Raw genomic sequence first — 288,358 nt, 5'->3', positions numbered from 1 at the left:
TTGCTGCATATGAGCTGCCCAAGGCAAGAGCACTCTGACCCTAACTAAGTTGGCTTCATGCTTCAAGAAACATCACCAAATGGAAACTTGATCTACATGGTGTGCTGGCACGGGCCCAAGAATGCATGCCTTTTCCTTATTTTGCTCGGCATTTAGATAAGCACGTGGTACCTGGGATATAACTTATTCGCCAGTCACGTCAGGCTGGAGAGTGGCGAGAAATACATGTGGAATGTTAAGTGCGGTGTATCAGAAAACATCAAAGAAGGCACAGAGCCCTGAGGAGCCTGTAAAATTAATGATCCAGACTGACTTCTGCGCAAAACAAAGAGAGGAGAGAAAAGACTACTGTATGTGGAAAGGTTGCAGATCAAGTTCCTTTGTGTTTTATGGTCTGTTGAACCAAAATATTTCACCTATTTAAAAACGGGCAGGCTCTACATCCTGGATGTGGCAACAGCTTGGGAAGAGTCTGAGCAAGTTCCAAATAATAGAAAAGGCTTTGATTTTTTTATTGGCTTACAAAGATAATAATTAAAGTGCATATTGCAAATCCATTTACTAGAATCATGCTCTTTTCCCTGCTTTTGACCCCATACACCTCTAAAGGTAGGTCAAAACATGTCCCTATTATTTTGAAACGTTTCATAGTCTTTTGTTTTATAATATCAATCCATTAATTTGCTAATTTGCTAATCTAAAAAGTTGAGGAGGGTCTGGATTGGGGTATGTCCTGGAGAGGTTCAGATCAATGTGACTGATTTTGAGTGACTACACAGAGAAAACCGGTTCAGGTTCATTCAACTCCACACACATGGGTCACAAGCCCGGGGAAGTGACAGCACTAACTACTGTGACAGTGTGCTACCTGTGAAATTATTTCTGTTGCTAAAAACAAAGCTACTTGAATTTGGAAAAACATCAAAATCCACCAAGCTGGCCAGATCTCTCTGATGGTGCCAGAGCAGTGAGTGCTTATGTCCGTGGCAGCAATCTCTGCCCACCAAGCAAGAGAGAACAGCCAGAAAAGCTGCTTCTTAGGGGAGCTGTAGCGCCACTGGCGCCTGTATGAGAGTGATATAAATCCCAGCTGCTTTGAAAATAATTAGCGCAGGGATCAAGACCAGTAGAGCAGTCTCCCCGGCCTGGCGCTGAAGAGGAGACAGGTGCCACCAGTGGCCTAAGCCACTGGAGCTGCACCCTTGTTGTACAGAGCAGGTCCAGGCAGGGAGAAAGAATGCCAGACTCAATTAAACGAAAGAAAGAGCCTCACTGGTCAGGCAACTCTCTTTCCCCTTTTTGTGCTTCTGCATTACACATTTTGGGCCCGTGGTGGTGGTGGTTGGGCTTCTGGGTGTGGGATTTGTATTGGTCCAAGGGGAGAGAAGAAGAACTGGATTTAAGAGGTGGGATTTTTGTATCCACCCTTATGACCCGACCATTGAAATGATCTCTGATATGATGAAAGTTTTGCTTGTATTTGGCTAATTTCTACAGAAAAGTGCAATCCAAATAAGTCCAATACAAATAGATGGCGAGAAGATTAGACAAAATATGCATTAGTGAGGTAGGTGACAATGAAACAAAGACCACACCAGTAAGTAATAAATATATGTTTCCTAACAAGGTTACAAAGGCAGAAGCTAAAAATAAAGGCCTCGTTTTGGGCAAAAGAGTGTGTTAGATCATCTAACACCGTCCACACCCCCCCTTGTTTAGAAATCATGAGGGGCTGCTTCCTTTTCAAAATAGACAATCCAAACACATACCCAGTTCATGCAGCTGTTGGGAAGGTGAGTAAAGGCATGAATTTGGCTACTAATTTTAACTACTGCAGCCATATTGTATACATAAATCCAGTGGAAATATTTAATGTAACTTTGAGTAAAAAACTAAAATAAGATCAACTAATAGCACATTTCATCAGTTATGCTACAGACATGAATGAAAATTACTTGAATGCTGTACTGACATCATACTTTTTAGAAGTCAAGGGCAGGATGGTGTTAAATACAGAATGCTAGTTGCATAATAACACTTTTATATCACTACTGACTTAATAAATAAGTCATGACACTCGTGAATTCAAATTTTCCTACAGCTGAGATGTTTTGAAGGAGTCAGCACCTCAAAAGTGAGCTTACATGACCACGTCTTCACATTTGGTTCAGTCTTGTAACAGAGCTTTCCATGGAAACTCCTTTGGCCCCACTGCTTAGCAGTATCCTGAGAGACTGTCAATCACTCTCCGCACAAACGGTCATTTTCCACTTTCAAGAATTGTGGGGAATCCTGGCCGTGGGCACCCACAGCACCGGAAGGAAAAACAGGATAAGAGATTGTTCCCACAACTAACTAAAGGCTCCCAGGTTGGAACTGGGGATCCCCTTCCCGGTCTGACTTGTGGTGTTCAGTGTTGGAAAACCTGACAATTGAGACGTTCCCACGTCATATTTCCTATTGTCTTTTACACAAGGGTCAGGAATGGTCTTTCCGTCCCATGTGGAGTGCTGTGGTTAGAAAGGATAACAGAGGGAGCAAGGAGACAGTTGTCCTTGAACTGGAGGAGTCCGGTCCAAACCCAGATTTTGGCAAATATCCACCCTGACACTTTATCACACTTTAGAATGACAGTATCATCTGCACTGACCTCCCATGAAGAGAGCCAAGAACTAAAACAAATGTCGGAGACTAATTTTTGAATTTGTTGAACATTTGCTATTTATACTGGATAAGTAAAATTGTGACCGAATGCAATAAAATGTAACATTCCTAGGGGAAGAACTGGCATAATGTTATTGAAATTTAACAATTACTTATACTGACTTGCTTTAAACAGTCTAACATAGTGTCATTTCACCGAGTGGCATAAAGTTTTATCGCTCAGATATCTTGCATGTGTAACAAGACCTCCGCAGGCTTTATTTAGCCTGTTGAGGTGACATCAGTCACAGGGACGTGAAAGGCATTTCTCTGGCCCATGCCAACAGCCTCATACCTTTGCTGTTGTCGTGGTTGACTTTTACCTCCATTCACGCCTGTGTAGCTGACTCTAGGTAGCGCGATACATCTGTGTCATGATGGAAAAACTCGATTGATGAGGTTTGCATAAAACATTCTTTACCTCATGCACCAATATTTAGTCAGTGACTTCAGAACGATGACCACACGGTCAGGTCTGGGTCAAAGTCTATTATAACCCAGAAAAAAGGCTCTCACGCTCTCTTGCTAAGTGTCAAGTAAAATTATGACTAGCCTGGTTTATGCCAGAACAGCTCAGTTACAGATTGGCAGCACCTGGCATATCATTGTTTCGTGCATGTGCCAAACACACTTCTCTCATTAGTTGTTGAGGGACAGTAGTACATTTTGTTTATTGAAATAATGAGCTGGGATTTATTATTTCCTGTTGTAGAGGAAATGTGGACACTTATTAAAACACCTCACACTCTGGACACTTGTACGACAAAAAGAAGCCGGAAAAAAGCAATAAAGAGGGGAACCCAGAGAAGAATGGGGAAAGTAAGTGTGCCAGTCTTTTAGGAAGTTTAATCTGGAGGCAACACCCTGCATTGGTCAAAGGCTTTACCTAGGGTCATGAAGCAGACTTGATGACGTGCTCAGGTACTCCTCATGCTCAGCTGAAGCAGCAAGGCTTCCCTTTTCTTCCATGAGGCTCAGCCATAGCAAACGCAGTAAAACCGGGCAGATTTCATGAGCTGAGGCTCAGAGATGACTAAGGGAGACAGATGTGCGTGCTTACAAAAGAAAATACAGGTATTGATTTTATTTTAAATGAATGCCAGTGTCCACATTTGTTTCCCTGTCTGCTGCTCTCAGCTCAAGAACAGTCATGGGAACATTTGAGCTTTAAACAAATAATTAACACCAAGGGAAAAAAATTGGATACATTTTTAGCAGACGTCCCATTTCCAGTTTAAAAAATACTTCGGTGAAAGTTGCTCAGTGATTGTTTGCCCAATTGGTCTGTGACCACAATTTGTCAGGACAAATCATATGACTGAGATACTTCCTTTCAAAATAGTGTTTAAGGAACCACTGAAATGGGAAAATCAGCCCTTATTTTCAAATTAAAGGGCAAGCACAGTTACAGTCCACATTACAGAGATTCTTAATCAGTTTTAAACTTTCTAGTCGTTTTTATATCATCACAACCGCAGATGTTTAAATTTTTGGGTTGTTTGAAGTACTCCAGGCTTAGCATAATGATTGAACATTGTATTTACTGGAAACGTTCCACACTTTTATAATGTGGGATATCTGCAGTAGCAGCCTTTTCACTGGCTTTCCTTAGTGAATTTAAGAGTAGGAAAGAGGATGGCCGTTAACTTTGTGTGTGTACTGACATCAGCCACTGACCAAGGCTGTCAAATAGACATCAAAACATGCACTTAGGCATACTGCACACTCCCTTTTCCCACATCCCATCCCAGCGCCCTTTATGTTGTCCACACAATGGAAATCCAAGCACACAAGAAAGATTTTTTCCATGCAAATGTGAAATCCATACAGGAAAAAGAAAAATATGCAGTTGGAGATCCACCATGTGCCCAAAGAAAACAACACTCTGTAAAGTGCTTGTGCAGCCAGCCAGACAACCTCGTGCCTTTCAATTATGCAGCCAGCAGTATATCAACTTGACAAATACTGAAGGATGTGACCTCCTGATCCAGGCTGAACCCAACCTTACCTCAAAATCCTGGACAGGCAGGGCTGATGAACAACGCCGAAATGCTTCAAAAAGGAAAAGGGTAAATCATCAAAGCCACACGCAGTAGCTCCAAACAAAGAGCTTGTTTGCAAATTCTGATTTTTAACTTTAGTCAAAATGTGATGCAACAGCTGCTTGAGTGAATGAGTTGTCAGGAAGACCATCTGTCATTAAATTCAATCACAGGGTGGGCCAGTGTTTGGATTAGCTCCACTTGTATCAGTTTGTAGATAGTACGGACTTGTGTAGAATCTGCTGTCTTCAATTAATTTTGAAAACTCGATCATCTGATAATTTGCAGATGACACATAATCGTGTCATCATGGCACAGGGTCATTTTTTCAAAATTTTATGTCATCTGCCTTATTAAATCTTCTTGATGTTTTTCTTTTAACGTTTTAGGTAAACACATTTGGCAGTAGATAGCATCAGCAGTCCCCCGTGGGATGGGGACAGGCTGTGGGAAAGTATATAAAAGCACTCAAATGATGATCACCCTTCAGATGGGACTCTAATTGTCGCTGTCTGAACACCTCCTCCCAGTCTTAGAGACACTGTCGTCTGAAATTCGCTGACGCTGTTAACAATCGTCTGCTGATGTGCGCAGCAGTGCCTCAGCTCCAGACATTCGCTGCAGTTGGTAGGCTGACAAACCTGATTAGGCTGTTGGAGTGCTCCAAGTTCCTTGGTTGATGCAGTAACTACATGTTTCTCAGACAAAGTACTGTAGATGCAGACAGATAAATGCAGCTATGACGAACAAGTCAGAATGAAAAAGATAACTAAAGATTAGCTTGAAGATTTACTGTCACAAGAAAGTACACCCTCTGTTAACTGTAAGTCAGGATATAAAAAAACGATCCAGTCCTTACCAGGTCTGAAAACTAGCTAAATACAGCTTGAGATGAAAAACAGCACATGACTGTTACACTGTGGCATTATTAAGAAACAGTGTATAAATTAGGTACACCATTCAGTATCATTAGGTAGCTTATAGAACCACTTTTATCATTTAACCTAATTTTAACTCAAAGTCTCTGACATTAACTTCTGGCCTACTCTTTTTTTTTTTTTACAATGTTGCATCAGTTCATGGATGGATGGATGGATCAGTTCATTTTTTAAGGTTCAACAACAGTATTTCTTTCAGGCTGAGGTCTGGACATTAAGTGGGCCATTGCAGCACCTTGATCTTTTTTTTTTGCAAACCTGCAAATCTGCTTTATAGATGTGCTCACTCTGGCTAATGATCAATTAATCAAGTGCATGTGATTATCAACATCTGACTTCTACTTAACCTCCTCTTAATTCATATGGAAGCAGTAGAGGCACACTTAGTTTCTCACACATTGCCTCTGTATTTTAACTTCACTTTTTTTTAAAAATACATAATGAATGTGTAAAATGTCATGTTTTGTATGTCATCTAAGTTCACATTTAGGTAAGTTTTTAAGAATAGCTAAGCACCAGATGATTTTTATTATGTCCTAACATGCAAAACCTTAGACTTTAAAGAGACTGTACTTTGTCATTACTCTATATTGACCTTTATGAAGTTTAATATTAAATTGTTTACCTGTTTCTTCTTAAAATGTGAAACACTATCAGACATGGATTGTTCTCCCCAAAAATCAAAATATTAAATTATAACTCAAAATAAAAATTGTATTTTAGGACCATATCAATCAGTTGCATATTATCTTATCTGGCTTAAAATTATGCACAATTCACAGATTCTTGTAATGAAGTGATATTCAGATAAAATGATTTTTGTTAATTTTAAATGAATAAATGAACAACGAACGGATTGGATACCTTTTATCCGTCCTTCAGGCTACTGAACTATCAAAATCCACATATTATTCCTTTAACACCCAACAGCACTGTCTCTTTAAAAGTCCAGGCCCAACACAGCTGTTAAAAGGTACTGCTTTGAGCAAAATCAGCATGCCAACATGCTCATGATTACAAAGTTCACATGGTGATGTTTTCCATCTTATTCCCGACATGGTAACGTGCCATCGTTTGCAGGTTAACCCTTCAGACAAACTACAGCAGACTTTGATCAATGGTTCAAATTCATTTTGACTTGAGGCAACAGAAATTCAGTCCATGAGCAAAACACACGCATCAGTTCCACTGTTGTCTATTTACTGCATCCAAGGGTTTGCAGATGCGGTTCATCTCTGCACACAGAAGAATATAGAAAAAAGAAATCAACATGCAGGATTGGTAACATATTGTTCGGGGATCCATCCAAATCCCTCGAGAATGCTGAGAAAATTTTGGGAAAGGTAAGATTTTTAGATCACAGGTCTTCCCTATACACTTGATTGGCACTGTCGGACGTTTGGAACAACCTATTAGCACAGCTCAACCCTTTGAACATTTAAATATGTTACGCATGCTAAGCACGTGAAGCATAAAATTAGCACAGAGACCCAGGAGAAAGTCTCTCTCATTTTGTTTTAGAAAACTGGAATCTCCAGAATGCAAATCACACCAGACTCTTTTTCCCTGTGAAATAAACACATCAGAGTGGATCAAAACAGTTTAGCTTGAGTCAGTGTTAAATAAATCCCACATTTTGGCACTCGTGTGCTCATGTACAATCAGGCAGATGGAGTAAGACATTTTGCACCTGCTGATGAAAATTGTACAGCATGTTTCATGAAGTTTAATAAGGCAAAACCACATCTACAGCATGTAGAGTCAGCAGGTCATCATGTACTCAACCAGTCAAATCAAAAGAGCAACTAGTGCTGCCATGTTTAGGTCCCTTAGAAGAGCTGTAAAGAAGAGAATAGGGGCCACTAAGAAAAGTATTTTTGGGCCATTACTTTTTGTGTTTGTCAGAGATCTGAATTCATTAATGTTAGGATTCTGAGTTTAAATCAGAAATGTGAGATCTTAACTCAGGGTTTGGACTTTTTCTCAGATTTCTGTTATATGTGCTTTTATTTATTTATTTATCTCAAAATTGTAATTTTTTTTTATCATTCTGAGAAAAAAAAGGCCCAAATCCTCTTCCATAGAGGTGAGCTGCCGCACATACTTATATGAAAGTGTCTATGAAAATGTGCCTGTAACTACATTATAAATGTGGCCTCTGATTCTGCCAGTACTGAGTGTCTGAGTGAAGCCACGAAAACAAGTAACATAAAGGTTTAAATTAATCCAAGTCTGCTGACATTCATTAAAATTCTCTCTTTAAAAGAATTAGTTCCTATAGAAAGAATAAGAATCACGAAAATATAAATTTTTTTATCCTTTATGCCACACACAGGCCACACACGGGATATTTATAGTATAATATACATGTCCCAGTAAATATAGTGGATGTGAAATGTACCAGAATAATCCAGGGGAGGAAAATGAGCCACTTTCTCTACCAACAAACTGGAGAGATTTAGGAACGTGGCCTCAGACTTGGCACAAATATGGAAGAGAGTCACGAAGTTGAATGTGGGCAATAAACAACAAGTCACGCAAATGTACAATTCACATGCAACACAGTTGGTGATTCACTTAACCGTCTGGCTGAAATCTTATTCCGTTTGGCTTCGGTTACATATGCCATCATTTCTTATTACAGCAGAGAAGAGACAAACAACTGAAGCCGAATGCAGGTTATCAATATAATACTCACAAATTACACCATGCAGGGAGAATCCAAGCAAACCACTTTCACTGCCAACTTAATTTGAGACAATGGAAACCTTTTGGTCTCCCCTCCCTTTTGAGCAGTCAGAACACTGCTCCCTCCTTACGTCAGCTCCGCTCCCCTATTAAAACAATATATGAAAGACTTTGTGAAATGCTACTAATGACTAAAGGAATTAATACTGAGCTGTGGCCATGTCTCAAAGGGTTATGCAGACTTCTCACACTATGAGAGACTGATACAGTGGGCCTCCATGACCACCAGCGTCGTCGGGACAAAAACGTAGACATCAGGACCTACATGTTTCCTCTTAATTGGATGCCTTTCATCAAACAGTTACCAGCTTGCTTCTGCCAATGAGCTGGGAAGGGAAGGGCTTGAGAGAGATAACACAATTACATACGGTGGATGAAGGCAAGTGAAGTAGTGAAGTCAAACATACTAGGGCAGCAAACGAGATACGCAGGCAGAGAGCCAGTCTCAAATCACTCTTTTCCTAAACACATTACGGTTTCTCCTCAGTGCCAACGTAATTTATCAAATGAAAATTATAAATATTTGTAGGCCGAGAAGACTTTTGATTCTGACTAATGTCATTTAGTTATAACGAGCAAATGAAAAGAGCTCTTGTCCTGCAGGAACATGCATCAGAGATTTGTTTGATTTGCAGAAAAAATCATTTGTGGAGTATATTGTGTAATGTGTAAGAAGACGTATTTTAGAATAGGGAATGACGGGCAATTCATAAACCTCTATACAACATGGTCCCCACTGGACAGGTGTTTTTACTCATTTTCGTTGATTGGAGCTGTGCTGAACACTGTGTGTGGCATCTGTGTGTGTGTGAGTGTGTGTCTTGAGGGGGGCAAGTTGTTAATTTCTTTGTCTGTCAGCACGATTATCCCAAACATAACAGGCTGAATTTCATGAAACTTGCTGGAGGGGTGATGCATGAGCGAAGGAAAATCCATTTATATTTTGATGCAGATCCTGGTCCCTAAAAATTGTGACATTGGCCTTGGCGGAGGGCTGTGCTCGCCAAGTGCACTTATAATTGCATCTGTTATGTTCGAATTGTGCTTCCCTGGGATAGACGTAAATGTCTCTGTGGAATTTATGCAGCAATGGATGGGAAAAAGCTCACAAAAAATCCCACATGCACACCTCCCAATTTTTTCCGGCAGGCCTGCGTGTTGAGCAAGATTTTGAATTCAAGTCCTGTCACAGCGCAGGCTTAAAAATAAATATGAAAACGAACATAAACATGTTGTAGCAGATGCTTTGCACACTTCGCACTAAATGCTTTAGTTGGCTGTTTGTTCTTATGGGAAATTTGTCCATCGTCTGATCAAAGTTCAAATTGGAACTTTCTAAACTCAGAAAAGAACAGCCAGACATTACACAGCCTTAGAAAAGAACAGTATTGCCTATATTAAATTACATTACTCAGTTATTTAGGGCCTTAGTCACTAGTTGGTTAGAGACTGGTTGGCGACCTCCAGGCAACCTCTAGTTGCTAGGGAAAAAATGTGCATATCTCCACCATCTGGCGAGAGGCTGTCAGAGGTTGCAAATTGAGGGTGCTGCACCGAAACTCCTTCGGTGCAAACTATAGTTGCCCAATAGTTTGCGCCGAAGGCCCAAACCTCTGTGCAGGCTCAGGTTACTCAATGCAAATTGGAAAAAGAAGAACATTCACGATCAAAGTAAAAGTTGTGCTTTACCACTGCCGCCAACACACTTCCAAAAATGCAACTTTTAGTTGGAATGTGAACTCTCTCTGCTCAGGCATTATTGATTGTACAGAGGAGGCGCAGCTGAAACAGAGGTAAGGTTTCAGGCACAAATTCGTTTACTTCCAAAGTCTTAAAACATAGAGAAAATCTGAAGCACATCTAGCAGTACTTTTTCAATTTGTAACATTCATTGGGTTTAGCACTCAAGCAATAATTTGGTTCTTTGTACTACATGTTGCTGCTGAATTAACAAAAAAAAAAAGAAAAAGCAGACTACAGGCTTCATTGAGAAATAAGGTGGAACACAGGGAAGGACATCTGAGTATTAGCCTGTGATATATTCTGGCCCCTCATACCAGAAGATTCATGTTGTGTTTATGATGGAGTTAGCAGGTTTCGATTCAAAGAAGCAACCTGAAACAAAGGAATACGGAGACTGACCTGACCTGGCTTTGCAGTGTGAAATCCCTCCCAGGTCACATGTGTTTCTGTTCATCCCCTTCACCTTGAGGTTTCAGAAGACGGCACAGATAGCACGCCATGGTGCACCAGACCTGCTAGAGGCCACCTTGCCAGTCCAGATGCGCTCTTTCATCTTTTTTTAGAAGCACAGTTCAGTAATGATTTCTGCACTGACAGAAAGCCTGCGTATGATCACAGCATGCTGTTGCTCGAGGACAGAATAGGCATGCGGACTAATATTCTAAATCTGGAGTATATTTCATGGAAATATTCTTTGCTTTTCAAAGTCTTTCACGCTATTGTTGACACAGCAAGACACGTGACTTCTGGAGCTTCTTGATCTGCCTGCCATTTCAGACGTGGATCTTGCAAAATGCTCATTGTCAGATTTATCACACTGGTGGAGTTGTGAAACATTCTGGATAAAACTCATAGGCTCATAGTTGACAGTAGACAGTCCACCACCCCATCGAGATCAAATGAGTGCCATTACGAACTGAATCGCCGCAAGTTTTTCTTGATAAGAGCAGCACTGTGAGGCTCTCCAGACCAGCTCAGCTGTCGCTGCACAGATAAATGGCTTCCTCTTTTGAAAGGTCCCACTCCTCATTTGGATAAGAAACATAATCAGCAAAACACTTTCAAAAATAATATCCTAATTAATGTTCACTTAAACTTTGAAGCAGGGCATTCTTGTTTGCACCCGAGTCAGTCTGGATATAATCCATGCGCTGATGACTCTGAAAAGCTGAAGCTTCATTGTCCATTAACAAAGGGATTTAATAATTCATTAGAGAGTCGAACTGTTATTTTGGCTTTGACAGAAATGACATAAAACAGAGCTTCTGCGATGAAAATGAAAAAAGCAAAAAAAAAGTCTTTTATCTTCTCAAATGTTTCATGTCAGAAACACAAAGGAACATCACAGCTGCAGACTCACATTTTTTGAATAAAACAATCCTTTTTAGTTTAAATTTACATAACTTTAAGCCTCATAACAGACGGAGCATAACAGCAAGACATAATTTAGAGTGAAAACAGAACTTAATGACTATCAAAAGCAGATGGCAGTGAAATGTCTAAGAAGATGTCCAAATATAGACTCCTTCTACTCTTTCACTTAAAATAAATATTCATGGATAATGCACTATTTTTCTTTTAAATGCCTCATCACTTTACAAAACCATTTTTGTACCTTCTGTCTGATAATTCAGCAAGAATGAAGCAGAAGCGTCTCCCGTTAAAATCAGAAATTGCACTTTCCACTATCGCCCTATTGGGTCGGTTTCAGGGCAAAAAGCTGTGAAATATTCAATATTGACACATAAAAAATTTTCAATGTCCGAAACCTCTGGCTGGTGTAAAATTGAAAACACCTAACATGAGGTTCCCCGCTGTTTCCAATTACCCTCTACAGTTATCCAGAAGGACTGAAATACAGTACAGCATGTGGTTGTATTTAAACATGTGCTCTACTTGTCTGACTAGTTGTAAACACTTTGTCAGTGTGGAAAAAAATGTAGTACGTTTTGTATCTTAATAATTCAAATATAATAAAAATTGTCTAAAAAGTCTTGAGAGGTAAACAGTTATATGACAGTTCTCTTTAAACTATAAAGGTATTTTCAGTTTGGAAGAGAAAAAACATTTTTAGGCAAACTGGACTGCATTTTTTCAATAAAGTTCATGAAACTTTTGTACTTTGTCCAAGTTCACATGGGCAACTGTAGTGTAACCTCTGAAGGAGAAGACCTATAAGCTGTTCATTTTGAAAGAAAGCACCGTGTAAGATATACATTACTTCTTAATCACTTCCACTCTGACTGCAGTGACAGTGAGGTTTACAAAACTACCACAAATAATTCAACATGTTATAAGATGATTCGATTGTTGCTGTCATAATTTCCTGCTTGCAAAATATATCTTGTGTGTACTTTCATGTGAATAAGTAAACCTAAAGTGACTCTGACTGTGGACTAATTTGTGTTTTATCAAATGCTGAAGAGCTCAAGGTGCTTATACACTGATATTTATGTACTAGTTTTCTACTCAAACATACACACGCACACACATTTGTTTAGTGCTTTTATTTATTTCTAAAATAACTCTCTAATATTGATACACACACTCACGCTCAAGTGGATTGCACTGAAGCACCGCAGCAATTTCCTAATGTTGTAAACCTGCTCAACATTTGGCAATAAACCCCTTTCTGATTCTGATTCTGATACTTCAAGGACAATTCAGATTTCATTTCAGTATTTCAGTATCCAAGGTCACTTCATCATACAGACGAGAGAAGCTGGGAGCTTAATGACTGATTTTCCTATTAGTGGACAACCTGTGCTGCAGCCTGGGCCACAACTGCCCCCAGTTGCTCCAGTTCATGTTGTCCCTCTGAAATGTCATGGTTTGCTTTGTTTGAGTCTGTCACATGTAGTAGCTGGAACGGGTATGCATATGAGATAAAGGCAGGTAAAGGTAGTCTTTGACTTCACATCACAGGCCTCTACAGATTTTAGTTTATTTTAGGGGCGGCTGTGGCTCAGTAGGATGGAGGGTTGTCTATTACACACAAGGTCAGCGGTACAATCCCTGACTCCTCTGGTCTGCATGTTGAAGTATCCTTGGGCAAGATACTAAACCCGGAGTTGCCCTTGGAGCATTGGTGTGTGAATGTGTGGGGGAATGATGCTTGTGGTAAGAAAGTGCTTTGAGTATGTATGTATTTAATATTGAAAGTAAGTGTCCCTTCATCTCAGCAACAACACTACTCTGTGGAACTTGGATTGTTTTGGATGTGGAGAGTCGAATGTTTGCACGAGGATTTTAAATAATCAAAATTAATAAACTACATATTTATTTACTTCAGAACAAAACAATGGACAATAATAGAGTATCCACAGAAGATAAAATAAATTTGAAAATTACAAAAAAAAGAGAAGAATTTGGTGATAAAGTCCTTGCCCACTGCAAGTGGCACATGTGATCTTCACTGAATTAAAAAAACATGGACTGTGTTACCTTTTATGGCTATAATAAATAAATAAGAATTATTCTGAATTCTGAAAGCCACAATAAAAAAAATAAAGACAAATGAGCGTAACAGGGTCCTCTTTAAAATGTATTGTGAGAAGAACTTCTTTTCTAAATGAGAAAAAGGCCTGTTTCCGCTGTCCTCTTTTAAATTTTGCTTTTGATCTGTATTGACGCTGTTGCACAGCATATCAGCCAGTCATAACAGGCTTTTGGAAAAGGGTGTAGACTTAACAGTAACAGATTAAATTTATGGACACAATGGTTTAAAACTGAGCCCACCCCTGACTGTCAAAACTAAATGAAACTTGAGCTCAGAAGAAAGGCTTGTAGAGTTCACAGAGTAACTGTGTTAGGAATGAACTTTGTTGGGTTGTTCGTTTTAAACGGAAAAAAAAGACATTCAATTTTTTCCCATGTGTGTAACATCTTTCATTAATGCTGAAATACTTTACCAGTTGGAATGTTTTTGAGATTTTTCCCTATTATGAAAATGCCAACAGCTCTGGATTCACTGCTTGTTGTCACTTCAAAGTGCTTGTAAATCGAAACTTTGAGAGAGTAACCTGCTGATGTACTTTGTTATCTGTTAGCTACAAGTCACTAGATTAACCTTTGGCATAGCTTCTCATGTGAATTTAATGACAATGAAGGTATTGTCTTTTTTTAAGTAGCTCTGTCATGATCACATTGTTGTGTTTCTTGTATGAATTGGACCAAAGAGTGATCACGCAGCCTGTGCTGTTTTCTCAGCTGTTCAGTCGAGTGTCCGCGGTCATTGTTGCGTCCTCGGCCTCCAGTCTCTGCATTGTTAGACAGGAAGATAAATGCGACTGCTATGGGCAGCATCATTATTAATGAAAAGTGACATCATCGCGTGGTCTGCTTAACGGCAATCAGGCCTCTTTCTCTGCAACGCTCAATGCAATCCAGATGTCCGTTTGATTAAAGGCTTAAACAAGATTGGAGAGGGTGAGAAAGAGGAGGCATAGCACAGGTCAACCCCTGGATTTTAAAACAAAGGGTTTTATAAATTTCTCCTAAAACAAAAACACGTGGATGGAAATAAACCCCTCCAACATTTCTCCCGCTTCTTAAATGACGGTCGTCACCTGGTTTCAAGCAAAAGCACTTGTTCATCTGCATGGAAATTCTTGCCTAATTGAATCCACGACTTACTGTGAGACATTGCATATTTCCTATTCTAATAGTTGTGGGAAAGGTTTTTTTGTGTGTGTGTGTGTGGGGGGGGGGGGGGGGGTGCTAATCCACCGCTGGAAGCTAATTGGATAGTGGACAGTCACTATTTGTTGCAATCAGTGTTTAAGCAGCACTAACAGTGTGGCTCTGGGGATGGCAATGTTGGTCTGTTGGTCTTTGGTTCCAGCCTATCGATAATTTGCCAAAAAATTGATGGTCCCCAGTGGATGATGCTGACAAACTTTTTTGGTCTCTGGACTTTTTCTCCAGCACTACCAGTGGACTGCAGCTAATCAAATGCACTTGCAGTAATATCAACTTTCTTGGTAGGATTTATATAACATTCAGATGCTCATCATTCCCAGACAATGAAGTTTCCTTGTGCCACGCCATGAGCACGTCAGTTCAAAACATTACCGGTACTCTGTAGTGTTTTGCTTTCAAAGTCATAAAAAGAACATTTTCACAGGATTCTATGGCATCCTCTAAAAAACTAAGTATGCTGTTTCCATGGGACTTAAGTGTAAATAGCAGCCAGAATTTTCTAATAAATTCACCTCATTAGTGTGAGTACCTCTACATAAGTAGATGTTTTTTGCTCTAAAATGAACATGGCAGCACAACTTGAGTATACGAAGTTGTATCTGAACACATGACTTCTGGAATAATTTCTTTTGGACCGATGAGATCAAAGTGGGGATGTTTGGTCAAATGCACAACATCATGCCTGACAAAAACCAAACACAGCAGATCAGCACAAACACCTCATACCAACTGGCAAGGACAGTGGTGTTATGGGCTTGTTCAAAGCCACACAACCAGGGCACCTTACAGTCATTGAGTTGACTTTGAGCTCCTCTGTGTGCCAAATTATTTTAGAGTCACATGTGAAGCCATTTCTCTGACAGCTAAAACTTTGATGAAATTGGGTCATGCAATGAGACAATGATCCCACATCACTGCAGTAGATCTACAACAGAATGGCTGAAAAAGAAAAGGTCAAGGTGTGACAACGGCCCAGTCAAAGTCCTAACCTCAACCTGACCAAAGAGAGTCGTGCATAAATAAAAGTCCACAAATGAACTACAGCAGGCCTTCATGAAGGTCCAAGTGTCTTTTTAATATAACTGCATCTTTTTGATTGAAATAAATCCTGAAGGCATATTGTAGAGGCTGTAGACTAACGATATCCTCGACATTTAGACTGGTTAAAACTCATATTACGCAATTCTACCTTCCACTTTAAATTGCTAGAAAACTGTAATGCAGCTAACAAGTCAAAACCGATTGTATCTGTTAGTATTTTCTGACTACACCAATTTGAGAGTAGTAAAGGAACATAATTTTGATATAATCCACTTTGTCTTAAATAGTATTTCAACATGTTGTCTAAATCAGGAGTTAATGATGCCTTGAAAGCCTCAAAATGACAGATCCAGTCATCTGGGGGGCAAGAGACTGTCTAGCAAAGAGAGATTTAGGTAAACAAAACCAAAAAAACCTCAAATAAAAACACACCTGTCACAGCCCAGAATGAATTAAGTCTACCTCGATTTTTCCCTTCTTTCCAACCACCATTTGACCTATGATGGCCACAAGAAGACGCGGGTGGTTTGGACTTACTGCAACCTGAACTGCCACATAAAATGACTCACCTGACGCTGGCTGGGCGTGACCATCGTCAGCTCACATTTTCCTCCAGCAGTTCTTTTTGCCAGCAAAGCCGAAGTTGAAACTGAAGCACAAACCCACCCAGCGCTTTTCGGCCCACTTGTTTTCTTTAGTGTATATGTTGCTGATGCAGAATGGATAGAAGGATGAAAAATGAGAATCAGTGAGTCACTTTATTTGCTTTTCTTCGTCTAATGGCAGGCACGATGTTTATCATGTTACTATGGTTGCTCTGAGGGTATCCCAAGTTCTGTGATGTGCTGTTTTCCACCATGTTTCCATGTATAGGGGTCATTCAAAAGTCTAAATATCCCCAAGACATGTATTTATGTTTTATTTTGACTGCAGGTAGCAGACAAACATGCAGTCCCTTGGAAACTCCCGTTTATGCGGCCAAATACTATACAGGGGTAGTTGTCGCTCACTGTCAGGACTGCAATGATGCTATCTGTTGGTGTAAACTTGACAGGTACTACACATTTTGGCTACAGATCCTGTGAGGGTGGAGGGCCACAAGGGACCTTAAGGCAGTTATGCAAGGAAAGGTGTTTAAGCAGGAGGTAAAAGATGACATCAAGCAAAAACAACAACTGAATGCAGACTGTGTGAGGACTGTTTGTCCATCAACTTATTTGGGTGTTTGTTTACCAATGAATGTTGTTTATTGCTTTGGATGTTGGAAGTGGAAGCATTCTTTAAGACAATTACACCCACCACGTAAAAAATAATCTGTGAAAACATCATACCATTTTAAAAGTTGGTCTGCAGTTTTTAATCAGACATTATATTGTGAATTTTGCCATTTATGGAAACTTAGATTAATTAAAAAGCAGAAAACTACCAGGGCTTTTATCCATTTTTTTTACACATTTCTTTTTACAGTGTACTACCTCTAGTTAGTATCTTTCTGAAGGTTTTATACAGCAGCAGCAGCAGCAGCAGCAACAGCATAATTACAACAAATACTCCTTTTGACTAATACAATTCGAAATGAACTCATACTGAAGTATGAACTCACAGTACTTCTGTTAAATATTTGCAGTATGTCAACACTAGGATTGCTTAAACAGTAACTAATTTGACAATCTTACGGTACTCTGGTGGCCTGGGGTTAAGGCACACACCATGAACCACAACATCCTGTACAAGGCTTTTGTGGCATGTCTTTCCCCATGACTCTTTCCCATCAGTTCCTGTGATCTGTCTAATGTACAATAGAAGCATAAAATAAATAGCCTAAAAATTGCCATGTACTTTGCCATGCAATAGAAAATAATATTGGATAATAATATCCTCCTGACCCATGGATAGATGTTATAGCCGAAGCCTCGAATCAAGTAAAACTTAAATATTTTTAAAGTGAAAATGATTGTAAATTTAGCATGATAAATATTTGAAGAGCAACACTGGTTTTCAAAAGACAAAACATAACTATGTCATTCAAAGCTGCAAAACACAACAAATATCTTTATCTCTGTTTAGACATCTTAAACTTATCTTATCAAGAGGGACTTCTGCTTTCCAAACACAGCCTCAATCTCTTTCCTCTCTAGTCCAAAGAGACATGCAAAGCAGCTCTCTAGTCTCAGGATGTCTGTACCCTGTTTGAAGTTTATCTAACTACCATATGTATTTGTTTTTCCCAGCAGAGTAAATGATGATTCTCTCTGTCCGCTTATCATCCAACGCTCCCATCTCCACCCACCCAAGTGCATGTTATTTATTATGAAATGACACCTCACTGTCCGGAGAGCCTCGCTGCAGTGGGCATGATTCACGGAGACACAGGATGAGACACAGGAAGACCATTAAAAAACCTATCAACATCATGATGCAGTCGGTGTACTAAGAGTAAGAAAAGGGGAAGCCAGCGAGAAGTCGTGAGTTCTTGTACTTTATTGATAGTCCAGATAATGGCGATATAATCCAACATTTATCCCTGACTTGACATGATTTTATTTTCAGTCATCTAAATCTTGTTTGACATTAATCTTCTCAGAGTCAGATTATACCACTGCGATCTAGGTTTAATTTTGAAACCTTATTGCCTGGAGGTAACTGTTGTTGTGATGTAGCTCTATATAAATAAACTGAATTGAATTGGTAACACTCTACTAACACGTAATATGTCATTTATTTAAATGAAACAATCATTTAAATAAATGATTTACATTTATTTACATCATTTATTTAAAATTTTGGCTTTAGTAACTCATCCAGTCAATGGGTTTTGGACTCTGATAGGGCCAATAGCACTCATAGTCTTTGTACTCCAGCTTTGGCAAGATGATGAGTGAGTGTGATTGCTGTACGGGTCTCTTGTGGTGAAGAGAGAGCTGAGAGTGAAGCTGTTGGTTTCCTGGGTAATCCACATTACTGGCCTCTGTTACTGATGTGCGCTTTGGATATTGACTAAACTAATGAGACTGCAACTGCAGGAGATGGAAATGAACATCTCCACCTGTGCATATGAAGATAGGGTGAAGAGCTCATTCAGTTCAGCTCCACATAAAAGGGAGGCAGCTGAGGTGATTCAGGCATCTGACTGATGCTTCTTGGGCACCTCCTGGTGGCAGGAGGATGCCTCAAGGGCAGATGAATGAATGGTGATTTAGAAATGACTGGGTGTACACATATAAGAGTTGGAGGAGGTGGCTAGGAAAAGCAAGGTTTGGGCATCTCTGTTTAGACTGCTGCCCCCACCCACCCAGACCGGGGATGAATGGATGGATGGATAAGAAGGTATAGCCATGGCTATATGTAGAACAATCTTAAATATTACATGCAATGAAAATTTTTGGTTTAATTATAGACATACATACAACAATTAATTGGTAAGCTTTGAAAGATAGATTCCCCTTCATGTACCACACAATGGATTGGTCCACTGCCTACCATTCCCTAACTCCTCTACTTTGCAAACTATAAACAAAGAATGTGTGAGACACTGTTATTTACTTCTACTACTCAGTAAAATTAAACACATTTAACACAGATTATATCTTACTGGCTCTATTACCTCACTACTAAACTTTGTTCTGCAATGTGACTATGATAGGACTACTGGGCAGCTATAATTTCTGATGCATGTTTATGGAGGTCTGTGGACCATAAAATTATTATAATGATTTCATGTAATATTTCTGAAAAACTTTAATGAAAACAGCTATTAATGAAAATCGAAGGGAATGATATGCAGATATTAATTGAATTTTTAGAATTTTATTTTTAGCTTTGGCAATCTGGTTTAATGTTAAACATGAGCTAACTTTCTCCTTTTTCATATCTATCAAACAGACTTTGTACTGATACTAATCATCTCGCCTAACTCGTGGGATCTGAATCTCAATTTGAATAAAACAATTTTCCAAAGTGTCAAACAATTTCTTTAACAGCTTGTGTTCTGTGAAGGAAAAAATGACTTTCTGAGTAAAAGGCTGCAAATATTAACAGGAATCTGGTCTGTTTGAGTGCATTTAAAGAATGATATATGTGGCATTACTAAAGCTATTGCAGACACACATGAACGGCCTTGGCAAATACATTGAAAATATACCGACAGTCGTAGATGTCTGAGCTCAAATGGCATGCATCAGTCTGAGCTGAAAAACATCCAGCATGCAATGTTTATGAAACTAAATCCTTAAGAGCCCAGAAATTTCAGCTCAGTGATAAATTTCCTTTTTGGATTTTTTCAGTCTTCAAATGCACTTAGATACACATTCAAGCTCCTTTGAAGACTGAAGGTGGACATATGGCTTTCCCTTTCCTCCCTTCAATTTACTGATACATACCAGGTGTTACACTTTGCAAGCTGAACTTCCCAAGATAAAGGTTTCTTTCCTAGTGGAAAAAAACAAACTTATTGATGCGGTACTAATATTTATTGTATTATACTGTGGCAGAAATGAATTTGAGTTTCTTTGTCTGAGAGGCAAAGGATGCAAAGGAATTTGTTACGTCCCATGTGGTCCTCAGATGTTACTGTTATTACCACCGTGCTCAGGCAATTTATTATGGTGCCGTTTGTGGCCACAAAGAGACAAAAAGAAGCATGAATTTCCTGCATCCTGCAGAGGACAAAAGCTGCTATGAACTAAATGGAAAAAAAACGAACTCAAACAGCATTTTGGAAGGAATTTTGGAAGGGCATCAATAATAAACAAACATGCATGCATTATGCATAAAGGTCTCTTTTTTGTATATTCAGGTATACGGCTGTTTTACTGAACAATTTCGATAAGCTATTACTTTTTATATATATCAAATATGTATACTTAAGTTTGTTTACAAAAACTGATAATGTGATGTGCGATGAAGGTCATGTTTACGCGATTAGACATGCAAGGCCTTGTATCGGCAAACACCAGCCCACTTTCACTGACCCCCAGAAATCTGTAATAACAAAGCTGAGTCCTCATCAGGCACAGATGAAGTCAATTAATACTTTGTTATGTTTTACTGAACACAAATGATTGTTTAGTTTGACTATAAAAACAACCTACTCACAACACACTTTTCCATCAGTGCAAGTAACAGAAAAAAAACACACTGGTTTATTTCGTGGAAACAAAGTACAAAAACACAAATTTAAACAGTTATACAAGTTGTATAAATAACTGAATGGCACAGACTAAAAAACACAAACGCGAATGTGTTTGAGTACCTTCCGAGTCACCACACTGCTGCATTACTGACTGAAAATTTGAAAGTTGAGACACTGGGATGATAAGTGATTCTCTACCAGGTGTGCAAATCTGCACCATAAGCTCACTAAGTTTCTCTCAGCCCACTTGAGTGTAAATCCTCCGGAAAATTTCTGAGAGGAGACTTATAGTGAAATGAAAAGTCCTGCCCTGTCAGGAGGGACTGTAAGAACAATCCAGGTTTATGTTAACATTCCTGTCAAGTCTGTGTCACTCTTTTTTCATAATCACATTTAAAGTTTTAATCAGATTAATCATGTACAATACAAGCTTACCCCATGTGTGGTCTCCTACCCTCCACCCCACCCCAACCCAAATCCTATTATCACCCATTTTGATTACAGGATAATACCTGTGGGATATTATATCATTATTGTTGCTAATATTATTAACATACAAGCGACTGTTGTTAGAGTCGCATGTTTTCCCTTTTAGAATACCTTTTCAGTAGTGAAAAAGCGGACATGTAGTGTTACTGTATGGTCGGTGTGTTATCATAGGGCGAAAGATGCTACCACTGAATCCTATTACTCAAAAGCTTTTGGCAGTTAAATGTCAACAAACCAAGTTGGAAGGCTTATATTGGATATACAGCAGCTGTTCCTTCTATTTTAATATCATGTGAAGAGTGCATTAAGTAGTTTTTGATTCAGCTGCTAAATGTAGAGAGCATTACATTCATTTGTAAACTCTGCTGCTGTAAAATTTTCCCTGTTAAGCCTTAACGCGCTTGGCTCGTGTTATTTTTATCTACAGTGTTCACAGTGCTGAATCAAACTCTTTCTAATTAGAGGGAAGTGAGGGCATCGAGAGGCAGGGAGGTCTGAGGAAACCCAGCCACCGAAGGTGTGAAAGATGAGGACAGATGTTGTGCTGTCTCTGATGGTGAGGTCACTTTGATGGCTTTGACCTCATACACACGAGTCAGTAGGACTCTTGCAGCCAACAGGTCATAAATATATGCCTGGGATCGAGAGGCAGACATTACCAACATAGCGCTGCATGACCTAATGATCTGGCAGGCTATAGATGGCGTAGTGTGTTGTTTTGGTGTGCCTATACTACCATTCATTCACAATGCAACATAGATTTACTGCCCCGGTGTAATAGAAGGTACAAGTGATTTTTTTAAAGGATGGATTTCAGTTTATTTTTTCTCCACTTGGAGCAGTTTTCATTTTCTGTGCTTGCTATAGATATCATGCCAAGTAGGATGTCCTCGACCTTGTACTTGTGTGATAGCAAAGGTAATTACAAATTGGCTAATAGAGCACTCATTATAGCCTCATTATAAAAATTAGTGCTGGTCTAAACATGACCCGTGTTTGATAAGGTGCAAAGGGTCTTGATACAAAAAACAGTGATGCGTTGCCCACTGTTGGCAGGAATTCATAGTAACAGCACGGTCCCCATTATACCACACATCCATCACCTAGCAATGTTAGGTTTTGGGGAGGTTTGCTTAGTATGAGCTTTGTTTTCTGCAGATTACAAGATTGTTTGGGGACCACAAATATGATGACATTCATAACTGTTCCCAAGCTCTTCCCTGTTGTTTTGCAAAATGACTGTATCACTGATCACATCCCCGTACAGATCAGGCAATTCCAGTTGCAAAGCCGCATGGAGGATTTATTAGAACCAGATGGGCTGTGCTCCCTTACAAGCTCAGCCGAGTCGAAAAACACTGGGCTGGCTTCTCCCAGGCCTGCTTTGGGGGAACGGAGAGCGACTGGTCCACCCATTTCCTTTCCTTGCCCTTCCCAGGCATGTCAGAGAGGAGCCAAGCCAAAAACATCAAACCTGCAGTGGCTTTTGGACAGGCTAGTACTCGAACAGTGTGGTAATTACGGATGGCAAGAGGGAAGGTGTGCGGTAGAGAGGAAGGGGGGGGTGCCAGCCGGAATCATCCCATGACCAAAAGCTTTAAAAGTGCCACAAATGAACGAAAAAGAAAACAAACAAACAGATCACTAAAAAGCTCTGGCACTTTTTTTCCCCCTCTGACATTCTCTTGACACTGACAGCATAACCAGCTAAGGTTGGGTTTCTTTATACTCACTGATCATTTACAGTGACACAACATAAAGCCCATTGGGTCACTGAGGTTATGAGGATATAAGGGAGAGTGAAGAATCATGGTCAACACAAACAGATTCACTGTCTTGTATATAATATCGATGGAGCTTGTGCCCTTCCTTGAATATATATCAGCTGTCTCCTACCTACTCTTTGAAGGCCCTCAGTTATTACCAGCAATTTACACTTCTCTCTACAACTGATTCAATTCTGTTAAGCCACCTGTTCTTCATTGGTCGGACATACTTCTGCTACCCCTCCACATCGCATAGCTAAGGCAACCACTTTGCTCCCATGGACTAAACCTGGCTGGCAGAAGTACAGTTAACAGAGGTTTTTAAAAGGCTTCTCTTGCACTGTGCAGGAATTTAGAAATTGTACTTATTTTTGGTAAAGCCACAGAACATGCTCACCTATCCATTACCAAAAATGGTAGGGCTCTGCACAGGCCTCTTGTTAACAGACTGCTATTTGCAATTTTGATTTAAGACTTTGGGCCAACTTGCCTTGAAATCAAGTCTCAAGTAAAATTTCAGGCATGTGCATGGACTTAAGTTTAACAAAAAAAAAAATTTGTTTCCAAACAAAATGGTAAATGGCCTGCATTTGTATAGCACTTTTCTAGTCCCTAAGGACCCCAAAGCGCATCACAATACATTCAGTCATTCACCCATTCACACACACTGGCGATGGCAAGCTACATTGTAGCCACAGCTGCCCTGGGGCGCACTGACAGAGGCGAGGCTGCCGGACACTGGCGCCACCGGGCCCTCTGACCACCACCAGTAGGCAAACATGGGGTTAATATCTTGCCCAAGGATATTTGGCATGCAGTCAGGAGGCAGCCTGGGATCGAACCACCAACCTTCTGATTAGTGGCTGACCTGCTCTGCCACCTGCGCTACAGCCACCCAACAAAAGAATATTTGTATGTTGTAACAATTTTTTGCACCTTTCTAAATATAAGTTGAGATAAATGCAAAATCAAAATCCCAATATTGCATTTTGCATTCTGTGTTTGCATGAATCTGTGTCAGAACAGAATTTGTCTTAACAGTTGTACTTTAAATACAGAGCACATTCACGCATTTGGGCAGTTATTGAAAGCATGAACATAAAAATGTTGAGTTACATTACAAGGATTTGGACTCAGCAGTGGGATATCAAGGCTCAGTTTTCCCATTCTCCCACCAGTTCCTTTTTGACATGTCTACATGAATCACGAACAATATTAGGTGTTGCAGAAGATGAATCTGCAGAATGATTCATTTGCTCCGATTTTGGGTGCAAAGCATCGGCAAACTTTATTTGCTCATTAAGGGCCTTGCTTATGATCCTTCACAGGGACCAGAAACTATTCAAACATATTTCCAAACAGGTGGAGAAACTTATGAGCATGGGTGGATTTCCTGAGGAGAAGCATAAAACAGAGGAGAAAACTGGAAAAGTTGCACAGCCCTATTAGGAGGATCTGGCGTTTTCTCTTGTTTGTAGTAAAGCAGTGGAATAATATAACATTACACAACTTTGTTTTGGGTGGCCTTCCATATCCCCCCAAGAAAATATAAACAGACGCTGTCCAGGGAATGCCCAAACATAATTCATTGCTTGAGGAGAAGATTTTCCTTACAGCTGCCATATTTTGCCATGACAAGTACATGTCTCAGAAGGATCATGTTAGAGAAACATGGCCAGAAGTAAAGTTGATTTACTCCATGAGCTGCTCAAAATGAGAGGGCCTTTTGTTGCTAAACATTGATTGAGGAAACAGGTAAGTATCAAGGCCAAACCCCAAAACCAAGGACAGGGGCATGTCTGCAGTGCAGCAGTAATGATGGACAACTTGAGAAAGCAAGGAAGAGGCTGATGTTAAAAATGACTAAAGACCTTGGAAGAACAAAACCGTTTATTATTTATCTCCCAAAGGTTTTGGTTTAGTATCAGTTTGCTTAGATTCATGTTTCTACTGAGACCTGTCGAGTCTGCAAGGCTCAGATGAGATCAGACGTGCAAGATTTACATGCTATTAAAACACACACGGGTGTACTACATTGTATTTCCCGGGAACAGCCAGAAGCCTAATAGGCAGTAAAACTGAGCTATTAGGAGGGTATTTGCCTGTGATATGCCACTCAGTGAGAAGAACATCAGTCAGCCACTGGAAAGGGCAAGCAAATAAATATTTATAAAAGTGTCAGGGCATTCAAAGGTTGCATGACTTACAAACTCCCCATTTATGGGCTCAGTTAATCATAGCTAGTAAATGAATAGTAGGAATCAATAGAAATTATAGGAAATATTCAGTATTTAATATTCAGAATAGGAAAATGATGAAACAAGTTGCGGTTTTGCAAGGGGCAGCTCTGTCGTCAGCATGAGGCAAGCAGCTGTCAGGTTTTCCTGGCTCATTCCTCCATTATTTGTATAGCGCTTCTGTGATTTGACAGTTTTTGCACATTAAAGTTGCTCTTTTTGAACGATCTATAAATTATGTATAATACAGAAAGAAAACAAGCAGGAATTTGGGCATTTAAATTCACTGATCTCAACAGAAGGAAGGAAAACAATTGCTCAAACTGAAAGCAGCAAGAATCAGTCGGCAGGTTTAACCCATGACAAAATTAAGAAGAAGTCACTTTGGAGCATTGGGTTTTGTTTAAAAGAGTGAGACCAATCACGCGCTTGTCATGGATGCAAAAAATAAACTCTAAATTGCAACCTCTCATTATAATAAACTAGCTCGAAGTTTATAGAGTTCTTTCCCATAGGGGTTTGGACACTAATGCCTTGGCATTTCAAATAACTAAGCACATTTGCTGGTTTATTCTTGAGAGTGTGATTAATGTAGGTAATGTGCATGTCAAAACTAGCATATTTTTCTATTTGAATGTGCTGTTGTGCAGGTGTAAATATTTGCAAAAGACAAATAAACAGATTTCAACCTGCTGATGGATACTAAAGCGTCTCTCTTTATCCTGTAGGCTGATGCGAGCCCTCGTGTCAAAGCAGCAGCCAGACCCTTGATGTGGTCAGTCATTTCCTCTGAGCTAGCCTTGCAACAGCATATGGGTTTGCAGGAGTGTGGGAAAAAAGCGGTGTGAAAGAGAAGAGAGGAAGTGTGTATTTATCTCTGTTGGTGGGGCATGATTTTAGACTTTGATCTGACCAGCTCCTGGACTGCCTTGTAGGCAACAGGAGCCTGATGGTCACTGTGTCAGCCATGAGTGGTCGGGCACAATGTTTGGGCACCAGCTATTTAGACGAGACAGTCCCCACATCCGGTGGAATAGCAGCAGGTGGAGTCAAGATTTGTTGACTGTTGCTACACTGTAAATGATGGCATAACTTTTATGTAAGAAGATTATTATTATGTTGTTCAGTGTCATGACAACTTCCCTTTATGCCCAAACCAAGTTTTATTTATTATTGATCATTCAACAGCAATCAAAGGATTTAAACAGCCTTAATGGCAAGACAGACTCTGTTCAGCACTAATGAATCGTGAAGTGAGTTTCATGGTGGAAGATTTACAGTAAAGGATATGATATCATGGGGTTTGGTCTCTTTTGTAGCTATCCATCTTCAATCCATCTCCAAATCTTAGTCACTGAGCAAACAACCCTTTATTTGCTCTTCTCATTCTGCTAGGAGTGGCTGATTAAATGATCCATTTTCCATTGTCTGGAAAATTGTATATTTAATTAACGCACAGGCTGCATGTCAACACTTCCCCCAGTGTACAGAGTGAGATAATACAGTTGCGTTTGCGTGTCATTGTGTCTTGAATCTGTAGACAACCCACACTTAAGTCTGCATTCAGAGTGCTTTTTACAAAATGGGGGTCCTTTGCCAGGAAAACCGTTTTCCCAGAATTTAGTTGCATCTCATGTTTGGTCATCCTCTCCTAATGCACGTATATCTACACTCAGGATTTCCACCTGCGGGTACACCCAGACCATCTCCAACTCCTGTGCTCACATGGAGGAAGTTGGTCAGCAAGAGTGCAAGCGGCATATGGTAGTAAATGGTGGCCTGAGAGAAGATTAGCTGCTTCTGTGTATATCTGGTGCTGACAGTTCACACAGACCCCTTTTTTCCACTGCCCCTGGGCGTATCAACACACTGTTTCCCTTCTCATAGGGCTATATCTCCTGGCCTCAGAGCTGACAGAAGACATTTTACATAGAAGGAGTGGGCATAGAAAGGACATGAGAGGACATGGAATATCAGAACAAAATCTAAATGTACTCAGAAACACATGCATTATATAAATGAATATTTATAATAAAACATGGCAGAAAGACAGTGCTTGTTTTGTGCTTGAGTTGTAATGACAGTGAGCAACAAGCAGTATTCTTAACTTAATACAAACACATTAACAACGATGCTAAAAATATCACACATGAAGAAGAAGATAGGCTGGTAGAGGTATCTGCTGCAGCAAATAGCACTGGCTTTGGCATATCAGTTTGAGTAATAGTGTGAAGTGTTTGCATATAACAGGAATCCTGCTCACCAGCATGAACATGACTGAAATTCACTATAGTCACCTGAGCCACATAGCTGTGAATGAGCCACTGATAGCAACAATGAATCAGCAGATGCAAATGCAAATGCAGTAAGATGATGTAAACATATTCATCCCTTTGCTCTCTTATCAGTGAAAATATTAGTAGGCTGCACATAAGAAAACCTTTAAATTGATGCCTCCCTGGGGTAAGATATATAAAAGGCCTATCATCATCTTCTCTGCTTCCTTAGTGATATGACGTGTAGACATTGGACTGATCATCACAACTGTATCCATGAAACCAGGCAACACCTTGTCGTGACCAAGTTGCAACCTCTAGTTAACAGTCAAGAAGTAGTGTCACAACCTGCAATTTCATTAATGGCCACTTGAATCTGGCTCACAAAGTAAGTCATAATGAGCCCAAATAGATCTGCGAGTCCTAAAACCCAGAAATCTGTTACTATTTTTATCATTGCCATTTTGGATCAACATCTGGGATAAGATCAGCTGCCCCTCCCTGAGTCTGGCTGTGCCGGAGGTTTCTTCCTGTTACCAGGGAGTTTTTCCTTCCCACTGTTGCCAAGTGCTTGCTCATAGAGGGTCAACTTAATGCTGGGGTTTTCCCTAGTCTTATTGTAGGGTCTGAATAAACACATAAGAAAAGTCTTTACAGATATGCAACAGTGCCATTTCTATGGAACTGGGTGTCTTTTTTGCAGCCACAGATGTCACCTCCTACAGGCCAATAAAAACAATGCAGATTCAAGAAAATTCCGACTCTAAAGCTACATTCATCTTTTATACGGAACTGAAACTATATGTTGCTGAACAAACACATTTCTCATCTCATAATAACTATATAGGGTGATGTTTTTTTTGTTTTTTTTTGTTTAAATATTGTATACTTTTGATTTGCTGACAATTAAAATTAGGGGTGTAGCTCTTTTGATTGACAGCTGTGCTGACAAGAACAGCTGCTGCTGATACTGTCTGCTAGACTTCACCTCTGCTAATTTCACTAACAACTGGACCTATATGTTTGTTGAGTAGGTGTGTTTTGGTGCATTTATTATGAATTTATTTGAAAAAAAAAAGACTTGCTGTGGATTACAGACCATTTTACAGACCATCCAAGAAGTTGTTCTACAGTTTTAGTGAGTGATATCTAGCATTTTATTACTTTTTAATTGCTATTTAGCAGGTATCTGTGATTAACGCTTGACTCAGTTCATTGATAGTTAACTGATAACAAGGCACCATGTGCTCTGGTCTGAATCATTTCTGGCTTAGGATTTAAAAAAAAACCCTAACAAGAGAGAGGACGAAATGCCAACAGTGAGGGGTTCAAAATGCAGAAACCAATGTCACGGTGACTAGGTCCATCTTTTATATCCAAGTCTATGGTTACAACCCAGCTCATAAGTCAAAACATAAAATGGAAACTGACACTAAAGTATATGAAAGCAATGGTTTTATCTTACATGAAGTTCAAATCTGGAATAATGTGTCAATGCGTTTCAGCTAGCTGAAAGTTTTGAGCCCCCCCTGAAGCTACTACATGCATGCCTTTACTCACACCTCCTCAGGTCTGGACAGCACAGGTCTTGGTGAAGTGTTGCTGCATGTTTTGCCAAAAAAGGTTGAGTAACAAGGTAGATGGGAGCTTCATGAAATCTAATAGACTGCTTTAAGTGATATCGCTTGAGGCAAAGACTTTTTAGCTTGCTAAACTATAAAGCTGACAGAACTGAGCCATATTATCTTGGTGGTAAATAGTGTTTGAACTTCTTGAAAAGGAGAAAAATGTGCAACATAAAAAAGGCCTTTGTGGCTTTAAATTTGATCCATTTTTTTCAGTACTGTGATTATATTACTGTTTTTCATATCAGATAAGGGGAAAGCTTACATGTAGCCGTGAAGGTGGTGGAATCCACTGAATCTGATCTTTGGCAAAGTTGCCTGACATGTATTTACTGTGGTTATTCAAGGTCAAAATCACCCAAGCATCCGGTTTCTATATTTGAATGTGTCCTAACAAACACATCCGATGTCTTCACCCCTGACTGACTCCTCAGTGTGTACTTCAGGCACCCATTAGAGCACCCATCTGCCTCATTATTTTTATTAATGATGTTCCTTCCTTCCCTGTCACATCAAAGGTTTTAACTTATGGTTCTAGCGATACTGGTGGTCATTAGGAAAGCTCAAAGTGTGGGATCCCATCTGGAGTGTCTCACACCAAAAGCTGTCAGGCCAGCAAAGCTGCTCCAGCAAACTTTCAGCAGTTGTCTCAACCAGGTCCCATGTTGTGGACTACGGGGCTGAGAGAGACAGAAAGTCTGTGGATTGTAATTCTCCACGCAGATGGCTCACTGAGTGCACCAGAAAAAGTAGTCATATTATTTGGAAAAGTCTTTAAGGGGAAAATTAATGAATATTCAGCATGGATGTAGTGGACAGGAGCTGGCGAATAAAAAATTTATTACAATGAAATGAGGTTCTCATATCAACAGAAAAATAATTCCCAAAGTATGAAAAAAATGTATATCTCCTTCCAGCTTTTAATTATTTATCCATATCAAATTGCCAATCATTACGAAAAAATCCAATTGTTACTGATTAGCATAAATAAATGAGAAGTAAATATTGACACTTGGAGCCTTGACAGTTATGCAGGCCTAAAAAAACTTTCCATTTGTAGTCACGCACAGTAATGTCATCACTTAAAGGGAATTTAACCCTCCCGAGTATTAACAATGCCAGAAGGTTTTGCAGAGCAGGTTCAAGCACCTGACGTCACAAGCTGTGGTGGGAGTAGGGTCTTTCATATAGGCTGGCAAGGGTGTGGTTCTCTGAGCCCAGAGACCATTAAACTGTCACCACTCTATTTCTGTAGTGGGACTACAGAAGGGGTTCTCTCGTCCCCTGCAGCACTGGTAATGATGAGATTTGAGGCTGGGCAGTCACTTTGCCATGTGTGCAATTTAAACTCAAGATTGTATTTGCAGCTACTGTTGAGCTGTGGCAAGTGCGTGCATGCAAGGTGTTACGGGCACACTTTGCTTGCATGTTTCTTTTGCAGATGCATGTTCAACACTTTAAGAAAGTTGAATTATAGTTGTTCAAAAAGGGGCAATTAAAACCGATTGAATGTAATTGCCAGGTACTGTATGTGAGTATATCCACAGGCATCTCTGTTACACACTCTGTTAATCGGTGGCTATAGCAACCAATGTTTTTGTGTTAATCACTGTCAACTTACAGTTTACAATTTACTCAAATCAAGGGTTGCATTGCAAAGAGCAGTTTTGCTCTTGTTATACCTTCTTATTTTAAGACTGGGATGTTGTTCGTGAAGCCTTTAATTTTCTTACAGGAATGGAAATGTAAGTTTAATTACACAAAAGGACACATATTGAATCTATGACTTCATAAAAAAGAAACCTTGACTGAATGAAGAAAAGCACGAAACTGTAACCATTGAGAATATTTTACACCAATGGCAGTATAGTCTTCAGTACAGGAACCTTTAATAATTTTGCTCCTCTAAGATGTTGAATTGGTTGCTTAAATTAAACATAAGCCCTGACCTTAAACACATGGCCTTTACCCTGTTAGTCCTTTGTCTGCTACATCAGCAAAATAGCACAAAGATACTGTAGCACCCCCTTGTGTTGTGACACAGCTAAAGGTTAAAAGGTCTAAAACAATGGGGGTTTTAACGTTATCAAATGTAACGTTCAAAATTAAACTAAATCACATTACTGCATTATCACTGCTGATAGGGGCAGGGAGGACATTAAACATTGTAACTCAAAGACTGAAAGAGACCACAAACATAATATGTAACCTCACGACTTGGTTATACTTTTTCAGCACATTTCGCTCTGGAGAATTTCACAAGCACTCAGTGACGAAGCTGGGCGGTATGAGGGCATCCCCTTGGCCTTTATGGCTTACGCACAGAGAAGAGTAGAATGGCTTGTGTTGGCTAATCCTCTAGCCAAACACAGCCAGACACTGAGTTGTTCTGGCATAATTAGAACCTGCTGTAGATGTCTGAAGTATTACCTCATTGCAAAGAACATGGCTTCCCCAGCTAACAGCCCCAGCTGGCTGGATCTGGATTCTGTTCCACTACTGATCAATGGGGAGCTCCCTACAATAACATTTACCACTGGTGCTGTATATTGACCAAATCGAACAAGAGGAGAGGTATGGTGGGCAAGATTCGCTTCTCCGTCAAGCTCTTTGCTAAGGGGAGGCCAGTTTTCCGTGTATGAAACTGGCTTTCATGCAGTTATAAGGGTCTTACCCCAAAGGTCATGCAGTACAAATGTATATGGATATGGACTCTATCCAGAGCTGGGACTGGGCACTCCTCGTTTTTGATGGATGTTTTTCTAGTATCCCAGTGTTGTAAATGTGCTTACACTTTTATACTCACCAGGGGAGACTGTAAAGTGCAGAGTAAAGTCGGACTTTGCAGTGAAACAGTATTTTCTTCCATAACAGCTGATAAATGTTTGATGTATTAATAAAGGAATTATTACAGAACTTATATCACATAAGACTATGTTCTGTTATCAATACACAAACACAATACTATTTATGGGTGCTTCCCACAGCTCTGCAGAGTCTCAGTCAAGCACTTTGGCTGAATTGTTCCTGTGTATTTACACTGCAAATAGCAATACAAATACCAATCACATAGGCTGCTAGGGATTGATTTTGTACAAGTTACAAATGGGTGATAGACATATGCATGCCTGCAAGAGATTTATCTTCATTTCTTTCCCCAGTTTCATAATGATTTCACTGCTAGTCTGTCTGAAGCACATTTTAATAATTTTCATATCTCAGAGGAAATGTGTAATTACTGGCTGATATTTTCTCAGGGATATGAGTGTTTTTAATATTCGAGACGTGGTGTCATTGACATCAGGCACATATTTGTGGATGTGCTTTGCTGGTTGTGAGTCATGTCATGACTCGTCTGTGTGCGTTCCATAACCCCTGGTCCCGACAGAAAACCACATCACAAAGAAAATGGTGGTAATTGTTTTTGTGACGGGAAGAAAAATCACATTTGTCAGGAATTCTGAAGTGTGCAAGTCATATTAATCACCAGATATAGCCAGATATAGCCTAATGCATTGGTGGTGATGTCAGCTCAGGTCAGCTGCAGAAGACATGGGTCCGATTTCTCAAATCTATCACTAAATGATTTATATCTGAGGTATGCCTTGGTGGGAAAAATTCAGGATTTGGCAGTGATTGTACACAACTAATGGGAGAATGAATAAATTTACATGCATCAGTTGGATGGAACATTAAGAGGACTCCCTTGGTGTTTTCTCCAAGCGGCAACTTCTGGGACTGAAAAATTTAGTCAATGGAAAAAGTCTTCACAGGCCCACGTTAAAATGCCAATTTGGCCTGAAACTAACATGGTATAAAGACTAGCTTACCAATTCATAATAAATATATGCATTTGTTTTTGTTTCTTTCTTTTCTTTAACAACTGAAATTTTTAAGATTTAGCAAGTCACAGGTGCTGCTAGACCTCACTAGCACTAGTCTCCATTGTGTTTTTCCATTGTAAACTCTTTTTAGTGTGGTTATTTGACAAATATTATGAGTTGCTGTGTGGTAGAGCAAATCCAAAACATCTTTCCTGCTGTTTTGGTAAGTCTTATTCTAGTATTTCTTTATTTTGTTGGATGATATCTTTGTATAGATGCAACTAGCTAACCAAGCTTGCTAGTGTTTGATGGAATTGCTAAGGTAACCATTAGCACTAGCACTGTAACACCAACACTGTATCACAACACACAACACAGATATCTGCTAAGTTATTAGTTAGTGCTTAACCATCTTATCGTCTTCTATCTATCTATCTATCTATCTATCTATCTATCTATCTATCTATCTATCTATCTATCTATCTATCTATCTATCTATCTATCTATCTATCTATCTATCTATCAGTAAGTCTTCAAAATGGAGTGGGGCACAGAAACCAGTGGGCAACTTTATTGTGGCTCTATCCATCTATACTGTCTGTGAATTTCTGTGGTATATTAAAATGTTTTAGTTGAACACTTAATGGTCACTTGGTTTAAAAATACATTACTCAAGTACATAGTTCAGACTGTAAATCCATTGGTGCACAAAAGCTCATGTGTAGCAATGAATTTAGCTTTATTTTAAAATGAACATGGTCCTTTACTATCGAAAACCCCTTGACAGAGGATGTCCATTTTGATTTATGGAGAGGAAATAGCAGCTTCCTCCTTGCGGGTGGGCCTGTAAAACGTCCCACCTCATTCTGGTATGGTGGCCTTGTGTAAGCAGCAGCATAAGCCCAAATCACAAGAGGTCACAGTCTCCAGGAGTGAGTCGCAAGCCTCGGATTACAGCTTAGTCACTGTAGAGAAAAACTCCCAGATGTAGCTTCACTTTGACAGGCGAAACAGAGCGAAGATACTTGATCAGCGGAAAGGAAGGGCTGTCCTTTGCATATGTTTAAAGGCCATAATGGAGTGAATCCCTCAATGATTGAGAAGGTAACAGAAATGTCTGATTGAAGCAAGATAGTTTAAAATCATAGCATGCGTAGAAGTTACTTTAAATGATTTGGAAGACAAAAAGCTCTGGTATTCTGGTATTCTTTATAAGGGAGTAATGAGTGAAATGTCATATGAAGGTAATAATAAAACCAGACATGGTCTCATAGCTGAGTGCTCATTTACTGCTTCGCTGGTTCTCAATACCTTTTTCAGTAGACTATAAAAGTGCAAAATGAATTCACATAATCGATGGTGGTTACTACCTCCCCAAAGACTTCAAGGAGAATGTATCAAGCACAGGTGTGCACATGTAAAAACCATAACAAAATCACAGTATGTGACTTTATAAAATGATAACTTTATTTGACACCTGGAAAAAAAATTTAATATCACTGCTCAGTGGGCATATAAAACTAAAACAATCATCCTAGGAGGTTAATAGGGGTCTATAACCATGAATATTTTTGCAAAGCAGTCCAAAACAGTTCAGATCTCATGAGTGCCTACAACAAAGCAACTAATTTTCTTTTACATGGTCAGGTTTGCTGCTTACGCAAAGCTGTGACGTCTATGCTCGGTTGATTTCAGCATCACCTCAGCGAGATGTTCTCATGCCGTCGTTGAAAAATATGTTTCTGTAGGACTGGAGACTGTTATGTCTCTAGCTGCTTCATAACACTGCAACTGAGCTAACAACCACAAAATTGACTTTCTCAGAGGTCCGTCATATCTCTCCGGAAAACAAATTGTGAGGACCAAACTAATAAACTCAAGCTCTTAAACACAGTGAAACGTTAGAACGCTATAAATCAAGTTAAGGATCTTGACAACAATGGGTGTGAACAAGTAAGGGACCAAGCAAAACTCTGGTCTGTCACTCATTGGAGTTTAAGAATGAATTGAAGTGCATTAAATGCGGTGTATCGTCTGTAATGCTTGCTATATAAAACTGAATGTAAGTTTCTGCTCATAAATATGGGAGTATATTGCTTTTAATACTTTTTTTAAAAAACAACAACAAAAAAAACAATGAAACGATAATGATTGTGTGCTGTAATTCTACGAGGCATTTTCCATTACTATACCAAAGGTTGTTCATTTTTCAATGGCCATAATCACTACAGAGCTGGATGAACTCCACTGTAAGAAAAAGCAAGCAAAGCATTTGGAATGATCTGCCTTTAAAATTATAATTTAATTTGTTATTTGGTACTCAGCTAAATCCACCCTAAAGTCATAAAGGTAAATGCTTAATGAGGTAAGGAGAAGAAGCCAGATCTTGGCGCTTGATACCCATTAAAACTGTAATTGCTGGTGTGATGTCATTATTAAGCATGTTATTAATATTTAAATGAAGATGAGCATTTAAAAAAACGAATGCAGAAAACTGGGGAATCCTGTGTCTAAATACATTATCTTTCCCCTGTATATGTCAGCCAGTTGTTTTATGAAAAGGGAAAGACTCATTATACGTCTTCCTGTTTACACATGAAAGCAATTTTTAATGATTTACCCCTCTAATTTGGAGATTGAAGCTTACCACTAATGACAGAACACAGTTACATACGGATCTCACTGTAGTCCTGAAAACCACAGAGGATGGTGGAAAGTGACTCATTTTGTTACATATATAGACATAGTGATTCCACCTCTCTTTCACCAGAATGGAAGGAATGTTTTGATAGACCCATCCCACACACGCATCCATACAGAGTGAAAAACAGCCACAAAAGAAGGCCCTAAAATGATTCTGCAGACACTCTTATTACACTGTTATTAAATAATAATATCATACAACTACAATACCTTTAAACGTGTGAGTTCAAGCCTAAAAAAATCATTTTAGGATTTGCATAATGGCAAACCAGCAGACACCTAAACAATGCAGACAGAAAGAACATACCATAAAGGAAACATAATGTTGCTCACCAACAAATGCTGCTCAGTAATTGCATTTTCAGATGCAGAAAGTGGCGTGATAAAGTAAAGCAGTGACCCTCATAGTTTTAACAGAAAGTTGGCAAGAATTGTTGAAGCTGTTAGAACACAGACAGGAAACTCTGGCTTCCAACTTGAGGTGGACTGACAGCAAATATGAAAAATGGTAGATGAACAAAGTGTATCAGTGCTGACAGCAGTAGTAGGGAATAAAGCACAAACAGGATTTCCTTCACAAAGCCACCCTGAAGCAACAATACTGGAATGCTAGATGGTAGTAGCAGCTAATATTGAATGCCTTTTTCTTAAGGGTATGTTGAGTATACGTAGCAAAGCAAGTCCAGAAATACTCAAGACCCAGTGCTTCAGCGATAAAGAATACATCAAAGAGCAAAGTAGATGATTGTACCATCATTGTCATCTTTGTCATCTTGGAACATTTAATGTCTGCTGGTATTAAATATTTTTAAATTCATTTGCAATTCAAGTATCTTGTGGTAAATTAATGGTTAAATAGTTGGTCCGTGGTTGTGATAAATGACAAATTATGCTGCGCCATGAGCCTGAAAAACTCACAACCAATTTGTTCCAGACAATCCTACACATCAGCTCCAGTCTGGAATTGTTTTTTTGGATAAAGCCGGGCTCTTTCTCAGAAGAAAAGAACGCAAATATTCAATGCTTCTGACTTTCAAAACATTGGTCTACCACAGGTGCAAGTTTTCCATACCAATTAGCAAGTGCTCCACCCACAAATTTTCCATCAAAATAAACTGGGAACACATAAAAATTGCACATTAAAATGGGAGTGATTGTCTTTGATATTCAATGCTTTAATTGAAACCAGGCAGCTAAATTACAGAGCTCTGTTTTGACGGCTTCATGGTTTCCATCAGTAAAAGGGGATTCCTGAATGATATCCTGAGGAACACTAGATTTCCTTTTAGAGGAAAACCAAACAGGGTAGCACGTCATTGTTTTGCACTGGCTCCATGGTCAACTGGCATTATAGTTTTTCTTAACCTGTAATGGACACTGGGTCAAAGGTTCATAATGTTTCTGTCTGCCAGTCACACATGTTGTGCATAGGTTTAGTATCCACTTCACATATGGCATGGCTGGGTAAACATCTGTTAATCTTTGTTTCAGCTTCTCAATAGTTCACCAGACTATGGTCTCGCTGTGTGTACTCAATCTTCTCCAATTACATAGTTGCTGGCTGCTCCCTTGAGGTTACGTGGACAAAACGTTTGGGTATTGCGGAAGGAGTTTCCACAAAATAGGTGTTGTCCAAAAATTCCTTGCACTTATGGAAATAAACCCACAAAAAGAGGACACGTTATAGAGACTGAGAAAAGTAGAGAGAAGAAACTTGAAATTTGGTTGAATCAACTCGAGTTTGTTTTTTTCTTTTTTTCATTGGTAGCTTTTCTTTTGCAAATTCTGATGAAATCAAATAATTTATGAGGAAACCTCTTTCAGCAGACATTCAAGTAAAAACATACAGAAAATCAAATCTGTCTCTTAGTAGTTGAAGGACATGTGCACACAACAGAAGTTTCACTTCATTTCTAAATTAAACGCATTCTTAAACCAAAATGATTGCAATTATTCTTTCCATTGTGGTTGCGTTGACTTCATAAATCACAAGTCCTGGATGGTATTAGCCTGGCAGCTTCCTTTTGGAATTTTCAAAAGAAAATGTCACAATTATTCCAGTCTCAACTCGATGGTCCCCACCCTCATTACAGACCCGGTCTATTGTACTGGCACGGTTTAGTCAAACATCCTTCAAGCTTTGTGTTTATGTAAAGCTATCTGCGTTCACAAACTGTAGCATATGGACAGTAACTTCACAGGCCCCTCTGACAAGGCTGTTTTTACCATGTTGGCAGGAAGCCAGACCAGGCTGTCAGCCCTGGCTCCTTTTCCCAAGTTCCACCCAGACGCTGCATGCGCCGTCATCCTGCTGAAATGTAAACCCCAGATTCAGCTGTGTTTGTTATGGTTGCGCCGGCCCTCGGTGAACACACAACGCTGTCACAACGTACCTATAACAGCGGGGCAATCTTTCAACAACAATCTATTTGGTCAGCTGCAATTACATCACTAGGTGGTCAAACGCATAAGTTAGCTGGAATGATAATTAGGATTATTACATGGGCACTCTTAGAGAGGGTCAAACACGAAGTTTTTATTTTCTAACACACCTCGACATTTAACGCAGCGCTTTAAGTCAAATGCTTTTAAGTATGTATTCACAGGGGCTCAATTTGACCCCAGTGGACTGTGTTCACAAGAGCACCATCATCATTGTTTTTGCTATTTAAAAGCATGTCTCCTGTACCCCATTGGTGCTTTTAATCATCCGACTATAGCATAAACAGTAGTTTAGCCTGAACACTAGTGTTGCTCTTGAGATCATTGGCCTGCTGCACTAATGGCTATTTACTTTGCAGAGAAAATGAGTAACCAACAAAGTCTATTTTTATCCCGAAATGACCCCCGAGTCAGACCCACTGAGGTGACGGGTGACACATCCGTAACTTTAATCAAACCATTGGGCCTGCAGGCTGCACGCTAGTGCAACAACCTTTGTGTGATTAATTTTCTTTTCCTCTTTCTGTCCTCTTATCGGTTCATGGGACCCAGAGTCACCATAGCATAGCAAATGCCAAGAGAAACTAATGTTGAAATATAAATCCATAGTATGTCTGCAACTAGCTGGGGGTCTGTGCAGTGTGGCATCAGTCGGGTGGGTAATTTATCGTGGGAGCTAAGTGTTTCCATTTGCAGTAAGAGCCACTAAAAACAGCCTCGCTGAAGATTTCTGGGGGGCCTGCTTGTAAAAGTTCTGATGCGGTACGAGCTGGCTTATGGCCTGACAACCTGTTTGGGGAGCTGTATAGATGGACTTTTAATGAATACATAATCCAGTCATCACAAAAAGGAGCCCTCAAACTTGCCAAAGCTGCAGGTCTGGATTGTTGTGTTCTCATACACCTTAAGCAGAAAAATGAAATGTATTTAGAGATTTGGTTTTTCCAAAGAAAATAAACAAGACCTGCAATGAAATTTTTATTGCTACTACTACTACTACTACTATAAGTATTACTATTGCTATTATTACTGCTGTTAGGGCTATTATCATTTTTATGAAAAAAGCGTGGAAAAAATGTACTGACTTTAAAAATAAAACCATTTCTATGATGATATACTGTATAATAACAGAGTGTAACGTAAACATTTAAATGCATTTCATATACCTGGTGGACACTCCCCCAACACACACTCTTTCCAACACAACACCAACCAAATAAATTATGGTAAATTAATTTTTTTTATTCAATGAAAATTTCATGCTGTGATTGACTGGTAACGAGACCAGGACCAGGTTCTCCTCTTAGGCTCCAGCACCCCCTGTGACTCTGAAGCTGCTAAGAAAATGGATGGATCAATGGATGGAAAACTGACCATCAGCAACCCACTCCTGCCATCTACTGATTCCCATGAGTACACATTAAGGATCATTTTGCTAGAACAATATTTTCGTTTTTCACCATATTATCAGACCCTGTATTCGTGCGTGAATGAGAGAATGCAATCCTACATGAGCACAGAAATCATGATAGATAAGAATATGATCTGACGTACAACTTCTGAGTAATGGCACACAGTGCTTTTAAACACTTTACATTTAATATAGCCCCCCCCCCCCCCCCCCAACCCAATTTGTGTTCTGTACAAAATACCGTCTAAAAAGTGCTGCAATATCTAATATCAAATTCTTGTTTACATTTTCATCTTATTCAGTTATAGTTCAGTAAGTAAGAAGAGCTTATTTATGAAGCAGTTTTCAAAGTCAAGCACTCACAATGAACTGTACAGAAAAAAAGAGTAAAATAAATAAGAAAATGATGTACCACACTAGCATAATCAAGTTGAAAACTGTTGAAAACTGTTTCAGTCAATCAGTACATACATTTGTAGTCTGTTAGCTGCACATTGCACTCGATATAAACTGAGCCATTCTCAGGACTTGCGTGTATATCACTATAAGTAATATTATGCAAGTTATATAACATTCATACAAGAAATGCAAACACCTTGGCAGATTTCAGGTAGATTGTAATGTGGGGTTTCTCTTGGAGTTCATTTGAGGCTGATACTACTGTATACAACCACAACCATGTTTAGTTTGGCCGGCTAGCTGTTAACTCTGTCTTGCAGAAATGGGAAAGGTTGGTGAAACAAAAGCCAGAAAACCAAAGTACCAAGGAAAGCATAATGATGTGCAATGGCATATGATATCATCATGCAGCTCAGCATTTGGGAAAGTACCGCATAACCAAAGCACATTTATGATTGTACTAAACTGAAAGAAAGAACATTTCCAAAGAGCAGCTTCATAAACATTGTGTATTTCTATTTTTAAAAATAAAACTCAAATTCAAATCTACAGGTTACCTCATCCCTGCAAAAAATGTTTGTATCTGACCTAAGCAAAAGAGGCAAGGTTATCAAACTGACACGCACAAACAAGAAGAGGATGTTTGATGTCATCTCATTTTCTGTTTGAGACTACATACACACCGCCTAGTTGGACTCAAGCACCTTCCCTACAGGAATGTTTTCTCCCAGTTCTAACATTAACCAACAGGCCTTATTTCCTGAAACCAGAAACTCCCTCAGCAAAAGGAAACCCAGCAACACCTGCACTAGAAACAGGCTGTCCAGGACGTGAGTCAAAAATCAGGCCATTAGACTCAGACATGGTCTAATAGAGCAGTGGAAGCTAAATTTCTCTAATATTTTATTTATGTATAGTAGATCTGCTCCTCGTCAACAATTACTCATGAAAATAGATGTGTAATACTAAAACACATTTATATAAAAACCCATTAATTTCAAACTATAATTGCTGCATCATTTACACATTGCCAAGCAACACAAAGAAAAGTGCTTCAACTTTAACATAAATATAAAACACTGAAGAGCTGGATGGTTTTTTCTGGGATGATGAATACACCCTTTTCTCTTGCAGTCACATGACTCCATATTTTGGAGTGCAGTGCAACCGACTTGTAGCCCACAAACTTTGGCTGGTTTTTTTTTCCCTGCAGCAGTTGATTGATTGGCCATCAGTGCAGACACGCTCCTTGAATGAGAGCGCTCACCACAGAACTATCAAGTAAACAGATTGGAAGTCAAGGCCAGCAAAATCTCTTGTGTCTTCATACCATCCATTGGGAAAGTAAAGCCGGATCTCGTGTATCTGTGGTCAGACAAGACCGCCACCACTTCCTCGTATTGCTAGGCTGCTTGAAAACCACGCCAGTGTGTGTTCTATTTCCCCTAACCTTTTTTAAGGATTGGAATTCACATAACCATGTGGTATGCTTCTGGAGTTTGGGACTTTCAAAACTCTGTTTATCACAGAAATCAACCAAAAAATGACCCACAGTAAAAACATTCTCACTTGTGCAGAAGAAAGCATAACATCTCACTGAGGCCTTCCTTTTTTTGTTTAGTTTTGAGTGTCACATCTTTCCTGGTGGGCTCTGTTTAATAGAAGTGATAAGTTCATGCTAACTGGGACCAAACTGTTGAATGAGGCTGCCAGTCTTTCAAACCTCTTTATGAAAGACTTCTTCCTGATTCATAATTAATTACTCAGACACTTGCCAAATCAAATGTGGTCTCCTGTTGACATGAAGTAGTCCCCCCTTCTGGTAAAAGCAGTCCAGCTGGGGTGGTCAAACCAATGCCAACAGCCCCGGTGCCAACAGGATGTTATAATATTAGAGGGAATAAAGTGAGCGACTTCCTCACAACAGCATGCACAGCGACCGATACCATAATGAACTGTTTTCAAGTCTTCTGTTACAGTTTGTCACATGTGAGCTGACTGTGAGGGGTGTTTCCCAATTACTTTCTGTTAAGACCTAAAGCCTGGTTAAAACTCATTTCACTGGCCCATTTCACAAGTCCCCACAAATAGTAATCCTATTTTTTCATCTAAAAAAAGTCAGTCGTATCTCATTCTTTAATGGTCATTTTCTCTCTAGACGCTATATAGGAGAACACTTTTTAGAAGAGATGCAAATTGTGATGAATATAGTTCATGGGTATCATGGATCAAAACACCCTGAAAAACTACATTTTCAGACGTTTGCCATTTCCCATCATCAGTAGGCTCCAATGTGACATTTTATAGCTAGAAAGAATGACATATACGTTGGTAAATTAGATATGATTAATGCGTTGGTGAAGTGATGTTTTTATAGCAGATTTAATATTACTTTGTTTGTCATTTATTTTTTATTATCAGAAAGCTCCATCTGGTCAGATGGAAAAACAGACAAATGTGGGAGAGTGGATTTGCACAAAAGGAAATGGCTTTTAATGGACAGATGCAAGGTTATCAATGGCTACATCCTAATGCAATTAAGAGGATGTATGTTGTATCACAAGACAACTGATCAGTTTTATTCTCAAAATGATCAACAATATATATATATATATATATATATATATATATATATATATATTTAAACGTGGCCCTAATACTCCCCAGAGCTTGGACATCAACATCATTGAAGCAGTGTGAGATCGTCTTGAGAGTGAATGGAACAAAAGGCAGCCAGTCTTCAGTTCCTATTTCCCTAAAAAAAAAGGGTAACCCAAGACATTTGCACAGCACTATAGCTAATGCCGTCACCCCGAGTGCAACTAACAAGCATGTTGGTGGTTGTGTGGTGGAGAAAAATGATAAAAATGAAACCAGACTCATTAAACAGTGAACGGAATAATATACAGTAGTACAGTACACATCTTAGTCTGGACAGTATACATTACACTTAGTTCAAGGGGGTGTTATTTGAGGTAATGAGTGTAACAAGAACATGCTGTAACAAGCTGCTTGTCGAAGTAATGTCACCCTGCACTGCTGACAAAAGTACTGAGGGTGAACCAAAACAAAAGACTCAAAGACGCTAAGAGGCCTGCAAAGGGAGACTGCAGTGTGTGATCGTATAATTGAAGCACACGCCTTTGACAAGCACAATGACACAGATTACGGCAACTGTAAGCAGCAGTTTCAAAAAAGAACAAACAAACTACTTGTTTAACTTCAGTTTTATTTACATTATATGCTTTCCAGACCTTGAATGGTGAAAGGAATTCATTCATTGCTTATAATGGTAGTATAGTGCAGACGGTCTTCCCTTGTATTTAGAATGAGCGGTTTAGTTTCATTCGTTGTCACGGTAATTATCACAGGAAAAAGTAAACATTGATAAGATTTTTAAACTAGACATATATTTAAATTAACCTAGTGTCTAATTACACATTCACAGCGACAACAGACTGTTATAACATTACAGAATTACATTGTATGTATCATTTACAGATAATACAGGCTTAGAGGAGAATAGAGGTATATACAATAGATGTGGATCGGTAGTGTTTTCTGTTTAAAGGTCCAAGAACTTGTTGCAAATTTACATTTTTCAGCAATATATTGATATTGATGGAAGATTTTCCCTCGATGTTATGCAAAGCAGCATTATTGGGACATGCAACACTAAAAGGGATACGTGATACACAGAACCTGAGAAAGACAGAGACGGTTATAAAAGGAAATAATGGCAGTCGATTATCAACATGCAGCTTGTTTTAAATGAGTTACTGCAGAATGAATGTACAATATATTCTCTTTTCATTTCGGGATGTCTTGTTCTGTACTGCAGATGTGGAGGGTATATACTGCTGCCTGTCTACCCTGAAATCATCTGCTTATTTTTCACCTGCCAACTTCACAGGGAGCGCACGACGTGCACTTGAGATTCCTGCCAGCTCCCACTCAGGTGACATGACTGATCAGTATGAATCACTGGGGCATTAAAATCGATGGGCTCCATCATTGGGTTCCCACTGGTAATATTTTAAATTGGGGTTAACTGGCTACATTTTTCTGTCATGTGCCGATTAGGCTTATATACTAACACCTATTTGCCAGTATTCAGAGGACATCTGTCTTTCAAAATGTTGTGCAGCTGAGAGAATTAAAGCCAAATGCAAAGGCCACAGCTGAAAAATATGCATTCACAGGGAGAGCATTTACTCGTGCTATGGCCAATTAAATGTTTTGACCATTTCCAACAGAGAAGGGCAAATTTAGAATTGATAAGATGCAATTTAGCAAAAAGTTCAAGTTTTCTCATGTAGAAATGTGCACAGCCACATGTTATCTACTTTCTCTAAAACAAACAATTGTGTTCTTTTTAATACCAAAGTGAAAACTTTAAAGATGTCTTGTTTTAAGTGGCCATTGCTGTACTTCCCAAGAATTGGTGGCCATCAAATGCAACTAAATTAATTTTGAGACTACACACAAGTCCTTGTTGATGTGCGTTTTTCATGGTTCTCAAACTGCATGTGAACAGTAAAAAGGTGTACGGTGTTTTTCTCAGGACACTGAGCCTATGTGCATCTCCTTAAGCGTCAGGACTACAGGAGTCTTTTCATGCGACAGGTGTGCTTCTCTATGTGCATGGTGGCCCGGTCTGTGGAGCTCGTCAGGACATCCAGGGCTTCATCCTGGCGTTCCAGCTCAGTTTCAGCCTCCAAGGCAAGGTTCTTTAGCTGCATGAGCATCTGAAAGCACACCCACACACCACAGCACAATAAAAAGACACAACGTTTTGTGTTAATAAGAAGTAAGGCACATTAAAACAACACCACATATGGAGAGACATAGACATTGGTCCTTTCTAACGCTTAAACCATCTGATTTAAGCGTTAGAAAGGCTTGCTGTTAATTGTGCGCTGATCAGAAAGGAACAATGGAATTCACCACAATAATAGCTGTTATTCATTTTGCAGATGAAACTTGATGACACACAGAGGGGGAAGTCTTGGCTTGATTCTTGGGATCGGTGATATCATACTGGGTTTTTTCCCTCACTTTCAGTGACTTTAAGGGATATCACAACTACATGGTAAATGGTAAATGGCCTGTATTTATATAGCGCTTTTCTAGTCCCTAAGGACCCCAAAGCGCTTTACATATCCAGTCATCCACCCATTCACACACATTCACACACTGGTGATGGTAAGCTATCACCAGTCATATTCTTGACCATGATCCATCAACTACATATGCTGTAGTTGATGGAACAGTTTTAATATATTGTGATGTGCCAAGCAAAGCCTAATAAACACTCACCTCAAACCCTACCACTATGGTTACTTAACTGGTAGTATTTTATGCTACATGATCTGCCTCACGCACGCACGCACGCACACACACACATTATGTCATTATGTTCTCTGGCTGGTTTATGTGGACATTTCAGCTGAGCACAAAAACAGCTCGAGTTAGCAGTTTGAAAAACAGATAATATGTCAATACACACCAAGGAACAACGATATTCATTCACTCAGGTCTGTGACTTTACAATTTAAACTGAGAGGACATGACTGAATCACACCTTGCAGTTAACATTCACAAGAGCTTCGGTGTGTCATAGAAAAACAGTAAAAATGAACACTTCTTGCCGCTGTTTATATAATGGCTAGGGGACTTAAGTCATGTAGAAACCCTTCAAATCAAACATTTAGGCTAGAGCTAAAAGAAAAAATATATTAGCAAAAAAAAGTCTGAGTGTCTTGTGTATTAGGTGCGGTAACTTTGGGACTGTGCATTAGCAGCACACTCAATTTCATATTCTTACAGCATATTTTTAGCAAGTGGGAATTTCCAACCACAAACAATAATAAAACATACAAATGCTGACACCAAAAAGACTATTTGGCACGGCACTTAGGGCAGGACATGAAACTGAGTACAAGTTATCAGTACCAGTTGGCCCACAGTGATTCTAATCTTGACATGGATTACAGTAAGAGCAGGGTGTGTACAAAAGCATAGCATTAAGGCAAAACTGGCACGCTTTGAAATGTAACCCATTATCAGCCGCAGATAACATGCCATTTAAAGCACAATAGGCTAGCCAGTGATTGGCCTGGTGCTATTATTGCTATGGTGTGCTTGTTTCTTTTTTATATTATTATCCATCCATCAATCTTCTTCTGCTTATCATGAAGAAGGTTGGAGGCAGAGGAGGGGGCTGGAGCCTATCTGTCATGGGGTGAGAGGTCAGGTCAGCAGTTTACTGCAGAGCGAGACAACCGTTCACGCTCATATTCACCTCTACGTACATTTAAGAATCACCAATTGACCGAACATGCAGAGCAGTGGTTAGCACTGTTGCCTCACAGTAAGAAATTCCTGGGTTTCATTCCACTGGCTCGCTGGGGCCTTTCTGTGTGGAGGTTGCAGGTTTTCCCTGTGTACATTAGTTCTTGCCAGGAATGTTGTTAGGTCCTCAGAGATATTATGTTATATACTACTATAAGGCTGCAAGCAAATCTTAAATGGACTGGTTCTTATATAGTGTTGCTTTAATCTACTGGAGCACTCAAAGCGCTTTATACAACTTGCCTCATTCACCCATTCAAACACATTCATATAAGCACTTTTTTCTATCCCTCTATCTATAAAATGCACACTCCAATAAATGCATCCGAGAGCAACTTAGGGTCTTGCCCAAAGATACTTTGGCAAAGTGACCAAACAGCCAACCTTTAGATTAGTAGATGACCTACTCTACCTCCTGAGCTACAGCATGAAGCTATTTGTTAACCCCAACACAGTATTTGTCTATGGTGTCACTGCTGCTGTTGACAAGACATTTGTATGTTGTTGCTTCAGTTTTTGATTTGAGGAGTTGAGGGCGGTAATGATGTCATGAAAAACTTTGAGTTAATATGTTTATGTGTTAATATGTAATGCAAAGCCATCTTTGTCTGCTACATATTTCAATACTGGCACATTTGCACCATTATTAACTGTATTTGCTTGGTTTCTTCTCACTTGTAAATGTTAATATAGTTTTTTTCCTTTACATATAGTAGAGCCTTGTAGACTGAAGTCACTCATTAACTTTGATCATTTAAACATTATATGATAAAACAAAGAGCAACTTTCTGAAAGTTTTACATGAAAAATCCTAGTCTAAGCAACCTGTAATAGTGATTCACACACACATTATAAAAAAATTAAAAAATAAAACTTGCCCAAATCACGGGTCTGAATTTGCGTCACTGTGTAGGTCTTGCCACCACAGACCGTGTCTGTAACAGCATTCAGCGCTGTGAGGTTCTGAATGGAAAGACATTGTAGGTTCTGACCAAATAACTAACCGTGTTTCTTTTCCTCTCTTAAAACCAGGATGGATATTGGTTTGTGGTCTCACCAAATAACATTTTAAACATACAGGATGAAAAATAAAATAAAAAATCATTATGGTGAATTGTGGTTTGGACTGGAAACATCAAAATACGTGTTGCTGAGACTCTGGGATTATTTACAATAGCAGCTACCCCTATTTGAATCAATCCGTTCCCGGAGCACACACGGCTTTTCATTTGTGTTACTTGTCTTGTGAATACAAATATGAAACATTTTAAGGCCACGGTAGTGTAGTCATAAATTTGGGAGTCCAGCTTTTCTCACCTGTTTGAGTTCCTGGGCCTCAGCCTGACTGACAGATGGCTGGAAGACATGCACCTGCAACTGGGACAGCTCTCCAGCGGGGACCTCCAGTGGGAGCTCTGTCTCTTGGCACGTCTGCAGTAAACCTGACTCCATGGGTGGAGATGGTGAAAAAGTGCAGAGTACATATGTTGTTTATGAGGAAACCAGACAGTAAACTCAGAGTACAGCAACTGAGGCAATCAGGGTGAAGTGACTCATCAAAATACATTTCTGTCAAGGAGACACCAATAACCATGATGAAATGTTTTTACATGTGGCTGCACACTTATAAATACACAGAGGTGGAAATGCAGACCTTTACTGCCACTTAGTGGTCAAATCTATACCAGGCATGGAAACCACTGTGGAATAAGAGTGTCTTTATTTATTTTTTGATGTGTTCCTTACCTTCAGTCCAGCTTTTCCCTTCTGTGTCACGTGGCGATGAAACTGGAGTTGTCTTAAAATCTGTGTATTCGCTTGTGAACTCTATCTTCTTTTTGTACTGCATCTCTAACACGGACAAAGCCTCTGGCATCTTGGCGGACAGGAGCCTGTAACATATGTCTGGCTTCCCGATGAAACGCTGCCTGACGGTAATCTCATAGGGGCTGTGCACCCTGATTTCATCAATTTCATTTCGCTCAAATCTGTGAAGGAGCTGGCAGTTTGTGTTTCGCACCTCCAGCGAGGACACTAGCACCGACAAACATCCTGGCTTCAAGTCCGATTCTCCACCTTTGGACAGCACTGCTGGGATGCTTGTGATTAACTTATTTCTGCTGGAGCCCCTGGCTGCTGAAGAAGAAGCAGTAGCTGCAGCTCTCGCAGCATCATCGGCCTTTGCATCCTGCTGGGTCTTCCAGGGGAGTTTACCAAAAGGCCACCAGGAAGGAGACTCCAGCTCTGACAGAAGTCTGTAATACAGAGGCAGGAGGAACTGATGTTAGTCATAAATTAGGCCTTGTTATAGTTAGCCAAGCAATATAAACAAGACATGTGCAAAACTTCAATAACTAAAAATATCTTAAGATACTTGTCAGCCACGCCCAAGTCAGAGTCAATCTTCTCCAGGCCCTGCATCATATTGTCAAACTGCTCTCCCTGATGGCCAAGGACTCTGCCAGTGTCCTCCAATCTTTTCTGGGCCCCTGCCACCAGGCTGATCAGCTCTCTTCCCTTCGAAGGCTGAGCCTCAGCCCGCTGGGCTTCTGAGCTGGGAGAGAGAAGCCGCTCTCTCCAGAAATGCTCTAACACATTATAAACCACCACCCTGTTGGGCTTAAGGGAACCAAACCAATGTTTCACGTTGCCTTCTTCAAGTACTGTGAGAGTGCTGAAGATGAAACTAGATGACTCCATCTTGATCTCCACGATCCTTGAGAGACGGAAGCTTGCAAGACTCTCCTTGCTCTGGTTGGAGACGAAGCACACCGTGGTTCTGGTGAGAGAGAGGGTTCCGTTTTCCCACCGTTTCTCACTGTTGATGTAATAGGAGCCTGGCCAGCTGTGGATGGGAACGTCCCGGCTCATTGTGATGGAAGGAGATAAGACAGGTTCACCTGTCAGGGGGACAAATAGGTATCAGTTTAACATGCACATAGGTACTGCTGCAGGTTAAGATGAAATTACATCAGAAGCACTTTGTACTGAGTGATCTACGAGTCGTGATGAAGAACATACTTTCTTTTGAGTGTAATCCAGACAGCAAGATGAGCTCAGTCGAGGCGTTCACACTGGCAGCTTCAGCTCTCTAGCCAGCTGACCGCATTACGCGTGCGTCATTATAATGTTATAACCCTTTTAACGTGTTTTATATCCTCTCGGTGCAATTAAACCCACACCACATTAATCGTCAACACCGGGCTGGACATTACGTTACCTCGTAGTCCTCTCAGTAACTCGGCTGTTTGTTGCGGAAGTGACGTCACGCTCGAGCACGGCCGTATTTACCGTCCGACTTGGGGGGGGGAAAAAACTTGCTGTCAAAAAAAAGAAGCACTATTGCGAAAATGTCTGGCGAAAAATAATGAAAGCGGCGGCGGTTTCGGCGCTTTCCAAGCGATACGAAAAACATAACGTTAATATAAATGTATTAAATATATATATGTATGTGACGTGACAAAATATAAATAGCAACGGTTTTATATGTGCGTCGTTCAGGAGTCCCAACATGCGCTAATGTGTAGCGGCTTGTCATAGTGGAAAATTGCGTTTTTCTTAGCTTAGTATCTTTTTCTAGCTTAACCAGATTTTCAAATGTGGCAGAAACGTGAGAATACGTACGCGGTGTAATGGCGAGTTAATCTTCCAGTTAGCTTTTCCCCCTCACAGTTCCCCCGCTGTCCAAACCCTGACAGCTGAGCTTGCTAAATAGCTAGCCGAGGGCTTGTTTACCATCATGGACAGGGAGGCGTACCGTAACTGCAGCAGCCTGGTCAAAATACCAAGGCAGTCATATGAACAGTTTTGGTCTTCGCATTTTGTAGATTACATTGACAAGGAGCTTAGCTATTCCAAGTTTTTCAAGAAATATCTGCTCCCCAATCACCCTTGTATGTTTTCAAGGAGATTCACAGAGGAGTGGAAGTGTAGGAAACAGTGGGTGACTGAGGATGGGAAACCTAATTTCCAGAAATTGCTGCAAGAGTTTGGTAAAACAAACATGCATTACTGTGTAAATGTCTGCAAAGATAATCTGTGATAATTCTTAATAACTGTTACTGTTTCAATCACAGATGAGACTCCAGTCCCTGTTGCAAACTGCAATGCGAAGGAGTACAATGCCAACCCCAAACAAGTCATGCCTTTTAAAGAATTTATACACTACTGGAGGGAATACATCTTGAATGGACACTCATCACCCAAAGGATGCCTCTATCTTAAAGACTGGCACATGTCAAGGTATCACAGTAATATTAATCCAAAGAAAAATGTTTACACCATTGTATGAAAAATATGTAACTATCCTTTCTAAATTTCTCCACAGGGACTTTCCAGAACATAATGTTTACACCACACCAGTGTTCTTTACTTCTGACTGGCTCAATGAATACTGGGACACCCTCGAAGTGGATGACTACCGATTTGTCTACATGGGACCTAAAGGGTCATGGTATGAAAACATTATTTCAAAAAAACCAAACAAAACATAAGCTTATATAAAATGTTTCATGATCTGACCCAGTGCACTTCCTTGTTACCAGGACACCATTCCACTCTGATGTGTTCCGTTCATACAGTTGGTCTGCAAACATCTGTGGCAGGAAGAAGTGGCTCTTGTATCCTCCAGGTCAGGAGGAGTTTTTACGAGACACTCACGGCAACCTCCCTTATGATGTTACGTCAGCTGAACATCGAGACAGAGGCCTTTTTCCACACGCTGAAGAAGCCTGCCAACCTCTTGAAATCATTCAGGAGGCAGGAGAAATCATTTTTGTGCCTAGTGGTTGGCATCATCAAGTTTATAACCTGGTAAGAGCTGTAGAGGGATATCTACTGGTGATCTAGAGGAAAATGGTCTGCCAAGTATTATAAAAGACAAGTTGCATTTCTTACTATGAGAAGTGTTCTGTTAGACTGAATGTAAACACCAGCCACAATGTTAGGTACACGTGTTCAGCTGCTCGTTAACACAATTATCTAACTCAGTGCATTAAGGCATGTAGACATGGTCAAAATGACCTGCTGAAGTTCATATTGAGTATCAGAATTAGGGAAAAAGGCCATTTAAGTGGTTTTGAATGTGATTGTTTGTGCCATACCGGCTGGTCTTAGTATTTTAGAAACTTTTCCCAGCTTAGAGAATGCTCTGAAAAACAGAAAATATCCAGTGAGCGACAGTTCTCGATGAGGTAGCAGCAATTCAATTAACCACTCGTTAGAAACAAGTTTTGCAAGAATAGCACTTCTGAACTTAAAACATGTCAGACAGGGCTACAGCAACAGAACACCATGCCTGGCTACTCCTTTGAGCTAAGAACCCTCAAAGCGGCCCGTGTGCGCAAAAGAAAACGTCACACACAACGCGCTCTGTTCAGACCCAGACCAAACAGTATAAAGACTTGTTTCGGACTTTACGTTTCCCAATTTTGCTTTAAGTTATGAAGTTATTTTGTTGTTTGCATATGGCCTAATAATTATCCTTATTGCTGTTTTAGAGAGGAGCGGTGCTTCAAAGGATAGTTGCAGATTGCTGTCAGAATCTGCAGATTATGCAGTACAAATAAAATGTTCACGTTTCTCCACCGTTGTCTTCCCAACAGTTTCACTGGATGGCCAGGAAGCGTTCTTGGGCGCTTCTCTGGCGCTGACAATTGGTGTCTGTCTTGTATCAGTGACGTAAAAGACGGATTTAATGCGACATGACCATTCAAACAGCAGTCGCTTTCTAAAACATCAGATATGTATTGGATTCAGTACCACATACGAAAATATTGGATTTGTGCTGTTCACACAGTCATACCATGATCGGATATGGGTCGCATAGGGTCAAAAAGTCAGATTTGATGCGCTTTCGCGTGCAGTGTGAACATACCCTAATAGTCTAATGGACTGGATTACTTACTACGTACTAGATGACAAGAGCCCTAATAATGTTTTTTCAAATTAGGTTTTAAACAAAATTCACGTTTTGTTTAACATTACACACATTTACAGACACACTCATGTTTCAATACAGCAGCTCTGGTTTATCTCCTCCAGTCAACATATCTTTCATAAATTTAAACCTTGTGTATATTTTTTGGTAGAAATATGGCTTTTTGCAGGAAATGATGACATCACAGTTACTCTAAGTTGTATAACACTGCGTTTTATTTATCACCAGTTTGACATATTAAAACATTCTGTTTCATACAGGAGGACACCATCTCTATTAATCATAACTGGCTAAATGGCTGCAACATTGACATCATGTGGCAGTTTCTTCAGACTGAACTGTCATCTGTTCAAAAAGAGATAAATGAGTGGAGAAACACGATGGACTCGTGGCATCAGCACTGCCAGGTACAATGCATGGAAATTTTCAGTCATGTCATTTAAATGTGCTTCTGCTCTGATCATAATAGCAATTGCTTGGTGCGTTTCATTTTAGGTAATTATGAAGGCTTGCTCCGGTATCAATTATGGAGAATTTGCCTCATTTTTGAAAATCATTGCCAACAACAGAATGGCTTTCCTTAACGCTTGTTCCTCTGGGGATTCCTCCGATTACTCACGTCATCTCTCAGAGATTCTCACCACGTTGGGACCTTACCACGCGGCCTTTGACCTACAAAGAGTAGCTCATATAATCGAATGCCTCCTGTGCAATGAAGACTTTAAGCGACTCGATCACTCAACATTGACTCTGCAGCCAGAAACAATGTTACAGCAAATTCGTGACACCATACAGTCCACAAGAGGGCAGCATCTCCTTTATCAGGAGTAATGTGTTCGGCCTCTCACCATTGTTATCGACTGGAAATAGCTTGAATGAAAAGTGCCCGTTTGCAAAAGTGCAAAAAAAAGGATGATACATCTGTTACTGCATCTTTGGGTTGAGTTGAACTGGAATCTCAAATATTGTTTGTGAATGTCTTGCATTTGTTTTTGCACTGACAGATTAAACACATTAAATATCTGAGTTTTCTCTTTTAAATATTTATTGAATAATCACCAACACTATTTGTGTCCAGTATGAACAGAGCTGTGATAAATCTATGATAGTTCAGTGGTAAATAATACTTAAGCAAAAAATCAAAAACACACAAACTTGGGCTTTATTGCAAAAAAATAAAATAAAAAATACCCAAACATGGACCAGTGCCACACAGCTGTTAAGCAATGACAGTGTAACATACTGTACTTGAGGGTTATGTCCATGAGAAGTCTGTCAGATGTGATGCATGTCATTTTTAGGGAGCTTTAAAACATTCCCTTCAGTTACATTTCGCATCTTCAGGCCACCAGTCTGGCACGGAGGCTTCGAGTGTCACTGTAGTGTCGTCAGAAGATCTGAGCGTCAACACCTCTTTGGCGTGCGCCATGCGGATCAGACTTAGGCCCAGTTCTCCTGTCCCTGCTCTGTGCTTCCCAGCTGGCTTGCCTGACTGGGTTAACAGTGCCGTTCCTTCCTCGAGGTGTTCCACTGGAGATGACAAGCGTACTGGCATCAGGCGTTTTCGAATCACACCAGTGTGATGAGTCCTGGCTGTGAGTTCCTGGCCAATGTAACAGCCCTTGCTAAAGCTGATACCCTGCATGTAGACAAGATTGGACTCTAGTGGTAATGCAACCCCAGGAGGAAGGTCTTTGACTCCCTCAGGTAGACCTAGACAACAAAAACAGCAAAGGACACAAACATGCGTCATAAAATAAGAGTACTTTTTCAGACAAATAAATGCTTCTCAGAACCACCCCCTCCTCCTTTTGTCTGTGCTTGTCTGTCTCTTTGTTAGCAGTCTAGCATCCACAGCTTTCAAGATATCATGTTTAAATTTTGTGTGATGGTAGATTCCAATGCCACCTCGAGCCGATTTTAACTTTGGTGAGAATACAGTAAAGGTCACACCAAAACTAAAAATCAGCAAAAACTTCATATTACCCACAATTTTTTTATAGATCATTGTCAAACTTCGCAACAATATTCCAGGTCTTGGGGGACACTGAGGTTGGCTAAGCATTTGACCTCGACCTTCATTTCTCATAGCCCAAGGTCAAAGTTGACCTAGAAAAGAAATTGGAAATAAAAAACCCCATAGAGTATAACATATCATATGAAAGTGCATGGAGAGAGCTGCACGATACTTTTTTTCAATACAACACCCTATGACCTCACAACAAAAATCACACACTGCATGAATTTATCTTCATCTCAGGATCTAGCTAGCAGGTTTTTTTTTCCTGGAGCCTATCCCAGCTACGGTAGGGCGAGAGGCAATAACTAAGTAAGTAAAATGTCTTTATATAGCGCTTCTTAAAACAGGAAGTTTTTTCAAAGTGCTTCACATGGGAATAAAAGCATATCAAACAAAACAATAAACACTATAAATAGGGTATAATAGCATATCCAATAAAACAGTTTGCTACACGTGGCAGATCTGTCGCAAGCCTAACACAGAGAGACACAACTATTAACACTCATGGGCAATTTAGAATGGCCAATTAAACTAAACCCACTAACTGCATGTCTGGACTGTGGGAGGAAGCTGGAGTACCCAGAGAGAACCCAGGCAAACACGGGGAGAACAAAACTCCACACAGAAAGGCCCTGGCCAGGTGGTGGAATTGAACTCAGGACGTTCTTGCTGTGAGGCTAATCACCATGCCACCGTGCTGCCCATAAATCTTATTTTTGTCCTTATCTGGCTAAAGATAATAGAGCATATTGTATTAAAAGCAACCTGTCCTCCCACTGTTATAAAAACACCCCCCCCCCTCCCAAAAAAAAAAAAAAAAATTAAGAGCTTTAGTAAAGCCCTTGCCCTTCGGAATAAGTTGCTCTCTCTCTCCGGGTGTTCTTGTTTGTCTTTGTTCAAAGCTGGTGTCATACCTATGGCATAGCGATGTCTGTGATAGTCTTCAGTATCTCCTTTCTGACAGGACGCAATGACTTTGAGAGGATCAACATCACTCTGTAGCACAAATCTCCAGCCCATTTGCTGAGTTCTTGGATCAGCCTCCCATGCCAGAGCTTTATCAGGGGAAGAAAGCTCAGGCTTACTGAACTCTTGACCTGGCTTGTTTTGCTGGGACAGCACAGCCCACACAGAGAGCTCTGAACAAGGGCTAATGTTGACTTTTCTGCGGAGGTTGTATACTTTCAAGTGTTTCAAGATGGAGTCCTTAATTGTGTTGTCACACTCCAGGAAAACACCGTATCCTCCTTCTGTTTCTTTTAATCTGAAAGCAAATATAACTGGATGAGTGACTCAGAAGAATGCAAAACAACATGAAAGCAAACACACGCAGATGTTTTCACTTATTTTGGTTGGGTGACCTTTGGTGGAACTTTGATGGAGCATCTGTGGTCACCCACTGTGTCTTACAGATAGGAGGGCTAATAATTCTCTCCTTATGAGAATGTAATTTTTAACAGGATTTGCTGTAACATCAAATACTGTCAAACAGAGCAAGGAGTTTTTAAACACAGCTTTACAAAGTACTACAAAGACTAGTAAAAATGCCGTTTAGATATCAAGATGAGTTATGAGTAGTGAGAACTGCAACAACTGCAACTTTTCAAAACTGGGGATATTTACAACCAGGAAAACGTGGTTCACCCAACAATGTACATCAAAACTAAAAGAACATTGATCATGTGTCAGTCACTAAAAATTTGAGATGCTAATATTGCAAAATGTCTTTTTGCAGTTTATTAGAGAAGTTATATTCTATAATTTAGATGTACTCAAGTACAGCATACATGACAAACGCTTTTTAATATAGAATTTTAAAAATGGTTTCTACTTCAACCATCAACATTAGTCGTTTTTGCTTTTTAAAGTTTTATTAACATTATTTTTAGTAACAGTAAAAAATAGGCAAGTGATAAAGAAGAGCTGTTGTTGTTCCCGTGCTGAATTTTACAGCTTATTAAATAAGGGTTTGTCAGCCTGAGCTCGTTTTCTGTCATACAATTTGGTTTTTTCCGGGGTTTAAAAAATAGAAGGAAAAAGAAAATAAGCTTATGTCGGCCAGTGTGACGCCTCGGGGGAAAAAAACGCCTTTACGTAAGCAGTAAGCAGACACACCCTCTTGATAACGCGTTTACTGAATGCACTTATAAGCGTTTGAACAGTGCTCTAAGTTTGCTCTTACCTGTACAATATGATGTCATATAGTGTCCTTCCTTGCACGTTTAGCATGTGTGCGTATAAAGCTCTGTGTTCAGGCTCATCCAGCACCGCCATGTCATTGGTTATAATACCTTGGAGAAACGCGCTCGTGTCTTGTCCCTGAATTTTCAGCAGGCTCCTGTGCGGAAGGTAATAGCACACAAATTGCCCCTGGGAGTGTTTAGGATTACCGGTGTCCTGGCTGTACCTCCTGACACGGATCCCAGCTGGAGCTAACACACTTGAGAGAAGGGTTACACACAAACCTCCGGGTTTTTTCCTGGCGTAAACACCGAGCCCGGAGGCGGACGCCAGCACTCCCCGAGCAAAGCACAAAACCCCCATGATGTACAGTGGCACGGGAGTGTACTGAGTCGTAAAAAGACTGCCTACTCCACTAAAAACGACAGTGGACAGCTAAATACCAAGGATATCACAGCGTACTCTGCACAAACAGCTCCATTTTGAAATCCCACAATGCATTGCTCGATAGCACGTGTGTGTCAGTGAGCGATATTTGTTCCCGTCGTTTTCTCGTGAGGTATGGGACGCTTATTGATAGAATAAAAGCTCTCCTACTATCCCTTTATAAATAGTTATCAGATTGTAAAACATAAAAACGACACACAGAACAGCAAAGCAGCAAAAATCAAAGTTATTAAAGTTGCTTGTTTGCGAGTTTTTTGCATATTCCTCAGTAATGATATCATTTTCAAATTTTGAGTGATAGGTAGACAACAAGAACAGCTCGAGCTGATTTAATTTTGTCAAACGTCTCACCAAATGTAAAAATAATCAGTAAAAACTTTGTATTACACACATTTTTTTTATTACAATCTTCAAACTTCACAAAGGCCTTGAGGGACATGAGTACCTAGGTTGGCTAAATATATGACAGATAGTGCTCAAGGTCAAAATCGACTTTGAAAATAAAATGTAAAGAAACCATATTGAGTAATATAGCATATGAAAGGGCATGGAGAGAGCTGTACAACCCTCTGTAGAATGACACCATAACAGGCTGATACCAGTTTGTAATAAAAACATCAAAGTTTTAGTCTAGGCCAGGGGTGTTGAACTCCAGGCCTCGAGGGCCGGTGTCCTGCAGGTTTTAGATCTCACTCTGGGTCAACACACCTGAATCAAGTGATCAGTTCATTACCAGCCTCTGGAGAACTTCAAGACATGTTGAGGAGGTAATTTAGCCATTTAAATCACCTGTGTTGGATCAAGGACACATCTAAAAACCTGCAGGACACCGGCCCTCAAGGCCTGGAGTTCGACACCTGTGGTCTAGGCCTTGGCCTTCAGGGGGAGTAACGCTCTGTGAATGTTCTTGTTTTAATACTATCGTGGTGCTGTGAATCTGTAAGTCAGCGGAGTAACCAGCTCCCACATTGTGATGTTGATCTTTCATTAGCTGTGATTTTATAAGACAACAGATTAAAATAATTAAATGTAGGGCAACTAATATTATTTGGGCAAATGGAATGAGAGATAGTCTGAAAATTTCCTATATGTACCTTAATAGATGCATATGCACAGTCTGTAGAGCTTAAGGTTTGGCATTGATTACATAAAAAGGAGAAATAGCCTTTATTTTATTTGAATGCAGTTTGCCCAGATTAATATGAGCACAAATAGAAATGAAACTATGTCAGTAAGTAAGTGAATATACTCATTTATTTACTTAAGTAAGAATATCTAAAAGCTAAACAAACAAACAAAAAAGGTATCTCTTCAGCTTAGGTTTAAAAAGGTTCAGAGTCGATGCTTGTCTGAGGTCACTTGGGAGAAATTCCAAAGTCCTGGTGCAATGACAGCAAAGGTATGACCCCATTTTAAGATAAGGCTCAACCAGCAGATGGTCAGAAGTGATTGAGAAGGACCTGCAGTAACATCCTAACTTTCTTCAATGCTCTAATTTTTAGTCAGACTTCAATAAAAAAAACAACTTTAAAGCGTTTGCACTTTTAGAAACACTTTCTTTATTAGCACAGAGTGACAAAAGCAGAGTGCTGCTGTAAAGACAGAAATCTGAGGTTTCAAACAAGTTTATCTTTGTTTCATAAATAAAATACTTGAACAGTCTTTTAAGGTTTGAGGCACTTTGTTGTATGAAAACAGCGAAGGCAGGATTAACCATTATTATGAAAGCAATTATAGAAACAGAAAAAAGGTAATAATCTCATTTAACATGCCAAGACTTAGGAGCTTATTGAATAGCTAAGGACAGGATTTGTACTATAGCCTATGTCTATGCTGTATGTTCCCAGCTGCAAAGCATGCATCATCTGCTTCAGATTGCATAAAATCAGTATTTAGTCTATTTTCTATTTACTTACCTCTTTCTGTTCAAATGTGACACTGCAAGGCTTTGGGACACATTGATTGGCGATGACACTAAAAAGATTTAAAGCTTTCAGTGTCAAACAGTTATATGTATATAATTTTACATTTAATTTTCTTGAGGGGACACTCATCCATACTACATCCAGAAATACTTCTAATTTTAAACATGCATCTTTCTAATAATAATAACATTCATCATTCTTCAGAATGAGCCATTGTGCATGTGTACAGTGTCTTAGACTGCATTTTCAGGTTTAGATCCACTTGTGTCCTTTCAAAGTAAAATTTCTTCAAATCAGTCATGGTAATTCGCTTGAAGCAGTCTGTTTATGCTTTGACATTTTAATTGGAAGTAGATGAATAAACTGAGCAAGCATTTGTTAGCCTATAACCAAAATCTATTGCAAGAACAATATGACACGCTACCGTAACAAAGAAGATTTATGATACTGGAGTTAATAATTCCTTCGTGTTTATTTTCTATTCCCCCAAATTGTCTTCCTACTTTGTACTTCTTTAAAATAGTGAGACTGAAATTTCACTTGTTATCGTCCAAAGTTGTATCTCACACAAACACATCCTCCACCTGGGTCACTTTGAAATTCTGGGGACTTGATAGTTTTCACTGTTATCTACTAAAGGAAATTTATCACTAGATCCAGACAGAAGTCTTCCCATTTTTTACAATGGATGCAGCCTTCTCTGTGGCTGACTTGGGTCTTGCTCCTTGTTTCTCTTGGACTGTATTAACTCGATTCTGCTCAGCCATAGTGCCTCCCGACACAGGACTACTGGTTCTGGAGGTTTGTTGGTTGTTTTTGGTTTGGTAGGTTTGAAAAGCCATATCAAGCTGCTCTTGTGCAACCCGTAGATGCCGGTGCAGACTTGCAAGATCAGAGGGGATATTCTCATCTGGGCTGGTGCACTGCTGCTCCTGGGCCACATTGGCCATATTCTGCTCATGTGTGATGAGGCTGTTGGGGATCCTGCTAGGCTTTTCTGTCTTCATCACAAGATTGTACCCTGGAGGGGACGCTGGGATGTTACGGGAGAATGGGTAGCCGTATGACATCCGCTGGCCACGGTTCCTCTTCATGCGAAGAGTATCCCGAAAAGTGCCAATCCCCAAGTGAAGCATCTCACAGACATTTAGCACGAGACAAAGACAGCTTACCACATACATAATTAGGAGGAAGATTGTTTTTTCTGTGGGCCTGGAGATGAAACAGTCCACTCTGTGTGGGCAGGGCACCCTGTTGCATACATACGAAGGATTAACTCGAAAACCATAAAGGAGGTACTGTCCAGCAAGGAAAGCAATTTCAAAAATAGCTCTTGACATGAGTTGGAGGACATAGATTCTCATCAGGCCTTCTTGCATTATTTTTCTGCGGCCATCGTATTTTGGTGGGTCTTTGCTAGTACTGCTTACTGGTTCAGGTTTGGCCTCCTGCACCTCCAGTGTATCCTCATAGATCATTGGCTCCGCATCGTCATCTTCCTCCTCCTCTAAGACTTCCTGCAGATGGTGGCTCTCTCTCCATCTCAAGTGAGGAGGTGGCTTTTTGCGAAGTCTTTGCTGCTTCCTGCGCTCCTCCTCTGAACTTCGGGCAATCTTGTGGATGGCATAACCCATGTACATGACAGAGGGAGTGGAGATCATGATGATCTGGAAGACCCAGAAGCGAACATGCGAGAGGGGAGCGAATGCGTCATAGCATACGTTGTCACAGCCTGGTTGCTTGGTGTTGCAGGTGAACTTGGTCTGCTCGTCCGAGTAGATGGACTCACCTCCGACTGCTGTGAGCACAATGCGAAAGATGATGAGCACAGTCAGCCACACTTTCCCCACGAAGGTGGAGTGGTTGTGGATCTCTTCCAGGAGGCGAGTGAGAAAGCTCCAGCTCATGTTGCTCTAAGAAGCTTTTCAACTAGAATCTGTTAAAAAGAAAACAAGATAAGTAATAATTAAATGTAAGTAAGGAACTATTCAAGAGATGTTTTGGACTGATGATGTGAACATTTTACATTTTAGCAAACTGTCATTTAGAACTGTAATGAACTCGAGTCTTTGACTAATCAACCCATTGTATTCATTGTGTGGTGTTCTCTAACTAAAATGGTTTTAAGTGACAATTAAATTAATTTTTTTTTACTCTGTATAAAGATACAATTACCAAAAATATACCAAAATATTATTAAAAAAAACCCGCAGCTTTTTAGATCCCAGGAAGACGATGACAAGAAAACAAACCCAGAAGTAATTTACAGTCCCTGAACAGCAAAGCATCTGAGTTTCCTTAAACTTAAGACCAAATTATAGTCTTAAAATATTTTCTGTTAGTGAAGTTTTTGCTGAAAAGTGTGGCGTCATTTTTCAAGAGAAAGGCAATTATTGCAAATTAATTTTAATTTTATAATGAAGGTGTTTCACTGATTTTGTTGCTATCTCAGACTTAAACAGTCACTTTGCAAGCATACTTGCCGAAACATACAGTGTGGACCTGTGACCAGCTCACTTGGCTACTTCTTTTTGTAAAGGCTATTTCTCTTTTCAAGTGATTGCACAGCCACAAATAAACAAAGGCTTGTGTTGATGCATAGGGTAAAGTCATTAGGACATCCTGGAATAGTTTTTGACATGGTTGAAATAGTACAAAATAGCTCAGGGAAGATTAAAAGACAAAAAGAAAGCATTCCATCAGCCAAACAAACAAACGCGCCATCAATCATTTGATTAGACAGAACAAAACCGATTGCTACAAGAAAAGAACTCGAGCCAGTTCGGAAACCAAAGAACGCCTCTTCAGAAACATACTGCAAGCTTTGTTTTAAAACTCCACGCCAATGATCCTACACAGAAATGAGATCTCACAGTGTCATACTCTTCTCATAGCCTGCATCACAACTGACTCAGTGAGGCAACTGTAATGGAGGGAAACAGCGTAGTACTTCTGTCCCTTCATTCATGGTTCACGGTGATCTCATGAATGCAACACTGCATTCCCTGGCGTGTGATGTGCCATCTCTGCTGCCATCTGAGAGAACAGGAGAGGCTTGTTGCTCTGCCACGAGGCCTCCCCTGCAGATCCAGCACTGCTGACGCTGGGGAGGGCTACGGCGTCATGGAGGCAGATGGCACCTATGGTGGGCAGTTCACTTCTGCCCCAGGATGGCATGACAGAAGGGCTGTTTCATGTAGGATGCAATGAATTTGCTGTGTAGCTTAACATCAACCTTATTCGTATAACAACTCCTATACATTTACACTCGCTGCTGATGTGTTTTGAAAACCGTTTTAGAAAATTTTATATAAGTTTTGTGCAGTTTTGTTTGTATTGCAGAGCTGCAGCAATTTCAGCCCAATGAGCCCCTTGAGCTTTAAATGTCTGTAGAACCTGATAGATTTTCTTAGGTTATTTTTTAGGATTAATATAAATTGGCCTACATTAGTAGTAGAGTAACTATTCTTATTAATTACATGTAAAAATTAAGGTTGGATATTTAATTTAATTTAATTTAATGCTGTAATATTTTTCCAAATCATTAAAAAGAGGAAGAGCTGCCATGTTTTTTGTCAAATGTCCCAGAATCTGTTTATTGTGTAAATAACAGGGAGGTATTTAGTGAAGCAGTTAGAGGTAGTTATATAGGACATTACACAAAATATTTAAAATGTGTGGTTTATGCATCTTGACAATAATGTTTTACATAAAACCATATTATGAATGGGAACTCTGGCTAAATTAGAGTAGTATCGTAAAATATTTTTAGTGACGAGCTTCCTCTTGGATTGGGACATATTTTTTGCACTGTACAATATAAAACAACTGCTACACATTTTTCCATTTAGTTGCTTTGCATATGTCAGAGTGTTTGATATTTGAAAGACTGCTGCAGTAGTGTCAAAATGTCTTTCAGCAAGGTTTTTTTTTTCTGAAACACGTCCACGCAAACACATCCATGCTGCCATGATGCAAGTCTGTAGTTGAAAAAATACTAAAATATCTAGTTGGTTTAGACTAGAGAAGAAAGTCGGCTAGAAACAACTCACCTGGAAAAGTTGCACATGTTTCCCCCATCCTGAAGGTCTCCTTTGCCCTCTCTAGATATCCCCTCCACAGTCTGATCCATGGAATACCACTTCCATCCTAATGTCCTGGCCTTCTCCGTCTTACTGATCACTTCCAGAATCACAAAAAAATAAGAAAAATGACTAAACCTGTTGAACTGGAATTTCTTTTCATCCCGTTTTTCCACTCTGTTAAGAAGTGAAGTCTCGCCGCTGTGAATGCCTCACATTCTAGCCTGTGTCTGGTTTCTATTACACCAGCCTCCTGCCCAAAAAGGAAGTATAAAAAAAACAGAGAGGCAGAGAAGAAAAAATCCTCCTCTGGCAACTGACCCTCATCCAAGGGTTCAGACTTGAGGATATGGTACTGCAGATTGAAACGAACACCCAGCTGAGGGAGGACGTTAATCTCAACACAGTCAACCTCCCCCCAACGCTCGTGTGCAACATTTGTAACACAGATGATGGAAGTATCGCTCTCTCTCTCTTTCTCTACTTTTTCTCACTTTGTCATCGTCTTTATCACGTTCTGTTTCCGACAACATACAATAAGCACCTCAGCTTCTAGCACCTTTATATTTTAATGACTGATAAACACTTTTAGTTCTCTCAAAAGATCATTTAAGACATCACTACATTTTCCTCTATCCCACTCTTTCTGTCACATACAAGCATATCAACAAAATAAATGCAGACAGGCAACCTCTCTATTATCAATTACATAACAGTTTACAGTGGGTGACGGTCATGAAAAAACAACTTTGGGGAGGCCAGTAAGTGTAAGGACAGCAGTGTCACTGAGATATAAGCCACCTTGCCTCAATACAGATCCGCTAGAATGTAACCAGCAGGTATGCTCAGTTATATCAAGTGTCATAATATTTAGATCTTCTGTCCAGGCAAATGGCCAGATAGAAGCAGTGGACAGGTCGCAGTCATTGCTGCGGCTACACGTCTTTTCCCAACTTGGTGTTTATACTTAAAGCTTTCACCTTGGTCTGTGAAGTGCAGCGGCATACATTGTTACTAAAGAGACGTAATGGCCTTTATTTTATCATGATAAAAAGACTTGTGCTATATGAACAGAAATCTCACACACATACACGTGCATTACATTAATTGCTTCAGAAATGAAACACCAAAATACAGATGATGAAGTGATTCATGGAAGATTAGAAGTAAGAATTCTTCCATCAAGTTTTGGAAGAGATTTAAACTCGACTACTTTTAATAGAAGACAGATAAACTGGTTAGTGTCTGGCTTGCATTAATGAAATGTGCCTGGTCATTGTCACGTTGGCCATATTATTATAAAGTTACTTTCACCAGATCCCCAATAACTCTTTAATTATGATCTGTGTACAGCTATAAAGCAGAGAATAACGTTCAACAACATCAGCAAGTCCACCATCAATCAAATCACAGTTTCAACTCAGAAATGATGCAAAATTCTTGATCTCCAGTGTCTTTAAACACTGTTGCAATATTATGAGCGCAGGAAGCCAACAAAAATAAATGCCCAGATTAAAACAATAGCAGTAAAAAAGAAGTCTGCATTAAAATCTCATTCTTTTTGAGTCATTTGTGGTCTTAATAAATCTTTGAGTGCTAGCCATCTGGGCCTGTAGGAGCCTTCCTCCAGAGGCCTCGCCTTCAAGGCTCGCCTCTCCATTTGACTGAGGAGATGCGGTGTAGCAAGCACCACTGGTGCAGCAGTGAGGAAAAGAAGATAGGGGATGCTTCTGGAATGGCTTGAGCATTTGGCGTTTGGACATGTGCTTTCCCTAAGGGACCATTAAGCACGTGCTTTTAAGTTGTAACGCACTGCTCTCCCTCTAAAGTCCTTCCATCATCCAGAAGACGCAGATGGTCCAGTGAAGATAGCTAAGAAGTGAACATTTGTGTGACTTGAAATTGAAGTCAGTTAGAGTTTATGTTCCTCAACAGTTGTATAAATTGCTCACTGTTGATGTGAACTGCATTTATCACTCTGGTATCATAACATTCTGAGCAAAGGAAGCACTCAGAATATTAGAAGAGATTAATATGCAGATGTATTCAGTCAAGATATTAGAACCATTATCTACTAAAACACCTTATGTAATCAAAAATATATGCCTGAGTATTACCTTTTTCATTTTATTTATAAATAACTGTTTGCAGGATTACTGGTTTTACAGCAGAAGATTAAGAAAAAATTGACATGATATGAAAATTGATAGTGGCAGTGACAAACAATAAAAACTCAGCTTTTGCGTGCATTTAAATGCATGAGATGCACAAAGTTACTGAATAAAAACAACCCATAGAGTCAACCCATTGGCTGTTTAGCTTTGGATACACAGTCATTGTGTCCTTGGACAAGTCAGACTGTTCTAGCTTTGGGAAACTGAAGTTCATGTTGATAAGTATTGATTGGACTGCCCTGAGCCAGGAAAATATTACAGTATTCCCCTGTAAGACATTGTTTGACTTTGCTGTTGTTACAAGGACTGGCCACATGTAACAGCCAAAAGAGGGTGTTTAATATTCATTAAGGTTATATTTATTGTTATATGTTAAACAGATCACTTAAAATAAAGAGAAAGACACTGGAATGTCTCATGAATTTACCAGATTAAAAAAAGGTTTTAAAAATACACTGAATTGAATACTCACTATATAAACCATTTCATAACCATTTTCATAGCCCCTGGTTCATGTATACTGTATACTTATACTTCATGCATCAGTATTCCAACCAAATAAATGTAAGTTTTGAGTTGCAGACGGTTACGTCTTAAGAGGTCACTGCAAGCTTTTAAGTTTTGTGGACTAGTGACTGCTGAATGATGCAGCATGGAGGAGCGAACATCTCAACAACTGTCCTTGGACGCCGCTGATGACATCACAACAGGTTTATCCGCATGTATTTACTGAACAAAGTTGATGCGAGTAGACTGGGGGCTGTGAAGGTCTGTGTTTATGTAACAGATCGAGCTCCACCATGTGACTTGGATGTGTCCCACCCTCTGGGAGAAAAGAGTGACACAAGACACCCGAGCAAAAACATGCAACTTGGCTCTTGGACTCCTCCTCTCTGATCCTCTGCTACCACTATCATTAAACTACTCTTACCAGGCTGTGAAGGGCTGTCCCACAGGCAGCCTGAGAGTGGTGGCAGTCCCATCGCATTTGTTCATTTTTCTCCCAGTTTCTCAGCTGAGCATCTCCTACCCCCGGGGTGAGTGCGTCCCGTGCCAGTTTCACTAAGGCTGGACTCCACTGAAGCGACTGCATGAAAAGCCTTGAGGAGGATGCCAACAACTTCCCTCAGACAGGGCTCTGCGTCCCCCACACATGAGCAAAGCAACTCGTATTGAGTGTGCATTACATTACGCTGACAAAGGAAGTGAAAGTTCATATTTGTTTAGTTTCAATATTAAAGTGTCGACTTGGTTATTATTTTTGAATGTGTTAAATGAACAGAGAAAATAAAACATTAAGAGTCCGATATGCAGGTAAAAGCTCTCGTCTTAATGCACGTCCATATTCACTTAAAGATAAATATGACAAATAGCATGCAACACTGCAGCAAATCTGGCAGTCACAGGGATTTTAAAGAGCTCTATTACTAACAGAGATAATATATCCACACTCCCATTGATCTATAGGGGGAAGATTAAAACATTATTATTATGTAAACTTCAGAGCTATATCAGGCCAGCCTTCATTGCCAGTTAAAAATTAACTCATTAGTAGTTGTCTCATTAGGTAGTTTACAATATTGAACTATTCTCACCTGTAGAACTGACTGTATGGCTGTGGTGAATGTGACACGGATGAATTATGCAATGTTTTTAGTTAAATCTTCTCAGATATGTAATTTGATTTGAGTTTAAATAAAAATATTTGCATGGAACCAGTTGTCTAGTTAAATTTGAAAGTGAGTAACACATCTTAACACAGAGTAATCTTTATTAACCAAAAGAGCTATAGAGCCCTATAGAAGAAAACAAAGCAGCTGAAAAGTTTGGAAAGCAGAAGAAAATTTGCCGTCTTAAACAAGAAAAGAAATGAAATCGTAGGTTATCCAGTTCACAATCCCTCACAGTTCACAGGTTAGTATCCATAAAATGACCTTGACCTTGACCTTTATCTCAGGCACAGTTTGGATGAAAACACACTGGGAGATTACTGAGTGCAGGTTTCACAAAAATCTGGCCAGTGCCCTGGGAGGAGCAGAGATTCTTGTGAAATATGACCTTGAACTTAACCTTGATTTGTGTAACAACTGATTAGGTGATCATGTGTGTTTATTCTGACCGATACTGTTGAGGAAGTATTGACAGATACCTCCTCCATGGGCATGAGCTCATAGGTCTGTTTGTAAGCTATAACCTAATACAGAGTTTCAGTGTTAAATTCTGAAAGATAACCGAATTTTAATCAGAATCAGAATCAGAATCAGAATACTTTATTGATCCCTGGGGGAAATTATTTTTTGTTACAGTGCTCCATTTTAAACCAACATTTTATAAAAAAATGGTAGCAACATAAAAACTTTGACTAATATTGTAAAATTCAATGTATAAACATAACGACATTCACTGTGTAACTTGACCACCGTTATTCATATGATGACTTTCTGATTAGGTTTTCCATCAGAGCAATACAATCCAACTCACAACTAGCCATCAAAAAGAAAGAATTGAAATAACAGTGCTTTGCTTGCAGAGCTGTGAGGCCTTGATCTTTGACGTTATCTTGTCTTAAATGTCTATGTCAGGGAATGAGCTGGGGCAAGCTCAAAGGAGCAGCAGACCTAGTCAGGGTTCATTTGCACTATCAGGGGTATGTTAAGGCAGCTCCTTCCTTCTTCTGGGCATCTTAGTGCCGTTGCCTTTCTCTAACTGAGTGAACTCCAGACACTGATAGCAACGCTGCAGGACATCCTCAGATAACAGCAAGATACTTTTTAAAAAAAACTTTAATCTTCTAATGTTGTAAATTAATACAATCAGGATCATAACTCCACCTATGGTTACATTGTATAGTACTATAGTACTTAACACATATAACAATTAAAGTCTTAATCTTGTGATAAGAAAAGTTAATCTACTCCGGAGAATATTAACCTTCAAGGTCACTGTGATTGTTACCAAGTAAATATGCAACTATTCATGCAGCTATTCATTATACCACTGAATGCATGTTAAGTGTACAGTAGTATTCATATTTTTTTAGATTTGAACAACTACATGTGTTAAAACTTGTTCATTTTATCCTTCTGGCATTGCCATTATTAGCCACTAGATGGCAAGCATGTACTCATTTAAAACACACCAAGTTTGACTCCTGCTGAACTCTTAACAGACATTTAAAAGGTGTTTGACTGTTGCACAACCTAAGGCAAACAGGTGACTGACCTATTTAGGCTTTGATTAGGTGGAATACTAGCAGCCCTGTTTCTCTAAGAACTTTGAAAGCGTGTGCAAACAATAAAAATAACCTGTTCCAGAGTTAACGACTAAATCTTTTACGGAGGGCTCTGGAAGAATATTTTAAGGCATTTAATGCATCAGATTATATACCAAGGAGTGCAGAACAGTTGAAATTGATGTTATTATTTTCTATCACAGTCTATGTTAACATGGCACAAAAACTTCAGACGGAAATCCCTGCAGAGACTGCCTAGCAATCAACATTTAGATTTAGAGTAGAGCAAGCGAGGTTGTTAGGCATGACTGCGTGCTTTTTCAGGCTTTCACACATTGCTTCCCTGAGAAACTCCCCACATTTCTGCACTATTGTTTTTTTCTTGTTGTTCAGTTTTTCTGTTTAAGAAAAGTAGGAACTGCAATATAGCACAAAATATTGAAGTAACAGTACTGTGAAAAGGTTTTGAGTCATGTCTCATTTCTCTCTTTGGCTCTCCGAGGATTCGGACGCATCTTTCACCCTCTCCCTCCCTTATCTTCCCTGCTGCTGCTTCTATGTCTTCGTCTAGTCTCGTCTAACTCTAACCCTCAAATAGTTTCTCAGTCTTTGTTGTCTAATACCTAAAGAATTATGGATTTGATCAACTGGTCCCATAACAAAATTCACACCCTCCTGGGTTTGGGAGTGCCCGATTGTCCTGCGGGGACGGTTGCTGCTGGATATTCGATGGTCAGTTGCGTCGTGTGTCTGGCGACACTCTTGGTGGAGGACATTGAATGACATCTACCAATTCGGAACCACGATAACAGAGTTCTGGCTGATTGGAGCTGGCTCGGACTTGGCTTGTCGAAGAACAAGAAGCGGCTACAGCTGTTCAAAATCCCATAAAGCTGGCCGACATGATAGACGATGGGCAAGGCTGTGAGTAAGACTGTGTTAATGAACACAATATGGATAAGATCTTGGAGAAGAAGAACAGGAATTAAGGGAATTGAGAGAATTGGTGACCAGTGACGGACATTAGACCAACTATAAAAATTGGATGCAGTTGTTCGCACTAACTCAAACATTCACCATCTTTACTCATGTGGCTATCCCACTGGCGCCAGCTGAAGACCTGCCAGGGTCGAAGCGGACTGGAACAAAAAATTCTTCCCATTATAACAGATTGTTGTCAGAACTCTTTGTCCCTCCATCAAGGCCACCTACACACACACACACACGCACGAAACATGTACAGTGATACTGATACTATCACCAACCCTCCCCCGAATCTAACGCCTCCTCCCATGCTTACCTCCCATGGACAGCGCACCAGCTGGAGGCGCGATTGAAGATTGCAGCGGTCCCAGATCCAGCTGTACACACTGGAATATTCTCCCATGTTGCTTGTCTGTGTTTTATTGTGTTATGGTGTGTTGATATCTGTGCATTCCTAGATTATCCTTTTGTGTTACACATTTCAATGTTTTTTTTTCCCGTGACCCGTCTCCCCAATGTGATGTGTGTGTATTGTATGTACGGTTGGCAAGGTCTGTCATCTCGATTGTGGGCAACTGCAGTTGACAAATAAAGGCTATCTCATCTCTCTCATCATCTTCATATTTTACTTCTAAGGAGCCAAACTTTCTGGGGTCATTAAAGCCATGTAACACTCACCAATGAAGCCTTCAAGCATAAAAAGATACCTGAAGCAGGGATGAACGGTGTTGTGTCTACACATAAACAGAAAATGTAAAGAGACTCCCTTTTAAGTTGTATCTTTAGGCACTTTGTTATTAGTAGCCTCTTGCAAAACACATATTTTTATCCCATTTCTTTTGTTGAATATATCAAATATAAAAAAAGATAAGGTAATTCACCTGGTATAAAATAGTATTTTTCCATCAACAAGTGATTCCCAATGTGCAAACTTGTCACATCTCAGTACTTTTCATAGTGTGTTCCTAAAAATCAGAGGAAATTGGATGTGTGGAGGACAAAAGAACAAGTGGCAGGCCTAGAAAACTACAGCAGATGAAGAGTATCCGAAAGTAATGTCTTTAAAAGCTCTGACACAGGACCTGAGAGATGCAGCTAGCCCTGCAGTCGGTCCATCAGTTGTTCACTGACACCTCAAAAAGAAATGATCTTGGTGGAAGTGAGACCATTTCAGTATTGAAAATCAGTGTAAAGAAGAGGCCAGCAGAGAAGTACAACAGCAGTGTCTACAGTCATTGGTAAAATATAGTTCAGTCTTTGGTTCCATTTCAGCCAAAGTAAATATATTGCACCTTGAAGCATGGTAACAGTCACATAGCGTGAATAAACGGTAGTGTATCAATTTCTTAACCACAGTATGATGTTACTTTGCCTTTTGACGACAAAAGGCATAACGGTATCTCACTGGCGTCACTATCACCGTAAAAGAGGCTACAGTGCATAATTTTTCCAAGACTATTATAGCACAACAGCAACAGTATCATCCTGAAGAACGGTAACTTACCATAACACGGTGTCACGGTATGACGCTGGCAACAGTGACTCAAATATGTTACCGTAAAGTGGAGACAAAACTACGGTGGTGTTGGGGATCTTGTAAAAAAAATGATGGAATTATGAGCCCAAAAAGATACCGTCAGATTTTGATCCACCATGTATGTAAGCATTTAACTGACAACAGCTTAATTTTTCAGCATCACAATGATCTCAAACACTACCAATCCAGTAAAGCATACGAGGACAGAAAAACACACAATGGAAAACTATCAGTCATGGACTGACCTCCCCAAAACATTATCAGTATTATTATTTAAGAAGTGTACAATCATCTTGCCAGAGGATAGAACAAAAAACAGCCGACACCCAAAGAAGAGCTTTTAAAATCCTTCAAGAAAACTGGAGAACTATCATGAAGGTTACTGCCCAATAGAAGCTTGAAGCCCTTCTCCTCACATACAAGATTTTGAATTATCAGGCCCCAACTTATCACCTGATCCTTCACAATAGGTGAAGGAACTAATTTTCTACAACGTCTTTTAACTTGAGAAGGCCAGCGGATGTTTTTTCTCTTGGTAATGGTTAATTTGATAACATTCACTCGATTGACTAATACTCAGAACAATGGGACACAATGAACTCAGCAAAGACGTAAGAAGGAGAACTTGTTGTGCACAAGTTGAAAAGGTCACTTGAAGCATTTTCTAAAAAAAACTGCAGAATCCCAGATCATCAGTTCAAACAATTATGCATAACTGCAAGTTATTCAGATGTGTCACCACTTTGCCAAAGTCTGGTTATCAGTAGTTATTATTCATCTTTGGCTCTCTTCCACAGCGTGTCTTTTTTCCTGTCTCCTATTTAATGAAGCCAAAAAAGCTATAAAGTACAAAAAAGAAAAAAAGAATTGACTTATTCTGAGGGGATCAATGGGAGGCACTCACTGATTTCCCGTCTACTGATGCATAAATTAATTTTTAAGCTTTAAAACTAATGTTCAGCATAATCCACAGCACTACAGTCAAAGGACAATAAAAGACTTGCACCTACCTGTCCATGTGGGTAAAGAAGAAAGTGTGTTTAGAATTTATAGTAACGCACGCTGGGCAGGCATCCAGAAGCATCCTTTCATTGCTAAAGCTCAGAAGAAGGATGAGCAAGACAATAGGGGCCTTTTTATCCAAAACCCCTCACCACCAAGTACAGGCAGGACACTCAGGAAAGCAGCATCCTGCCAAAGGCCCCATTGTTCCCGGCTCATGTGCCTCTATTGCCATGACCATCGACAGTTTATTTTGTTTCCAGGAACAGGCCTATTTAACTTACTGAGAGATTTATCAGTTAACATTAAACCTAAGAAATATTTGTGGGTGCATGAGTCAGATTACTTCCCCAAATTATAAACTGTTATCTGCTGGTTAAAACAGCAGATAACCAGTGTTAGTCAAGTTACTTGAAAAAAGTAATCAGTAACTAATTAGTGATTACTTCCCCCCAAAAGTAATCCTGTTACTTTAGTAAGTAATTAGTTACTTAGTTTCTTAGTTACTTTTTAAAAACATGATTTAGAACCTGAATAGGTAATAAAGCGATAGATCCTTCAGCCCGATTCTACTAAAATGTAATCAAATGAAGAAGTCTCTTTTTAAAACTTGTTTTATTAGTTTTAATATTTTAACTTTATGCATCAAGCAAAAATTAAATTATGTGCAACATTCTCTGACTGGAAGAAATTTGTTTAACATTTAAACCTATTTTCTGCACATTCCAGCACATAAAATAAAATAGTTTTTTTGTGTTTACACTCACTCTTTCAAATAGAAGTAAGTAAAACACAGCAGAAAATAAATAACATCAAAGACTCAGCGGTCCTGTTGCTCTATTTTTTATCTGTTGAGCAGGAGTTGAGTAAGGAGTGGGGCAGGCGGATGTTTGCCCTGGTGCAGGTGTGTCGCAGCCTTTATGTCAGTGGAAGAATCCACGAGTTTCTCTGTGAATTTCACATTCCCGTGGTAGCGCACTCGGTGCTTGCTTGGAAGTTTAGGGGGGTTTTTTCGCTGTAAAAAGAAGTTATCTTCCCACGCACGATGGACGCTAATGTTTTTGTCACTTTTTACGGAATTAAACTCAAAGTAAGGTCAGTACTTCCACGCTTTAAACGCTGCACGCTCATACTCTCGCCGCACTCGATATATTATCCATTGTTGATCTGCACACAGCTGTTGTCACGAACGTCGCACTCGCTTACGTCATTGAAATGAGACACTCTCGCAAAAAAATCACGGTTTTAGTAATGCAGTATCGCAGCGTGCTTACGGGAAAGTAACGGTAATCGAATTACCTTTTTTGCAATAGTAATCCCTTACTTTACTCATTACTTGAAAAAAGTAATCGGATTATCTCTGCAGATAACACTTATCACTTTGTGTTGTTTTAAGCTGAAGAAATTGTGATTAAGTATGTAAATGTCCTGAGCTTTAATAACAATAATACTTTGAAATATATATGTGCCTCATGTTAATTCCTCCTCAGTAGCTTTTCTTTTTGTCTTTTTTTCTGTCAGAAAGGTTAAACAAGAACTAAAACCTGGTGGCAGCTGCTTACCTATTTCCCAACTAGCTGCCAGATCGGGTGGATTTAGATGTGCAATTCTCCCATTTATCTAGGCTTGGGACCAGCACTAGGAGTACATTAACCCTGAGGTTGGGTAAGAACTACCAAGCCACAGTTCATACAAATTAATGCAGATGTGAAACACAGGCAAAGGAATAATCGAATTATTGACTGGTGTGGAATCATTGGCACAGCTTCTTTAAAACCGTCCGATAGGGCCCTGCTTTTTTGTCATAATAGTGACGGCACTCTGAGCGGAGAGAAAGGAAAAAATTTGTGTTCAAGACAGAAACAACTGCTGACCCCAGTCCAGCAGCCAGATCCTAAACTTCAAAAGGACACAAAAGCAGTGACGAGCAGTCAGGCTTGCAGAACTGTGGCCTCCATTTCTACCTGTTTCTAAAATATTACATGTTTATAACATATGATATTTCTGTTCATACCTAAAGCTTGTGACAGCAAATGTGTCAGCTTTTTTCTTTTTCAATTCAAATGTTTTGTCCTGTAGACATTACTGTGTACTTTATGATGTGTTTTTTTGCCCTACATTTAGCCTAAAGTATATTTTTTATGTATAAAGTCTTACTGGGTGATCTCTTTTCTTGCCTGTGTAAATTCTTTGTTTTATGTGTATATGTGTTGATGCTAAGCTTAGTTTAAGAGATGTTAATCTCAGCAGACGTTTTGTTTGAAATTAAGGTGTAATAGATAAATAAAAAACAATGTGAAATAGGTCCGTGAAGGTTCTCAGTCAGCCAGGTCTGTGTAGTCTAGATGCTTTTCTTTCCAAACTCCTTAGATTACAATGTGAAATAGGTGTAAAAACAATAGCAGTGAGACTCAAAGAGAAGGACTAACATGGATTGGGAAATGTACTCCTGATGTGAGAACTGCATCTGAAATCTGAACCTCCTTGCTTTGCTTTGATAATTATGACCACTTTTAGGTGAGTATTGTTCCCTACAGTTGAAATAGATCTAAACACCAAAACAGAGCATATAGCAAGCAGATCTCTGATGTGTGTGCTCAGCAATAAACAACACTAAATATTTTAACCCTCAAGGAGCTTGTAAAACATAGTGTGAGAGTGAAGTTAACCTCTCCTTTCTTCAAACTATTGAGGCACTTTTGAGTTTCTAAATGAGACCTGTATTTACAATGGTAATGTGAATTTAATTTATATAGCACATTTCATTCCAAGTAAACTCAATGTGCTTAACATATAAGATTAAATCATTAAAAAAATCTATGTAGGTCTACTATGCCTTAAGGCAACGAAACAACAAAGCAAGATTTAGACCAAAAAAATCTTGCTTAACAAGGTTTTATATGTAAGATTTTAAACACAAGGCTGTGTGTTATGTAACAATATAGTGGAATTTGGGGTATAAAGTCACTTCCTCTGTGTGTGTTGTTGTGCATTTGATCCCCTCACAGCTTTAATAAATACCTGAAACATTCATTAATATGATTTTTACACCCAACACTTAGACATTTAGTCCATTTTAAACCAAAATCTTAAATCAATAGGATGAAGTTAAAGATCTCATTGGACATAAGACAAATGGACTGTTAATATGACCACATTCTAAATACTTTCAGAAATCACTGAAAGTTTTTTAAGCCATCATGTTTACAAACAGAAAGATTGACGTTCATTCAAACGCTACCAAAAATATAGTCTCCATGGTAGTGGAAGGAAGGAAAGTTTCAGGCCTGCTTTAATGAGCAGACCTTTGCTCCTCCCCCAGCACGCAGGATGGGTTTCTGGAAATTTTTCACTAAATAAAAACTATGTCCTCAAGTAAACAGTGTTAAAACCTGTTTACTTCTTAGTTATAATTTGCTAGAACAACATGTGATGTTGATGTCCAATTCTGGTGAAAATAAACCAGAATGAAGGACTTGTCACGCCTTCGCTGGCAGATCCGTGGAGTGGAGAGAGCGTGGACCCAATTGCAGACAGTGACGACAGACTGAAACTCAGAGTGTATTTTTATTGGCAAAAAGAACAGAATACAAAAAAAGCAGAAAGCAACAAACTTTTTTTCTGTCCTTCGACAGAGCCACCATCGAGTGTGTAATAATCTATTGCATCTAGCTGCACGGTGGCTCAGAGGAAAGCACTCCAAAGGGGTCATTAACACCGCTCAAAGGATCACTGGCTGCCCTCTCCCCACACTGGAAGATCTTCATAATACCCGCTGTATTAAAAAAGCTCAGAACATAATAAAAGATACCCCACACTCCCTGTTTGAACTGTTGCCCTCGGGCACACAGTACAGAGCAATCAGTGTAATGACAAATGGACTCAAACACAGCTTTTACCCAACCGCAATAACATGTCTGAATGCTGCTTCTGAAAAAATCACACCACTTTTATAATGATCTATGCACTGCCTGAAGCATGTGTGGGAATGTATGTGAATGTTTGCTCATACTATTTTTTTTAGCACTTTAAGTATTTTTTTCATTGATTTTATTCAATTTTGTTTTTTTATATTTTTATATTTCTATGGATGATGCACTGATCAGAGACCACGTTTAATTTTGTTGTACCTGCGACAATGATAATAAATAAAGGGTGGGCCATTTATATGGATACACCGTAATAACATGGGAATGGTTGGTGATATTAAAGTCCTCCTCAAGGGTTGCATTGACAATCCAACACAATGGGCAGCACATTGAACACATTTTATGAGTGGTCAGAAACTTGTAAATAACTCATGAAAGAATAAAGTTACGTTGAAACCAAGCACACCATTGTTTTTCTTGTGACATTACCAATAAGTTTGATGTGTCACATGGTCCTCTTCCTATTGAAAAAACAAAGTTGTATCCAAGATGGCCGACTTCTAAATGGCCACCATGGTCACCACCCATCTTGAGGAGTTTGCCCCCTCACATATACTACTGTGTTTGCAGATACACCATACTGCCAAAAGTATTTGCTGGTCTGTCTTCCCACTCATATGAACGTGAGTGACATCCTATTCTTGATAAATAGGGTTTAATATTAATTTAACTCCCCTGGGAAGGCTTGCCATATTGTTTAGGAATGTGTTTAGGGGAATTTTTGAGCATTCTTGCGTTCTTTCCACTGGATTTACGGGGGAAAGCCCAACTCCTGAGAATCACCCCCACATCATAATCTCCCCTCCACCAAACTTTAGATTTGGCACAATGAGAAAGGGAGAGACTGATCGTTAAGACACAGAGCAAAGAACGAATGCATTTCAGCGGTCTTGTAGATCATCACCTTCACAACCAGAGAACTAAACTGGTGCCTGATTTTAATCTCTGAAAAGAAAAAAGGCATGGCCCGAATGAGCTGATATTTTATATTTTTATTTAGCTATCCTAAACTCTTCTGCAAAAAAAATAAGGCCATTTGGCAGGCCTAGTGTCAAAACCTGTTTTTTTCATGGTTGGCTGTGTGGCAGGCAGGAAAAAGGACCCAAAATGCAGGACTCTCAGAGACAGGACTTAAACTGAAAACGCAGCTTTATTGCTGGAAAAACTCCTCAAAATAAGACTCACAAGAACAGAACAAAAACTCTGAACAGAGGTGCTGGAATACTGGACCACGACAAACACACAGCATGGAGAAAGTACAACACGACAGAGAGCACAGGAAAACACAGGGCTTATATACACAGGGAAGTAATCAGGGAATGAGAAACAGGAGGGAGACACAGCTGGGAGAAATTAGGTTAACAAGACAAGGGAGAAGTAAAACTGAACACACTGACATGAGACATGAACTTTCAAAGTAAAACAGGAAACCAGAAACAATTCACAAAGATGCGGACTGAGAAACATGGACTTTACACAGAGGGACACACGAGCAGAGAAGACTAAGCACAGAACTAAACCTATACTAAACATGAGGGCAAGAGAACAAAGCCTAAATCAGAATAATTATAATAAATGTCAAGAGATTTATTCTAAAAGACACTTCTTCAGCTGAGAGTCTAAGAGTGAAGACACACACACGCTGCAGATTTTTCTTGCAAGGGTGGTCGCAGAGCGCTCACACGAGAGTGGGGGCCCTGTGATCAGCGCTCTGTTCTTGCACTTGTCTTTATTTAGACACAAGAAAAATAAAAACATTTGTTCAGTGGAATGTTGATACGTGAGCGTGTGTGTGTGTGTGTGTGTGTGTGTGTGTGTGTGTGTGTGTGTGTGTGTGTGTGTGTGTGTGTGTGTGTGCGAGGTCAGAATTGGGGAAGATTCAGATAGAAAAATCAGAACACGTTTTATAAAGGACAATCAGTTCTAAGCAAGGAAAAGGTCATCATGCAGTATTCTATCACATGTAAACTTATATCACTAAAAGCTTATACTGGCTACTTAGTACAATTTTCCATTGACAATAATCAACACAGGATAGCTAAGGAATCAGAACATAAATATAATGAACATAATCTAGAAAAACACCAAAATAAAAGAAACCGAAAAAGCTGGGTCAAAATTACCCAGAACAGTGACAGTTTTCTTCTTAGTTATAATTTACTTGAACACTGACTGACTGTTCCTAAACAATTCTGGTAAAAAATAAACCAGAATCACGCATCTAGTGTCAACAGCATGCAATGCCATTGACCCCTCAAAACTTTATTTTTCTTACTTATGATTAACTAGAGTGATATTTGTTGCCAGTGTGCACTCATTGCTCCACAATCTCTTCATACCTGCTGTCATAGAGCTGTTAACATAAACATAATATCACTGCAGGCTACAGTATGTTCTTTTGGATTTCGAAAGAGGGGAATCTCTAGGACAATTGGAAAATCGTGTCCTCAATTGATACTTAAGTACATTTTTTTTTTTTTAGTAAACAATTCCAAACAAATTCGCAGAAACCTATCCTGGGGGAGGAGCAAAGGTCTGTTCATTATAGCAGGCCTGAAACTTTCCTTCAGATGAATCTGTGCTGGTTAACTGAATCAGTCATGGAGCTGCTGCTGCCGATACTTCTTGGCTTTCTTGCTTGTCTGGTCGGAGGGCTGTACCTTCTCGGAGTGTTCAGACAGCGGCGACCAGGAGAACCCCCCCTCGATAAAGGGCTCATTCCTTGGTTGGGTCATGTCTTAGAGTTTCGCAGGAACACCTTGAAGTTCCTAGAGAGAATGAAGAAGAAGCACGGTGATATATTTACAGTACAGCTGGGAGGGTTTTATATTACATTTGTCCAGGACCCTTTTTCATTTGGGGGATTCATTAAGGAGAGTCGGGACAAACTGGACGCTCGAAAGGTTGCTCTGCATCTGGCGCACAGAGTGTTTGGATATAAAGCTGTTGAAGGGTGGCACGGTATTCTCCGCATTACCAGCAACAAGCACCTGAAGGGGGAAAGTCTGCAAGAACTGACCCAGTCTTTTATGAGTAATTTGCAGAACATGATGTTGCACAACATTGGATCAGCTGCAGAGGACAGGACCTGGAAAGAAGATGGACTGTTCAGGTACAGCTACAATGTTGTTTTCAGAGCTGGATATTTGGCCTTGTTTGGCAATGTGCCACCCAAGTCAGAACAAAGTGAGGAGAAAGCCAAAGAGAAAGACAGAGCTGAATCAGAAGCTTTGTTTCAGGAGTTTCGTAAATATGACCAGCTCTTCCCCAGACTGGCGTATGGGGTCCTCCCACCGATGGAAAAGTTGGCTGCAGAGAGGTTGAAGGCATACTTCTGGGATGTTCTGTCAATACTGAGAATGAAAACCAAGGACAATATCAGTGGCTGGGTGTGGGACATACAGCAGGGTAAAGAGGAGATGGGCATCGATATGTCAATGATAAACAGATACATGTTTGTGCTTCTTTGGGCCTCTCAGAGCAACACAGGGCCTTCTTCATTCTGGCTGCTGCTCTTCCTCATGAAACACCCAGAAGCCATGAAAGCAGTGAAGGAAGAAGTGGATAAAGTTCTGAAAGAATCTGGACAGGAGGTCCGGCCTGGTGGTCCTATGGTCAACCTGACCCGTGAAATGCTGTTGAAAACACCGATCCTGGACAGTGCTGTCGAAGAGAACCTCCGACTCACTGCTGCACCCCTCCTCACCAGGGCAGTGATAAAGGACATGACCTTCAAGATGGCTGATGGGCAAGAATATTTACTTCGCAAGGGTGACAGAATTGCAATCTTTCCTTTCAGTTCTGTCCACCATGACCCAGAGATCCATCCTGAGCCGCATTCATTCAAATATGACCGCTTCCTGAATCCAGACGGGACCAGGAAAACTGATTTTTACAAAGCAGGAAAGAAGGTAAAATATTACACCATGCCCTGGGGATCTGGGGTCTCCATGTGCCCTGGCCGTTTCTTTGCCACCAATGAGCTGAAACAGTTTGTTTTCCTCATGTTGGTCTATTTTGAACTTGAGCTGATAAATCCTGATGAGAAGATTCCTGAAACTGACCTCAGTCGATACGGATTTGGAACGATGCAACCTGTCAGAGATGTCCAGTTCAGATACAGACTCAGATATTAAGCCAATCAGATAAAAACAAAAGTCTTATCTTTAAACACCTTTTTTTGTATAATTCTTTGGATGATACATGGAGACTTATAAAATGAAGCATGGGAACACATGTATTGCAGATTTTCCGTTACATTTTCCATATCCAAATTAAGTAGAATTTTTCTGAAAATCAGTGCCAGCCGTCCATCTCCTTCTATTTATCCAGTCCAGGATTGCAGTGGAATTGGAGCCTTTTCCAGCTGTTATAGGGCAAGAGGCTGGATACACAATGGAGAGAAAACAGATTTGTTTTTTTGTTGTTAAAATTTCAGATTTTTGAAATTTTTTTTGATTCTGCTTCTGCACACTTTGTTACTCTGTGAACAAGTCTTTAATTGGAATAAGTCTACATGTGTATTGCATTTGTACTGGTCTCATTACATATGTATATCTGTGCATTTAGTCTGGTTTGTTGAGGTTAGCAAAGAGTTTCATATGGAGTTCTCTTGTTTTCTTTGATTTGATTTGTTATATTTGTTATTTCTAGGGCTTTGTATCTTCTTCAGTTTTACCCATTGCCATGCAGAACTGCACACATCTGCAAGCCACATGGTCTGTTTTGTCATTTGCATTATCTATAACTGAACTGACTCCTCCCAGGTGCCAGCTTCTTTATTTTGATAGTGCAGCAGTCAAAAGTATATAGAAAAGAGGGGAGTGATAACAGGGAAAGACACACAGCAAAGGGCCAACATTGAGCTGTATAGAATATGGTCACCTGCTCAGCCAGTGGGGTTTAATCTCGGAATTCAAAACAATAAAGTCATGACCCAAACCTTTTTTATCTCTTGTGCAGAAAATTACCCGAGTCGAACTTGTTTTCTTAATAGAATGAACTAGAACAACAGCTGATGTCAATGTCCAACCCACTTGTCCTCATTTTCCTGATACCTGCCGTCTGAGTTGTATGTTTTGAGAGAGGGGAGACAACCCCCCACCCCCCACCCCCACCCCGCAAATTGCATACATATGCAATTACAAGGAGAGCATCACAAAACAAGTTAAAAAGGGTCACATATAACCAGGCTGAACAACAACAATCCAAATTCATCAAGAATCTAATATGGAATCGCGTCATACTGTATCACTGTCATCAGGTGGGGTCAATGCAAAGCAAACATAGCCTATGTTTCACCTGATGGGGTAAAATGTTGCTGTCGATCTGTGACTGTAGACATTAAAAAGTCCATAGGAAAGATGGTAGCTGATTAAACAAGTGCACACACGCATGCGCATACAGTGACATTTTATACCTTCTCCAGAACACTGTATATACTATGGCCAAAAGTTTCGATCATGATGCTGATCCAGAATTCTTCCCTTTTTATATAAAAATAAAGTAATAAAAATTAAAAAAAAGCAATAAATATAAAATAATGTATTTATGATGATTCAATTTGTACAATATTTAAACCGTAGAGATACAATAATTTTTCTGCTGAAGAATCATCATTTTGTTATATTTGAAATATAAATCTAATATAATCTGTATTTTCTTTAAAATACTGTGTGTGTGTGTGTGTGTGTGTGTGTGTGTGTGTGTGTGTGTGTGTGTGTGTGTGTGTGTGTGTGTGTGTGTGTGTGTGTGTGTTTGAATATCGTAATTATAATAAGAGCTACAAACCTCTGACACCCTTACCCAGTTAGCTAGCGGCTAATGACTACCACTACTTCTGTAGTTAATAAAAGGACAGGTAATGTTTTGTTGCTCTGTCGCTCAGTGCACATACAACAATGCTCATTTGTTTCAATTCATCAGTTGCCACAAGAGAACTTAACCATGTGTACATAACAAACGAATACTCCTGTGGGCTGTAGACTATAGTCAGTGTTGGGAAGGTTACTTTTAAAATGTATTACACGACAGATTATAGAATACATGCCCCAAAATGTATTCTATAATGTATTCTGAATACTTTGGATTACTTAATATATTATCATGCTGTTTACAACTACGTGAATGTACTATAGGGCTTTGGAGCGTGATGTCACGGGGGTGGGCGTGGAAAGGATTTTGGCCCGATCCGCCATTTTGGGGGTCTAGCGCAAGTGAAAAGGGAGCACACACAACAGCCACGGTTCGTATTTGCTGTGTGGTCGGCTGCAATGTTCGATCGCACGACCGGCAAGAGAATAAGGTTGAAAATGGTTTATCTTTTCATTCTTTCCCAACCTGGAAGCAACATGAGCGGCTTGTGTATCGATGTTAGCAAACGGAGGCGTCTAGCCTGGATAACTTGTGTCAAGCCAGCCTCCAATTCGAGACTTGCAGTCAAGCCAGCCTCCAGTTGATTTTACGTTCCCTGTGTATTCAAAGTATTACGGGAATGGATGTGGAAACCGGATTTCAAAATAAAAGCCAACTTCGAGTGAATTAACAGATATGTTAAGAACATAATAACATATAATTTAGGCTTTTTTTTTTTTTTTAGAAACTCTAATGTTACATCTACATGACACAGCCTTGTACCCTAATTGTGCCCTGTCAAGGCCATCTTATTTTGGATTTCAAAGTAAAAGCCCTGTGAATCTTCATTTTTGAACTACTCTTTCAATGAATTCATAATGCTCTTAAAAGCAAAAGTCGTATTTCCAAATACTATTTGAACTTTGTATCAACACTTTCCAACCGCAGTCTTTTTCACAGTAATACCATATCAAATAAATTCTTTCTGATTTTGCTTTTCATAGTAATGGCCCTTTGAAATTGCCGATATTTGACTTAATCTTCTAACGATTCAAAATGCTCTAAAATGGAAAATTCCTGTTTCCACAGGGTAATTCCACCTTAGATCAACAGTATACAACCCCACAGTGATACCATATCAATATCAAGTCATTCTGATTTTGCTTTCAAAAATAAAAGCCCTTTCAAATTGTCCATAATTGACCTAACTTTCAGTGATTTCAAAATGCTCTAAAATGGAAAATTCTTGTTTCCACAGGGTAATTCCACTTTAGATCAACAGTATACAACCCCACAGTGACACCATATCAATATCAAGTCATTCTGATTTTGCTTTCAAAAATAAAAGCCTTTTCAAATTGTCCATAATTGACCTAACTTTCAGTGATTTCAAAATGCTCTAAAATGAAAAATCCTTGTTTCCACAGGGTAATTCCACCTTAGATCAACAGTATACAACCCCACAGTGACACCATATCAATATCAAGTCATTCTGATTATGCCTTCCAAAATAAAAGCCTTTTCAAATTGTCCATAATTGACCTAACTTTCAGTGATTTCAAAATGCTGTAAAATGGAAAATTCCTGTTTCCACAGGGTAATTCCACTCCAGATCAACAGTATACAACCCCACGGTGATACCATATCAATATCAAGTCATTCTGATTTTGCTTTCAAAAATAAAAGCCCTTTCAAATTGTCCACAATTGACCTAACTTTCAGTGATTTCAAAATGCTCTAAAATGGAAAATTCCTGTTTCCACAGGATAATTCCACCTTAGATCAACAGTATACAACCCCACAGTGACACCATATCAATATCAAGTCATTCTGATTATGCCTTCCAAAATAAAAGACTTTTCAAATTGTCCATAATTGACCTAACTTTCAGTGATTTCAAAATGCTCTTAAATAGAATTTTGCTGTTTCCACAGGGCAATTCCACTTTAGATCAACAGTATACAACCTCACAGTGATACCATATCAATATCAAGTCATTCTGATTTTGCTTTTCATAGTAATGGCCCTTTGAAATTGCTGATATTTGACTTAATCTTCTAACGATTCAAAATGCTCTAAAATGGAAAATTCCTGTTTCCACAGGGTAATTCCACCTTAGATCAACAGTATACAACCCCACAGTGATACCATATCAATATCAAGTCATTCTGATTTTGCTTTCAAAAATAAAAGCCCTTTCAAATTGTCCATAATTGACCTAACTTTCAGTGATTTCAAAATGCTCTAAAATGGAAAATTCTTGTTTCCACAGGGTAATTCCACTTTAGATCAACAGTATACAACCCCACAGTGACACCATATCAATATCAAGTCATTCTGATTTTGCTTTCAAAAATAAAAGCCTTTTCAAATTGTCCATAATTGACCTAACTTTCAGTGATTTCAAAATGCTCTAAAATGAAAAATTCTTGTTTCCACAGGGTAATTCCACCTTAGATCAACAGTATACAACCTCACAGTGATACCATATCAATATCAAGTCATTCTGATTTTGCTTTTCATAGTAATGGCCCTTTGAAATTGCCGATATTTGACTTAATCTCCTAACGATTCAAAATGCTCTAAAATGAAAAATTCTTGTTTCCACAGGGTAATTCCACCTTAGATCAACAGTATACAACCTCACAGTGATACCATATCAATATCAAGTCATTCTGATTTTGCTTTCAAAAATAAAAGCCCTTTCAAATTGTCCACAATTGACCTAACTTTCTGTGATTTCAAAATGCTCTAAAATGGAAAATTCTTGTTTCCACAGGGTAATTCCACTTTAGATCAATAGTATACAACCCCACGGTGATACCATATCAATATCAAGTCATTCTGATTTTGTTTTCAAAAATAAAAGCCCTTTCAAATTGTCCACAATTGACCTAACTTTCAGTGATTTCAAAATGCTCTAAAAAGGAAATTTTCTGTTTCCACAGGATAATTTCACTTTAAATCAACAGTATACAACCTCACGATGTTACCATGTCAATTTCAAGTCAGTCTGATTTTGCTTTTCAAAATAAAAGCTTTTTCAATTTGCCCATATATGACTTACTCTTGGAGCGAATTCAAAATGCTCTAAGATGGAAAATTGCTGTTTCCACAGCATAATTCCACTTTAGATCAATAGTATCCAACCCCACAGTGATACCATATCAATATCAAATCAGTCTGATGTTGCCTTCCAAAATAAAAGACTTTTCAAATTGCCGATATACGACCTACTCTTTTAAAGAATTCAGAACGCTCTAAAAATGAAACTTGCTCTTTCCACAGGATGAATCCATGTTAGATCAAAAGTGTACATCCACACCATGGTACTACTTCAATTTCAAGTCATTCTGATTTTGCCTTCCAAAATAATGACCTGTTGAAAATGCCAATAACTTACCTAACTTTCAGTGATTTCGGAATGCTCTAAAAAGGAAATTTTCTGTTTCCACAGAATAATTTCACTTTAAATCAACAGTATACAACCCCACAGAGATACGATGTTAAGATCAAGTCACTCTGATTTTGCCTTCCAAAATAAAAGTATTTTCAAATTGCCCATAGACGACCTACTCGTTTAACGATTTCAAAATGCTCTTAAATTGAAAGATGCTGTTTCCACAGGATAATTCCACTTTAGATCAACAGTATCCAACCCGACAGTAAAACCATGTAAATTTTATGTTGGTCTGATTTCGCCTTTCAAATTAATGGCCCGTCGAATTTGTCCATATGTGATATACTCTTTCAATTATTTCAGAATGTTTTAAAAATGAAAATTGCTGTTTCAACACATATTGGGTTTTCATTTTGAAAAGCAAAATCAGACTCAATTGATTATGACAGAATTGAATCATAAAGATGATGTAAAAGGAAGCTGAAATTGCCACTAGGTTGTAATTGATAGTACGTTTATATTTTAAGTCTGTGGAAAGATGTCATTCTAAATAAAGAAATTACAAAACAGCTTGCAAACCAACCATGACATCTTTCCACAGACTTAAAATATAAACGTACTATCAATTACAACCTAGTGGCAATTTCAGCTTCCTTTTACATCATCTTTATGATTCAATTCTGTCATAATCAATTGAGTCTGATTTTGCTTTTCAAAATGAAAACCCAATATGTGTTGAAACAGCAATTTTCATTTTTAAAACATTCTGAAATAATTGAAAGAGTATATCACATATGGACAAATTCGACGGGCCATTAATTTGAAAGGCGAAATCAGACCAACATAAAATTTACATGGTTTTACTGTCGGGTTGGATACTGTTGATCTAAAGTGGAATTATCCTGTGGAAACAGCATCTTTCAATTTAAGAGCATTTTGAAATCGTTAAACGAGTAGGTCGTCTATGGGCAATTTGAAAATACTTTTATTTTGGAAGGCAAAATCAGAGTGACTTGATCTTAACATCGTATCTCTGTGGGGTTGTATACTGTTGATTTAAAGTGAAATTATTCTGTGGAAACAGAAAATTTCCTTTTTAGAGCATTCCGAAATCACTGAAAGTTAGGTAAGTTATTGGCATTTTCAACAGGTCATTATTTTGGAAGGCAAAATCAGAATGACTTGAAATTGAAGTAGTACCATGGTGTGGATGTACACTTTTGATCTAACATGGATTCATCCTGTGGAAAGAGCAAGTTTCATTTTTAGAGCGTTCTGAATTCTTTAAAAGAGTAGGTCGTATATCGGCAATTTGAAAAGTCTTTTATTTTGGAAGGCAACATCAGACTGATTTGATATTGATATGGTATCACTGTGGGGTTGGATACTATTGATCTAAAGTGGAATTATGCTGTGGAAACAGCAATTTTCCATCTTAGAGCATTTTGAATTCGCTCCAAGAGTAAGTCATATATGGGCAAATTGAAAAAGCTTTTATTTTGAAAAGCAAAATCAGACTGACTTGAAATTGACATGGTAACATCGTGAGGTTGTATACTGTTGATTTAAAGTGAAATTATCCTGTGGAAACAGAAAATTTCCTTTTTAGAGCATTTTGAAATCACTGAAAGTTAGGTCAATTGTGGACAATTTGAAAGGGCTTTTATTTTTGAAAACAAAATCAGAATGACTTGATATTGATATGGTATCACTGTGAGGTTGTATACTATTGATCTAAAGTGGAATTACCCTGTGGAAACAAGAATTTTCCATTTTAGAGCATTTTGAAATCACAGAAAGTTAGGTCAATTGTGGACAATTTGAAAGGGCTTTTATTTTTGAAAGCAAAATCAGAATGACTTGATATTGATATGGTATCACTGTGAGGTTGTATACTGTTGATCTAAGGTGGAATTACCCTGTGGAAACAAGAATTTTTCATTTTAGAGCATTTTGAATCGTTAGGAGATTAAGTCAAATATCGGCAATTTCAAAGGGCCATTACTATGAAAAGCAAAATCAGAATGACTTGATATTGATATGGTATCACTGTGAGGTTGTATACTGTTGATCTAAGGTGGAATTACCCTGTGGAAACAAGAATTTTTCATTTTAGAGCATTTTGAAATCACTGAAAGTTAGGTCAATTATGGACAATTTGAAAAGGCTTTTATTTTTGAAAGCAAAATCAGAATGACTTGATATTGATATGGTGTCACTGTGGGGTTGTATACTGTTGATCTAAAGTGGAATTACCCTGTGGAAACAAGAATTTTCCATTTTAGAGCATTTTGAAATCACTGAAAGTTAGGTCAATTATGGACAATTTGAAAGGGCTTTTATTTTTGAAAGCAAAATCAGAATGACTTGATATTGATATGGTATCACTGTGGGGTTGTATACTGTTGATCTAAGGTGGAATTACCCTGTGGAAACAGGAATTTTCCATTTTAGAGCATTTTGAATCGTTAGAAGATTAAGTCAAATATCAGCAATTTCAAAGGGCCATTACTATGAAAAGCAAAATCAGAATGACTTGATATTGATATGGTATCACTGTGAGGTTGTATACTGTTGATCTAAAGTGGAATTACCCTGTGGAAACAGCAAAATTCTATTTAAGAGCATTTTGAAATCACTGAAAGTTAGGTCAATTATGGACAATTTGAAAAGGCTTTTATTTTGGAAGGCATAATCAGAATGACTTGATATTGATATGGTGTCACTGTGGGGTTGTATACTGTTGATCTAAGGTGGAATTATCCTGTGGAAACAGGAATTTTCCATTTTAGAGCATTTTGAAATCACTGAAAGTTAGGTCAACTATGGACAATTTGAAAAGTCTTTTATTTTGGAAGGCATAATCAGAATGACTTGATATTGATATGGTGTCACTGTGGGGTTGTATACTGTTGATCTAAGGTGGAATTACCCTGTGGAAACAAGGATTTTTCATTTTAGAGCATTTTGAAATCACTGAAAGTTAGGTCAATTATGGACAATTTGAAAAGGCTTTTATTTTTGAAAGCAAAATCAGAATGACTTGATATTGATATGGTGTCACTGTGGGGTTGTATACTGTTGATCTAAAGTGGAATTACCCTGTGGAAACAAGAATTTTCCATTTTAGAGCATTTTGAAATCACTGAAAGTTAGGTCAATTATGGACAATTTGAAAGGGCTTTTATTTTTGAAAGCAAAATCAGAATGACTTGATATTGATATGGTATCACTGTGGGGTTGTATACTGTTGATCTAAGGTGGAATTACCCTGTGGAAACAGGAATTTTCCATTTTAGAGCATTTTGAATCGTTAGAAGATTAAGTCAAATATCGGCAATTTCAAAGGGCCATTACTATGAAAAGCAAAATCAGAAAGAATTTATTTGATATGGTATTACTGTGAAAAAGACTGCGGTTGGAAAGTGTTGATACAAAGTTCAAATAGTATTTGGAAATACGACTTTTGCTTTTAAGAGCATTATGAATTCATTGAAAGAGTAGTTCAAAAATGAAGATTCACAGGGCTTTTACTTTGAAATCCAAAATAAGATGGCCTTGACAGGGCACAATTAGGGTACAAGGCTGTGTCATGTAGATGTAACATTAGAGTTTCTAAAAAAAAAAAAAAAGCCTAAATTATATGTTATTATGTTCTTAACATATCTGTTAATTCACTCGAAGTTGGCTTTTATTTTGAAATCTGGTTTCCACATCCATTCCCGTAATACTTTGAAAACACAGGGAACGTAAAATCAACTGGAGGCTGGCTTGACTGCAAGTCTCGAATTGGAGGCTGGCTTGACACCAGTCCTGGATAGCAGCTGTGAGACGAGCTGACGTGCAGTTCTCTTCCATCTCCAAATATCTGTTGGTGCTCCAGACATTTTCATTCCGGTAAGTTCTAAATATGTTCATATCACTCTTTATAGCCTATTAGTTTTATTTTCTATGCGCTCTGAGGTCGTAGCAAATTAGAACAAACATCCTACTGAGTGATTTTGCAGAACTACCGTCTATTTATAGAGTTGCTAATTATTTGGCATTATTGCAGCAAACCAGCCGATGAAATGGATGAAACATCATGACTGAGTTCCAGCGCTACACGAGGGACCTGCTTCAAACAAACCACCATGCCAATCAGATTACTTCTTCCATGTGAGGGTGAAGAGGTGACCCTCCTGGATAAGATGGTGAAGGTTTGCTGCGTTTGGTGAACAGTGTGATAATAAAACCAGGGAAAAATGAAACCTGCTCCTGTTAAATGTTCTTAAGTATTGTGCTGTTATTTTTTCAAAAGATACAGTAAATAAAGTAATGTTAGTAGTGGGTGATATCATGTAAACACTCATGATTTGGTGTAAACATTTTGTCATTTGTAAACTGTAAATGACATGGATTCTACACTGTAACTGATGTGATGTTCTATAAAGTGGTTTTAATAAAAAAAAAAAAAAGGCAAAATTATTTTGTTTCTTTATTCAAGTTTTGAACAGCGGGACTCAGTCAGTACATATTCAGTAAATGCAAATTATTTACACAGCAGTGCACTACAGGCATACATCTAGACCCCTAGATAAAACATTATTGCATTATAGCAGTGACAACTCCTCCACAGTAGCAGGTGGGATTTTTCTGTTATGAGGACGGCTCCTTTTACCTGTCACTACAGATGGTCTGTGTATGTTTTGATCAAGAGCCTTTTTTTGGGCAGCTGAAGAGAAGTCGTCTATCTTATGGCCAACCTCTGGCTGTATCTTGGTAATATTACCCAGCAAAACCCAGTATGCAGGTTCATCTGTAACAGTCCTTGTGCCACAGATCAACACTGTTCCGTCTACTTTAGACAGAAGAGCAGCGACGTGGGTGCAGGTCTCTGCGACTCCGGCCATACAGCTGCAGTGGGCGGCTTCAACCTCCCCTGTGATGCTCACAGTGACCCATGGCTGCAATGCTGGTTCATTCAGTCTTTGAGAGAGCAGCACCTGAAACACACACAGACAAAGTTCATTTAAAGACAAGAACTATGAGCCAAGGCCAACACAAATGTGTTTTATCTACTTTATCATAAATGTAACAAAGTGTCTAGAAAGTTAGCACATACATGTAATTATGCATTTCTTTATGTATCCATCTATAGAGCGCTGCAGGTTATAGTCTAAATCTGTCTGTTCTCTGTCAGAAACCTGCCTGCAGAAAATGAACCTAAAGTATGTAATGCAAGGATGTCATCACTTTAGAGATGGAGAAAGCATAAAGTGACAATTATGAATCACTTAATATGATAAGGAGATTCTGCAGGTCATTAATCAATGTATAAAACTAAAATAAAAAGTATTTTTAGTGACACAGGATACAAATATGGAAGCAAGATGTATAATTAGGATTATTTATAATAAATATGTAATAATAAATAATAAATAAATAATAAAAATGTGATTTATTACTGTCACTGAAGGTCCGCGGCTCCGAACGTAGTAAAGGGACCTCTGGCTAATATGGTAATTCTGTGTCGGGCTCGTAGCCGAAAATTAGTTTTACTTTGTTGTCTGGGTCAACTTTGCTTGCCAGAGACAGAGAGAGGCGTTGAAAGGCTGCTCCAACAGAACTTATTGTTTTTGGAGGAAAACACGAACACGGTGTACAGTCGAGTCTTAATAGCTTACTTACAACTGGGCTCCTCAGGCACTCTTCTTGGCTGCAGTGGTTATTATTATATTTACATGCTTCCAGCTCCCGTTTTTGCTTGATGACAGCTTTTACTTTTACTTTTTCTCCCTCCCTCGCTCACAGACACATAACGTGTATGGCAGTCCATTCTCCCTGCAGCACGGACTACACTGCCTATGATGCTACATTCTTTAGAGCTATACCTGTAGCATTCTGCCTGTTAGCTTAGCACAACAACAACAAAAAGGCGCTCTCTCACCCAGGAAACACGCAGAGAGAGAGCGTCACCCTGTAACCATGGCAACCGTAACGCTGCCGCCTGGAACAACAGAACATAGCTGTCGAACAAAACCCAAACAGTCCTGACCCGCGACAATATGAAACAGGGAAGTACCGCCGTGTAATCCATTTATTTCAACAAAGTAACTGTATTCTAAATACCACCTTTTTAAACGGTAACTGTAACGGAATACAGTTACTCATATTTTGTATTTACACACACATTAAAAAAAAGGCTCAAGAAAAGGGCACCCATCAGGAAAGGGGCAGATGCTCAAGCCCCTGCCGGCCCCTCTGCACATGTCTGGTAGATAGTCGAGACAGTCTGCTGAAGTTCAAAAATGATTGACTGGCTTTGCATGTTTTTACATATTTGATAAAGATTTCATTTCACTTTCTTTTGCAGTGATGAATCTGTGTTATTAAAAATGTCTTAACTGTTTTCATTAGTGGTGAGATTGAACTTTCCTGATGAGAGCACCAAAGGGATCAAGAAAACACGTGAAAGCGAAAAATCGATATGGTGCAACATCGGGTCAAGGTCACGGAGTTCAGGGGGAATTGCACTGTCGGAGTGTTTTTGTTGGTTTTGCTAAATGAACTTTACAAAAGATGGTTCACAGCATCAGTCATAGACCAAAGAACACTAAAGGCAAAGGCAAACAAAAACATGTCTGGCTTACTCCAATTAGACACAGAAACTGTCATGTTTTGGCCTAAAAGAGCAGCACTGAGCTGAACCACAGAAGACAAACTCCTTGTTTTTTTTTCTCCCCACGCTGTCCTAGAGATTATCTATGTGTGCGTGTTTTATGGTTGTAAAAAAAATCTGACCCTGATTTGCATTTGAAATCAGACTTGCCTTGTGTGAATGACCTTGAAATAATTTCTGTTCATGATTAATTTGTGTTTGAATGTCAAAATCCTTCTTATTATAACCTTCTAAGTTATTAATCAGGCAAATGCATTTATTCTTACTATTTATCTGCAACTTCAGCAAAATTCACAAAAGCATTTTTGTAACTGAGGTTTCATCACTAAAGTGGTGAGCCAGCCATTCTGTGAATGGAATTTTTTAACCTGTAAAGCATGAACAATAAAATAACTGCCAAAAGTTTCTAATTTTATTTTTATTTTTAAACTGGAGTATGTATTTAAACTCCTGACATTCATTTTAAAATAAATTAAATATAAAATCACGTATATTAGTTTTCATTTGTATCATTCTTCTAAGATTCTGTGTTTTTGTACAATTTATTGTTTATTTTAAAAACATTGGGAATGTGGGAATCTGCTGCCATCTATTGGATTTTGTTGTAGGGAACAAGTAAAAGAATCTATGTCACTGAGTTGACTGAAGTCAGCCTATAACTTTGTTTTTGTTTGTTTTGGTTTTTTGAGTTTTAAAAGAGGCTCACATAAAACTCCAAAATCTGACATTTACAAAAAAAATTTATTTTGGAAAAAACAAAAAGCAAAAACTTGTAATGTACATAGAAAATTGAACTAAAAATTGAAACTGACTACGATATACATGAATCGTCTCAATTTCTAAGTGCACATGTCACATCAATTACAGAAAAAAAGGGAACATTCACAATAATAATTAATAACCAATAATCATAATTGTTGTTATCTTAAACAATGCCCATCAATATCATTTCTAACTGGATTTAATCTGATTGCTGATCTGCAAATTACTTAAAGAAGAAGAGTTATGATCAGGATGTGTTCAATATACATATACATGTCTAGAATATCAGTGCATTTGCATATTGAATTGTTACAGTTGACCAACACGTCAAAAACTTTAGATTTAAATCTGCTTCCATAGTTTGGAAGTGCTCATCAAACCATCTTGATCCAAAGAAAAAGAAAATCACAGTTTTATTTTCATCTGACTGTCTTAATATCTGAGTCTGAATCTGAACTGGACATCTCTGACAGGTTGCATCGTTCCAAATCCGTATCGACTGAGGTCAATTTCAGGTATCTTCACATCCGGATTCATCAGCTCAAGTTCAAAATAGACCAACATGAGGAAAACAAACTGTTTCAGCTCATTGGTGGCAAAGAAACGGCCAGGGCACATGGAGACCCCAGATCCCCAGGGCATGGTGTAATATTTTACCTTCTTTCCTGCTTTGTAAAAATCAGTTTTCCTGGTCCCGTCTGGATTCAGGAAGCGGTCATATTTGAATGAGTGCGGCTCAGGATGGATCTCTGGATCATGGTGGACAGAACTGAAAGGAAAGATTGCAATTCTGTCACCCTTGCGAAGTAAATATTCTCGCCCATCAGCCATCTTGAAGGTCATGTCCTTTATCACTGCCCTGGTGAGGAGGGGTGCAGCAGTGAGTCGGAGGGTCTCTTCAACAGCACTGTCCAGGATCGGTGTTTTCAACAGCATTTCACGGGTCAGGTTGACCATAGGACCACCAGGCCGGACCTCCTGTCCAGATTCTTTCAGAACTTTATCCACTTCTTCCTTCACTGCTTTCATGGCTTCTGGGTGTTTCATGAGGAAGAGCAGCAGCCAGAATGAAGAAGGCCCTGTGTTGCCCTGAGAGGCCCAAAGAAGCACAAACATGTATCTGTTTACCATTGACATATCGATGCCCATCTCCTCTTTACCCTGCTGTATGTCCCACACCCAGCCACTGATATTGTCCTTGGTTTTCATTTTCAGTATTGACAGAACATCCCAGAAGTATGCCTTCAACCTCTCTGCAGCCAACTTTTCCATCGGTGGGAGGACCCCATACGTCAGTCTGGGGAAGAGCTGGTCATATTTACGAAACTCCTGAAACAAAGCTTCTGATTCAGCTCTGTCTTTCTCTTTGGCTTTCTCCTCACTTTGTTCTGACTTGGGTGGCACATTGCCAAACAAGGCCAAATATCCAGCTCTGAAAACAACATTGTAGCTGTACCTGAACAGTCCATCTTCTTTCCAGGTCCTGTCCTCTGCAGCTGATCCAATGTTGTGCAACATCATGTTCTGCAAATTACTCATAAAAGATTGGGTCAGTTCTTGCAGACCTTCCCCCTTCAGATGCTTGTTGCTGGAATTGTGGAGAACAATGTGCTCCCCTTCAACAGCTTTGTATCCAAACACTCTGTGCACCAGATGCACTGCAAACTTTCGAAAGTCCAGTTTGTCCCGACTCTCCTTAACGAACCCCCCAAATGAAAAAGGGTCCTGGACAAATGTAATATAAAACCCTCCCAGCTGTACTGTAAATATATCACCGTGCTTCTTCTTCATTCTCTCTAGGAACTTCAAGGTGTTCCTGCGAAACTCTAAGACATGACCCAACCAAGGAATGAGCCCTTTATCGAGGGGGGGTTCTCCTGGTCGCTGCTGTCTGAACACTCCGAGAAGGTACAGCCCTCCGACCAGACAAGCAAGAAAGCCAAGAAGTATCGGCAGCAGCAGCTCCATGACTGATTCAGTTAACCAGCACAGATTCATCTGAAGGAAAGTTTCAGGTCTGCTATAATGAGCAGACCTTTGCTCCTCCCCTCTGACAAGCCCAACGGGTTTCAGCTTTCCTGGAACTGATAACTAAATAGTCCTGGGGGGAAAAAAGCAAAGGTCTCCTGAATACAAGCAACAATTCACATTGTGTTCAATCAACAATGTACTTTCGCGGAAGAATAATTTTCATCTTAATTGCTTATAATTACCGTTATGCAATCCGATAATATTCAAACATCCTTAAAATCAAGATCAACAACCCGTAAATGGTCTTTGAAGTCAGTGTCAAATTTCTCTGGAACTGAGTTCTTCAATCAGTTAACATCTGGCATGCAGCAGAATTCCATTCTCATCCGTTTATTCCCCGACGAAAGATCGGAGGTATCGAGGCCAGCTGATTTTCATTACAGACTGAATGTTTCATAGCACCAAACAAAGAAAGAAAAGAAAAACTGCAGATTTCTCAAGGCAAGCAAAACAAACCAATACTCAGAAACTGTTTTGTCCAAAAGGGAAACTATTGAGCTGAAACATGTGGGAAGGACGCGTTTTACAGATTTTCCTGGAGATTATACATGTTCTAGTTTCATGGTTGCGATAACTAGAAAGAAAAAAGAAAAAAAAGCTGACTTCGGCCTGCATTTGAAAGCTCGCATGCATTGTGTGACTGACCCTGAAACCCATTACCGATCATAAATGATTAGAGATTTGTCTTTGAACGTTAAACTCTATTAATTTAATTGCACGCTGATCTACTGAATTCAGTGGGAATGTTGCGCCATCTAGTGGACTTTTGTTTTAATGGCGAACAACAAAAAGAATCAGCATAATTGAATGCTTAACTGTTTTTCAGCTTTTATTTTATTTTATTTTATTTTATTTTTTAAAAGAAAACAGCACAGGTGTTAATCTAAACATCAACACAAGTGACAATGTGGCTTAGAAGCAGGGTATGCTGCTATATCAACTGTATAATGTAGCATATATGAACTGTATGTGAACTACATTAATTGTCTGCCATTAAACACAACTGTGCACATTTCTGTGTTACACTGTTTAACCGAAATAAATTTTATTAAAATAATCAAAAGAATATTGATTATTTGCTTCCTTCCTACTTCCCCGCTGGTCTTATGTTCTGGACTGTCTCATCGTTGCAGGGCCTGAAGCTTGGGTTTTGTCTGCTCTATGGATCAGTGTGAGTTGCTCTCTGAGTATTCTGGCTAAACTCACCTCTGGGTAATCTGGTGATCTTTCCACTGTCTGAGTTTGCTCATGCTCTTCAGTACTGTCATGTGCTGTAACTTTTTATAGCTACATATTACACCCTACGACTGGGTATGAAAAAGCTTCTTTTTCCTGTTATTGCCAAATAACTGTTAGAACAGCTTTCCAGTCTGAGTGTACTCTGTAGTTTCTTTAAACTGATATAGTTGTTATTGTTTTGCAGCCAACCACTTCCTTCCTTACCCTATTTTTTTTCCTATTGACTTATTGTTTTGGTTTAAACTGTAACATACTTACCCTGTATTTCAATGTACTTAGCATTGTGCAAAAAGAAACTTTATGTACGAAGGTGTGCAAGTGTATGAGATTGTTCAAATAAGTTCTTGAAATTCTTTAACACTTCTTTTGGCTTATAATAAAATATCTCCAGGATTAAATTGTCTGGCCCACTTATGTCCCACACCATGTAAAATGAGTTAGACATCCCTGACCTACAGCAATGACAGTATAGTAAACTGAAACAAAACCAGAGCACATTAACACATACAGAGAGTGCTCCAGCATATCCTTTGTAGACACACATTACTCTAGGTCACACTGGGTCGTGTTCCACATGTTGTGAAAATGCTAACAGGACCTCATCCACTTTCTCCGCCTTCTTGAGCTTGTAGGTCCAAGGCTTTCGAAGATGTTGCCTGTATTTACTACATTCTGTTTGAACGTAAACACAGTACAGCGGTTGCTGACGTTAGGCATGCATACAAGGGAACTGTTATGTAGCACGCAAAATGTATCACGTAGATGCCGGCTTATTACTTCCTCCATAACTACAGGCTGCTGCTCGGAGGAGACGTAGATCTCCGCGGATAATTCTTTCACTGGTGCTTCCAGCTAACGACACCTTAAAGCAGGTAAGAGGGAGCCCTCTTCAGTTCGGTGGAAGTGTCTTTACGTGCTTTTTAAAGTGTAGCTCATCTTAACTGTAGAGTTGTTGCTTTTCCACATTTTTCTCCCGCACCACACGGAAAGGCCTCGCAGCTGAATAAAAATTCTTCCCTTTCAAAATATCTAATATTTAAATATAATACTACTTAAAAGTGTCGCGTCATATCAGGCACAGTTGTTTAATGTTAGGTCTGTGAAAGATGGGTCTAGTCCGTGCCCTTCATCTGTCACCTCTGAAGTTTTCATGTCCTGTTAATAGCGACTCTCGGACCTCTTTCGTGGGAACGACTTTTAAAGCCTGATTTTGGAGATTTTTTTTGTGTGAGGCACAGCCTGATACTTCCTGACATGTTTCTCTATGCGTTTTATTGGTTTCTATCAGCACTGAATTAGCTTGCATGCTGTACTGCTACACGGCCAACAAGCGTTTGAACTCAATTGACCTCGTTCTTGTTTCAGGCGAGATGTCTTCTTATGAGGAGAGTGAGTCCAAATTCTGGCGAAAGGCAAAGGAGAATCCATTTGTCCCAGTCGGTGAGTACATATTATGACAAGGACAAATAAAATATGTGCTCAGAAAAGTTTAAGTTTTTGGGTTTATTGAGTGAGTTTTCAGAGGATTTGGGGGATATGTTGCTGTCTTATTTTTGTTTTAGTGACTTTTGCTTTTTGCAGGGATGGCTGGATTTGTTGCTATTGTTGGCTACAGGCTGATGAAAATGAAAAGTCGTGGAGATACAAAAATGTCGGTGCACCTGATTCACATGCGTGTAGCTGCCCAAGGCTTTGTGGTGGGAGCAATGACTGTTGGTGGGTCATCTTTCAGTTCTTACTGCCAAACTGCAACCAGTTCTTTATTTGTGATTTGTGGTTTGAACCTGAAATCATAATACTATAAACACGAGTCATTTTACATGCTTCTTATGTTTTGTTGTTGTTTTCAGGTGTCCTGTTCTCCATGTACAGAGATTACTTTGCAAAGCCTATTGAACAAGAACAGAAAGCAACCCAACCCAAGTGAACATGGCCTCTTGGACTCATATTTTATGTCCCTTAGTATTGCCTCATATTAAGGTGTGCACAAGATTTGTTTCACAGATGTCCTGACGAGAAGAAAATCTATATAGCCATTATGTTGAAACTGTGTGGAGAAAAAGGCTTTAATTCTGTAGCTTTTATGCAGTTTCATTGTAATGGTGAAGTTCTTTTATTTATTTTTTCACTTCAATTTAGCACTGGCTTCCGTGGAACAGCTATACACTGTGTAGCAGCCTTGTGTTTAAATAGTTGCCTTGTGAAGTTATTCTCTAAGCTAAGTTGTACACAAGTACAGGATGTCATTTTAGAGCTGTTGTTTTTTTAAGTGTTAAAGAAAAAAGGTTTTTTTTGTGTATGGATTTTGGTACCTTGATGTGTTTTGACTGTTAAATGTTGTCTTTGTGCCATTATATTGTTATTGATCACCCATCTTCTGGGTTGTGTAGTACACCTACAGCAGCTAAAACCCTTAAGGTTAACAGGAAAGGCTCACAACACTGTAAACTAATGAACTCAGCAGCATGAAAGGACAGACTCTACAGTGATCATAAAGTTCTCCCCAAGTTTGAACCACAATATAACATTGCAGCTTTTTGTTGTTAGGGTCTTTTTTTAAGCTTCTCACTGATGACACACATTCTAACAGGTAATCTTCTAACCCTTTCCAATTCTACCAAATAAAGCTTCTTTTCTTTGCTCAGTCATATGCTGTTTCTATTCACTTTCTTATCAGCGAATGGCTGCCAACATTTTAAGCTGGAAAAATGCTTTGTCACTGTGACTTTGGAACCAGTGTGTAAACAGGCATTTCAATAATAATTGATAACCAATAATCATAATTGTTGTTATCTTAAAAAATTCCCATCAATACCATTTCTAATGTGTTTAATCTGATTGCTGATCTGCAAATTACATATGAAGAGTTATGATCAGAATGTGTTCAATATACATATACATGTCTAGAATATCAGTGCAATTGCATATGGAATCGTTACAGTTGACCAACATGTCAAAAATTTTAGATTTAAATCTGCTTCCATAGTTTCTATAATGTGCTCATCAAACCATCTTGATCCAAAGAAAAAGAAAAGCACAGTTTCATTTTCATCTGATTGGCTTAATATCTGAGTCTGAATCTGAACTGGACATCTCTGACAGGTTGCATCGTTCCAAATCCGTATCGACTGAGGTCAATTTCAGGTATCTTCGCATCCGGATTCTTCAGCTCAAACTCAAAATAGACCAACATGAGGAAAACAAACTGTTTCAGCTCATTGGTGGCAAAGAAACGGCCAGGGCACATGGAGACCCCAGATCCCCAGGGCATGGTGTAATATTTTACCTTCTTTCCTGCTTTGTAAAAATCAGTTTTCTTGGTCCCGTCTGGATTCAGGAACCGGTCATATTTGAATGAATGCGGCTCAGGATGGATCTCTGGGTCATGGTGGACAGAACTGAAGGGAAAGATTGCAATTCTGTCACCCTTGCGAAGTAAATATTCTTGCCCATCAGCCATCTTGAAGGTCATGTCCTTTATCACTGCCCTGGTGAGGAGGGGTGCAGCAGTGAGTCGGAGGTTCTCTTCGACAGCACTGTCCAGGATCGGTGTTTTCAACAGCATTTCACGGGTCAGGTTGACCATAGGACCACCAGGCCGGACCTCCTGTCCAGATTCTTTCAGAACTTTATCCACTTCTTCCTTCACTGCTTTCATGGCTTCTGGGTGTTTCATGAGGAAGAGCAGCAGCCAGAATGAAGAAGGCCCTGTGTTGCCCTGAGAGGCCCAAAGAAGCACAAACATGTATCTGTTTATCATTGACATATCGATGCCCATCTCCTCTTTACCCTGCTGTATGTCCCACACCCAGCCACTGATATTGTCCTTGGTTTTCATTTTCAGTATTGACAGAACATCCCAGAAGTATGCCTTCAACCTCTCTGCAGCCAACTTTTCCATCGGTGGGAGGACCCCATACGCCAGTCTGGGGAAGAGCTGGTCATATTTACGAAACTCCTGAAACAAAGCTTCTGATTCAGCTCTGTCTTTCTCTTTGGCTTTCTCCTCACTTTGTTCTGACTTGGGTGGCACATTGCCAAACAAGGCCAAATATCCAGCTCTGAAAACAACATTGTAGCTGTACCTGAACAGTCCATCTTCTTTCCAGGTCCTGTCCTCTGCAGCTGATCCAATGTTGTGCAACATCATGTTCTGCAAATTACTCATAAAAGATTGGGTCAGTTCTTGCAGACCTTCCCCCTTCAGATGCTTGTTGCTGGAATTGTGGAGAACAATGTGCTCCCCTTCAACAGCTTTGTATCCAAACACTCTGTGCACCAGATGCACTGCAAACTTTTGAAAGTCCAGTTTGTCCCGACTCTCCTTAATGAACCCCCCAAATGAAAAAGGGTCCTGGACAAATGTAATATAAAACCCTCCCAGCTGTACTGTAAATATATCACCGTGCTTCTTCTTCATTCTCTCTAGGAACTTCAAGGTGTTCCTGCGAAACTCTAAGACATGACCCAACCAAGGAATGAGCCCTTTATCGAGGGGGGGTTCTCCTGGTCGCCGCTGTCTGAACACTCCGAGAAGGTACAGCCCTCCGACCAGACAAGCAAGAAAGCCAAGAAGTATCGGCAGCAGCAGCTCCATGACTGATTCAGTTAACCAGCACAGATTCATCTGAAGGAAAGTTTCAGGTCTGCTATAATGAGCAGACCTTTGCTCCTCCCCTCTGACAAGCCCAACGGGTTTCAGCTTTCCTGGAACTGATAACTAAATAGTCCTGGGGAAAAAAAGCAAAGGTCTCCTGAATACAAGCAACAATTCACATTGTGTTCAATCAACAATGTACTTTCGCGGAAGAATAATTTTCATCTTAATTGCTTATAATTACCGTTATGCAATCCGATAATATTCAAACATCCTTAAAATCAAGATCAACAACCCGTAAATGGTCTTTGAAGTCAGTGTCAAATTTCTCTGGAACTGAGTTCTTCAATCAGTTAACATCTGGCATGCAGCAGAATTCCATTCTCATCCGTTTATTCCCCGACGAATGATCGGAAGTATCGAGGCCAGCTGATTTTCATTACAGACTGAATGTTTCATAGCACCAAACAAAGAAAGAAAAGAAAAACTGCAGATTTCTCAAGGCAACCAAAACAAACCAATACTCAGAAACTGTTTTGTCCAAAAAGGAAACTATTGAGCTGAAACATGTAGGAAGGACGCTGTGAGATTATTCTGTTATCATATGTTATCTTATATCTGTAGTTAAAGTAGTTGAATTATGTTAACTGCTGTAGGTCATATAATATCCTTTAGTCTAGATTGTGTGCTGTGTATGTAGCTTATTTTCCATTATATTTTTGGGTTAAAAGAATGTGACCATTTTTGGATTTGTTAGACAGGTGTGCATTACCCTGTACCCTTGATCTGCTGTGAATGTGTTACACTGTTTCTTGACATTTCATACTGCTGAATCATGAAGAGAATGTTGTGTGCAGAGGACCTTGTGCCGATAATAGAAGAGACAGACCACATTCCATACCCCCACCTTTACAGAGAGCAGAAAGACAGGGAGCCGAGGTCATAACTTAGGCGCTGTAACAGAGAAAGAATGTGAATGTTTAGGCTTTTACGACTAGGTGGGGGCCACTAGAGGCTATAAGAAGCTGAGTAACCCGTCACCATTTTGAGATTTGCTGTGACCCTCTTCATGCATGTCTCCCCATCATGATGGCTTATGCTCATAAGTGTTGAATTGTATGGAAATAAAAGAATTGTTGATTGAGCATTTATACACCGAGTATTGTCCTTCCTTAAGCCCAAAGATTAAAAGAATTGGGAGATTTCAACAACGCGTTTTACAGATTTTCCTGGAGAGTATACATGTTCTAGTTTCATGGTTGCGATAACTAGAAAGAAAAAAGAAAAAAAAAAAGCTGACTTCGGCCTGCATTTGAAAGCTCGCATGCATTGTGTGACTGACCCTGAAACCCATTACCGATCATAAATGATTAGAGATTTGTCTTTGAACGTTAAACTCTATTAATTTAATTGCACGCTGATCTACTGAATTCAGTGGGAATGTTGCGCCATCTAGTGGACTTTTGTTTTAATGGCGAACAACAAAAAGAATCAGCATAATTGAATGCTTAACTGTTTTTCAGCTTTTATTTTATTTTATTTTATTTTATTTATTTATTTTTTTAAAAAGAAAACAGCACAGGTGTTAATCTAAACATCAACACAAGTGACAATGTGGCTTAGAAGCAGGGTATGCTGCTATATCAACTGTATAATGTAGCATATATGAACTGTATGTGAACTACATTAATTGTCTGCCATTAAACACAACTGTGCACATTTCTGTGTTACACTGTTTAACCGAAATAAATTTTATTAAAATAATCAAAAGAATAGAATATTATAGGGATGCTTAGCCTAATATGTGCAAATTTATGTGTACTTTGATAGTTTGCATATCACAAAGATATAAAAGTGATATAAGTGAATGATATCAGTTTCCCAGAGGTGCAGATAGTTACAGATTAAATCTCAGCCACCGTCCCCAAATGGCTGAGGATAGCCTTAACAACACAAAACCTTTAAGTCTGGCAACCATCTGTTTTTTAAGGTCAATATAGAATCCTGATAGCTCAGCAGGGCAGTTTCTCAATACCAGATGAAAATCGGTTGAATGTATGTAAATTCCAATTCTTACATATGGTGAATTTTGGATGGAAATTTTAAATTCATTCATTAATCCTGGGGATGGCCATTGATAAAGCCCTTTTCAGAAGAAATTCCCAATTCGCTAAACTCTCAAAATTTGCAAAAAGAAAAGAAAAGAAAAGAAAGAATTAATACTGAGCTTCCCTTGCAGTTTTCCACTTCATTATTAGGAAATATCGATTTTCAGCTGAGACACCCTGATGAATGCATATTTGGTGCTCTGATATGTGTGTAAAAAAGCACTCATGTGATATTGGTTGCAAAGGAGGAATAGTTGATATACTGGCCACAGGAAGTTAAATATGGGGCTGCCAAGCAGAAAGAAAAGAAATAGACCACAGAGAGATTCATGGATGTAGTGATAAAGGACATGGAGAGGGTTGGTGTGACAGAAGAGGGTAAGATCAAGGCAGATGATCCACGGTGGCCAACCCCAAAGGGATCACTAAAAGAAAAAGAAGAAGAAGAGAATTCTAAAAGTAGTTAGAGGTTTGTACCTTTGGGATTTCAAATCCATAAATAGGTCTTCCTCTGCACTATGCCATAAACTTAGTTTTGCCTAGCTTGTTTCCTACTTCCCTGCTGCTCTTATGTTCTGGACTGTCTCATCTTTGCAGGGCCTGAAGCTTGGGTTTTGTCTGCTCTATGGATCAGATATGTAGCCTCCGTGCTGCTCACCAGGCTACCCATTTCTAACCACTGGGAGGATTTCTTGATGTCACCCACTTCAGCTATTGAGTCTCACAGAGGTGGAGATATTCATTCGTTACAGGATCTGATAAGAAACCCTTAAGTTAAATTTTGCACAGGGTCCCCTTGTGGTTAAGAACGGCCTTAGCAACACGAGAAATTTAGTTCTGGCATTTGTCTCATTTATTAGAGCTAATATAAACAATTATGTCACCCACTTCCACTACGTCCCAGTGATATATCCCAGAGACTTGGTTTTCCACTATATTTTTTTATTCCTTCCCATCATCATCTGTCATCCCTCTGATGAACTCCTTATTTCATCCCCCATTGTGGATCCCACCCTTGCTAAACCTTACCCTATCTCTTTTTTATTGCAACAATGTATAGTCTTAGGGTGCTGGACTTTGCATTATGTCTTCATATCTGTTTTATCTATGTCCTCCTGTGGCTGGTAGGCCATATATGTAAGGCTGACTAAGCTCACTTCAGGAGATGTTTGTATCTAGCTGACATCCTCAGTATCTCCATCGTGATTTTCACTGACTTGTGGTCTAGGAACTTGTAGCCATCTACTGTAGGAAGGCTTTCTGACAATCACCAGAGTTACTATATCTTTAGGACATCCTGATATCCTTGCAGTAGATCCTGGTGAGGTCGATTTGTGATTTGATGTCTTGTTTCCTCTTTGTGTAAAGCTTGGTGTCTGCTTCTAAATCTGTATCTGTATCGAGTCTTTGCAATGAGCTGGATCACGGGGTTCAGGTCTGTGCTAAACAGCATCAGTGACTTGTCCTGGTCACTGATAAGAGTTATAGTATAATAGTATATTAGTCATTAGTTCTTAAAATAAATCTTTTTTGAAATCATGAGAATCTTATGGGTTGTATAGCACAAAGGACTTCAGAGGGTATTAGACTAAAGCTCTAAAACGAAATGGGAATGAATATGAACCATGTTTATTTAATTGTGCTGTCATAAGGTTGTCTGGAAGGCCGATTGCTGCTCTCCCACTTTTGTATCTCTACTTTAATCTCCTGTGTACACTCTGTTCTGGCATATAATTGGTGGTAACTGGACCATAATTGCATGAAGGAAATACCACAGGCTCATTAGGACTTGAAAGATTCTTTTGATGTTCATTCTCAAGAAAGCTGAACACAGCGCAGAAGCTTTTGGAGAGGCACGGCCAACTACTATTGTTAAGAAACAAACAATTTATTCCTCTGCTTCAGATAACGGGCTTGTTTGGGGTGTAATTTACAAAAAGTAAAGTGCAGTGAAATCTTTTACATCAGGAATATAGGCAACTATTTTTTGATACAACAACAAACCAATCATAGTATATAAATTGAGTTGATGATATTAAATTCATCATAATAAGTAATTTTCTAATCAAATACTGTGATTTATTCTGGCACAGTGAAGCCTCCACAGTTCTCGTTCTCAGTGTATTGTTATTAGATGGAGAGGTTGGGTTCACAGAGTTCTTTTTCTTTCCTTTTTTTTTGTTCCAGCAGCATCATGGAACAGCATATGCAGCACGTTGCAGGCGTTGCACGTGACTTGAGGCCACAGTTACGTCATCCCCGAGATTAACACGAGAAGCAAAAGGATTCCCTTACACCTACTTCCGCGACCGGTTAAATAGAGATTAGTTCACACCATACAGCTCTCTCGCTTCGTTAAAACTGCAACCCAATAACACACATTAGAAAACAACAGGCAGAGAGCTATTTTGCATCATGTGTCCCCATTTTTACTTTTTATTCAAAGGCGTTTTACCGATCTCACGTTGCATTTAGGACACCTCGGAAACAAAACGTTTCCTTACAGCAATTCAGTGAATTAGTGTCAGGCGTGGCTCTTTTGTAGCCCCACCTCCTCACATGACCAGGAGAACAAATCGAGTGGGAGGGGTCATCATGATGTCTATCATTGGCTATCCGATTGTTAAGTGATGACGTGACGAATCCTACTTCCGGGCCTAAAGTAGTCTGCGTTTAATATGACTTTTGTGTTGTTAACATGTTTAATGTTATGTATTTTCTTCTATTTAATCTCAAAAAGCTCCCAAAACAGTCAGTGATCACTGTTGACCTCCCTCGGCTTTTATTACCACTAATCATTTATTTAAGCTCAGTTTTTAAAACCTTACGATACAGCCCAGCCCATGCAGCATATATGAATGACTAACTATCTCAGTTGTTCTCCTGGCTGAAGTTTGGTCCTTTTACAGCATCCTGCCATGCGATTACATTTGTTCCTGACCTAGGGTTGCCAACTCCCTGAAAAATAAATAAGGGACACCTCGTGGCCAGGGCCGGGCAACCCAGTTGTCTTCACCCTTCCCAGTGTGGTAGCTCTTTTTTTGTGTGTGAAATTATTTTTTAACCATTTGACTTGAACTTGATTTAAGCAGATGCATATTCTTTGTGATATGACCATATGGGAAACAAATGATCATTTAGCCATTTATTTTTAGCTCACAATGACAACATTAACACAGTAAAACAGGTCTCTTTCTTAAACAGAAGCCTGTCATGCTTAACTTTTGAGAATATAAGTAAATCTTTCTTTAAAAGAACTCTGTCCTGCTTAACTTAAAATTATATAAATTAATAGAAAGCAATAGAACGAAAAATATTCTTGTAACAGTGCACATATAGTGCATTTAGCACAATTGGCTTCAGTTGAGGTATTATTTCAGCTTTTCTAAAGCTAATCAGCTGCTCCTGTTTGTAAACCCACTTGTTCCCATGATTACGCATCTTAACTCATCATCATTATTCATCTATGTATTACTTTTATGTATTAGTGATCTATTTGTTGTAATCATCTATCCTTGCAGTTGTTTATTACACAAAATAAATTATATTATTACACTTCTGGCCACATAGCCCTGATATTCACTGCACATGCCCATATTAACCTTAACCAGAGGGTTTAAAAAAAACAAACCAGTGTTTACATACCATATCTGCTTCTGCCATGGCCTGGCGGACAAAAAATTGGTAAAGGGTTCCCCGAGCTTTCATGCCCCTCATGTTCTTCATGTGCCCACCAATAGAAGCATGCCTATGGAAAAAGTGCGCCAGCACACAGTGCAGTGCGCTTTATAGTGCACTTTTCCAGCCAGGTGTTTTCCTTTTCCCATTCCTCCCTGTACTTTTGCAGCCTTTTTTTTTTCTTTCTCTGAGCGAACAAACATTGCTGCTCTAATGCTGGGCTCACACTGTGCGACTTTTTGGCCCATTTTGAGCCGATTTTTGAGTCGTGCGACCGATTTGGTGATCAGCCCGATTTTGGCCTTCATCGTGCGTCGTGTAGTATACGTGGGGTAACGAGAAGCGATTAACACCTCACGACCAGCTCCCGATCATCAATCGCTCGTGAGGGTGTCACCGCAGCTGCTCACGCGCAAACAGTAAACGTCGGTGAAAAAGACGTTGCAGCACAGCTGTGCAGCGTGTGATGGAGGCACAACTTGTAGAACTTTGGAAAGCTCATCCGAGCCTTTTCCATGTGGCATCACAAAATTATCACGACCACAACAACCGTGAAAATAGTTGGATTTACATTGCTGCTCAATCACAGCTGCCTGATCAATGTTTTTCATTAGCAATTTAGCAAAGTTGATGTGGTGGTGTGTCTGTGTGAGTGAAAGACAGAGAGAGCGAGCGACAGATTTTCTGTTATAACCTTCATTTTATGGACGCACAGTGTGCCGTCCGAGACTTGCACCGCAGTGTCGGCGTTTGTTTCCCTGTTGGCCATGCTTGTTGTTGTGGTCATCGGTTGTCTTCCGGTATTTTCTCCGTAAGCGACCTTTCCTCAACCAATGAGATAAGCGGTAATCTGACTTGTCATACTCGAATTGTCATAAGTGTGCTGTCAGCTCATTGGTCACAAAGCAGGAGAGGGGCTGGGAATTATGTTTTCAAACAAAGTGTTAATTCCATTAAAAGTTATAGACTACTTTTGATTCTCACTGTATTACGGGACAAAGTGCGTCCCTTATTAGCTCAATACGGGACGTGTACTTTTGTTTCTAAATACGGGACGATTCCGTTTTTTAAGGGACGGTTGGCAACCCTATCAGTGACCACCGAGAACACTCACGTTAACTTTTATCGAGTGGAAAAAAAGTTTGCTTGTTTATATTATGCTAACATAGCTGTGTCGCTAGCGGTCACGTAGCACATCATTATATACCAGCTAGCCAAACTTCAGTAACCCTACAAACGTCACTGCTGTTTAGTTTTCTGTCTTCATTTATGTTGGAAGTGCTAGCAGAGCTGTACGTTTTCATTTGTTTCCAAAACCCCGCAGTCAGGACATGCTATATTGTATTTAGATAGAAGCTAGCGAGCTAACTATCTGCTAACTTCTAACTCCGTTAAATGTCATAAATTCCGTTTTCATGGATGCCTGGATGTTAAACTCAATTGTTACACCTGGTAGAGCAGAACACTGATCATTTTATTAAAGATGAAAGACTTTAGACAGTTTTTCAACTCTCAGTAATGCCATAGTGATCGTTTGATATATGGACCTGCAGCGGAGTTTAGGTCCAGACATGGCTAGTGACGTCAGACTGAACAACCGGATTGAATTTACTACTCTATGTAATGTTTATACATCTCTCTCTCTCTCTCTCTCTCTTTTTAAACTTTTAGTTCTTGCCGTTCTGTTAGCCGAGCCACCAGAGTGCACCAGTTGTCCTTGTCTTTATACAGTCATGGAGCCTCTTATTCAGAATTCATTTAAGCATTTTCTTTGTAATCTCATCAAGATTTTCGATCTTTTACATTACTAACATCCCCCCCCCCCCCCCAACAAAAAAACAACAACAACATCAAAATATTTAATTATTATTAAATAGTGATAAAGGGTGGCATGGTGGTTCACAGCAGGTTCACTTCTGTGTGGCGCTTACATGTTCTTCCAGTATCGAATGACTTATCATTTCAGTTTAAACTGTAACATACTTATCCTGTATTTCAGTGTACTTAGCATTGTCCAAAAAGAAACTTGATGTACGAAGGTGTGCAAGTGTATGCGATTGTTCAAAAAGGTTCTTGAAATTCTTTAACACTTCTTTTGCCATATAATAAAATATCTCCAGGATTAAAGGGTCTGGCCCACTTATGTCCCACACCATGTAAAATGAGTTTGACATCCCTCAAACACAGAGGAGCTCCCTGACTCGTCCGCCAGACTTCTGTTTGCTGATTTCTCATCAGTGTTCAACACTCTGCAGCCTCATATCCTGGCCACTAAACTTTCCTCCTGATTTCACCTGGATGATCAGCTAATCAGAGGTGTGGACTCGAGTCACATGACTTGGACTCGAGTCAGACTCGAGTCATTAATTTTATGACTTTAGACTTGACTTGAAAAAATGTTCTAAGACTTGTGACTTGACTTGGACTTTTACACCAATGACTTGGGACTTGAATTGGACTTGAACCTGTTTACTTGAAAAGACTTGATATTTTACCCCAAATATAAAATTTAACACGCATATTATATAGAGATTGAAAATGTGACGTCATTCACGGGTAGAACCGCAAAGGATTCTGGGAACTCGTGGCAAGAGGTACTAGCGCACACAGACTTTCAATTGAAATCAGTTATACAGCGATAAAAAGAAACACAAAAATGTCAAGAAGCTGTTGTATTATTAACTGCAATAGCCGGTCGCATGACAGCCACGGGAAGCCGACGGGTAAAGAGATCGGTTGTTATCGGATTACGTCGTTGAAGAGAAATTGTTCGAGCCATGTTTCCGAAGTAACAAAGACGCGACGGATGGCCTGGATCGCAGCCATTCAAAGACCAAATATAACGTCCCAGAACACTCCAGCTCACAGGTTAGTCTGCTCCAAGCATTTACACAAAGGTCAGTGTTTTTTAGTAGTTAATACGTCATTTTCATAACATAATTGGTGATATAGGTTACAAGCAAGTCTGGCGCTGAACAGAAATTGTCGCGCTATGCTCCTTTATTTATTGTGCATAAATAGTGAATTGTCCTGACAATATTGCGTTTCGCTTCTGTTATTATGGTACATTGACAAAAACATACTTTTATTCACAGGATAAAACAGTTGTTTTGTATCACTAATTGCCCAGTACGATTACAGCATACAGTATTATTGTCACTGCTACATTTCTGTGATGCTACCAGAAATTATTTCCACTACTAATTAATTATCGTTGAGCTCAAAGGTCCTATTAATAAACGGTTAAGGAATGTGTATTTATGACGACAGTTTGTGAGACTGGTAAACTTATGATACGTACGATGGTCTTTCGTTCTACACGGTGCATTTCAAGGTCCTGCACCCATCCGTCGGTAAACTGTACCTGGGCTTGTTGCAGTGACCTGAAGTTACTAAACTTCATGAGTGTATGCACTCACTCCAAGAACCGTATGATTATAAATATGCATATAAATATGCTACGATGAGATAGCTGACTTCATCTAACTAGCAAATGTTTTCCAGGCTACGTTGGTGATGCAGTTTTTTTTAATGTGTATGATATTTTTGTCATGCGATTTTAAAGCCGGTCCTACAAGCGCATCCAAGAATAACATGCAGCTTATCTCAGAACTGTCCGTGAAAATTATTCTTGGAGCTAGGTTTAATTGAGCTGCATTTTAAAGAGGTGCAATTTCACAATTTGTGTATATTTTCTAAGTTCACTATTTTGTCATGTGTTGAGAAAAACACAGATTTAAAAATTACATGGTCTAATATTTACATTTAGCATATAACTGCAACATGCTTTTTTTCGTTTTTTTGAATGACTCGAAAGGACTTGAAATTCAAAGTTTCAGACTTGTGACTTGACTCGGACTTTTACACCAGTGACTTGAGACTCGACTCTGACTTGCCTGACATTACTTGAGACTTGACTTGAGACTTGAGGATAAAGACTTGAGACTTACTTGAGACTTGCAAAACAATGACTTGGTCCCACCTCTGCAGCTAATCCTGTGGATATTGGACTTTTTGACCAACAGGACTCAGAAAGTTCGGGTCAACAACTCTCTTTCCGGTCTCCGTTCCACCTCCACTGGCTCCCCCCAGGGCTGTGTGCTCTCCCCCCTGCTCTTCATCCTCTACACCAATGACTGCAGATCCACACAGCCCAACTTTCACCTGGTGAAATATGCTGATGACAAGGTTCTCCTGTCACTGCTGTCAGGCCCCTCACAACACCATGGGCCCACTCTTCAGGAGTTTGTAGTGGTGTGACAGCTCCAAACTTGAACTGAATGTGAGCAAAACCAAAGAGATGGTGGTGACCTTCTCCAGTCCTATAGGCAGAGGGAGCTGGCTGCTTCAGTCCCCACCACCATCCATGGGAAGCCAGTGGAGGTAGTTGAGGAGTACAAAGAAGAAGAAGAAGAAAGTGTGTACATTATTGTACTTTATTGAGCCCCGTGGGGAAATACCTGGGAACCATCTTTGACAACCTCCTGATATTCTCTGCCAACATAGAAGAGATTTTCAGAAGGTGCCACCAATGGCTATACCTCCTTGGGAAACTCAACTCCTTTGGAGTCAGCACACCCATCATGATGACTTTTTACTATGCCTTCCTGGAAAGCATTATGACCTTTTCCATCACCTGGTGGATCCACTCCCTCAGCCTTCAGAAGAAGAACAGACTGCAGCACACTGCATCAGTGTGCTCTAAAATCATTGGCCTGCCTGTCAGAACTCTGGTACAGGTTTTCAGCCAACAGGCCCTTAGACAGGCAGCCTAAATCATCAATGACCCCTCTCACATTCTTCACCCCGCATTTCAATGGCTCCCCTCTGGGCGACGCCTCGGCTGCATTTCCTGCAGGAGAGGAGGAGAGCAACCTTTGTCCACAAAGCCACCCTGCTTTTTAACTCCAGCCAATAAGACCATTTTCCACACCCATAAACATAAACTACTCTACACTCTTTTTATACTGCCAACACTTTACTCACTTACAGTTATTTATTCAGCTTTCAGTCACTTTAATTTTAAATCTGTGTCATTTTAAAACTGTATATATACTGTATATTCTGTGTATTTATTATCTCACTACTATTGCCTGTTTATGACCTGTCCTTATCTTCAACGTCATGCTGCTCTATTGTGTCTTAATTGCCCCTTGGGGATAAATAGTCTTTCTGATTCTGATCCCTGACCAACAGCAATGACAGTATAGTAAACTGAAACAAAACCAGAGCACATTAACACATACAGAGAGTGCTCCAGCATATCCTTTGTAGACACACATTACTCTAGGTCACACTGGGTCGTGTTCCACATGTTGTGAAAATGCTAACAGGACCTCATCCACTTTCTCCGCCTTCTTGAGCTTGTAGGTCCAAGGCTTTCGAAGATGTTGCCTGTATTTACTACATTCTCTTGGAACGTGAACACAGCACAGCGGTTGCTGACGTCAGGCATGCGTATGAGGGAACTGTTATGTAGCACGCAGAATGTATCACGTAGATGCCGGCTTATTACTTCCTCCATAACTACAGGCTGCTGCTCGGAGGAGACGTAGATCTCCGCGGATAATTCTTTCACTGGTGCTTCCAGCTAACGACACCTTAAAGCAGGTAAGAGGGAGCCCTCTTCAGTTCGGTGGAAGTGTCTTTACGTGCTTTTTAAAGTGTAGCTCATCTTAACTCTAGAGTTGTTGCTTTTCCACATTTTTCTCCCGCACCACACGGAAAGGCCTCGCAGCTGAATAAAAATTCTTCCCTTTCAAAATATCTAATATTTAAATATAATACTACTTAAAAGTGTCGCGTCATATCAGGCACAGTTGTTTAATGTTAGGTCTGTGAAAGATGGGTCTAGTCCGTGCCCTTCATCTGTCACCTCTGAAGTTTTCATGTCCTGTTAATAGCGACTCTCGGGCCTCTTTCGTGGGAACGACTTTTAAAGCCTGATTTTGGAGATTTTTTTTTTTGTGTGAGGCACAGCCTGATACTTCCTGACATGTTTCTCTATGCGTTTTATTGGTTTCTATCAGCACTGAATTAGCTTGCATGCTGTACTGCTACACGGCCAACAAACGTTTGAACTCAGTCGACCTCGTTCTTGTTTCAGGCGAGATGTCTTCTTATGAGGAGAGTGAGTCCAAATTCTGGCGAAAGGCAAAGGAGAATCCATTTGTCCCAGTCGGTGAGTACATATTATGACAAGGACAAATAAAATATGTGCTCAGAAAAGTTTAAGTTTTGGGGTTTATTGAGTGAGTTTTCAGAGGATTTGGGGGATATGTTGCTGTCTTATTTTTGTTTTAGTGACTTTTGCTTTTTGCAGGGATGGCTGGATTTGTTGCTATTGTTGGCTACAGGCTGATGAAAATGAAAAGTCGTGGAGATACAAAAATGTCGGTGCACCTGATTCACATGCGTGTAGCTGCCCAAGGCTTTGTGGTGGGAGCAATGACTGTTGGTGGGTCATCTTTCAGTTCTTACTGCCAAACTGCAACCAGTTCTTTATTTGTGATTTGTGGTTTGAACCTGAAATCATAATACTATAAACACGAGTCATTTTACATGCTTCTTTTGTTTTGTTGTTGTTTTCAGGTGTCCTGTTCTCCATGTACAGAGATTACTTTGCAAAGCCTATTGAAAAAGAACAGAAAGCAACCCAACCCAAGTGAACATGGCCTCTTGGACTCATATTTTATGTCCCTTAGTATTGCCTCATATTAAGGTGTGCACAAGATTTGTTTCACAGATGTCCTGACGAGAAGAAAATCTATATAGCCATTATGTTGAAACTGTGTGGAGAAAAAGGCTTTAATTCTGTAGCTTTTATGCAGTTTCATTGTAATGGTGAAGTTCTTTTATTTATTTTTTCACTTCAATTTAGCACTGGCTTCCGTGGAACAGCTATACACTGTGTAGCAGCCTTGTGTTTAAATAGTTGCCTTGTGAAGTTATTCTCTAAGCTAAGTTGTACACAAGTACAGGATGTCATTTTAGAGCTGTTGTTTTTTTAAGTGTTAAAGAAAAAAGGTTTTTTTTGTGTATGGATTTTGGTACCTTGATGTGTTTTGACTGTTAAATGTTGTCTTTGTGCCATTATATTGTTATTGATCACCCATCTTCTGGGTTGTGTAGTACACCTACAGCAGCTAAAACCCTTACAGTTAACAGGAAAGGCTCACAACACTGTAAACTAATGAACTCAGCAGCATGAAAGGACAGACTCTACAGTGATCATAAAGTTCTCCCCAAGTTTGAACCACAATATAACATTGCAGCTTTTTGTTGTTAGGGTCTTTTTTTAAGCTTCTCACTGATGACACACATTCTAACAGGTAATCTTCTAACCCTTTCCAATTCTACCAAATAAAGCTTCTTTTCTTTGCTCAGTCATATGCTGTTTCTATTCACTTTCTTATCAGCGAATGGCTGCCAACATTTTAAGCTGGAAAAATGCTTTGTCACTGTGACTTTGGAACCAGTGTGTAAACAGGCATTTCAATAATAATTGATAACCAATAATCATAATTGTTGTTATCTTAAAAAATTCCCATCAATACCATTTCTAATGTGTTTAATCTGATTGCTGATCTGCAAATTACATATGAAGAGTTATGATCAGAATGTGTTCAATATACATATACATGTCTAGAATATCAGTGCAATTGCATATGGAATCGTTACAGTTGACCAACATGTCAAAAACTTTAGATTTAAATCTGCTTCCATAGTTTCTATAATGTGCTCATCAAACCATCTTGATCCAAAGAAAAAGAAAAGCACAGTTTCATTTTCATCTGATTGGCTTAATATCTGAGTCTGAATCTGAACTGGACATCTCTGACAGGTTGCATCGTTCCAAATCCGTATCGACTGAGGTCAATTTCAGGTATCTTCGCATCCGGATTCTTCAGCTCAAACTCAAAATAGACCAACATGAGGAAAACAAACTGTTTCAGCTCATTGGTGGCAAAGAAACGGCCAGGGCACATGGAGACCCCAGATCCCCAGGGCATGGTGTAATATTTTACCTTCTTTCCTGCTTTGTAAAAATCAGTTTTCTTGGTCCCGTCTGGATTCAGGAAGCGGTCATATTTGAATGAATGCGGCTCAGGATGGATCTCTGGGTCATGGTGGACAGAACTGAAGGGAAAGATTGCAATTCTGTCACCCTTGCGAAGTAAATATTCTTGCCCATCAGCCATCTTGAAGGTCATGTCCTTTATCACTGCCCTGGTGAGGAGGGGTGCAGCAGTGAGTCGGAGGTTCTCTTCGACAGCACTGTCCAGGATCGGTGTTTTCAACAGCATTTCACGGGTCAGGTTGACCATAGGACCACCAGGCCGGACCCCCTGTCCAGATTCTTTCAGAACTTTATCCACTTCTTCCTTCACTGCTTTCATGGCTTCTGGGTGTTTCATGAGGAAGAGCAGCAGCCAGAATGAAGAAGGCCCTGTGTTGCCCTGAGAGGCCCAAAGAAGCACAAACATGTATCTGTTTATCATTGACATATCCATTCCTGTCTCTTCTTTACCCTGCTGTATGTCCCACACCCAGCCACTGATATTGTCCTTTGTTTTAATTTTCAGTATTGACAGAACATCCCAGAAGTATGCCTTCAACCTCTCTGCAGCCAACTTTTCCATCGGTGGGAGGACCCCATACGCCAGTCTGGGGAAGAGCTGGTCATATTTACGAAACTCCTGAAACAAAGCTTCTGATTCAGCTCTGTCTTTCTCTTTGGCTTTCTCCTCACTTTGTTCTGACTTGGGTGGCACATTGCCAAACAAGGCCAAATATCCAGCTCTGAAAACAACATTGTAGCTGTACCTGAACAGTCCATCTTCTTTCCAGGTCCTGTCCTCTGCAGCTGATCCAATGTTGTGCAACATCATGTTCTGCAAATTACTCATAAAAGACTGGGTCAGTTCTTGCAGACCTTCCCCCTTCAGATGCTTGTTGCTGGAATTGTGGAGAACAATGTGCTCCCCTTCAACAGCTTTGTATCCAAACACTCTGTGCACCAGATGCACTGCAAACTTTTGAAAGTCCAGTTTGTCCCGACTCTCCTTAATGAACCCCCCAAATGAAAAAGGGTCCTGGACAAATGTAATATAAAACCCTCCCAGCTGTACTGTAAATATATCACCATGCTTCTTCTTCATTCTCTCTAGGAACTTCAAGGTGTTCCTGCGAAACTCTAAGACATGACCCAACCAAGGAATGAGCCCTTTATCGAGGGGGGGTTCTCCTGGTCGCCGCTGTCTGAACACTCCGAGAAGGTACAGCCCTCCGACCAGACAAGCAAGAAAGCCAAGAAGTATCGGCAGCAGCAGCTCCATGACTGATTCAGTTAACCAGCACAGATTCATCTGAAGGAAAGTTTCAGGCCTGCTATAATGAGCAGACCTTTGCTCCTCCCCTCTGACAAGCCCAACGGGTTTCAGCTTTCCTGGAACTGATAACTAAATAGTCCTGGGGAAAAAAAGCAAAGGTCTCCTGAATACAAGCAACAATTCACATTGTGTTCAATCAACAATGTACTTTCGCGGAAGAATAATTTTCATCTTAATTGCTTATAATTACCGTTATGCAATCCGATAATATTCAAACATCCTTAAAATCAAGATCAACAACCCGTAAATGGTCTTTGAAGTCAGTGTCAAATTTCTCTGGAACTGAGTTCTTCAATCAGTTAACATCTGGCATGCAGCAGAATTCCATTCTCATCCGTTTATTCCCCGACGAAAGATCGGAAGTATCGAGGCCAGCTGATTTTCATTACAGACTGAATGTTTCATAGCACCAAACAAAGAAAGAAAAGAAAAACTGCAGATTTCTCAAGGCAAGCAAAACAAACCAATACTCAGAAACTGTTTTGTCCAAAAAGGAAACTATTGAGCTGAAACATGTAGGAAGGACGCTGTGAGATTATTCTGTTATCATATGTTATCTTATATCTGTAGTTAAAGTAGTTGAATTATGTTAACTGCTGTAGGTCATATAATATCCTTTAGTCTAGATTGTGTGCTGTGTATGTAGCTTATTTTCCATTATATTTTTGGGTTAAAAGAATGTGACCATTTTTGGATTTGTTAGACAGGTGTGCATTACCCTGTACCCTTGATCTGCTGTGAATGTGTTACACTGTTTCTTGACATTTCATACTGCTGAATCATGAAGAGAATGTTGTGTGCAGAGGACCTTGTGCCGATAATAGAAGAGACAGACCACATCCCATACCCCCACCTTTACAGAGAGCAGAAAGACAGGGAGCCGAGGTCATAACTTAGGCGCTGTAACAGAGAAAGAATGTGAATGTTTAGGCTTTTACGACTAGGTGGGGGCCACTAGAGGCTATAAGAAGCTGAGTAACCCGTCACCATTTTGAGATTTGCTGTGACCCTCTTCATGCATGTCTCCCCATCATGATGGCTTATGCTCATAAGTGTTGAATTGTATGGAAATAAAAGAATTGTTGATTGAGCATTTATACACCGAGTATTGTCCTTCCTTAAGCCCAAAGATTAAAAGAATTGGGAGATTTCAACAACGCGTTTTACAGATTTTCCTGGAGATTATACATGTTCTAGTTTCATGGTTGCGATAACTAGAAAGAAAAAAGAAAAAAAAAAGATCACTTCGGCCTGCATTTGAAAGCTCGCATGCATTGTGGGACTGACCCTGAAACCCATTACCGATCATAAATGATTAGAGATTTGTCTTTGAACGTTAAACTCTATTAATTTAATTGCACGCTGATCTACTGAATTCAGTGGGAATGTTGCGCCATCTAGTGGACTTTTGTTTTAATGGCGAACAACAAAAAGAATCAGCATAATTGAATGCTTAACTGTTTTTCAGCTTTTATTTTATTTTATTTTATTTATTTATTTTTTTAAAAAGAAAACAGCACAGGTGTTAATCTAAACATCAACACAAGTGACAATGTGGCTTAGAAGCAGGGTATGCTGCTATATCAACTGTATAATGTAGCATATATGAACTGTATGTGAACTACATTAATTGTCTGCCATTAAACACAACTGTGCACATTTCTGTGTTACACTGTTTAACCGAAATAAATTTTATTAAAATAATCAAAAGAATAGAATATTATAGGGATGCTTAGCCTAATATGTGCAAATTTATGTGTACTTTGATAGTTTGCATATCACAAAGATATAAAAGTGATATAAGTGAATGATATCAGTTTCCCAGAGGTGCAGATAGTTACAGATTAAATCTCAGCCACCGTCCCCAAATGGCTGAGGATAGCCTTAACAACACAAAACCTTTAAGTCTGGCAACCATCTGTTTTTTAAGGTCAATATAGAATCCTGATAGCTCAGCAGGGCAGTTTCTCAATACCAGATGAAAATCGGTTGAATGTATGTAAATTCCAATTCTTACATATGGTGAATTTTGGATGGAAATTTTAAATTCATTCATTAATCCTGGGGATGGCCATTGATAAAGCCCTTTTCAGAAGAAATTCCCAATTCGCTAAACTCTCAAAATTTGCAAAAAGAAAAGAAAAGAAAAGAAAGAATTAATACTGAGCTTCCCTTGCAGTTTTCCACTTCATTATTAGGAAATATCGATTTTCAGCTGAGACACCCTGATGAATGCATATTTGGTGCTCTGATATGTGTGTAAAAAAGCACTCATGTGATATTGGTTGCAAAGGAGGAATAGTTGATATACTGGCCACAGGAAGTTAAATATGGGGCTGCCAAGCAGAAAGAAAAGAAATAGACCACAGAGAGATTCATGGATGTAGTGATAAAGGACATGGAGAGGGTTGGTGTGACAGAAGAGGGTAAGATCAAGGCAGATGATCCACGGTGGCCAACCCCAAAGGGATCACTAAAAGAAAAAGAAGAAGAAGAGAATTCTAAAAGTAGTTAGAGGTTTGTACCTTTGGGATTTCAAATCCATAAATAGGTCTTCCTCTGCACTATGCCATAAACTTAGTTTTGCCTAGCTTGTTTCCTACTTCCCTGCTGCTCTTATGTTCTGGACTGTCTCATCTTTGCAGGGCCTGAAGCTTGGGTTTTGTCTGCTCTATGGATCAGATATGTAGCCTCCGTGCTGCTCACCAGGCTACCCATTTCTAACCACTGGGAGGATTTCTTGATGTCACCCACTTCAGCTATTGAGTCTCACAGAGGTGGAGATATTCATTCGTTACAGGATCTGATAAGAAACCCTTAAGTTAAATTTTGCACAGGGTCCCCTTGTGGTTAAGAACGGCCTTAGCAACACGAGAAATTTAGTTCTGGCATTTGTCTCATTTATTAGAGCTAATATAAACAATTATGTCACCCACTTCCACTACGTCCCAGTGATATATCCCAGAGACTTGGTTTTCCACTATATTTTTTTATTCCTTCCCATCATCATCTGTCATCCCTCTGATGAACTCCTTATTTCATCCCCCATTGTGGATCCCACCCTTGCTAAACCTTACCCTATCTCTTTTTTATTGCAACAATGTATAGTCTTAGGGTGCTGGACTTTGCATTATGTCTTCATATCTGTTTTATCTATGTCCTCCTGTGGCTGGTAGGCCATATATGTAAGGCTGACTAAGCTCACTTCAGGAGATGTTTGTATCTAGCTGACATCCTCAGTATCTCCATCGTGATTTTCACTGACTTGTGGTCTAGGAACTTGTAGCCATCTACTGTAGGAAGGCTTTCTGACAATCACCAGAGTTACTATATCTTTAGGACATCCTGATATCCTTGCAGTAGATCCTGGTGAGGTCGATTTGTGATTTGATGTCTTGTTTCCTCTTTGTGTAAAGCTTGGTGTCTGCTTCTAAATCTGTATCTGTATCGAGTCTTTGCAATGAGCTGGATCACGGGGTTCAGGTCTGTGCTAAACAGCATCAGTGACTTGTCCTGGTCACTGATAAGAGTTATAGTATAATAGTATATTAGTCATTAGTTCTTAAAATAAATCTTTTTTGAAATCATGAGAATCTTATGGGTTGTATAGCACAAAGGACTTCAGAGGGTATTAGACTAAAGCTCTAAAAGGAAATGGGAATGAATATGAACCATGTTTATTTAATTGTGCTGTCATAAGGTTGTCTGGAAGGCCGATTGCTGCTCTCCCACTTTTGTATCTCTACTTTAATCTCCTGTGTACACTCTGTTCTGGCATATAATTGGTGGTAACTGGACCATAATTGCATGAAGGAAATACCACAGGCTCATTAGGACTTGAAAGATTCTTTTGATGTTCATTCTCAAGAAAGCTGAACACAGCGCAGAAGCTTTTGGAGAGGCACGGCCAACTACTATTGTTAAGAAACAAACAATTTATTCCTCTGCTTCAGATAACGGGCTTGTTTGGGGTGTAATTTACAAAAAGTAAAGTGCAGTGAAATCTTTTACATCAGGAATATAGGCAACTATTTTTTGATACAACAACAAACCAATCATAGTATATAAATTGAGTTGATGATATTAAATTCATCATAATAAGTAATTTTCTAATCAAATACTGTGATTTATTCTGGCACAGTGAAGCCTCCACAGTTCTCGTTCTCAGTGTATTGTTATTAGATGGAGAGGTTGGGTTCACAGAGTTCTTTTTCTTTCCTTTTTTTTTGTTCCAGCAGCATCATGGAACAGCATATGCAGCACGTTGCAGGCGTTGCACGTGACTTGAGGCCACAGTTACGTCATCCCCGAGATTAACACGAGAAGCAAAAGGATTCCCTTACACCTACTTCCGCGACCGGTTAAATAGAGATTAGTTCACACCATACAGCTCTCTCGCTTCGTTAAAACTGCAACCCAATAACACACATTAGAAAACAACAGGCAGAGAGCTATTTTGCATCATGTGTCCCCATTTTTACTTTTTATTCAAAGGCGTTTTACCGATCTCACGTTGCATTTAGGACACCTCGGAAACAAAACGTTTCCTTACAGCAATTCAGTGAATTAGTGTCAGGCGTGGCTCTTTTGTAGCCCCACCTCCTCACATGACCAGGAGAACAAATCGAGTGGGAGGGGTCATCATGATGTCTATCATTGGCTATCCGATTGTTAAGTGATGACGTGACGAATCCTACTTCCGGGCCTAAAGTAGTCTGCGTTTAATATGACTTTTGTGTTGTTAACATGTTTAATGTTATGTATTTTCTTCTATTTAATCTCAAAAAGCTCCCAAAACAGTCAGTGATCACTGTTGACCTCCCTCGGCTTTTATTACCACTAATCATTTATTTAAGCTCAGTTTTTAAAACCTTACGATACAGCCCAGCCCATGCAGCATATATGAATGACTAACTATCTCAGTTGTTCTCCTGGCTGAAGTTTGGTCCTTTTACAGCATCCTGCCATGCGATTACATTTGTTCCTGACCTAGGGTTGCCAACTCCCTGAAAAATAAATAAGGGACACCTCGTGGCCAGGGCCGGGCAACCCAGTTGTCTTCACCCTTCCCAGTGTGGTAGCTCTTTTTTTGTGTGTGAAATTATTTTTTAACCATTTGACTTGAACTTGATTTAAGCAGATGCATATTCTTTGTGATATGACCATATGGGAAACAAATGATCATTTAGCCATTTATTTTTAGCTCACAATGACAACATTAACACAGTAAAACAGGTCTCTTTCTTAAACAGAAGCCTGTCATGCTTAACTTTTGAGAATATAAGTAAATCTTTCTTTAAAAGAACTCTGTCCTGCTTAACTTAAAATTATATAAATTAATAGAAAGCAATAGAACGAAAAATATTCTTGTAACAGTGCACATATAGTGCATTTAGTACAATTGGCTTCAGTTGAGGTATTATTTCAGCTTTTCTAAAGCTAATCAGCTGCTCCTGTTTGTAAACCCACTTGTTCCCATGATTACGCATCTTAACTCATCATCATTATTCATCTATGTATTACTTTTATGTATTAGTGATCTATTTGTTGTAATCATCTATCCTTGCAGTTGTTTATTACACAAAATAAATTATATTATTACACTTCTGGCCACATAGCCCTGATATTCACTGCACATGCCCATATTAACCTTAACCAGAGGGTTTAAAAAAAACAAACCAGTGTTTACATACCATATCTGCTTCTGCCATGGCCTGGCGGACAAAAAATTGGTAAAGGGTTCCCCGAGCTTTCATGCCCCTCATGTTCTTCATGTGCCCACCAATAGAAGCATGCCTATGGAAAAAGTGCGCCAGCACACAGTGCAGTGCGCTTTATAGTGCACTTTTCCAGCCAGGTGTTTTCCTTTTCCCATTCCTCCCTGTACTTTTGCAGCCTTTTTTTTTTTCTTTCTCTGAGCGAACAAACATTGCTGCTCTAATGCTGGGCTCACACTGTGCGATTTTTGGCCCATTTTGAGCCGATTTTTGAGTCGTGCGACCGATTTGGTGATCAGCCCGATTTTGGCCTTCATCGTGCGTCGTGTAGTATACGTGGGGTAACGAGAAGCGATTAACACCTCACGACCAGCTCCCGATCATCAATCGCTCGTGAGGGTGTCACCGCAGCTGCTCACGCGCAAACAGTAAACGTCGGTGAAAAAGACGTTGCAGCACAGCTGTGCAGCGTGTGATCTGGACACAAGCGATGGAGGCACAACTTGTAGAACTTTGGAAAGCTCATCCGAGCCTTTTCCATGTGGCATCACAAAATTATCACGACCACAACAACCGTGAAAATAGTTGGATTTACATTGCTGCTCAATCACAGCTGCCTGATCAATGTTTTTCATTAGCAATTTAGCAAAGTTGATGTGGTGGTGTGTCTGTGTGAGTGAAAGACAGAGAGAGCGAGCGACAGATTTTCTGTTATAACCTTCATTTTATGGACGCACAGTGTGCCGTCCGAGGCGTTTGTTTCCCTGTTGGCCATGCTTGTTGTTGTGGTCATCGGTTGTCTTCCGGTATTTTCTCCGTAAGCGACCTTTCCTCAACCAATGAGATAAGCGGTAATCTGACTTGTCATACTCGAATTGTCATAAGTGTGCTGTCAGCTCATTGGTCACAAAGCAGGAGAGGGGCTGGGAATTATGTTTTCAAACAAAGTGTTAATTCCATTAAAAGTTATAGACTACTTTTGATTCTCACTGTATTACGGGACAAAGTGCGTCCCTTATTAGCTCAATACGGAACGTGTACTTTTGTTTCTAAATACGGGACGATTCCGTTTTTTAAGGGACGGTTGGCAACCCTATCAGTGACCACCGAGAACACTCACGTTAACTTTTATCGAGTGGAAAAAAAGTTTGCTTGTTTATATTATGCTAACATAGCTGTGTCGCTAGCGGTCACGTAGCACATCATTATATACCAGCTAGCCAAACTTCAGTAACCCTACAAACGTCACTGCTGTTTAGTTTTCTGTCTTCATTTATGTTGGAAGTGATAGCAGAGCTGTACGTTTTCATTTGTTTCCAAAACCCCGCAGTCAGGACATGCTATATTGTATTTAGATAGAAGCTAGCGAGCTAACTATCTGCTAACTTCTAACTCCGTTAAATGTCATAAATTCCGTTTTCATGGATGCCTGGATGTTAAACTCAATTGTTACACCTGGTAGAGCAGAACACTGATCATTTTATTAAAGATGAAAGACTTTAGACAGTTTTTCAACTCTCAGTAATGCCATAGTGATCGTTTGATATATGGACCTGCAGCGGAGTTTAGGTCCAGACATGGCTAGTGACGTCAGACCGAACAACCGGATTGAATTTACTACTCTATGTAATGTTTATACATCTCTCTCTCTCTCTCTCTCTTTTTAAACTTTTAGTTCTTGCCGTTCTGTTAGCCGAGCCACCAGAGTGCACCAGTTGTCCTTGTCTTTATACAGTCATGGAGCCTCTTATTCAGAATTCATTTAAGCATTTTCTTTGTAATCTCATCAAGATTTTCAATCTTTTACATTACTAACATCCCCCCCCCCCCCCCCCCCAACAAAAAAACAACAACAACATCAAAATATTTAATTATTATTAAATAGTGATAAAGGGTGGCATGGTGGTTCACAGCAGGTTCACTTCTGTGTGGCGCTTACATGTTCTTCCAGTATCGAATGACTTATCATTTCAGTTTAAACTGTAACATACTTATCCTGTATTTCAGTGTACTTAGCATTGTCCAAAAAGAAACTTGATGTACGAAGGTGTGCAAGTGTATGCGATTGTTCAAAAAGGTTCTTGAAATTCTTTAACACTTCTTTTGCCATATAATAAAATATCTCCAGGATTAAAGGGTCTGGCCCACTTATGTCCCACACCATGTAAAATGAGTTTGACATCCCTCAAACACAGAGGAGCTCCCTGACTCGTCCGCCAGACTTCTGTTTGCTGATTTCTCATCAGTGTTCAACACTCTGCAGCCTCATATCCTGGCCACTAAACTTTCCTCCTGATTTCACCTGGATGATCAGCTAATCCTGTGGATATTGGACTTTTTGACCAACAGGACTCAGAAAGTTCGGGTCAACAACTCTCTTTCCGGTCTCCGTTCCACCTCCACTGGCTCCCCCCAGGGCTGTGTGCTCTCCCCCCTGCTCTTCATCCTCTACACCAATGACTGCAGATCCACACAGCCCAACTTTCACCTGGTGAAATATGCTGATGACAAGGTTCTCCTGTCACTGCTGTCAGGCCCCTCACAACACCATGGGCCCACTCTTCAGGAGTTTGTAGTGGTGTGACAGCTCCAAACTTGAACTGAATGTGAGCAAAACCAAAGAGATGGTGGTGACCTTCTCCAGTCCTATAGGCAGAGGGAGCTGGCTGCTTCAGTCCCCACCACCATCCATGGGAAGCCAGTGGAGGTAGTTGAGGAGTACAAAGAAGAAGAAGAAGAAAGTGTGTACATTATTGTACTTTATTGAGCCCCGTGGGGAAATACCTGGGAACCATCTTTGACAACCTCCTGATATTCTCTGCCAACATAGAAGAGATTTTCAGAAGGTGCCACCAATGGCTATACCTCCTTGGGAAACTCAACTCCTTTGGAGTCAGCACACCCATCATGATGACTTTTTACTATGCCTTCCTGGAAAGCATTATGACCTTTTCCATCACCTGGTGGATCCACTCCCTCAGCCTTCAGAAGAAGAACAGACTGCAGCACACTGCATCAGTGTGCTCTAAAATCATTGGCCTGCCTGTCAGAACTCTGGTACAGGTTTTCAGCCAACAGGCCCTTAGACAGGCAGCCTAAATCATCAATGACCCCTCTCACATTCTTCACCCCGCATTTCAATGGCTCCCCTCTGGGCGACGCCTCGGCTGCATTTCCTGCAGGAGAGGAGGAGAGCAACCTTTGTCCACAAAGCCACCCTGCTTTTTAACTCCAGCCAATAAGACCATTTTCCACACCCATAAACATAAACTACTCTACACTCTTTTTATACTGCCAACACTTTACTCACTTACAGTTATTTATTCAGCTTTCAGTCACTTTAATTTTAAATCTGTGTCATTTTAAAACTGTATATATACTGTATATTCTGTGTATTTATTATCTCACTACTATTGCCTGTTTATGACCTGTCCTTATCTTCAACGTCATGCTGCTCTATTGTGTCTTAATTGCCCCTTGGGGATAAATAGTCTTTCTGATTCTGATCCCTGACCAACAGCAATGACAGTATAGTAAACTGAAACAAAACCAGAGCACATTAACACATACAGAGAGTGCTCCAGCATATCCTTTGTAGACACACATTACTCTAGGTCACACTGGGTCGTGTTCCACATGTTGTGAAAATGCTAACAGGACCTCATCCACTTTCTCCGCCTTCTTGAGCTTGTAGGTCCAAGGCTTTCGAAGATGTTGCCTGTATTTACTACATTCTCTTGGAACGTGAACACAGCACAGCGGTTGCTGACGTCAGGCATGCGTATGAGGGAACTGTTATGTAGCACGCAGAATGTATCACGTAGATGCCGGCTTATTACTTCCTCCATAACTACAGGCTGCTGCTCGGAGGAGACGTAGATCTCCGCGGATAATTCTTTCACTGGTGCTTCCAGCTAACGACACCTTAAAGCAGGTAAGAGGGAGCCCTCTTCAGTTCGGTGGAAGTGTCTTTACGTGCTTTTTAAAGTGTAGCTCATCTTAACTCTAGAGTTGTTGCTTTTCCACATTTTTCTCCCGCACCACACGGAAAGGCCTCGCAGCTGAATAAAAATTCTTCCCTTTCAAAATATCTAATATTTAAATATAATACTACTTAAAAGTGTCGCGTCATATCAGGCACAGTTGTTTAATGTTAGGTCTGTGAAAGATGGGTCTAGTCCGTGCCCTTCATCTGTCACCTCTGAAGTTTTCATGTCCTGTTAATAGCGACTCTCGGGCCTCTTTCGTGGGAACGACTTTTAAAGCCTGATTTTGGAGATTTTTTTTTGTGTGAGGCACAGCCTGATACTTCCTGACATGTTTCTCTATGCGTTTTATTGGTTTCTATCAGCACTGAATTAGCTTGCATGCTGTACTGCTACACGGCCAACAAACGTTTGAACTCAGTCGACCTCGTTCTTGTTTCAGGCGAGATGTCTTCTTATGAGGAGAGTGAGTCCAAATTCTGGCGAAAGGCAAAGGAGAATCCATTTGTCCCAGTCGGTGAGTACATATTATGACAAGGACAAATAAAATATGTGCTCAGAAAAGTTTAAGTTTTGGGGTTTATTGAGTGAGTTTTCAGAGGATTTGGGGGATATGTTGCTGTCTTATTTTTGTTTTAGTGACTTTTGCTTTTTGCAGGGATGGCTGGATTTGTTGCTATTGTTGGCTACAGGCTGATGAAAATGAAAAGTCGTGGAGATACAAAAATGTCGGTGCACCTGATTCACATGCGTGTAGCTGCCCAAGGCTTTGTGGTGGGAGCAATGACTGTTGGTGGGTCATCTTTCAGTTCTTACTGCCAAACTGCAACCAGTTCTTTATTTGTGATTTGTGGTTTGAACCTGAAATCATAATACTATAAACACGAGTCATTTTACATGCTTCTTATGTTTTGTTGTTGTTTTCAGGTGTCCTGTTCTCCATGTACAGAGATTACTTTGCAAAGCCTATTGAACAAGAACAGAAAGCAACCCAACCCAAGTGAACATGGCCTCTTGGACTCATATTTTATGTCCCTTAGTATTGCCTCATATTAAGGTGTGCACAAGATTTGTTTCACAGATGTCCTGACTTTTTTTATGCACATGTCTTCTGTAAATAGCTGAAACTATTTGATGACACTGTGCATAGTAGGAGTTGTATTGATCCCATCAGATTTTTCTTGGTGTTATTATCCCTGATAGTTTGGGGGCATTACTGAAAGTTCATCTGCTCTTGCTGTGAGTGAAATATCTACAAAATAACAAAATGAAAATGTATAAACTTTGCTGAACATGTGTGTTACTAAGTTGGGCCTGGATTAAAAATTAACCACCAAATGCTACATATTTATTTTTTGTCTCGTATCAGCTAACCATCCCTGTTCATTTCCTGTACTAATACTGGGATGTTTGCCAGATTAAAATTGATTGCACCTGAGCTCATATATTTCTAAATGAGCATCTCAGTGCATTTTGGGTATTTAAAGCCGTTCACAGCACTTGGCTGTCAGATGGAGCAGAGCCCTAAAGTAAAAAATAATGATAGTGATAAAATAACTGATACTGGTGGTGTTGAGCTATCTTATCCTATAGAAAAAAATCTATATAGCCATTATGTTGAAACTGTGGAGAAAAAGGCTTTAATTCTGTAGCTTTTATGCAGTTTCATTGTAATGGTGAAATTCTTTTATTTATTTTTTCACTTCAATTTAGCACTGGCTTCCGTGGAACAGCTATACACTGTGTAGCAGCCTAGTGTTTAATTAGTTGCCTTGTGAAGTTATTCTCTAAGCTAAGTTGTACACAAGTACAGGATGTCATTTTAGAGCTGTTGTTTTTTTAAGTGTTAAAGAAAAAAGGTTTTTTTTGTGTATGGATTTTGGTACCTTGATGTGTTTTGACTGTTAAATGTTGTCTTTGTGCCATTATATTGTTATTGATCACCCATCTTCTGGGTTGTGTAGTACACCTACAGCAGCTAAAACCCTTACAGTTAACAGGAAAGGCTCACAACACTGTAAACTAATGAACTCAGCAGCATGAAAGGACAGACTCTACAGTGATCATAAAGTTCTCCCCAAGTTTGAACCACAATATAACATTGCAGCTTTTTGTTGTTAGGGTCTTTTTTTTTTTTTTTTTTTTTTTGAGCTTCTCACTGACAACACAGTTTCTAACAGGTCAGGTAATCTTCTAACCCTTTCTAATTCTACCAAATAAAGCTTCTGTGATTTGCTCAGTCATATGCTGTTTCTATTCACTTTCTTATCAGGGAATGCCTGGCATCATTTTAAGCTGGGATAAATGCTTTGTCACTGTGACTTTGGAAAGTGTGTAAACAGGCATTTCCTTGATATTCTACCTGACGCGTGCCATGTATCGTGTTACATCCTGTACCGAAAAGAGCACACCTATCAATGGCATGCGTAAACATGCACAGATCCTGCTGTTATCTTCATTTAGTTGTCTTGCACAAAATTATGCAAAAACAGCATCAGTAAGAAAGGTGGTAGAGTGGTGACCTCAAACAGACTCCACATCTGAATGTATGTGAAGTGACACATAGTTAGGGTCCCGTGGCACGGGTGACTGCATAAGGTCCAGGGGCCCAAATCAGCCTGGCTCCAATCTGGACAAAGCTATCCAGTGGGATACTAGAAAATGCCAAGGAGTGCATATATTTTGAACTACAGAAGTTTTAATGCTTTGCCTATTCTTACAGATCCCCACCACCTAGTGTGATCCGTAACATACCAAAGTACAATAAAAAAATTTGTGAGTTCATAAAAAGTTTATATAATAAATTTATAATTACAACAATTTATGTAATTTAATTAAAATGAACTCTCTTTTTCATTTTTTTCAATGATTTTAATTTTGTTATTTGTGCTACTTTGATATTATATATATACTTTGTAGTAGCCACCAAAATGTTGTTTAACCTGTTTTGTGCTTTAATTGATGCCTTGTTAAGCTATTCCGAATATGTCATTTCTGGTCTTGAAGTCAGAGTCTTTCAACTCTGTTAACTGATACACTATTATATTATTTGTATTCATTTTTCCTCTAAACGGGGAATTAATTGCATCATTTTGAGGTATGAAAATGCTTTGTCACTGGGGCTGCTGTGAAAATAGGCATTTCCAAGACATCGTATAAAGTCTACGTGACATCTGCCGAGTATCATCTTACATCCAGTACTGACAGTGTTGGGAAGGTTACTTTTAAAATGTATTCCACTACAGATTAGAGAATAAATGCCCCAAAATGTATTTTGTAATGTATTCCGTTACGTTACTCAATGAGAGAAACGTATTCTGAATACTTTGGATTACTTAATATATTATCATGCTTCTTTACAACTACATGAATGTACTATTGCTGTGTGATTTACTACTATTACTGAAGGTTACTCTCCATACCAACACCAGCTAGATTTTTTAATCTTAACATAAAATGAGCAACAGTATGGTGGACATTAGGTAAGGCTGCGCTTTTGTGTACAACCCCCCCCCCCAATACTGTGTTGTATAGTCTGTCTGCTGTCAGGATGAAGGACATATGATAGCGCTCAGTCCTACATTGTAGCTTTAACAGTCTACTGCTGAAGGAGCTGCTCAGGGACAGATGCTGAGAGTTGTTGTCCATAATGGACATTAGCTTGGCTAACATCCTCCTCCCATCCACCTCCTCTATGGAGTCAAAGTGTCATAAAAGGTCCTTGTAATGTTCTGCACCTCTCAAAAGGCTTCAGCTGACCAGCAGATGAAGACAACTTTGGTCGTTCTTGTACACAGGATAAGAGTTATGACCACTCCAGTTTCCTGTTAAGATTTGTATGTATCTATCACTTCCAAAACTATCCAACCCGTGGATGTTACAGTTACAGGCCTACATTATCACTGCAATATACAGCTAAGCAAAGAGTTATGCCTTTTTGCTTAGCTGTATAGCAACATGAAACAACAGCAAGGATAGGAAGGGGCCTGCCAAATCAAATATGTGGAGCTAACTGCTGTGCTGACCTCTTGTGACTAAAGGAGTAACTCAAAGTAGCTTTGATCTGATCGCATGCTTAAACACCATAGAAGAGTACCTCTGGCTGTGATTAAAACCACATTTACAAAAGATCGTAATTAAAATTAGTTAAAAACACTATACTGGGATGTATGGTGACATAACATGAAACAAATTGAGCCTATCCAAGCTGTCTGAGGGCAAGAGCTGGGGTACACCCTGGACAGATCTAATGTGAAATATATTAAACTAACTAACTAAATTAAAATTTCCAATTACATTTTTTTGTAGTGGTGAACAATCTACAATCCACCGGAGGGAGCTGCAGTACAAGTAGCCTCCTTATTTTCCACTACACTGGAAAATAAAAACAAAAGAGCAAAAGAAGAACAAAAACAATGGAAGTTTCGCAAAACCTAGGCTATACTGAACGAATACTAGCACAGTGCCCAATAAGTTTAAGAAGCACTGCAGATGCAGAAGGTGCTTTTATCTGTCAGTGCAGTTAAAAAAAATGAAGTAAATACATTTGTGCCATAGAAAGTCAGACTTTGAATTAAAGGTGACATATCCAGGGCACAATTAAAAAAATATGTTTTAGCCTTTATAAGCGTCCCCTGGTCTCTATGACTACATTTCTGCTCCCGCGAGATGTTGTTTTAAGCTGAGCTGAGTCCCCGGATGGCAGTTGCTATGGATACAGGAGTTGTCTTCACCTGTGGTGAAGTTTACAACCAATTTGTTTACACGGACCCGACTAATTAACAGGTGAGATATTTTCTCTTCAACTTAATCTCTCTTTAAGGGAACTTTTCGCTTAGGCTCAGAAAATAGTCTTTCGGTACGTACGTACGGTTTACGTACCGTAAACGTCGACTACAGACATCGTATTAAGGGCATTCTCTCTGTGTCAGATAAGAAGCACAACACGACATAATAGTTTAAGCCTCAGCATTGATTCGATTATAATATCAACCTTTAACTTTCCAATGCCATAAATCAGAGATCATGGAGTCTGAGGATCAGCTGAACGAACTGCGGCTTCAGTTTCAAGCACTGCAAAAACAGCAGGAAAAAAGGAAACAGGAGAGGAAAAAGGAAACACAGCCAGACAAGCTCAATGACAGTGGCGCTCAGGATGATTTGGATCTGTCTAACCAAGGTGTTCAGGCAAGCTGTGATGCTCCCCAAAACAGGTGAGACTTAAATTAAATGTTTTTCAAGGTATTTTCCATAAATGTTGCTACATAAACCACTATGAAGGAATATATTATTCAAGACTGGAAATCTTTGTCATCTGCATGCAGTCATGTGAAAAACTAAGTGGCTTGCAGCAATAACTTCGAGTAATCATTTTCTGTATGATGAATTTTGGCTCACTCTTCCATACAGCAGTGCTTTTGTTCTTTGAGGTTTGCAGGGTAGGTCCCATGGCCTGATAAGTCAGGCTGAGGTCTGAACATTGACTTGAATTGCAACACATTCTTTTGTTGTTGTTCAGTCAGATTTGCTGCTGTGATTGAGATCATTGTCCTGTGATTGCATGATCAAATTTCAACCAAGTTTGAGTTTTCAGACAGATGTTCTCACATTTGACTCTAGAATACTTTGGTACTGTATACAGAGAAGCAGTGACTGCAAAGTGCCCAGGTCCTGTGGCTGCAAAACAAGTCCAAATCACCACCCCTTCACCACAATGTCTGACAGTTGGTATGAGGCGTTTTTGTGCTGATATGCTGTGTTTGGTTTTTACCAAACATGTTGCTGTGCATTATGATCAAACACATCCACTTTGGTGGACATTGTTCCAGAAGTTTTGTGGTTTGTTGAGATTCAACTCTGCAATGCCATGCCATGTTCTTTTTAGAGAGAAAAGGCTTTCTCTTGGCCTTTCCAAACAAGCCATACTTGTTCAGTCTTTTTCTAATTGTATTGTCATGAACTTCAATATTTAACATGCCAAGTGAGGCCTGTAGATTCTGAGCGTTGCTAAGTCTGTCCTTGGGATGAATTTGCTGGGACACCCACTTTTTGGAAGATTGTGGCATCTGAATGGTCCGGACCAGTAAACTGCCAAAATTTCTGCTTTTCATAGCGCTCACACTTTCTGATGATCAGTTAATTGCACATGGCTGCCACTAACCCATTTAAGGTAACCACTAAAGGTGGACTCAATTTTTCACAGGACTGTACAGAATCCCATGAAAACTGTCATTTTCACATGGTTGTAAATAACCATTCTGTCATGTTACATTCATCCTTGTTCATTTTGTCTACCATAGGCTGTTGCACATTCAGAATAAGGCCCTCCTTGACCAATTGAGAGAGCTAAAGGATGAAAATGGTCGGCTCTTCAAACTTCTGAGCGAGAAGGATTTTGAAATTAAGCACCTGAAGAGGAAAAGAGACGAAGAAAGACTGGCTTTAGCAGGTATAATGTAAATTGTTTTACTCTTTTTTTTTTTTTCTTTTTTTTTTTGCATTGAGATGTTACAGACATGTGACAGCTTCTTCCTGCTTCATCAACTCATCTGTTTAGGTACTTCAGGCTTGGCAGGAGCTGTAGCTGCCACCAAGATTGTTGAGCTATCCAAGAAGAATAGAGAACTAACTGCTGAAATTGAGCAAGAGAAGATTAAATGTAAGCAAAACGGCAACAGAATCAAAGAGCTTGAGAGAGAGGTAAAGTTTTGCTTTATGTGTATCATTTGAAATAATTTGATGCATGAAAATTTGTCCTTCTCAGAAAAACTGTTGTGACTTTCTGTAGCTGCAGGCCATGCTGGTACATGGTGTACCTGGGCAAAAAGTAGATTCAAAGTCACCAGTTAAGATCTCATCTGAAGAATGTGAGGTAAGGAATAATAACAAAAGGAACATTTTGCTGTAGGGTCCTAACTAAAATAATGGCATCACTGAAAGGATCATTTATGACTTGTTTCTGAAAGCAGGAAAGTGCACTGGTTAAATCTCTGCAGGAAAAATTAGCAACTACCCAACTGAAGGTGACTGAGTATCGCAACCAGGTGCAGTCTGCCAAGCAGGAGTTGAAAATGGCACAGAAGGTAGGAGACTTACTTTATTTTCTGTCTTATATGCAATCACTCAAGAAGAATATTTTATATCTGAATGATTTTTCACAAGTGACTTATAGATTCTAAAATATGAACTACTTCAGGTTCTGATTAGTGAGATTGGAGAGGAGGTCAACCTTCAGCAATTACTAAGCTGCCCTGGGAGCTTTAGAGGTCGAGCACAGCAGATACTGGCTCTGCAGACAAGGGTAGGTTCAAAATTGAAGTTGAACTTGATTTTACATAAATGTATTTTAAAGTTACAACATTATAACCAATGAAGTGCTTTTCAAAATAGTGAGTTCACAGGAAAGCATAAAAAAAAAACCCTGAAACTGAACTGATGATGAACAAAACTTGAACAACAGGTACGAGAGCTTGAGCAGCAGCTGAACAAATCAACACAACAAAGGCAGTCAAGTGTTCTGAGTGGAGAGGAAGAGTTTCTGGGCATGGGTGTTCTTCAGAAAACTCCTCCTCAGGAAAGAAATGTCAACTACATCCGCACTATAGAGAAAGAGAAGAGGGTAGCCCTTGAGGTATGTATAGCCACAACCACAGAGGCCTGCAGACCAACCATCAGTTGCTTGGCGAAAGTGTGTGTGTGTGTGTGTGTGTTTTTCTTTTTTTTTTACCAATGCCAGCCACTTATTAAATGAAAATTTGAATTTCAGAGATATATAAAAAGTTCTTATTTCAAACTGACTATGAGAAATGGGTCCATGCATTCATATCAAGCAGGTTAAACTGTATTGCTGTAAGAGAGTCCTTACACATATGCTGTAAGTTCAGCATTTTATTAGCACTCAAGGAGCGAAGTCACAACAGTGGTTCCAAGTTCAATGCAGAATTACATTTAAAACCCTTCTATTAGTTCATAAAGCTCTCAATGGCTTGGCACCCCCAGTACATCTCTGACTTGCGCAGCCTCTTTAACCCAATTAGACCTCTCAGGTCAGCAGGTGCAGATCTTTTGGCTATTCCCAAAATTAGATTTAAGTGTGCTCAGGTGCTTCAGTTACTGTGGTCCTGTTGTTTGGAACAAGTATCCCACTGACTTGAGGTCAGACAGACTCAAACCATGTTATCCTCACAGGCTTACAGTTAATAATTGTGTGTGTGTGTGTGTGTGTGTTGACTTGTATTTTATGTCTCTGTGTTTTTAATCACCTTGAGCCAGTGCAAACCTACATACGTTTTTCTGATTTCATTTCTTATGTTAAGAAAACAGACTTTACATGTAATCAAAAAAAGAAACTGCCATTTAGTGCCTGCTGGAAGTCACGTGCATGTTGGATTGTGAGAGGGTTGTTGACTGGTCTCTCTGTCTGTTTAACTGGGACTTAGGCAATGATTTTATATGAACATAGACATTACATTGTTAATGTGCTAAGGCCCTTCTCTCCTTCCACAACTGTGCAGAGGCTCTCAGTGGATTATGAGGCGCTCTTGAAAGAACACAAAGATGTGAAGCAAAAGCTGGAAGCCTCTAAAGCCAGGAGCAAAACTCTATCTGCTGAAGTCAAAATTCTGAAGCATCAAATATCAACCCTGATGGAGAAGGGGAAACACGATGATGAGTTCGTGGCTGCTTTGATGGTAAGAAATTAGACTGGAGACAAATATCTGGTTAGAGTCGTATAGATTCTACCTTTTAATAAATGTATATATTAATAAGAAAGTAGGTATTGTAAGACTTTAAATAAGGTATCTCATGCATGATTACACTATTAATAGTTTTGTTAAATACCATGGCAGTTAGTACCTATGCCGGCTTGTACACATACACAAGAGACACGAGAGTTCTTCTTTACTGATGTTTACTGTGCTTCTCTTAACGTACACAGGTACACCGTAGAACTGGTGAATACAAATGTACAAGAAAATTATATTTCAGCATTAAAACATATTACAATATAAAATTCACAAAATATAAACAAACATACTACTTTGGCCTGCAAGTAGACAAACTGGTGTAACTGGAACTTAGGGCTTATTTCTTCTTTCTTAGCTTGACTTTTACACAGCTAGACCGTCACCATGCGCAGCTTCTCTGACCTTACTTCCCAAAACAGGAAGTGACCTCTGCCCTTACCTTATACCAAAAAAGGAAAATGTTAACACAAAAATAAAACATACAAAATAAAATGCGTTAGTTACATTATCATTACAAGAGCTCCGCCTAGTGGTCAAATACTAACATTTCACCAACTGTTACAGTACCAATTTCACTTGACATTTATGAGTTGAAGTCAACATACTGCAAAGTAGAGGATATCCTGTGATGTGTCCATGCTTTACTACTACTGTTCCTATAAAGTGTGTATATCTTTTCTACCTCTGGCAGAAGCAGCAGGCCCAGATGCAGATGGTATTAAAACAACTCAGCCAAAAGCAAAACGTACAGAGCAAGGTGATGCAGCAGAGTGTAGGACAACAGCTGAGCAACATACCTTCAGAGCACAGTGCTATCATCCAGAGATTTAAGGAGATACTTGCTGAGAAAGATGCCATTATCAAAAAACTACAGAAAAAACAGCAATTCTCTGATAAGGTAATCAAGAAATAATTACCAGGGTTTTTTTTGTTTTTGTTTTTTTATTTTTGTGCATTCTCCGAGATTCAGCATGAGATGTCTGACCAGCAATTAAACGTGTGTTTATAGGTGTTGAAGAACGATGATGTGCACAGACAGCCCAGCATCAGGATAACAAACTGTACTTCTGCTGTTTCCCCAGAAGAGGGAGACATTACCAAAAGAATTCCATCTTCAGGGTACTTGTGCTGGTTTAATATCTGATAATCATTAAAATATGCTTATTGTTAGTTTAGCTTAGTGGGTCCCAATCTGTGGGATATGGATCCATTGCACGTGGTGAGAAATAAAATATTTAAGCCAAAAATTACTTAAGTAAGATTAAGCTGGGAACCTTTTTTTTTTTTTTTTTTTTATTTTTTTTTTTTTAGGTTTGAGAAAGAATTATGACGTGTTGAGTAAGAACTGTTTTAGCTTCATACAACTTTGAGGAACCCTGATTTACTTCTTTAGGACAGATAATTTTTGTTCATCTCGTCTTCTGTTTTGCACTTGAAACCAGCCTCTGAGGCTAAGTGTCACACATAGCACTGATATCTCTCGTCTTGTCTAGAAACATAAAGCTAAATAATTACCTAAGGTTAACATTGGGGTGCACTGTTATTGGCGTATTGATGACTGTGATGTTAAACACTTCTGTATTCCTGTGGGATTTCTGTTTACCACCTTCAAATGTTTTGTTTTTCAGTTCAATTTCTAAATTTGGTCACAAACTGGTGCTGCCAGCTGTGGGAAGTGGCATAGAATTCACGTAAGTTTAATGTGTACCATGTCTGCTCTGTACTGACATGGGCATCACTATGAAATTAGTAAACAAAATTCCTGACTGTGACATGATAACCCAAGTCCTCTTTGTGGAGAAGGACTAACAAGCTTGAGAGGTCTGTAGAATATACTGCAGATGTTCTTTAGTTGTTGTTTTTTTTTTCTCTTCAGTCTATCGCTCACAGTGTAATTCTGTCAGTGGGACAGGGTTGTGAAATGCACATCTTTGTGTGAAAGTATAGATCGAAAAATACCACTTCACCTGAAGGCTTAAAACAGTTTTGATTGATTCCTCCAAAATACCCAAACAAAAAAACAATAGATAAAAACATCGAGCAAGCAGCACAGGTCATGAAATGTCTCCAAAAGCGAGATAGTTTTCATTTTCTTACAGAGGATCCAGATTGCTGTAGCTAACAGCTCTCCAGCTTGATCTGGAACGGCATCTTTATGCCACTGCTGCTGGCTCTCTTACTCGTCAAAGATGGTGATGAAGGAGTGCTTTATTGGTGAAAAAAGGCCAGTTGAGTCGATACCCATGTGGTGGTTGTTGGTTGTTTGGTTGTTTTGTTTTGTTGGGGTTTTTTTTGCAAATGAAGTGGTCGGATGATTCACGCAAATGTTCTTTCTTCACAATCTCAAGTTTGCACTTTTGCGTACTGCACAAAGCTAAAGTAGCCCATTTTATTTTCTTGTCAGTGTAAAAATTAAATGCTATAATGCTGCACAACTAAAATGTTAAATCAGTTTGTATATTTCCATCCCAAGATTACAAACACAGGGAGGCTATTTCTGTTGGTGTTTGTTCATTTTATTTATGCAGTGCACACCACAGTAATGACTGTGGTGTGCACTAATGAGAGCGTGGTGGTTTATTTTACAGTTTTCAATTTAACGTCAGAAATTTAATGGTGCAAAAATGAAACTTTATATAAAATTACACATATTTATCAAGCTAATAGCTTGTCTGGGTAAGTATAATCTACAGTGGGGCAAAAAAGTATTTAGTCAGCCACCGATTGTGGAAGTGCCCCCACTTAAAATGATGACAGAGGTCAGTAATTTGCACCAGAGGTACACTTCAACTGTGAGAGACAGAATGTGAAAAAAAAATCCATGAATTCACATGGTAGGATTTGTAAAGAATTTATTCGTAAATTAGGGTGGAAAATAAGTATTTGGTCACCTCAAACAAGGAAAATCTCTGGCTCTCACAGACCTGTAATGTCTTCTGTAAGAAGCTTTTCTGTCCCCCACTCGTTACCTGTATGAATGGCACCTGTTTGAACTCATCATCTGTGTAAAAGACACCTGTCCACAGCCTCAAACAGTCAGACTCCAAACTCCGCCATGGCCAAGACCAAAGAGCTTTCGAAGGACACCAGGAAAAGTATTGTAGACCTGCACCAGACTGGGAAGAGTGAATCTACAATAGGCAAGCAGCTTGGTGTGAAAAAATCAACTGTGGGAGCAATCATCAGAAAATGGAAGACATACAAGACCACTGATAATCTCCCTCGATCTGGGGCTCCACGCAAGATCTCATCCCGTGGGGTCAAAATGATCATGAGAACGGTGAGCAAAGATCCCAGAACCACACGGGGGACCTGGTGAATGACCTGCAGAGAGCTGGGACCAAAGTAACAAAGGTCACCATCAGTAACACACTACAACGGCAGGGAATCAAATCCCGCAGTGCCAGACGTGTTCCGCTGCTGAAGCCAGTGCATGTCCAGGCCCGTCTGAAGTCTGCCAGAGAGCACATGGATGATACAGCAGAGGATTGGGAGAATGTCATGTGGTCAGATGAAACCAAAGTAGAACTTTTTGGTATAAACTCAACTCGTCGTGTTTGGAGGAAGAAGAATACTGAGTTGCATCCCAAGAACACCATACCTACTGTGAAGCATGGGGGTGGAAACATCATGCTATGGGGCTGTTTTTCTGCCAAGGGGACAGGACGACTGATCCGTGTTAAGGACAGAATGAATGGGGCCATGTATCGTGAGATTTTGAGCCAAAACCTCCTTCCATCAGTGAGAACTTTGAAGATGAAACGAGGCTGGGTCTTCCAACATGACAATGATCCAAAACACACCGCCCGGGCAACAAAGGAGTGGCTCCGTAAGAAGCATTTGAAAGTCCTGGAGTGGCCTAGCCAGTCTCCAGACCTCAACCCCATAGAAAATCTGTGGCGGGAGTTGAAAGTCCGTGTTGCTCGGCGACAGCCCCAAAACATCACTGCTCTCGAGAAGATCTGCATGGAGGAATGGGCCAAAATACCAGCTACTGTGTGTGCAAACCTGGTAAAGACCTATAGTAAACGTTTGACCTCTGTTATTGCCAACAAAGGTTATGTTACAAAGTATTGAGTTGTATTTTTGTTATTGACCAAATACTTATTTTCCACCCTGATTTACGAATAAATTCTTTACAAATCCTACCATGTGGATTCATGGATTTTTTTTTCACATTCTGTCTCTCACAGTTGAAGTGTAGCTCTGGTGCAAATTACTGACCTCTGTCATCATTTTAGGTGGGGGAACTTGCACAATCGGTGGCTGACTAAATACTTTTTTGCCCCACTGTATATTTGTCACTCCAAAGCTGTGTCTGTTAAGAAGAATTCCGTTGCATTAACTCTAATGCAATCCAACATTTGTCTTACTCTTCTAGAGAGAAAGTGATGAGCCACACATGTTTGGAGGCACAAGCACCAAGAGGAGCACCACAGGCCAGTGATCCTGGAGGAGTTTGAGAGGCCAAAATTAGATTAAAGTAAACACTGTCCATGCAGCATGGCTAGGACTGATATGCCAAGGCTCAGTGACAGCATGATGTGACAATATCAGGATTTTTTTCTTCTTCTCTTTTTTTTTTTCTTCTTTTTCAATTTCCCCCTTATCTTTCTTGCACGTGGCTATCACAGCTCTGTCGGCAGGAGCAGAGTCCCTCAGCACCATGGAGTCTCTGAGCAACAGGAACTGTCCACAGACAAACCTGAACAGACTGTCCAACAGTCCAGAATTTGTAAACACTTTATTTCTTTGACAACACTGCCTTAAACTGGTTCTGGTTCAGGAGTTTTCTTTCTCCAACCATAAGAGTTAACCAGACGACAGAAATAATGATGTGCGGCGGTAGACACGCTGCAGATAGCAGTGCTCATTCTGCCCGTCACATCAAGGTTGCACGGAGATGTTCATGTTGTTCTTGTATGTTGTCTCTTGGCTGGTCATTCAGCTGGAGGAAACGCGGGCGCTGAGGGCATCCCTAAAGAGCACTCTCCACCATGACCTGCAGCTTTCAGTGACGTGATGAGACAAGTCAGGCATGTTTTCCTGGAGGCTCTGTGACAGCACAGACAAGACACTATCCAGGGGAACTGGCTGGTCCCTGCTCAGCCTCACTTCCAGCTGAGCCCTACCTTCTCCTGTCACATGTGACAAAACAGCAGCCTGCAGGAGAAAGGAAAAAAAAAAAACTCTCCTCTTCAGCCACGCAAACATTATATGCATCTCTGACTTTCTCTCCATTTGAGTCCCCGAAAGACAGTTTGCGACGTAAGGTCGGGTGACCTCGGTTTAACGACTTAAGTACCTTGAGTAAAATAGCTTTCAACTTAACCCTGATGGCATCAGACAAGTGTCCCGGGTGATTGCAGGAGCGGTCGGTGCTGATAAGACGTCTCCCCGTGGTTTCACATCTCGTCTGCTCGCTGTTTTATAAATGTCACTGTCACATTTTATTAAATATATGTTTGTCTTTCCTCGGCTGGTAACCTTAAATGCATTACAGGTATCGAGACCAATGCTGTCTGTTTTCAAAGTAAATATTTTCTGTAAACCAAAGAAACATCCAAATTAATCAGTGAAAAGGAACCGAACCCTCAACAAATATTTTCAATACATTGTTTACCTTCATGGCGATGACTTTGGTTGATTTTTTTTCTTTCTTTTTTTAAGGTTTTTTTTGGCTCCATACAGTTGTAAATAAATGTGCGACAGGCCAGGCTAAATAGTAATCACCACAGTTAAGTTCCCAAATCGTTTCAATATTCCTATTAAATATTAACACTAATCATTTCTGACTTGAAACCAGTTTTGTGGGAATAGCGGTTGAAAATAACTGCAAACTCAAGCTGCACAAACTCCCACTGTAGTCCTCTATACATTCCCCAGAGCAGGTCACACATGTACAGTATATGGCTCTTAATCCAAAGGTTGTCTGGATATGCCCAGTGGGAGTGGCTCTTACATTCATACTAACATCCGAGTTATTTTCTTCCGATGTAGCCAAAAGGGTTTCAGCAGAACATCCCCCCCTTTCCTCCCTCTCCACATCACGCTTAATTTAAAACCATGGCTGAGTTAGTGTGCTGCTTCAAATACCGCACTATGTCTTCCAGGACCCTGTGGGAGATTGGCAGGTCCCCATTGGACTGAGCGAGAAAGTGCCACAAGACAAAAATATCAGAGTTTGGACATGATGAAGAAAGCCTTTATGCTCAGAGTAACAAAAAACAGCTTGTGTTTGAATACCTCCTGGATGGAAGGTGAGGCGCTCTTTAATGCAACAGAGTGAGACGTGTCACCGTAAGAGCAAGATGAGAGACGAGCAGATGAAGATTGCCAGATACGTATCAAGTGAGGAAATGTGCGTCAGAAAGGGTGTTGATGGAGCAAATGCTTGTCACGGTCCCTAACTGCGTCTGATTGCCAGGAAAGCGTTCAACTTCATATGGTTTTTTTGCGGGGTCATTTTCAAACTTTGCCACAAAACTGTACTTTATATGAAGCCAGCGTTTGAGCATTTTCGCAAACCTGTAATCGTATATAATTTTAACGCAGTGCATGACTGCAAGAGGGACATCATTTCCATCCTTTTTCAGTGAGCTTTTCTTTTTCAGACATGTTATACTGAAGTTTCAGTTGACCTAATATCAGGGATTAATGTGACTGCTCATGTTGACTTCAGTTATTTAAGAGTGTCATCACTTTCAAATAAATTACACCTTGCCAGACAATTTTATTATTGTTTTATGTAGCTGTATTACGCAGAAAGGTGTAGATTTATTCCAAAATGCCCAATAACCCACCAAACCAAACACAAACTTATGTAAACACAGCATACGTAAACAGCCTCACCTATTTGTCATTCCAAGTTTGAATGACTCCTTTCTCCATCCTTCTCCTCAGAGGTATTCCCTCGTTCTGGACCAATGCTTCCTGCAGACCATTGACTGCATCCAGAAACTAAAGTAAATAGTGCAGCTGTGAACGCAGAGGTTAAAGTTAGCCATCAGTATATGAGGGATCTGTGAACTTTGCTCAGGCCAGAAAACGGTTTGGACCTCTATGCGTCCATTCATCTCCCAGTCCCTCTCATTTACATGTAATGGAAAGAAAATAAACAGCAGGGTCCTAATGTGCTCATTTACAGTAAGTAGAATTAAAGTAATGAGTTTTTATCTTTTCCAGGTCGCGGTGAGGGAAAGGGTAAAGATCAAAGTGTACGGGGTGAGTTAACGACACTGAAATTGATTTTAAAAATCAGGTGCGGAGGTGTTCACTAAAGCCTCGTGAGGCTCGTGAGCAGATCACCTCAGCGTGATACTCATTTGTGCCTCTTGCACCCATATTTCAAACTTTTTGAGTCTTTTTTTGTTCATTTTCAAACTCCTTCCTTTGCTTACACTTCGTATATGTACAGTGCAGTGAGTCAATACTGCGTGAGCCCTGTAGTAATTTCAGTTTGCTCAGATATGTTTAAATACAAGTTGCATCACTAGATGGCAGTGTGGTCAGTTAAGTACAGTACTTGATGGCGACTCCTATGTTTTGATCTGAAGCCAAAAATGAAATTAAATGGATCCTGCAGGATTTATGTGACACTAACAGCAAATATGTGCATTATCGGTTCATACAGCAGAGTTTAATTGTCGTTATTGTGACACAGTTGTCATTTAATCATTGATTTTTCCAGCTTTTGGAGTTGATAAAAAGAATGAACACAGTTATAATACAGAATTATTAATACTGGAGACTAAACCAGCTGTGATGTTTTGGTTGAGATACTTGAGAGGACAACACACTGATTCTGGATCAGGGGGGCTGCTTACAAAAATGCTGTCTTGTGAAAAACTGTAGCTCCTCACAATCTGTGCTCAAAGTGCTCTGTCATTGAAGGCTGCGTTCCCCCCCTCCCCATTCGCTTTAGTAACCCAGTGTTGTTCTCGACTCATGGCTCTTCCACATCTAATCCTCCCGGCAATTTTCTCACTCTAAATTGAATTTTCTCACCATGTTGTATCAAACTTGGTAATAATCAATTTCTTCTGGAACCACTCCACCTTATATCCGATGATGGTCATGGGAAATAAAAAAGGATAAAAAAACTTCTTTGTTTTTATTCAGTATTATTTGCCCAACTTCTTTTGAACACGCTTGTTTCGTCATATGTATGCATCACCACTGGTGCAGATATCCTTTATGTTCCTGCAAGCAGACTTTCTGCCTGACTGCAGCTGCGTGGCAGGACGTCCTTTAACAAGCAAAAATTGTTTAATAAGTCCCTTAGTGAATGCTTCCATGTTAGAGTTGACATTTTGCTCACAGATATGATCACGGTTAATGAGATCTGCAGCCTTCTGGAGATGTGTGCGAGAGCATCACTGATAACAAGGGTGTGATTTTCTTTTTCTAGTTTTACCTTTGTCTGAAGGTTTTAAAGAAAGAGAGAGAGATGGAAATAATTGGGGGAGACAAAGGGGAATGACACACCAGCTGAGATGCAGTGAAGCCCCAGGAGGCCAGTTGCTCACAGAAATGCTGTCTGTGTATGTTTTCTGAATATAAATGTATGAATATTTGTTTTGACACAACAGTCACATCCACTAATTAACACTTAACAGGTCCTCAAGGTGTCTGTGCAAAATCATATAATGTAGCATGTAGGCGTGTAAGGGTGGAAAGTGGTTGAATATTCTCAGGCAAGACAACAGATACCCTCTAACTCTTTTCAGCTAATCATTCAGATTATGACTTCATATTGAATTAGTAAAACAGGGTACCACCCTGTGTGTTGTACTACTAACAGTTGCTTTATTTTAAAAAGCTGACACTTTTTAAGAAGCCTGATACATAATAAATAAATACATAAATAAATATATATATTTGTGTGTGTGTTTTACCATTGTTGTTTTCTACTACCATAGCATTATGTCTCTGAGCATGTTTCCTCTTTTGCACTGAATCTAGTTCAGCACATAGCCATAGGACGAAAATGTCAAACATTTTGGGAGACCTTTTGACTCCCTGCATAATAATCAGACAAGCCATTTGACCTTTTCTGAGGCATGAACATGCAACAAGTCATTATTATCATGTTTTTGACCAACACGAAGAAAGCAAAAACAAATCAGCGTCAAACAGTAAATAAAATGGGCAAGTGAATTAATTTTGGTGAAAATATCTGTTTGTCTTCTGCAGCTTATCTGGGTCGCAGGGGCAGTTTAAGCTGAGATTCCCAGACCACCTCCTCCCCAGCCACTTCCTCCAGCTCTTCTTGGAGGACGCAGAGGACAGCTGAGAGATATAATTTCTTCTGGGTCTGCCCTGGGTCGCATCCCAGTTGAGCATGCCTGAACTGCACTGACTCAGTGTGGTGGCGATGTGGCTCTATTCTGAGCCCCTCCCAAATGATCGAGCCCCTTACCCTAAAAGAGAGCCCAGCCACCCTTGGACGAAGCTCATTTCCACCACTTGTGTCTATGATCTAATTGTTCACTACTCACAGCTTGTGCTGCCATAAGTTTCCTCACCAAACTTATGGCTGCATGCCCATTACTACAGATACTGCACCAATCCATCTGCCAGGCTTCTTTTCCTTCCCTCACTTGTGAACAATGCCCCTGGAGTTGATGCTGTGCCTCTGAGGTGGATACAGAATCTGTGACAAAGGGCAGTCCTGGATCCTGAGTCCAACACCCACTGGGAACCAGCATGACTTCTTGCTGGGAATGCAAACCAAACTCTCACAACAGTTGTACAGGGACCAAATAGCCCATAACAAAGGGCCTGACACTCCATACTTCCAAAGTACCCCCTACAGGATATATCCTACAGGTCACCCCAAAGGGTGACCTTCAAATGCTCTCTCCAAGTCCACATAGCGCATATAAACTGATTTGTCAAATTTTCACACACCCCTGCATATCCTCAAGAGGATAAAGAGCTGGTCCAGTGTTTTCCAGAAGGAAAACCACATTGTTCCTCCTCAGTCCACAGTTTAATAACCAGTGAACTCTCTTCTCCAGTACTCTGACCAGGGGGCCACAAAGTGTAATTCCCTTTAAGTTGGAAGCGACACTGCTCCCTTTTTTAAAAAGGGAGGACCTCCATCTCAAATTTGTCAATCAGTCCCAGACTTCCATATGAGGCATGTAGAACAAGACAGTTCAACAAGAGCCTTAAACGTACATTAAGTCATTTTTTTAAAGTTATTTAACAGAAAAAGTTATATTGTACTCATGAATATACATTTATTACTGTGTAATTGCATCTTCCAACATATGATCCATTCCTATAAACTTAAAATTAACACATTTTTTTAAAAAAAAGGGAGAGGACACCGGTTTGTGGAAGCTACCATGTAACTTTGCTATCTTGAATACGGTGGCTGAGATGGACATCGCTGTTCTGCCTTATCACAGTCTATGACCAGCCAGTTACGTAGGATGTCTTATAAGTTACTTTTAATTTCATGATCACAGATAGCTTTTTAAAACACTATATGTCCATTTAACATTTGTGAGTGTATCTTTTCATCATTTCTTTGTGATCATTTCTTTGTGATCATGTCTTTCTCCTCCTCCACCACTGCTCTCTTTTCTCCCGTATTTCCATGTCTTCATGTTCTTCTTTCTCACCTCAAACCTCAAGCCCACCGCAAGCAATACTGTTATTTTTAGTCACAAAGGGTAGCGCATTCAACAATTTTTTAGCACTTTGTTAAACTTCAGAAATAATTAGGCAATAAAAAGTTCAGTGACTCTCGCTTGGTCCCCTTTATACACTGTTTGCAGGTAAGAGTACAGGTGTCCATAAGCAAGAAACACTTCTAACAAGCACCATTGCACTACTTTTTGCCATTTTTGCAGGAAGAATAATACACATCTTTGAAGGAATTTATAGTTCTCTTGGAAGTACAAAAAGTAAGCAAGTGTGCCAGCCACCACGGCTATATAGATGGCAATATTGTACTGTTGAGCAGTTTCCTTTTCCTTCCCTTTGTTTTCTTATTTTTGCAATTCATGCTCACATATATCGACACTAACAGTGTTATCTCTAAACACAGATTATGTGACGTGCAAGATAATTACTTAGAATAGATGCACCATGGTAGAGTTAATCCAAGAAGCCAAAAGATCCCTGAAAGCAACAAAACCAAGAAAAAACAGATGTTGTAATCATTGCATTGAAATGAAATAGCATGTGTATATTATCATAAATTAATTAGCTTGTGACTTTGTTTTCTACCACTGTCTGCGATTTTTATCCTGTGGGATTTTTTTGTGTTTGTTGCAGGTAAGTTCATTTCCTTACACTTTTCCATGATTCATTTGATAAGAGGGACCACAGGAAGTCTCATCTAATGCATTTGGCACCAGTGTATCAATATTCATTAGAGAAAACAAAGCGATATGTTGTTGTATAAATATTTTTGCTCACCATCAATTACGATCACAGTGGTATAGAATCAAACAAGATTTGGATTTGCTCAGGGCTTTGAGGTGCACTCAGTAGATATGTGAAGTGCTTCAAATGTAAAATATGAAGCTGATGCTTCATTTTAATACTTTAACCTTGGTTAAAAAAACAAAAACAAATGTGTAATGGGTGTGAATTGGCTGTTCAGTCTTTCATAACCATCTCATTTTACATATAAAATGTCACAACAAAGCATCATTATCACTAAGGGTTGCTTCCCAGCAGACCTGCTTGCCGCATAAATATAATGCTAAGCTAGAGAGGAGACACTCACTGTGTAATATATATATATAGTCTGTGAGGGGAACACAATTTCAAAGACTTCTTTTAAACTGCCTGTGAGATAACATTTTTTGACGAATAGCAATTTCATGGCAAAAATAAAAAACAACAACAAAAAAGAAGCTTTGTGCAAGCATATTGCATTAAACAACAAGAAAGGCTCTTTCATACACCAGTGGTTGGACCTAACAGATCCTGCACTGGTATAGTGATTACATCCTACACCTCTGTCAGAAAGCCAATCACAGGGAGCTATTTCTGACTAATTCTGCATGCAGATAAGGGTTGTCATTATCACCGAAACCCCCTCAGGATGGGGCTTCTGCCTTCTAAAGTAGTGTATGTTTCTCAGTGATTTTGATCAGGGAAGTCAGATTCAAGTGTGATGGAGGAACAGAAGTGTGTGTTCACCCATCAGTTTAAATAATACACGATGTCCCTGTTTCTTTGGTGATTACAGGGACAATTCAGACTGTTTTTAGCTATAAAGAAAACATTCAAAGACAAGGTACTTTGTCACTGTTAATTAAAGACTTACTCAGGAATGTGAAAAGGGCTGGATGGCAAAAATGGAGCTATAATGACACCGAATCCACTTTGACTAATGACATTTCATGTCAAAGGGCCTATTAGACGTGCCCCGAGACATCAACATGATACTCGAATCTATTTGGAAAAGCATCTCTCTGCAGGATGCGTCAGTCAGTCTCTTTGCAGTCATTTCACAGAAACCTTTATGTAATCTGTAATTCTCCACTAATAAAGCGGTATATGTGAAATTTGTGAAAATTCACGTTTACAGCAGAAGCAGATGAGAGTAGTGGGATAATTGATAATAAAAGACATATTGACATTATGTTCCATTAGTAATGAAACTGATGACTTACAAAAACAGAAAACCAGATATTGCTGTGGAAAGTATTAAATGTGTTTGAGAGCAAGATCAACAGCCAGTCTAATCAATATTTCATATTAACAATCAATCAGTTGAGTGTGTGTTATCCAAAGGTTCTTGTCTACAGAGGACTATCACATACAGTTTATTCGTCCAGGCTCCACATGGGGTATTACATCATTTGATTTTCACATCTCTTATCTGGTTTACTTGCCAGCTGCAACATGCAAAAACAAAACTGTTAAGAGGCAAACTGAGCATTCAGCAGAACCAGAGCATCGCATTGTTTCAGGGTTTGATGGAGACTAAAGTAGAGCTACAATAAAGGCAATATTGCACTAACAAGGTCGCTGGACAGCAAAGTTTAAAGCTCTTTAACACTGCAGTTGGATATAGAGTTAATGTAGGTTTGTGGTGTTGGCTCTTTTCTCAAGTATTTACCCTGTTGTGTTCATTTTCACATAGAAGTCATTCGTTTTTCCTCAGGCAAGTCCAACTTGAAAACGACAGCCTGGCTCGTCATCTTTTACCACACTGAAAGGATGAGGCTGTGAGGATTTTACACTTCAGCCAGGGGCAATAAAGGCGATGACTCACTCGTTCGCTTCTCTGTGTCTGTGCAGGCCAGCCTCATCATGTTCAACTGCACCACCCATCCCCCCCCCCCCCCCCCCCCCCCCAAGTCTGAGTTAACAGCCTGTCCCCAGCAGGATGAGCTGGCTGTAAACCACACCAGGTCTGTTAATTAATTAATGTACCCTAACTGCAGGGCTGGTTCCCTCCATTCTAGTGGAGCAGTTTTCAGCTGGCTGCACTGGTGACTGCCGGTGCTTTTGGGTTCCTGCTCTGGTGTGACATAAAGGCAACAGATAGACATGACCGTGGATAGGAGGAAGACTTCATCACCATAGTCACTATTAATCACCCAGGGCCATTGTGGTCCTGTCCTGTAAACAGCGCAAGTGCAGGCAGAGAAAGAAGAGAGGAAGAGGGGGCAGGGTGGCTGCAGGGAGAAAGAGGGGAGAGAATGGTTGGGGATCAGCCTGTATGCCCGCCTCAGCTCCTACTGCGGGGCTGGGGAACAGTGCTGCTGTCTCAGTGTTTGTCCTCCGTGTTCTCCCAGATCCCGGATCCTGAGGTAAGAACCTGATACATCACCTTGTCCTCCACAGGTTCCTCTCAGAAAGAGCCTCGAGGTTTCTAAGTGACGAGTGCAGGTACATCGGCGTTTTAAGGGGAAGCCTAAATGTGTACGATTAATGCTCCTTTGTATTGCCGCCGTAGTTGTGTCTTGCCTTATTGGAGGAGGAGAGGGTGAACCTATGTTGAACCCTGATATATTATATGGGCTGACATGAACAGCCATGTCACACATGTTTAAATGGGTGCTCTTAGAGGGGAGCTAGGTGACTAGTACTCGAAGGGTTTTCGTGCTTTTGATCGGGATAGAGAAAAAAGAGTTACATTCAGAGAATTTGATTAGACCTGGCTACAAAAATGATCTGAAGTCCATTTTCTTAGGTATGAAACAATAAATGATGACTGCATGACTAAACATTCTTATAACATCAAGTCAATCAGTAGTAGTCAACTACAGGAACATGAAAGTGAATGAATTTTGTGTTGAATACTAATAGTGTGATATTTAATGTGTTCCACAAGGAAACAATATACCAATGTTTATCTATGACTCATTTTTGCATCAACATCCTCTGAACTTCAGTTTGCAGCAAACAGGTTTAAGAGAAAGATGAGAGAAAGCACGAGAAACTTCTAGTAACAGTCTCCCTCTTGGTGTTTGTGTGATGCCTTTTAAGAGCTTGAGACAGAAGATGGTTAATAAATAATAATAATGTTTGTTGTTGCTGTAGAGGACAGCAAAACTATTTTCTAGTAAGCATGTGCTAAATGTAGAATTAAATATAAGGCTTTAGATTTCAGGAAATTGTTTGTCCATATTATTTGTGCATAATATTGGTCCTGTACTTCATTACTTGAGTAATTGGCCTTTTGCTCTTATATGTTGAGTCATTTTTAACCAAGTGCACACTTTTCTATTTTTAGGTATTAATCCCTTGTTCTTATACTAATGTTCCTTGATTAGTCCCCAGAGGTTTTCCTTAGCGGAGCAAATCAGAACTATTATTTGAGGGAGAATATTCAATCAAGGCTTTGAAGATTTAACATACCAACTAATCAGCCAAACATCCAACAAATAAAAATGTTTTATAGATTTAGGTATGTAATCATTAACATTGGGGTTACTTGAGGTCATTTTGTGCTTGTTGTTTCACTGAAAGAAAAAAAAAGGCAAATAAATAATTAATAAAATAAGAAATGTCCTCAGGAAGAAAGTACTTAGCATTACACAATCACTCTTAAAGAAAAACAGTTGTTTTATTAGATGTGCAAAATATCCTCAATAAGTGAGTTGCACACACACACACACACACACACACACACACACACACACACACACACACACACACACACACACACACACACACACACACACACACAAAACATTTTTTGGCAACTTCTCTGTTAAAGATCACAGCCCTTCTTGTATCCTGCTCAGTGCATAAACGGTGCAGACACCCTGAAGCCGTGTACACTGTCACATTTGGCGTGTTTGCTTGTTATCAGTTCTTTTTAGACTAGAGTAAACAAACTGGTCCTTTTGCACTGGCGCTTTTAAAGCAAGCAGAGATATCCTGGGAAGTTGACGAGCGCTTGTTTTTAATTTCTAGTATGATAGTGACATCTCTCATCCTTTTTAGTATTTTAACTGACTTACCCTTCCCATCAACTGTTTCCTTTTCATCTCATCCTATGCTGCTGTTTATCACGTGTATGATATCACCATTTTAGTTTATTTTTGAAACTTTGATTTTTTTGTGGTTCATCTCATAATTCTGTTACACATAAAGGCAACAAATGCAATAATGTCCATTTTCTGATCTGTTCTCTGTTGGTTTATGGACTAAAGTGTAGAGTTTCCAAAACAGCCTTGTATCATCAAATCAAGTGATCGATACAGAGGAGACAGGGAGAAATCTACTCAGTAATTTTATCAGGGAACCGGCCCTCTGATGGCTGTGGTAGTACCGATCCAAGTCATTGATCTAGCAGGAAGACAAACGCATACTACAGCCAGTTTCTACACTTATTGTTCCCTAATCCACAGCTCTGGAGAGAGCTTTGAAATCACAAAATAGTTGGTCTTGGACGGTAACAAGAAAAACTTTGTACAACATGCGAGACATCTCAGAACACTGAGAAAGTTTATGGAAAGCAGGCAACTTGTGCAACACATTCACTGCTGTCACTGTGGGTACTTGTTTTTAAGGGGGACCATGTAAGTTCACATCTGGCATGGAAACATACAGGGGGTTTGGGGAGATTTCCTTAAAGAAATACTAAAGATCCTTTTTATGGAGGACTGAAAGTGTCATTAAAATATTAGAGAAATAAAATGCAGTCACACTAACAGAATGTACAATATGAAAACATACATTCAGAATAAAAATTAATCAAAAGTTAAATATTTGACTAAATTACATATTACTTTTTAAAAATTATAGTATATGAGATTTAAAAAAGATTTTGAATATGAAGCAACAATAAATACTTTGCATAAAAATACAATTTGATCATCTTAAAGTGTTACAAATAAATCTAAGAACATAATGAAAATGTATATTAAAATGCAGTTTTTAAAAGAGAGCTACAAAACATTCACAAATTGTTTTAGGAATGGAGCACATGGATCAACATGTATAGGAAAGACTAAATGAGAGGAATACAGGAATAGGAAGCAGGGGGTTCTGTTCAATTTCTCTTTTCAAACTACATTTTATTATTGTAATTAATTATTTACTCACTACATACTTATGGATGGCTTTATGTTTAAATTTAATATATTTTTCATTTAATACATTTGGTTTATTAATATTATTAATTAATTAATTAATTTATTATTATTAATACATTTAGTTTATTTAATTTAATACATTTTTTCATTTTAACAACATATTTATGGATTAATATATTATTTGAAAATGATTTCAACAATTTCTGTTCCATTCACTAAGTTAACAAGGGAATTAGTTTTTATTTATAGCTTTTTATTTTCTATTTATTTACTTATTTTCCAAATCCATATATTTATGCCTTTTTATTTATTTATTTATTTTATTTTATTAGCCTTTTTATTTGTACGATAATTGATTAAACAATTTTGTTAGAAAATGCTCTGATAATTGTTTGCTTTGTCTCTTGGGATTTTCTTACAGTACATCTATATATCAAATGTACTGCATGCGTGTGGCTGTCAAAATGTGTTTCTGTGGCCCAGTGAGTGTGATTTCACAGGTGTCATCAAACTGAAAGAGTTCAAAGATAAGACTCAGCACTGCCTACTGATGGAATAATGTTGTAATGACTACTGTGTACTCATGAGTTGGTGGTGACGGCATTTAGGGTTGATACGATCCCAGCACCAGATGGTGTCTATAATTATATGAGTTCATTATATGGGTTCATTTTGATATCAGCTATAAACCTTTAATGTTTTATTATCATGAAATTGTGTTAAGAAAATCTACAATCTGTGGACATGTAAACATTTGCCAAAGTATCCTTGCCAGGTAAATACAATATGAGCTACACTGTAGTTGTTGTTAATAACTGAAATGATGTTGAGGCGCTAACATTGCTCGGAATGAAATGTGAGGCTGTACAAGGACATACAGTACAAGGATGTTGGCAGCACACTTGTATTAAATTCACAGAAAGGAGGCAGATATTATTCCTTAATGCTTCATCCAGCTGTATGCTGAAGAATCAATGCCCGTCTGACTTCAACCCTTATTTCTTATCTAAATGGTAATGCTTTGTGACAATATGACAGATTCAAAAACTTTTCATTTTACTTTGAGTCAGAAAAGATTGCAGAGTGACTGAAAACTCGAACACCAAGTACTTTACTGACATGCTGCATTGCCTAAAGAATGAAGTATCACAGTGAAAACTAAAAATAGTTCTCTGAAATTTGAGGTCCTCTAAGATCGTGTTGCTCCTTGAGCTTTGCACTGTTGTTAATCCTTTTTTTTTTGTGAAGATTTATTTTTAGTTTGTGTGCAGATATATAAAAAACAGTTGATGCTCTCTCTCTCTTTTGCCCACAGCTTTTACCCACAGATCCCCCAAAGAAGCCCGACCCTGTCACTTCAGAGACCGTTGTTTTCTGGGGGCTGCGGTTATGGCAGGTCATTGGTATCTTTTCCATGTTTGTTCTGGCAGTTGGTTAGTATATCTCAGGAAATCACTTTGTTGTCACCTTCACAAATCATTCATAAAGAAAACAGCTATCTTGAGATGTAGCCGCAGAATGCAAATGTCCTCAATTATGAGTTCACGATGTGATAATCAAGCACAGTGTGATTGATTATCACAATAATACTGATATTATGTCAGCAAATGGAACAATTTCACTAAGCAGCTGATAAGAACAACTGCAGGATGAGGGCAGAGATACTTTGTTTTGTTTGTTTGTTTGTTTTATTCTGGCAGATTTGTTTCAGAAAACAGTTCAAGTCTTCATTCTTATCTGCATTTTGGCCTGAATGGAGTCTTTGGCATGCTCACATTGGCAGTGGTAGCATAATGACATTTAGCAGGTTACACATTTGTTCCCTGATGCAGTTCAGCCGGGGCTAATCATTAATTGCATATTAAAAAGGAATACTGTAGGGGAGACACCACATCATTTGCTTTTGAGATACTTCACCAATCATTTTTTAGAAAACATGACCTCCCGGTGCATTTAGATGAAATAATAATTTTACCACATCCTAAAGAACTTGATTGATAAACAGTCCTAGTGCCACTGTGAAACATGTCACTGTGCAAGCAAAAAAATAATAACCCTGCTTTCATGCAAGCTCTTGGTGCCATGATGGGTTATCATGACCACTGGCCTTAGACACAAAAATGCCATGGGCCTACTTACCTACTCATGCAGAGAGTAAACACTCCATGTGCCCTTTCTGAGAACATGGATTTTGGTTGCACAGTAACACAAGGAAACTTACAACCACGCAGAATGTGTTATTTTGACCTCATAGTTTTCATTTTGTAATGTTAAATTTCTGCTATTTTGTTATGTTCTATGTATTCTGTATATACAGTATATAATATTTTACAGCACGATTTTACATCTTAAGGATTCAGACATACTTTAATTGAAATAAAACTGGAAACCGGAAGAAATGTCTGACTTAAAGCATTGACTTTCTTCTGGGAAAAGTCACTGCTCAAATCAATCAAGTCCAACTACCAGATCATAAGTGATAGGCTGTTTGGGTGTGTTCGTCTTATCCTTAGATAGTTTCTAACATTGTGAATATTTGCCAAAAGGACTGTTCTCCTTGAAAGGCCCTGATAAGAAGCGACATATTATTATTAGCAGCTTTTTTCTCCACTGGAGTTGTCTTTATCCCTCTTAACCCTATCTGGTAGTGCCACCCCAGGCTTCACCGCTATCACTCATCCCAGAGCTGCAGCCCTACTGTAAACTTGGGCTAGCAGCATCAGGTCCTTCAAGCAGACAGGACTGTAACACTGACAGAGCAGCTGCTGACAGTTTATGGTTTGTCCACCTACCAAGTCTGCATTTCCCCCATGCACGTCTTATTTCTCTATGTTGACCTTTCACAGAGACATGTATTCAGCCGGCATCACATTGATTTGACCTACTCATCATAGGCTTCTTTTCATAAATAAACTCACACCCATTGTTCATAGACCACTGGGAGTCAATTGACCTAAGTGAAGATACCACAACAGACTCTGTGGGTTATCTGTCTTGGCTGGCTATTTATGAAAAGATTTAGTAAACATGCATTTTCTCAAAAAAAAAAAAAAAAAGAAGAAGAAAAAAATGACATCCACAAATATCCATCAAGTCAATTCTCATATTCAAACTACATTTTGACTAGAGACCAACACAGGCCAAAGCACTGGAGACACTGAGCAACGGGACTGAATCCTCGAACTATGCAAAATACAGATTTTACAGTGAACAATGCAAAAGGGAACTAAATAAAAACACCGAACAGCAAAATAAAGCGCTAACATAATTGGCAGTACAGTAATACAAAAAACATATGACATCTGCTGCCAGCAATCATCTATCTATCTATCAGCATGCAGACCCACAAAATCAGTGATTCAAAAGTACAATACCTCAATAAAACCATTAAATCCATGAACGCCGCAGGTGTAGCTTTTCTGATAAACTCATTTATACACCTACAACTGTTCAATAGGTGATGCTATTCAGTGGTTTAAAAAGTAATTGAGTGTAATTAGTACTGAAAGCTTAATCCATACAGTGTTTAACAAATTTCTTAGACCCTCGCCATAAAAACAAGAAAACACAAATATTTAAGAAATCTTTCAAAACTTGACAAAAATACTTTTTTGTTAAGCAAAAACCAAATTTTGTTCAATTTTTTTGTATCCAAATTTGAGCTGACACACTGCACAGAAAGTAATCAAAAATAACGCACCTGCACGGCATCCGCAATCATGCCCCGCCGACTTAAATATTGTACTGGGTCCTGTGGTTGGGTTGTTGTTGTTGGTGTTATGTTGAGCTGGCAGCGGGAGAGCTGCAGCTCTGAGTGCGAATGTACAGCAACCGTGTAGGGATTAATAAAAACTTATCGAAATGCCACTGGGTCTGCCGTGGACGTTTACAATGTGATGTTTACAACTTATGGTTATTAATGGCGATTCATCTGCTGATTATGTTTTTCTCAATTATTTGGTTTGAAATTATTTAAAAAATCTCAGGGCTCAAAGTGATGTCACCCCAGTGCATGGTTTTGTCCAACCAACAGCCCAAACCTCACAACATTACCCAATTAATGAAAAGCAGGTTTTAAAATTGTGTATAAGACATGTCATCTGCAAAGGCATTGATGGCATGGCCAAATATTTTTGCAATATTTGTGGAATTTCAGTGTCTAGTAACGGTCTCTAAAACATGATTGAGACAAACCAAGAAAACAAGAAGCTGGGAACTTGCAAAGTGGGGCTAACTTGTCAAAGCAGGTGATAGGGAACAAGTTATAGCTTAATGACACATTATTAGCTATTTGATCACCTAATCTACACTCGTTTCATGTGTCTGTGCATGTATGAGAGCCCACTTGCCCTTCATGCATGTGTCATCAAAGAGACTCATGGGGAAAAAGGTACAACAAGAGTAACTAATCCTCCATCGTGTCCACAGTTGCACATGCATACTTCCTGAAATGAATATAATCTCCGCCTGAGAGGCTCTACTTTTATTTTTGCTCCCCTCTGCTCTCTGTTGCACCATTTGTGTGCATTTGTGTGTCCTCTGCTCCACTTGGAGACACGTGGAGAGGAGTGGAGAAGACACAAATGGAGCCACGAGGAGGGGATTTGGTGTGCAGAAGCTTCCCTGACAGTTTTAATCTTTTTAATTGCTTTGTTCTTGATGCTGCTTTTCAATGTGCTGCATATATTTTAAGCATTATGTTATTTTTTTCTTTCCCCTTACCCTTAAAGTCCCGACTGTGTCCTAAACCTCTTGTTTTCCTCTCTTGCTTAAAAAGGCACACACAGTGGCAGTCTCTATGTCTGACTTCATCTTGCAAGAGCTCTTTCCGATACCATGGGAGAGTGTAGGTGGAGGCTGTGGGCAAAAGACGCAGGGAAGAGGTGCAGATTAATTTGCATATTCATCAATGTGCATATACAAAATGAGCCAAAGGTGTTGAGTTACAGCTGAGCCTTTTTAAGACATGAATGAATTATCCTCGTGTACATAAATAAATAAGTAAAAAAAAAAAATCCTAAGTATATACTTTGGATCTTTAATAGTTTATTGAGTGCCTGGGGGGTGGCTGTTTTAAAGCTAGGACTATCGTTTCATGCATGAAATGTTATGGTTTTTAAAAATTATTTTAGAAAATTAACTAGATAGTTGCTAATTAATTTTGTGCTCAATCAACCAAACATTTTATCTCTACTTCTATAGACAATGTAATCTGTAAAAGGGCTCTACATGCATGGCTGCTTCTGCTTCAGTAACAAACATAAAAGCATAGCAACAATTTAACAATACAATATACAAAACCTATTCAATGTGCACACAGCGGTTTGTAACAATAGAAAGCCTTTCACAAACTTACACTTTACACTCGCACATGCAGAGACCCAGACGGGCAAATATGACTAAACCTAATCTAACATTCTAACTAGATTCTTCATAACCAGCATTTTGGTAAATAAAGATTAATTATGGATGTTTCATTCACCGCTCCCTGCTGAGCATGCCATGTTTGAGTGATGAAAGAGAGAGCAAGACTAGAAGTAGCATGCAAGATGTAGGATGCTATTAAACATATCCTGTGGCTATGTACCTTCTCTCCAGCTAGAATTACAAAAGAAAAAGAAAATACACCAATCAATGTTAAAACTGTCACCAGTAAGTCCAATGGATGTGGGGAACTAACAAATGGTGTCTGCGGGGAAATTGAAGCAGAATTAGAGGGACAAAATAAATTAATTTATCACCATTTTAACTTTAAAAAACATGACCAAGCAACAACTGTCATGAAAAACAAAATGAAATATGGCAACAGACTTTGAAGCTGATCAGCTCAACACATCAATCCAGAAGAAAATTCACATTCACCAGGGAGTAGGCAACAAACACCACAGCTCAGTCCCTGTCAGGACAAAGCTCTCTGGCACTGGCTGTCTTCTCCTCAGCTTAAGTACTACCACAGCTGATTGCTGAGTGGAGCCAGCTGCTCACTGGCTCCACTGGAAGGTGGGCTGTACCGAGACCGGGAAGAGCAACACAGCAAACCAACCCAGCAAAACTACAGTTGGCCTGCTAAACATGTAACACAGTTACACTTCATTATGCAGCCATGTGGCTGTGGTGCAACTTCATCACACGTCAGCATCGGTTTCAGTCAGTTAGTCATTGAGGGATGTGTTTAGAACAAGAAGCACTCACAGGCGTTTTTAGACATTTTCTCCCTCTTAGTTTGCATCTTTGTGTAGAGAGATTCATACTGCAGCAGGATAATGAGTCCAAGTGAACCAGGATTAAGGAGCACTCATGGACTCCTCAGTAGCTCGACTTTACTCACCACTGAATATTTGAGGAAGCATTTGTATGCTGACAAAGCAAAACATGTCACAAAACATTCTTTGGAACTTTGTCCGGTAATGGTAGGATAGGGTAAGGTATTTTCTTGCACACACCTCCAGCTTGATTGCTTTCTGTCATCAAAGAATGGGAGGAGGACGACCAAAACACCAAACAAATACAAAGATATTCTGAAATCTATTTATTTTTTAAACATTCAGTCAGAATGTTAATATATATTGTATTTTGCTTATATTCATTTGTAATGTGGAATTTATAAAAATGTACCTTAGTATTCTCAGTGTTTTGGACCCCACTGCATATTGTGACTGCCACTGCCCCTTAAGTTCTTATTGATCATGTAAGGTGTTATTAAAATGTCTTATTCAAATAACGCCACCCTGTCTTTATCCTTGTTCTTCTCTCCTTTAGTCATCACTCTGTGCTGTATATTCAAATGCCGAATTCCCAGAACAAAAAAGGAAATTGAAGCAAGGCATGCACAAAGGCAGGCTGCCAAGAAATACGCCAACACATTAGAGACAGTGCCACCTCTTAATGAGCTGACTGAGATCCCAGGCTGTAAGTACCCCTCTCTCATATCTTTCAAATATTAATATGATAGTATTAGATTGGTTTATAATTGAGTTATAATTGCAAGCAGGTACCAGCTACCAGCTGCGGAAGTTCACAAGAACTGTCCTACTCCTTAAATACTTCAACTACCAGTTCCTTCAAATGAGAGAAATGATGGATAACTGCTTGAATTTTCCATGCATTCCTCTTGAACCATTAGTGAAGTGCACAGAGATAGACAGAGAGAGACATCAGACTCCCTTAGACCAAAGCACATCGCAGACATGGATGGGGGGGGGGGGTAACACTGGTGACTTCAGTTCTGTATGGATGAGTTACAATAGGAATTTGGGTTTCTATCTACAATCACAGAAGTTTTTCTCTCTAGTATTGCAGTTCTGCTTTGTGATTAAGATCAAGGACAGCTCCCTTTTTACATAACTTATTTTCTAGGATAGCTTTGATTTATTAAACTTTTGCTGTCTCTTTTTTTTCACCTCACAAAATGTTTCACACTTGGTTAAAGTCTTCTTCTGATACTTTCATGTACTAAACTCTTCTCTTCTCTTCTCTTCTCTTCTCTTCTCTTCTCTTCTCTTCTCTTCTCTTCTCTTCTCTTCTCTTCTCTTCTCTTCTCTTCTCTTCTCTTCTCTTCTCTTCTCTTCTCTTCTCTTCTCTTCTCTTCCAGCTGCCCCTGATGCTTCTGCAGTACAGACACTCTCTGAGCAGGTTCAAACTCAGAGTGCTAACAACAGCCAGCCCTCAGTTGTTAGGGTCAGTGAGGAGCATCCCAGCTCCCTCACTTTGCCAGAGACAGCATGATATTTTCCCCCTCCTTTTCTTCAGCTCTTATCTTCCTTCAGACACTCCTCTTGGCTAAATCGCTTTAACAAAAAAAAAACATAGCATGCACATTGGCAGCTGCTCTAAAAGTCCCCTTCTTGCATTTATCACACATGCATCAGCCTGTTCGATATTTAGTGCATCTGGTTTTCCTTGAATGAAATTTAAGAGAAGCTCAACGAGAAAAGAGCATCTCTCATTCAGCTGCTTACCTCATCACTTTTGAACTAGTCAGAAATTAGAGTACCGGTACAATCTAATCTAACTTCTCCAAACTTTGCTTGATAGTGAGTTTTAATGGAGCTGAATAGTAGGTATTGTGCTGCTTCTGTGAATGTAACTACTCTGGCTCTATAGGGCAGCTTGGCTTTTGTAGTCCATACTGTATGTTCTTGTGTACTTATGTCCCTAAATGTCCCAATATCTTTTTGCTTCATGTTGATGAAAATGTGGATTTCAAGACAAAACGGATTTGATCAGAAATTCTGAAGACAGGATATTGCTATTACAAAATCATTGTAAACTGTAATGAACGTACCACGCCTCGTATCTATTGTTTGTGCTCTGTGTTTGTCCCCGTCCCTCTCTGTCTGTTTGCTTCTCCAAAGTGGTTTTAAATAAAGCAAATCAAGCACGCTCTCTTTTTCTAGTGTATATGGACGATCTGTACGGCACTCCTGGGTTTAATTATTTGAACGATTAAGTGTTCTTATTCTTACAAATGTTCTTTGGTGCGTTTCCTCAAAGATGGTGCTTTCTTAGGTAAGAATAATGGCAAATAACCACAGACAGCTGTCACTTCCTGTTCCTCTAGGTGCTATATCATGTAACAGTACATTAACTATTTATTGTAAAAATCAGAAAAAAGAAAAAACAACACAATCAGCACTCACTGAGTTGCCAGGTGATCATTTATTAAAATAAGACCTGCATTTGGGCACATGATGACTCTGCTGTGGTCAAAGCATCCAGAGTTTTATACTCTCTAGTGTCAACCAAAAAATGTTGGTCCAATATGCACTGGAGTAAATATTCTGTTATTGGCTATAAACTGAGTGACCATATGTCTTGAAGTGGGGCTGAAGGGAAACAAAAGAGTGAAAACATATATGCTTGTGCTAAAAAAAACACACCACAGTACACGGTTTACAAAAGAGGAGCACTAACACACAAGCAAACATGCAAATTGCTGCCTCTCTCCGGGGAATATAACCAGCTGACACAACGCCAAGTTTTTAAGCAGTAAAATCTGACAAACCAAATGACCCTGTAAGTAAAGAAAATAAAACGAATCCTGTGTTGCTGAATGTAAGACAGCAAATATGTTAATATGAAGCTCAGGATTAAAAGTTTTGCGAGTTTTTTCTTCTACAATGAGGTTTTGATTATGCAAAGCAACATCAAATTCATGAAATGCTTTCCCGAAGTAGGCTAATCGGTAAAAGTAGCACTGAATTATTAATTAAATGTTACAAATGAGGATCAAGAAGTGTCCACTCCTATTTTTTGGATATGTGTGTGGATATCAGATCTGTTTACAAATCAGGAATAAAATAGGTTCATTGCATAAAAGTAAAAAAAAAAAAACATAAAACAAAAACGCAGCTAAACAAAAAGGCAGATATTGTGAGCATCTGTAAAATGAGCCGAGTTGGTTTTCACGCCACTAAAATGTCGGGCATCCTGTGTCACTTGCATGCACCTACTAGCTTCAAGCATATTGGCTCCAAAAATGAAATCTGTGGAAAGAAAGTAGTGAGCATCTCTGGCTTCACAGCCTGTATCTGTTTCAACTACTGTTACAGTGAGAGATGGAAGCCTCAGAGCGTTAGCGTCAACTTATTATCTCTCTCTCTCCATCTCTCTCAGAAACACTCACAGAAGACAGTTGTGAAACAGTTCCTCCAATTTGTCGTCTTCGCTTATCTACCATCATCTCTCATCCAGAGCTGCTGCTTCTGGAGCTCAAAGTGAATAGTTTCAAGTAGCTGGAAATGAAGACATTCCCGTGTGTCAGCCAGTAGTTGCATCTTTTGTTTGTAAGAAATCAAATGCATTTCTCGCACATCTGCCCCCCTCAGACAGTAAGGAAAACATAGTTTGATGCGCAAAGACTTCCAAAAACAACTTTAGTCTTATTACAAGCCCATCTCAGGGCAAGATAAAAAGTTATTGTTCTTAAACACTCACTGTTTATGATGTCTTTGTGGCCATTTTTAGCTGAATTTGTCAAAATCTTAATACACTTATTGAGATGGAAGTCACTTTTTAATTTTCTAAATGTCACAACTCTAAAATTCACTAAGCCTTCATGTTTTATCAAAAATTGTGCCAGTTTTATCCACGCTGAACATCTGACATTTAATAGTGAGAGTCAGAGCCTTTCTTAACCTTAAGCTAACCCACCGCAGTAAGTAAACAACAGGACACTGGCAAAATGGCACAAAGCCTACATGTCTGACATTGGAATTTAAATGACATATGAGTCTGATGGACATGGGATCAAAATGTTGGAAATTTAAATGCTTGTTTCTGCTCGCCAGGTTCAATCATAACCCGTCTGATAGATCTAGAAGAAACCAAGAGAAAAGAGCTTTACAGTCGAGGATAATAGCAGAAGACAGCTTCAAAATATGGAAACACAAAGAAATCTATTCACAGACATTCTTATGGTTGCTTGATTATTTTAAGTCAGCTGGATTCACCCACTTCAGCTAAACGGGGGACTGAATGATCTTAGGTTTACTCCGAGTCCCTCTGGCAGCTTTTGACATTTGGTGTGTGTTTGTCATTTGGTTTCTTGGCCTTTGATTATATAGCCAGTGTTTTTTGCAGCTTTTGGAAAAATCATACAAAGAAGAAGAAAAAATAGAAGAAACCATATTTCACTCCAGCTCGCCGTCTGTATGTCCTTTGAGGAATTTTCACAGTTGGTCCTAATGAGTGTTACATTGTTGGGTGCCCATCAATCCTTGTTGGTGGAGTTTATATTCACTTAGTGTTGATAAAGTGTGATAACCTTGGATATATCCTTGTTTAGTGTCTGTCTGAGATTAAGATGAGGAGACTTATACCAGCAACACATCTGGCAAAAATCAAACAAAGACGAGGGCTAATATATAGGGCTAGCGAGCCAGGCAGGGTGATATTTAAGATGAGACAAGATAAAAATACATTTTATTTTACTCAAATGTATCGTTCTCCAATACTAAACTGCTTTTTATGCGATATGCATCTTCAGTAGCTCTGTTGGCCTCAGCCTCAAGATCTTGCCTCCTGAATAATAATGAGCGAAAACAAACCTGATTGTTAACTTTGGCTCTCCTGTTCTCATCTGTTAAGCACTTCAAACAATCCCATTAAAAGAATAAACAGACAATGGTTATTAGAAAAGGTGGAAACAGATGCGCCTTCATTATATTCAACCTACTTAGCCCAACACTCCGCTGGATTAAATTTTCCCACCCAATTAAAATTAGAGGCAGAGAGTGTCGACGATACCTGATGTCGCTATGAAGCCTTTAACCCTTTTTCTTTTTTTTTCCTGCAGCTGCAAAAGCAGAAGCCACTGAGGAGGTAAAAACAGTTTCTGGGAAGGTGGATGCTGAAAAAGGAGAGAAAAAGACCAAGGAGGGCAAGAAAGAGGGCAAGAGTGCCAAAGAGGGGAAAGGAGATGAAAAGGACGCATCTACAAAGAAGAAGGGTGAAAAAGGCGAGAAGGGAGCATCCAAGAAGGAAGATGGGGACGGGAAAGGGAAGAAACCAGGAGAGAAGGGAGACAAAGGGGAAAAGGGAGCAAAAGGAGGGGCTAAAGGAGGGGGCAAGAAAGCTCAAAAGTAAACTCTGCTTTTCTGTAAATACCGGGAGAAAAAAATCCAATTTTTTCACTGGGAACATTTTGAAACTCTTTTTCTAAAGTGGAATTTGTATATTATATTGATAATAAAATATATGCGGATACATTATTACATTATTGATGTTTGTGTCTTATTAGGATATGAAAAGACAGTAGAATTATAGATTTATTATCTTATTCACAATTCACTGATGAACAATAGAGATCAGAAAGCATCCTCCAATCTCATCTGAAGTTTACACTGGTATCTACAACATGCCTACATCACAAAGGAGTGAAGAGAGAATGACTGAATGATGTGTCACTGCCCGCATTACAGTATCTAAAGCATGAAGACTATAAAGTCAAGTCCACTGAGTACACTTCGGCACAAGATAAATAAATGACAATGGAATACACATTATACTTCCATGAGAGGTATTTGAAACAATGAAATACAACCTTAGCTCTACGGTTATTGGCCCTATTGTACACTTGATTCCAAAACACAATCTTTTTACATAATACAATCAGAACAAAACACCATATTAAAGGGTATTAAAGTGGTCAAAGAGAATTTTCCAAGTGTTCTTGATTTACAAAAAAAAAAAAAAAAAAAAGATCTTCATGCTCTGACATTGCCTGACCTCTGAGTGAAAAACTGGATTATACAACAGTAACATGGTATACTCTTTGATGGTCTGCAAATTAGGCTAACTTTCAGTTGTCACAAGCCTGGGAGAAATGCATTAAATTACCCATTATAAAGGATACAAATGGATGATAGATATTTAAATCTTCTGTGGCAGCAAGGTACGGTAACATGACTTTATAAAGGTTTCCCTCAGTCTGTCTTTTTCTATTTTCATCACTGCGGCATGCAGCCACCTGTAATTACTATTGTAGTCAATCCAGTCAAGCTTACGTCATAATTATAGCAGAATGAAAATGTTCCTTTTGACTGTCAAAAGCAGCTAGGAGCTCTATGGCAAACGGGAATTTGTTATATGACACTGAAATTGTAAGTTCAATCATTCTTGGTTTTGGTCTTTTATATATAATAGCAAAATATTTTTTTAAAGACAAGAAAAAAATAAAATATTACTGCAAAATTAAGACAATCTGGTCACTGTAAACGTGATGGTGGAGGATAATACAAATAAAATCTTCAGTATAACCTCTTCTCTGGCAGCTTATCATGTCTTTTCTCTTTGGTATAATAGATCATGTGAGCTACCCTGCCAATCATGCAGGCTAAGTATAGTAAATTACAAAGATATTCAACTGTTCTGTTTTGGCCTATGTACATAACCAAATATTGCCAACATCCCATAAACCAATACATGAAAAAAACAAAAACATCAAAACAGCTTTATAACATATAACATATCCATACATAGGAACACTTTAAGCTCACAATTAGAATGTATCTCTGATTTTTGTAAACATCGTGACTCGTATATACATCATAGAAGCAGCACAACACTGGACTGACTACCTGTAAAAAATACTGTGTAGTAGTAACTTCAGTTTTTTTTCTCTAGAGCATCACAAATATCACTCCTAGAATCCCACGGGGAATTTAAGACTCTTTGTTTCCTCCTTAAATTAATATTCCTCTGGAATATTAATAAGACTGTTGCCTCCATCCTGTGCCTTCTAATAGGGCTTCATCTTTTGACAACTTTGAGAATATATCCAGTATATACAGTTTTCCTTTGAGTTACATGACGTTACTCAGAGAAAAGGGTTGTCTGCAAAGACATTCTTACTTTGGTGTTTTTAGTTTGGCCGTGTGAGTATTAACATTTTATATGGACAAAAAACTAAAAACTAGTACATTCATTTTAACCATTCAAAATCTGTGGAGTCAGAGGACTGAATACTGGGTGGGGGGAGCGGTGTGTGAACGGAAGAGAAACACAAAATAATCTTTTATGACACACATGGATCCTCTGGAGCAAAAAGCTGACTATGCTAAAACACCACTTGAACAGTATAAAAATAGGTGTGCAACAACAGAGGACTTCAATTACCTGAGTAACTTCCCTTTTACGCTGAAGTGGATTTAATCCAATGCAGAACAAATGAGATTCCACACCAGGAAACATGAACACGTCTCAACAAGTAGGATTAATAGTTTTAAAGCCACATGTAATCTTCATTCAAAACTTCCTGATTAAATTGCCAACATTTTTGCCTCTGAGAGCGCTCAGTACCCACCTGGCTTTACTTTGGTGATTAAGGGTATTCTTGGCCATTGTAGTAACTACAAAACCCCAGTTTTTACTTATGCACAAAAAAAAATGACCACAAGATGATTGCTTCCAGAGGAAACATAAATGAAGGATAACAACAGTTATGGCAGTGAATAAGAAGTAAAGAACGGCAGTCCTCTTCTCAACATTTTACACATTCAGTGTGGCAGGCGGTTGGTGAAAGAGTTATTTGCTGCAACAACGACAGTCATCACCCATCAAATAAGCCCGCAAAAGCGATACGGCCTTTCTGCCTCGAGCCTCATCGCTTGGCAATGTTCCGGCTCAATTCACAGGAGAAAAAAACTGGCAGTGTCGATGCATGCAGGCATCCTGAGACTGTTTCGTGATGATTTTCTTTCCTCGATTTTCACCGACAAAGACAGCGTCCTGCAGGTCACATGACTGTCTCCCTCTCCTCCTCAACCACGGGCGAGGGTTTTTCGTCCTCACAAGGCCGAGTATGCGCAGAATGCTCTTCGGCTGGAATGTGGAGCTCCTGTCCCGATGATGGTATAGAGTTCTCTGACACGGAGCCATTTTTCACATACCCAGGGAGGTTCCTGTGCCCATTCACAGGCGCCGGTCCCAGCCTCGTGGTGAGGTGGAGGCCCAGCGGTCCTCTGGCAGTGACATTGGTAACACTGGTGTGTGATACCATAGGTCCATAGCTGTAAGTGTTACTGCCGCTTCGAGCTTTTCTTTTGAAGTCCAGGGCTAGAGTTCTCCTGCTCCAGGACTTTTTTATCTCAGCTTGCACCTTAGAAGAGAAAATACTTTTTTTTATGCATAAAAGCAGAAGTAAAAATGTGTAAAAGGCAACATTTCTGAGTTCTTACCTCTCCATTACAAAAGCAGTATATAATTGCCACTAGGAATCCCTGCAATATAGAAAACAGTGATTTTTACTCCCATTATCCGTGAGTGAAATATCTTTGCAATGCACTTTAATTTAACATTTTAGCTGTAAAATTTGGCATTTTGTTTGATATTTTCAGTCATCAGCTACTCCTGTTGTTCTTTTAATCTTGATTAGGATCTAACCATAACTCAAGAACTAAACAATAAGCAACAACTGGACATTCACTAACTGGTTTTTGGTGATAAGGTTATTAACCCTTAGGACATTTAAAATCCTGAAAAATCACGCCTATTAGATTTTTTGAGCACATCATTATTTATATCAGAATAAAATGAAATTTTCATCACAGGATTTTTACCTGGAAGGAGTTTGAGAGCATCTCGTAATGCATTTGGATCAACCATGGAATCCCATGCACCTCTGTATATGGCATGGCAATGAATATGATGTAGTGGACGCCAAACAGAGGCATCAGCACCAGCGTGGACTTCAACAGTTTTCTGTAACATTCAAAATCGTAACACAATACTTTATAAACATCTCATTTTGATAGATCAACAATAAAGATGAGTTGGTGGATTGAAGGTTAAAGTCATTTGTTAGCAAAAAATAAATAAATACACAAATCAAGCTTAATTTCCAGCTTTTTACGTGCAAGGGTTTGATGATTTTTTTGATGATATTTGAAATCATTTGAAATTGAATGCTGAACAGTGCAGAACAGTTGGAATGCAATTTGAAGATGACCTTGTAGTCTGTGTTGAGAATTTCCCACGTTTAATCTCCCTGTGTTTGTGTGGGTTTTCTCCCACATTTGTAAGACTTAGGCTATGTGGGGAAATTCACTGCAGATAAAAGTGTGTCGTTTAGGGTTAGGTGTGTTTGTACGTGCACTGTGATGGACTAGAAACCTGTCGAGTATGTTCCCAGGATTTATTTTACTTTGACAGTTGGGATAGACTGTCACCCCGAGAAGCATAAGTGATTACAAAAATGCATTATATGGACAAAGGTGCGTACAGGAGCTGCTCTCCCATGAAGTTCTGGGCGCACAATTTTTGTGTTGATGTTAATGCCAGAGGAGGTTGCGAGCTCTGCAGTTACAGAGTCAGCAGAGCTGTGGTGACTTTTACGCACTAAACCCCTCAGCGCTTAGCAACCCTGCTCTGTAACTTTACTGTGGTTGCTGTGGTTCCTCAGCTCTTCCACTTTGCAGTAATATCACTTGCAGTTAATCGCAAATATCTAGGAGGAAAGAAATGTCACAAACTGACTTGTTGCAATGGTGACATACTATTACAGTACCGACCCATTAATTCACAAATGCCTGTAAAGGCAGACTGCATGGCTAGATGCAGTCTAGCCATGATTTTACAAAGAGATGTGGCTCAAGACTTTTGTCCATATCGTGTGCATCTCATGATGTAGCTAAATGTTACCTTTGCTGGTTGCAGCATTAAATTTCAAATGAATCGTAACATGACTCAGAAAAGAAAATATTGAAAAAAAGAAATAATAATTTTGCACTTCGCTAGTACGCAGCACCTGTACTGTTGTCTGGTGTCACACCTTCTAGCATTTGTTTCTCGCAGTTTAGTTGCCAGGACTCGGACGATGTTCAGAAATAGCAGAAAATTAATCTGAAGAGGAAATAGAAACATAATGTTAGAATTAGATGTAATTGGAATCACTGAAAGGTGTCTTATCCATCAGCTGTGATGCCACAGGTGCAGCGAAACACTGTCATTTCGCACACGGTAGGGGAAAGTTGAAATCAGCACGTACTCACCACTACAGCAACCACGATGGGCATTTGATATATCCATTTAAAATTGCCTGCGCTTAGGTTCCAACACCTGTGATAGACAAATAATAACAAGGCATCAATAAACAAGTGATATGACAACCTTCTTTGTTGGGGGGGGGGGGTATTGTTTTCTGCCATCATGTCGGATATACAGAAAGGGCACAAACACAACATCAGGTCATGTTTTATGGCTCTCAAAGAACTTTAAGATTTGCAAGGCTTTGAAATAACAAAATCTGCTCTTTTTATTTGGAATTAAAAGTTCACTTGACCCCAGATGTCATTTCAAAGATTTATAGACAATGCACAATGACAGCATTTGATTTAGGTTAAGTATGGTATTAACCATAGGCCGGTTTTACTGCTAGATTTTAAGCCATATGGATATTATTATGTTTACTCAGTTTCCCAAATATATTGCAAAGGTACATATTGTGGTTATCATCATGTATGGTAGGTTTTTTTGCTAAAAAAAAACAAAACAATAAAACAACCCAGACAGGAGGCAGAAATGTTCTGCTGCTCTCTCACCGACAGAGAAGAGAATTATGTGGTTTAGTTCCACTCTACAGCTGCTGGATACTAGCTTAGTCGCGAGCTCCCAGCTGCAGAAACTTCATGTTTTACTGTGGTACAGGACCAATGTGGACACTGCAGATAATGGTAGTTGGAGGTGGTTGAAGTTCTGCCCGTCTGGTTTGGGAGTTTTGGCAGTTTTGACCCAGGTGAAGTTGCCCATTTGTAAATCGAATTTGAATACACTGATTTTTGGCCACTTTAAGCTTTATTGGACACACTAATACCAAATATGTGCGGTTAATTCATACACAACTGTACACACACACTTAATGGGAAAGTAGTGAAACTAAATTGCTTCTATGGATCACTTACTCTGTGTCTGCAAACATGGCTCTCACAGTTGCCCAAATGGTTACAAACACAGCTGGTACACCTGCAAAATAAAATAAAAAATGTCTAACTTGGTATCATAAAAAATTTATCAAAAAGACAAAAAATAATTTGCTCATGTGAGAAGAATCCGGGTAGCACAGCATCCACATTGTATGCGCTGTGCTTATGACATTTATACGCACAGTGTGTACAATGCAGGAACTGTAAAGCCCATATTCAAAATCTTTTTCTTTTTTTTTTTCTCCAGATGAGTCATTCTCCATTGTCCTTTCTTATTCATGAGAATTTCATCAGCAGATATGGAAGTACCTCAAAGTGTTCCAACTTATTTGCATGCTAATTACACCATCAAAAATTTAATTCCTTTGATAAGAGCTGCGTTGCAGGTCAATGGATCTACTGAACATGCAAGTACAATGTAAATTAAGCAAGCAAACTCACCCCATCCAATCACAGTAAATCCCCACAGGCACTTTCTATTGGAGAAGAAGGTCATAAAAATGAGACTGTGGAGGTAGAGACCCTCCACGAGAATCCAGTAGTAATTAGTTGCCAGGAAGTACATAAACAAGGTCACGACCACCTTACAGGTAATCTATAGAGAGAAGAAGAAAAGAAGCAACAGATTTAAAGTTTAAACACATACCTTATAACTCTAACATACACCTATGGTACTCTGATTTCAGCTACAGGTGATAAACTAGAAGGGCACTTTCAATAGGTTTTTATGATGACACTGACATGGATTGTGGGCCTCTACAGTTTTCTCATGTCAGCGCTGGTTTCCTATGTGCCACAGAGCTGAATATCAAATACTGCTTGGTTTAAAGGCCACTGGAAGGTTTGGGTCCAAAATACATTTCACGCCTGCTGATACATTATGGACCATTCACGCCTCTCAAGTTGTCTGGGTACGGTTTTACTCGCTATCCCCCAGGGTCAGGACTAAGCATGGAGAGGAAGAATTTGGTTTTTATGCATCACACAGCTGAGCAGAAAAACACTTTGCACATGTATTTCACGAGACAGCTGAATATGAGCAGGGGAAACTGATCTAACATTGCAAACAAAGTCCTGCACACTGTCAAAATTGCATTGAGAAATGAATATATTTTTGCAATACTGTGCATCAGCGCTGAAATGAGCTCCCAAAAAATCCAGATAAGATGAAAAAAACTCAGCAGGACTGCTCCACTGAAGGCTTAGATATTTCTGTTTGCTACAACCTTGTAATAAATAAAATTAATTCACACATTAAGTGCTTTACCCATTTTTTTAAAATATATTTTATTTTTTTATAGTCTCCCATTTAATAATGCTCTAATTTATCTGTGTCTGCAGCTGCAACTTTTGTCTTCATGCATTTTTATGTCATGCACGTTTGACTGACCTCTTGTTGAAAGGTGCAAAACAATATGGCTTATGTTACTCATGTTCAGATTATTCACCACAGGCATGATTATTTTTCAGGCAGGATTCACTCCTGCTGCTTTTCGCCACACCGCTAATTGTTGAGCAACTTTAGAGGCACGAACGAGGTTAAAATCTTGTTAGCTGACCTCCAGCTAGTATAAACATGAATGATATATTGGCAATTTACAACTCTGATAGTGTCAGAAAAATGAAGACTCTCTCACCTGGCATTTCATTAGGTATACCTGTTCAACTGCTTATTATTGCAAATCAGTCAATCACATGACTGCAACTCAATGCATTTAGGCATGGAGATATAGTAAAGATGACCTGCTGAAGGTCAAACTGAGCATCAGAATGGGGAAGAAAGGTGATTTAAGCGACTTTGAATGTGGCATGGTTTTTGGTGGCAGACAGGCTGGTCTGAGTCGTTCAGAAACTGTTGATCTACTGGGGTTTTCCGACAAAACCATCCCTCGGGCCATCCCACATTTTGCTCATGGATCACTGTGTGAGTTTAGGCTCATTACTGTATATGTTGGTTTTTTAGCCAGACTCTTTTTCTGATAAAAAATAACATGTCTTTTTTTTTTTTACGGGTGGGGGGGATGAGAAAATTTCTGAAAAAACAAACAAACTGGGGCGAGTAGTTACAGAGATATGACTCCTTCCCAGACATAACCCATAATAGGGTGCTAACAATCCATTGTACGCATTTGAGCATTAATGGATTGCTGTTAAATTTTGTTGGTCCCCAGAGGGCGTGGATCAATTTCCTCCCACCACCAGCAAGTATACGTTTTCACTTATTAAGAAAGCTTCAGGTCTCAAGCGTCGTGGCCATCTGCCTTTCCCATTATAGGGTTGAGATTCTTGATTACAAAATTTAGCAATTATTAGATTATTAGATGGGTATCAGTGGAATTACAGACAAAAAGAGGTTAGCGTCTACCACGACTGGCTTTGGTAATCTTTTGAATTTTTTTTTTTTTTATCTAGTACCTTCATAAGTTTCCATGTGATCAGTAATTGTCTATTTATTTATTTGTTTGATTATTTTGATCATTTCTAAATATTTAAATAAAATTGAATTGAATAGAACTGAGTTTGTTTATTTTTAACAGGGACAGTGTACATTAATAAACATTGCTGTAATTGTACTAGAGTTAGCAACAGGTTAATATTCATCACCTGCAAACTAACAGCATTTCTGTTAACCTCTGCTGTGTTATGTTTGTACTGTAAATGAACCAAAACATCATCATGCTAGCGAGTTAAGACCAGATGATAAGTCTGGTAAATATGCTGCATGTTAAATATGCAGATTAAAAGCATGCAGACAGCACATACAGAGTCCACTGTGGAGTTTTTTCACAGCATCTGCGCTTCATAGTTACGGTGTTATATGGTCGACCAATGGATTATTATTGCAGCTTTCTGAAATGCGTCTGTTTTATTAAAACATTCAATTAAATAATAATTTAATTAAATGTTTGACTTCTTTTTATCTATATATATTTCTACCACAAATAAAGAGAATGGATGTAGTTCAGTGGCTTAACTCAGTTCTTACGCAATGTCTAATTATCAGTCCCAAGCGCACTAATTCACAAATGTTGTTCCTGTGTTATTCGCAGCCTCTTATTTTCTGTGTCCATCCCAGTGTCTTAATCCATTATCTGTATTTGTGTGGAACAAAGCTTTTGAACCCACTGTTTCAAAGTTCTGAGTGAAAATGTTTTATTTCATGCACAGAATAAAGTTTTGAAACTAAGTGCGTTATCACCATGCAACATACGGGAAGCACATTTTATATGTGAATGATCGGTGTCTCTCATGCCAATTGTATTAATCTTTAAAAGCAATGTGACATAAATGTATCAATAGACTACCAACAAAATTAACCGCAAACACTAAAGTTGGGACTCAAAGCACAGAGTACTGCACACAACTCAAAGGACGAGCGAGTGTTGTGTCTACAATTAACTTGCACTTAGCAAAGAACCAATTTTAAACAGTATCATTAAACCCATAATTTCTTTCCATTTCTTTAGCTGAATATACAAACAAAAAGTACGCACATAACACAGTCTGACAGGAATTTTTGAACCAACAGGTGATTCCCAAAGCTGAAAACTTGACATATTTCAACTGGTTTGCAGTGTGTCAAAAATTCTGCAGCAATATCTTCACAGAGAACAGAACAAGCATCCAAATAGGAATTTTGGAATCTCTTTAAGAAGCCTCGGGGACTATTCATGAAGACTACTTAAAGTTTGAGTAAGAGAGCTCAGACTGAGTTGAGCTTCCATACATCCTTATTAATAAAGTGCAATAAGTTGCTGCACCTAATTCCAATTTTGCTATAAAGAAGAAGGCTTTGCATTATATACACATATTCAGCCTGTGATTTCTGCAGGAGCGTCAGACCTTTTGTGATCGGACTGGTCTGTGGTTCAGACCTTACATTTTCTTTTTCTTAATTAAGAAAATAAGTGGTTGAAAAAGGTTATTTGCTCCATACATAAAATGATGAATTATGCCAGAGTACACACACCTAAGTTCCCTCATTGTGTCACACACAATATTTCACTTACTAAGCAGTTTGAATACAGTATAAGTCACTTTGCAGAGATACAGAGGATGAAAGATATCCCTAAATATATAGTGTAAATTGTTTGTGTATTAAAGCATCCGTGAAAAGTACACAGTCTTTACAAATTTTTTCAGACTTGACTCTGTTCAGGAAAGCCAAGTCCTGGCCTAGTAAAACCTTGGCACGGTGACAAGCAGTACAGTTTATTTGCTGCAGTACTGGAAAAGCAACTGAGACTCCTGCAAAACTTACCTAACACTTCCCATGCGGAAACACAACTCTTCACACCAAGCAACACTAATCAAATTATGTGTACACGTAAAGCAAACAAATCCTGACATTATATTTTTTTGTGAGTACTGCACGTTCACTGACTACGACAACAACTTTATCTGCTGCTTCTGTTTCTATTTGGTTTACTTACAAAATGCGTTTTGTCGGTTTGTGAGGCTTCAGAAATAGACTTGATGTCTTCCACACTGACTCCTTCCATGTCTAATGTCGATCCGGAGTAGAGAACAACGTCTTTTACAAAAATGCTTATAGCTCTTAGCATGTAGGACACAAAGAGGTGCATGTGGATGTAGTTCCTGGTACAGTGTAACCGTCTAAAAAAGAGAGAGAGAAAAAAAAGAGTGGTATGGTCAAATATCAGATATGTGAGAAATTTTTCCTATTTTTCTTTTTTTTAGACAGTTGGTACACCTCAATGTTAAGTTTGTGCTCGACTTTTCACACGCACACAAACAATACGCATCTTAATTAGAGCCAGCTGAATTCCACGCTGACTACAACACATTCTCAAGAATTAGGAGCTTGAAACACACAAATATTAAATCGTTACACTCAAAGTGAGCAGTAAAAACGAAATTGCAAGCATGTGTTGAAAGGGATCCAAATTTGCTTCCACGAAAGCACAAGTTTATCAGTCAAAAATTCTTCATTCTTAACATTTGTAGAAATGTTAACATTTGCAACTGTGAAGTGATTCTGGCACTGTGCTCCAAAGGGAGCTGCAGGATCAATAGCCATAAAGGCTACATTATTGCAGTCAAGACAAAACGTCAATGCTAAAATTTCTTGAATATTTACTAGTGCAAAAAAAAAAAGACATGACAGTTTAAAGTCTAAATTTGTCAACATTTACTTGACGCTGACATTAGATCAGTGTAATTTCTACCCACTGTTTCTTTCTCTAAAGACTCTTTAATGAGCTGAATTCTTTGACGAGCAACCCTCAGAGAGCTATTGATTGAGAAAAACTAATCTAGCGTACATTTCCCCAGTGAAAAATTCTGAACACAAGTGGTAATGCAAAATATCCCCTCTTCTCTCTCCCTGGAAAACATTTATGAACTCTCCTGTCTAAAAGCTGATGTGTTAAAGAGGAGACATGGCTGGAGTGCTCTGAGCACAGAGCCAGAATGTCAGATGGGCCCCTGGGACAACTTATTAAACTCATTTTGCCCGTAGATTTCCTGGTGCCAGTTGGGAGCATTCCTAAAAACCTTCTGACTGCCTGCCTGTACAGTAAGTCACGCCGGTTGGAGCACTGGTAAACAGTTCCTTCCCATTGATTAGTGATAGTCCCTGTGCTCAACTAAATAAGCAAATAATAACAAATCTGCCCTGTGTTAATCAAAATTATTTAAAAAAACAGACATTTTCAGACTGAATTCAACCTTGTTTTAAGGTTTTTTCCTTTTTCATTTAAGAAAGTAGCCCTAAGGTAAGGCTGATACCTCTTATGTTTGTACAGTAGGAGGAGAGCTTTTCAAACACAGCACTTTGCTCTGAATTCACATCCCTTCACTCCCTTGTTTAGATGTTTACATGTGGGAAAAGGTGGATGTTGATTAGGAAATGTAATCTTTGTAAGCTGGGAGGAATAATAAAAAATAAAAACTCAGCATACACACTTTGGTTGTGTGTCAGCGAAATTTGAAATCAGCATGAAAATAACAAAGAACCTAAATGTCAGGCAATGAGGCATGCATTACAGCACGCCTGAAGGCAGGCTCCTCCTCAAAGGCAGTCATATCATAGTCTGTTAAAAGTCAAAGTAAAAGTCAAAGGTAATGCTTGATATAGATTGTGTGCTCCGTGCCGTCGCTGTGACACAACACATATATTGCGATGCACGATTATCCGGTGGAGTCGGGGTGGGGGTGATGGGGGATTCACAGCATGCCATCATGCTGTGAATCATTTGGACTCCCTGTTTTGATCCCTTCTCCAATTGCTCTAACCTTAATTTCTGACCTGATCAAACGCCCTCTCTTTTGGGAACATTTGTAGTTGAAAGTACTGATTGAAAAAGTCCAGCAGCAGCATCGACTCACCGAAAATATCCCAAAATGACCACAGCCACCATGAGCGACCCCAAAGAGACCGAGTACCCAACCGTGTAAATGAGATACAGACGGTGAAAGACGTCCTGTTGGAAAAGGATAATTTGTTAGAATATCAACAGACACATTATCCCCTCCTAATTGCATTGTTTGATCCGCTGTATGTTTTAGTCAGACATGCTAATCCTGTTTGTTGGAAAAATTTATTTAAGGATGTCTCCAAATAACCTGGTTTGTCACTGGAAAGCATCAGTACACTGGGCAGTAGTTTAATCCTCCAGCAGAAGAAGCCTGGCTGCACGTCACCAAGTTAATAAGTGCCAGGACCTCCTTGTGATGTAAGTTGATACTACACTGCTGTTATCATTTAGCATCAGGATCTTGTGCCAGAAAAAAATGTGCGTCTGCAGTATTGCTGTTTGCTTTAGTTCATGCACACATATTTATCATTATCTACTGCAACTGCTCCTCTGTTGGAACATCGATCTGAACATTCGACGTCATACAGATGACAGCGGTATCGTATCGTTTCAGGCCAGAAAAGGGTGACGATCAAAGCATGACAGCTTTCACGGCTTTCTCACAGCCTTTGAATGTTTTCATTTATCAATATTTTTAACAAGTTTTCCATCCTTCTTACAAGAGCTATTTACTGCCAGCACTGACATCTAACACCCCGAGCGATGGTAGAGGAACTCTGCACAGGCACCTGCGATCAAGGTCACATCTAGCTGTCAGTCACACTGGGTTGTAGTAGTTCTTCTTCTTTTAACTGTTTCCACACGATGCTTTGCAGTGTAATGGTGCTGTTGGTGCTCATGGTATTACAGATTATGCAACACATAATCCTCTTTATTAAAGTTAAAGATTTTGTAAGACGCTTAAAATGTGCAACTGTGTCAGGATACACAGCAAAGAAACACTATCAGCTGACAGGTCTGCTATGAAACAATGAAACAAATACAACAACTATAAAGACCTCATTATGATAATTAATTATAACGTCAGGTAAATGACAACAAAGCTCTAACATTAAAACATTAGCTGAGCTAAATATACAACACACTCCACCCTGGGCCTAAGTATGTCAATTTTTATGGTTTGGCCTTAGAGAAGAAAAATAATAATTCTACAGCATAAAATGGTCATAAGAAATTACCTTTCACTGCAATAGCCTCAAATCAATGAAATAGATTGCACTACAGTATGAGGTGCAACTTCATTAACCCTTTCCAAACCATCCTAAAAATTTTGTTAAAACCTTCTCAACTCTTCACTCACTGACTTTTATATTATAGATTTCATGCACACACTTGGAAATAGCATATTATATATTTTTTTATATGTGTGTGTTGTCAGACGTAACTGGCCTACACAGGTCTGGCCTGCCCTGACATATATCCTATCAAACACCTCGAAGAGACCTGTAATAAGGTGGACCCCTGACTAGCATCCAGGTCTCGTCACCTATTAGTGATGCTGTCGAGGTTATATCAAAGATTTGCAGCAAAGTCTTCCCAAAATGGTCGAGGCTGTTGCAAAAGCATAAAAATGTTTGCTAATGCTCCACACTAATGGTTTTCAAAGAAGATGAAAATCTAATCGGTTCTTCCTTAATCCAAGAGAACATTTGTGCAAGATTTGACGATACTGCATTCACAAGAAAGGATGCATAAAAATCATTAAAATCGACGAATGTAGCTGCATGACTCAACTGTGCAACTGCGGGTCTTATTATTGTTAAGTTACTCAACTGAGCCATGTCTGGTGAGTTCTTAGTGGTCTTAGATTTGCGAGGGAATGACTCAGTTCAAGACTAATCTGGCACTGTTTTCACTTTGTATTATAACATAAATTTAGCCAGTTACAGCCATTTTATCACAAAGCGACCACATGAATATCCTTTCATTATCCCCTCATCATCTTCTCAACATTTCAGTAAATACGATCAGACTTTATTTGCATTGCACATTACTAAGAAGGCATGCTGTTAATTTGTTACGCATTTCAAAGGAAGTATAATTGCAGGGTACATTTTTTTCTTAAATACCTTAAGTGAGACAATTTGCTATGGTGCTGCTGTTAATTATTTTGGTGGGAGACAGTGTCAGCATGTAAATGGAAATCAGATGGATCTTACCATTTGATAGCTTGGGTTATATTCGGGGAGGTGTTTTGAACATTCAGTATAATCGGCCCATGTTCTGTTGGCTGCTGCCAGCTGCCATATCCCATTGCTGTCACACTGACGGTGTGCTAATCCTAGAAATCAACAAAAGAAGTCTGTTTTTAATTACAGATTTAAAGCTGCATAATTCAATAAATTGCCAAAGCAGGTTCAGAGAGAGCTCGAGTTATAATTTGCAATGAATTTGCAGAGCGCAGCCTAACTCATTTTAAAATTCAGGGATTTAACTGCTTACTGTATCCAGGGCCAAGCTTACCTTTATGGTTGAAGTCAAAGATATACTCTGGACAGGGAGTGGATATTTTCCCAGGAGGCCCTTCAGGCCAACAAACAATGCCATCCCAATCTGGTGAGCAGAAACCATCTGCAGAGAAAAGAAAAGAAATGAATTAAAACCAAATCCTGTCATGACTATAGCACTGCAGTAATGGTCAGTAGGCATTTCCAAGATCTGCTTGTTTTCAGGGTTTTTGTTTGAATTTTAAAAAGCAGACACACGATACATAAACAGCACTGGAATGGCACTGCAAAAGCAGCCTTGTAATTTCATGTGTGGCATAACTGACCCCCCCCCCCCCTTTTTTTTTTTTATTCATATTTGTTCTACTTGTGGGAAACATGGGTCACCAAAAGAAAACACATGCCTGTCCACTTCCCATCTATTGTCACATAATTAAGACTTGCAACCATGGAATTTCCCGCATGCTGACAACAAGTTGTCCATTGAATCTGGTGTGGTGTGTTCATTAAGGCTTGTTTGTTAGCTGCCGGATATTTCCATAACTGCTCCGTTGTTGATAACACAACAACCATTATAATGTTGTATGGAATTGGTTTTAGCATGGATCTTATTTAAAGACTTCCTGCAACACTAGCTGCATTGTAGTGCCCTAACTGGCAAATTATGGTTAAATAACAGCACTATATTATATAATTCACTTTCAATATGTATCATATGTTTTGAGGGTTTTTTTTAGATGGATCACATTCAATTAATTAACAACATCCAATTTGATTATTCATTTACGTACAGAGTTATGTCTTGCTAGGGTGAATGAAATTTTAGAGAATGGGAAAAATGGTGATAAGATGTAAAACAAATGTCTTATTTGGCCAATCATTATACCCAGTGCAACAATTTTATGTATATTTAAATTAATTTTTTGAAAATGTAAAATATTTATTTTAAAAATTTAGTAATTAAGTTGAAAAAAAAAATTCAAGTTCTCATTACAATTTACAGTCCTCAACATGTTTTAGACCACCACCGACTAAAAGGTTTGTGCCAGTCCTTCCTTAAATTAACAGTATTTATGATTACCAAAATATTGTTTTATGTTCTATAACAGCTAATCCAACAGTACAGCTGTGCTATTTAATCAAAATCACATTTTTAGTGCTAAAGTATAGTTATTCTTAATATACATGAATTTTCAGATTCACTGTTTTTCAAAACAACCATAATAAAACATGTAATTTTGTAATAAATGATTAATTTATGGTTCTCAGAATTCTCTTTTTTTTCCTGTTCAAATTTAGGTAAAATTTGAATTCAGTCATTTTTAGTTTTCAGTTTTGTTTTGTTTTTTGGGGTTTTTTTTTTAATGAGACGTGGTCTAATAAATGTGTTAGGAACTACAATTTTGTATCAGTCTGGACTTAGGTGACCATAGTGGTTTGGGTGATTTCACTTTATTAATAACAATAAATTATATAGTAAAGAATTGACTAATAATAATAATAATAATATAACAACAACAATAATAATAATGATCATGATCATGAAATCCCATATTTGCATTCATTTTTTTACATATAAAAATATCACATGAAAAACAGTTATTGCATATTTCTCTTTGAACAACAGAATTGGTTAATGATAATAATTCTCTCTCTCTCTCTTTTTTTTTTAAATGAGGCTGATTATGAATGCAAATTTTTTTACCAGGAATCATTAAAGCAAAAAAAGTTTTCTCCACATTTTTACAAGATGCATGGTGATCCCGGTGATCACAACAGAAAATTTTGTGTCAAATTATTAGCAAAGACTGTGCTACATTAAACTTTGCCATAATGCATCTGTGCTAAGTTCAGACAAAGAACTTTACGTTCAAAATGGGGGGAAAACCTATGAGTGCACACAGTCCCCTAATTCTCAGCTAAACCGTGGAACGGAGCCTGCTGATAGTGTGAGCGGAGTCCCTTTCACCACAGATTCTTGGCAAAACCTCTCTTATGGCTTGGCATTTATGTTGTATTATTGAAAACATCTGCCCCACTTTGACCACTAATAAGTAGGTAAGCATAGAACTAAAACTCTCCTCTCTTTGCAGTAGATCCATTATTTTCTCATTCCTGTAATCAAACTTACAAAGAAACATCTGACAAAATGACGACTTGCTTTTAACTGCTTGTCACTGGGAGCACAAAATTAAAGAGTAGACTGAGTGGAGCTGACTGATTCTTGCAGATGCATGGTGGGAAAAAAATGCGTTTAGTTTTGAAAATCACGCTGACCACACATCCTGGGAGTAAAAGTAGAATTGCTGCTTGCTTTTGCCATAGGTTTTACTACCATAGGACCACCTACTAACAGGCTTAAATTAAACACACAAACACACAGACACACACACACATACAATTTCCTGTAAATTTTTTGACCACAATTTAAATATAAACGTGCCTACGGGGGGAATTTGGTATTTGTGATGTCACTGGGGTTTGAAGAATGTTTTTTTCTCCCCCAACTCATGTGATTCTGACCTGCAGATGTCAAAACACTCACTGCATGCAGTTCCTCCTGATACATGCAGCCTTTTATAATGATTCCCCAAGTTATTCTACACCCAGACCACAAGCTTGAAGGTTGAGCTATTTTCACACTGCAAGGTCTGGGGATTTGAACCCACATCCCTCCACTGTCCTCCCCAGGCAAACCTCACTGCATCCCTCAAAGAAAACCTTGTCCCAGGCATCAAATGGTGAATTTTACACATTTGAAGCCCAAATGAAGCACAACGGCTTTTCCTTTCAAGCAGCACTCAAAGCTTTCTTAATTAACACATAATTTTGGATAGTTTTTCTACACTTTCTGCATTTTACTCTGCTGCCATTTGAAGCCGTCGTAATTCCTAATCTCCAATAATAGTTCAAAAAGCCACAGGATTACAGTTAAAGAGCCAGAAAAAAAATCCTGGGAGATTAGGCAAAACAATTACAGATATAAATCTAAAGCTAGTAGTTGGTGCAATCAGTTTATCTCAACCCATGGTTTGAAGTTCACGCCACAATGCAAAAAGGAAGGAAAATGTCTCTTAAAAAGTGATTTCTGCTGAAATCTTGATGACTTTTTCAAGGAAAATACTGACATCCTTCATCAGAAAGCGCAAGTTCGGTTTTCTTTGAACTTAATGGCAAAATCTTGACAATATCTATAATTTTACTCAACATCACAGCAAACCCACTACCCAGATTTTAAATGACTTCCACACTGCATAATTACAAACAGCCAGATGTGGCTCTGGAGTTCAAATCAAATCGAAATGAAGGTTAAAGCAATTCATCTGGCATTACAGGGAAAAAGAAAATCTCAAAACAAGTACATGCAAGGAGCACATATGTGCTTCTCAAGCCGTTAGTCTCCACCACACTGGGGGACTTAACTGAGGACTCTACTCTATATTAAGGTAATAGGGTTATTCTAATTTCTTCATCTGTAATGTGATTGAACAGACATGTGCAACCTTCCAAAAGAGGTCAGCAAAAAACCACTACATGCAGGATGAGTCACATTCGGCACACCAGCATCATCAGGTATGCAGGTCAGCTCTCTTGTGCTGATGTACCCCCTAAACAGCACCTCAAGCATTTCACAGAATCCCAGTCAGGCATTCCCGACGGGCTTGTTAGAGTCCAGATTGAGCGCCAAAGTCTCCCCTAATGTGCAGACACAGGAACATGCGAGTGCAATAAGGCCGTGGTTATCAACTATTTATACCAGATTAAAATATAAATGTACATATAGTCCCATATGTCTAGTCAAGATAGTGCAAAATGTTAGGTTTTATCCCATTGTTCGTACTGAACATAGCATGCGCTCGGAGGTGCATGCGGACATGTGACACCAACCTTTCCTGTCACTACAACATGTCAGGATAGATTCTCGTCTGCGAGATCTCTGATGTTTCACTGATTGCTCTCCTCTGCATTGGCGCCTATAGCCATCTTGTTAAGCGTGCTGTAAGAGCTGGAACATAAACCCTAAGCAAACAAAATCTGCTGCTCGGCCCTCTGCAATTCTCAAAAGTAGCAATTCTGACTTTTTTTTTTAATCTAATTTGAGCTAGTGGATATTTATCAAAACCATGAAAAGTTGGGACATACCACGTGGGTAATGTAACTACAGGGAACAGTCAACAATAGCTTTTGTGTTCTGAGCCAGGAAGTAAACGTTTTTAATTATGTGTTTCATTTACAAGGAGTATCGTTTGGAGGGCAAAGAATTTCATGTGACCACAATGCACTGGGGTTAAAGAGAAAATAATATGATTGGTTTGGCTGTGGAATTCCTCTCCAATCAACTGGGAGAATGACAGCAACCACATGACGATACAGTGTGCTGGGGTCTGCAGGAAAATGGCATTCTTCAGATAGCCATAAATATTGAAAAACACCCCAGGACCAGGTTTGCCTTCGAGCTCAGCCTTCGGAAAGCCACAGAGAAGACAAAGGAAACAAAGCTGAGGTTTTAAATGTAACCATCAACTTACAGTTCACAAAAAATGTCTTGCAACTGCTCCAAGAATGGGCCGTGATTTTAACATATCAGCGAAATACAGGCAAAACGGTCCCTTTAATTTAAATATTTACTTATTATGGTGAAGTATGAACATCATCAGTTGATTAGTTTAAGCTCTTATAATCAACAGTCACTCTCAAACAAGTCACCAATCAACATGGCGTCTCGATGGACTCTTTACTTTCAAGCTTGTGTTCATCATGTTGCTGGTTATGCAGTTTACTTCCACAGTTCTTGGTAAACTTCACTGTTGATTGGTTTCTCCCTCCATACACAGCCTTCTCTCGGTACACCTCCCGTGTCTGATGGCATCCTCCGCCTCATACATTATATTTCAGCTCGGCAGCCATGTGCAGCCTCTGGGGGATTTACTGCACTCCACATTGAACCTCTAGCTTCAGCTAGAATTCACTGGGGAGCTTCCTCACAAGCGGAAAGCCCCAAACTATTTTTAAGTGATAACGCCTTTGACAAATGTGCCTGTGACAGAAATCTTTTAACTAAAAAACCTTTAACAGGTAGTGGAACATCACACTATTGGAAACCAATAATAAAAGGCAAATAAAGCGGCACCTTCCAAACGCATGATCCCATTTCAATTTCACGCATTCTGCTTGATTAGTTTCCTCCAGTTTTTAGCTATTAGTTATCTTGTAATAATAATCTGTAGCTAAACAAGACATGTTATTCGATATACAGAAGCTATTAGGGACGACTTATGGATTTGTATCTGTTATCTCTCTAACACACCCCTTTTACTGGGTGATTTGCATGACAAACATTGAATCTGTGATCCCTTTGTTACTCTGCTTTGGAATGAGGAGAATCACAATCCTGCTAACAGAGTAAACAATGAACCAAAAGCAAACAATGTCCTGTGCATGCGCTAAATGTTAATCAAATCTGCACTATCATGCACACGCACACCTGGAGGCAATGTTCCTATTTTAAACCACAGCACACCTTGATAAGTGCGTACATGTCCCACACCCCACCCCTCACACCCCACTTTCACCACTTTCCCCAGTCTAAAAAATGGAAGGGGCTGGGGTCAGGTGTGCAGATATGCCATTTAACCTAGTTTTTGTTTTTTGTTGTTTTTTACAGATTTCAGCTTTTGCAAGAGAAGCGGTGCACATCCATTTCAAGCCCCAGGTTAAAAATGAGTCTCCAGCTAAAAGACATCCTACAGGCGATTTAAGGTTTAATTCTGGATTTAGGGATCTGTGATTTTTTTTTCACATGACTGCACTCAATCCACAGCTGTAGCACACAATGGAATATGTGAACAAATATTAAAGAGCCATGCTGGTTTATACAGATATTCCTCCGGCCCCCTGATGATGAATCCTACTTAAATCTCCTATGTGGCTGTTGACCATTTTGCCATGAAATTCAATACTGAAAGTTCAAGTCCCCCTGAAGAATAACAGTATTGTCATTACAGACTCACAAAGCCACTCATACGGCTAAAGACTGACAGATTTGTTTCTGTACTCACCAGGAATCCTCTGCTTTGCCTTGATGATGGCCTCACATTTTTGCTTGGCTCTGTACAAAAACTCTAACTGTTCCTCTTTTGTCAGCACATCATCGGTGTAAACCTGCAAATCAGGGGGAAAGCCTCAGAGTTAACGGAAGGATATGGAAGTGGAAACAGGAATAGTGTGAAAAATAGATACTTTCAAAGAAAATTTCCAACACAAAACATCTATTACAACTCAGCTACATGGCAGTTAAAATGACAAGAACAACATAAAAGTGTAAATATTTCGCTGCAGATGTAGACTCTCCTCTGGATCTGAAATGAGCATGAAAATCAGTTCAGACTTAGACATTAATTTCTCTTTACAGCTGCTTCAAAACTGTCAAACTGTCTGGAACCCTGCTCCTGGTGCTGTGGAGAAAAAAATTAAATCCAGTTTCCTACCTCCAAAATTCACCAGATATGAGTGACAGTAATACAGTGGATAAATATTAGAAAGTCCCGTACTTTGACCACATCAGTGGATTCATTGAAGAGTTCTATCAGTCTTACTGTGATAAAATGAAAGCTAAACTTCCCTGACTCAACAGCATCAGTTTCACTCGCAGCATGCAGGCTTATTCCAGCGGTAAACTGATCGACATGAGGAAAATTTTAACACTGACAAAAATTACATTTTATTCCATGCAGTTTGTTTTTTTTTACCCCTTATATATTTTCAGCTTCTGAACGTTTTATATGAGGGTGACGTGGTAACGCAGGTGTGGTTTTCCAGTCAGGGAAACTTTTTCCATTCTAATAGGTCACACTGACTGACTTGCTGTTTGCCTGTGGATCACTTTCGGGCATTGACAAATGTGACTGTACTGAAAACGACAACATTCATTTTTAACAGAGCATGACAAGAAGAGTTGAAATGAAAAAACAGGCCGCCTAAACTAAAGGCTAGATCGCCAGGATATTTAATGCTGTCATGTAGGCAATATCATTGTTCTCTGAGCCACACTGCAGCAAAACTATAAGACGCACACCATGAGACATAAACTAAGACGTATGCCGTACAGAGCGCCTGGAGGTGCGGCTAAAAAAACCCCACACACACACAGTCTTGTTTTTTTGGTCCAGTGATCCAGAGCAAATAGTGCAAATTAAAGACAGACGTTTACTCAGAGCAGCTGACTGCCTGGCTGCAGTTGCATCTGTCAGTTTCAGACACAAATTACATGTCTGGATGTGAAGAAATCAAATTTTGCTTCTATGAAAGCAAGAAGCAGAACACTTCAAATAGTAACGAGTAATTGTTTTACTGATGAGCAAGAGACAGCAGGGAGAACAAGGTAAATCTATGCATAAACAATTCACCTTTCTAAACATTTATCACAGTCATTTTGGATCTAGAATATATATTTTTTAAACGTGACACAATGGAATATATAACCATGGACAGATAGCTGCAGGTACAAAGTAAAGGCGGTGTGGAGACTTGCTTGTCGAATCTCATTGTGATATAATGATCATGCCTGATTCTATCTCTAAATATAAGTAATATAATTGATTTTCTCTTGTTGCCCTGAAAAATCTTATTTTAGTCTCTACAATATTTGTTAATTTGTTCAGACAGATGTTAACTAAATAATTTGTGTACCTTATTTTTAAGGTATGCTTGTTATATCTAATCAGTCAATCACATGCAATTCATGTGATTGACTGATTAGATATAACATTATCAATTGAGCATGAGAATGTGAAAGAAAGGTGATTTCAGTGAATTTGAATGTGCCAGATGGGCTGGCCTGGTTATTTCAGAACCTGCTGATCTCCACAGAAAATATCCAATGTTGATGTCAGAGATCAGAGGAGAATGGCCAGACTACTTTGAGCTGATAGAAGACAGCAGCAATTCAAATGACTACTTGTTACAAACAAGGTATGCAGAAGAGCATCTTCGAATGCACAACATGTTAAAGCTTGAAGCAGATGGATACAGCACCAGAAGACTGCACTGGGTACAGCTCCTGTCAGCTAACAACAGGATACCGAGGCCATAATTCACACTGGCTCAACAAAATTGGACAACAGAAGATTGGAAAAACATTACCTGGTCTGATGTGCCACATGAAACAACATGAAAGCTGATGTTTGCATTCTAATATTTGTGTTCAAGCCTCTAGCTATAGATAAAACATCTTATGAAAAATAAGTTTTAGTAATAAGACTTTTACTCTTATACTCTTTTTTGTGAGTATAGAAATACTGGAAGTGAGCTTACTCATTCTGCAACAGTATTTTATATTGTATTCTTCTTATTTATAATTTAGTACAGCCAATTGCCGTGGTGTTTATTTAAAGTATATGAAATGCTGAAATTTTACAGCAGTAACAGCAGTATAAATGTTGAGAACCAACCATAAAAAGGACAGTACCGAAACACTGCAGTACTGAAATAAATTACAAGAATTTTACACTGGTTCCCGAGTACAACATTTAAGAGAATGTACTTATTTACTATAACAGTTACTATAGTAGATGTACAGTCTACTAAGAAGTATTTATATTTTTGCAGTTGGCAATACAGCTCCGTATAGGAACCAACTGTTGTATAACCTTTTTCAAGACTTTTTCAGCCGTCTCTTGTGCCTGTTCATAATGAGAAATATAATAAATGAGTACAGATAGGAACAAAGACATGTATACTTTGTTTCTAACAGAAGTACGCAACTTCACGAGGTTTAAATTTAACTGTAAATACCAAGCCGTTGTGGGTTTGCTCCATACAAACCCACAATACCTCAATCCATCAATATTTTCACTACTTTCAGCCCTGAAATAAGGATGTCCAGTCTGAGAACTGAATAAGGTTACAGAATGAAGACGTTTATGGCTTTGCACAGTAAACAACCACAGATGGAATAACATTTTACCGCAGGCGAACAAGGATAGATACTACCTGTTTACTGTACTAACTAAGCCAATATAGAATATTCCACTGACAGCTTCTGAGACGTTCACACTATTTTCATCTGAAAAGCTGCCTAGTCTTACTTTAGGTAATGACCAATAGGTAATCAGAAACAGTGGATGTGGAAGTTATTCTGGTAAGAATAACACCACTATCATTACTCTTTCTATTTGCGGACAGGTGACAAATTAAAGGAAAAACACTGAACGTCTAACCTCTACATTAAGGGGACTGTTATGCTGCAGAAGGCGTTATCACGATCAGCTTTATCTTGAGATCATATATTTCTTTTCCGATACGAGCGATCACTTCCTGCATAGTTATTAAGGTGCAATAACATGCACCAGGTTTTAAGGTAGTTATAGCCTTATGAGAGAATTTGTACTGGCAGATAATTTTCCTCATCACCACCGTAAAACACCAAATGAGGGCTCTTTGGGGAGAATAAGATTTGGAGAATAAGTGACAAGGCTAGCTGAAGCTGCATAATGTATTTTCACCATTTAAATAATTGCATGCATTATGCTGATATATGTTGAATTTTTCCACACACTTCAAATCAGTGTGAAATATTGCAATTTCTCTAAGTTATTTCTGCCATTTGAGTGAGACTGCTGTTCCAGCACATTAAGAACAAACATCCCAGCCTTTATAGTGGTGTTTAAGCCCCTGTGAAACAGTAAACCAAAATGAGGCATGGAGTTTCAGCTTTCTGTCTTAAAAACCAGACTCCTGCATCCAGGGATATAGAGGAGTATCATTTACCATTTCAAGAGGAGAATCTTGGGTAATATGTATGCCCCGTGATTATTTCTGAAAACTATTCCTCCTCCACTGGCCAGAGTCCAAACCTCCAAAGTAAACACACCTCTCACAGGGAGAAACGTGGACATTCTTATTTACTGCATTGCATTCAAAACACAGTATTCTTTTTGTGAAATGCTTTTGAGTTTGTGCCAAAATGAGAATTAGAAAAATACACAACATATAAATATGTGTGTTTTCATCACCGGTCGCTAGAATACAAACTCCACTTGGATAAACCACAAGTTTCTATTTGTCTTTGCAAACTGCAGCTTGATGACTTAAACTGCAGCCCTCTGCAAGAATATAAGACCAATATTGAGAGAACTGTATTTAGGGTGCTCAGTCAAGAGAGCGTTTAACCGCTAGGATGAAATGCTAACATTATACAGTGTGGGAGTGAAGGCACATTTACAGTTTAGTTTTAGTTTTCTATTTTCAGCATTTGGTCATTAATGCAAGTTGTATTTATCTGTCAGAGATTGATTTGTCTGGCATGACAGTTAAATATTTTCAGTGTCCATTTGTTGATTTTCAAATAGTTTGCACCAAAGGTTAAAAAAAATTCTAATAAACTGTCCATCAGAAATGTGTCATATGGCTAGACGCCATGCATACATTGAGTGGAGACACTGGGTTTCCACTGCATTACCAACAGCCTTCATTGCGGACTGCTTTGCGCTTTTTATTTCTTCTTCTTTCTTTTTTTGAAGAAAGTTGTGGCTAACCAAAGTCATTTCCTGTAATGTCCTACACGGAATCAGAGAGTCAAATGGTGGAGCTTGTGAGGTAGACTTTCATTAGAAAAAACAAAACAAAAACTCGAGTATCCAAAAAGTTTAAATGAACCACAAAAACCACTGGATTCAGTGGAGTATAATTATCTGCAGTGAGTCAACAGTGTATTTGGATTCAAAATAAAGCTCAGTGATCTCATTAGTACTATCTCAGACCATGAAAAAGTTCTATCAAAAACACAACATAAAGCGAGTTCCAATCATGACGGCAAAGACGCAAGCATTTTTGAGCAAAACACTACAGCTTCGAAGTGGCTTGAACTTTGTACTGATCTCCCAGAAAGTTGAATGTAGGGACAATTCCTTTGCCAAAATTAATATACTTTATCCTCAAGCTAAACTCAGTGGGCAATAAAAAATGCATCCCAACAGCTTTGATTACTTTCAGAAGTTTGTTAAAACTGAATTGTTGAAATCCTGTCTATACACGAGCCCCATCTATGCATTTTGGCTTTTTACATGCATGTAGAAGGTGTTGTAGGTCTCTGAAAAACTTCTTCCATAGTTAAAGATGTTCCGGTGCTCCATTTCAGCATTTACACTTGAACTAGACACTGCAGATTTTAGCTTTCAGTATCGAAGGTGTGCATTTTTATCTTCTTTTTCAACATCAGACTGTCCCCGTGTTATTGTTTAAAAGGCTTATGAAAAGCCAACATTTCTGTGGAGTTGGGGTTATATCCAGTTTACGCTAATAAGACATCAGTCGAAGAGAAAGGATTATTAATGATCTGCAAGAAATTATCATTGGCCAGAATGTTTGTTTTTTACTTTTTTTTAGCAATAAACAAAAAATAAATCCACAAGACCAAAAGTTCCAAAGCAACCACTCAATGCATGGAGGTAAACAGACACTACATAAACTAGCTATGAGCTTTTTTTTTTCAAATCAAGAAGAGTTTTTGATTTAATATAAATGAATGTTTATAAATATATGTTAGGTGAAGCTGGCTCAAAATTCAGTCTGCACAATTGTTAAATATATATATTTTTGTGAGTAATTTCTTTGGTGAAGGTAAGTAAAAATGCATCAACATCTTAGCTATTCCTAGAACTGTACTCTACTGCACAGCTGCCTCTGATGTGCCTGGAATCTGCTGGAGCCACTCTTCCAGCTTGGGTGTTATTGGTCTTATTGCTCCTATCATTGTGGGGCCACTTTGGTCTTTACCTTTCACATCTGCTCCAGTTGTTCCTTCAGCCCCTGTTACTTCCCTGTTTTTTGTGCTTTTCTAGCCACTAGTCAGATTACTTGATGTCAACCCCTTCTTCAATCAGTCCATGATATATCCAATGCAGTGGCTTGGTATTCCATGATAGTTTCTCATCACTGTTGTGTCTTCAGATATCTGAGGAAATCTTAGAGCAGCTTATCCCTGGGGTCATCTTTCTAAAGCATTCATTGATTTTTCATCTTTCTTCCTGGATTCTGGCTCTGCTCTCCTACTTTCTGTTGGCTGTAAAGCCTCCGCGTGTTGGACTTTGGGTAAAAAGCACCATATGTTGTAAGGAGTTTTTATATCTTGACATCAGTGGCATTTATGTTCTCCTGTGGCCAGCTTATTATTCCAGTTGAGTAACAGTCTGATGAGTGGTAGGTCATATGTATTGATAGTTCAGCTCTTATTCCTACTGCTACCTTCTCAGGATCTATCTTACCTACTGAGATATTTGACTGGGGTTGATCTTCATGGATCTTTATTGCGGACCCTGTTGGCTTATAGGATACCCATGTATTTGTAGCTGTCCTGTATATCTGCTATTATACCTTCTGATATCTTAACCCCTTCAGCCTTGATCACGATACCTCTCTTTGCAATTTTCCAGCCACACCTATCCAGCCAAATGGCCTCAAATGTTGTCTTCCACTGAGTTCCTGATTGATGTTATGAACACACTTTACCTTGTATAGTGCCAAATACTCCACTATCAACGTGTGGGGCATTGAGTCGTAGGTTTTCTTGTAGTCCAACCAGACAGTGCTGAGATTAGTCTTCCTGGTCTTACAGCCCTGGTGTAGTGCTCTATTAACCAGCAGTTGGTGTTTTGGCCTTCTGGTATTATTTTCAATGCCTTCTGAGCTGTGCTTATATGTTAACTCATGTCAAGCCTACTCAGCTTGGTTGCTATGATGCCTTAGAGGAGCTTCCATGTTTTAGAGAGAGAGCTAGTTGGCATGGTAGTTTCATGGTGTCATAAACTTGCAGGGATCTTTCATGATTGTGTTAGCAAGTCAAGATGAGTACCTGCTACTAGCAGCCTGCTTCTTTGTGTTGCCAGGTGTTTGTTGATGAAGTACCACTTCTTCAGCCAGTTGGTGTGGATATCAGATCCTGGTGCTATCAGCATTTCATTCTTGAGACACCTTATAAGATTTTTGCCTTTGTGTTGTTAACTGGTTCTTTTTCTGGGAGGTTGCTGCTGGATCTTTGGCAAACAGACCATTTATTCTCTTGGCCTTTGCTTCTCTGGTGTATCTCTTCAGCCTAGTCACCATAGTTATAAGCCTTTGCTTGGTAGTTTGTAGAGCCCCCAATTATGGACATTTTTTGTCATTCCCATCCATCCAGTACCCACATCTCATAACTTTTATAACATCCTTTCAAGTTTCCCTGATTTTGGCTTCCAGCCTACCTTTCCATAAGGGCTTTCTCTATATGCATTCCTGATCTTATACCCAAGTGTATCTAGGATTACTGTAGCAGTGGCATATATGAGCTCATTGGTTACAGTGATTTCATATTTAAAAATACTACCAAAATTGTGGGTAAAACCTTAACAACCATGAAAGCAGAAGAAACTCTGAAACAAAATTTCTATAACTATTATTAGAATTATTTTAGGCCAAACTTCACATGACTTTAAAAGCACTGGACACATATTCTGTGTTATTTCAGTTCAGTGTTTGCAGATGTTTTCACTGTCAACATAGAACCTCTCATCACAACTCTGGCAGTGTTTTCAGTGGGAACCATATTAATTTTTCTATAAGTTCAGAGACATCCAATAATGCTTCTCTGTTAGACAATCCCTGTGCGAAGATAAGGGTTTTTTTTAGGTAATGGTCATAAGTAAGGCTTTCCATTCCAGATCACACTTCATCACATGAATGATAAATACTACACATATAATATTTACTCTGGTTGCTGTGAAACGTCTCAATTTTAGGAATACAGCTGAATGTTTGTTTTATGTACTTGTTTTGGTCATTTGCCATTCTTTACACCATAGGCTAACATTCACTTCCTTGTTGTTGGCATGTGCTCAAAATTTGATCCCAAGGGCTTTTGGACTTTCCTGCATGTTTTTTCTTCACAAAATAGTAAGGTTCTAGAAAATTATAACTTCGCTGAATCTAGTGTTTAATGGGCTGTCTACTATCTGGAAAAAACATGAATATGTTACTTTTGACATATTGCGCCGCATGAATGTTTTAGCGGATGAGGTTCCTGGATATTATAAACTCTATGAGTCAGTGCCACTCCTCTTCAACTGTGCAATTTGCATTTGATGATAAAAACCACAAACCACAAGACTGGTTGTCCTTTGGAAATGCTCGCAGACCACATTCTGACTTAAAGCAGCATTTAGTTCCTAATTATACCCTGCTCTGGTCGTAAGCCTGAAGAACAGCACTTTTGTCCTTGATGGAAACATTGTGTGTACTCCGAGAGGCTGCACACAAGGCAGATAGCTGTGACTGTTGTTCTCACAAATTAAAAAGGGATCATTCTTGCATTATATAAGTGATTTAATACAGCAACTACAGACTGTTGCTTTAGCAAAGCAATATAAATGCACTATTTTAATTTTCATCAAAAGCTTAAAAACAACTAATGGTTATGCAACAGTCAAATGCAGTAGACATTTCATAATGTCTTAACAGATGTCACAAAGCAACTGATGAAACAAACAAAACAACGCTCACAGGTCACTGGGCCTCAATAGCAGAATGATGCACTGCCATAAATGCAACTTTATGCATGAAATAAGAGGATTATAGGTTAAAATATACATTTTAAAGTAGATTTAAAACCCATAAAAGGATTATTTTGGATGTGTTTTTTCAGACCTTACATATGTGGCTTTATAGTGCAGATCGGCATTAATGGATTATGAGACCATCTCAGTCACAGCTTGGCATTACAGCTATTACCCCTTTAAATAACATCAGCTGATGTAAAACATTAGTAGGGATTAAATGCATGACTGAAAACAGGCTTCAATCAGTCAAAATTGATTATTCCATTTTTGTCATCTCTAACAGTAATGAATGATGTCAGGTTTGTGGGTCAATCCAATCATATACCTGCAAATAGCCTTGCCCTACAGTAATTGTAAAAACTAACTATGTGAGGTTGCAGAAAGTAGGATTATGCAATATTTATTACCATGGACAGACTCATCCATTTTTAAATGAGACTCCCCACAAAACTACATACTTTAGCAAGAATAAAAGTCACAGGTTAAACTTTGAAACATCTCAAAACTTTCTAAAGGTAAGTTTATTCAGGCATTTATGAAAAAGTTTCATCAATGAATGATGACAGTGAGAATACTCAGATGAGTTGTCCAGCTGTCCAGTGAGTGTTTTTCATTCAAGTCAACTCACTCATATCAGCATCTTTTCTACTGCTATATTTGTTTTGCTGCTTGATCCCATAATTAACAGTGAATTCACATAATACGCAGAGCCTTGTCTATCTCGCTGTCAATATTATGCCTACAGGGAGTTTTTCAATTAGTATCACAAAGCCAACTTTTACAATTCCAAATGAGTGTGAAACACCACTGAGCAATCTCAGCATGCATGCTGCATGTAATGCAGACAATGTGTCAACACCAAACAATGTAATACTGTCTGTTTAACACAGTCAGTTAGGGCTGGGTAAAGGAGGAGGGAGACAGACAGACAGACAGATATATTGAGGCAAGAAAGCTTTGTCTTGGTGAAAAGGGTAAGACAGCTTATCCTTTTAATAAGACTAAAAGTAATTTATGGACATGCTAGAATTTTCACAGTCTACCTTGAATAACTGAATTATTATAATTTTAGTGAGGAAGGGGATGAATACAAAAAGACAACACATATAGAGGACAGCACTTCAATCAGCCCCTTTCCACTGTTAACCAAAGGGACACCAAGGGGCCCGCTGCCCGCTAAGAACTAGGACAAGGGCACTTTTTGCATAAGACCCCTCATCATAACTGCCTTCCCAATAAAAAGCTCCAAAATTGTGGACTAATTGGACATAGCTTAATCACCCAAGGTGTCTCTCTTTGCCTGTTAATATTGCACTCTTCTGATTTGCTGAAGGGGGCCACTTAGAGTGAACCTCTTGCAGATGGTCACCTTGATTGAAGTGCTTTTCAGGGCAGTCAATAATTTCAAATCAAAAGCAAAGGAAAAGTCATGCTCTCAAATTGAATAGAACCACACAGGGTGTAAGAATTATACTCCACGCTAATAAAATAACAATCAATATCAAATACGTATTCAGAATGTAATTAACACCTATGTAACCACACTAAATGCAGTGGAATTATTTCTAGATCAAGACTACATAATGTGCATTTTTTCATATTTCTGCATTTATACAATGATAATAATCAAATCTGACAGCAGTAAATTTTCATGACCTGCAATATGATAATTAAAATAATCTTGTGTTGCATATACAGTTGTAAGAGTTGAAATAAAAACTGACAAGGCTTCCAGGAAAAATACCTATACAGCAAAAACACAAACTATTAAGAAAGACTGAATAAAATTCAAACTGCATTTTCAATAAAGCCGTAATTCATACTCCTGAATTTTCTAAATACATTAAAACATTTATCTAATTTCTCAAATTTTAACTTCACTAGAAAATGCCTGAATGGGTTTTCTGATTCTATAAAACCTTTAAATGAAATGCAGATATATTTTATTGCGGACTTATTGGCGATAAACATATACAGAGGATCTCTTTAGTAAAACATTTAAGGATTTAATGTATTTTTTAAACACTAACATTAATGCACGTGAATAAGATGCACTTTATTTAGCAGGGAAAATTAAAGCAGACACAGGCTACACTGTTTGTGCTGTACTCCAGCTGAGAGGCCTGCAGCTGACCTGTCAGCATGAGCCGTCCACACTTTCTTACAAGGCCAATGGTGCTGAGGCCTTCGAACCACGCTCCTGTTTCACTAAACATTACTTGAAACTGTGAATAAAAGGTCGGTGGCAAAACAGAAAAAAGTCAGGATTGTCATGGTGCTGAGTTTTTGTCAAGTAATGGTTTAATTTGTCTAATTATATGTTTTCTTTTGAAAGCATTACTTTAGGTCTGTTTGTGCTTGAGCGTGTATGTGTGCGACTGCAGGTTTTCTCTCTCTTCCTGTCCTTTGTCGGCTTATCTGTTCATCTGCATGTGTTCCTACTTTAAGTGGTGATTATACTCTGTTGTGAACATGGGAAGCTGGAGGTCTTGTGATACTTCACTAAAGCCTGACTGAATGGCACTTATCTAATAGCTCAATTTTAATGTAAACACGAGTTGTTACGGTCACAGAAAATTTGGTAGCATGTGGATGTCCCCTCATAACCTAGGACTCGCTGTTTGATAACATCACTTGGACCAAAGTGAACCATAGCAGACTCACAAACATGGGTGCAGATTTAGCTTAGTTGGATGTGCAGCCAACCATATGGCACGTGGCCGAGAGCAGCCGGCCCGGATTCGAGTCCGACCTGCAGCCCTTTTATCTACTGTATTTCGTTATCCTGTACATGTTCATACATGTGTAATGACAATTAAATTTGAATCCTAAAGCTAACTATAACATACCTTTTAGTTGCTGCATGGTTGTTTCTGTTCATCTGGACGTAGCGTTTTCAGTGGGAGAAACTGAAAACGCTACGTCCAGATGAACAGAATGAACCTTTTGGGATTGCTGTAATATTATTCTCACTGCATTGTTATGTGTTTTATATATATTGCAATGACAAAACTCATCATTCAGTTATGAGCTCGACTTCAACGCTAGTTTACTGACTTTGTAAAAGAATATGTGAAAAATAAACAGATCCAAGAATATCAATTCCCTGAATTTGTGCTTACTATTAGAATAGCCAAAGTCCACGGGTCATACATAAAAAAATGAAAATCTATTAACATTTTTAACCAAACTTTTTGACTTAGACTCATTACAGCCCAGTCTGAGACTCATTACTGCACTTTTCTGTCATCCTGTCACACACAAGCCACAAGTGAAGATTGGCAATAACAAAAGTAAAAGCATGTGGCCAAGAAAGAGACACTCTTCGAGGTTTTCATTGGTGTAAACTCACTTGAACACATGTTTTAAAAAGCTTACAAAGAAAAGCTGGTTTAATTGCTGCAAAGTAAGCACGAAACTGAACTCTGACGAGATCAACCCCATGTAGCATTTTGTCACTGACAAACTGTTCTTTCAGTCAGGATTGGAGCAATAATCAATCTAAATATCAAATTGGTACTTCACCAGAAAACAGCAATAGAAAGTAAAAATAAGCTAATAGAGATAAAAGCAACAGCTGTGCTGCACATAAAGAAATATATATTTTTGACCACTTTATTTTTAAGGAGACAGCCACTCAGTCCAGTTCTGAACCTTCGAACCTTAAACTAAGTTTGAATTGTTGCACAACGGGAAAAGGCTCACATCTTTGAATTAAAATGCACCTACTGTTGCAGTGCAGTGATGAATTAAAGGACAGCTGATCCTTTGCATATCAATACTGTTTTCAGAGTTTTTCTCTCTAGCTGATATCGATCCCTTTCAAATTCATCCCAGACAAAACAACGTCTGTCCTGTCATATGCTCTAAACTGAAACCAATATTTTCCATTGCAGATCAGATAAGCTTAATTGCCCCCCCAGAAACCTTAAAACTTACATTTTTATCTTTAAAAAGCACCCGTCTGATTTACTATTGAACTCCGCTAAAAGACAGACAATAACAACGGGTAAATCTTATTCATTATAGGTATGCTTCTTTCTTGTCAAAAATCGGATAGTTATTCAGTCAGTGTATTGTGTTTGTAATGGCTAATGTAGCTTAAAGCAGTGAGTAAGAGCACGCTAAATAAATGATGTAGACCCTAATGTCTACATCATTTATTTCTCACTATAATAAACAGCCTTCCTTGCCCATCAGGTCAGCTCAATACAATCAGCTATCACTCCAAATGCTTGTATGGGAGTATGTATGATTGAATGCAAGACTGAGACTAACCCTTACCCTCGACAAAAACAATACTGCCACACTTGTTGGTTTATTTTGTTTTCTCTTTGTTGTAAAAATGGCTGGTTGAAATATATGTTTCTTACTTAAATAATTGCTTGTTTGTTTGTTTGTTTTACAAAGAAACACAATTTCCCACGAGAGAGGACACGTGCATATCTCTTTAAAATGAGATAGAATTGAAATGATTTTATGAAAAGAAGGTAAATTTATTACCTTCATTTATTTTTGATGTATTTTAAATCTTCATTGCATCATGTTTAAAGTATAGTATAGCATTTCTGTAGCCATGAATACAGCTACATCACACAAGGACATTTTGTATAAATACACTTCGAATATGGAACAATAAAGCTCTGAATAATAGTCAGTGTATATGGAGATCATACACCATGCTACATGTTTAAGGATTACATTTTAAATATTGCATCCATTGAAGTTAGTCCACATATGGATGCAGACAGTTCAATGACTGAGTGCCAACTATGCACCATCATCCGCTGTGGGACTCATACAGTGCACTAATTCAATATTTTTAGTGTCTTTGCAATTTTAAATATTTAATAGTAACTGAATCCACCAAAATAAAACAACAAATAATTGTAATAAAAAAACTGCCTGTACCAATAAAATAACCCAAATTATATTAAAAAAAAATATTTTAAATGTAATTAATTTTTGCAATATTTTATTTCTATTCATTACATTAATAGGGCCACATTAATCACAGTCTAGCAAAGAGAGACACAGTGAACCTTAACCAATGAGCAATAAGCTATAATGCTGGAAGAAGAATTCATGCAAAATAATTTGTGACAAAACTTGAAATTAATCATGTGTCTGACCTTCACTACACAATGAACGGTACTTTTTGTAAATGTCAGTCTGAAAACATTCATTAAATCTCTCCACGACCAACAAGTATCTTATACGAAGCACTCAAACTTGAGATCTGTGATGACTCAAACTATAACTTTTTAACCGCATTGAGAGGGGCTTGTCTTTAAATGCCACCAATTTAACACAGAGAAAAACCCATCCACCCACTGTTATCTGAATTTAAATTGGCTGAGATTTCCCCCTGTACTGCAGTGTAAGGATTTTTTACTTATTGCTGGAAAATCTGGAGTTGTGAACTGCATACTTACAAACCCATAAGCCCCTGAGTTTTGCAATGAAACTAATAAAGGTCCTTTTAAGAAATCCAGCCTCCTCTTAGCCATAAGCCATGTGCCAGGGGAGTATTCCTACCCAAAATTTGAACCGCTTCCAAATTACGCAAACAACTGAATCACGTGTGAAATCCTACTCTCTGTGCCCACAGTAATTAAGGAATTGACTTGGAACTGTCTACCGACCTAATTTGTTGTTGCATTTAAAAGGACAGAATGAGACTGGAAGAGTCTGTATATTTGAAATTCAATCCGTTCGCTAACAGTGGGGGTAGGGCTGAGCTGAACTGTCGGTCAATGGCAAAGGCATCTGCATAGCTGAGAATTTTCACATGTCAACTCAACGGAGGTGCTCTGGGATTCCAAGCATATTGCCCGCAAAGAAGTCTGCACCACAATATTGATACAGCGGGTAACTGATGAAAAAAGACTGCATAGGACTCAAACTCGTCACAGAGCTGACAATCAATCAGCGTGTCCCTGACTTCTAGCAATGTTGAGATTATAATACACTGTTGGTCTTAGGTCCAACAATTTCTAGTTCCAATGCTTAAATAAAAAAAATGTTCATATTGGTCATTCTCAAGACTGTTTGCATTTGAATTTTGCACAGACTTAATCTTATCAGAAACCGACACGAGAGAAAAGACTATCGCAATGAATTAGAGTACTTCAAAGATTCAGCTTCTCTTTGATAAGCATCACCACAGTGCATGATGCTGTTAGTCAGCTGAAACTCCACAGGAAAAAATTATTAGAGGTTTTTCTGCTAAATTGTTAAATGCAATTGGGTGAAGCATCACTGACATCACCAGCTGGTTTCTCGTCAGTATCTTTGTATAACTGCTGCTCACTACTGTTGCTTTTGAAGAAGCATCAAGAGAAGCATCACTGAGTTTAAAGAAGCAGATTTTTACGAGTTGCCATGGTTAAACAAATGAAGCTGGAGTTTAAAAAATAATAAATAAAACAAAATGCAATGTTTTCACTACAACACCATATTTTTGTGGGTGCTAAAGTCATAGGAACATAGGAACCATCATAAGAATATCAGTGAGAAGTGTAACTTTTTTCATTGAGGTGTAAAAGTGGCATTGAGTTACACATATTCTGGCATTCTTCAAGTGGAAAAGTTAAGAAAAAAAAAAAGCAGAGGTCATGGTAAGTCAAGAAAACAACCCCTTTCCTGAGTCAAATACTGCCATGGTGTTACCTTACCATGCTGGTGAAACTGAAGACTCGCGTATTAACACATGCGTTATGGGTCTGACTCACAGGCCCTCTGAAAGCGAGCAATGCATCGGTCAATACGCCACACAGATGAATGCACTCCTGAGAGAAAGTTACAAGAATTAGATTATTCTGCAGTTATCTCAGGAGGTGGTGTCAGCTACTGAGAGTAAAACTCTCAGCGTGAGGAGAGTATGTGTGTAAAGGTTATTTTTCCCACTACAAGTTGCCTCTGTGAGGTAAATCTTGTGCTGATCGCACGAAAGTTCCGGCAAACATGCAAACTGACGACAGCAAGCGCATATAGCAACGAGGGCTTACTGAGGTTACACCTCCATACTGCTTAAATCTACAACACGTGCTGTAAAAACCAAATTACAAAACAGGATGTCTCAGATCTGCCAACCGCATAATCTTATTAGGATGGAGAAATTATATCCTATCCAAGTTGGGTATAAATACCCTCTGTGCACTAGAATACCCGCTCTTAAGTCCTTCAGCTTCATGTGCTACTGTTGATTTTTCAGTCCATCATGCACAATTAATGGTAAATGGCCTGTATTTATATAGCGCTTTACTAGTCCCTAAGAACCCCAAAGCGCTTTACATATCCAGTCATCCACCCATTCACACACACATTCACACACAGGTGATGGCAAGCTACATTGTAGCCACAGCCACCCTGGGGCGCACTGACAGAGGCGAGGCTGCCGGACACTGGCGCCACCGGGCCCTCTGACCACCACCAGTAGGCAAGGGGTGAAGTGTCTTGCCCATGGACACAATGACCGAGACTGTTCAAGCTGGGGCTCGAACCGGCAACCTTCCGATTACAAGGCGAACGCCCAACTCTTGAGCCACGATCGCCCCAATTACACGATTCTCTCTGTTGTTTGAGGTATAAATGTGTTATTTTTGGTGTTTTCAGTGACTCCACTCAATCAGAGTGCAGTGTCACTGAGCCATCTCCACTCAGCCTCATACTTCCAGTGGTTAGAGCATCATCCATGACTATACCTCCAACACAAGTATAAAAGCCCCTTTTCCCCCCTTTTCATTATATAAAGAAAAGGGGGGAAAAAACCATAAAGACTGTGTTCTTGTGATTTCATCATCTTGAAGCAAAGAAGCATGATGCTGAGTGTGCGCAAAACATTTTAAGGCTGTAAAAAAGCAGTGAAACATTGAATGTAAAGTAAGAATACATGCCCCAAAAACTGAAACCAAAAACTGGCCTCCTGTGGCTCTCATGAGGCTGATGATTCTGATCCTTCCCTCACTCTCTGTTGCTCACCTCACTGTATATTAAATTCAAAATCAATGTATGAAAAATTATTTGGTCACACAGTGACTCGCTCCATACTAACACCAGGTTCCAACAGCAAGAAATCCATTATTTCCCCCACTCTGTTGCTCTATAGCAAAGATCCAATGCCCAAGAGAGGAGTAATGCATTTAAACTCACTGATTAGAACAAACATTTAAGGGCTTTTTCACTAACTAGATTATATTATTTTGCCCTGTGGCCACAGACAAAAGGTAGCAATTTCAGAAGCAAGTATTAATTTGTAAAAGGTATGAAAGTGAAGCAAAAGCAGAGAGGCAGACTGAGAGCACACACAGTGCAGCACCTCGGTTAGGTGTGGGCACACAAGGCACAGTGACTGATGTTTAGAGATTTCATGTAGCACAAATAGTGCCTGGTTAGAAATTGGGTGTAACTCAGAGAGGTGCATTAAATGATCACTAGGAGCTCACTTCAGTGACAACCATTTAAAATGGCTCCTTATCTCGCCTTTAAATGCAGTTATTTTCTGCAAAGCTGCACTTCTAGTGATAAAGAGAACAAGCTAAAGTGGATCCAATATAAAAGATTCTGTGTTTGAGTGGTAGATGGTGGCACATCACAAACTCATGTGAACTCACGTGCTAGATTATTAATTAGTGTTTTGTTTGTTTGTTTGTTTTCCTCAAATGGATTTTAATGGATCCACATAGCTTGCTTGGCAGTCCTCCTTTAGCCCGTCCAGTAGTTTTTGATTCACTCATGAATCATGATTAGGAGCAATTAGCAAATCCCTCCACTAAGCATAAGCTGCTGAGTTTAAACTAACTGAAAAAGTAAGATGTAAACTGTGTTAAGGCTGAATGACTTCCTACGGTTATTTTTCTGAGTGCTAAGCAGGTTAATTAATAAGCAACTTATCACAAATCCCAGTGAAAACGGATGAACTCAAGCATAATGGTAGTGCTGTAATGGATTGCTTAAAGAAGCCCCTTTGTTGTAAGCAGTAGTCATTTCTTCATTGTGTGTAAGGTTAGATAACAAAGCGTGTATCACATGATTCAGATGTAGACTGAAACTGGGTAACAAAGTTGAGTAAATTTTCATGTTAAAACCTCACTTCACTATTTAATCATTGCTGACACACCTCCTACTTTCTCTCCCCGCCATCTTGGGAAATGTAAAGGTCAGAAAGTCCAGCCGTGCATCAAACACACACACATTTCCATGCCTATCTTTGTGAGGACACTTATTGACATGATGTATTCCTTAGCTACTAATCCAAAGAGTAAAAGAATGCTGTACAGTGGCCCTGAAAGCTCATTGTACTGCAATTTGAACAAAAACCAAAGAAAAAAATATTTTAAAAAAGCAAAAAGATAACATGCAAGCAAATTAAGACAACATCTTCAATATTTCATCACATCACTGCAACATGTTTTGCTCTTCCATTGTGTTTCCTGTAATTGAAGCCTTTTATTTTATAAGTGCTGCCTCTGTGTTGGCAAATTAGTTATGATATGTTCTTGTGCTTTTCAATTTGGATTTGTTTTCTTGAGCTGCAGTGCCTTTAGATGTCAGGGCTACCTCAATAACTAAGTGTTTATATAATCACACCCCTTGCTCTAATCTACACCGCATTCCAGCTCGAACTCTAAATCCAAATCTTAACCCTCAAGTAGCCCTTTGAAAATTTGTCATCAAGAAAAAAAAGCAAGCGAGCCTTTCATCATGAAATATTCAATATATGAAGTATAAGATATATATATATATATATATGACAGGAAGGTGGTTTTCCCATATAAAAAGGCTTCAGTCTGGCACGCGGTGGACAGTTGTCAGTGAGGTGTCCACTGACATGTGTAAATGGGCCCTGACAGGCTTTGTTGTCCCTCTCTGTCCTAATGGAGGCTAAACAGAAAAGGCATCGAGATCAAAGTCGCATCCAAACTGTTTGAACTCTCTGAGGAAATGAAATAAAATAGTGGCCGGTGAGGCCAGCATTTTCATCACACTCAGTGCACTGATGGTAATATAAGCAGAGAAACACACATGCAGACAAATATTTATACACTCACTGGCCTCTTTGTTAGGTACACCTGTTCAATTGCCCATTAATGCAAATATTCATAAATCACACGGCACCAACTCAGTGCACTTAGACATGTAAACATGGCCAAGGTAACCTGCTGAAATTCAAAGTGAGCGAAAGAATGGGGAAGAAAGTCACTATGAACGTGGTTGTTGATGGCTGACAGGCTGCTCTGAGTATTTCAGAACCTGCTGATCTAGGGGGATTTTCCTGCACAGCCGTCTCTAAAGTTTACAGAGAACGGCCTGAGAAAGAGAAAATATCCAGCGAGTGCTCCCAATAAAAATGCCTTGTTGACACCAGAGGAAAACCTGAGCTGATAGAAAGTAACTGAACCATTCATTACAACCAAGGTTCACAGAAGAGCATCTCTAAATGCGCATGTCAAAACTTGATGCATCTGGGCTAAAGCAGCAGAAGACCACACCGGGTACCACACCCACAGCTAGGAACAGAAAACTAGTGACTACTGTTCACATGGCCTCTCCAATATTGGACAATATTGTCCTGACACAATACCATTAAAGCATTGGTTACACACCACAACCTACCTGAGTAACATTCCTGAACATGTCCATTCCTTTATGACCACAGTGTATCCATCTTCTGATGGCTAATGCACCATATCACAACACTCAGATCTCAAATTGGTTTCTTGAACATGACAGTGAGTTCACTGCAATCACATGCCCTTCACAGTCACCAGATTTCAATCCAGCAGAGCAGAGAGGAAATACAAATCTGCAGCAGCTGTGTGATGCTGTCATGTCAATATGGAGCAAATGTTTTCAGCACCTTGTTGAGGCAGCTGTGAAATTAAAAGGCAGTTACAGTACAAGCAAGATGTAACTAATGAAGTGGCCAGTGAGTGTATAGATGTAGACAAGCTGAGTGTGAAGAAATAACTCACACAAACTATGAACAGTTGGTGAAAACACGCAAAAAACATTGTCTCTATATAGTATAATGTCTCTATATAAATTTATCAGCATTCATTATTAATTAACAATACATAGTGAATAAATAGAATTACCACACTGGATCGGCTCTTATCTGAGAAAGTTTGGAGGCTAACTCTGTGCATGAAGCTGCATATGAAGTAGAATTAAAAGCAGCAATCAAACAGTCTGTAGTTTCAGCAGTTTTCTCTTAATGACTAAGTGAAAAGCACATTTCTGGAATAAATTTAGGAGGACGGCTCATTTCATGCATCTTCAGACACACATATATTCGCGCAAACACAGACAAGTGGGAGAAAATTATCATAAGTCATATTTGAGATCAGTCAAATGGGTGTGCAGAAATGAATTTCAATAATAAAGCCTATTTCACAGATGCAGCAGCAGTTCATTTGAATCAGTAAGGCGATATCTGCTGCCCCTAATTACCAGTGACAGATTGGGATGAGATTATCCGCCACTCTAATCTATGTTATGAATCTCTATTGAGGATGATTCAACAGAGATGGATAAAGCTACTTTGAATGATTATTGGGAAAGGGGGGGGGGGGGGGATTCAGGTATTCATTGTTTGCTTTTTTGGGGGGATCAGTAACTTTAAAGTCTTTTAACTGATGACACAGGGGTACTTTATTATGAAAATGTATTTTCTGTGTGCTCTGCTCTCCTCTTGGATGCATTCGGCTGTCGACCACAACCGTGATCCCTTGATTTCAAATTGATCAACCATGTCTATGAATATCAATTGAGCTGTTCTCTGGTGAGAAAAACACAGACGTCGTTCATCTGTGGGGAATTTAAGAGTTCTGCATCAGTCAGTTCAGTTCGGTATAACTTTGAAAAATATCCTCAGGGAAATTGGCGGTCTCTGGTTTAACACAACATTGATTGAACTACTTAATCTAGAATTTTAGCCACAAGGAAAACTGCTGATTCTCTGCACAAAAAATAGGAAAAAAAAGAAACGAAAGGAAAAAAGTTTTGGCTAAAAATGTCAACAACTGATATTTTCCACACCTTGTGAAACTAGTCAAAACTGCCTTGTGCAATACTAAACATGACAGCCGTCACAGTCAGATTCTGTCCAGAGCTGACATAAACCTTGACAATGTCATGCAGATGCAGTTACAGTTTGAGTTCTTCCAGTTAGGATCCGAACACATGCAAGTCATCACAGAGGGAAAACACAGTCATGAGGTAAAAATTAAACGCTCACCAAGCTTTCCTGAAAGCAGTGCTGCCTCTTAATAAATGTAATAACCGAGTAAGTGAGGCAGGCAGTCACACTGAACAAAGGCTCTATGAGGCAGTGCTTTGTCTGTCAGCTGTCACTACAGCTTGCCTGCTACGGTGTAAAACACAATTGAGATATTCCTTGTCAGTCCCCGTATCAGCCAATTTCGTTCAGATAAAAATAGCAAGTACACATTTTGATATTTGTATTTTTAATACGAGGATTCGCAGAGCCTCTGGGAAAGTTGTAAAACGCTGTATTTTGAAAACAGCATGTCTCAATTTTTAAAATATTCCTTCATATTCTTTCTTCAAACACAGACCCAGATTTTTCCGCTCTTAGTTTAGATTCAGTGAACATCTACATCCCGTTTGGTTACAGTCTGGAAAAAAATAAATACTTTTTTGTGGAGAGGAACACTAAGCAAACACCAAACTTAAAAACGGGTAAACACCATTCACAGACAGAGCCTTTGAACGACTCAGTGTTGAATCAGCTATAAATACACAGCTATGTTATAATTGTTTTCCTCTGCCATCTAAACCAATGAGCCTAGAGGTCCTGCGGTACAGTGATGGACCACATCACTGGGAAAATGCACTGTACCTCAGAACCTGGGCGAACTGCCTGTTGAATGCACAACAGCCTCAGCCAAAACACACAGAACCAACTTCGTGTGCTGCTCTGCCTGCACAGTGTGTTTGTGTGTGTGTGTCCCTGTGTATGCAGACATTATAAATACAACTGTGGCAACGTTTGAAAGCTCAATACTTGATCACCGTGTTGGGCGAGTTGTTCGGCCGCTGCTGCTGCAGATGTGAATGAAAATTTCTAGCCCCATTTTGACTGCACGAGCTGCATCAGCTCATGCGGGTCAGAGCTTTTCCGAGCTTACAGCATGAAACGTGATGTAGTAAAACACAATGCTCTGCCTTTTAGGGCAGCTAGGTTACTGTGTGCTTACACAAACCCTAATTGTACTGTTAGGGTGGGAAGAAGCACTTAATGGAACAAGAGCGTAATCACTAATCACAGCTGCTTTTTGTTAGCTGCCATGTCCACCTCTTAAATCCTGTTAGGGAACTGACAATATGTCTGTCATTAGTCAACCGTCTCTCTTGAAATTTCAGCTTAAATGTGTTGTTTTCTTTTCACTGAATCTGGCAAAACAGCCATGTGGTCCGATAAAGCAGCAATTTCAAGAGTTTGACTTCCAGCGCAGAGACAATTAAAGGTTTTGAGCAGATGCGAGTAAAAAGCTTTTGACAACAGAGGCACTTAGTCTCTCCTGGAGGACGCACTCTCTCCTTAACACTGAACACATTCTTCCTCAATCATGATTTGCAAAAGAAGCAATGGACAAATTTTGCGGAAATCAGAGTGAATTTTGCAGATTTCATCAATATGGGATGCAAAAAATAATCATCCTAAAGGAGGTACTTGAGTTTTACTTGGCACACAGCACATGCAGATATCTCTCTGACAACCTCTCAGTGATCTGTGCACACTTTACCAACATTAAAGCAGCATCTTGTCTATCAGGCAGGGTAAATGTGCTTATTGCATTTTTATTTTCATTTTGAAATGACTTACCAGGCATAAACCGCTGAGTAGAGAGATGAGTAGAAAGTCCAGATTGCGGAGAAGCAGAGAGGATCCCATCCCTGACCTGAGGCAACTCTACCTCCAAGAGTCCTTGCAGGGCTCAGACAGATGCTGATTGAGCTCGGATGAAATTATTTAATCTACTTAACTCTCTTCAAAGCGGAACGAGTTGTGTTTTTTCACTCCATCTGGCCTCTCGATGCTTATGATGGCTTGTGAAATCATAACTCTGTAATCGCCTCGCTCTGCCCTCGATTTAATTTCCTATAATCTACTATATGCTCCGGCTCAGTCTGCTCTCTTTATTTCTCTGCATCTGTCTTTTTTCCTCTTCTGAAATTACATCCACATGTCAGAACTATTTATGTCGCCCTAGCTCTGCGGTGGGAAGTTCAAATGATTCTTTGTAGGGAAGAAACCGACGCTGTATTTTTAGGTCTTTTAAATTTCCCCCTCAGACTAACTTAAACACTTCAGTATGGAGCTGTGCGCCTTGCGGCTTATTCCAGTATTCTTTTCCAAGCGTTAGATCAGCGTTGTACAAAAATAAGCCCGAAACGTATCATTCCATCACCAGTCGCTGCTGAATTTCACAACTTCAATCCTGTGACTCATGTCACCATCAACAACGCACGGATCTATCGTGCAGGACGGCAGTGGAGCAGAAGGATCGCAGACAGGGTCTACTTTGTGCATTTAACAGTAAAGTGAAAGAGCGGAGCGTGAAATTTCAAACTTTTAATAGAAGTGTCTGATTTGCGTGTTTCAACTCAATCACTGTACGCGTGTTCGCTACCCCTGGTTACCGGTCTTTTTCTTTCTTCTTCTTTTTTTCTTATAAATTAATAAAAGCACAAAACGGTAGTGTATCAGTTGTCATGTCCACAAACCGTGCCGAATTATAAATCTATCCACCGTGACAGACAGAAACGGCATGTATGGAACTCTGTGGATCTGTTTAAGCTACCGATGGTGATGTGAAAAGCTTCAGAAAGGAGGAAAAACGCCAACTTGGTCTGAATAATTTAGGCTACTTACTATCAAGAGAAACCCAAATTCACCCTGACGGACAGATAATTCGCAAACGCGTGTTTGTTCGCAGAGTAAGCGCAAAACTTGAAGTTCCTCGTGTTGAGAAAGCGTCTCCAGATGTGGCAGGAGGCAGGTCGTGCTCAGTAGTGAGTATGTGGATGGAAAAGGAGGGGGGAGGAGGAGGGGGGGGGGCGGAAAGGAGGCAGGTAGGGTGGAGCGTAAGAGCTTTTCATTGGTGCGCTCTCTTACGTTGGAATAAACCACGGCTCCGAAATGACATATTTTCTCACCCCTCAAACAAACTCCACATTCAACAGATCGCAGGGCCTTTGCCAAACCGCTTTTTTCCCCCTGCACTCTCTCAAAAGTTGCAACTACTAGTAGGATTGGATTACTGAGACATAATGCAGGAGAGCGTGCACAATTTTCTTTTAACGAATCAAGATTTTTGTTTGGAAATGAAATAATAGAGGATTTGTGGACAGTCTCATAGCAGTTTGTCTATACTTTATACTTTATGCTTTTTCGCGAATATGTTTGTGTGACACTGTTATTTTAATCGTGCAGGCAGACATAATTATTACTATTATTGTAATGGTGATAATAATATATACAAAGTCGTTCCTAATCAAATACCTGTTTATAACTGATTATCAGGTTAAGAGACGATTAACCCTTTAGTGTCCAAATATAATACAGGCCGCCTGGTCTTATTTGGTAACTTTGGGTGTAAAAGTCCGAAATCATACATGAGTGAACGCTTTTTCCGCCGTTCTTTCAGATTAACCTCAGCTTTCAGCTTTGCAGTTGTTTTATATTACTGACTTTTAAAATTGTTTAAAGGGGGGGAAACAGTTTTTGTCTTCACGGTTATAATTAAGTGAAAACTGGTATTTAACATGAACAAAATGTTAGACAACTTGAAATATGAACTATAAATGTTTTTTGTACGTTTTTTGAGCCTTGGTCTCTCTGTTTTTCATAATGTCACTTTTATATCCCAAATGTCCAAGCGCTTTATGGACTCTGTGATAGATACTAAAGTAGTTCCTGTCCACCTGGAGACAGAGACCCACATTGACACTGATGACACATGATGACACTGCCATGCCAAACCAGGCATGAATGCATGCAAACATCACATATATGTTTTGACTATCTTCCTTGTTCCTTCCTTCCTTCACATTTCATTCTGTAATGAAATTATGTAAGTGTCCCCATCCCACTGAAAATTTCCACTTTCTGATTTTGAAGTCTTTCAATCCCGCTGTGATGTCCTCATTTGACCAAGGCAAGTGGGAAGATCTCCAGCTGTTTAATTTTTTTAAGTGTCTTTTCTCAAAAGTGATTCTAGAACCACCAGTTCAGCAGGTTATGATGATGGTTTTCGGGGAAAATGGCAAACACCATTGGAGCTGCTTATTCCAGTTGCTATGGTACTCTGACAGCAGAATGTACAGTGCTGTTTTTTACAGTGTGGTCACAGTTGTGATCAAATGGCACAATGACTGAAATGCCCCAGCTGTTAAACCATGCAGAGTCCCAGCTATCATAGAATAGTTGTAGGATTATAAAACCACCTCACAGGCTCCCACAAGCAGAGATATAGTAAAAGGCAATTTCAGTCCTGCTGGGTGTAACCTACAGTGCACCACCTAGAAATACCCAGCTACACCTTTTCAAAGAACAAAAAGGGTACATATTTGGGCCCAGGGAGTAAAAAGGTACACGCTGGCACCATTTCATCTAGATTTTAAAACAGGATTACTTTTAAAAAGATTGTGTGTGTGTGTGTGTGTGTGTGTGTGTGTGTGTGTGTGTGTGTGTGTGTGTGTGTGTGTGTGTGTGTGTGTGTGTGTGTGTGTGTGTGTGTGTGTGTGTGTGTGTGTGTTCAGGGATATGCAAGGTCTTAGGTGAAATATAAATTTTCAAGATAATTTCGCATTAAACACAGGAGCACACAGAAACAGTACATGGAGGTTGGGGTGATGGGGATAAGGTTGTATGTACCGATCATGGTGGCCAGCCTTAGCATGTGATTTATATTATCTTGTTTGTGTTTGAAGTACATGCCGAGTATTATAAAGGGAATGAGCTCTAGGCGCAACATAAGCATGGAGGCAGTGTTTTTGTTTTAACTGGGTCAAGTTTTTCTATAAAGTTGAAGTCAATTTATCTAAATTTTCATGATCTGTTAGCAAGTTGAGCCAGTGAGTTATTGATCATTTTGGGGGTTTTTTCCAATTAAGAAAAATAGCTTTTAATGCAACATTTAAAGGCATTAAGCTACAAGCTTGGAGGTTCTTAGGTACAGTCAAAGAGAAGAAGTCAGATCCAAGTAAAACAGAGGAGGTGAGATGCTGAGGCTAGCTCTGTCGAAGGTTCTAGCTTTAAACTTTTCTGAGGCATTTGTTCTCCAATTTGTTTTGTGCTCTGACAGGGCATTAAGATATAGACACCAGAGGTTCAAGACTGGTTTCCACATGGTACAAACCACAAGTATGCCAGCAAGTACAAATATCAAGGGTATCAAGGGTACAACAACAGCACTTTAGATGGTACTGCCCCAGCTACATGCTACTGCGCCCATTAAGGCAATTTCTTTTCTGAGAATATAGTAAGCACTTTGATACAACTGTTATTCTGATATATATAAATAAAATTCTTTTGTATTGATACAATATATCAAGCATCAAGCAGTGACTCACTATAAAAGCCATCAATGCTGATAGACAACCGTGATTGGCTGCTGTTGTGGATGAACATCGTGTGTATTATCCATCAGAGAGAATAATGTTTCAGCAATCAGCTTTAAAGTCATTAACTGCCATATGCTTCCGCCACACAGGGCACAGGCTGGCATCTCATGCTGACATTGTTTTCATGCATCAAATCAAAGTTTAAGTCGCAGCAGCACTCATCACGTGTGCAGTTATACTTGAATGTATGTGTTTATTGTGGGGTTTAAAATGCTCCAAATCTTTGTAGTTTGGCGTTTTTGCTCATGTCTTTTAACCAGCTGATTAACTGTACGTTTTGTTAACAGTGTGAAACTAAGATAGAATAATGACTCAGTGGACAAATTCATAGCCCCAGTTCTCTGTGTACTAGGATGGATAATGGGTATTTAGTAATTTGAGCATAAAAGCTCGCCTTAACTCAAGGTTCACTACATTTGTGGAGCTCTCAAGCCTTTTACAGTTGTCCCTAGAGGATACACACAATACGGTTCTTACATTCGATTTTCATGTGTATCATACCTGCTAAGAAAGTGTTGTTGTTGCTGCTCAGTGATACGTTTTTGAAAAAGTCAGTCAAAGATGGTATTTATATATTGTTCACTTGCAATTAAAATATAGGATATGATAGGACCTATAATTCAAGCTCTTTATTTGCCGACAGATTCAGTGAGGTGCAGTTGATGTCTTTGTTTAAAGCTGATAAGAAGACCAAGCTTTGCTATATTCTTTCTGCCTCTTCACGAAAAAAGCAACAACATATAGCGATTTAGTCTCTTATTTTTTATAAGGACTTGATGTCAGGTTGTTGCTGTGTCACTTTGCTCAGTCAGTCAAAGATAAAAGAAAAAAGCCGCAACATAACGAGAAGTTGTTTTTGCATGAAAAAATCAAAAAAGATCCAGTACCATTTTTATAACCCCTTAACTAAGCAGCAATGCACTATAGGTTATGAAACTGTGTGTCTTTGCACAGCATTGAAAAATAAAGATATATAAATATCTTTCCCATTTTCCACTTCCTTTTTTTAACTTCCTTATTTTCTTTTTGCTCTGTGTATTTATTTCTTAGAGGTCATGGTACTTACTATAACAATGTCCTCAGTATTAACCAGCAGAGCCTTCTTTTCCATCATAAATATAGGTTAATTCCTGCGGTGCAAGATAATACACAATATAAAAGCGGTCATAAACAAGCAATAAGATGTATCAATATATTTGCTCATCTGCCTTGCAGAAGATTGCACCCCACTGTGCCTCTATGGAAAACTCAAGATACAGTAGGCTGCAGAAGATTAACAGACGAGACTGTGTTTAAGACATATGCATAATCTCCACTCAGTTTTCAATTCATCTGTCAGGGTTTGTCTTTCTAAAACAGAGCTTTTCTTTTGAAACAGTCTCTGGGAAAGGTTAACCTTGCCTTCAAGCCAATTACTGTATCTCTGTGCCAGTTCTGCTGGTTATGGTCTTATCCATGGTACTTATTCTTAATTTTTCACCCTGTCCTGCATCTTTTGCCATCAAATTTATCACAGAAACATTCTGTCCATCTGGAATGATTAATATCCATGTCCAGTAATTGTCTGTTAGGTTCAGCGCTCTGCTGTGACAGCACATCTCTATCTATCGATCTATCTATCTATCTATCTATGAGCGCAGCAAGCTTCCATCATGGTTGGAGCCCAACTCTGTAGGAGACCAACTTGTATATTCTTGTTCTCTCACATTTACAAAAGGAATCAGATATCAAAGTAGATAAAAGTGAAAAAAGCTATTAAGAAATCTATTATGGTAAATGGCCTGTATTTGCATAGCGCTTTTCTAGTCCCTAAGGACCCCAAAGCGCTTTACACAACCTGTCATCCACCCATTCACACACTGGTGATGGCAAGCTACATTGTAGCCACAGCCACCCTGGGGCGCACTGACAGAGGCGAGGCTGCCGGACACTGGCGCCACCGGGCCCTCTGACCACCACCAGTAGGCAAGGGGTGAAGTGTCTTGCCCAAGGACACAACGACCAAGACTGTCCAAGCCGGGGCTCGAACCGGCAACCTTCCGATTACAAGGCGAACTCCCAACTCTTGAGCCACGATCGCCCACGATCTGTTACACTTGGAGGAAATTAGCTGTTCCCCTTATCAGCTCTCATTATCATCCACTCATGTTAACTTTCTCTACTTAGAAAAAAAAATAAAGATAGTTTTGGCTTCTCCACTTGTCACAAGGGGTCGCCACAGCAGGTACCACTGCATGTTTGATTTGGCACAGATTTACCCGAGATGCCCTTCCTGACACAATCTCAAAGGGGACTCTACTTACAAAAAAATAATACGTTAAAAAAAACACGCCAGTGTAACATATGGCATGTATTTTGTATTACGTATTCACCACTGAAATGATACTATAAGCTATATGCTGCACCCTATGCAACAATCCAGGAATGGGGACACTGAAATTGTATATCTGTGTGACGCATGTCAAAAGCCATGAAAAAAGCCAAAAATTCAAAGCACATGTATGTCTGGACACACGATACTCCTCATTCTTGTATGGTTTCATATAGTGTGCTGGACTTCTTTTTATACATCCAGTTATATCTTTTCCATATAAACATCGTTTTGTTTTGGTTTGCTTTGCCCTGACTTTCACGTACACGCGTGACCCTAACAAAGGAAATTGCAAAAGAAAGCTTTAAATGTACACATATAATTTATTCCCCATGTTTAGAAACATTTTGGAAAATTCTGACACAATTACCAAGTGCTCCTCAGAAATCACCAGGGATTGTAATTGGAATAAAATCTTGGCTTCCTTTTTAATCATTTCTATTTACTTTAATCATGATTCCAAGGCAGCAAATGTCATATACAATATAGTCAATACCCAGTTTTTGTCACAAAACAATTGGTGAAGCCCCCCAGGGCCAGACAAAGTTTTTTCAAGTTGGATTAGGGTCAGCTCATCTTTCCTCCTGCTGTCTTGACAGCTCACACACTCAGGTCTCCCAGAGGTATAATCCAGAAATAGAATAAAGGAACAAATCTGGTCAAAGAAACTTCATACCTGACACTGTGAACATAGGACACACGTACACACTGTGGAAGTGGAGGAGTTGATGATTACGAACATCAATCTTCCACTTTCATGTCTATCATATTGAAACTACTTTGATGAAAAACATGGCCCGTGAAGATAAGGCGGCATGAGCTAACCAATGACCTTTACTGACCCACAAATATATATATATATATATATATATATATATATATATATATATATATATATATATATATATATATATATATATATATATATACATATATATCCACCCACGTGGGTTCTCTCCGGGTACTCCGGCTTCCTCCCACCGTCCAAAGACATGCAGCTTGTGGGGATAGGTTAACTGAATAATCCAAATTGTCACTAGGTGTGAATGTGTGAATGAAAGTGAGTGCGAATGGTTGTCTGTCCCTGTGTGTTGGCCCTGCGACAGACTGGCGACCTGTCCAGGGTGTACCCTGCCTCTCGCCCTATGACAGCTGGGATAGGCTCCAGCGCCCCCTGAAAAGGACAAGCGGAAGCGAATGGATGGATGGATGGATATATATATATATATATATATATATAATAACATTTCAAACACAACAAGCAATTCAATACAAAATGCGCTATAATTTCAGAGTTGAGATTGTCCACCACTGTCAACAAATTCCAAGATAACCAAAGTGTTGAGCAATAAGACAAAACCAAAAAGGGACTCAAAAACAAAAGTAGGGTTGTGTAATTGTTAAAGTACGAGAAAAGAAAAACAGTTGGCACATAAATCTAACAGTTAATGTCAGAGGGGCCAGCGCAGTAGCTGCTTAGGATATCTGATAGCTCGATGTATTTTTCTCAGCAAATTAATCTGTTGTTACAGACATACTATCTGGATAAACTGAATGTAATCAGCAATGAGGTCACCATTTCTTTCCCAAAACAGAACAGCAGAAACTGGCTCGAACCAGCGTGCGATGCTTTAGATGGCGTTTACTTTGAAAACTTTGTGAGAGAGTTCTACGAAGCTTTGTCCCTCTGATTGGGTTGGGTTTACAGGGTTAGGTTAAAGCATGAGTCATGAGGAATGATAATTGGTTGTTTTAGGCATGAGAAGTGAATCAGAGACACAGGAGGGTGAGCGCCATCAAGTATGTAACTTTCCCCTTGTTAAAGTGAAGGAATAATTGTGTATTTCCTCATTTTTTCTTTTATTTTTGGTTTACACACACACACGTCACCCATCTTCTATATTTCTGTATAGACACTGTTGCTTCTGCTAAAGTGGGTCGCTCTAAACAACAAAGTGATGATAATACTCTTAGACTTGGTCCTGTTGTGGCATGCTACTTGGTCATCATTTCCATCATTATCGTTTAAACAACTTCTTTAAAAAATAGGTTAAAAAAGTTCAAAAGTAAATCATATATGATTTTTTGTTATACCAGGCCACACCTGCAGAGTCCTAACATGATCACGCTTGGCCTCAAACTTTAAGGAACGGGAAAACTTTAATTATTTACAAAAAATATAAGATCAGCAGAATTAAATTTTTACAGCTCGGTGCCATAAATAATAACATGAGGGGAAAAGGGAAAACATATTTACAGTGGAAACTATGGCCTCCACTGCTGTGAGTAGATATGGTTGTGGTAAACAGGAATCATATGAGCAGAGCAGAGTAAACACTTAACTGGTCAAGAGCAACATGGGGTTTAAAGTTAAGCGAAAACTGTCTTTAATAAGAGAACTGTTTGCACGTTGCAGAGCTGAAAATGCAATTTTAAATAAACAACGCTTGTCAGAGTTACTTGGTGTGACACTTTTGCCTCTCAGCAAGGGCACTCTAGTGGTCACTGTGACCACTTGGCTGCTGAGCTCGGTCAAACTCAGAGAATGAATGTCCTCGGGAGGATCAATACATGTGAAGTACCTCGATAAATCTTTCTTCATTCCCACCGACTCACAGAAATATAAGAGGTCTATAGTGGGGACAAGGTACAAGCAGATAATTACACAGAGAGCAGAAAGAATGGGGCCTTAATCAAATAAATTAGATGTGACATCAAACTAATGTGAGGATAATTTTAAACAAGGCTGTCTTCGAAAAGTCGGAATAATTCAGCAGTGCTGCTCTGCATGATTAAGTGTCCAAACTTCCAGATTGACCCATTATTTTCTCTATGTTAGTTCATATTAACTGAGGTAAAACATTTTGTATTCTAATGGGGAAAAAGGTGATATGAGGGAAACACATGATGATGAATCATTTGCGGATTCAAAGATTTGCTTTTACAGTTTGTTTTTTTTTATTCAATTGCTTTGGCACATTTTTCAAAAGATTTTTGAAGTTTATTTTCTCAGTTCTCTTCTCTGCATTTCCCAAAACTGCTCATACATGCAGGCAAATTCAAGTTTTTCTGTGCAAATGAATAAGTGTTTAAAGCCAGGCAGAAAAATGCATAGACATTTAGTTTGTTTGTTCTCTTCATGTTTCCTTACAGTCTTGTCCTTCGTGTTTTCAGTAACAACAAATGCATTTTGAATAAAACTGTTATTCCTTCCTGAGAATACCTGCTACATTTGTGGTCTGAAGTTTAAATGTAGACTCATCATGGACATAAATGTCACAGTAATTTGGGGGTTTTGATGATTTCTTTGAGCTGTTCTTTGTGCTCAAATATACCCAAAGAGCCCAACTAAAATTTGGTTAAATGTGCCTTAGAAAGTTGCACCCCAATCAGATGCTTTTGGTAGACATCAACAAGCTTCTGGCATAATTCTGGCTGGATATTTGACCACTGTTCTTGGCAGAATTGACATAGGTCATTTAAATTGGTTGTTTTCCTAGTGCAGATCCAGCTTTTAAAGAATTTTTAATAAGGTTGAGGTCAGGGCCTTTCAGAAGCTTAATGTTAGCCTGCTTTATCCATTTCAAAATCAGTTTTGATGTGTGTTTGGGATTATTGTCTTGACAGAAAATCCAAAATAAATTCAAACCTGTGGATCCAATTCTTTTTTCTTTTTTTTAAGTGATTAAAGATGCATGCTGTATAATTGTTCCACCCTGTAAAACAAAAAGCTCAACAAAACCATTAAAAGTACAAAGCTACCATGACATTCATGACCATGATTAGTGTATGTAAACCTCTGACTCCACAACTGTATATGAGAGTGTGCACGTTTATGGTTTTACATTCGACATGCAAACAAAATGTTTTCTGTGATTTGCATGTTTTATGAGTCATTTTTCCTCTAAATGGCTGCACATTACAGTTATAGTTACAGAAAAACTGAAATAACAGAGACAAAACACATCAGCTATCAGTGCCAAAAAACACATACTGTGGAAACAAAACACGAGTCTGCTACGTGCAATAGAATGCTACAATAACAAAGCTGTGCTGTGAAATCACTGGATCCTTTTGCCCGCAGGCTCTATTAAACCTCACACCTAATGCTCTCCCTTACAAGGTAACAGGGGATTTGTTGCATCCAACCTCTGCACTTCTTCTGCATCCCTCTGTATTCTGCTGACTTCCCGTTGGTACACTGCCATATCTTTGCTCCTCTTTCTTTTTCACCAGCTAATAAATGTTTGTCTGAGCAGACTCTTTCATATTCTATACATATATATGCACAAAAAAATTATTTCTATTCATAATTTACACCTGTGAGTTTGGCAGATTGTGACAGTTAACCACCCCATTTTCTGAAGATGATGACATATTCAATTAAATGACGCTAGCATATTCTTAAGACTAACTGATCAATAAATTGTGGTCAAATAACGAGAAATGTTCTTTCAAATGTCCACCAGTAATAAGATGTTACTGGATTGTTAGATGTCATCCCTCTCTGTATTTTTTGAGTATTGTGCAACTGAGAAGACTAAATTAAGTGGCAATATCGACACCCAGCTAATTACCCTGTGACCACAGGAGGGCAGTGTAGTTCAGATGCTGGCTGGGCTCTCCATGTTTGACAGCACAGATGTTGACAAGTTATAATTAGGGACTGACATCTTGCGCCTGAATAATAATACCTCTCTCTCATTACATTTTAACGTGAAGCCTCTGATGCATGAAGTTTTAGCTTGTGAACATTAAGGGTGCTTTTTTATATATCTATTACACGTGTAAATGTTTGTGACAGAATAGGTAAGACTAGGAGTTTGTAAGACGAATGTTGCTGTCTGGCGACGCACACTTTCATAAACACACGTAGATTAAATGTTTCGCATAAAATATATTTTAGCGGAAATCCTACTGAGAGCCCCCCAAAAAACCTGTGTTTATATTTTCTTTACTAAATAAGAATTTCTGCCAAACAACATGGCAGCTATGGAGTCTATGTTGGAGTGATGCCTGTGCAGACTGGCACCATTACCACTTCAGCACACTAAACTGGATAGCACATCGGATCCTAGTTGGACAGGGGACAGTTTAATTACACGCTCCTTCACTTCACTGACTGCCTTGTGGACCTGATAATGAACACGTCAAAACCTACCAGGAATTGAGCTGGTATATTAACCACCTTATTAGTATTAACGTTGGCGAGGACACGCTGTATCCTGAGTGCTCGTAAATGATCACAGTGGAGTAGTGTCGCCCCCGCTCCACAGAGCCCTGTCACAGAGCCAAAGGGTAGTTTGTCTGTTAATGCAGTTACAGAGCACTGGACTTAATGTTGCCCTGTAAAGAATTATGAAAGCAAATAAAAAAGGTTTCCCCAACACCGCACCTGCTACAACAGGGAAAAGACTAAATCTCCCCAGCTTCAGATTTAATTTTTTCAATTGTATAGAACAGATCTGTTTAGTGTTAAAACTGATAATCACATTAATGCTGTGTTTAAATCTCTGAGTGAATGTGCAGTATTCTATAAGGGCTACAAATAATTAATTCAATTTATAAAATATTGCTCATCTACTGCAGATCACCTGCTTTGTAAAATTATGTATCAACCTCATAATGATTCATCTCTGATGATTTATGTTCAATTTCAATGACAGAAACGAATCCCGAGAATGTTTCTTTCTTTTCACAAAAGCTCTGTTGCCCACCTAAGCTGCTTATTTTCCTTTATCTTTCTGCTACACTGATGCAGGACCTAAATAAGTCTACAAGCAATTTAAGAAAAAAGAAAATTAAGTAGCTTCTATGTCTCTTCGGCTTTAGACTTCACACTCACCCCGAGGCCTGTTTTTCCCTCAGTCAAACTCACCAGGCCAAGGCTAACCCCGAGCCCACAGCAGCTCGTGGAATCTGTCTGAACCCTCCATGCCAGCAATGGAAAGGCTTGCACCGAGCTCTGACACAGAGAAGCTTTCTGTCTTTTGTTCTACAGTCCCAGCCTGCACACTTTCAGTCTTCCTTGCTCATAAGCTATCTTTCTATTGTATTCTTGCTTCGTATGCGTATGCAATAGCCCTGGCAAGCAGTTTAGCATTCCTGCATGGCAGACTTCCCACAATAAAAACTGCCAGATCACAGATTTGACCACAGCGGAGATATGACCTGCTAATGCCCCCACCTCCTACTTGAGGTGGGGGCTTTCCAAGCTTCCAAGCTTCTGTCTTGCACAAAAATACGTTGGTTTTTTAGCTTATAGGTGGCATAAATAAAGGGGGATGGTAGCTATGGGCTTTATTCCTACTTTCACAATCACAGGTGAGCTCAGTCGTTAGCTTGGCAAGTGAAAGCCCCCAGCTAACTCAGAATAAGGGAACACCAGGTTTGACAGAAGCATTAATATGCAGGCTGTCAGTGTGTTTTATTGACACTGCTTGCACGATCACACCAATAGGTTCAGATGAAAGCTGATAGTTAAATAAGGAACAGCCTGATGGTGGTGTTTACCTCTTTACCTCTTGACCTGCACCATGTGGCACCTATGCTGACATAAGTGAGGCAGCTTGTAAAGGAGCGTTGCCCTGAGCCCATTTCTCTTCAGCTACTTCACACAGCGATTATGTTAGCGCAGGCCATAACAGAGGCTTTTGGGTGCATTAGGAGCTTTACATCTCTATGCCATCACTGTGATCATGTTAGCAGAGCAGATTGTGTGGTCAAGCGCTGTGTGCTCCTGATCTTACTGCTCAGTGCAGCAGTGAGTCATTCCTCTGAGGAAGGTTGCAGGTTCTCTGCTGCGGATCAGAAGTGAATCCACAGCCTGTACAGCATAGAACGTGAAATGACCAAAGATATTTTCTGCATTAAAGTCAGGCATTTTTTTGATTATTTCTTTGATTATCAGTGATAATGTAGCACCTCAACATGAGCAGATGCGCTCATGGGGAATAGGCTGCTTTTGTCAGCCATGAAACATGACAGAGGTTTCAAGCCTTCATCTACATAGTGCTCAGGTTGCAGTTTTGCTTTCAGCCTCTTTTACATGTTTGGTTAAGAGGGTTAGCTATTTCTTTTCCCCACTGAAGATCGGCCGTAGCTCAGGCTGCTTCCACATCAGTGACGTCAACACAATGCACAACAAATTCTGAAAGCAACACAATGCTTTGGCATGTGCAGCTGTGCTACCCTGCACCTACAGGGGAAAACAAATTACAAAAAAAAATATGTTTTCGGAGGGGGCTACACATCCCGAGAGTGGGTCTTAACCTGCATCCAAATATAGTGCTCAGTGTGAAATGTTCTGGACTACAGAGGTGACAAACTGAATGTTTTGTTTGTTCATTACTGCACATGAGAAAATCTTCAATAATGGATGCCCGCTGGAGAAAAACAAAATCTTAACCCGGATGTGATACATGTTATGTTATCCACGCATCGATATCCATAGTTTGCAGAACAGATCTGGCAGGTCTTCGCCCAGCCTGTCGCTAACATGTTCTGATTGTTTGACAGTGCTGAATGGGCCCAGGGCTTCTGGGAGCTTATGACGACCCCTGTTGAAGGTTTTTTTGGGGGGTCATTTTGCAGCCTTTTCAGGACTTTGCCTTCAGTGGTAACAAATAACAGTCCCATAGATTGCTAAGTACATCCTCAGAAGACTAGAGTCACATCTACAGTATAGCAGAATCATATACTATTAATTGCCTCAGAAAAAAAACACATGTCACTGACACATCGTGATTTTTCTGTTGCGGCTTTTGTGTCTTTCTGATGTCTGACTGATAAAAACTGTACTTTTTCAGTGAGTCATCAGAACTGGACTGCCACTTTTTGGAATGGCAGTGTAATAGCATTGCTTTATCCTGGCTGCTAAAACATCATACACTAAAAGCCACAGCTGCACTGAAGGTCGTGTGATAGGTCAGAGTAACAATTGGCATTGTGCGCTTACTGGAGTTTTTCCAAGGTGCATGCCAGCCAGACAACAGACTAACTCCAAAATAGCAAACTGCACAGGTCTTAGATGGTTTGAGAGCTTGAGTGTTTGTGGTTGGTCATGTCAGGAGTTGTTGCTGCGGCCTGTTGATGGGATCACCTGACAGTATCTGAGGGGGGAGGTGGCAGTGAGCTATGTATGGCTGGATCCATTTATACTTGGGCTAACATACACTGTTTCCATCTGTCTCTGTGTAGGTTCGCTCAAACCAGACACTGACAATTTAAGTCATCTCCCATTTGAAGATATTGAGGAACAAACTGCAGCCATGACTAATCATTTCTCAAGCATTCACTCATCAGATTTTTTTTTTGTTCTTTTTACAATTTTATGCACCATCTCCCCCATGAAGCCACAGTCAAACAGAGCAACAGAAGAAGAGCGTGCCAAATTATTTTCCTGTGTGTTTCTCTTGTGTTTCATTGCATTTTAAAGACAATATCCCCTTGATCATTATGATTTAGTTCCTTCTCTCCTTTTCTAGCATTTCTACAAGCTGGTGCTGACAGGCCAGTCATATTTTTTGTGACATCATTCCTAATAAAGGAAATTATAGTTAGCTCAAGATTTAAATCAAGCGCTTGAATATGTCACTGTCATGAAATTACATGATTCAGGCTCCTACAAAACTGATGATTAAAGGATTTGTTTCACATTATTCAGTATTTGCACTTCCTAACAGAGGATTTACCAAACTTACCATCAGGCAATGTTGACTTCATTAGTTGACATTTTTATCACATGAGCTTGATGGGAGCTCTTTAAAGGCTTTAAAGGAAAGCCAAGAGCAGCTGCTGACAAGGATCTTTCCTTGAAAAGACATGGAGATGTAATCATGATCAGTCTGTAGAGTGAAGACATGGAGCACATCGAGCATATATTTCTAAAAACAGGCCAAATTTATACATTTTCCCTGCTGTAGAATCTGTAGCTGCTATTTTTCACACTGCTTTCATTCTTGTGTATTTAGGCACAGTTCAAATTTCATCCTCCACAGATCGCAGCACCAGAACAAAAAATCAAAATACTCCACTGCCTTGCTCACCACTTACCTTTAGCCCCTCGAAAGAAAAATGAGTTCTGAAAATTCAGAAAACTGCGACTGTTTAATCACAGCGTTAAAAGAGAGAGAGAGAGAGAAGCCCTTTTTAGTCTTGGAGGAGTGTAGACAATCAATTGAAGATTGCTGTCTTTATAATTACGATAATAAAAATTATTTTTGACTTCATTTTTACCTGCTGTCATGTGAACCAAAGAAATGAGATGTTCATAGCATATCAGCCTTTGGATTTTGTGGTTTTTACGCACTGTTAAAGTTTTTATATGGACAAATGTCCTTAATCAAGCTACGCGAGACCTCATGTTACCTAACCAATCTTTGACTATTGACCTTGTTCGGTGAAGTGTAGCATTTATTAGTGAGGAGAGGAAGACGAAAATGATGATATCTGAACAAGAGGGGAAGTTGCTTAAATTCCAGTGCCACAATGCTCTGTGATGAACAGCAATTATCCTTGATTATTATTCAAAATTACAACCAATGAGACGGCATCATCCGCTGTGCACACTGTGTGCCAGGACAAGCCTTCATGATGACCGTTTATCTAGTGCGATCAGAGGGATTTTCAGGCCATTAAAATAGGATTCACCAAGTGTTGTGTCTGTGTGATCTTAGTCTTGCGAGTAGTAATCTGTGATAACACTGGGTGCTGCTTTGTGTAGCTGCCATTCACACTTGAATGCAGACACAGGGTGGTAGCTGTCTGATGTTTTCGGTTTTATTCACATAGTTATGAACTCAGAATCATGTGTGCAAGAATAACTCACACAAACATGCAATTAATTTGCTAATTAACGCAGAGTGAAATTTCTTGGAAATGAAAGGTCATGCTTGACATTCATATTAGCATCACAGTTCCTGTGATTTTCTGACTTTACAAATCTTGATTAAGATGTGTGGATGTATCCACACGTGACTTGTTTATCCAGCTACAGAAATAAACCCACTGTAACGCACTTTGGTTCATGATCAGGTTGGACTACCTTTTCCCCTTTTCTTCATGGGATAGATTCATAAAGGGTCTGGAAACATTTCTCAGGGATTTGAGATATTGTAGCATTACTCAGCTGCACATTCATGATGAAAATTTCCTGATCCTAAAAGTCTTTTTTCCTGTCTTCCTTCTCTCACCCCAGCTGGTCACGGCAGATGGCCGCCCCTCGCTGAGCTTGGTTGTTCTGGAAATTTCTTCCTGTTAAAAGGAAGTTTTTCCTTACCACTGTTGCCAAAGTGCTTGCTCATAGGGTTGTTTACTTTTTCTCTGTGTATTATTGTAGGGTCTGCCTTATAATATAAAGCGCATTCAGGTGACTCTTGTGATTTGGAGCTGTATAAATAAAACTGAATTGAATTGTTCCATCATAATATTACACAATGTTCAGCTGGAACTAAGAGGTCCAAAGTGGGCCATTACACCAGCACCAACAGCCTGAACTGTTAATACAAGACAGGATGGATCCATGTGTTCATGTTGTTTGTGCCAAATTCTGACCCTGCCGTGTGAATGTTAAAGCAGAAAGTAAACTCATCAGACCAGGCAACAATCTTCTATTGTTCAATTTATTTATTTTTTTACTAAAACTTGTGTAACTTTAGGCTAAAATTCCTGTTCTTAGCTGACAGGAGTGGCACTCAGTGTGGTCTTCTGCTTCTGTAGCAGAAGGGTTGGTTGCAATGAGTACTTATTTGAGTTACTGCTTATTTTCTCTTTTTTAAACCACTCTCTGTAAACTCCAGAGATGGTAGATCAACAGTTTCTGAAATACTGAGACCACTTCGTCAGGCAACAGAAGTCATGTTATATTCAAAATTACTGAAGTCAACGACCTTCCTCATTCTGCTCAGCAGGTCATCCTGATTATGTCTGTATGCTTAAAAGTACTGAGTCCCAGCAATATGACTGACTGATTAATTGAACTGATGTAGCTAACAAAGAGACCAGTGAGCGTATAAAAATATTGTAAAAAGCAAGCCGTCCATTCACAGATCCAGCGGAGACTTAATTATTCATGCTCATAAAGAGCATGTTCATGGATGCATTGTGGATTTGACATTTTAAAAGTTTGTAGATCTTTGTTAACACTTTCTTCTTTTTGAGTATTTTTGTACGACATCATTCTGTCACTAAAGCATTTTTCTCTGCATCTATAGAAGATTGTGCAAATAAGTCTGATCTACGCTCATATTTCATTAACAGAAGGAACCAGGCCCGGGGATCTCAGCTAATGTAGTTTTCCATCACTCCTGTCTTGATGATGTTATACACACAACAACCTTTGTCTTAAATAGAAGCACAAAGGCATATCCTTTTATAGTCCTCCCCTATTGTTGGCACTGTGGGGGTGGAGGTGACACCTGTGAACAGTGGATAAAGGGCCTCTAATCACCCATCTCTGACCGCAGTGTCCAGGATCACTCTGCTGTGTGTCAGTCCTCCCCTTTGTCTCTTCCAATGGCCCCTAAGAAGAAAGAAGAGCCAAAACCTGCCGCACCAGCTGCCCCCAAACCCCCAGAGCCTGAGCGCCCCAAGACCCCGGAGTTTGACCCAACATCAGTGACGGTAAAACATCAACAGATATTATTATTGTACGCACAGATTGTGGATCGGCTTCAGATAGAGGTTGTTGGTGAATTTAACCCCTTTTTTTATTCAATCATATTAGACAGATAAGGAGACTTCATTTCAAGAGTCCAATGCTGTTACCTATGCCTGTGTTTAAAGTGCATCAGAGACCCCATGTGACATTTACTTGGCAGTGCAAGACAAACAGGAGGGTAAAGATTTTTCAAGGCATTATGGTGATTCTTGTAATATTTTTTCTAACCTTCATAGCTTTACAGAATTTTTCATAAACTGCGCGCATCTTTGACAGTTATGGGGGAAAAAGTACGTAACACACTGTCAGGGCGAGGTTCAGAAGCAAACTACTTGATACGTCAGACATCATGGAAACATTGTCTTCTGCTGACTTGGCCCTTTCTCAATGGATAAATGTTTTCTTGGTTGAGCGAGCTGCCATGTTACAATGGACCGTGGTTAAATCCACAAAATATGATCTTCATTATGTCTGCAAATAGCAGACCACCCTCACCATTCCTCTGTGGGGAAAAAGGGGTGGAAAAACTGGGAGGAAGAAAAATACAGATAATTATAGCCATCTTCATCCATCTTTAAACATGCTTAGATACGTTTTTGGATAATATTTTTACAAAACCTCACAAAGGGTCTAGGGGTCTGTAGATGTAGCCTGACATGAGACAGAAACAGGGGCGTGCCCTGACAGTTCAAAATATGCTTGAAGTGCAAAACTTCAAAAGTTGTTGTGGTTACTGAGGCCAAAGCTATTTTTAGATTTAAAATAACAGATTTTAATGGAGCACAAAGCTGATTGTAGAAACGAGCTGTACAGCTGGTTTAACATTCAGTTCTCTTTCTACTATATATTCTACCACCTGAGTGTCAAACATGTGCAGTTTCCCAGGAAAAGCAAAGATACTGTGCAGGACCCTCAAGCACCCAGGTCTCTGGTAGAGGACCCGAGCTTGAAGGATAAAGACCGCCCTGCCCTCTCTCTCTCACACAAACACAAAAATTAAAAAATTAAAAAATGAGATGAAACAGATGGGTTCCCCTTCAAGGTTTTGTTCTGCTTGTTCTGCTGAACAAATAGAAGAATAATTAGAAGCATATATAAATCGCTGGATCTCAGGTTTTCTAACTCTAAATGGTGTTTAACAGATTTTATGTACTTTACACTCTTTATATCTAATAATGCTGCTTGTGTGCATATGCACATGACATTATGGCCTTGTTACTTCCCCGTGGAGCTGACAGCACCAAAGATTCCACGTTACATCTAAAAATAAACTCAAATGACGCCGACACTGGTAGACAGTATACATCTAGTAAGAAGGGGGTTTTAGCCTCAAGGTCACAAGTAAACAATGCACTTTGATCAGAACAGATGATGGCTGTAACTCGACCTGCTAAAATGGCTTGCTGTAGGAGGGTCATCAAGTTCACCGTCTTAAATGAATTCACTGTGTTTGCGGTCCCAAATGATCAGCATCCCTCAGTCGCTTTGTTTTCTATGTCTTTTTGCAGCTGGAATTTACTCCTGAACAACTTGAGGGTAAGGCTCAGGCGGCTGTTACAGTTGTCTTCTGGGCTGCATGGTTTGTGAGTTATTTATAGAGTGAATAAATTGTTTGTGTGATCATGCCACCCATAAGTGTGTGAGAAATGTTCAGCAGCAGCTGGTGATACACTAGAGCCAGCATATGCTATTATATTAAAATAAACATCCATCTGTGTCAGTCGCTTTGAAAAGGCTTTAAGATGCATGTCAGTCTAGGTAGAGAGGAACATCTGAGGGTTTGACTCCTTCATTAGCGGTGGGCTCTTTTATGTGAGGCGTGCAATTATGCTGTTGATCGTTACACAAACAGAGAGCATGTGATGCCTTTTCTCAAAGACTTTGCATGTTCTCTTAGATTACAATAACAAGATGAGAAATCAAAAGGAATAATGCGCTTTCTTTTCATTCACAGACTTCAAAGATGCTTTCCAGCTGTTTGACAGGACCCCAACCAGTGAGATGAAAATCACTTATGCCCAGTGTGGTGACCTAATAAGAGCTTTGGGCCAGAATCCCACAAATACAGAGATAATGTACGTGCTTGGAAAGCCCAAAGCTGAAGGTTAGTAATGAGACAAGTGTGCAAACTGAGTCATTGCTGTTGTTAAGCGTTGGAGCTGGATGTAGTTCAAGAATCTGTACAATCTCGGACTAAATAAAGTTCACCACTACAAAGGAATTCCGTCTTTCTTTCTTTCTTTTTTTTGTGCTTTATTTGTTACACTTTCATTATTTTCTGCAGATATGAATACCAAGATGCTGGACTTTGACCAGTTTCTACCCATCCACCAACACATCTGCAAAGCCAAGGACCGTGGAACATTTGAGGACTTTGTAGAGGGCCTCCGGGTGTTTGACAAGGAGGGGAACGGCACGGTCATGGGTGCAGAACTCAGACACGTTTTGGCAACACTGGGTGAGTTAATTAACAACTTTAATTCATGAATCTGTCATCATAAGGAAATGTACTGAACTGACTGCTTTCCTGTGTTCTTCCTTGGGGATCATAGGTGAGAAGATGAGGGAGGACGAGGTGGAGCAGCTAATGCAAAACCAAGAGGATGCTAATGGGTGCATAAATTATGAAGCTTTTGTTAAGTACATTATGGCATCTTAAGAGGGGCCGATGTTTCTTTCAGCCTCATTGTCATTCTGGTGCTACATCGCAGTACATAATGAAATCAATATGAGTGAGTAATGAGTTTGTCTCTCCTTCATTGTGAATTCTTGACCGCAAAAGATTTCTGTACATCTCATCTTGTATATTTTTCATTTCCATGCATCTTGGATTGATCTACAGCATAATTCATCAATATTTCAATGTTTTATTTTTTTTTCTAAGGTCCCTGATGTTAATGCTGTGCGCACACTGCACATTGCCCCTGTTTATTTTGTAGAGCATGGTAAATAAAAACACTCATTGTGGCTGTACTCGATTTTTCAAAAACGAACGCAGAAATGTGTGTTATTGTCTGCGCCTTTCACATAAGGCAGTTCATTTTGCTTCAGATTGAGTCATAATATATAATATAGTGCATTAAGAAGCAAATCAGAGACTCCATGGTTTAGTAGTTAGCACATTAGCCAAATCTAAAAGCTCACTGGTTTCAGGAAAAAAAAATGCTGATTAAAAAATGTGGAACCATCCACTGTGGTGACCCCTCATGAATAAAAGAAGCTATACTAACAGACAAATCAATAGAGTGTCCTGTTTGTTATTCTTAAGATAGCAACAGGACAACAATTAAAATAGGAAACTATATAAAATCTCTGTAGTTTGCTGTAAATGAGCATATATTTGATTCAATTACTTCTTCTAAAAATGTTATACCTAAATTTCGTTTCTCAAAATGTATTTTATTTTGTCAAAGTCCCCAAGAGAAAAGCATCTTTAGAGTAAAAAAATAAATACTGACATTTAAAGTCTGTATTAAACCTAATATAGGGCAGCAGCACTTACTACAGTGTCAATCACAGGAAATTTTGAAAAAATAGTACTTTCCCTAATCAGCCAACAGAGGGAGCTGTTGCTCAAAAAATGTCTCACTTGCGGTAAATGTGGGGATTCTGTAAACACTGACGAATGAAAAACAACATGCCATTCTTCACCTCCAGCCCTGCTACAAATATACAAATGAGGAACATTAAGGTGCCACAGCCTATCCATCCTGCTAGTCCCACATTACGGAAAGTCATTTAAATTCTGGTTGGCATTTTATCCAATGGCAGGGTTAGTTTCATAATGCTCGTTAATCAGCGTGTAAACCCACGCCTCTAGTAAGACCCATAATGAGCCACTTTACCATAACTGATAAAATGTTCGCTGTTTGTGAGCATTGTTATGTAGTACTGCTTAAATACTATTTTGGTGGTAAAGTTCATACAAGCTTAACGACATCAACCCTGTACAAGGATCTTCCTTTTATTTCCCCAAGAGGAACAAAAGCGCTCAGATTTCTGAACAATATCGTCATTGTCATGTTGTAGATTAGGTTGAACAGGTGCTCTATGGACCTACGCAATAATAAGTAAAATATTCAGCGCCGTTGCTTTATGCCTGCACCATTCAATTAAATGAATCACAATCTTAGACATTATTTATACTTGTGGGGTTTCGCTAGTTGTGAATGAGTTGAAAAGGACCCACTTACTACATTCGTTTGTTACCTGAGGCCTGAGGCTACAAATACAAACATGCTACGCCTACATTATTTTCCTGATATTGCTGAAAAACAAACAACATATTTCAACATAAGTCTGAAATCTGAATATAAAATAGAAATTTCTTTGATTTTTCGCTTGTATCTTGACATTACAGTAAAGACTATCCCATTTTGGGATTAACTCATTTCGAAACAAGTTCACCGTGGCATTATCCTTCACCTTAAATAGCTTTTCAAGCACTTCTTTTTCACTGCTCTGCTGACCTTCATCATAATCTTTTTCAGTCTGCTTTCCTCATCCAGCCGCTTCAGGCTATATAGTATATTTACCTATTATGTGTTCACAGCCAATTTTCCACCAGACGGCTAGACTGGCACCAGTTTATAGTTGCTGGGACATATTGACTGTATGGTTTAAGTAATGCAGTAAACTGGCAGCATCATATTGGAATAATTTCCACATTAATTCCGTTTAATAACAAAACTCCTGGAAGAAAACAGTTTATATATTTTAATGCCATTCACCCTTAAGGTTTACCCTTAAGGAAAAATCAAGTATTCATGTTTAAAAAGTCCTGGTTTACTTTGAATTGCCTGTTACCTGTGTAATTGTAAGCATGGTGCTTCTCCAGAGAAGAAAAAAAGAAAGAGATGCTTATTCTGTTGTGTCAAATTCGTTTTTAAGATCAAGAGTTTTAAAGCCAGAGAGCATAATTTACATTAAACCCCTTGCTAACTGAGTTGACTCAATGCTGATTAGGCCCATCATCACAAAGTAACATTAAAGCAGAGCTATAAATCCGGTGTGGCTGAAGACATTAATGTGCTGGCACAGTGGTTCTGACTCATTTCAAGTCAACCAGTAAGAACTGTTTTGCCAGTGGTGAAGATGTGAGCAACTGCCAGTGGGAGTAGCTTCCCTTTACGGCTTATTGACAGAGAGCTTTAATTTCTTTTGTAATGTTTTCAGTTTCCAGGTGCTGTTGGTTATTTTTAAGCAACAAAACTACTTGGTAAGGCTTAGAATAATATTAGGGATTGGATTAAAATATATCCTCTCGCTACAATGTCGAGAATTTCTCTGCCAGAAAACCTTGAAGGCAAATACCACCAAAAACATTGTTTTCTTAGCCCCACCAGGCTGGTAAATGTGTTTTTAAGGTTTACTCCACCCTCTATGTGCACATGTGATGCACACCATCTTTTAGAAATTTGTAGTCTTGAAGTCTGAAGTTGAAAACGCAAACTTAATAAAGTTCCTTTACAGCCAGGCTGAAGGATGCTGCCTGTGGGAATTGCTATTAACTTACCTTTATGTATAAAATCAGCAGGGTGACCTTTGCAGGAGTTTTGGCTTAAAGCAGCAATAATTAAGTGATGGGAGATACTTCATTAAGCGAGGTCATTTATTAGTTTATCTGAGCTTAAGATATAAATATTATATTACAGATGGGTTTATTTTGAAATTCGAGGCTTAGTGGCAGCCTTTTGTTGTCATGCTGGTTATTTATTTTTAGTTGATGCAATGTGGAATGCAGTTTAATGCAGACACATGGGAGTTCAGGGCAAATAATCCATGATGCTGTGCAGATGTGCTGCACACGTCTGGCATGATACTGAACAATCTGATAGCATTGTCTATCTTTTGCAATGCTGGAAACCATTAGAAACATTAATTGTCACAATAAGGCTTGATTGGGCTACATCAGAGTCCCGGCCAATTGTTTGGGGATGTATAACTCAAATCCTGAGGGTTCTGGGGATAGGCTGTAGTTTCTGCTCCATTTCACTCCAGTCAAGCCTGGAGTGTATGAAACAGTGTCTAGCAAGTGCTCTCTGAGTGTGTCTTCCATTCTGTGAGTAAAAACTACAATTTCAGATCAGGAAATGCCAGTGAAGCAGCAGTCGTTCAGTCTATCAGAAAAATAAGTATGAGATTGGATCATTATAAAACTGCTGTATTTATTTTATAAAGTGCCTGGAGGTGAGGGAGATACACAGCAAATGAATCAGCTGAACAGATTCTATTAGTGCAATCTGTGACTTTTGTAAGATTTTCAAACTGTATGGACCCAATGCACTGAAATGCCCCCCTCCAAAATATATAGTGTGTTATATAATTAAAGTAAAGTAAAATTTTAATCAAAATCATTTTTTCACACATACAGTCCAAGTGTATACAAGTAACACAAAGATACATGATTTACAGAGACAACGGCTTCATTTTCACAAAACTTTTTTTTCTTTTGTTTATAAGGCAACCTGGGTTGTTCAACAAAGAGTTTTTATAAAATTATGTCTGACATCAAACAGCACTGAATACACATCATGTACAACAAACGATGTACAAAATAAACAAGATTTGGTCGACAAAGTCCAGTGGAAATAATAGAAATACATAGGCAGTTAAAAAGTCAGTATGTCAGTAAACATGGTTTCTCTCTTTGGTGAGTTCAAATAAAATATAGTTTTATTTATATTTTATTCACATTTGTTTAAAAAAAGTTTCTTTATGAAAATACGTCACAGTTGTAATGTAATGTGGTACACTTTGTATGTATGTAACATATTGAAGTCTTGGGAGGATGCGCAATGTCATGGCTAACTTATGACGCCCTTGATCAGAGTTATATATTAATGGGTAAATAATGAGAGGTGATCAGTATTTACCAGCTAACATCAAGCGTCATCAAGCAGCAACAGCAAAAATGAACTAAGATCAACAGAAACAGATGTTGTAATGTAGCAAAAGTTTACAAAATACTTTTTTTACATCAAGATGTGATTAAATATTTTGTGTTATATACACCATCTTCACATGGGTTCAGTTTTTGAAATAAATTCTGGATGTTTTATGTGACACTTTTAAATACAAACCCCGATATCAATGCAAATATAATCTGAAATAAATACATAAACGTAATAAATAAATAAAACATGGGAAGGTCATTCACTTTCTGTCCGAAGCTTGCAAAATCTTCTTAATGACCCCTCTGGAGTATCACAGTATTAAGCGTTATTGTTAAATCCACACAAAACACACATCAAACAGAAATGAGGGGTGCTGATTTTGCCACCCATCAAATGTCAGACAGTTTTTATTTAACAGATGTGTAGCTAATCTATCAACACAGAAGGGAATATGTGCATCAAAATGTAAGCTTGCTGTAATTGATCGATAAACCTTTTCATAACAAACGTTTCCTCCCTTATTATTATCTGTCCATACATGGCTGTTTAAATTACTATTGGGTGAGCAGCCTTAGGAGGTGTAAGAGCCGGGGTTACAGGCAAGCAGAAGGTTGATCTCACCAGAGCAAGGGTTTAGGAAAAGGATCGGTCCTCATATTGTCAAGCTCCTCTTCCTTTGACCCAGAAGCTTAGTATGTGACACTGATTATAAGGAAGCCACAAGGATTTCGTAAAGCCAAAAGAATTTAATCTGCTTCCACTGTGCCTGCATGACAAATCCATGCGCAGCACTTAACAGATTACATAAATGAGAATCACTTGGCTCCATAAAATAATGTATATATAATCATACCTTTCCTCGTCTGCAAGAGAACTCTAAGTTGGGAACGCTCATTTATCGCTCTCGGGGAGTTCAAACACATAATACGTTAAATTGCTCTTTATGTCAACACCTTCCTTGCACAGTAAAAAAAAAAAAAGCAACAAAAAAATAAGACCAAGTCTAACAAAAGGAAATAAAAATAGTTGTAAAATCAAATCCTCAGAACAAAGAGGGGAAAAAAGTATTTACCAATGTTTACAACAGTAAGAAAGATGTAAAAAAGAAAGAAGAAAAATGATTTTAAAAAAAGACACATTATAAAAGCTTCTTAACAATGGCTTGTTTGTATAAAATAGCCACATCTCACATTAACCAAAACATCATGTGTTGAGATTGTGTTTTAGTTTAAAAAAAGCAGTTGATGACTGTACGTTAAATTGTTTTCACTTCAGAGTGTTATGACTCATTTTTTATTATTTTGTTTTTACTCTGTGCTGTTTTCTGTTTTCTTCCTTACCAAAAAGCTTCTTTCTGTCAAATTAAGCTGCTGATAAAGAGCAGGTAATTCAAAGAGCAGTTTAGCATTTTTATCATAATAGATACAAATGGCAGTTTTGGCAACATATGAATGCGTCATGGTCAGTCAAATTTCAAGTACTCATAACCAGTAACAACACTAAAATTATAGGGTCAAACCTGATGTAATGTGACCATTGAACCATTTCGTTGTTTCGAAAAAACCCAGCCCGTCTACGTCCCGAACGGTACCTTATAACGAGAACTTCATGTCATTTTTGTGCAGTTAAAATGAACTTTTGTCACCAGGCAAAATAAATCGCATGACTCCTTAGTCATACCGGACAAACAGCGACCTTGCTGGAGGAATCAGTATGGAGATTGTGTGTTTCTGTGGTCACACGGCTGTGGTCTGTTTGATGCTGTGGAAGCTGATCCTGGTCGGAGAGGTCGGGATAGACATGGCTCGTGCCACTCGAACTCGAAGAGCGTGGTTGTCCTGCCAGCGGTGCCACCGTTTTCTTACTGCTGAGCGAACCTACAACGATAACAAGATATATAGAGAATAAAATAATATTACAATAAACTTCAAATTATTTTTTAAGATATTATACAACATTTTGGGAAGTCATTTTAATTGTTTAATGTAAAGATAGAGCCATGTGAATAAATAATTGTTTTAGAAGATTCTGTGCAGTCCTGTGAAACTCCATTATTCAGTTCAGCTTGTAGAAAGCACCTTTAGCGCTCCTTAACTTGAAGTATTGTTTTCTGTATGACTTCCAGTCTCTGGAAGAACCCACACTTCTTTACAACACTTCAGTTCATTGAGGTTTGTAGGCATTTGTTTATGCACAGCTCTCTTAAGGTCCTGCTCCATCATTTCAGTCACGTTTAGGTCTTGACTTTGGCATTATAACACTTTGACTCTTTTCTTTTTCAGATTCTGTTATAGATTTGCTGCTGATTTAGCTATTGGACAAATGGCTTCACATTTGAAAGAGTACTTTGGTATACAGAGGAGTTTGTGGTCGACTCAGTGACCGCAAGGTACCCAGGTCCTGTAACAGCAAAAAACAGCCGAAATCATCAGCCCTCCAACACGGTGCTGACAGTTGGTCTCAGGTGTTTGTGCTGATTTGCTGTGTTTGGGTTCCTCCACACATGGTACTGTGCTTTATGGCGAAACATCCCTACTTTGGCCTCACATGTCCAAAGGACATTGTTCCAGACGTTTTGTGGTTTGTTCAGTTGCAACTTTGCAAACCTAAGCGTTCCTGCCATGTGATTTTGGAGATGCTTTCTCCTGACAACCCTTTTAAACAAACCGTGCTTGCTCGTTTTTCTTCTAATTATACTTTCATGAACTTTAACACTTAACATGCTAACTAAATCCTGTAGAGTCTGCGATGTGGTTCTTGGATTTTTTGCTGTTTCTGTCACCAAAGAGGTTGTCACACTTGTTGATGAGCAGCTGATCGAGTGCATTTGATTAGCAGCACCTGGCTGCTACTTACAATACCTACTGCATTCCTGTGGAAGCAGTAAGGGTGTGCTAAGTTTTTAACAAGATTATAATGAGTCCTGTTAAAACTCTGATTTTCTCATGACTGTAAATGTATGACTTTAACGGTAGACTATGAGACCGTAAACACATTAACTAATTAACTAACTAATGAAAAATAATATTCAGGTAAAAATGTTATATTAAAAAAATATAACTTTTTTGCCAATAATTTAAAGGGCTCTGTTCCCACAATGTGTGTCTTTATGTATAAATTAAACCCCATTATTATACTGATTTAATTTCTGTTTCCTCTCGATTACGATCAAACGTGACATAATCGTTATACTCCCCGTCTGTTGTCCTTTTGTCTCGATTTATAGGTTTTTCTTTTATTAAAAATTTCTGAATGTGATTCTTAATAAAAGTCACCTTCACAACCTTCCACCATGATCTGGCGTTATATTTTAAAATCAAATAAATGGTGATTTCAGCATATTTGGCCACAAAACCTAATTTCTGTCTCTGCTGCTCATCCACCTCCCCGTGTCCGTATTCAGTCCTTTGAATCCAAGTCAGGTACAAAGTTTTCCACACTCACATTAATTTTAATGACTGCAGTCAATGTTTTTTGATGCAGGTCCTGCCACTTGCTAGGACTTGACATCTTCTTAACACTTTTAGGCAGTTATTTGGGCACTTATTTTAAAGACCCCATTTAAAAGAATGGGAATTTCAATGGTCCCCCAGAACATAAAAATTGCATGCATCAAATCATTGAGTGAAACTGCTTAAAAGGCCTGGCAACTTTGCCCTGGAAAAAAAAGGTTTCTTTCTCAGAAGTTATACGTCTACTTCACTTGTGAAGAGTTACACAGCATTTTGGCTTCACTATCGGCTCAATCAAGAGTCCCAACACAATCCTCCTGACTCATTCCACCAGACCACTGAAGAAAAGCCAGTTTAATTAATATGGGTACAGTAAACTAAGAAAAACAACACTACGCATATTTATGTCTATCCCCAAAATGTTGAAACTTGACTGTGCACTTGTAACAACATGACTTACTAATTTGTTTCATGGTTTGGCTGCAAAAATTTCTGGCACAACTTCACCTACTTCCAAGGTGCATGGAGAGGATGAAAGAATTCACAATGCAGGAACTCCAGCAACACTTGAGGGAAGATGTGGCCTGATGAAGGCCCTGATGAAGGCCACAAGCCGAAAAGTGTCAGTCAATTATTAAAGTTGTTCATCTTCCCTCAAGTGTTTCATGTTTTGGCTGCCAGAAAGCATCTGATTGATTCATTTGGGTTAAGAGCGGAAAATGCGGTCCCTCTCATTATGAAATCCTCCAACAGAGTTTTATTCAGGAATCTTTCTTTCCATCACAATGATGCATATGCCTCAGTGTTTCTGTTTGCTTTGATCAATTCAAGATCTTTGACTAAAGAGCCTCAACAATTCCAGATAACATCAATATTAATCCAAAAGTCTCAAAAAGCAAAATCCTTGCTACAAAATTACAACCACGTTACCTCAACTCAAGATAATCAACTCAATCAGTATACCTTTAAGTCAGGGGTGTCCAACTCCAGGCCTGAAGGGCCGGTGTCCAGCAGGTTTTAGATCTCACCCTGGGTCAAAACACCTGAATCAAATGATTAGTTCATTCCCAGGCCTCTGGAGAACTTCAAGACATGTTGAGGAGGTCATTTAGCCATTTAAATCTGCTGTGTTGGATCAAGGACACATCTAAAACCTGCAGGACATCGTCCCTTCAGGCCTGGAGTTGGACACCACTGACTTAAGTCAACGCTTCAAATTTCCTACTAAACATGCTAACACTATGCCTCACTATATAAATAAATGCATCCTTTAGACTTGAAGGACGTAATGTTTCATTTGATTTCAATGGCTTGCCGGTCTATAATTGACCCAGTATCTGAAACTGTCGTTGACCTAGTGTTTTGAGTTTGTTTGGCTTCATGAGGCATTTTGTTTTGCATTGTTTGCTCTTGTTCTTTCTTCATGGAGTATTTGTGATTATTATGTTCAGTTTGAGAGCCCTGGGGTTATTTCTTCGTACATCAAGTTTTGTTCCCTTTCGTGTCCCGTTTGTCTTGGTCTGTGTGCATCCTCCCCAGAATCTCCTGTGTTAGTTATTTGTGCCTCCCTGTGAAGTCTCTCTTGTCTCCCTGTTTATTCGCCTGTTTCCCAGTCATGTCTCTGTGTGTCTGACTGGTTGCTCTCACTCTCTTGCCCCCTGTCTGTGTCTACCTACTCGTCTCTTTCTCCTCCCTCTGTTCCCTGTATTCAGTCAGTCTGCGGCTCAGTGCATGTTTCTTGTTTTATTCTGACAGTCTCTTGTCCTGTGTGCATCTTGTTCAGTTTTGGTTCCCTTGTCTCGCAATGGCGTGTCCAGCGGGGTGGCCTGGGGGGGCACAGGCCACCCCCCCAACCAGACTGACCACCCCAGGTGCCACCCCAAAGGCAAAACAATAAAATTCAATCAAATATCAAATGTCCGATTATGTTTTCACGGTGAAGCTCAGATATCCGAGTGTAAGTGAATGCAGCATCGGCTTCTGCGCTATGTGCATCACGTTAGCAAAGGTAGGAGAGCCAAGCAGAAAGACGCACTGCAGGAAACAATTTTTCGGTGAAAGAAAATGAGGACAGAATAAATGTCCCGGTAAGTAATATTAAGTTTGTTGAGTTTAGTAAACTTCGGTGAAATTAGAATACCAAGGAAAAAATAACACTTAAAGAATTATTGCAGCCGTGGAATATTTCAGACAGTATGCTACAGAGGGGAGCTAACATAAGAGTTATGAGTTACAAGATGTAATCTAAGTCGTAACATTGCTGTATGGAGCTGCAGATTTGGTTGCAGGTTAACATAGCTGGACTGGCCATCGGGCTTATTTGACTTATTTTTTATTTTTTTTGTAACGGCATGAACAATGAGAGGTGGTGGATTGGCCAGATGCAGGTCGATGTGTAGAAATAACTCCGTTGTTTGGTGGTGGCTATGGCGGGGCTTCCACAGAGGCAACAGGTGGATGAGGGAAGGGGAGGCAGGAGGAGAGACCCGAAGCAGCCGCCAGTCCGAGTGTCAGGTGAACTGAACTTCAGGTAAGAAGTTATGACCTGCAGTCTATCTGGGTCAGATATGAACCAAGTTTAGGTGGAGTTTATTTTCGTTGTGCTGACTTTTTACTGTCAGTTGCAATAACTCATACTGCGTTCTAGCCAGCTTGGAGTTTTTATACAGCTGTTCGGTTGCTATGATGTTACTGATAGTGAACTTTATTTTATTCATAAGGTTAGTTAGTAGAGTTGCCAACGGCTCCTTAAAAAAATGGAATGGTCCCTCAATCAGAGAAAATATTACACGTTTCGTATTGAGCTGAGAAGAGACGCAGGTTGTCCCGAACTTCAGCTAGAATGGAAAAAGACACAAAGCTGGATTTATTCTGTCTTTACGCTGCACAGCTGCCTCTTCTCTCATCCTGCCTCTCCTGTTGCTACTTCAATCATGAAACTGATCAATGATCAGCTGATCGGCTTTTCTCTCTTGTTTATCGCCCACTTTGCGCCAGAAAGACGAAACCAGCAGATGTTGCGCTAAACAACAGCAGCACGTTTAAGCTTGATCGGCTGTTGTTAGAATTTATTTAATATTAATTTCTAGTATCAGCTGATGTTTGCTGGAGCCACAGCTGTAAAGCTGCTGGTCATGATGTCGGTTTGGATATCTGGTGAGAGGGAAACGTGAAGACCACCCACCAGGATCCTTTTTTATGTAGCTGACAGCTGGTAACTGTGCAGGGGCGGGTCTAGCAAAGTTTTGCCAGGGGGCCAGGTAGGGCATTAACAGGGAAAGGGGGCACAAAGAAATACTTTTCTTTCTTATTCTCATTTAAAATATCTAGCTTTTATTAAATAATTATCTAAACCAACAGAACGGGCAGAGAAAAAAAAATGCATATATCAATCACCTGGATCACCTGCTGAGAAAGAAAAAAGAAAGCAAGCAGAAGAGAACAAGAGTAATAGAATAAACAACATCACAATGATATATGGGAATATGACAGTAAATACTAAATGTTAAACATTATTGTCCAGCACATAAGATCAACAGAACACAGTGTGCTTTGAGGTAGGAGCCAAAAAGGTTGTAGTTTGTGGGTGTGATCACCCGTGTGTACACCTGTGAGCATGGACGCGCTTGTTTTTTGTTTTTTAAAAGGTTCCTTCATGTAATAATCTGCTAGAGGGTGTGGGGGGGCCACAGCCCCGTCCTCCAGGGCGTGAAGCAGGCGTGGAGGAGATCAAAACTCCAGACATCCAGAGGCCCCCAGAACACAAGAGACCAAGGAAGACCAACAGAGGGGCAGCTGCGCCACTGTCCCGGAAAGAGCTGAGGAGAGTCCCAGATGAGGGCTCACTCAGCAGCCGCGGAGCAGAAGCCAGGGGGGGTTGCAGTGACGCGCCCGTGAGCTCCGCCGGCAGCCAGCTGCGCCTGAGTGACCGAGCCCCAGGCCGAGAGGCCGGGGGCACCCCACCTCCGAAGTGGCCCGAGCGAGCCCCAGGCTCCAGGCCCCGATAAGCGGCCGCCAAGGAGTGAGCCGGTGTGTACCTGGACGCCCATCCCCGGACACAAAGAACCACCAACGCACCGATGTCTGAGGGGGTCCGCCACTGGCAGGGGAAGTGGTTGTAGGGGGAGATAGGCCTCCAAACCTTGGAGGGCCTGAGATGTCCCCAGAGAGGTGGCGCCTGACACCCAACCTGACATATAGACACAGACATACAGGCACACACAGATACAAACATCCATTCCCACCCTCATGCTCTCATATGCACTTACTCCACACTCAACCAACGTGGAGACAGACATAAAGAGACGTTGTACACGCGATCACACTCCCCAAGCGTACTCTACAAACCGGGTCTAGGTGCCCCCGCCCCTGGAGGGGGGAACTGCACCCAGACCCAGGTGGTGTTTCCCTTTTCCCTGCGGTGGGGGGAGGCAGATCGCCCCGACTCCGCAGCAGCAGGAAGGCTCCACACTCCAGACCGCAGTCGGACAGCCAACTCCTCCTAGCCCCCCCGCTCCAGCAGGTCGCAGAGAATGGGGGTGAGAGAAGACTCCAAACCTCCCTCCACCCGCTCATTGTAGTGTTGATGCATGTGTGTTCTAAGGTGCATTTAAAACCCAGGAGGGCATGGAGCTACCTGCCAGAGAGCAGCAGGTAAGCGCACGGTCCCTCCTGCTAGCCCTCAATGTCTACGTGTATTTAAAATTGAGAGGTGGGCAACGATGCCAGGGGTGGGGTGTACACCCTGATGGTACTTTGGACTCCGTGTATCGTGCCCACCCCCAAGATCCTATATGTATGTGTAATGAGAGTGTGAGTAATGTGAATGTCTAAGTTGTGGGATAAAATTGAGGCAGAGGCAGCCAGAAGGGGACAGAGGGGGGGGGGGGGGGGGGGGGGGTAGCCTCCTCTGCACCCTGGTGACATACCCCTACTCCAAGGCCCTGCATGTGTGGGTGGTTGTGGTGGAGCGGGAAGAGGGAGGCAGCTGGAGATGGGGAGGGAAGGAAGGGAGGGGCAAGTGACCCCTCCCTGGGGCCAGCTCCCCCGCTGACCCCAGTAGGCACCCCCATACTCCGCGACCCGCCAGGGAAAGGGGGCCCAGGCCCATCCAGACCGGGCCCAGTGCAGCAGCGCCGCCCGGCCCCACAGAGCCCGGGACAGTCCACCCAACCCCACCACAGAGAAAACTGCACCCACCCCACCATCCACTCATCTTCCAGACTACATAAGACAATAAACACCCAGGCTGAGATCTTCCTCCACCTCTCCTGTATCTCCCCCTCCTGCAGAGGGAGCTCCTGAGGAGAGGAAAGCTCCTGCAAGATGTGACAATCTCCCCCACCAGTTGAAGAGCCCCCCAGGTGGCTCGACGCACCGGCGGCACCCTGCTCCAGGGCTGGGCCCCCATGCACCCACCCGCCCACAACCCCGGCAACACACCAACCAGGACCCAAGCCCCCGAGGCCCGGTCCGGGTCCCAGCCCAGAGACGGAGCGCCCCCAGAACCTCACGCCCATCCCGGACCCACCCAGGGGCAGCCAGGCTACCAGGTCAGTAACCCACGTCCGTCAGCACAGACCCTCCCCTAGCCCCGCTGCACGCAGCCGCGAGGAAACAGTTACCTGAGAGCCAACAGAGTCCCTAACCGGACATGACCGCTACCCCGGGTTGAGCCCCCCAAGGAAGATGCCTCCAGGGAACCCCCCGACGCCCTAAGCCTGTCCCTACCCCCACACCAATCACAACAGTGAAGGCGGGACCAATGCCCGATTTTCTGTCCCAGTCCAGCCCTGCAGGTTATACTGGCAGTGTCACCATGCCAGCTGAATGTATTTCATCATCAGCCAGTGTTGTTCTTTATCAATATTACCAAAGTTTACCATAAGGCAGCATAGAAAGTTTTATTCAAATATTAGTCTTTTCAGTTGTTTCTCCACTTTTTTCCTGTTTCAAAATCAAACACCAGTTTGTGAGAAGATTATCTTCTTTTTTTAACAGGCAGAGAAAGTTTTACATTGGAACTGGCTAATTTGTCAATTGTTTGCTACAAATGTTCGTATTTTAATATTCAAAAATGTTTTTGCCCAAAACATATGTGCAGTATATGTCAGTAAAAATACTATGCAAATATTGCTGTCCTTGAATGCTGAGTAAACACTGACAAAGCACTGATTGTATCTCTTGTACTTTATCAACGCAGTATCTAAAAACTTTGCACCGTAGTGGTTAAAATCTCATTCTAATAAGAGTTAAAAGTGCATTTGGTTATTAGGTTTATAGGATTATTGAATTATGGTTAATGGTTGGTAGAATTTTTTTTTTAAACATTATCTGCCAATTAAATCTGCCACCCTTCTCCAAATCTGTGCCCCTACCTGGCCCCCCCAACAAAAATTTTCTAGACACGCCACTGTTGTCTCGTCAGTTAGATTATGTCCAGCCGTGTTTCCCAGGTATTTCCTCTCTGCCCTTAATCCTGGTGTGTATATGCCTGTGTCTCCTCCGGCCTCTTCTTGATCTCCCTCATTCCTCTGGCTGTATATTCTGGCTGTTTAGTTTCTTAGTGTCATTCCAGTTTTGTTTTGTTTAGTTTTTCAGTTAGCTTAGTTTCTGAATCCAGCAGTAAAGTGAGTTCAGCCCTGCATGTGTGTTCTGCGTTTTTGGGTCCTATTCCTGCCTGCCTCACACAGCGTTATGACAGAAAAAGGATGTTTTGACACAAATTCTTTCAATTAACACTTGTTCTGTGTCTAGATAACTGACAGTAGTAAACATAACACGGTTTGACTTTGACCACTGCAGAAGAAATTAATAATTGGATCCCCTGGTACTGGATATTTTTGTCTTATGAACCACGTCAGTAGCCAATTGAATCAATTTCAGTTTGAGTCCTGCAAATAGATCTATTAGTCTCTCATTAGTCTTGATTCTACTTGTGTTAAGCTCTATTTATGTCAGATGATATATAAACTATACTGACAATTCTCAGATCCCTGTCCGTCTTTCGGCAATAAAAAGCTGGATAGCTCCAAATTTCCTTCCAACTAATGAAGCCAAATCAGGGGTTATATTAAAGTGTCACACCCACCCTGACAGCTCACATAAAAAGGGAGCGTAAGTTTTGATGACATTTCTATATTTGTGGTATTTGTCATTTTGTATTTTGTTTTATATTAGTGGAGCATTTTGTAGCTGTGGTTTGAAAAGTGTTCTACATATTTATGCACTATTTCTTTTTCTAAAAATGATACTAAAGCCAGACAAAGACAGGAAGCCAGAATGTCCATATGGACAAAAACCAAAATCGGAAAACAACAAGCTGTGACAGAGCTGGGTGGTTTTTATGCACTATACTAGCAAAATCATATAATAAATAGCAATAGTTAAGTCAAGCCTCCTAATTTTTCATTTTTTAAATAAGGACCGCTTTACAGCAGTCGTTTGTAATGTGGCCTAAAGTCACACAATTGCTTTTTTCGTTTTGTTGTTTGCCACTCAGAGTCTTAAATTGCAATTAATATCTGTTCAAATAGTATGACTCAATTTCTTCACATCACGTCATTAAATTAACAAACTCTTTACCCCCGAGTTTCAATAATTTTAGGGATGAGAGCGCGCAGCAAGAGAGTCCTTCATTTTTTTTCTATCACAATTTATCACAATTTATGTGTAATCATAATGGCGTTAATGACTTTCAACCAGCTGGAGTTTTGGTAATTTGCTTTTATTTCAATCAGGCAAAAATGAGACAGCCTCATAAAAGTTTTCTATGCTGTTATTTCACTGACTGCACGGAAACTCTTTGGCATTTTCTTTTCTATTACAGCTACTTGATCCTCCCCCTGGTTGAACATAAAAATGTTAACTTGGAGGCAAGTTAGAAAAACAATATTAAAACGAATTAAGGCTATCAATTTATGGTTTTATTAAGCTTGTGTATCAAAGAAAAAAACCCAAAGACATTGACAGTAAAATTAACATCATAAATAACGGGCGTTTTGCTAAACTCCAGTGACTCACCTCTCCGTTTAGAAAGCAGTAAAACACTGACACAAAGAACCCCTGCAAAATAAGACACATTAGAATTAGAAGCAGAAAATGTGCCTGTATTATGTAATGGCACTGTAATTAGACGCAATCATTATAAAGAAAAGGCAAAACAAATTTCCAAAGCAAAATATAGAATTTTTAAAGCTCTACTCGAACCCCCCCTCCCCCTACTCAGCCCTACATTTAAGCACAGGAGATAAATAAATAAATAAATACATAATAGCCACAGAGCAGAAATCATGCCCACATGGCTCTGTTATTCCTGACAGCTGAGAGCACTGAACATGAGGTAGGAGGGCCATGTTGTGTGTAAGCGCAGCCAGGATGCTACTTCAAATCATCTTCCCACAAGAAGCCTTAGAACCTGAAAAGTCGCTCTTTAAAGTAGCGATACAACTCTGAGATAAAAACACATTAAGAAATCAGAATGATTCATATTTTAGCTTTGTGGGCAGTGAGTGTGAGCTTTCAAACTCTGGCCACTGTCACACTGTATTATTAATCATAATCTCACCTGAAAAGACTGTAGAAAGGAGTTGAAATAGATGAACACAATTTGCGAGATGTCATCCTCCCCCGGATTCACAAAGAAGAGCATGTAGGTGATGCCGAGCAGAGGTAGCAAGACTAGTGTTGCTTTCACGGCTTTTCTGTGAAGACAGAGTTGGAGTCTCATTTATAGAATTGCAAAAATTGAGCCTTGAATGTCAGCCCAGTGGATTCTGGAAAATGCATGACTCTGTGTCAGCGGCAGACAGGGATAAAAATAAAAATGTCACCCTCCACCACATGGATGTTTCAGATTGGAAGATGGGCCCCTTTTCAGGGGTAGCAAAAATATGTATGTCACATATAATTCTAGCTCTTCTGTAATAATTTTGACAGTGTGAATAAGAGCAAAGTTTAGCTTTCTTGGTTTTGCAATGCAACAATAAGCCATCACATCTATAGATGAAAATGTGGATGATTTATGTCCTCCTCCACTGCATCCATAAACCTCCTCTGTGGTCCTGTCACATGTCCAACATGTCCACTACGCCTCCTCTGAGCACGTCCAAGCCAATTTTGCTTCGGCTCTCTGAATTTGTTTTTCAAAATAAAGCTCAAACTGTCCCATACTTTGAAATGTTCACAAGAGGATCCAATAAGCAGACACAGCAGGCACTGGCAAGTGGATGGATAAACTAGAAACCTTAATCTAGAACTCATAGACAACCAAAAGCAGTGTGAAGTGTGATGGAAAAACTCAAATGAATCCAAATCCATGGAATCTAAAACCCAACAGGAGCAATCCAAAACACAGGGAGGCAGCAGAAAACAAGGGAGTCTCGAGAACAGGCGAGAGATAGGAGAAATCAATCAAATCAGGGTGGAAAAAGAAAGTGAAAACACATAAAGCCACATGAGGAAAACAAAAGGGCAAGTAAAAGAAAGAAGGACAAAAAAAACCAATACTTGCAGAACAAAATACACACAGGCTCAGACAGGGAAAACTCTGAAAGCACTCACGTGAGAAAAAGATTCAAGATCATAAGGGCAACAGCCAAACCTAATTCAAGGAATAACAGAAAAGACCATGGTGGGGACTTTTAATATGAGCTATGACAGTCCCATAATTTAGGGATGACCACAAACCTTTCTTTGCCCTTACTGATTATAATTTTCATTTTAAAACAATCGGTTTTTTTAAGGTCAAGAAGTTCAGCTTGAAACCCCTGTGCTTCATTTGCTTAAATTTGTATGGCTCACAACAACCACCAGCAATCCAGCCCCAGCCTGAAAAGACTACACTCAGATTGTCTGAGCCGTGACACTGAAAACACTCTGTGCGCTTGAAATAATCCCCACTGGAGAAAAACACACTTGACACAGTAACAGCAGGTAGGTAAACAAGCTCACTCTTTTAGCAATTTCAGCCATTCCAGATCTACAACCTAACAGCATAATTCAGGTATGCACTCAGCTCGTGCCTCTCAAGCGCACGCTAAATCTCTGCTCTCTTCTCAGGCACACAGAATCAGACAAACCCAAGGTTTTTCCCCTTTAACTGTTACTAGTGCGTGTAAATGAAAGAACTTCTTGCATGAAGTATTGCAACTGAGTTCACTAAGGTTGAGGCGTTTGTCTTGAATCTTTATTTTATGGGTAAGAAGCACATTTGTAGTACTTTTGCAGTGTCCTGTAATAAGTTACAAGACAAGACAATATACTTATTTTGTTTCAGGCTTATATTATTATTATTATATACTTTATTAAGCACACTGGTTACCAGGTTAGACCTGTGTTGGACCCCTGTTTGCCTTTAGAACTGCATTAATCCTTTGTGGCATAGTTTGAATAAGGTTCCTCAAACATTCCTCAGAGACTTTGATCCGTTTTAACATGACGGCATCTCGCAGTTGCTGTAGATTTGTCAGCTGCACATTCATGATGTGAACCTCCCATTCACCAGACCCGAAAGGTGCACTGTTGAATTGACATGTGGCGACATTTGGCATTTGCGAAGTGAATTTATTGTCATGTCGAAGAAACCACTTGGAGATGATTTGAGCTTTGTGCCGTCAGATGATGGGTACACTGTAGTCATGAAGGGATGGAGGTGGTCAGTGTTTAAATGATGATCATGTAGTACAACAGGGCCCAGTGTATGTCAAGAAAATATCCCCCATACACCATCACAGCACCACCAAAAGCCTGAACCATTCATACAAGGTTGGATGGATGCTTTCATGTGGTCTATGACTCTACCATCCAAATTTCACAAGACACCAAATCACAGCACAGTTTTTTAGTGAAGTTAGTTTCTTTTCCCACAAAATTTCCAATACTTAGCCTTAAAGTCATAAGGCAAAAGTCACAACCACAATAACAGATTTCTTCCTTAATAGCAGTTTGATTTAATTATCATTAACATCGGACCCTTTGATCACCAAACATCTGTTCACTGATAGGATATTAACGCTCTTAGATTTGTATGAAATGAGGTCTGATGCTGATGATAAAGGTTTAAATGAGTCTAATCACTCTAAAAATGTACTTCTTCTGAAACACTCCTTAATGTCCTTGAAAGAAGGAAGACAAAGTGTACTGCTCCTAAATTTATATGCAGTTACCAACAGAATCAACTCACCTGTACTGTATTGTTTCTGATGTGGTTGAAGCTCTTAGTTTGGTCATAAGAATTCGAACTATATTGAAGAGGAAAACAAAGTTTATCTAGAAGAAGAAGACATAAGGAAATTATTACTTTAAAATGCTGTGCTAATGACTTATATTATACAGAGGGGAAAATATCAGACAGCTCAGTCAGTGTTGAGCTGGGAGAGAAGAAGTAACACTCGTCACAGCATATAATCTTCCTTAACAAGACAGTGATTAATCATATTACATGTTGCTAAGGACTTACATAAGCACAAACATTTATGTGAAATCAATTTCTTATTTTCAGAAGTCTTTTGTTTGGAAACCCTTAAGACTACAGTTCTGTGCAAAAGTCATGAGTCATCCCTCATTTCTTTATATTTAGCTTCAAAGGAGTCAGAAGTTTTTCTTTGGACATTGAGTCCTTTTTAATTCATTTTCAGTCCAGTCCTTGCACCTGACCATTTTCAGTGGGATGCTTTTTGTTTGTCAGTTCACTTAATGCTGACCACTGGCCATATGTAAAAACATGAAGCTGTGTCCTGCTTTGGGGCTGTATTTTTCATATGGAATCAAAAATGCAGAAAAGTGAAATTAATTGATATTGATTAACTATGTAATATCATATCTAAAGCATCTGATTGGCAACAGCTTGGGGTTTTTTTGTATTTCAAACAATCTATATACTAAAGTCTTACCTGGATAGAAAAACACAGTGGAATACTATTAGTCATGGATTGGCCTCCACAGAGCTGAGACCACAACATTGTTGAAAAAGTGTAGGATCATCTTCATGGAGAACAGAACAAAACACAACATCCAAAGAAAAGCTTTTGATGTCCTTCAAAGAAGCCTAATTCTGAAGACTACTTAAAGAAATTACAAAAAAAGCTTGTCTAAGAGAGTCCAGACTGTCCTGAAGAATACTTGAAAGTCAATATGTTGGTATGACCAGCTGGTCGTGCTGCCTTTGAAGCTTGCTGGTATTGTAAAAGTTCTTTTTCGAGCCTGAAGGCTGCTTAAAGGAATTGCTGGAAAGCTTGCCGAAGAGAGCTCAGGCTGTGTTGAAGAATAAAGGTGGTCACACCAAAAATGTTCCATGTTTGCACATTTCAATAAATGGCTGCACAAAATATTCAAAAGTGAGGGGCTCAGTACTTTTGCACTGTACTGCTTTTGTGACTTTCTAATCTAGTCACTGCACAGAAATGCAAAAAAAAAATCAGTATAGGGCAGATTTTCTATGTTAATTAGCAAATAATGTCAAATTAATGGCAATAAATTTACAGTCCGTTTTCTTTGTTGTAGCTCACCAAAAGCACAAGAATAACAGGTCCCTGGTAAATGTAGTCCATGTATTTTCCAGGTTCTTTACCAAACCAGCATCTGTTGACAGGAAAAGAAGAAGAAACGTACCGTTAATTAAAGAAATTATCCAGAAAACATTCTAATTATGTGGCCACAAATTATTAGGGGATTTCTTACTGTTCATTTTCATAATACAGCTTTCCTATGGCCCAAGCCACAATTATAGGACACGGAATACCTGGAGTAACAAGGAAGAGTCGTGTAAGTGGAAATAAAATAAAACGTATTTGGTAAACAGATTTTTTTTTTTCATGGAATTGAAGAAAGAAGGTCAGAATAATAAAGGCAAAAATCAAAGATTGTTTTTTTTTTTCTTTGCTTTTCGGTTTTTGTTTTGTTACATGCACAGCCATGGGGAGGGGGAGGGGATAACAAACTAACACGCTTCAACTACAAAGAATCAAGTTAAAACAGAACATGCTCCAATTTTTACTGCCCTCAAGGGTTATAGAGTAATGGCAACAGTAGCATAATCTCTGCCAAAAGGGGCTTCAGAGTCATACCATATAACTCATGAATCACAACTGCTTCCCCTAGTCCAGCATGTAATGTATATCTGGAAAAAGTTTTGATGTTGATGCTTTGACAAAGTAAATAGAAGGTTTTTCACATATAAAACAAACAACACAAATCAAAACAATCTTTTTTAACTGCTTTAATAAAACAAAAAAGGACCAGTTCACCATACCTCTAAAATCAGTCACTGCTGAATAAAGGCCATGCCTTAACGTGTCAAATCAGCGTGTTAGGTGCCAGGCCTGACAAAGTAAGACCAAGTGTGCTTGAATAGGCTGAGATTTCTTATAAAAAGCATTGACCTCTCCAGAAAAGAGCAACTGCACTGACCGTATCAATCAAACGCGAATGCAATCACCGTTCAGAGCATACTAATTTTATTAGCTGTCTTCAGACTGTTTTTCATCAAATTTTTCGTTACATGTAACATATAACAGCTTTGCAGGAGGAAAATGTCCACAAATCGGACGAAATGTTCGTAAATCTGAAAAGCATCAGTAAAATCACTTTAAATAAAACACACATCAAAAGCAGTTTTGATCCCAGCTCATCAGACCTGTGGTAGCGGACAGATTTCATGCGCCCCACTTCTATCACCTCCTAATGAAATTAATTAGAAGCCTCTCCAAATGAAACCCAATGAGAAAGCACCTGCAATAACCCCATTTAAAATAAAGCATATATTATATTGTACATACTCTATGATTGTTAATATGAAATTAACGACTTAAATGGATAATACTTTATATATGGAGGTGGAGTGGATGAGTGGACCTGCAAATAGGAACTACTCTGCTAATCTAATCTTTTTGAGACAAGCTGCCAGTACTTACTATTATATTCTTATTAAAATCATATTAGAGAATTAAAAATCTGATGAATATGTGTGAGATCTTTTTTTTATTTCTATTTCAAAGCTAACATTAGCTTCCCAATAATATCATCCATCTGTCATTCACCGTCATCTACTCTCTACATCTGCTGATAAGACTTCATATTTTAATCTTGTGCTCACAAAGCTCCATTAACTCATTTTCTCATGACCTAGTTTGAAGTAAAGTATGAGGGGTTTTTTCTTTCAGCTGAGCACACTATGTCCATTACATAAACAGAAGGAGAAAATCTCAGTGTTTCCGGGAAGCATGCGAGCAGAATACTTTGTGTATTTCTGTCCCTGATGATGTTGGCTCTGTACAGCATATAATATGCTTGATTTATCAGTCAAGGTGAGATCATTTATAGGGTCATGATGGGATATCTGCTGTATATTCAGGACTCAAAGTCAAGCACGCTGCATGCCGGTTCTTTCATTAAATTAAAGTCTTATCTCGGATATGAACCACTAAAGAGTTTCCCTCCTCTTCACTGGAGAAGTGATTGTACTCTCGGGCACATGTTCAGTTCAAACAATAACGCCTGATAACAGTGTTTTGTCACAACCTGGTTTTCAATTAATGCAAGAAAAGTGAAATTCTCCTTTTGAGTATATGTATTGTTTGACAAACTGTTCTTTTTCTAATTTTGAGCACATTCACCAGTCACTCTGTTAGTTACAGCTTGCTAGCGCCATGTTGGATCCAATTTTGCCTTTAAAACTGCCTTAATATTTCATGGCATAGATCGAACAAGGTTGAATTCCTCAAAGCCTTTGGTTCATACTGACATAACAGCATCACACACACAACAAAACCAAACGTGTGCCATAGTCAGCTCTACAGAAGACAAGCAAGTATTAAAGGAGTGACGTTTTGTCACTGTGGCAGGTAATTTCAAATGCAGTGTTTCTATCAGCTTAACAAACAAACTGTCTGTGTTCAGTTTATTTCGCAGTTTTTTTTCTAGCTGAAGGTCCAGCTGCTGTATTTCACAGGGAGAGAAAAGAAAGAGCGCTAACGTCACTCAGAGAAAGATAAGAAAGGCAGGACAGGAGATGAAGAACAGAGGTTAGATTTAAAGGTAAGGACTGCTCAGTAGTGTTTGATAAATTGGATATGCAAGTTTTCAATTTTTTTAATCAGGTATGTACAGGTCTGTAAATGCGACATGTTTTTTTTTTTTCATATTGTGAAACATGCTGCAAAACAAACTGAGCAAGACTAACTGTGCTATTTAACCTCCTAGGACCTGGCATCCACATATGTGGACATCACATTTTGGGTTATTTAGACCAAAATACAGTTTTGCTCTACAAGGGCCTGATATCCACTTATGAGGACATTATACTGCTACTGTTCTATCAAAATTTTAAATGAATATCCTCATATGCGGCTCTCATTTTTCATAAAAAGAAAAACAAGGTAAAAAAAAATGCATGCCGTGGAAGAGTTTAGGTCTTAGGAGGTTAAAGGTTGCATGAAAATACTCTGCAGGTTAGTGCAGGATAAACTGGTTAACTTGCTGCACTGTGGTGGATTTAGATCAGCTGATCACAGCCGCTACATTAAGAAAACCTACTGGAGCTCTCAATAGAAATTATTGTGAGCTGCGATTCTTTTTCCCCATGCTGAACCACAACTAATATTAGGGTTCCTTCACCTGCTGAATCCCACTTTAACCTCTTCGCTACTCATGTTCCTCGTTAGAGGCAAAGTTACCCTCTACAATGTAGGCAACAAAAAACAGAGCTATTTTTCATTTTCCTTCTTTTTTTCTGCTCATGTTCTCTTTAACTGATTCAAGCTGAGTACATTTAAGGATTATTTCAATTTACATAAAAATTGTATACTTATATACTAGTATTTTATCATCACATTGCCACCTCTGTTCATGCTGTTTCCACCATTCTGACAGTGCTGCAGAAAATATTGAGAGTCATTAGGCCAGACAACATTTTTCCAATCTTCTGTTGTACAATTTCGGTGAGCCTGTGTGAATTGGAGCCTCACTTTCCTGTTCTTAGCTGGCAGGAGTGGCGCCAAGTCTGATCTTCTGACGTGGCTGCAAGGTCTGAAGAGCTGTGCATTCAGAGATGCTCTTCTTGGTTGTAATGAGTGGTTACTGCTGCCTTTCCACTAGCTTGCAGCAGTCTTTCCATTCTCCTCTGACCTCTGATATCAAAGAGGTATTTTCACCCAGGGAACTGTTTTTTGTTTTGTTTTGTTTTTTTGTTTTTTTAATCGTTCTCTGTAAATTCTCAAGAGGATTTATTAAAAAAATCCCAGCTATGTTCAAAGTCGCTTAAATCACCTTTCTTCCCCATTCTGATGCTTGGTTTGAACTTCAGCAGGCCGTCTTGATCATGTCTACATGTTTAAATGCATGTGTGCCCTGGTTGCTGATTTAATGATTACCTGATTATGTATGTCCTTCAAGAATCAATAACACAAATAAATAAATATTTTACATTCGTACGAGCCGCTTTCCAATTTTTTTTCTGCTGTACTTTAATCTTCTAAAGAAATGTCTTATAACCTTATCAGCTAGTTTTTAGAGAGATCAGAGTATAGTAAAATGGAAAAAAAAACTTCTATAAATACAGTGACAGATTTTAATAACACAGTGGATAAAAATATCATTGCTGTGCCCTGTTTTTAGATTTATTCAAGGCCTTTGAAATGGTGCATTTTACACAATCCACTCATTTAAAAGTATTGGTTCATCAAAGGAAAGCTTATGTTCATTGTGTCCAAACAGATGATAGCTTGGCTTAAGGTAAAGGTAATGTCACCTAATAATACTTTGTCTTATTTTGTTTCATTTTACCATTTTATTAAACTAAAGTCTGTATATTCAGCCTGTTTATGCTTTGAATAGAGTTTATAAAGCACTATGGTTTTTCCATAGAGTATGAAATGTGTTTCATAAAAAAATGCCTTGAGCTGAATATAGCATGACAAATGCATTGATAACAATCATACTTACACCAGCCGATAAACAGGAAGACCCACTTTCTCAGCTTATCAGTTGAATATGTCATTACAATGGCTGTGTGAAGGTAGCATCCTTCAACAAACATCCAGAAAAAGTTTGTCACCACAAAGTAGTTGTATATAGTGGTTATTAAGCGACACCAAGGCTGAAAAAAAAGAATTCAGAAAAGATTTTAAAGACTTTGTATTGGTAAATTAACACCTCAGTGATACTTTCAAACCCCATAACACATCACTACTGTTACCTCATTGCTCTCATGGATATTGTGGTCAATCAGCTGAAGCAAAAACCACATAACATTCCTCAGTATAAAGGTGGTGATTAAGTTCCAGTGGATGATGTTTCGAAGACATCGTATGCTCCTAAAACAATAAGCCAAACGCAGATGGCTGATTAAGATGTTTTGAAAAACAAACTCAAGTCAGGTCAGTTTAATTACTGCATCTAGACCGTTTAAGCACACGACACATGAACCAACGTGCTATCACAGAAACAATACAAAATGATTTAAGAACAAGAAATAAAATATAATTATTTAAGCTACTAAATTAATGAAATTAATGAATGAAAATGGCACAATAAATTAAAACTACAGTAATTTGAGCTGAAAAGAAAAGCTAATGAGAAGATGTAGGTTTTCAGTTGGATTGGGTTACTGAGGAAAATGATCTAATCCAGAAACAGAGACAATTCCAAGGCTGCGACTAAGACTGCAGGGTGATCTGCACAAGCCAATTACTGTAAGACGTTAATCAGCGGACATAAGTGAGTAGGGCTGTGCGATATGACCAAAATCTCATATCCCAATATAAGAATTCTATCGTCCGATAACGATATAAATCACACAAATGTAACATTTTCTGTAAATTCTGTGAATCTCGGGCAGCTCATCTTGCCTTAAGTGTTTCCAGCTGCGCGTTGCGTACCTGGAGTCGAGTGTTTTAACCGATGCATGAAACTATACATTTTTAGGCATAAGTTGTAACAGCCGCTGTTTTCTTTGTGAGTATTTATTACACGGCGTGCTGCGGGGAAACGCCTGCTCTAACGTTTGAGTCTAAGGTTTATTTTTTAGCACCTGGTGGATCTTTTTTACTTCTCATCAGTAAATAATCTGCTCTTTCACGTGATTCAGCTTATTTTGAAAAGTCTCAACAGGATCTTGAGCTTTATTGTGAAAGGTTTATGTGGAACATAAACAAGCGGACACGCGATGGTGTTACCGTCATTGTTGCTAATGACAACGCATAAAAACAGGCGCTTGTCCGTCCACAGTGTGGTTATATTAAATATAAGAGAAAGAGAGAACTTTAAGAAATTAACATAGCCACTACAGTGACCATCAAAACCATAAAAAAATATTGCCGTAAACAGTTTATTTTGCGACACCACGAAACAAACGATAGCGTCAAATGAAACGATAGACGTTTTTATATCATCATCCGATATATATCGTTACATCCTATGCCCTATTAGTGAGTGGCATGGGATGTAGGACTGTAAAATGTCTGATAGATAACCTGGAGCGAGCCCATTCAACCTCTTATATGTGAGCCACAATATTTTGAAATTCAACCTGTATGTCTCAGGAAGCCAGTGTTGCGTTTTAAGACAGGGCTAAATACGACTGTGCTTCTGACTGTGCTTCTGTGTACCTGTCAGAAGTCAGCATTTTGAACCAGTTGTACAATGCAGCATTAATTCTAAGAAGTGAGATCGTATGAAGAAAAAATTTAGAAAGCTGTCGCACAATGCAGGAGAACGACTTGGAAAGATAGAGGCAGTGTGGTTAAGGACAAAACTGATAGTGCTGAACAGGATCCTTCATCTGCTGGAGTAAGGAGAAATAAATAAAGCATTTGTTTCTCAAGGCCTTGACAGCCTCCTGATATGTGTTTAGAGAATGTCTTAAAATTTCACAAGGCACTTTTTTTCTGCTTCTTTTGTGCTCTCCTGCATCATTGTCTAAGTGTCAAAAGTTTAAAAGTAAAGGACCGTTTATTCACAGTGAGATGACATTATAGGCTGGAATATTGACAGAATAAGTTTATACTTGGGATGAAGCCGCTGCAATGGTTTGCCCGGTTATTGGCTTTTACACCTTTGATCAATTTTCTGGCAGTTTTGTAATTGCAGTCAGTGTGTGAAAACTGAGCCTTTTTTAGGCCAATCAATTTTTTCCAGTTGCCAGTTCCTGTTTGCAGGCAATTATTACGAGATTAGTTTCGAACTACATAAAACTTCATGATAAACTAAAAGTGTGCTAACTCTAAAAATGCATGTATAATGTTTGTGTGCTCAGATTTGACACAGTTATGACTCAGGGAACAGGCACTTTCATGCAAATTAGGGTTTTACTTTTTTTAAAAAATGTAGACATCTTCAGCTTTAAAACACTGCTGAAAGTTAATCTTTGTACAAGATTTAGCACTGACTTATAGTTGCAGGTGATTCTTCAAATGCATTTCCCGAAATGGCCAAGAATAAATATATATGTGGAGAAATAGTTGCTGATTTCTCTGTGAAGTCTAGGGAGATTTAACCTCAGAAGACAATAACTATTTTAGTCTCCATGAAATAATCGGTATTTGCTTTCAGAAGCCCATATTGATCTAACCTCAGTACACAAAGTATCTCAGGATGCTGGTGTTTGCCCTCTTTTGTCATAACTGATATATCGAGTGGGAGTGTGTGTGTGTGTGTGTGTGTGTGTGTGTGTGTGTGTGTGTGTGTGTGTGTGTGTGTGTGTGTGTGTGTTTTGAAGCCAGGATATGAAAAGAGATACAACTTCAAACACAAGTGTTGGGAAACGCACATTAGGCCCTTCCGTGCCTGAGTGCTCCATCGCGGCTGAGCTGCAGAGTTCTATTCATCTGACATAAGCAAGTTAATGATAAGCAGTGTGAGTATGATGTGGATTTCACTGATTGTCTTCCATGAGGTGCATACAGGACACGTTTCAAATATGCACTATTTTTGTACTTGCCTTAAGCACAAGAAGAGAATGAAGGCCACGACAAGAGCTCCCACAGAGATGCAATGGCCTAAGTAGTTGATGATCAGCGCTATTTTATAATGCATCGGATATTTTCTCTGAAAAGACAGCCCATGAATTACTTCTTTATTGTTACAGCTGCATAATAGAAACAAAGACAAAGCAATGTATAAACACAGTGGAAGAACCTATCTAGTGCATGCAGTTTAACAACAAGAGTGCCTTTTCCCTGCAAATTTTAGATGTTAATACATGTTCAGTGCACTAATAGGTCGTCACAAGTAATTACATGCTTAGGTCGTGACAATAGTAGAGGAACCAAGAGGCAGTGGCATGCAGAGTGCATTCAAAGCCAAGCTTTTACATTACTGATGCAAATAATCATTCATCTTTAATGAAGCAGTTAGCAAAGTATTCTATGCTTGAATGAAAGTAGGTTTTTTGTCTTTTAAACTGTTCCATTTGCAAACATTATTGAGAGACCTAATGATCCCAACATTGGTGGAGCAAATACGTTTCCCTTAGGCTGCAGTTAAATAATTTTAGTCCGAGATTTTTGAATTTGAATGATAACAAGAACATAATTTGTATGAGAGGGCTGTCTCTACATCATTTCAGCTGCTACTCAATCCAGGCTTCATTGTACTGAGATTTAACTATGATTATAAAAAAGCAAATGTCATTGACATACTTCAGTCTTGGCTTAAAATTATCTAAGAATATAGAGCAAGACACAGAATCGGAGCCACAGTACGAGGTAATCAGGCCAAAACTTGCTACATACAGTGCATCGCTCCTGCAGTTTGTCCTCCGGCTTTGTTTACAAAGACACAGACAATACTGCTCAAAAAGAACATGTTTTAAAGTGGGGGGGGGGGTTTAACCGCACCGCATCATAAAGGGACATACGGTTCTGTTTGGTTCTTTTTCATTGTTGCATCCGATTGCAATTTTTCTGACGATGATGAGTGTTTTTCTGAAGAACTGCAGGATTTACTCCCGCCTGCAGTCACCTACCTTCTCCTCCAAAATGGGTTCACAGTTGGAGTAATTACTCTTCAGCGCCCATGTTCCGTTATCCATACATTCCCTGTAAGCGCTCCCTGCAAGAAAAGAGAAAACGGTAAAGCTTTGGCATTCTCGCAAACATATTGTTTTAAAATGCACGTTGAGCTATAAAGATAAATACAGATCTTGCATATTCATTATTCCAAAGCACTGCAATCAGCTAAGTCAAGAGCAGGCATAAACCAGTGATTTGCTGTTACAGTAAAGTGTTTTCCAAGTAGGTAAGCTAAACCATCCTTGTAATTTCTTCAGAGCTCAGTTCAAAGTTGAGCACTACTATCCGTCTGACTCTCACCCAGAATACCAATTTAGCAATACAAATTTTTATTCATAGGGGGAAATGCAAAGCCTCTTACTCTGTCAGTTTATTTGCATATCTCTTAAAACCCGCTCCCCATAATCAACTTTGAACTGCATTTTCCATTTTGAAGTTCTTCCTTGTGCATTCAGTGGGTTCTTGTTATCTCTTTAACACTAGGAAATGTATAGAGGGCAGGGGGGAACACAGCAGCATGTTTCTGCCTTTGTATTATTATGATGGCCAATTAAAGTATTCATTTAATCAATTTTATTCCTTTATTTAACTAATTTGTGCAGTTTTCCAAATCCATGCAATCATTAATGTAACTTATTATCCTGCAAGGTTTTGATATTGTCCTGAAAATAAGCATTGTTGAATGAATAAATGCATTCCTCTGAACGTTTAGAAAACTGATATCATACCCAACTGTAAACTGCAACATTCACATTAACCCATCTTAATTCAAACATTCTTGTCAACAACAAAATAAAAAGCGAGGACAACGTCCACCTCAATTTTTGAAGCAGTGGCAGGAACAGAGTAATATCCTTTGCATTCAATTTAATGTTATATAATGTGACAGTTTTGACAGCAGAGACCACAAAACTGCTTGTGGCAGCTACACAAGACAAGGAGAAATAAGATTTAAAATGAGCTTGGTTTAAGCTCTTCACTTGACTGATGGCGACACGTCGTGACTGCAGAATGTTTTGTGCTCTTCATGAGGGAAAATCCTAGTTCTCAGCCATGTGAGAGGGATCGACTTGTGCAGGCATAGTGGCAATTCAGTGAAACCAATAAAACAACTGACTCTGTGGTATACGACACCGTGAATTAGTTTGTTTTTTTTATGTATTCTAAAACCATATTCATCGTGTGAAACTGCCTCAGTGTGTTTATTGATCAAGTGCCATGTGGCATTCAGCAAAGTCCCGGTGCATTTAAGGTTCCATGTCTGCAGGGTTTAAAGTTTGATTCAAACAAATGAGAGAACCTGCATTTTTTTTTTAATTTGTTGTTTTTACAAGCAGTGAAGACGGCAAGGATCTCTAACAGGAGCATTACTTCAACACATTGCATTCATTTGGAGGGAACATGCATAAAATAGCTGAAAAGGATCATTTTAGTAAGATAAGATAAGATAAGATAAAACTTTATTAATCCCTCGGGTGGGTTCCTGTGGGAAATTCAGTTTCCAAAAGCACAGCACCGACAGAAGTTACAGAGTTACAGAATATTATATACACACGCACACATATATATAAATACAGAGACATATATAAATAAAATAAAATATACGAAGGGGATAAATAGAATAAATAGGAATAAAAATAAAAATACAAGTGAATTGTATTTTTTATAATAGTAGAGAGAAAAGGAAGATTATAGCAGTTTAAACTGAACTGCAGAATTAGAAATGTCAGGTGTGGTCGTGCTCGTCTTGCACTCGGGTCCATCTAGCAATCATAAGGTCAGTGGTTCAGTTTTCCACCTAGGCATCCAGCTGTGGGTGTGAAAGCCACTTTAAAGGCATAGAAAAGAGTGCAACGTGAATGTGGCTTGTAGTGCTCAGAGTAGAAAAGACACTCTTTTGAATTAAATACTGATTAAATACTGCATCACCACATGTCTGTGAAGCACAACGCCAAGATATTTTAAAAACATGCCGAGACTTTGATGTGTAGTGTAGTGTCACCATAACCACTTCACTCATTACTTGCAGTTTGCAAATTGTCTTACTGAGCTACTGCAATGGTTCTCAGGGAAGTAAATTTAAGCTTGTTGAATTAACAAAAATAGAACAGCAAATTATTTTTATTTCAATCTGTGGCTGCTACTGAGCAGCAAATAAATAAGGTATTAAAAACATTTTTTCACATTTATTACAAAAGAAGAGTAATCACAGGTGTCTCAGTTTAGGCGAATAAAGCTAAAAGTCAGTATGATGACATTAACAGGATGACTGTATTACTTAAAGGTATTAACAGACAAAATTCCTCAAGGCACTTTTGATTCATTATTTTTAATCTGTGTGAAAAAAAACACATATTTTAAAATCTCATTAACTTAATATCCATTTTAATAGGACGTGACGCCTTCAAGTAAGCTAAGCTATTATTATAACTGCAGCACAAAGTACTTTCCAGTTACTTTCCAAGTATCCTACTGTGTTTGCGAATCAATCAGCGAAGGTGAAGAAACAGAGGAAGGGGAGCAGGTTGTGGATTTCTCCCTGTGAGCTACACCACTGAGGCAGGACTAATTCAAAGCACTGGTGCAGGGAGAGCACATTTCTGACAAACCATCTGTGCAGTGGGCATGATGAGGCTTTTTTCTTCGCATTATCCTTACAGGGTATTACATTCACGCAGTTAAAAAAAATCTCTAAATGACTCATTCTGTGAGTTTGGGAGGAGGATTAAAAGCTTCCATGTGAGGTGCTAACAATGCTGTAAGCGACTTAACACTGACCACGCTCCACTGGGGGTAAAGACGCACAAGAACATGGAAGAAACGTGCAACTTCCAACTGATATAGTCTTTGCCAACAATGCCCACCTCTTCAGCTAGCCACTCTGCCAGTCCTCTTTCTTGGAGGCATGCAAACAAACACTGTACGGCTGTTCAAAGATTAGAAAAATTGGAAGCTCTAAATGAGGAAAAGAGCGCTTAAATTTAGTCTGGATTGGTCATTCCTGCATAAATGTTCAGATAGATGATTAAAAAGACTAAATATTGCTTGATCTTGATTGAAATTGTAAGATAAATCTGGCAAAAAAAAACACCTAATCCAAAGAACAAATCAGTGCCTTTTCACTTCAGCTAAACTTGACCTGTTTCTTTTATCTGTGGGTTGTGCTGTCAGCTGTGCTATACCAACTTTGAAGCGACAATAAACAGGAATATTTCACTTAGTGTTTGCACAAGGCTGTCTTTCTTTTTGTGGTGTTTGATTGCTCTGACTTCCACTTATCCCAGGTGGTTGGGTTAAAAAAGAAAAGAAAAACTTGATACGACTTTTACGCCTCCTCAAAAGACCAAGCCGCTCTTTATAGGTTATCAAAAATTACCCACTTTTTTCTGCCGTTTTGAGAAATAGTCACTAAATCTGAGGTTTTTTATGTGGATAGGTTTCAAAATATAGTGAAATTGAAAGGCTACGATATCTAAGAACTGAGTGAACGCATCACATTAAAGCCATGCACCTGAGCCAGTTACAGCAGCTTTTACTTCGAGCCATATGAAATTTGATTTCATGAGCTGGGTAGATGGAATAAACTAGGCCATACAATAACATGGGACTATCATAGCTCATTGCACTTTGATATTTTATTCAAGCAGCAGGAACTAGAGCAAAGCTGCCATATTACAGACATCTACGTCCGAGAACAGGCAAGGACATAAACTCAAGAGAATTAAAGAAAATGAATGAATTATTTACCAGCCAGTTAGTCCAATAAATGATTCTAAGTAAACGGTGGTCCCAGTTTAATGTTTATACTAAACTGTGGCCACTATGGGCCTCTGCAAGACATATATGTGTATATACGTCTTACTTAGTTTTGAAAAAGAAGAACTCGGGTGAGATAAAAAGGCTCATTCTGTTGCATTTATCTTTTAAAATCGGGCTGGTCTTGGTGGTGACTCACTCTTACTAGAATTACTAGGTGGGAAAATTCCATAAATTAATTCCTACATGAACTGTATTGGTATTTATCAATGTAACAGTTAATCCAGCAGTATGTGCAAGCTCTTTAATCAAAATTATGTTTTTAGTGCTAAATTATTATCATTGCTATTATCAATGATTTTTCAAATTCCCTATTTTTTTAAAAGCGGGGAAAAATAGTAAAACCTATTATTATTCTTTGATTAAGATGACAAATTACAGTCATTTGCTTGGATTTCTAAACAGAAAAAACGGTCTTAGTGTTCCACTATTATCATTAATTAATTTCTGACTTCTCGGATGAATTCAGTGTGCCGGCTCAAGTTTGGGTAGAAAGACATTAATTCAGTTTGTTAATTGCCTGATAAATAATTTGAGAGATTTCTAAAATATTTCTGCTTCCTTATTTTTATGACAGGTGGCCTAATAAATTCATTAAGTACTGTAAGTCTCGTCGTTTAGAAAAAGAAACTCTGACTTGAACAAAAGGGTGACATCACTCATTCTGTTGCTTTGGATTTTCAAAATCCTGCTGAATAAACGGCATCTTTGCATCTACGCTTTGTGGTTCAGCAGTGATACGATGCCACAGTAAAACTACAGTAAAATAAACACATTTTACTCTAAAATGTGTTTTTCTCTTAGTTAAAGTTATGTTTCACTCACTCACTCTTACTAGAGTTGCATTGGGAAACTTACTTTCTGAACCACATGACTGATTTCATTCAGTTAGTTGAGGTTTTTGTTAAATTCCCGCAGAGCTTAACAATTTTATTAGACCACCACCCTTGTTCTGTTTATGCCGCAGCTGACCTCAATTAACAGCACTGATAATTACAAAAATCATTATTTTATGTCTCTGTAAAAGTTAATCCTCCAGCATGTGTGAGCTCTTACTATCTAACACAACTACTGCTCTTGCTTACTGAAAGTCATATATTGCAGTATCTTAATTTGTCATGCTGTCTTTGTAGCCATTGCTTTCCCCCCATGTGTCCTTTTTTTTTCTCCCCTCTTCTTTTTGACTCGTGTTTTATTTTCCATCTCTGCTGTGTTGCATCTGTGTTTGTAAGGGTTTATGCGGCGCCCTCCATCTCCCACTCTCCTGGATCCACTCCAATCAGTGTGCACACCTGTGGTTCAAGCGCTCAATTTTGTGCAGTATGCCCTTGTCTGCAGTCATTGCTCGTTTCAGCTTTCTGACTGCTGCTGTGGTAGTTATGCTAAGGCCTTGTACTCTGAGTATGTCTTTTGGTTGGAACCAATTGAACTCTGCGATGGTTAGACTTACAAACGCATTCCCTGCCTGCCCACCCAAGCTTCCGCTCGTCAGTTTATCTACAGCAACGGAGGAGTGACGGGAGAGTCACCTGCCCACTCTCACTCAGGCTGCCACACCACACACTATCTGCCGCTGCCATCAATCCTCTGTCTGCCTCTCTGCTCTCTGAGCCTGCACGCTCTTTCTCCAAAGAGCCATCGCATCCACATACAGCTACTTGAGCATTCGCACTAAAAGCTTGTTTTGAGTCACTGCCAACCTGAGTATGTTTGTCCTGCCTTTTGGTTCCAGAAATTCTTATCATCTTAATGCTTGGACACAGGTTATCTCTGGATCTGTGGGGTTCTTTCTCTAATATTGTAAGCTTTTACAAGGACATGGTTTTAAACAGATGCTATATAACTGCGAAAATGGCTTCATAGTATTATTTTCATATGTATTTACACTATTTGTCTGCAGCTGTTTTATAATGTGAGTTTTTAGGTTGCTTGTTTAACATTGTCAGGACGGTTTCCTTTTTTGGGATAGCATCACATGTGCTTTTTTTATGTGTCAGCGACTGACCTAGCCCTTTTTCTCTTGCAAATGAGTCCTTTTCAAAGGGCATTTTTTTTCCTTTTGATCACATGTCTGCCACAAGGAGTTGGCCTAAATGGTATGTCAGCCCAAAACACACAGAGAATACACTTGTGATTGACTTGTGCTGATGAAAGCAGGAAGCAAGCATTCTCTGCCTTAAAAAAAAGTAATTATTTTTATTTTAAAAAATATTTTACTGCCTCCAGCTTCCAAAATATTATATTTGACCCAGATCACCGGTGGTTCAGATCATAAAATGTCTCCAGTGAGCCCAACCCGTCAACACTGACATGTCAGCATTAAAATGCAGCTGTTCCAAAGCCCTTCGTTGACCTCAGTTTGATCAAAGACAACATGGCAGCTAAACAACTTTCCAAAAACCTACTGTCTCGTCCTTGTCACATTAACTCTGTTATACATTTTGTCAGAGGTGCTGATCCTTTTCAAATCAAAACAGTCTCTGGCTCTCTGGCATTATCAGCACACTCTGAGGCTGGATTACCTGAAATAAATCTCTGGGTGATTCATTCTACGACATTACTAAAAGCCCAGACTTTGTTAGATCAAAGTCAAGGATACATCACAAAGTATTTAAACTCATTTCGCAGACAAGGCCCTTTTGGTGCCATTAAGCACTGAGCTTTTTTGTTGTTTTCACATGCATTTATGTCTACCAGTAATCAACACCTTAGTGCAAGGCCTGTCACCAGCTTGATAAAAAAACAGTGTTTGCGTTCAAGTATTATATCATATCTTTTACCGAACAAAAAAATTAGATGTTGCCACTGTTAAAATGAAAAATAAATGCAAACTTTTAAAGTTTATAAATCAAACACCCATTTAGCAGACTGCGGTGAATATCTCTGTTTTATAATCAGACTCGTGTGAAATCTACGCACACTCATGACTTCTATAAAGGGAACAGCCGAAGGGAAGCAGTAGCTCATGCACAGTTGTGCTGCACACAGGCTTGTGCAGAAGTGTTCCTGACATATTTCTGCTGACAAAATTAGTCATCCATTTCTACTGTACAACAGATCTTATAGCTTAAATGCAACATAGATCTTGAGAACACAGCCACCATGGATAAGAAAAACAACTTGTGTAAATATGTACTAAAGCCATTAACACATGGATGTTTAAATTTAGCGCAGGGAATCTGTCTGAGTCGAAAATCCCACTGTAGCCTTGGTGTTTTCTCAGAGTGACTTTAAGCCTTAGTGTCATGCTCTTCCTCCTACAGCTGACAACAGCTGGAGATGTGGCTGCAGAAACGCTTCACTAGGTTTACAGAGAGAAAACTCTCAGAAAGACCGGGACGTGGAGCAGCCTCATGGGCCACCTAACCACACAAGCCCCACTGAGCTAATCAACAAAAGACATATGGGGCTACTCTAAAAGCTTTGGCTTTGATGTCTTTACTCTACATCCATGATGAATACACAGAGCAGGAACGTCTTTCTTTAAAAGTTCACTTGCAAAAATCAAGTTTGAGTTTCTTAAAGTTCGACTTCATTTAGTAAAAAGCCAACGTTTGGGCAATGATTTGTCATAAAAATCTAACAACGTTATCTGATTATTCTATATAGGCCATAAAGTCTCATTTACAATTTATACAGTTTATAGAATTATTTGGGGGGGGGGGGGGGGGGAACACTGAAATCAGTCTATAAAACCCTTCACTGCTCATTAGATAGATGTGGGTTGGATACATCACGAAATAATCACTAAATGCTAACAATCTGTACAGAACATGTTTATAACAAATGGCCTAATTTCAATCCAGAAATTATATGAATTCAAAGGATATTTAAAGGAATTTAAAGGAAACTCTTGGTCTCAAACATGCTCATTCCAGTATATCATGACTTTTGCAATGTTCTAATAAGTATATAATTACTTTAATATATAATTACTCACTCCATTAGTACATTACCTATAATAGAATCAAAAACTATATGCATGTACAGTACTCATGTCTTCATATTCTGTCAGAAAAAGCAGGAATTGAGGTGAAATGATTTATTGAAACGTGTGTGTGGTCATGGAAATACAGTGTATAAGGCTCAAAAGGGAATATTTTGGTATGAACAGGTGGACATACCAAAAAATATTACTTTCAAGTATTCTTCAGCACAGCCTGAACTCTCTTAGGCAGATTTCTTGTAATTTCTTTAAGTAGTCTGAATGTCCTTTAGAAACTATTCCTTCAAAGCTCTTCTTTGGATCTTGGCTGCCTTTTGTTCTGTTCTCTGTCACGATGATCCCACACTGTTTCAGCAATGTTAAGATCTGGGCTCTCGGTAGGCTAATCCACGAGTAACAGTATTTCCATTGTGTGTGTCTGTGTTTTTGTATCCAGGTATACTTTTACTGCACTGGCAGTGTGTTTGCCATCATTTCTGTACTGCGGGCTCAAGACTTTTGCACTTTACTGTATATTTCATCGTGAAGAAACAGAAATATGCAAACAGAAAACTAACATTTGTTAAGTTTTGTATGGAAAGGTTGCTCAGTCTCCTACTTTAGTCCAGACAGAACTTTAAAATATATTTCATGTATTTGCTCTGTTTTTTCAGCCCCACCCAGATCCAATGAATAATGATGCTGGTGATACAGTTATCTGAGTTTACATTTATGAACATTTGCAGGTTAATATTAGCTTTTACCATTAAGCCCTATTGTGCCTAATAACAGGCGTACGCAGCCTATGAACGCTCAGTCCTGCTAGTGAAAGAAATGGTCTGTTTTCTTTTATTAATCAAAATCTGCATTGTTCTGTCAAGGCATTATTGGCATCTTTAGTTCTTGTCAATAATTTCAATTGTCCCCAAGTTCAGATTGCTTGGAGCCGCTGACATGTATGACAAATGAGAGAAAAAGTAGTGCTTATTTTGGTGCTTGTTTTATTGCAGTGTCGCCCATCATCATCAGAGGTTAATACTTTCTATTTATTAGCTGTCTGTAACAAATCAGCTGCTTCACTGGCTTGGCGACCTGGTCAGATAACACGGTTTCTAAGAGGGAAACAGTAGCTGAGCAAGCTTATAAAGTTTCTGCATGACGAACAGCTCATTTAGTTTTAAGGCGAAGCAAAACAAAGACCTTGGAGTAGGTAATAGCAGGCAGCTGAAGGTTACTGAGCACTTCTGTAAGGTTCATCATGTCGAACAAGTAGATTGTACACAGTACTGACAAGCTGAAGAATGAATCCCTTATGAAGGGAGGAAGAGAGAATCTATGACTGCCACTCTACTTCACTTTAGACGCTTCAATGAATTTCAGAAACGAGCTAATGAGAATGATCACATCGGTGCATACTGAATGTGGTGAGTATTAAGTCTAACTTGTTTATTCCCCATACCATATGTTCTTTTCAAATGTGCTCAGTGCTTGGGATCATTTTTTCAGTCCGACTTTAAAGTTTAAAGAACAGACTTTTCTCAGTTCAACATGAGAGAAGAGGACAGATTTTGTTTAATTTTCACACACGCACCAGGAGGGAGACAGAGCGCCTACAACCATTACCATTCCTTCAAGTGAAGATTTCCATTTGTTTGTTTTTTTAGCTTCATAACTGAATATACAGATTTGGAAGGTTATGGGAAGAGAAAAATAAAGGAAGCATCTGACCACTTCTGTTTGAGAACATGTCAAAGGCTGGTGAGCATTATTATTTGTGGCTGTTTATTGCTGGGAAAAGGGCAGAACTAATCAGTTCAACATCAGAAGACTGAGGAAACCAGCAAATACTCACATCTGAGAAGTGGAGACCAGAGAGGTTTTGCTAGAGTGCTAGAATTTGACGATAAGTAAGTAAGTAAACACAATCAACTTTCAGCTTTCATAAAATCACGAGTAGTAGCTTCACTGGGCATGCCTTATAAGTACCACACAATGAACATTTGCTATGAAAGAGAGATTGGGTAGGGTTGTCAGGGTGTCTCCTCTTGTTTAGCAAGGACGACTGAATAGCTTAAAAAGCCTTGAGTAATGACCACTGAAGCAGACAAGTCAGCAGAGCCCGAGGAAGAGATACCGGGTAATCTTTTACTTACAGCTGTGGCTCTTAAGCTTTCCTTCTTCTCTCCATGCCCTCTTGACATATTAGCTGTAACTGCAAATGCAAAATTTTTGTGCCTGTTTGCTGTCAAACTTTCAACCCTCAGCAGCTGCACTGAAGCCAGCTGGTGAGAGAAAATTAGCAAAAACCCACGTACTAAGACTATGTCCCTCCGGGAAACAGAGACGGCATGAGGAGGATAGTGAGAACATTACCCCACAGTACAAAAATGAAAAGTATGCAAGGATGGCCACAACCTTACCAAAGACTTGTTTATAGCTGCTCAGTGAAATAACAAAATGGCTTTTCAGTCTGACCGTTGCCACAATCGAGTCTTGGTCCTGTAGTCTTTGAGTTTTAACTCTTCGGTCTCTGTTTTCCACACGCAAAACTGTGCACAGAACAGTCACAACAGTAAAATCACTGACAGTTGAATTAAATCCCATTTATAATCTTGTAACAGTGCAATGTTCTGGTTGTTGACATTCATCAGCAAGCGAAACACTGATGCGGACCAAGCACCCGCACCAAACGCTGCAACACCGCTCCGTGACAGAAGGTGCTTTCCCACTGCACACCACAATTTGCAAAAATTAATTAGGACTGCCTCAAGAAACAAAACAAAAGAGCTCAAGGCATTTACTCAGAAATTTCCGTTATGATGAAGCCTGCAAACTATATGACTGTTATGGCAAAAACCACGACAGTTGCTTTGTTCAATACTGAAATCAGAGGTATTCAACATCATTACACACAGGCTACCTCACATTAATAATCAGCGGAAGGTAAAATTGTAATTCAAATAAAAATTTGATTAATTGCACAGCCATAAATAGGACCAGAAGGATCTGCTGCCAGCATGCAGCGCTGACAGGTAACAGCTGTTTCAACCACGTGTGGGTGTATTTGCTTTAATGTTGAGGCTGATTTAGTATAAAATCCAATATGTTTTGGAGGAAACACTATTGCTCTTGGTCCCACAATACAGTGTTTACAATTTTGAAATATTAAGCTTAGATTAAGATTATATATATTGGTGTCAATATAGAAAAAAGCTATGATGTCACATGAATAATGTCTTTTTTACTGTTTCAATATTTTTATTATGTTTTTTGTTTTCTTGTAAAAAAAAAAAAAATTAACCACATGTTTTGATTTGTGGGGAGAAAAAAATATTCTGTCAAGCCAAAAGATTTTCACACTTCAATATGAAGCTTTAGCTAAATTTTTAAAAAAAAAGATAAAGGTATTTATGAACCTTAGTCCTATATGAATCAAAGGTGTAAACATATGGTATTAAGCACATATGTGTTATCCCCGCCTCAGTCCTGGGGGATTTAACATCGAGGAAATTTGTAAAATGCAGCCCCAGATATGAGATATGTGACCGATTTTCCTTTGATGTATTCAGCAGTGCTGCACTCTTCTCTTTGATTTCAGACATATGGTCATTTTCTCACTTTGGACAGCAACGGTAAAATAAGAATCCAAAAATGAACATCCCTGATACCCCAGTAGCTAGTTATTCTTGCACGTACGCATGCACGGCTCAAAATAGTAAGTAACGAACAAAAGCTGGCTCGCAATTCAGAGTGTGATGACAGTTATGAACAACAGGGAGATGCATCTCCAGGAGGAGACAGTAAGAAGGATGCAAGGTTAACTGACAATTCTTCATGGGTGGCAGCTGCACTGCAGGAGTCTCAGTGGTATACAACTGAGAAAACTGTTACCTCTGTTAACAGGTACTGAGATTTTAAGACTTTTTTAACAAGAAAGGCGGTCCATGGTCTGAGTTTGGATGTGTGAAAACGCCACTTTGAGATAGAGTGGGGAGGATGAGGGTGGAAAATTAATTTGAGGCATCTATCGAGACACAAGTGCAACACTAAAACGAATGCAGTTTTCAGGACATATGGATGTAAATGTGTCATTTGGTCTGAAATGATAAAATGAAAATGTTTGGAAGGAGGACTTGGATTTACGAGTGAACACAGAAGTAGGAATGAAAAGAAAATAAACCATAATAAATAATCATGACATGCTTTGCAGATATTTGTGTTATTTGGTAGCTTCAAAATGTCTCCGGTACTTTAGTGTGTCATCTGTGGTGAGTGCAGCCAGCGAAGGCTGGTGCTGATTGGACCCCCTCTGGGTCTTGGTGTGCAATGGCTAGTGAAATGTTTGCAACACATACTGTCCTGAATTTGCTGATTGAACCTCTTACTCAGTCTCACCGTGGAGAAGGGGATCAAAGGTTTCAAAGGGCTAGAATTCGCAGTAGGAGAGGTATTTTGCAGAGACCTGTGGTGCCGTCATCAGATTGAGCAAAGAAAAAATAGCACAAGTTGTGGCAGACGCATGTGCATGTTTCTCGGCATTAGAAAATGCACATGAGGTAGATTGCATCAGTAAGATAAGTGTCACAATAAGACATTTTGTGATTTGGGAACACCTAAACAAGTGAATGCAACAATGAGCGTTGACTGTCTACATGTAATTTTCTCCAATTTCTTCTCAGAGCTTTAGGAGGAAGGAAAATGAGTTTCATATTAATTCTCCTCTGAGTGGGGACATGACAGCTCACAGACAAGAAGATGCAAAACAGCCATTATAGCCATTTGAACTGTCATTAAACTTCAGCGAGTCATTTGGTCATGCTGTGCAGTGAGTAAGCTTTTGACAAATAAGGCAGGATTTCTTTTACACATTCCTCGTCACACAACCAGTCCTCCTGAGAATCTGCTCTACATTTTAAGACTTGTGCTCATGGGTCCGTCTGCCACCATAGGCTCTTAAACAATTTTTAATAGGGAACATCTACAAAAAAAACTGTGCTAATACCAGTTTCACAATTACTAACAATGCCTGTCTATATTTATCCACCACCTTATATTAGTGTCATGTTTGCCTCCAGAAGGCGAGGTACAGAATTAGCTGTGATTTAAAATAAAGAGACAAGCTGTATCCCCCAACATGCAACACTACATCAGCTTCACTCTCTCCACTGTCAGTCTGAACCAGATACACAGAGCAGCACTGATATGTCTCAGACTTTATTAATCCTGATAAGAGAATCAATAGAGCTCTATTGTAGAAACAGCTGCCCTGATTTTGATTTGTGTTGACTAGGATGGTACATTATGTGCTAACAGGATGTCGCCTATGTGAGAATGAACACACACTCACTGGGAGGAGGTGAATTTACAAGAACAATATGAGCGATTCACTGAATAATTAAAGTTGTGCTCTGGGTGAACAGAGAAAGCATACAGGTCACACATTTTTTATTTATCTTCCAAAACTAATACTTCAGCACTAGTGCCACTCTTCAGTACTGCTTTGGACTGCTTGTTTTGCCTGAGGCTTGATAGAGAGGACATCATATAGTCGTTAGAAAGCACACCGTATCTAACAACTGTGGCCCAACGGTGGCGATTTTCATTTCATGTAAACCAGAGGAACGAATAAATGCGCTGCAAGAAAAAAAACATGAACAGAGGAAAGTTTAAAAATGCATAAATGCTCTTAAGTCACTCTGCGCAGACATTAATATTTATACAAGCCAGATGAAATGGAAAAGAATTTATAGCTACTTACCTGAACTGCCCCGCTAAGCCTCTTAAACTTCTAATTTTTGCAAAAGAATCGCAACATTTTTACTTTACACTTGCTCAGCTTCTCATTTGAAAGCACCACAGAAAACCTACACGGTTTCAAGCAAGATGTGGCATTTATATCTTGTACTGTTCAACAACTGGGAGTACAAACCGCAAGGGATTCTCCTTAAAATATCCTGGGTCATTCATTTCTAATATGCAGGCTTGTATAGAAGCATGAAATACCTGGCTCTTGGATATATGCTGGGCAAATGGCTGCTGCTAGGCATGTGGTCAAAGTGATTGGCTTAAAACACATCTTGTTTGGCTTCAGTTTGCAAATTGCTGCGCTGCATTTTCACAGTTCTTTTTTTTTTTTTTTTGCATTGTTTTAATTAACACCTGCTCATGGGATGTTAGGGCCTACTTCTATTCTTAGTCTGACCTATTTTGTGGTTTAAAATTTGTATTTTTTTTCCTGAATGCAAATGAGGGCTGCTAATGTGACCTAGGAGGATGAGAATAATCACCTACATTGTCTCTGGTGTCACATCACTTTGCTGTGAAAACACGCAGAATCCTGCAGTTAAGCTATCAGTTGTGAAGAGTTTTGTAATGGCCTCCCTGCTGTGTCGAACCGCAATCTATTAAATATTCTGCTTTGGCTTCTTTAATAGTCTGACTTAAAACAATGCATTTATTGTTGCATGTTTGACATCCTAAAAAACTGAAAGTCTATTTCCTGATTTGACAGGAAGAAGAAAAAAAGATTTGTTTACATAGCTAAGATAATCCAAGCATTTCAAAGCGTATTAGCTGCACATGTCACATGTCAGATCTGTGTTAAAAATATAACAATCCATGTAATTACAAATGTTGGTGACAGTGAAAGAATAAAACCTGTAATCTCTGCTGTCACAAGAACCAATCCCTGTAATTAACTTACTCATCAACTTTTTCGCGCAAGGGCGAAAAATCTGTCACCTCCTCTATCTAATTTCTGAACTGCACATATGTTTGAGACAAACATTCAAACAATATTTTATTTACTGTTTGATTGCTGTATTCATTCACTCCTGGGTGATGCAGGAAACTGCAGCTGTACAGTTCTTTGTACTTCTCCTATTATCTAACGGGAAACTCTTCACACAGTTCAGTCAGTATATTACAGCCTCAATATCTAAACCTGAGCCTGATAAAAATGTAATATTGACTCACCAGGGTGCTATCTAAACCTTCACTGGACAAGGTGTCTCAATGCTTTTCGGTATGCTTTTCACACTGGTGGATCAAACCAACAGGCGTGTTCAGCTAATACTAAGCAGCAGCAGAGCAAAGTTGAATCAAAGGTGATCAGACAGCAGTTGATTGTGGGTGTGTATCAGAGGTTTGGTGGGTAATGACACTACACCTGAGTCTATTACAGAGATAACAGTAGTGTTAAATGAAAAGTCCAGATATGGACACTCTGGACACTCACACTTGGTGCAGGTCGGTTATTTTGTGAAATGAATGGTGCTGTTTTCTCGGCAACAAGTTCATCAGCCTTATGACTAACACAGGAGTTACATAAGGTGACAGTGCTGGGTGGCGGAGTTGTGATATGCTGTTCTCAGCTCTTAGCTAAACTGTTGGCTGACACAGATTAGTTTGGAAACTGCTCAGCCTGTCAAGCCAGCAGATTAAAACCATCCTCTTAGCGTATTGTTGAAATCAGAAGCAAAATGAAAAGTATTATTCTGAAATCCCACACCCACCCTCCCCCCAAAGAAATTGACCAGATAAGTCATTTCCGCAAGCTCTTATGAACTAGAGTTGCATTTTGGAGATAAGTAGCCTACAGGAGCTGAGTGATCCAGGGTGACACGCAGGTAGGGACGGGGGTGGGCGCCTAAAAATTGTATCATGATATTTCAAAGACATCTGCAAGAATTATATTTCTGATGATGTAGAGAAATAATCCTCAACAATGTTTTATCTGAGATTGCAGCTTGCCTGCAGCACTGTTTATTTGTGCAAACAAAATAATGGACATTTTCTGTCCTTCATTTCCAATGAGCTGCTGTCATCGATGACAGACGATCTCATTCAAAGTGTGCTTCTACTGAAACAAGGTGCCCCCAGCAGCAGAAATATCACAGTGCAATAGTAGTGGCACAGCATTATATTCAGTGATGCAGCATAAGACAAATGTAAGTGTAAAAGGAGCCTGGTTAGTGGTTTCAGTGGAAATTTTGGTGGTTTGCATTTGGATTGTGGGGACACACAGTTATTTGATACTTTTAAGCAATTATTAAAGTAACTTGTATCTAATCAGCAACCAGCACAATAAAACTGAAGCTGAAAACATTTTCTACCTGGGATGTTGTTACTTAGGTCAAACAATTTGCTTAATGTCCTGTTTTTCCACCATTTCAATTGACATCATATTATTACATATACTTGCCCAAAAAATATGAAGCAGCACTGGTAATTTCTACCATTTGTGCTTCCTGTCATAGGGAGTGAGGCCCGCGAGTGCTACAATGATGCTCAGTTATACCATTTTTGGGCCTCCTTGCATTTCATGGTGTGTTTTCACATCAAGTGATGAAAAATACTTTGCTAAGTATTGTGCTTTGTTGGAAGATGTTCAAATATCTCCCTTTTTACTAAATGTCTGGGTGTGTCTTGTTGTTTTGCGCAATAAGGAATTTGCACAATAACCATTGCTATAGCAGTGATATCACAATATGACACTTTTTACACATAAAAGTTTTGTATATTATGCTGTTTTATATTGTATGATGCAGCCCAAGTGGAAGGCGTCCATAAAGTCCATTGTTTGGTCACACCAGACAAATCTCAAACCCCAGTCTAACTGTTAGAAGTCGAGCATGTGAATACTGAACATCTGTTTAAGATAAGGAGATTTTTAAAGAAAGCAGGCTAGTATTAAGGTCCAATGTTTAGTAGACCCATCCATCCACCGCAACCTCCTCCCAATGGAGGCTTTCATTGTTTCATATCCTCTCTTATTTTGGACACTAGACGGTGCTGCTATGATAACAGTTATACAATAGTTCTAATGGGCAGTCAGTCTCAATTTTACAGCAGATCACCTTGCTCGCTCTCTCGCACACACACTCTCTCTGCTGATACTGGAACACCAGTGCAATGCCAAATTGTCCAGCTGTCTATTGGAACAAACAAAATTCCCCCTCCAGTAAAATCAAACCAAGAGATGCCCTCACATACATGTAAGTAGCTTACAGAAGCAGAGATTTGAGCGATCTTAGGTGTATTTGCCCTTTAAGTGAAAAGCACACACGCACATTCTTAAGCAGCTGTTCCTGTAACAGGAGGTTTAATAATGATCACTGATTCGCTGTCTATGCCGCTTTACTTGTGAACACAGGGGGGGTACTAATAATAAGCCTGTGGAAAAATTATCTAATTAGGGTAGAAATGAAAATTCATAAGACGGTGGGCTAAATGAGAGATCATTAAGCTGCTGGATTTGTTTGTTATTGCTTATATTAACGGGCGGTTGTTTGCAGCACAAATCATTTTTTTCATGAAGTCTTGCTGTAATTAACGCACTTGCTAATGTTGCGCTCTTTTGCTTTGCGCTATTTCTTTTTCCACAACTGTCTAAATAATTTTCCACAAAATGCTCCACAGTTTCCCACACGTTAAGGAACTTTTTTCCACGATGGAAAGACTTACTCGTTGTGTTGTACTTCACCCCATTAATGTACTCAGGGCAAGGTCTTTCTACAATCCTGCCAGTGCTGCTCCGTGGCCAGCAGGTTCCAATCTCATCGGTTGTGGCATTGCAATATAAACCTTTTAGGGGGGAAACATAATAAATGAAAATAAAATAAAAGATAAAGGTCGACGCTTAGCTTTCTATTTTTAAGATGTAACAGCAAAACATCTCAATACTGAGGAAGGAGAATGAAGCAATTCCGCCTTACCATCAGTGCTCAGCAATGACAATGAAGCATTTGCCAAAAAAGTGTCCTGGAAAGCCTCTATTAAACTACAATTTAGGTCCCCGAGCTCTCCAAATATGATCTCATAAACAGTAGCATCCATAGTGCGAGCCGCCACTTTTGGTCTGAATAATGTGCAAGTCCGAGAGGAGATAGGCACACTGCCGTGCCCAGCCGTGTTCGTGGGCATGTGAATCGGTGCAACCGTAATGACAAGTAGAGAGCCCGGCGCGCCTTCTGGAGAGCGCGCGCCTGGCCAATCAGAGCCGCGGATCCGCTCATCCCTCCACGTGAAAGACAGCCGTCACACCGCACTGACCGGATCATGAGCCTTGTTACTCTGACATTTCACACCTGCTACCCACCTGTCATGTTTATTTATGAGGAAAAAGTCGCTGCGTTTGAAATGCAAAGTAGCGTGTGTGGGAGAGATTTAGAATGAAATGTACAGCCAGGTTACCTGTTGTTGCGAGTGAAACTTGAATGGAAGGGAAAGAAACAGAACAGAACAGAAAGCAGCAAGAAGAATACTGGGTTCAGTTATTGGTTTTATATTTGTATCATAGAGCCCTTTTTTCTGTATGCAAATAGTAAACGGACGTTTTCAGGGCAGGAAGCTGAAAAGCTGATTGTATGTCGTACAATAATTAGACTCGGTGATGACGTCGGCTCCTTTGGCTTTTGTTTCTAAATAGCACTAAGGACACAACTCTGTCGGTACTCTTTAAGATGATGCAGAGCTTAATCTGGAATGTTTGGACATAACCAAGTTTAACTTTTGCTTTGGATTGCTGTTATCATTTCCTGTTTTACTTTGAAATCTGTAATTCTTATGTGTTTTTGCTTTACTTTTTCCATTATTGTCTTCACCTTGTAATATAAAGCACCTTGAGGAGAAGCTGTGATTTGGCACTATATAAATACAACTAACTGAAGATTGAATTCAACTGAATTAAGTTGAACTGATTTGTTTTCTGTCACTTTTGCACACCATCCTTAACCTATTATGTAATGGAGTCACTATAAGGCAGTATACTTAAACCTGACTCTCCAACTAGATGCTTGTACTCCTTATACTCAAGCCTTCTAGTAATTTCTTGGTTCTCTCTGGGGTTTTTTTTTTTTTTTTTGGCTTTATCTGCATGCAAAAGGACATACAAGCTCCCTGACCTATATGCTTCAGCCAGAACCCCTTCAAGTTTGTTTTCATTGTTGTGTCCACAGATTTTCAGAATACGTGCCCTTTCTGCTTTCCCCTTGTCTCTTCTGGTTATCTTGTGTTTGACCCTTGCTGTGATCATTAATCTTTGGATTTTTGGACTTTTTCTTGCCCCTGGTGTCCTGGATTTGGGTTGTCTCCTCCTGTAAATCGTTACGAGGTTACCCGAGGACTGTGAAAGAACCAAATGTGCTTCTAGTAGCAGAAAAGCTGTATCTCTGGCATTAAAGTCTGACACTTGGAAGCCAACCACCCACCTCAGCAGAGGGTTTTTGTGAACGTATCTTGTCAGCTCCAAATGTGCACCTGATACATTTTTCCCATTCACAAAAACCGGAAGCATTTAAACAAATGCCATGGTGCAGTAGAGGGTAGTCTCTTTGAAGACTGAGGAAAGTACAAACTAAATAAAAAATACTACTGTGTACCTTCAGAGTGTGTACACTCACAACTGTTTATTTTTCATGAAACAGAGCCCGATTTTGCACTTTTGTACATTGAGTAGTTTTTCTGTAAAAAGGTGAAAATAATTATGACCACAATGGCACTGATCATGCATACCAACACTCCCTGCCAGGTTTACAGTTTTGAGTACCCTTTGAGTGAAAGTACAGTTCATTCCACAAATGAGTGACTCAAAATACTGAATGCTTCTTATTAAAGATGTGGTCTGTTTTGCTTTAAACAGTCATTTTTTATTTATTGTTATTTTTTTCGACAATTTTGATGTTTTAATTACTGCAACGTAAAAGTGAGATTCACGCAGCTCTATTCCCAATAATTTCTGCTAACTATGGGGCAAAACAAAACAAAATAAACTGTATCAATAATAAAATCTCAAGGCTTACATTATTTGATTAAATCTTCCAGTTTCTCATAAATTCTGGAGCTGCAAATATAGCACGACGAAAAATTCAAATGTTTTGTCTCAAACTTCGATTCAAATTAATGAAAAGTGTCTAGACTGCAAATGTGACTCATAACAGAGTTTAATATCTTGGCTGTTTACTGTTAAATGTGAGACGTGACCTTTTCACCAGCGAGAGGCTTTCTGTCTAAGCTCCCTCTTAGCTTCCACATGCAGAACTCCATGTCACTTTACGCTCCAGTCATGCAGTCATAGATCGGATTGTTGGGTTGACCTGGCCATGTGATGAACACTGTTGTAATTACCCAGCTATAAATAGTGCACCAAAAAGTTAATTAATTCTCCCACAGCATCCACTCTGTGTTATACTGCTTCCAGGTATGGGAAGGCAAAAAAGCACTTTAGGTTGAAGAAAAGAAAACATCTTTCATTGTTTGATTCTCGGGATATCTGAGATTATTAGCTTTGTGAATAGCTTTAGAACAAATTTCTTCCATTTGTCACCTGGAGAACAAAATGCTTCCAATCATTAACATAATGTCAATAAAGAAGTCGCTGTCTCTTTGTAACTTACCTAATCTATTTTTTCCTGGTCGTAAGTGAAAAACAGATGAAAGCCTCTCTGCTGCTCACACAGAAAACACTTTCCTTCAACAAAAAGAAACCAAGCTTAGAAGACATCAAACCTGGCTCAAAGTGAAAATTTCATTACTGGATCCTAAAAAAACCCAATGCAAGTTCCCTTTTTTTTCCCACTGAATTTTCCAGCCAATCTAGGGTAAAAAACAAAAACAAAAAAAACAAAAAGCAAACTGCACCACAAAACTTCTGAAGCCACAGTTTAAACTTTAATCAGTGAATTTTCCTTCAGGTACAATGAAATCGTAGCAAATGAAATTTAACAATGATTGTCAGATGCAGCCCACAGATTGATTTGACCACTGAAATGACCTAAAAGTTTTGCAGCAACACACAACCTAATGTTTAGTTCTCAGATTGGTCGAAATATGCGCCCATATGCTCATAAGACATTTTTCACTTCCTGATTTCTTCGTTTTTGTATATTTGTAACACTTTAATGTTTCTTTAAACAAACCTTGATTTTAAGAAAAGCTCCTCTGAGTATGAATGCAGAAGGCAGTTTTTTAAACTATGATTCCATTTATTTTTTCATTTATTAAGGGAAAAAAATAACATTCAAACCTACCTGGCACTGTGTGAAAATTATCCAGGAATAGAGAAAGAACTAGAAAGGCCAGCCTGTCAAAATTACTTCGAGGGGACATCAACAAAGGCGGTCACAAAAAAACCCCAGAATAAGATCTAAAGAACTGCAGGCCTCACTTTAGGTCAGTTAAGGTCAAAGTTTGTAATTCAGCAATAAGATAGAAACTGAGCAAAAATGGCATCCATGGGAGAATTCCGAGAAAACCACAGCTGACCAAAAAGGAGCAATCTTGTCTCGCATTTGATGATCCTTGAGATTTTTTTAGAAAGTATTCTGTGAATTGTAAAGTCTAAGCAAAAAATACTTTTTCACAGCAGTGGACTGTGTCTTATTAAGTTGCTGGGCTGGCAGAACAGCTCCAGTGTGATTTCTAGAAGTCTCTGAATCTCTGTTTTAGCGGTGAAACAAAAAGATATTTCCTCATTTGTGTTTTAATGATGCTGGAAAGCATTTTGTTCAGAGGGGTTCAACGAGGATAAGAGCCGGCCGTGACCGCGAAGGCCAAATCATATGATTTACAACACTGACATATTCATCAAGTCATCTGGTGACCTTCCATGCCCTGTGGATTGGGGTATTGTCACTTTGGAAGAAAACACTCCCCTCAGGATAAAACCTTTCATAATAGGTTAGAGGTGACCAATTAGAGTTCCTTTGTATTGATTTTGACTGACCTCCCTGCAAAGGGGACATGAGCCCAAACAATGCCAGCAAAATACCCTGCACAGCATAACCAGAGCCCTTCACTCTTGGCCAAAAGATCTGATTTTTTTTTTTAACATAATTTTTCAGCTGCCTTTTGACTTCAGTTATTTAAATGTTTTGACCTGATTAATGCCGATATTTTACAAAAAGTATCAAGTAAATTTGTTTTGGTCTTAAAACTTAATGCTCACAATTTTTCAGTGGAAAATCAGAAGAAAATGAATCTGCTTTAAGAACATATATAAATGTGATGCATATATTTCACCACAGCAGATTTGTGATGGAATGAAAAACTTTTTTCTGCTTGCATGCCATTTCATTATATATAATCATCCTCGTGATTTCAGCACTTTTTTGTTTGAACAACAGTGTGTTCACTTTGAGCTCAGATGAGGGACATTTCATCACGGTTGCGCGGCCCCATGCTTGCATCTCTGAGCCTCAGATCTGGGAGCCCGAGTACCTCAGGACCCAAAGGCATTTAAACCTAACCCCACATAACTCAAGCACACATTCTGATTTCTAAAAGCTTGTTGACTCTTATGTGGGACTTCTCTTTGCTATCCTTAGCCTAAGGGTACTTGATGACTCAGGGTTTCATTTGGTAATATAAGTAGATAAGATGCAAGTTTCATCTGCCTCAGGATGACTAATCAGATATGCCGTATCAGAGTTCCCTATATTACTTGAAATTCTCTTTGTCAGTTACTCTGAGTCTAATTGACCTGTTTCTAAAGACTGCAGCCTATACAGCTGAGCTATTCTGCACAAAAATGGTCTCCTTCGCTTTGCAAAGACAGAACCAAACTCCTAAGAAAGCTATGATATGTTGGCTAAATATGCACAAGAGTAGCTCGGAGCAAGGACAAACAAGAGAGCAACCAACCGCAGAGAGAAAACTGTAGGGGGGAGGACACAAAGTGCACTTCAGAGCACCTCGATGATCTTCCAGGTTAAAAACAACTGCACACAACAAAAAATTATACCGGATAAAAGCAACAAAAAAGGTCAAAGCAATAACTTTTTGGTGAAAAATACAGAAAGCCAATGGATACTATAGAGGGCAGTGACACGTTTTGACTGATTTTAACATGACACCGTACATTATCGAAGGGCTTAATGATAATGAGCAAGGCTGAGAAACTTTGCATGGCTGCAGGGTGGAGTATGAGCTACTTACTGCACTCTATGAAATGACAGAAGAAATACCCTTGTGAGCGGTGTTTTAGGCCTCACAGCATGAAACCATCTGACAGCTCAGCTAAGCAGTCACATCCTGATTCCTGCTAAGGTGGCATAATTGATAAGCCCTGCTCATTGTAGCCATTTAACTCCCAGACCATTTGGCTGTGGATGTGAGCGGTCGAGTCCACTTTGTTGATTCCCTGCTGCCGCCAGCTATGACACACTCCTCTAAGTATCACACACAAAAAACCCCACTAGAACGGCAGGCTGATTGATGCTCCGTCTGAAGTGAGTGACCGCGCCGACATGAAGCAGCGGTTAAACACTCCATTTCATTTCTGTTTAAACACACTTTCATGTTTAAATACCATAAGTGACCTCTTCGGGGGCAGAGGGAGGCAACCGCACTGCAATTAATATTCCAAACGAAATGAGCTGTTGTCAGCGGCGTCTTTGTAAATAACTGCCTACATTTCTCTGCGAGCTCGGCTTCCAAGAGCGAGTCACGATGAATGCAGTGCCTTATCACAGGCAGAGAACTTCCTATGCATTATGAAGGCTGCATGGAAATCCCACATCTTTTCAACGTGGCTTGCAAAAACAGATCATTACAGTGGGCTGAGTTCAAACCGTGATGCTGCTGTCGCACTGTAGATAAACACGCAGCTTTGTATTACTGACGCTGGCTTTGTGTGTCATGTCACTTTGTTGTACTGCAAATCGTTCACCCACCACCCTGTGAGTAGGAACACAGGTTTTAATGTTTGGAACAGAAGCTGAAAAACAACATGTTGCCTATATTAACTTTAAGAAGGGATTAGATGATCCGATTCCACTGAGCACCTGCATAATGATAGTTGATGCGTAATATAATTAGTGAGATGATCACAGAGAGTAGCTAGTAGTTTTGTGCCATTCATTTTTATTGGTGTGCTTATAAAGGCATCAAGGACAATTTTGTGACATTAAGACAATTTGAATATAATTAAGGGAATAGAAGATTCAAGCGAAACTGGCGTGTTGCATGAATTGCGATGGTATAAATGTCAGTGTGGGTGTTTTTATGTCTGCTTTTGGGAATGAATTCTTAGGGTTCGGGGAGGGGGATGCTAAAAACAGCACACTGAAGGAGTTTCACAGTCACTAAAAACAAACCCAAAAGAAAAAAAATCTAGTGAAGAAAATTAGCTTGAGGCTGTTCTCTGTATAGAACAAAACAGGTAAAAAAAGAGAGAGAGAGAGAGAGAGGAAAGAAAAGCAGAGGTGCGTTACTTTGCTATAAGAGGCTCTATAATGAGACCATGAGATGTGGGTGGTTAGTGAATACCCCTCCAGCTTTCGAACAAACACTCGCACTAAAGTTCAACCGAAGCCTGGACTTTTTATCCTGATAGATGTGTTTGTCTTGTTTGCTTATTTGTCGATGTGTGTGCGTTTGCATGTAGTTTCCCTCTTATCTACTGTGAAGAGAATCCAATTCAGAGTGTGTGTACCCCCCAACACTGAGCTAAAGCTAAGGATCTGAAATGACTCCTAGTAGTTTGGACTCTAAAGTGTGAGTTATTGAAGCATAGATGAGAGAAGACTTTTCAGCTGCAGCCTTTGTTTTTCTTTGTTTTTAAATCTTTAGTCTCAAAGCATGTAATTTCCTCCCTGAGCTTTATAAAGAGTGGTGCTACCTGAATATATCTATTTTGGCTGTCACAGCTTAAATTCTTTGTCAAATAAATTTTCCCAAATCACCACTATCAGAGAACACAGATATACAATTAAGGCCCGTTCTCAGACAGCAGCGGTGGCAGCTGCATGCTGCGCATACTTAGGTCTCCCAAAAATATCAAATTCACTTATAATATTTTATGGACAATTTACACAGTAAATTATGCTCTTTGAAACACGACAGAGATGCTTCTATGATCTTGCTGAATTCTTCATCACTGAACACTGACGCAAATGAAGCCTGAGGGAAGGATTCGGCTCATTGTTTCTCTTTTTCATATAAAGGTTTGTCCTTTTAAGTTTCCTGGAATTGTTGAGATGTTGTTTCTGTGTGAGTCACTATATGATACATTATTTGACTGTACTTCAGACTACCTCCAACCTGGCAACCAGTTTTGGCATACAACATAAAGCGTCTTCTTTCAAGCTCTTAATACTGCCATGACCTGGAAGACTGACAACCTACATAGACATACTACATGTGTCTGTAATGATATCTCCAAAAGACTCCACATAAAGTTTACTTATTAATTGTATGCTCTTTTTTTCCCTTGTAGTCCCCTCACCGTTGCAAAGGCTCTTCAAACAGAAATACATTCGCTTGTGAAAGGATGCCTTGAGGCCACATGTTCTTCTCTGACTTCACTTTCTCACATTTTTCCAGACACTCTATATTGTACGTTGCTCGAGTGGTCCACTTACTTTCAAGGTTAATTTAAATTGTGGTTTAAATGAGCCCAACTCACCGCTGCTCTGTTTGTGCTTTCTGAAAACTCAAAGCAACACCAACAGAACACCGTACCGCCTCAGATATGGTTCTCCCCTGAAGGAAAAACAAAGTAATTCTGTGCATGAAATAATTATTCAAACACAGTCTAAAAGAAAAGCTGGTAGAACAAATGAAGCTTTGTTTAGTTTACAGACTACAACTTAATTCTTTGTAACTTTGCATTATTTTTGGGCGTTCTTTTCACACACATTTCTAGTTGTCTTTTTACACTGCAGGACGGAGTACAAGGCAATGCCGGGGTAAGCGTGAAAATACTTTTCTTCACCTATAAAAAGATATGCATGACAATGAACAGACGATAAAATGCAGTTTGTGGAGAAATGCTTGTCCAGTTTAATAAGAAAAGTGTCACAATGGGAGGCTGCATGTGTGAGATGCTGGATCTACTCACAGAGGATAAAGAAAAAATGTTGATCTCAACCACTTATTATCCAGAGGCTGATTCCATCCATGATCCTCATCATATTATTGATGCTAGACTGGCACGCCCTGAGTGCCTTTGTGAAATTGCTTGACAAAAAGGACTGCCTTATGGGATCTTATTCCCACTGAATGCTTCGGTTTAACCTTGTGTGAAATGCATATGCTTCCGAGGCTCTTTTAGACCATACGTATTAGTGCCTTTTATAGTTTTCTACAAGTTCTACTAGTTTTAAATGTTACATGAGACATCTGTTTTAGAGACTTTTTAGGAAGCTCTCAGGAAGAACACAGTGTAATAGGAAAAACACACAAACATTACCACAGTTTGAGATTCGCTTCAGCTAATGATGCCGCACAGCGTTCTTTTTGGTCCATAAACCTAAACGATTAACCTATGCCACAAGAGCATTCTCGGTCCAACTTTTGAAGATTTGAAATGTCCCCCCTCATCTTGCTGCACAGTTTGAGGTGAAATTGTGTAATCATTCAAAATGTAAACATTTTCATTTAAAAGAAGTTCTGCCAGACAGGAGAGCTTGTCTATAATAGTGCCCCCAATGTGAGTGAAAGCACTTCAAACACAATTATGGCAAAGCAGTAGTATGCAGTATGAAAAGCTGGGTTTCTCCACAAACTATACCCTGGGGACAGATCTTTTGAAGCCTCAAAAGTCTCAAGCAGTTTCTAAAGTCTCAAGCAGATCTAAAAGCCATAAGCCGAGGTTGTTTGATAGACGTATCATTTTATTTAAAGACTTAATGGCTTGGAACTTCTAACATTATGTTGTGTCCTTGTCAAAGGTCTTTGGAAAGTTTTCTTGATTTTATACTAATTTAATCTGAATGAATATTTGCACAAGGGACAATACGTGCATCACCAGTGAAGAGTGAATAATAAATATTAGCCACTAAGATGATCTCTTTGCAGTCCTTCTTTAGATAACCTCTGTGCATTTGTAACTAAAGAATGAAACTTCAGTTCATTGCATTAAACGATCGATATAAATCAAATGTGCACATATTGTGTTCATACATGTAAAAAGTGTATCAAATTTTATTATTTTTTTAATGTATAAAGTTGACAGACTCAGTGCATCCTCACTATTGTCAGAGCCTTTTCTGATCAATTAAGCTCAATTGTTTAGCTTTTTGGTCACTGCGGCACGGGTGCGGTCTCTGGCCCGCTGCAGAGGAGGGGTGGCACAGAGGCGGGGCTGAACAGGTGTTTGGGACGAGTGACTGATTGTGACTCTTCTTGTGTTTTCAGTGACAGTCGAGGAAGGAGAGTGGAGTGACCATTGAGCGGGAGTGTCTGTGTCCCTTGTGTTTAAGCTGAAACCACAGCAATAATAAAATAAGTGTGTGTCACCATACCCACAGTGTGTGTCCGTGTGTTGAGGCCCAGCAACGTCATTTGGATTTTGTGTGTCCTTCTTGCAGAGGTGGGAGGTTCAGTAGTAGAAGTACAAATACTTTGTTGCCGCACTTAAGTCGAATTTTTAGTATCTTTCACTGAGAATTTACTTTTCAGCCAACTTTTACTTTCACTCTCTAAATTTCCAAATATAATGTTATATCATTTATAGAATTACACTCATGGGTTCAAGTTGACCAGAATGATCCAGAACAGTGTTTTTGCAGGTGTAAGTGAAGATGACATTGCAGTACTTTAGCATCTAGCTAACACTTCACTAATGTAGCAATAAAAAAGGAAGTAACATTTTTAAGTGGCAGGTATTTTCAACAGTTCAACAAATATCAGTAAACATACAAACTGTTTCTATGCAGTTTATTGCGCGGCATGTCTGTGAGCCAAATGTCCAGCTGTTGTATTTCCCATAGAAAGAAAATAATGTGAGATAACATCACTGCGAAATGGAGAAAGATGTAAGAGAGGCAGGGCAGGAGAGGATAAAAAGAGGTTATACTTAAAGGTAAGAGCAGCTAAGTGACATTTGATAAGGTGAAAATCTAAAGTTCATATGTAATGTCCTCATACATTTTAGAATTTTTTTGCAGATATTGGATCTACACATGATGTGTGGCTTAAGTTAAATTTTTCATATTATGAAATGCTGAGCAAAACTAATTGAAATATACTAAATTTGTCTCCATTATGCAGTATTCATGAAAATACTGTGTGAGAGAGTTTGGTGCTAAGGTGTTTAGTTTGCAGTACAGGGGTCCTTTCTTCGTACCTCGCTTACTACATCCAAGATCAAATCATCGCGCCAACTTTGAGCTCACTATTCCAGTTCTCCGAACACACCTGTCGTTGACGATTAGTATAGCTGGATGAAGTAATGTGAGATCACTGGGTGGCTTAACAGGGGCTACGCATCGATAGTAGAAACATTGATCGGCAACCCTCTGATTGGTCGGCGAAAATGTCGAAGGAGAGCGCTCGGTATTTTTCGGAACACTGCAAAGGCTGCAAAAGCAAGGAGAGAGGGGCTGGCAGAAAGTTGAGGACAAATTAAGCTCGTAAGTAATTTAATAATAATAATAATAATAATAATAATGGATTGAATTTATATTGCGCTTTTCAAGGCACCCAAAGCGCTTTACAATGCCATTATTCATTCACTCTCACATTCACACACTGGTGGAGGCAGCTACGGTTGTAGCCACAGCTGCCCTGGGGCAGACTGACAGAAGCGAGGCTGCCATATCGTGCCATCGGCCCCTCTGGCCAACACCAGTAGGCAGTAGGGTAAATTTATTATATTACATTATATCCTCTTTCACATTAGAGCCACAACAGGACCCACTAGAACATGGGAACAAGTAAAAGTGGAATATAAGAATATTCTACAGAATGGTAATATTTATCACTTATATTGCCTTTAGTCTCTTGAAAAGAGACCCTGAAATAATCTGTTTGTTTATTCATAACAGCAACCAAGAAAAGGGCAGAGCAAAAAAAGACAGGTGGTGGTCTTGCACCCCCTCGTCAACAAGTTGGTTAAGTAAATAATACCCTCACGGGAAAATCGATATCTCTCTATGAGCACACTGTCGCGCTGAGCTAAAGGATCCTGTCTGTCCCGCAATATACGCTGAATTCTGAAAACTCTCCTTATCAATCTTGCACCTTCCGCAATGGGTGGCTCGCGTATACGGACAGGACATGGCTGCGACAGGCTTCCCAAATCCACCTTCGCTTTTATAGCCGTGGTCTCTCATCTTGATTACATGAAGTAATTTACTATTACTACTCTGAACTGTGAATTACATCTGAAATAATCAAATACATGAAATAGAATGATTAATGGACTGGATATGTAAAGCGCTTTGGGGTCCTTAGGGACTAGTAAAGCGCTATATAAATACAGGCCATTTACCATAATGGTACATTTCCCTTTTTTTAGGAAATGACCTGTATGTATCTGTATGAAATCAATAAAAGAATCAAATACTGCATTATCTTTAGTTACATTGATAATATTTATTTATGGAAAAACAGTGGAAAAATATCGCTGTTGCTTTCGTGTAAATGAAGCGGACATACCTGAGTGGCCGCGATCTAATCCTGTTTACATAAAGTGAACCTGCTCCCAAGCAGGTTTACACTTACGGATCTGTTGCTATGACAGCAAGTCCCGGATGAGCTTCGGAGAACCGAACGATCCAAGATCACGCGAAATCGTCAACAATCCAGCTAACTTACTTAGCGAGGTACGAAGAACGGACCCCAGTGGTGAAGTTTACATTAATACACTATGTTGGACTGGGACAGAGCAGCTGTGGTGTTCATGGTCAGTGTCATGGCCAGTGTTGGGAAGGTTACTTTTAAAATGTATTCCATTACAGAATACAGAATACATGCCCCAAAATGTATTCTGTAACGTATTCCGTTACGTTACTCAATGACAGTAACCTATTCTGAATACTTTGGATTACTTAATATATTATCATGCTTTTTACAACAACGTGAATGTACTATTGCTGTGTGATTTATTACCATTACTGAAGGTCCGCGGCTCCGAACCTTAGTAAAGGGACCTCTGACTAATACGGCGGGGTCCGTGTTGGGCTTTTAGCCGAAAAATAGCTTTACTTTGTTGTGTGGGTCAACTTTTCTTGCGAGAGACAGAGAAAGGCGTTGAAAGACTGCTCCAACGGAACTTATTGTTTTCGGAGGAGAACACGGTGTACAGTCGAGTCTTAATAGCTTACTTACAACTGGGCTCCTCAGGCACTCTTCTTGGCTGAAGTGGTTATTATTATATTTACATGCTTCCAGCTCCCGTTTTTTCTCGATGACTGCTCGTACCTTTCCATTATCCTTTTTTCTCCCTCCTCTTGCTCACAGACACATAACGGGTATGGCAGTCCATTCTCCCTGCAACACGGACTACACTGCCCATGAGGCTACATTCTTTCGAGCTATTCTTGTAGCATTCTGCCTGTTAGCTTAGCACAACAACAACAACAACAAAAAGGTGCTCTCTCACCCAGGAAACACACAGCCGCGCGAGAGATAGAGCGTCGCCCTGTAACCATGGCAACCGTAACGCTGCCGCCTGGAACAACAGCACGTAGCTGTCAAACAAAACCCAAACAGTCCTGACCCGCGACAATATGAAACAGGAAAGTACCGCAGTGTATTCCATTTATTTCAACAAAGTAACTGTATTCTAAATACCACCTTTTTAAACGGTAACTGTAACGGAATACAGTTACTCATATTTTGTATTTTAAATACGTAACGGCGGTACATGTATTCCGTTACTCCCCAACACTGGTCATGGCTGTCCCTCCCCTGGTTTTGCCAGCAGTTTCTTCCTATTAAAAGGAAGTTTTTCCTTCCCACTGTCGCTAACTGCTTGCTCATAGAGGGTCCTCTGATGGTTAGGGTTTTCTCTGTCTGTCTCTGCTGTTTTTGTGGGGTCTTTACCTTTGTAAGGTCTTTACTTGTATCTTCAGACAACAGTTGTTGTGATTTAGTGCTTTATAAACTGAACTGAATTAAATGGAATTGAATTTTATTGCTTCCACATCCAGCTCTCAAGACTGGTAGTGGACATTAGCATCAGGGTATCGGGTTTTGATATTATTTCTTGTAATTTGTATATAAAATTCATATTATTTGATTTTGCTGTTTGCTATTCCCCTGCTAAATTGGCCTGTTTTTCTTGCCTCTAAAGTAATAATGTAACCATGTAACCAAGCCCAAGGTTCCATAAGGGGAGAGCTGCCATTAACAACTGTAGTTGTTGAGTGCAATTGACTAACAGAGCTCCTCAGTTAAGTTGCATCATCAGAGGTATACAGGGTCAGGATCTGGATGTCAGTAGTTAAAGCTAAGCACGCCCCCACCATTGGCTTAAATTAGTTTCTGTATTTCTTTTAGGATACAATTCTTAGAGTGTGGGACTCATTATCACCAGTTAACCTAACCTAACCTAATTAACTACATGTGTTTGGATTGTGGGAGGAAGCCAGAGTAACCCAGAGAGAACCCACAAAGAATATGCAGTCTACCCACACAAATGCCCGGGGCAGATGATGGATTCAAACTCAAGATTTTCTTGCTGTGTTGCTACAGTGCTAACAACACCATCACGCTACCCAAGTTGTTTTAAAATCTGAGTTGTAATGCTTCAAATTTAGCATTAAGTTGCCATGTTTGGAGGAGAGGGTAAAGTTCTAAGCTAGATCACTTGGAAAGGTGTGTGTGTGATATGATTTAAAGCACTGCATTTTGAAACAGTCTACAATGCAAATAACAAATCAAAAACTGTCACTCAGTGCTCGTGATGCTGTGAAAGTAAAGACAACACTATGTAAATAAGGAATGATACAGAACATTTTTCAGTTCAACTTTTCATTATTCCACCACTGCTTCAACACAAAAACTGTCACTTACTAAATAAAACAAACACTAGAGCAACTGCAGTTTTTGGCATGTCTGCATTGGCTTCATGTTTCAGCTCATTCACACACTGGGGAAAAAAACATTGTTAAATCAATATTGCACGTACTTACTGAAGAAACTAATCAGTTGAAACTCAGAATAAGGCCAAACAGTATTATTAAGGTCATAAATTTAAGCCCTCATAATATTTAAACTGGTGGGTTATAAATGGGTGTATGTATTACCCTTATGCTTGTCATGAATAAGGAAATAATGTTTAGTTCTGCTGTAAAACTGAGTATTTTCATGTGGTGAATTTTGGAGATTCGGCACAATGACCACTTGAGGCCAACCTCAGGTGGTCATTAGACCTGGAGTTCCTGCTTGGTTTATAATATGGACACGAGCTGGGCACTGACTTTGCCTGCTTGGTTTTTATATTTCATTTGACATACTTAATGAAAAAATATTTAAGCGTCATTCTGGCTGTTTATAATAATCAAATTAGATTTTTTAAATCTATGTTAAGTACACAGATGTTCCTTTCTGACTAATTGGAGGAGCAATTTGGTGCAGCCAATCTGGAATATGAATTCTAGTAATTATGATAGTAATCACTAGAATATAGACTCCAAGATGTTTAGCCCAGAAATTGATATATATCAAATTATTTAACTAATCATATGCAGTCCAAGTGCCTGCCAGCACCAGCACCCAGACTCTGCAACATAAACTGGATTTACTGCAGCACTTTAATTAAGAACTGATTGACTCAAGCTGAGGTCGTCGCCATCTGCATTCTGGATAATAGAGGTGGTACTTTTGGCACAACTGTCATATGACAGGCAAAGCAATTCTGCAATCCCTAAACCTTTGACCAGATGTCATTATTCGGGAGGTTTCTCTTTGCACCTCTCTCAAAATTGAAAGCACCAGGGCAAGGATTCTGAGACAGTCTAAAGAGGATTTCTAATAGAAGCCATCCTGGCTATTTGAGAGGCTGAATAAGTGGAAGAAAATACAGAAAAGCCTTTAGATCAGAGTTTAAGAGTCCACATCTTCTCAGTTTCTTTCATTACTGGGACTGTGAAACCCAAACTGATGTGTATATGCCTGTTTGTGTGCAATGCAGTAAAATCCTTTCCCTCCTGATTTTGTTGTTCTTAATTCCTTTCTTTTTTGGACCTTTGATTAATCAGTGTTCAGAGTACGAAGTGGTATTACCAGGCAGTACACTAAGCATGCAGACAGAGCCTTCAATCAAGTTACCCCTAGCACCCTCAGGGGGAATCAGACTATATGTTTCAATCCAATATCCTGTCTCCTTTATTCCAGATCCTCTGTAGTGATGTTTAATCTCTGTAATATATCAATAAGTCTCTGTGTGTGTGTGTGTGTGTGTGTGTGTGTGTGTGTGTGTGTGTGTGTGTGTGTGTGTGCGTGCGTGCGTGCGTGCGTGCGTGCGTGCGTGCGTGCGCGCTCTTTGCTTTTCTCACTTCACTTCAAACTTGGTGATGAGCCAAGTAAGTGCAGTGTCATCTCTTTTGCTGGGCACCTTCATCAAAAAGTGATCACGTGGTCATGTTGCTATAGACTGTATGAGTCACACGGGCTTAAAGACTGTTTAGCAACTGCTTAAAAACCCCATAACAACCATTGTTTGCAAGGGAAAAATGTATATTGGCCAAACAGTTGGCAATTTTTGGAGAATGTTACTGACATTAATGGAAGCTATTGGGAGCTGGACCTGAAGCCTTCTAGCAAATGCTTTGGCATATTCCCACAGCCTCCCTCAGTTTGCATATGGAATATCCCAAACTATCAAAGATGCAATCTGTTAGCAATCAAATCAATCACAAGGACATTTTAGGTGCAGGACTTTTGATTTCACATAGGGAGAGCCAGCAACTTCCAGGATCCACTCACCAACCTGTTGGGGAACAGCCAGTTTTCCCCGGCAACCTGTGATTGCCAGGAGGTTGACGATCAGTCCCTCTGCGTGCATGACGGAGACTAAAAGATCAACATAGCATGCAAACACGTACTTAGTGACAAGTCAACACAGAGGTGATTTACACCTGTTGTATTTTTCATGTCCATCAGATGATGACTCCTCTAGTTGCAACAACACTTAACACTAACAGTAAAGGCTATAGGAAAACAGCCTTTCTTTGTGGACTCAATACTTTACAATTAATTTACAAATGACTTTGTGGGCTCAGGATCTAGATTCAGGTCAGACTGACTAAGATATCAAGTTTTGTAAATTATAAGCCTTATTAAGACTCAGAAATGAGGATTATCCAGGGTATGTAAAAGCAATGACAATAGC

The 288,358-nt window shown here is 39.3% G+C and overlaps 16 protein-coding genes and 2 long non-coding RNA genes across 24 annotated transcripts; 9 read left to right on the top strand and 9 right to left on the bottom strand.

Moving 5' to 3' along the window:
• Positions 1-43,428: 43,428 nt before the first annotated feature.
• On the bottom strand, positions 43,429-50,336 carry snap47 (synaptosome associated protein 47). Of its 4 annotated transcripts, none has more exons than XM_026149522.2 (5): positions 50,198-50,336; positions 48,948-49,473; positions 48,320-48,828; positions 47,891-48,015; positions 43,429-44,967 (listed from the first exon to the last, which is right to left on the bottom strand). In XM_026149522.2, the coding sequence occupies exons 2-5, from the start codon at positions 49,442-49,444 to the stop codon at positions 44,821-44,823; spliced, it is 1,278 nt and encodes a 425-aa protein (XP_026005307.1). In that variant the 5' UTR covers positions 49,445-49,473; positions 50,198-50,336; the 3' UTR covers positions 43,429-44,820. The 4 variants fall into 4 exon arrangements, with proteins under 4 accessions (XP_026005307.1, XP_026005306.1, XP_026005305.1 ...); XM_026149521.2 differs by lacking the exon at positions 50,198-50,336 and adding an exon at positions 49,794-49,877; XM_026149520.2 differs by lacking the exon at positions 50,198-50,336 and adding an exon at positions 49,595-49,860.
• jmjd4 (jumonji domain containing 4) lies at positions 50,313-53,537 on the top strand. Its single transcript, XM_026149519.2, has 6 exons — positions 50,313-50,565; positions 50,650-50,815; positions 50,901-51,026; positions 51,118-51,385; positions 52,772-52,918; positions 53,007-53,537. The coding sequence occupies exons 1-6, from the start codon at positions 50,313-50,315 to the stop codon at positions 53,340-53,342; spliced, it is 1,296 nt and encodes a 431-aa protein (XP_026005304.1). The 3' UTR covers positions 53,343-53,537.
• A 1-nt stretch (position 53,538) lies between these two features.
• Positions 53,539-57,243, bottom strand: iba57 (iron-sulfur cluster assembly factor IBA57). The gene is made up of 3 exons (XM_026149524.2): positions 56,714-57,243; positions 55,446-55,795; positions 53,539-54,224 (listed from the first exon to the last, which is right to left on the bottom strand). The coding sequence occupies exons 1-3, from the start codon at positions 57,073-57,075 to the stop codon at positions 53,833-53,835; spliced, it is 1,104 nt and encodes a 367-aa protein (XP_026005309.1). The 5' UTR covers positions 57,076-57,243; the 3' UTR covers positions 53,539-53,832.
• Positions 57,244-58,694: 1,451 nt separating this feature from the next.
• On the bottom strand, positions 58,695-72,255 carry gjc2 (gap junction protein gamma 2). 2 transcript variants are annotated; one of them, XM_026150580.2, is made up of 3 exons: positions 72,104-72,255; positions 63,137-63,266; positions 58,695-61,020 (listed from the first exon to the last, which is right to left on the bottom strand). In XM_026150580.2, exon 3 carries the CDS (start codon positions 60,989-60,991, stop codon positions 59,735-59,737), a length of 1,257 nt encoding a protein of 418 aa, XP_026006365.1. In that variant the 5' UTR covers positions 60,992-61,020; positions 63,137-63,266; positions 72,104-72,255; the 3' UTR covers positions 58,695-59,734. The 2 variants fall into 2 exon arrangements, with proteins under 2 accessions (XP_026006365.1, XP_026006364.1); XM_026150579.2 differs by lacking the exon at positions 72,104-72,255 and having other exon boundaries at positions 63,137-64,107.
• Positions 72,256-78,296: 6,041 nt separating this feature from the next.
• LOC113011311 (7-alpha-hydroxycholest-4-en-3-one 12-alpha-hydroxylase-like) lies at positions 78,297-80,969 on the top strand. Its single transcript, XM_026150794.2, has one exon. It carries the CDS (start codon positions 78,595-78,597, stop codon positions 80,158-80,160), a length of 1,566 nt encoding a protein of 521 aa, XP_026006579.2. The 5' UTR covers positions 78,297-78,594; the 3' UTR covers positions 80,161-80,969.
• Positions 80,970-88,517: 7,548 nt separating this feature from the next.
• LOC145421684 (uncharacterized) lies at positions 88,518-89,741 on the top strand. The gene is made up of 2 exons (XR_013903042.1): positions 88,518-89,174; positions 89,332-89,741. It is a non-coding gene; the product is annotated as an uncharacterized LOC145421684 (long non-coding RNA).
• Positions 89,742-91,702, bottom strand: LOC145421685 (uncharacterized). Its single transcript, XR_013903043.1, has 2 exons — positions 90,948-91,702; positions 89,742-90,262 (listed from the first exon to the last, which is right to left on the bottom strand). It is a non-coding gene; the product is annotated as an uncharacterized LOC145421685 (long non-coding RNA).
• Positions 91,703-92,660: 958 nt separating this feature from the next.
• Positions 92,661-95,604, bottom strand: LOC113011306 (7-alpha-hydroxycholest-4-en-3-one 12-alpha-hydroxylase-like). The gene is made up of 2 exons (XM_026150790.2): positions 94,914-95,604; positions 92,661-94,801 (listed from the first exon to the last, which is right to left on the bottom strand). Exon 2 carries the CDS (start codon positions 94,696-94,698, stop codon positions 93,133-93,135), a length of 1,566 nt encoding a protein of 521 aa, XP_026006575.2. The 5' UTR covers positions 94,699-94,801; positions 94,914-95,604; the 3' UTR covers positions 92,661-93,132.
• A 922-nt stretch (positions 95,605-96,526) lies between these two features.
• On the top strand, positions 96,527-98,618 carry LOC145421683 (HIG1 domain family member 1A, mitochondrial-like). Its single transcript, XM_080292254.1, has 4 exons — positions 96,527-96,842; positions 97,336-97,410; positions 97,552-97,686; positions 97,821-98,618. Exons 2-4 carry the CDS (start codon positions 97,341-97,343, stop codon positions 97,895-97,897), a joined length of 282 nt encoding a protein of 93 aa, XP_080148380.1. The 5' UTR covers positions 96,527-96,842; positions 97,336-97,340; the 3' UTR covers positions 97,898-98,618.
• A 164-nt stretch (positions 98,619-98,782) lies between these two features.
• LOC145421682 (5-beta-cholestane-3-alpha,7-alpha-diol 12-alpha-hydroxylase-like) lies at positions 98,783-100,951 on the bottom strand. The gene is made up of 2 exons (XM_080292253.1): positions 100,812-100,951; positions 98,783-100,700 (listed from the first exon to the last, which is right to left on the bottom strand). The coding sequence occupies exon 2, from the start codon at positions 100,595-100,597 to the stop codon at positions 99,032-99,034; it is 1,566 nt and encodes a 521-aa protein (XP_080148379.1). The 5' UTR covers positions 100,598-100,700; positions 100,812-100,951; the 3' UTR covers positions 98,783-99,031.
• A 10,851-nt stretch (positions 100,952-111,802) lies between these two features.
• Positions 111,803-113,742, top strand: LOC113010751 (HIG1 domain family member 1A, mitochondrial). The gene is made up of 4 exons (XM_026149959.2): positions 111,803-111,963; positions 112,460-112,534; positions 112,676-112,810; positions 112,945-113,742. The coding sequence occupies exons 2-4, from the start codon at positions 112,465-112,467 to the stop codon at positions 113,019-113,021; spliced, it is 282 nt and encodes a 93-aa protein (XP_026005744.2). The 5' UTR covers positions 111,803-111,963; positions 112,460-112,464; the 3' UTR covers positions 113,022-113,742.
• Positions 113,743-113,906: 164 nt separating this feature from the next.
• Positions 113,907-116,093, bottom strand: LOC113010749 (5-beta-cholestane-3-alpha,7-alpha-diol 12-alpha-hydroxylase-like). Its single transcript, XM_026149957.2, has 2 exons — positions 115,936-116,093; positions 113,907-115,824 (listed from the first exon to the last, which is right to left on the bottom strand). The coding sequence occupies exon 2, from the start codon at positions 115,719-115,721 to the stop codon at positions 114,156-114,158; it is 1,566 nt and encodes a 521-aa protein (XP_026005742.2). The 5' UTR covers positions 115,722-115,824; positions 115,936-116,093; the 3' UTR covers positions 113,907-114,155.
• Positions 116,094-125,037: 8,944 nt separating this feature from the next.
• On the top strand, positions 125,038-126,786 carry higd1a (HIG1 hypoxia inducible domain family, member 1A). The gene is made up of 4 exons (XM_026149958.2): positions 125,038-125,396; positions 125,891-125,965; positions 126,107-126,241; positions 126,376-126,786. Exons 2-4 carry the CDS (start codon positions 125,896-125,898, stop codon positions 126,450-126,452), a joined length of 282 nt encoding a protein of 93 aa, XP_026005743.1. The 5' UTR covers positions 125,038-125,396; positions 125,891-125,895; the 3' UTR covers positions 126,453-126,786.
• A 3,301-nt stretch (positions 126,787-130,087) lies between these two features.
• Positions 130,088-140,880, top strand: ccdc13 (coiled-coil domain containing 13). 3 transcript variants are annotated; one of them, XM_026150871.2, is made up of 13 exons: positions 130,088-130,233; positions 130,469-130,661; positions 131,748-131,896; positions 132,005-132,147; positions 132,236-132,319; positions 132,417-132,530; positions 132,644-132,748; positions 132,908-133,078; positions 133,962-134,138; positions 134,887-135,093; positions 135,205-135,314; positions 135,824-135,886; positions 138,577-140,880. In XM_026150871.2, the coding sequence occupies exons 2-13, from the start codon at positions 130,474-130,476 to the stop codon at positions 138,656-138,658; spliced, it is 1,593 nt and encodes a 530-aa protein (XP_026006656.2). In that variant the 5' UTR covers positions 130,088-130,233; positions 130,469-130,473; the 3' UTR covers positions 138,659-140,880. The 3 variants fall into 3 exon arrangements, with proteins under 3 accessions (XP_026006656.2, XP_026006655.2, XP_080148378.1); XM_026150870.2 differs by having other exon boundaries at positions 132,414-132,530; XM_080292252.1 differs by lacking the exon at positions 135,824-135,886 and having other exon boundaries at positions 132,414-132,530.
• A 6,725-nt stretch (positions 140,881-147,605) lies between these two features.
• On the top strand, positions 147,606-162,435 carry tmie (transmembrane inner ear). Its single transcript, XM_026151018.2, has 4 exons — positions 147,606-147,985; positions 152,037-152,154; positions 157,481-157,630; positions 162,018-162,435. The coding sequence occupies exons 1-4, from the start codon at positions 147,875-147,877 to the stop codon at positions 162,305-162,307; spliced, it is 669 nt and encodes a 222-aa protein (XP_026006803.1). The 5' UTR covers positions 147,606-147,874; the 3' UTR covers positions 162,308-162,435.
• A 41-nt stretch (positions 162,436-162,476) lies between these two features.
• pth1r (parathyroid hormone 1 receptor) lies at positions 162,477-206,574 on the bottom strand. Its single transcript, XM_026150317.2, has 13 exons — positions 205,370-206,574; positions 182,989-183,091; positions 176,946-177,053; positions 176,642-176,763; positions 174,493-174,587; positions 172,575-172,758; positions 168,583-168,736; positions 168,121-168,181; positions 167,212-167,278; positions 166,968-167,062; positions 165,781-165,922; positions 165,400-165,441; positions 162,477-165,320 (listed from the first exon to the last, which is right to left on the bottom strand). Exons 1-13 carry the CDS (start codon positions 205,436-205,438, stop codon positions 164,958-164,960), a joined length of 1,605 nt encoding a protein of 534 aa, XP_026006102.1. The 5' UTR covers positions 205,439-206,574; the 3' UTR covers positions 162,477-164,957.
• Positions 206,575-222,698: 16,124 nt separating this feature from the next.
• myl13 (myosin, light chain 13) lies at positions 222,699-226,191 on the top strand. The gene is made up of 5 exons (XM_026150466.2): positions 222,699-223,165; positions 224,711-224,738; positions 225,157-225,306; positions 225,487-225,660; positions 225,755-226,191. Exons 1-5 carry the CDS (start codon positions 223,058-223,060, stop codon positions 225,859-225,861), a joined length of 567 nt encoding a protein of 188 aa, XP_026006251.1. The 5' UTR covers positions 222,699-223,057; the 3' UTR covers positions 225,862-226,191.
• Positions 226,192-229,349: 3,158 nt separating this feature from the next.
• Positions 229,350-272,243, bottom strand: crhr2 (corticotropin releasing hormone receptor 2). Its single transcript, XM_026149967.2, has 12 exons — positions 272,013-272,243; positions 271,762-271,881; positions 254,510-254,595; positions 253,484-253,590; positions 250,742-250,859; positions 250,489-250,642; positions 246,229-246,289; positions 246,057-246,129; positions 244,733-244,818; positions 242,117-242,252; positions 241,573-241,614; positions 229,350-231,975 (listed from the first exon to the last, which is right to left on the bottom strand). Exons 1-12 carry the CDS (start codon positions 272,218-272,220, stop codon positions 231,835-231,837), a joined length of 1,332 nt encoding a protein of 443 aa, XP_026005752.2. The 5' UTR covers positions 272,221-272,243; the 3' UTR covers positions 229,350-231,834.
• Between the last annotated feature and the right edge of the window lie 16,115 nt (positions 272,244-288,358).

This window comes from Astatotilapia calliptera, chromosome 18, assembly GCF_964374335.1.
Source record: "Astatotilapia calliptera chromosome 18, fAstCal68.1, whole genome shotgun sequence".
Classification (NCBI taxonomy): Eukaryota; Metazoa; Chordata; class Actinopteri; order Cichliformes; family Cichlidae; genus Astatotilapia; species Astatotilapia calliptera.
This window is presented reverse-complemented; position numbering and strand designations above follow the sequence as displayed.

Bases quoted from the DNA above. Each gene is read 5' to 3' on its own strand.
- pth1r (XM_026150317.2), bottom strand. From the start codon at position 205,438: ATGGGATCCTCTCTGCTTCTCCGCAATCTGGACTTTCTACTCATCTCT. The intron at 174,588-176,641 runs GTAAGATCCATC...CTTTTCCAACAG, and splicing joins ATAACCCAAGCTATCAAATG to GACGTCTTTCACCGTCTGTA. The intron at 165,923-166,967 runs GTGCTGCGTACT...TGAATGTTACAG, and splicing joins GACACCAGACAACAGTACAG to AAAACTGTTGAAGTCCACGC.
- LOC113010751 (XM_026149959.2), top strand. From the start codon at position 112,465: ATGTCTTCTTATGAGGAGAGTGAGTCCAAATTCTGGCGAAAGGCAAAG. The intron at 112,535-112,675 runs GTGAGTACATAT...TGCTTTTTGCAG, and splicing joins GAATCCATTTGTCCCAGTCG to GGATGGCTGGATTTGTTGCT. The intron at 112,811-112,944 runs GTGGGTCATCTT...TGTTGTTTTCAG, and splicing joins GGTGGGAGCAATGACTGTTG to GTGTCCTGTTCTCCATGTAC.
- LOC145421683 (XM_080292254.1), top strand. From the start codon at position 97,341: ATGTCTTCTTATGAGGAGAGTGAGTCCAAATTCTGGCGAAAGGCAAAG. The intron at 97,411-97,551 runs GTGAGTACATAT...TGCTTTTTGCAG, and splicing joins GAATCCATTTGTCCCAGTCG to GGATGGCTGGATTTGTTGCT. The intron at 97,687-97,820 runs GTGGGTCATCTT...TGTTGTTTTCAG, and splicing joins GGTGGGAGCAATGACTGTTG to GTGTCCTGTTCTCCATGTAC.
- LOC113011306 (XM_026150790.2), bottom strand. From the start codon at position 94,698: ATGAATCTGTGCTGGTTAACTGAATCAGTCATGGAGCTGCTGCTGCCG.
- gjc2 (XM_026150580.2), bottom strand. From the start codon at position 60,991: ATGAGCTGGAGCTTTCTCACTCGCCTCCTGGAAGAGATCCACAACCAC.
- higd1a (XM_026149958.2), top strand. From the start codon at position 125,896: ATGTCTTCTTATGAGGAGAGTGAGTCCAAATTCTGGCGAAAGGCAAAG. The intron at 125,966-126,106 runs GTGAGTACATAT...TGCTTTTTGCAG, and splicing joins GAATCCATTTGTCCCAGTCG to GGATGGCTGGATTTGTTGCT. The intron at 126,242-126,375 runs GTGGGTCATCTT...TGTTGTTTTCAG, and splicing joins GGTGGGAGCAATGACTGTTG to GTGTCCTGTTCTCCATGTAC.
- LOC145421682 (XM_080292253.1), bottom strand. From the start codon at position 100,597: ATGAATCTGTGCTGGTTAACTGAATCAGTCATGGAGCTGCTGCTGCCG.
- ccdc13 (XM_026150870.2), top strand. From the start codon at position 130,474: ATGGAGTCTGAGGATCAGCTGAACGAACTGCGGCTTCAGTTTCAAGCA. The intron at 132,148-132,235 runs GTAAAGTTTTGC...GACTTTCTGTAG, and splicing joins TCAAAGAGCTTGAGAGAGAG to CTGCAGGCCATGCTGGTACA. The intron at 134,139-134,886 runs GTAAGAAATTAG...TACCTCTGGCAG, and splicing joins AGTTCGTGGCTGCTTTGATG to AAGCAGCAGGCCCAGATGCA.
- crhr2 (XM_026149967.2), bottom strand. From the start codon at position 272,220: ATGCCCACGAACACGGCTGGGCACGGCAGTGTGCCTATCTCCTCTCGG. The intron at 254,596-271,761 runs GTAAGTCTTTCC...CTTTTCTTGCAG, and splicing joins GGTGAAGTACAACACAACGA to GGAGCGCTTACAGGGAATGT. The intron at 244,819-246,056 runs GTGAGCTACAAC...TTCTTCTTCTAG, and splicing joins CTGTTATTCTTGTGCTTTTG to ATAAACTTTGTTTTCCTCTT.
- LOC113011311 (XM_026150794.2), top strand. From the start codon at position 78,595: ATGAATCTGTGCTGGTTAACTGAATCAGTCATGGAGCTGCTGCTGCCG.
- snap47 (XM_026149522.2), bottom strand. From the start codon at position 49,444: ATGAGCCGGGACGTTCCCATCCACAGCTGGCCAGGCTCCTATTACATC. The intron at 48,829-48,947 runs GTATCTTAAGAT...TCTGTATTACAG, and splicing joins GACTTGGGCGTGGCTGACAA to ACTTCTGTCAGAGCTGGAGT. The intron at 44,968-47,890 runs GTGAGAAAAGCT...GTGTGCTTTCAG, and splicing joins AGGCCCAGGAACTCAAACAG to ATGCTCATGCAGCTAAAGAA.
- tmie (XM_026151018.2), top strand. From the start codon at position 147,875: ATGGTTGGGGATCAGCCTGTATGCCCGCCTCAGCTCCTACTGCGGGGC. The intron at 152,155-157,480 runs GTTAGTATATCT...TCTCTCCTTTAG, and splicing joins CATGTTTGTTCTGGCAGTTG to TCATCACTCTGTGCTGTATA. The intron at 157,631-162,017 runs GTAAGTACCCCT...TTTTTCCTGCAG, and splicing joins GCTGACTGAGATCCCAGGCT to CTGCAAAAGCAGAAGCCACT.
- iba57 (XM_026149524.2), bottom strand. From the start codon at position 57,075: ATGGGGGTTTTGTGCTTTGCTCGGGGAGTGCTGGCGTCCGCCTCCGGG. The intron at 55,796-56,713 runs GTAAGAGCAAAC...ATTTGCTTTCAG, and splicing joins TATGACATCATATTGTACAG to ATTAAAAGAAACAGAAGGAG. The intron at 54,225-55,445 runs GTATGACACCAG...TTTGTTGTCTAG, and splicing joins CAGACATCGCTATGCCATAG to GTCTACCTGAGGGAGTCAAA.
- jmjd4 (XM_026149519.2), top strand. From the start codon at position 50,313: ATGGACAGGGAGGCGTACCGTAACTGCAGCAGCCTGGTCAAAATACCA. The intron at 50,566-50,649 runs GTAAAACAAACA...TTTCAATCACAG, and splicing joins GAAATTGCTGCAAGAGTTTG to ATGAGACTCCAGTCCCTGTT. The intron at 52,919-53,006 runs GTACAATGCATG...GTTTCATTTTAG, and splicing joins CGTGGCATCAGCACTGCCAG to GTAATTATGAAGGCTTGCTC.
- myl13 (XM_026150466.2), top strand. From the start codon at position 223,058: ATGGCCCCTAAGAAGAAAGAAGAGCCAAAACCTGCCGCACCAGCTGCC. The intron at 223,166-224,710 runs GTAAAACATCAA...GTCTTTTTGCAG, and splicing joins TTGACCCAACATCAGTGACG to CTGGAATTTACTCCTGAACA. The intron at 224,739-225,156 runs GTAAGGCTCAGG...TTTCATTCACAG, and splicing joins TACTCCTGAACAACTTGAGG to ACTTCAAAGATGCTTTCCAG.
- LOC113010749 (XM_026149957.2), bottom strand. From the start codon at position 115,721: ATGAATCTGTGCTGGTTAACTGAATCAGTCATGGAGCTGCTGCTGCCG.